The 229,580-nt window shown below is 41.8% G+C and overlaps 3 protein-coding genes and 1 long non-coding RNA gene across 4 annotated transcripts in view; 1 reads left to right on the top strand and 3 right to left on the bottom strand.

The window, feature by feature from the left end:
* Positions 1–16,974, top strand: part of LOC121357919 (guanylate cyclase soluble subunit beta-2-like) — a 17,340-nt gene extending 366 nt beyond the window's left edge. The window contains exons 2-16 of the mRNA XM_041475637.1: positions 944–1,017; positions 1,984–2,078; positions 2,272–2,432; positions 2,847–2,946; positions 4,066–4,286; positions 4,374–4,479; positions 6,127–6,230; positions 7,677–7,893; positions 9,456–9,776; positions 10,535–10,683; positions 12,900–13,046; positions 13,326–13,480; positions 14,924–15,138; positions 15,227–15,349; positions 16,060–16,974. Of these exons, the coding sequence (XP_041331571.1) occupies positions 944–1,017; positions 1,984–2,078; positions 2,272–2,432; positions 2,847–2,946; positions 4,066–4,286; positions 4,374–4,479; positions 6,127–6,230; positions 7,677–7,893; positions 9,456–9,776; positions 10,535–10,683; positions 12,900–13,046; positions 13,326–13,480; positions 14,924–15,138; positions 15,227–15,349; positions 16,060–16,211 (2,340 nt within the window). The 3' untranslated portion in view covers positions 16,212–16,974. The remainder of the gene's footprint in view (positions 1–943; positions 1,018–1,983; positions 2,079–2,271; positions 2,433–2,846; positions 2,947–4,065; positions 4,287–4,373; positions 4,480–6,126; positions 6,231–7,676; positions 7,894–9,455; positions 9,777–10,534; positions 10,684–12,899; positions 13,047–13,325; positions 13,481–14,923; positions 15,139–15,226; positions 15,350–16,059) is intronic.
* A 2,970-nt stretch (positions 16,975–19,944) lies between these two features.
* On the bottom strand, positions 19,945–24,371 carry LOC121357906 (putative coiled-coil domain-containing protein 195). Its single transcript, XM_041475610.1, has 4 exons — positions 24,207–24,371; positions 24,014–24,053; positions 22,404–22,659; positions 19,945–20,077 (listed from the first exon to the last, which is right to left on the bottom strand). Exons 1-4 carry the CDS (start codon positions 24,369–24,371, stop codon positions 19,945–19,947), a joined length of 594 nt encoding a protein of 197 aa, XP_041331544.1.
* Positions 24,372–36,759: 12,388 nt separating this feature from the next.
* On the bottom strand, positions 36,760–156,210 carry DOCK10 (dedicator of cytokinesis 10). The gene is made up of 56 exons (XM_041475701.1): positions 156,046–156,210; positions 124,758–124,877; positions 117,312–117,401; positions 109,291–109,373; positions 106,404–106,476; positions 105,955–106,089; positions 105,539–105,673; positions 101,034–101,217; positions 99,323–99,408; positions 96,959–97,042; positions 95,922–96,077; positions 94,176–94,397; positions 93,334–93,456; positions 92,654–92,736; positions 87,244–87,366; positions 85,909–85,988; positions 84,616–84,803; positions 83,936–84,001; positions 82,959–83,051; positions 80,982–81,105; positions 80,717–80,838; positions 79,966–80,052; positions 79,319–79,411; positions 77,216–77,334; positions 74,447–74,516; positions 72,582–72,695; positions 71,423–71,494; positions 70,871–71,017; positions 69,738–69,821; positions 66,971–67,067; positions 66,325–66,369; positions 65,303–65,478; positions 65,060–65,176; positions 63,991–64,102; positions 63,152–63,273; positions 62,952–63,066; positions 62,719–62,785; positions 61,924–61,971; positions 61,162–61,263; positions 60,193–60,317; positions 59,700–59,812; positions 58,842–58,979; positions 57,130–57,312; positions 56,466–56,576; positions 54,870–55,085; positions 54,129–54,186; positions 53,703–53,801; positions 51,967–52,073; positions 51,384–51,506; positions 50,343–50,456; positions 45,285–45,431; positions 44,763–44,973; positions 41,863–42,053; positions 41,112–41,212; positions 40,637–40,775; positions 36,760–37,471 (listed from the first exon to the last, which is right to left on the bottom strand). Exons 1-56 carry the CDS (start codon positions 156,208–156,210, stop codon positions 37,352–37,354), a joined length of 6,618 nt encoding a protein of 2,205 aa, XP_041331635.1. The 3' UTR covers positions 36,760–37,351.
* Positions 156,211–182,673: 26,463 nt separating this feature from the next.
* Positions 182,674–225,482, bottom strand: LOC121357991. Its single transcript, XR_005955815.1, has 3 exons — positions 225,434–225,482; positions 184,026–184,146; positions 182,674–182,918 (listed from the first exon to the last, which is right to left on the bottom strand). It is a non-coding gene; the product is annotated as an uncharacterized LOC121357991 (long non-coding RNA).
* Positions 225,483–229,580: the final 4,098 nt, after the last annotated feature.

Below are 229,580 nucleotides of genomic sequence, written 5' to 3'. Positions count from 1 at the left end.
CGGCGGCAGCGGCAGGATGGTGAGCGGGGCGGCGGGGCGGGCCGGGACAGACAGACAGACACACGGGCAGACAGACAGCTCCTGGCAGGGGCCGACAGATAGACAGGTAGCTCCTGCTGGGGACAGATATGCAGACAGGTAGCTCCTGTCCTGCACCAACAGCTGCGGCCGGGGACAGACAAGCAGCCCCTGCTGGGGACGGACGGACAGACAGACGGGCAGCCCCTGCTGGGGAGGGACAGACAGACAGACGGGCAGCCCCTGCTGGGGACGGACAGACAGACGGGCAGACCCTTCTGGGGACGGATAGACACATGGGCAGCCCCTGCTGGGGACGGACAGACAGACAGACGGACAGCCCCTGCCGGGGACGGACAGACAGACGGGCAGCCCCGAGAGCAGGGGCTGAGCGCCGTGCCGTGCAGGGTGCTGACCCGCAGGCTGCGGGGCGCTCGCACCGCACCGCACCACGCGGGGCTGCTGCGCTCTGCCGGCGCTGCCCGGCCGCTCTCCCTCTCTCTCGGTACTGCCCCGCCGGTCTCTCTCTCTCTCTCTCCCGGCGCTGCCCGGTCCCGGGGGCTGGCGGGGCGAGCGCGGCACGGCCGGGCCCGCGGTGCCGCAGCCGGGCGCGGGTGCTGTGCCCGCGCCGCAGCGCCCGGCTCCGGCCGCGCACAGGGCACCCACGGCCGCCCCGCCTCGCTCCTTCTCTGCAAAACACCTCCGGCTGCGTGCTCTCCCGTGCTGAATGCTGGGGAAACGCTGAGGAAAACGCTGCGCTGTTTACTGAGAGATGTAATGGCTGTCCAACATTGCTTTCTCTTTAGGCCGTCAAGCATTATTCTTCTCTTGCAATATAGTAATTAGCAGAGCAATCTGAAATACAAAAAGGTGGCGTTTGAAAAACCAGTACATCCTCTCCATGTTCATATATTTGCTTTTGCAGTATGGATTTATAAACACGTGCCTGAAGTCTTTGGTGGTTGAAAAGTATGGTGAAGAAACGTGGGAAAAATTAAGGTAATGTGTTCCCAATAAATGTAGTGCATTGAAAGTGCTCAGGAATTCAGCAGCAGGAGACAGAATTTCTTATTGGTAAATGGTAGCTGATGTGTATCTCAAGTAATTATTAGGAGTAACTAAAAGGGCAAAAGCAAGAGTTTCTTGCCTTGTAACACTTCATCCTCTGATACTAATTTGTCCCAATTAATTTGTCATATCAGATAATTAAAGATGACATTTAGTCTTATAGACAATTTTGCAATAGACTTGCTGGCTCACAGTGACAATATTGAGAAGTAATTACACTGAAAAGATGTCATCCTTAATATAAAGTCAGTTTAATTGCAGTACTCAGAAAAGCATCTAAATCAGAATCATAGATCATCTGGTTCCAATCCCCTTGCCATGAGCAGGGAACCTTCCACAAGACCAGACTGATCGAAGTCCCATTCAATCTGGCCTTGTTATGGTTTGTCTAGTTTTTATGAGCTATAGGGTATTTCCAAGATACATAAATGGTACTTAGATGCCATATAATCCATCCACCATATATTATCATCCATTGAAGCAAATATTAAAAAAAAAAAATCAGCAGGTTTGGGAAGCCCCAAGAACTTGATATTGTGGCCACATTAAACAGAAAAACAGTAGACCAAAAGACAAACTAAGACTCCACTTGTTCTAGCACCCCACAGTATGATGTCCTAATCCTTGAAAGAGTTTACTGTAATACCATAATGTGAAATAGCAGAAATAGCGAGGTGGACACCACCATTCAGCCATGTAAAAGTAATTTAATTAATTTAAAGCACTTTAATATTAAACTTACATCATTAGGTGGAGTAGTGTGTTCCAATATAACGCTCGAGGGAGGTTGAGGAGTGCATTCACAGCAAACAGTATTTAGGAAATGCCACTTGGGTCACCCAGGCATGTTGTATTTACAGCACTGCTGAGACAAGAATATTGTCTTCTCTGTTGTAGGCTGCAGGCTGGAGTCCAGGATTCTTTCTTGACTTTTGAGGTGTACAAAGATGAGATCACAATGCAGCTTGTCGACAAAGCCTGCAAAGTATTAGGTATGTGTTAGCATGCCTCAAAAATGGATCATCCTGGGTCAAGCCTGAGACTGCAGCCCAGGTTTTGTCTCCTGTGCCCTTGGGAATGCCTTCTCTATATTGCAAATTTTCTGCCTTCAGTCTTAATCCACCTGACAGCATTGCAAGAACTTCCAACCCTTTCTTATTCCTTAAGGTATCTTTATTTTGCCAGGTGTTCCTGCTGACATTGTTCTGAGGGAGTTTGGAAAGTATTTCTTTGAATTCTGTAAGCGCTCAGGCTACGACCACATGCTGAGGACACTGGGTGGAAATCTCTATGAGTTCATAGAGAACCTGGATGCACTGCACAGCTACCTGTCCCTTTCTTACCAGGCAAGTCTGGGTAGTAACTGCTGAGCAGGTCTGCATGGACTGTGCCAGAGTTCACAGCACAAGGAACAGCACCTCATAGGTGTGAATAAACAATTAAAACAATCACCAAAGCATGTTCTCTTCTATGTTCTGAAACAGATTACTCTAAGTGTTAGGATAATTTCTAAAAATGATTGGTTTTGACTAGTCCTCAACATTAGATATTATTTTCTACATTGGCTGTAATGCCTAGCAGATTTTCTTCACAGGTGAGAATATTTAATTTTCTGTTTTTCAGCTTATTTATATTACAGTTTATATTAAGGCAGACATGCTTTTGTACAAGTGGAATTCATCAGTCTGCTTTCTGAAAAAGTAGACTTTTCCAAAAAAAAGATATTGAAGTTTTGTTTTTGGTTTTGTTTTTTTCCTCAGGAGATGAATGCACCATCTTTTAGAGTAGAAAAAAATGAAGATGGGTCAATGCATTTACATTACTATTCAGACAGAAGAGGTCTGTGCCATATTGTGCCAGGTAATGAGACTTAATGCAGAGTACAGATCAATGCAGTATGTGTGCAGAGTAATCATATATTTGCAGGTGCACTCAGAGTTCAGTATCTTTTTTCAGATGAGGTCTGGCCATGGAATTGAAGCCTGGTAAAGTGTCCAGCCTCTGAACTCATTATTTCCCTGCTGCCTGATCACTCCTAGCTCCCAGTAAATTTCATCAAAATTTGATTAAATTTTGGGTATGACAACCCAGTCCATAAATGTGCATTCGTGCTATAGAATTCCCTCCCTGGAAGAAGAATGCAAGTTCATGGTGTGTTAATGTGAGAATTAACTGTTTATTAATTCTCAGTGACTAGTGCTTTTTAAATGCCTGTGAGGTAGAAATTCTAGTTGAGTTGAAGACATTCATCTGCCTTGTAGTACATCCAGTCTGTGAAACTCCTACTGAACCCTGCTCCATACTGAATCTTTTACCAGCATTTACCAGCATCTCCAGAGCTGTGCTTATGCAAGAATTAGAGAGCTATAGTTCTGTAAGAGATGATCATATTCCTTTCTTTCATAAATGATGCTGAATTTAGAAGTTCATCAAAACTTCTCCCTTTGTCAAAACTTATTTGATATTGAAAGCACAGAATTATTTGGAATTTTAGACAGAGCTTTTGATGTCATTTTGATGTCCAGTATTTTGCCTAATACCTGACCAGAAATGAGAGAACTGATTGTGCATCTGCATGAAAGATATTTCCTTCCTTTCAAAATACAGTATTCTTCAATGACTGAAATAGATTGTATAGCAGAATCTCTTTAGACTCCCTGCACACTTTGGGTTGATGGGAATTCATGTCATTGCTCTATGGCTACTTGAGCACATTCTTCAGCTATCCTGCTGAGCTGCTCCTGGTGAAAATCAGCATTTGTCCTCAGCCAAGGCAAAAGCAGCATAACTTTGAAGCTGACCTCCTGTGAGCATATTCTCATCATGGCAGCTGTAGCAAGGACGACGTGTTGCTTTCTTCTTCCAGAGTTTTTTGGGAAAGTGATTTCTGAAACAGTGAAATTCCACTGGGGGCCCTCTAAAAGGGGAATTGAAAAGGTTTTGTTCTTGGCAATACCTTGTCTTTTGTTTCCCCTTCAGGAATCATCGGTGCAGCAGCCCTGGATTTTTTTAACATTGAGATTTCAATGAAAATAGTCAATCAAACAGAGGAAGAAGAAAGAACTGGGAAAAAAGAACATATTGTTTTTCTTGTCACTCAAAACCCTCTATTTCCGTGCAAGGAAAGAAATGAATTTTCTTCCTCATCTCGGTGTCTTGTTGACTCTGAAAAACAAATTGAGAACCAACTGAATAAAGAGGTATTTTAATATTCATTATCATCATATTACTAAAATGTATTTAAAATAAAAACACCCTTGAATTTCCCTTTGGATTTATTTCAACAGGACCTTGAAAAAGCCAAGAATGCAAATGGAGACAGAGGAAACTCTGTTTGTCCTGTTAAGAAAAGTCACTGGAAAACATTGAGAGGAATAATCACGTTAGGAAAAGGTGAGAGATCATTCAGAGGGAGCTCGTCGTCATTTCTGAGTCTCTTCAGCTAGAAAGTCAGTAAGCCTCCCTATCCCCACCCACCCATCCATTTTGAAGTTACCATTTATATTTCCTCTGCAACTTTTCAAAATGTTTCTGGTTAAGTTTCTTTCAGTTTGACATTGATGAGCAAAGAAAAATTGCAGATAATAAGCATGCTTAGTAATGACAGATACTTAAGTGGAATATGACCTGTCACTTTTGTCTCTTAAACAGGGCTTTCATCTGAAAAGCGTTCTTCTATAAAATGCCATTGTGTGGTGAATTTGATTCTTCATTCTCATGTCAGTTGGTTTAAGATGCTGAATTTAAAAGTGTGTTTTTTAACTTGGTTACTACTCCTTTCCAAAATTATCAACTGTAGTAAATTTTGAAAACAAAATTACATCCTCCACTACCAAAAGTCTCCTGCTAATCTTGTAATCTCTGTTCTTGCCTTTATATATTAGATGTTTATATATGTTTATAAAATGGAAGGAATTTTTCAGTTAGGATCTTTTGATTCCCCAAAAGGAATAAGAATCTAGCTCAGTATTGCCAAGATGTCTGCATTCTGGGATGAGTGAAAAATAGAACCTGGTAGCACCTGGTGCAGTGTCACATGCGTTACAAGGGCAGATATACTAAGTAAGAAATTAATATATATTTAAAATAAAATTTTAGACTAGCACTATTACTAAAAACAAAAAAAAATTCTTTAGCTAAAGGTGTGAGTTACCAAGAGCCAGATTTTGATAAGTTAAAAACCCACACTGGCTTCCCCTGAAGCAGTAAGAGGTTCTAAGTTTGCAATATTTTGCACCAGTCTCCTGAGTGACTTGAACATTTGTTCTCAGCAGAACGTACTGGAGTAACTATCATAGCTACCTTCAGGGGGAAAGAGATCACTGGAAGGAATCATCTTTTTGATTCTGGTGGGTTACTGGGAATCCAACTTTATGCCATGAAGATCAAAGGTTTTGGGATCTTCACTCAAAAAATGAGCTGTTTTGATATTTTACCCATTGTATTCCTTTAACAAAAATATCTGCTAGTAAGCATACACTACTCTGTAGATTTGTGACCCTTTTGTAAAAAACCTCAGGGTAAGTAAAATAGAAACCAAACAATAATTCTGTCTCTGTTCTATGGACATTGTACGTATGGTTTATTGTACAGGAGACTAAAACCCAGATCACACTGATTTTTTTCTCTTAGTGTTCCTTAGTAGCTGGCAAAGTGTATTAAACCCACTTCTGTGCACGTTTTTGTGGGATGTGCCCGTGTTATATTGCTATGGCGTCTGCAGATTCATGGAGAAGTAACATCTACAGTTGTTCATCTATTCTTATTTTTTCTACATAATTTCATGCATCTAGTGCTTTGTGTTTTTTGTGTGCTTAAGTTTTAAACACTCAGTCAACTCAGATTAGTTGGTAATCAGCTGTGGATTACACTGCAGAGCATTTAGCACAGATGGGGGCACATTTCTGGGCCCATGCACTGTTTGATTTGTCTTCACTGACTGTGATATAGGGTCCTGTCTCACTGAGTGGTAAAAAGTCATGCTGATTGGTTTTATGAAGTGCAGCCTGATTTTAAATCTACACATTTGTCTCGCCACAGGTAAGCTCCTGAGAGGATTTGATCCTGTTTATCCCAAGAGCCTCTGGATTGACACAAAAACATTTTGCAATGGACTTCCTTTTCATATGGTTTTTGACAAAGAGGTAGGACAGGCATGTGGTCAGGGCCCTTAGTTTGCATAAACCTCAGAGTAATTTCCCTTTGTTTTGACTGTCCTACAGTTCCCTGCTGCGTGCTCTGTGTGCGGTGCACACTCACAGGATTTGCAGAAATACTCTGTTCAGAGACATGCTCTGTGTCACTGCACATAGGGATCTCCTTTGAATTCATTGAGTTTGCATGTCTGAAACATCTGCAGATATGCCAGCAAGGTTTATTGCAGCAGTCTATCTGTCAGCAAATAGCAAGCAGAATTTTTTGAGGTTTCTGATCACCTTCCTGTCCCTGGATATACCAGAGCCATGTTCCATCCTTTAAACTGGCTTTGCATTTGCAGTTTCCTGCTCTCCCAGTTACTAATTTGTCCCCAGGCTTGTCCCAAGCTCCTTGTGTTTCCTGAGTCTACTCCTACATGCTTCTGCTGGGAAAGCCCAGCCACCTACTGCATCAGGCAGCATGCAGCCCCTCTGGGACCCCCAAATCTCTTTACCTTCTGGGGCAGGACTGTCTCCTCTCCTGGTCACACATCCTCTGCAGCCCTTGGCAGGGCTGCCCTCTGGCTGCTTCCCAGCTCGCCTGGCTTCCCACCAAGCTACAGGTCCTCCTGCTCTGAACCCTGTGCAGAGAATATTGGCTTGAGACAGGAGCAAAGAAGGGAGAAGCTGAGGATGGGACAGCAGAAGAACACTGAATCCATTCCCCTCAAGGAACACGTTTTGGCATTGTGCAGGTTGAGATACCAGAACATATAATCTGCTTCATGGCATTGCCCACATCAGCCAAAATAAAGAGTCTTAAACCTTTCAAGAAGGCCAGTATGCATAATTTAATAAAATTACTAGTGTGCAATGAAGAGAAGTCCTACACCCATTACTGGTAGCCAGGTCAGAGCTTCAATAACCAATGACAAGCAGAGAAGAATGTTTCTGCAGAATTTAAGAGCTCATGTATGGTCAGCAGAGGAAAGGAAAATGACTAAACCTTTACACTTCGTTAAGAGAAAGTAACCCGTGGCATCTATTAGAAAATTAATATTTGCCAAGCCATTTTATGCCACAGTTATTTTCATTTTGGAATACAGGACGCTCCAGTATCTCAAATTTTCTCCTGCAAAATTCTCAAATTTTCTCCTGTAAGGCTGTTTGTGAGGCCCACACAAATGCAAACAGTGATAATAGCAGGTAGTTTTGGGGGTTTTTCACAATTGACAGGAAGGAACATTTTAATAGCAACATTCCTTTCTTGGGCTTTGTCTTGCTGTGAAGGGCAGGCTTTCAGGGCTGTGTAGCACTACAGTGACAAGATAGAAACTGCTCAGAAATAAGCCATGTGCTCTAGAAAAGCTGAGTGTGTGGAAATGTGTGAACAGTTGCTTGGTCTGAATCCAAAGGGACATGAGGTGTAACATTGGTCCATGTTTTCTTTTTAAGCTCAAAGTGAAGCAAGCTGGGGTGAGCATTCAGAAGATTGTACCTGGCCTTCAGACCATGGGCATCTGCTTGGATCAGTACTTCAGGATCGTCCACCCAGAAGTACCCTTCACCATCTCCAGCATTCAGAAATTCATCAACAGCCAATTTGTTTTCCAGACTAGAAGAGAGATGATGCCTGAGTCATGGAAAGAACGGCCAATGCTGGAGCTGAGAGGTACTTCAGTGTTTGCAATAGAATAAGTGCTCGTATTAGATCAGGAATTAGGCTGAGGTGCACTCCTGACCTCCCTCCAGTCCTATAGATAGCCTTTGGGCAGTGAGGAGATTAGATGGGTCTGCTTAGAGAAGCAGTAGATGCTTGTACACAAATTCTGCTATCACCTCACCAGATTTGGAAGGCTTTCAGTCAGAAGCAGCAACTCTGCTCCTATTTGAAAGGCTTAGAAATATGGTGATTTTCTGATGCTGCAAAACCCACATATGAATACATGGTTTGTTCTTAATTTATGCCTTTGAGGGGAGTTATTTGCTGCTGGCTGGGTTTCCAGTGTGATTAAAAATAGATTAGTTCTCTGTGCTTTTATTTTTTGTAGCACATTTTCAGGTTCTGTCTTCACACACCCCCCCAAAGCCACGTAAGAGAGTTTACCAGTTAAAATTATCTCAGCAAAAGAGATATTGTATTTGCTTTATTTTTACTGAGAGGACTGATTATGGGATGATCCTCTGCTTGGTGTAATTAACTATAATGGCATTTGGTTTAATTGTTCTGTGACTTCAGTTTTTCTTTTCTGAACTATGTAATGGGAGCTAATTTTCTCTTGTCTCCTTTCACCTTTATGTAATGAGTGTCAAAATCTTGTTTTCCTGAGATTCAGAAAAAAATTAAGCATTTAGGGACAACCTTGAAAAAAGTAATGCCACCAAAACAAGGAACTTTGACCAGCCATGGGTACAATTGTACTTTCCCTTATCCTCTAGGGGTTAGTTCACATGTATTTCTGATGTTTCAATCCTCTTAGTTTTAAAGCTGTTCATCCAGTAGCCATGGGGATGAGGTGAGGGAGAAAGAAAGAAATAGGAATTCCTATGTTGCTGTTTAGAAAACAATGATACTTATGAAGTAAGATAATAATAACAACAACAACAACAATAACAATAACAATCAGAGTCAAAATCAAACCTCAAGCAAAACCCAAAAAACTAGATTCCCCACCAAAAATCCCTTTTACCTTTCAGGCATTTTTGTAACTGCTTATTTAGATTATGATAGTAACTGAAAGCTTCAATTTCCAGGGAGAAAAGTGCCATTGACTTTACTGGGACACAAACTATGCACTGTAAAATTAAACTTCAAATGCTTTGCTTAATCACTGTGAGTCTCAGTTCCCCAGTGCACAATTCTGACTGACTGGCTTCGGAAACAGTCCAAGAATAGGAGGAGAGGAGGGAAGGATGTGGAGAGGAGCAGAAAGGAGAGGAGAGATGTTGTGAGCACTGAATTTCCTCATTAGGAGGAGGGACTTGAATCCTAGCTGGGCTCTGCCCAGCACCTGCAATGAGGGAATGACTTCTTCCTGGGTTCCAAAATTTTGTTATTGCCTCCTCTGAACAAGTTCACCTCGAATTCCTAGGAAATAGATTCCTGTGACCATCCAGACCCTACAGAAACCCACCGACCTTAGAACTCATCCCCTAGGATTAACTCCAGTAATGCAGAGCACCCTGTGAAAGGCCAGAGTGCTGAAAAGCCTTGCCAACGGCGGTTCCCCACAGGGCAGATGATGTGGATGGAGCCCCTGCAGTGCATGCTGTACCTCTGCTCGCCGTTGCTGCGCACGCTGCACGAGCTGGAGGAGCGGCAGATGCACATCGCCGACATCGCGCCCCACGACGTCACCAGGGACTTGATTCTCCTCAACCAGCAGCGCCTGGCAGAGATGGAGCTCTCCAGCCAGCTGGAGAGGAAGAAGGAAGAGCTGCGCATCCTGTCCAAGCACCTGGAGGAGGAGAAGAAGAAGACTGAGGCTCTGCTCTATGCCATGCTTCCCCAGCACGTGGCCAACCAGCTGAAAGAGGGCAAGCGAGTTGAGGCAGGTGAATGAGCAGGGTGCATTTGGGATGTGTGATCTGTGCAGCAGGGGGTGGGGATGGAGACTGGGGTGCTGGCACAGCCCCTTTGCCACTGCCCTGGAGTCCATTCTCCACTTGGTGACATCCATGCGTAGGAGGAGGATCACAGACCCTAATTTCTCTGATAATAAAAATTAGGCTATTCTTTCAAAGAAAGCTTTGGTAACTCTTTGCTAAAATTTTTCCTTAGGTGGTGAAAGGTGGTAGTGTTGCCCATTCAGTGAACAAAATTCAGTTTTTCAGCAGTAATCTGAGATTTTGGTTTTAACATGGGTATATAGGAGGACGAGGGCTCAGAAATGAAGGGAGTAAAGAAAGTGGTCTTTGCCAGAAAATTCTCCTAGTACCTTTATGCTATTTATAAATGTAGGATTGTGATGATTCCCATTGTTACTAAGGGTAGCAATAATATGCTTAAATTCCCTTTAGTGAGCACATATATGAAATTAGGGATAACGAGTTCAGTATTTCCTGTATATGGTGTATTCACATGTTTGGGTTGTTTCAGATGTGCAATTATTCCTATATTGATACACTCTGACACCTCTCCTTCCTCTCAGCACCCATGTATGATTATTACATATCAGAGGCCACAGAATGGCCTCTGATATGTAATAATCATACATGGGTGTATGATTATTACATATAATAATCAAGCAAGTCTCAAACAGATACTGTGATTGTGCAGCCATTACAAATACCACTGCTCTTTCTGCCCACAGGAGAGTTCAAGGAGTGCACTATATTGTTCAGTGATGTGGTGACCTTTACCAACATCTGTGCCCAGTGTGAGCCTATTCAGATAGTTCTCATGTTAAATTCAATGTACCTGAGGTTTGACAGACTGACCACAGTGCATGATGTGTACAAGGTAGGTACTGATCAAAAAAGGCTGCAGAAATTTTTGCTGGGCTTTTTTTTGTTGTTGTTGTTGTTTGTTTGGGGTTTTGTTTGTTTTGGTTTAAAATCTACTTAAGTCCTTGTCACCACAGCATGATTGTTGATTAAACCATAAAATATGACCTTTTTGTAGTGGCCACACAAACTGAAAAACAGGGAGAAGTGGACATTATTGGATAGGAGCTCAACTTCTATCATAGGCTAAAGCCTCTTTCCACAGTGCTAATGCCAGAATGGCTCTTCTTTCTTATCTCTCTCTCTCCCTCCTTTCTCAAGTGCCTATCCAACATGAATAATTTGCCTAGTTCTTTTATTTGAACCTCTTCTAAATAGTTCACTTTGTCATTGTCTCTTTTGGTGAGAAGTAGCATTATAGACAATAGCCAGACAACAGCTAGACTTCTGTTTCATGGAGATCTTCAGCAATGGTATCCTCTGCTGCCAACCCCACAGAGCATCAATTAGACCTAGACTGTGCATGTGGTCTCCAAACTGTGCTGGAAAGATCAGAGCCCTGGCTGGTCTGTAATAATAGTGTTGCTAACACTTCCAGAGGTACCAGATTTGATGTGCTGAAGAACAGTTCCTAAGTTTCTGTCTGTCCTCAGCTCATGAAATATTTAGGAAGGCAGAAATAGTAAAGAGTGAAATCCAAATCTCATTTATTCTTTGCTCAGGCAAGGCTTGCAGTTCATCCCACAGCAAATTGTACTGGGAAATCAGAAGCATTTCTTCCTTGGCAAGGAATCTGTATTCAATAATTGAAGAATTCAGGATATGGCCCACAGATTTCAGGATGAATTAGCATCAAATTCTATCTAAATCATCCATCATAAGTAAATGATATGTCACTATAATAATCTCCTTTTGAAGCCTGTATATAACTCCTATTAATATTGGAGGAAGTTACGGGGTACAGAGAGCAAGGATGAGATTACTATTGCAGGGAACTGGGAAAGCAATGAAATAGTGACATTGATCAAAGAAACTTGGCCCAAGCTTATAAACATCTGAAGTTATGAATAAATCTTTTTAAATTAAATCTTCTACTATGGCTGAAAAATAATTAGGGTATCTATTTGCATTAGCAGCTTTTTACAGTTGTTTTTAATTTGTTACAGAAAACTACTGGCATCACTGTGGGTTTGGCTGTCTGATAGAAGGCATGGACAGGAACACATTCTTTGAGATTGAAGTGCTGAACTGTTTTAAGTCATCGTGTTAATGAACAAACCCAAATATTATGTTTCCACCCTCCTATTGGTGTTAATATTTAAGAAAGTCTAATTTAGTCTAATCTAAAAGATCTCTTTTTTACTGATGATAAATGGGCCAGTGGAACCTCATAAGAGCATTTTAGAAAATTTCATTACCGTGTAACAGGCTTTTACAGTGGATTTTGAACATTTAAGAATTTTCTTTTTCAAACAGGTCTGTTCTATTCCCAGCAAAATTTCTGTTACAGGATCAAAATACAAAGCATTTCTCAGGTACTTTAGCATGTATTTCAAAGAGACTGGGTGCCTGAAGGAGGACAAACCCTTCAGCATTTGTCTCACAGGCTGCAGCTGTTGTGGGAAAACAGCTGGTTGTAAGGAAGGATGTTCCCAAATTGTTTAGCTCACATTGTGTTCTGTGAGATTCTGGAGACTGGAGGTTCCTTAATTTTGTGTGAACCCCTTAATCATAATCAACAGTGAATGGGCACCCTTGCTTTCTTGTGACTATTAAAAAATAAATCTCTCTCAAACAAGAAATACGCTTTTAGCACCAATTGTGAATGACACTAATTAACAGCACTCATCTGCCAGGTGACCTCCTGGCTCAGGAGGCTGTGCCTCGGGCTGGCTCTTTGCATAGACCCAGCTCTGCCCTGGGTACGGGGAAGGCAAACAGTCTGCACTGTTGCAGCCTTTCTTGCAGCCCTTCCTCCTTAGGGTCTCTCACACTGATATCTAAAGTGGGTCAAGTGAGCAGGGACAGAATGCGATGGAATTTTTAGCGTGAAGTGAAGCAAAGGACCTCCATCTCAAGGAAACTCATGTGTGCTAAAGCTTTTCAGTGACTGGAAGCATCTTTTAAGAGAAAGGGGCAGTTGGTGCAGATGAGAAGAGCCCTGAAGAGCAAACCACTAACCTGAGTGAGGTGCAGCTGGCATGCTCATGTGCTTGTCCCTCTCAATTAAAGGTGGAGACGATTGGAGATGCCTACATGGTGGTGGGGGGGGTCCCTGTGCCTGTACCCACTCACGCAGAGCGAGTTGCTAATTTTGCCTTGGGCATGATAATGGCAGCCAAAGGAGTACAGAACCCAGTTTCTGGAAATCCTATCCAAGTAAGTTAACACAAAGGTGCATGTGTGTCTGTCTGCTTCTTGTGCTGAGCTTCTGCTTAATGTATTGCAGCAGCACCTCAAAGAGCTGCTTCTGACTCCTCTTTGGCTCTGGGCAAGGCCCATGTGGGCACATTTCCATGAGGAGCCTCTCCCTGTGGATATTTGATATATTCTGGCGTCCAGTGTTTTGTTGAGATGAACTTTTCGGTGGCTGGATAGCATTAAGAAAGATGTTAAATAACAAGTGACATTTCTGGGGGGTGTTTTATCTTTGTAAAGATTCGAGTTGGGATCCATACAGGTCCTGTCCTGGCGGGGGTTGTTGGAGAAAAGATGCCTCGTTACTGCTTGTTTGGGGACACGGTGAACATCGCCTCCCGGATGGAGAGCCACGGCGTCCCCAGCAAAATCCACCTCAGCTCCAGTGCCTACCAGTGAGTAACTGAGGGAAGCCTCACCTGCTCAAATCCACTGCCTTGGCAGCTGCACCTTTCGGTGTGGATGGGGCTTAGTCACTCATTTAAGCAGCTTGTAAAGGGAAGTCACTGCTTGTAAAGAGTCTTATTTTTTTCCTAGTTATTCCAAATGTACTTAATATATAGGAGCAGAGGTTTGAGAGGGCAAAATATTAAAAAAAAAACAACTGTCATGACTTACTTGGAAATACTGATAAATTGATGTAGGTGCTAGAAAGACAGTCAGAACATCTAGAACATAACAAAAGGCTTAAAATCTCTCTGAGCACCATAATTTGTAGTGAAACATTCATTTACACTTACTAAAGATTAATTGCATAAACAGCTATCCTCTTCATGCTGTAATTTACTTTACTTTTTGTAATTTACTTTTTTTACAAACACATGTTTGTAAAAAATTAATTCTACGTTTCCAAGAACTTTATGTATGCATAAAATCTGAATGCAACAGTGGAAGCAAAGACAAACTGCAAAAGAAGGAGTACAACAACATTGTCTGGGCACATAGGAATGATGTTGGGAAAATGAGAACTCAGCTGGCACTGAAATGGGAAACAAAGTTCAAAGGCAGTCAGAGGAGCTGTGCAATGTTAGAACATAAATAGAAACATGGACCTGCTGTGGCAGGTGATTTAGTGACAGTGCCCTGAAGAAAGGCTGAGTTACTCAAGGCCTCTCTTGCTTTGGTCTTCACTGATGAGTTCTTCAAGGTCCCTGCACCAAGGTCAGGGTTCAAGGAGCAGGTGAACTATGAGTACTGGAAGAGGATCAGAGCAGGGATCTTTTGAGACATCTCAATCTACAGAAATGCATGGGAGCAGCAGGGATCTGAGGTGATGAGAGCTGGGTGGTGGCACTGCAGAGCTGCTGGCTGTCAGCACCGTAGCAGCTGAAGAAAGCTACAGCTGTATGGAAAAATGGCAAGGGGACGTGGGGAAACTGCAGGCTGATCAGCCTCGTGTCAGTCCCAGAGCAAATCAAATGGTCATTTTTGGACACATGAAAAAGGCAGTTGGGAATAGCAAATCTGGATGTAAAATAAATTAGTTAATCATGCTTGACAGACCTGATTGCCTTCTCTGATGAAATGACTGGGGATAATTCTGTCTAGCTGATATTGGCTACCTCAGTTCTTAATTTCTATTTACTGGTAAGTAAGAGCCCTCCACCCTACCAAAGTATTTGACTATGTGATCCATTAATTTTTGATCAGGCTGTATGTGTAATGCTATGAAAGCACAGCAGGCTTGAATAAACAGTTGAAACAAATCCTCAGTTGTTCACAAATTGAGACTCTTTTCCCCAGACTGTTATGATTTGATCACTCAGCTCTTTGAAAACATCAGTGTCATTTTTGCTTGTCTTGAATTTTCATGTGTCATTTTGCTTCTGATACTTTAGGTGCCTAAAATACAAGAATTTTGAGATTACTGAAAGAGGAGAAATAGAAGTAAAAGGCAAAGGGAAAATGCACACCTACTTCCTCATTAGAAATAAATCTGCAACTGAGAATGAGATTATGGGAAGGCCAATGAAAGACTTAGATTCTGGCCATGAATCCGTTCAGTCCTTTCCAGAAGGCAAGATTGAAACTGTACCAAGTTCTCATCAGCCAGGTAGAGTCAACTCAACACATATTTTCCTCCTTGAACAAATGAACATTAATACAATCCAATTAAATGTCCTTTTGTGTTCTTCTTTCAGCTACTCAGACCCAGCAAAAGAAGGACCAGACCCCAGCTATTGCAATGAAGTATGTTGATGGCCCCACGGATGCACAAAACAGCCTCAAAAGGAGAAACCAGATGAAAGCTGGAGATTTAACAGGTAGTTATTTAGTTACCATGTCACAAAGATGACAGAACTAGAAAGTAACTGAGGCTTAATCTTGCAAGTTCTTTACATTAATCTTCTAAATAACCATAGTTTGTCAAGCCAGACATTCATGCCAACATGTACACATTATCCTTCCGCACAATCCTTAGGGCCAGACAACTTTCACCTTTGGAGCAATCCCAGGTGTTGGTTGGCACTAGTGAGAAAGAAGCTGACAGAGCTGTCAAACCCCAGAGCCCTTCTGGGAGCGCAGATAGAATGGATAAATGTTAGACATCTCTTCACAGGGACAGACCCATGGAGTGTTCATGTACACATCTTTTCCTAGGAAAGATGTAGTTATGGGGAAGCCTTACCAACTCAAGAGAGACCCCAGTCCTGCCTGCTGCAGGAGTCAGAAGGATTTATTGCCATGCTTATGTTCTGTGACCAAAGTTCATTGTCCTTTGAAGTAGCTGATACTGAGATAACAGATTTGATGCCATAACAACCTAATCTAATGCAGCAAGTCTTGTAGTTCTATTTGTGTGTTTTGTGGATTTTAAACAGACTAAATATGTTGTCACTAATTACTGGAAAATATTTTACTGCCTTCCCTCCCACCTGCTTAGATGTGGTGGTTAATCTAGTATGTGGTGTGCTGACAAACAGAAACCTCTCTGGTCCTTAAAAACTCACCGTGCAGGAGTATTTCCTTTCAGGCAAAACTTGTGATTCCAAAAGCGATGGGAGTCTCCATGGCAACCAGCATGCAGATGATGGTCCTCGTCCTCCAAACCAGGGAAGAGTCAAACCTGCTGCTGAAGAGCCACAGAATAGAAATGTTCGCTCTAATTTTTGCACTTTACTCTAAGTTTCTTACTTTTACATTAAACAGAGAAATTTTATTATGATTTTGTGCATTTTGCTGTTATGGGACTGATTTTGTATATGAGTACCACATGATTTTGTAAAAAACAAAAGAAGAAAAAAGACATTTCATCACAGTTTTCAGTAAAAATAAAGCAGTGGAGGAAATTTTTGTAATCCATCTACATGGGCCGTACAATACTTCCAGTCGAGAAAGAAACCCTTGCAGGATGCTTTGAAGATGCATTTTCAGCCTGTGCCACATCTTTGAATATCCTTGTGTAAAAATCATGTGTTGGTATCTGGTGCAGCAATTGAGAAAGAGGTGACTCATCCAGCTAGAAATATTCCTACTCAAATGAGCACTTGCCATAAAAGAAACATTCCCTGAAGTGACCATCTGTCTTGACTCCAGCACAGCCAACAACTTCCCCATGTATGGTTAGCAGCATTCCACCTGTGTTTTAACTGCAAACAGCTTAATTTCTCGACTAATCTTTGGTTGTGTAAAGGCATTAGGAAGTAGAAGTGCAGAATGATCTAAAACAACGTGTATTTTTGCATCCTGAAGAGAGAATAATGTGTACTTGATAGCAGCCAACAGAAGAAAAGAGCACCTGTGCTCTCTGAACCAGCCATACATACTGTGCACAGAAGGACATGGAAATGGTGGAGCGACAGAGCATCAGATTTGTCACAGTGCTGAAGGACTGTTCAAGGCCTGCAACCTATTTGAGACCTTCAAATGAGTTTCAAGTTTATTTTTCATTTTTGTCACCCCAGCTGGACAGAAAAAAAAAAACAAAACAAAAAAACCAAAAAAAAAACAAACAAAAAAAAAAAACAACAAAAAACAAAAAAAATAAAGGACTGCAGAAGGAGACTGTCCGTGCTGGAATTAATGTTGCTAGCATCATTGAAAACAACAGCTTGAGAGATCAGCATTACCTGAGCATTATCAGAGGGTGCCCAACTGGAATACTTCTGTGCTAATATATTCTTAGACTGGGCTTGATCAGAAATGGGAGAGAAAAATTGAAGCTCATTTGTCAGGTATCTCAGAGAGAGGAGCAAAAATACAGTGGATATAAAGGTTATAGACAATTTGGTGCATCATAAATTGTGCTCTCACTCCTATAAATGGAGCTTGGAATAGGTGGGTGACTTTGACAGAAGATGTGCCCTGCACACTGATTTATTACCTTTGGCTGTGGATTCATTGACTAAGGATGCAGGCATGAGACCAATGTGAACTCTGGGCAAGAACTCACTGGAGGAGGTGATAAAGTTACTCCTCTCTGACAGTCTGGAGCATCACATTTCCACCTCTGTGTCTGCAGCAAGAGCAAGGCTCTTTAAGCACCAGACAGAGAGCCAAGACTGATGAAAGGCATCTCCTCCTCTTTATAGTATAGCCAGATGAAATTTCACCTGGTTGGATTTTTTTTTCCAAATCTCTGAGCTGGGCAGCTCAGTCTAGAGGAACAATTAGTGCAATTAGAGCAGCAGAGGAGGATGCACAGAGTGAAGCCATCGGTGCTGTTCTCCACTGAAGAGGTGTTCCAGGGGTTTGCCAGGTGTGGTCCTGTGCAATGAATGCCTGTTAGCTTTTGGAGCACCTCATAAGCACATGCTCTGGCTCAGCTTCCTCCAGAAGAGATCCATTGAACACTTGCTTTGCTTAAATTTGCCCTTCTTGCTCTGAGCAATCTCTGGGTGATTAATATTGGGATGTTTTAATTGCCAGTAAGTGCTCCATGGTAAGTTCCTTCATGCTGTCCTGTGGTACAAATGGTGTGCTCAGTGGTTTCTCTGTGGCAGCTGCTGCAATCTGGTCCTCCTGGAGGTGCAGAGCTGGGTCAAATCTGCACAACTGCTTCTAAAAATTAATGTGCCTGTGCATCATCCTGTGTTCTTAAATCTGTAGGCACTTCTAAAGAATGCAAAAATATAATTCAAAAATAAATCTTTTCATTAATATACCGGCTGCCATTTGTCAGTGATTCCTTTGGTTCCTGTCCCTCTTTTCCTTTCCACCTTTTCTCTTCTCCTTTTCCTCTAGGCCTACAAAAGTGCTCAGTCTTTGTGTCAGTCACATACCTACAGTGAATTGACACAAAAAGGGTGGGAGAAGGAAATTCCCACTGCTGCTTCATGGAAGCTGAGGCTTAGAAAAATTAAGAAGTTGAGACTTTTGAAAGCTTTCTAAAGCATATGGATTCCCAAATCCCATTAAATCTGGTGTTACAACCTTAACTGTAAAAGTTTGGGTACCTTAAAGGTCCAGGGGCCAGATTTTTCAAAGACTTTTGTTACTTTCCTGAGGGAAACAACTGAATTTAGGTGCTTAATTGAACACATATGCAGTGTTTAATTCCCACAAACGATGCTTTCCTTAAAACATTTCTAAAACCTTCCCTGTAAAGCCTTCTGACATGGGCTGTTTCCAAACTGGAACCTCGTTTGCATTAATTCATTACTTCTGACATTACAATGCAACACTGTATGGATCCAAGCTGAACATAAATATACACAAATAAAATAGCAGTGAAATTGAAATTATTACTGCAATGGTGAAAATACATTAAAACGACACTTGAATATAAAAACTGTGGTGAAATTCAAAATGAAAAAAAGAAACACAGTATTTCATAGTAGTATACATCATGGAAAATCCAGAGGGTTTTTTTTTTTTTTTCTAGTAAGTCTCTGCTTCCACCTTAGAAAACTCAAGACTTTAAGAGCAGACAATGAGATGAAAATCTTCCTTAAGGTTATCTGTACAAACATCTACTATTCATGTATTCTTTATACAATATTCAATCATCAGTGCTTCCTGTACAGAAAGAAATAGCAGTGTGCAGTATTTTGTTTCCATAAATAGTTGTAATCAAAATAAACACAGGGAATGTTATCTTCACTTGTATGATTAAACTAACAAGCACTGCTCATTTTTTGCAAGCTGTCTGTAGTTCTATCTCGCAGTTATGTTGTACTTGCTTGCTGAATTTCTGCTAATGATTTTTAGTCTGAGCTGTGCTGAGAAGCCAGTCCTAAAAAATTCTGATATTCACAGTTCTTCCTGTTTTGACTTGGTGTCCAGCCTTTAGTCTCCAGCTGGATGAGCACACCATGTGAGAAGCAGATCTCTAGTCTCACTTTCATAGCGATAAGTACTTCCTCTGTGCTCTGTTAGAAGTGAACCCCAAAAGGACATGCCAAGCTTTGCAGAAATTCAGGGCAACATTAACTGACTCTGTAATACCTCCTTAACTTTGCTGTGTTAGTGAAGCTTGAAAGTTTTACCTACAGAGAAAACCTCACAGGCTCTTTGATAGTTCTTATTTTGTCATTTGCATCAGACACCTTTCTGTCAAGGGAATCGGCAAACACAAGTGGTGACACGGTTTCTGCTTTTTGCGACAAACACAGCAAACCCAGCTTCAGCACCCTGTTCTCATCAGTCCTGAGGTAAGGGCTCCTTGAACACATTGCACAGGAGCACTTTGTGCAGGCACCTTTGCTTTGTGTGGTTTCATCACAGTGTCTGGGCTTCCAGCTGGCTTTGTTTGGCTCCCATTTCCGTGCTGAACATCAGGCCAGTGACCCAAAACGCGGCTGGGTGATGCTCTGTGGGCATCCTGCCACAACGTTTTGCAGGAGGGGAACCTGACACACAGCTATCATTTAAGGCCAATTGATCTCAGGAATCAGTGGGCCTTTAAAAATTCACCAGCTCACATATTCTTTTCAGTGATGGTCATCAGATGTTTCGTGCTCTGATTTTGTGGGCTTTTGAGAGAACCTTGCTTTTCAGCAAATGATGACATATCTGTTGGTAAGAGGAAACTCACAGCCTTCACTTTACCCCTGGAGAAAAAATGAGAAATCATTATGAGGATAACAAATGTATAAAACATGCAGAGAAAGTAAAAAAAAAAACCCAAAACACCAACCCAGCAAGGAAAAAGTAAATGCTTTCAAGTCTTGCATGCTGCTGGAGGCAGGATGTCATGCCATTCACATGGCCATCCCAAAGGACCAAGCACAGTGCTCTCTGCTGGAAGCATCTGCCTTTTCCCATCGAGTCTCACATCTCCCTGTCAGAGCCTGGCCTGTCTGTCCAAAGCTGTGTGTGCACAGAACCCTGGGGGTGCATGTGCACCCACAGAGACCCTTCAGTAATTTTAGTATAATAGCCCTGGAAAGAGTTCTCAGCCTCTCTTATCCTGTATTTAAATATTGAATCATTTTTTTCATTTACCAAACACAGTGGGAATCCCTTGGTAGAAATAATACTTTAGCATATATGAATTAAAAGATTTTAGACATGCAAATTAGAGATGATTTGTTAGCAGTGCTGGTTTTTTATTACTTGGGTGCAATGGCACTCTAAAAATTCAAGGTGATACTTCTAGAGAGTTAATTTTAAAGCAAAAATATTCATATCACATACAGGATTATAGCTTTGGAGCAAAATGTGAGGAAGCCACAATAAACTAAGAATAGGAAAACCTGACATGAAGCAGCATGCTGGAAAGCAAAAATGTCATCCTTGTAAAAAATTAAGCTTAATAAGCCTGCTGAACTAATTGCTAGAAATTACCTTACTGGTGAAAAGCTAAGATGAGTGTCTGTGTCAGATACGTGAGTATATTATGGAGCAGCCACTATTAAGACCATAAAAGATACTGAATTTTTTTGGGTGTAAGAAGCACAAAGCTTCAGGATGTCACCCAGCCTGCCGAGGGGGTGAGGTGAAGAGCTCTTCCCACAGCCACTTCTCCTCGCGAAGCAGCCAGCAGTGAGTGCCCGTGAGTCAGTGCTCAGCTCCACAGGCAGCTCAGATAAAACATCATTGCTGTCTTTGGCCACGGGCGCCGGCAGCTCCCCAGGCACTCCGTGTAACAGATCTGTGCTGCTGCTTTCATTGCTCTGGAAGCTCTTTCTCCTCGTGAGCAAGCAGCAGTGTTTGCCACTGCCATCCCACGCACACCTCCCAGGTGAGCTGGCTCCAGGGCAAGCCCCCAAAGGGTCCATGTGCACCCGGAGTGTCCCTGGGGCCAGCGGGGGTGCACAGAAACCCAGAGTTACAGGGTCAGGGTGCTTTGCAAAATGATACCAGCGACTACATTTAGGTGTCCAGCTGCTGTAAAATGCCTGACCCTGAAATGTCCTTTCAAGAAAACCCAGGTGCCTCTGAAGGCTTGACTTTGTCCCCTGCAGCCTCTCAGAGAGGAGCTGGGCCCCAAATTGGCTTTGCACAGGGCGTGCAAGGCGCTGGGCACGGAGGATTTAAGGGGACAGAATAAAAGCTGTTGTGCTGTGCCATGCACAGGTACCTCCACACAGGTGACACAAGCCACAGCAGCTGCCAGCCCCCGGGGTGGCCGCTGGAGTCCTGTCCCAGCACATGCATGGGCAGGCATAGCCTCGGACTTGTCCCTGCTCAAACTCCTGCTTTGAGGGCATGCGGGTGATTGTCCTTTTGAGCGCAGCATGATTGGGCTGAAGCCAGGATCAACATGAATTCCCAAGGTGGGTATGTCAGCAACAGGATGTGGCTGGGCCATCATATGTCACATTCTCACTACTGCTGGTTCCACCTGTGGTGGTTGTCCTGTGCTGGAAAGCTTCTCATCAATGAGCAGAGACACTCAGGGCTGGTCCAGCAGCCATTTCACTTAATTTAGAAGCTGCCCTCAGATTACTTTTTTCAAGGCTGAAAGCATTAGCTTGTAATGCTTCAGTTACAGGGGAAATATGATACAATACATCTAAATTCATGAACCACAGTAATCACACTTCTAAAGGCACAGTGCAGAGTTCCTTGGTATTTCTGTGCCTTTTGTTCAAAGTTTAAAAATCCCTTTCAAGCTTAGCTTGTCAGAACATCAGTTCAATCTGCAAAACTCTGCCTGGCTTTAACAGAGCAAAGATTTCTACCCCCTTCTCTCTCCCTCAGCCTCTCCTTTCTGTAATAAATTTAACCAGCTACCCCTGCCAAAACTCATGCAGTGCAGGGAGGAGCACAGTTTCCTCCAGAGGGGTCTCCAGTCTGCTCAGGGCCCGTACACATTCAAACAACTGTTTTGCTGATAACATACTAAAACCCAGAGCAAAGTCCATGTATCTAGTTAGGTGAAACCTGTGAGCAGCCCAGGCAGGTGGTGCTGAGAAGGCAAACCAAACCTACTGGCACTTATAGACGTGCTCCTGAAACAGCTTCATGTTGCTGGAGTGGCTGGAGGAGGGACAACGGGCTGGTGATTTTCCAAGCCCTTCCTCCTCTTCCCTGCTGAGCTGTGCTGCTGCAGGAGGGGCTGGTGGCTGGGCACTGCCTGGCACCTCCGGGAGCCCAGTGCTTTTCGTGCCAGCCCAGTGGGCCCTTGTGCTGGAAGGAGCGGGAGCTGGGGAGGCGGTGGGGTAGCGTCTCACAGTCATGGCAGTATCTGAGGAGCAGAGAAAAAAACAGGGATAAAAACAATATTAATACTATTAATAATAATGACAATTCAGATTTCCTCAGTGTATTTTTGGACATTTTACACGGGCAGATAGTGCTAGAACAAGGGGTAGCAGTTTTAAGCTAAAAGAGTCGACATGAGATTTTAGGAGGTGAGGCACTGGCACAGGTTGCCCAGAGAAGTTGTGGATGCTCCAACCCTGGAAGTATTCCAGACCAGGATGGATGAGCCTTTGAGCAACCTGGTGTGGTGGAAGGTGTCCCTGCCAATAGCAGGGGAGTTAGAACTAGATGATATTTAAGGTCCCTTCCAACCCCAAATGATCTACCATTCTATTTTAAATCACTTTTTTTGAGGCTCAAAACCATTTTGTATGTGGTGAAGCTGAGAGGCAGAGGAGGCCAGACAGTCCCTTTAGATCCCACTCTTTGCCCTGGAATGCAGCTGGAGAGGAAGAGCCACGGGGTTAGAAAGCACTTTCCACAGCTTTCCCCTTGCTGGAGCTGTTCCCAAACTGATGACATCCCTAGCACCAGCAGCTCCTGCCTGGGGCCTTCAGGCTGGTAACCTGGCCACTGGGTCAGTGGGATTGGTAACAACCACTATTCATCACCTGGCTGCATGAAAATCCACCCGTGCTGCTCAGCCCTTCATCTTATTCCATCACACAGATTTGTCTTCATGAAAACTTGTGGGGCCATTTCTCTAATACTTCTCACCAAGCCACATTTTGCTCTGATTCCTGCTTCATTCCTGCATCTTCATCCCGCTTTAATTCCTCTAGAAGTCCCAACCAGACTTCTATAACTGAGGAATATTTCCATTTTTCTCCTCTGATAAAATTTTGAGGAGAATGTATTCCTTTATATTGACCCCTCTCAGCCTCAACAAGGACAAAACGCGTTGTCTGCAAAAATAAACTGCACATCTGGCGTGATGTATGCAGCCAACCCGTTATTTTTTGTAGCATTTTTCTCATCTTTGACTAAGGCAGGATGGGTAATGGCATGGGTAAGAGTGTTGGCCCTTTTCTGCCTAGAACAGAGAGGGGAGAGGCATGTGGAGGAGAGTCCATGCCTGCAAAAACCCAAAGCAGAAAGTCAAATTCTGCTTAAGCAAACTGAACACTTTGCTTTGAATCCTTTGTTTGAGCAGCAGCAAAATACTCCACCGAGCTCAGCTAGGGGGGGACGCACCCTGAAAAGCCCCAGAGCAAGGCATGCAGCGCTGTGGGTTTGGTGTGAGCAGAGAATGGGGCCAGGGCACGTCCATGGAGTCCAGCAGAAGGCAGCTGGCAGCTCATTCCCTTCCCTGCGGGCCGGCACACGCTGCCCGGTACCTGTCTGCTCCCTCGGCGCTGCAGCGGCCGCGGCGCCTCCCTGCAGGGATGCCGGGGATGCTGGAGATGCCGGGGATGTCGGGGATGCCGGAGATGCCGGGGATGCTGGAGATGCCGGGGGTGCTGGAGATGCCGGGGATGCTGGAGACGCCGGGGATGCCGGGGATGGCCCCGGTCCCTCCGCACCAGGAGCGGGCTCCCATCTCCCCGCACCGCCGCTCGCGTCTCCCCGCGCCGGCAGCGCCGTGCGCCCGCAGCCCCGCAGCTCTCCCTTCAGGGCCCTGTTCTCCCTCTCCAGCTTGTTGATTTGGGAACGCATCTTGCGGATGAGCTGCAGGAGGTGCGCGTTGCCCTCCATCTCCCCTGCCTGCGGAGCCGCTCCTGCCCTGCCCTTTAAAGCCCGGGACAGCGGGAGCCCGGCCCCGCGCGGGTCGGGGGCCGGCCCTGGAGGGCTGGCCCGAGCTGTGCAGGTGCCGAGACAGGACCATCATTTATTTATTCATGCGGGGGCTCGCCTTCCAGAGCAGAGCTGGCCTCCCCGCCGCACGAACCGCTGCCCAGGAGAAACCCGCCCGCCCCTCGCCTGCCTCTTGGTTTTCTCCTCACTGCTGAGGAGGACAGAGCCCATTTCCTTTGGTTTGCCCCAAAAGCCCAATGATCATCTCCATGGCACAGAGAGAGAGAGTCACCCTTTGCTGGGCAGCAATTCATCTCTTCCTTAACATGGGGCGAGTTACACTCTTTTGTTCTGTGTATCTGGAATTTCAATTCCAGAATTGGTAATTTCTCTCAGGAAAGTTAAATTTCTAAATGAAAGCTGATACAGCGCAAGAACCCTGCTATTAACAGCACACACCAGCAGCTGTGATGGACAAGCAGGTACACCAAAGCTCTTCTGGAAGGCTGCAGCAGAGCCTGGGCCCTCTCTGGGCACCCAGGGGTGTAATGAGAGACAGACCAGGCATGATTCTTGCATTAGCAAGAGAAACACAATCCCCAGCATTTCTGTCATCACCTAGTCCCTAAAGCCACCTTTCTTCTGGCAGTAAGATGCAAAAACCTGTGGAGCAGTCTTCCCACTCCCCAAATTTTGCTTCAAAATACAGAGCTGAGAATGTCAGAAAGTCAACAGGGAAATAACTTAGCACACCTTTTGCTTTGAGGTCCTTCACTTCCCTATAGCTCAACAGTGTCTCAGAAATAACTGAGAGAGAGAAAAAAAAAAAAAAAACATTTAATCTGTGTGCATTTCCCCACTCTGCTGCTGGAGGCTGCGGGAAGAAAGGAAAACTGTTGTGAGATGCTTCAAACATGAGATGACTCAGTCTGTTTTTCCAGAGGTGTCAGAAGGGCTGTGTGTCTATGGGGAGTGCTGCTGGCCAGCATCAGCCCTGCTGTCACCTCCTGGGAATCTCTCCAGAGGTTCCTGCCTGGTTCAGGCTGCAGGCAGAGAGGTGAAACAAATGTGAGTTCTCAGATGAAGCCCACAGCACCCATTAATTTTTCTCCGGCTTGGAGCCAGCCTGAAATAACAGTGTAGGTGCCCCTGTGCTGGGGATAACATGTGGGGAACATTATGGGTCTATTTCTCCAGCAAGCAGATCAGGCGCTGGAGCAGTGACAGCACCCACAGTGTGTAATTATAATATTGCTGCTGACCCTGCAGCTGGCAGGTTTGGCTGGGCAGGGGACACTTACCAGCTCAGCAATTAGCTTATCCCAGCTGTAGCTGCAGACATCTGCTCCTCTCATCCCATGCCTGCTGCTCCTCTGGAAGCAGACTGGAGCAGGCACAGACCTTTTGATGCATCAGAAAGCTCTGAGGAAATAACTTTTGTCTTGTAACCCTGTGCAGCTGGCCTTGCTGAAAGGGCCAGATGACTCGGGAGTTTTGGACAGTGAAAACCTGGCAAAGCTGCCTTTGGCACTGGGCTGACCAGTGTGTTCCCTGAATGGAGAAAGAGCTCCATGCACCCAACCTTGATTTTTGTAGATTCTGTGGGGTCCAAGACGTGTGCTTACCATGCCAGCTCCTGGGTGCTGCAGGGAAACATGCTTGGTGCCTCTTAGCTGTGGTGCACTTGCAGGCTGCAGATTTTGGTGAGAGTATCTTCAGTGAGCCTTCCTGAGCCTACTGCAGACACCTAGAACTGTGTGGGTTTTGCTATGAAACACCTCAGCTTTAACAGAAGGGGAAATTTCTCACACCTGAGATGCTATGGCAAGTTGTCCCTGGTAGGATACGGACCCAGATAAAGTAGTTTTCACCCCCAGTCATATCCAAAGCTCTCGGCTAGGAGCCCCCTAGCAATATGTCTGTGTGGCTGCTGGTGCATGTGCTCCATCTCAGTGGATTGCACAAACTGCATACCAAATCATACTGCAGCAGAAAACCTGCAAACAGAACACAGAAACCTTGTGGAGCATCTTCATCCAAAGCAAGGGGAGCTCAGCTCTTTGTTCTGCCCCTGCACAGCAGGGTGACATGCAGCAGCTGTGTGTGCATGGGAACATGCAGCAGCTGTGTGTGCATGGGGACATGCAGCAGCTGTGTGCGCATGGCTGCTCAGGGGCTCCCTGGGGAAGGGCTGCACTGAGAGCTGGAAAGGGACAGTGTGACAACTGCCACCAGCAGGAAACAGCACCTGCACAGCCAGCACCACTGCTGAACAGTTTTTGTAGCTGTCTTACTTGCCAAATCCCTCTTGCTCCCCTGAGGTTAGTGAGACAAAAAACCAAAAAGGACTCATTGCTACTCTAGTATGATGATTTTGTTTTTTAGCATACCACAACATTTTGTCCTGGAAAATCCATCAGCAGCAGGCGTGTGGATGTTTTCTGCGACGTGCTGCAGCTGGAAGTGTGTCCTGCCTCCCAGTGGCACAGGAGTCCCGGTGCAAAAAGAGACAGCCTCCCTTTTCTGGGGCTAAACCCGACCAACAGAGCACAAGTGCTGGCATTGCACCTCCAGCCCCGCTGGAGAGGATGGGGGAGAAGCACAGCAGCCCACCTGCCCCAACAGGACATCTTGGGGAATAGAACAGCTCACAGCTCCATCATCCCAGCAGCAAACCTGAAGCCCACATTTCTGTCAGGGCTGGAGTCTCTGGGAAGGTTTGCTGCTAATGAGCCTTGAATGTCAGCAGCACTGGATAAAAAATTATCACAGTGTCCTATAAAACATTACCAGGCAAAAGTGTAACAGCTCTGCTCGGGGTCAGTGCCAACCCTTCAAATTCTCAATGTGCAAGAACATTGCTGTGCCCTGAGTCCTTGCTTGTTTCTGACTTTGACATAATTTATGCTTCATTGTGGTGCAAAAGAGACTGATTCTCTTCTGAATCTGGCTGTACCACTTAAGAAGGTAAAAAATATGTCAATAGATTAAAAAATTAACAAGAAGATTTTTTTTGTGTGTGTGCTGATTCTGTTTTGCTGATACACTTCTGATAATTTTCCTTCTGTACATCCAAAAGGACTTAGTGGGTTTAATGTCCAAATTTGATCCCATATTGGCCCTCTCTCAGTGGCTTCTCCATTTAAATGGTAAAGTAAGAGGTAAACAGTAAATTTAAGAAGAAAACATATTTTTTCCCAATTTTCATTCCTCCTCTTTTATTCTTCTCAAAGTTGAGACATTTAGACCTTTATGCCTTTAAATTATTCCTATGCTTTACTTGGCCTAACCCATTGCCTGAGGCTCAGCAGTAGATTTAAGATTGATGCTCAACTTGAATGTATTTTCTTCTGAAAAAGAAGAAAATAGCTCAAATAGCAGCTTGAATGCAGTGGGACATGCAAGCCTGCAAGGCCCTTCCTCACCTGAGCCCAGCATGCTGGCAGCCACATCAGTGTCCCCACAGGTGCTGCTCTGCCGGGCCAGGTCACATTTTGCTTTGGATGTATTTCACCTCCAAACGCACATCCATGTAAAGAAATGCATCCTTGTGAGAGAAGGATTTGATGAAGTAGATTTTACAGCAGAAATTGGAAGTGTTCTGATAATTGGACAAATGCCCAGTCTCTCAGGTTTGCTGGTCATCTCTGTGTTCAATGCAGTTTCCTGGCCGTGCACTCCCTGGGGAGGGTGCTGCTCCCAGCCCAGCCTCCAGCCTGTGTTCATCCCCAAAAATCCATCCCTGCAGGGCCACTGCTCCTGCCTCGGGCCAGCCTGGGCTCCCTGCCAGAGCTGAGCTGCCACAGTGAAGGCAGGTACAGGAGCTTGTGCCAATGTCTGCAGCAGTGCCTCAGGCAATCAGCTAATTATTCACTGACTAGATTAATTACAGGGCTCTTTGGAGCACCCCCAGTTTTACCTATGGGGGCACCTCCCCCTCCTCTGAGCTGGCACCACTCTGTAGCCAAACAGAGGAACCTGGATGCCCATTTTGGTACATTCCCACAGACACAAATGCCAAAAAAAGTACCCATTCTTATTCCAAAAAGTGTGGCTTTTGGGTCTTACCTGTTGCACGGCTGAAACCTGCTATTCCTAAGTCCCTTCTGAAGGACACGGGGGAGAGCAAAAAAAATGCATTTACTTACTTTTAACAAAAATTACAATATTTATATAATCTCTACCTTTTCAAGAGGCCCATAGAAAGTGGCATGGAGATCTGCAGAACCTGTGTGACGCTGGAGTATCAGCTGTCTCCCTCTGTGTTTGGCTAAATAAAACCTGTACTAGAATTGAAATGAAAACAATATACAGCTCACATTTTGTGTGCAGGTGTTGGGACAGCCGTGTGGAAGGATGCCAGTGCTACCGTGCCAGCAGGCAGGTGTCCCCCAGAAGCACAGCCCGGCTAGGCTGCTTTTCAGGTGCAGAAGGTGCCTGTGCTCAGAGCAGCACTGGCAGAGCTGCCCGAGGCGGGCACGGCGCTCCTGCCCCACAGCTCATCCCTGCCCATAGCACATCCCTGCCCCACAGCACATCCCTGCCCCATAGCACATCCCTGTCCTAGCAGCCCATCCCTGCCCCACAGCCCATCCCTGCCCCGTAGCACATCCCCTGTGCTAGCAGCACATCCCAGCCCCACAGCCCATCCCTGAAATAAAGGGGCACGAGGTCTTTCTCCTTTTTAATGCCTCTATTAAAAAATAATCAGCTCAGGTGGGGAGAAATCGACGGGTCGCGCCCACGCCGCCGCTGCTCCCAGGAGTGGCACGAAGGAGGAGGGTGATGATGCAGCTTTGTCCGCTGGGGATTCCGTCCTCACGAGAGATTAGCAGATTCCATCTTTTCGGTCCAACACCTTGGGTCGCCTCTCTAGTCAACATCTTTTTAGGTTAGGGTGAGAAGCAAACAGGATCCAAGCAGGCACTGCACTACGCTCCCCATCCTTAGACATGACCTAGGTTCCCTAATTCTATCTTGGCTCGTTTTTTTTAGGGTTGTTTTTTTTTTTTTCCTGGAAAGTTACAAAATTCAGTGAAATGCATTCTGATCTGCATACTAGCTCTGATGTCACACCCTTCTCCTGCTACCTGCAGGGTGTCGCTCCCTGGCAAGCACCAGGGGGACAATGGCTAATCACCAACCATTAACGGGTAATTGAAGAAGAACTCTCAACAATGAAGCTAACTTGACAGCAACTGATTCAGCTTGTTTTAACTCTGCAACCTTAAAAAAAGATAACTTTTTATTCATAACAATCCCTGCCCCACAGCACATCCCTGCCAGCAGCACATCCCTGCCCCACAGCACATCTCTGCACCCCCAGCAGCCCATCCTTGCCCCACAACACATCTCTGCACCCCCAGCAGAACATCCCTGCCCCACAGCAGTCCATCCCTGCCCCACAGCAGCCCATCCCTGCCCGGGCCGAGCCAGCCCCGCACGGAGCCGCCGCCCGAGCGCCACCCGCGTGTCGCACACACCGTGAGCAGGTCCTGTGGATGCCGTGGGACACAGAGACAGAAATGGCAAGCGTTTCTCACAGGGGCTTGTGAGAACTTTTAGGGAGTTGTAAGGATGTGATAACTTAGTATAAACAATCTGCAGGTGGTGTTTTTCTACTTCGTCCTTCTGTTCTTCTCAAGGACGGTGTGTGAGAAAGGTGTTTTTGTTAACTAGCCAATCGAGTAGAAGGGATCGTATCACTCTACGTAAACCGCGCGGTTCGTTTGAATAAAGCCTTTGCTCTTGAATAAAGCCTTTGCTCTTTCTCCAGTACTGCCTCCCGCCCGTCCCGTGTCATTCTCGGTCACAGCGATGCGGTCCGGCGCAGGTCACTGCGCTCCGGGCGCTCCGGCAGTGACAGCGACCCAGCGGCTCGGCAGGGCCAGCCCCGGAGCCGGCTGCGAGACTGCAGGGATGCTCTGACCTTGGCATGGAGCTGGGGAGAGGAAGCGCTCCAGCTGAGTGGGATGGGGACACGGCACGTGGGGACACGGCACAGGGGACAGGGGCTGCCCTCGGGCACGGACACGAGCAGCAGCACTGGCAGGGGAAGGAGCAGAGCCCGTGGAATCGCCCCCAGCCTCGCGTGTAGCCGGGCCAGGCAAACCTGGCCGCTCGCTCGGCTTGAACGAGACCTTGCCTTCCTCTCATGACTAATTAAACTAATTAAACGCTCCCTCTCAGCCACGGCTGAGCGGGGACTCGCTCGCAGCGGGGGCAGCGAGGCAGCTGCGGGGAGTGAGCTCCACAACCTCCTGGAAACAAGATGGCAAAAATCAATTATATGTGTAAAGCATTCTCAGGTTTCAACATCTCATTAGGTAATGATGGCACAAAGTTATCTGATTAGTCTGTTAAAAGGTAATTGTTTAACTTATTCATGTCTGTTAAGCATCCTTTTCCTTCCACAAGGACCATTTGCCCGACTGTGCCTTAACTCCCACGTGTACGCAGAAAATCCCACATGACCCATATTAAAAGAAGCTTTGATTCTGAGCATTCAAGGTTTCTGAAGGGGGTCTGAATTCCAGCAGGGGATGCTCAACACTTTTGAAAAACCAGGCTTAATCTGAAAATGCGAAACAGAAACACCAAGCTACAGGCACACCTGAAAACCTTGGCTCGTGGTTTTGGATTGGACTGGCACGAAGTCTGGCTACAGAAACATTTCAAACTTTTAAGAAGGCACTTCAGGTGCTGTGTTGAATTTCCAAGGCTCTGTCCCTTTAAATGGATCCTCAAGTTAATGTGGAATAATCAGAATTAGTCTCTTTTATGCCAGCACCCTGCAAGGACAACATATGCTACAGAGTACAAACCTATGCATCATGCAAGAGAATCTTTATGCTCAGCTGGAGATTTTCATAATGAGGAACTCGCAACTGGGCCCAAAGTTACATGCACAGAGCTTGCAATAGCTTTCAAATTGAAACAACTCCTCAATAATGGCAGAGAGCATCACAATTACAGAGCACAAAACACGCCCTAAAATTATTTTGATTAATAATAATAATTTCTTACTCTGCTTTCTTTTCTCAAGCAAAACACCCCATATAAAATGCGAGCATATTTGAAACCCTGCAGCTATAAGGTATCTCACCACAGGCAATCTGTGCAATGACATCTAAATCAGAACTACAAGGAACACCACATGGCATTTGCAGGTCACAAAAACGTGTCACAGCGTAAGTAACACTCTCACAGCTGTCCCTAACAAAAAGTGAGTGATTACAGCTAACTGAAGCAGCACGTGGGGAGCACAGCTTAAAAAGCACACCAAAAATGCAGTTTCTCTAAGATGAGGTGTAGCTCATAGGAAAAAAGGAAGCTGCTGCTATTCAGATATATCAAGATGCTCCAGTGAGTTATGAAAAACCTCAACCTGGACAGAGATGTCAGCAATTACGACTGCACTTTTGCGTTACTGAGAATTTTCTAAAAATACCTGTACATTGTCAACTCAATGAAGCATTACAAACCATGCACATACCTCGTGCAGGCTGTGACTCCCAGCTCAAAGGGCACTCGTTGCTCTGACCCCACCTGACTGTGCCTCAGAGATGCTCTTGAAGGCACGGGACATGCCCAGGGCTGATCCCAAACCCCTGTTGGGTACAGCTTCCCTGAGGGGCAGCAGCACCTCCTCCCACAGTGCCATCAGCCAGAACTGTTTGGGTGCCAGTGTTTTTGCATCTTGAGGCTATGGTGTGAAATACACACACCACTTACTGACGAGGAGGCTCTCCCAGATGAGCTCATTACCATCCTGCCCTAAAACCACTCAATGTTCTGTGGCAGCTTTCCCCTAACACTGCTGGTTTCACTGTACTTTTACTTTTTCCCATCTCCAAGTGCTCCAAAACATGCCTGGAAGGTAGGAAAGTTACTTGATATTTTCCATAGCTAATATTTCACCAAGGAACTGTGCTGGATTTTTCTTGAAAATAATAATAATGTTCTCATTTCCTTCCCCAGGTGCCCAGCGAGCTGATGGCTGCCCAGAGCTGCTCTCTGTGGACTGCAAACAAAAACAGGCTGGAAGGGCCCGTGCAGGGGGAGCTGTGGGCACCCAGGCTGGGTCTGCATGCTCTGCCACTGGCCATGAGCCCACCCTGGGCTCTCAGGGCTGGCTCAGCCCCGGCACAGCCAGAGGGACCAGCCTCGTTTGGAACAGACTCTGCACGTCCCTGATTTAAGAAATTTTGAAACAAAAGCATCAATTTGGCATTTCCCAAAATTTCCCCTGCTTTTCCCAACTAAAATTGGTTAATCTCTTCAGTTTTAATAAGCAAATAATTTCAGTTGTGTTTCCCAGCAGGAAGGATTCAGTGTGTGAAGTACAGGAGAGGTCAGCCCAGAAGGAGGCAGTGGAGCAGAGCTGTGGGAATGGCCCCTGCACAGGACTTGTAACAAGGCAGGGGATTACAGCCCTGAGTCCCTGTGATCCAGTGTCCCAGCCTTGGCAGCTTGGACTCTGCACTGCTCCATCACCTCTGATCCTGGAGAAGTCCCGACCCACTGTCCCCAGCTCTGTGCTCACACTTTGATCTTCCATGAGCCCTGTTCTGCTGTGGGGCAGAGGGGCTGTTCCCATCCCGGGCTCCCCTGAGCAGGCAGTGCCTGTTCCCATCACAGGGATGGCTCCCCTGAGCAGGCAGTGCCTGTTCCCATCACAGGCTCACCTGGGAGCTGAAGCCAAGCAGGGGTTCTCCTCTGGGCAGCTGGCCCATGGCACCTTGGCAGCCCAAAAGACCCCCAGGAGGTTTTCTCTCCACTGTTCCAGCGTGTGCTCACCAGAATGGGACCCTGCCCTTCCTTGTTAGGATATGTGCACTTGGGACCACTGCAAAAGCAAAAGAACTTCAAACAAAATAACAAAAAACCCTTCCCACTCCATGCTGTGGCTTGCAGACAGCAAAGTGAGGGCAGAAGGAGCAGGGACCCAGTGTGGGGCTGGGTGCCTTGTGCCAAGTGGTTCCTGTCCAAGCAGCTGGTGTGAAAGCAGAGGGGATGCAGTGATGGTGAAGCTGAAGGTCCTTCCTGGTCATGGTCATAGCTCTACATGGGCTTGGCTGTTCTTTGCCTTTCAGATTAGTTTTTATTTATCTCACAGCAATTCTCTTGTATGAGAATTGCATTTTACTTTGGTTGGTTTTTAAAACTTTCTTTCTTTTTCTACAGGTTTGAATGTTTTCCTCTAAATCAAACTTCTTTGTTCTCATTTGATATTTGATTTAAACATCCTTTGATTTTAACTGCCTAGGTTCAGAGCTCACTTCATGGTTTTAATATGTAGTGACTGTGAACACTGATTATTTTTGTGATAATCTAAATATTAAGAGAAAAATATTTTGCGTGCATACCAAACTTGTTAAAAATTGGTAAACACATTCAGGTCCATAGCAGATATCCTTGATAAACCATCTGTCTCAAAGGTTCATTGTCCCATGTTACTTACAGCTGAAATATTGAGTTGTCAGTTTAAAAAATGTTCAAACTGATGTAAAATGTACCTGCAGCCTGGAGCTCCTCAGCACATGTGGGACAGTAGTTTTCATGCTGAGATAAAAAAAAGCCAATTCTAAATCTATGTATGGATGCAATTTCACTTCCCAGATCCAGGTCCATGGATGGCCAGCACAGGGGCGGTGTGTCTGGAGTATGAATGGTATAGATCACCCCCTTCCACTTCTCAGTTGGATATTATCCAAAAATAAAATAAAAAAAAAAATTCCTCCTCAGATCAATATTAGGTTGCCAAGATAACATTCCTCCAGTGAATGTTAAGATATAATTACCCTGTAAGGAATGATTCCTATTAAACATTTAATACACCTCCCTCTAATTGAAATTTAAGCCTTTGGTTGTGGTTGGGTGTCACTAAAGATGTGATTAAACATAAAATATGTATAACACTTAACTCCTTTTGGGATGTTGAGATAGCTTCCACTAAGTAACAAACATGAATAATTTCTTTTGCACTCTGTAAAGTTTTTAAAGAAGCTCAGTTTGAGTCTGGCTTGCACAGATCTCCTCCCTTGGATGAAAGGCAATCTGTCACCAGCTTCGCCTACAGCACCAGGGGATGAGCCTCCTCCAGCTGGAGGAAAAGGTGTCAGAATAGATTGTGAAATAATTTACTGGAGGAACCCTCAGCTCCAAGAACAGCCAGTCATGATCTTATAGCTGCCCTAGACAAAAGGAGTCTCAAAGGGGAGCTTTTGGTGGGAAAAAAGAAATGGTGCAGACCTCATGTAATGCTGAGTTTAAAAAGCAGCAATTGTGTGAAGAGCCTTTTCCTACAGCATCAGGGACAGGCTGGGTGTGGGATTCAGTGCTACACATCTCACTTCTGCAGTTTGGGATGCTGAATTTTATCATGGGAAAGGGCCAAACCCCATCCTTGTAATCATCCTACAGCCTCAAACGCCTCCTGCCCTCCTGCGTTTCTTTCATTCTCTCCCCTCAAACAGTGGGACCATCCACGGTTTAATGCTTTGTTTTCTCCCCCTGCTGCGGCCTTGGTTCAAAGCTAATATTTGTGCTAATTGCTTTCACCCAACAACGTTTAAAGTGTGTGAACACAGCAGGAGGGGAAGAGCCATCTGGAGCAAGGACCCAGCTACACTCAAGCCTGAGCATCTCCAACACCAGCAACAAGGCAAGCCCAGAATATGGGCTGCTTCTCAAGTCCCAGAGGGGGCTGCAGAGCTGGCTGCTTGAAATAAACCAAATCCCACAGCCCTTGGACTTACTCATGAAACTCATTTTGTGTTCAAGCTATTGGGAAAACAATCCAGGGATTTCCTTACCTCTGCTTTACAGACCTCAGCTTGGCTTCAGCCCAGCCTGCAATGCTCCCTCAGTGCAAACCATGCTTCTGCCATCCAGTTATTCCCAGAGATGGCCACCAACAGATGTAGTTGCTCATTTCTTGTGAACATTAACTAGAAACAGTCTGTCTCCAGATCACCTTGATGGCTTCTGGTGTACCCATCCACAAATCATCATAAACACAAAATGAGTCCAGCAAACCAAGGGACGAGAGGACTCGGTGCTCACTCACCCCTCTGTACAGCACAGTCCTGCTGCCACCACTGATGGCACATATATACATTATGTATGGGCTCCTCCCATAGATATATATATATAAACAGCAGGTTTATATATACATGCACAGCATAAAGCAAGTTAAAATTTGAGCCAGACATCATTCCTTTCAGCAGACCACTGTTTTTGCAGAGCGCAGTGTCCGAAGAGCAGAGCCAGGCCTGTCGGGGTGAGGATGAGGAGGGCTCAGCTCCTGCCCAGCTGTGTGCTTGATGCTGCTGTGCAGTGCCCTTTCCCTTTCCTTGGGCTCTTCCCAAGTCCCAGGTGAGGGTCACACTGTTGCTGCACTGATGCTGGAGGAGGGCCATCCCAAACCATGGTGTGCCCATCCCAACCACTGCCCTCCTTCCCCCACCAGCCAAGGACGCTGGGGGGGTTTCCAAACCTCAGCCAAGAATTCTGGAAAACTCCTGATCTGCTGAGTGAGACAGCAGGTGGAGGCTGGCTCATGGCAGCTCTGCCTTGCACACAGAGATGGGGTGAATTCCGAGCCCACCCCTGACTCTGGCCTGCAGGGTCAGGCACAGCTCCAGCTGAGATGCACCAGTTGTGGACTTGGGGTGTTATCAGATGAGACAGGAGGGCAGAATGAGGCAAAATACTGGAAAATTCCTCTTGGTACCCCCAGGCAGAAACAGATATCACTGGCCTCTGCCCTGAACAAACCTGTGGAGGCCTCAGGGCAATCATCAGAGCTTCTCCAGGGAAAATCAACTAAACGGAAAAAAACCAGTTTAGCAGAATTGTGGGCACCTGTGTGCACAGGAAAGAAAAACTCTAACACACAGGTACTATGAACAGGGACTGCTGCAAGCAGGGATCTTCTGTGAAAGAACATGAACGAGTGTGGGAACTCCTAAGAACTGGCACAATCACTCCACCTTATCCCCACATGATGCAGAAACTGAAACAAACATCTCACTGAAGGCACGTCGCTTCCCAGTGTGCCCCGGGCAAATTTTGGGACTATGAACTTCAGAGGAAAAGCTGAGTTTTCTTGGCCTCAAGCAGGAGAACTACATCAAGCCTGCTTGTCAGGGTGACTTCAGTCTGGGGCCACGGAGAGAACCCAAAGCCACGTTCTGTAGATGTCCTAAGGGTCTATCAGCATCCACAACAGGACAGACAGCTGGGATAGTTGGGATGATCCTGATCTCCACCACTCCAGAGGGTGCTGTCATAGGAATGAACCAATGCACAGAGCTTCAAAGAGAAAACTTTATGGACGCTTTTATACACATACACAAATATTTTAATATAATGGTAACTGAAATGTTATCCATATTCTTAGTACTGTCATAATTAACTAAAAAGATATTTTTTAAAATTTTGTAAAAATGACATATTTTACACATCTTCTATTTACAATTGCAATATGCTTAAATGTTATAAAACATCCACTCTGACCTTTAAAATATATGTATACTAGGACTTAGTATTAGATATATTATAATTTATAGCAAACTTAGGGTTTGCCATGTACCTATCTATTCAATGGGAATTTTGTAATCAGCCTGGCTTAATAAAGGCTGCTCAAAACCAAAAATTGACAACAAAAAAGAAAAAGAAAAAAGAGAGGGAATGTGCAAATATTGGGGCAGGCAAAAAAATAAAAAAAATTCTCAAGCTTGCATTTTTTAAAAAATAACACCGTGAAGACTTCCAATAAATTAAAATCTTAACCCTCAAATCCTCTCCCTGGTATTGTCCATCAACTTACTTTTCAGTACTATTAATCTAAAAGGAAAAAACACCCTCAACAACAAAGGACAAACCCCACCCCAGACAGCAGATCTTCCTGAGGCCATGTGGTGCCCACGCTGCAGTCAGGCATCAGGATTTGCTGGAGTGGCTGCTGCTGGCACAGAGGAGCTGGCTCTATGGATGACTCGGGAATACGTGCGCTCCATCCCGGGATGTTTTGCTGAGTCCTCCTTGTAGGCAATCTTTCCAGAAAAAAAAAAAAAAAGGCAACAGTGAGAGAGATCTGAATAATTTGGTGTCTGAAGTGTCTCTTGTCTAACCAAGGGTTTCCCATTTTTTTAATTGTTACACAATGATGCTAAGGATCTGACAGAGGAAAAGGACCTTTCCCTGGTAAACAGAGGCTGCAGGGGCAGGGATGACATCCTGAGTCAGGGCAAAATGGGGCTGGAGCTTCTGCCAAGCTCCATGGGGTTCCCTGAACTGCACCACTCTCACACAAGTCCCCTACACTTTGCAAACTCCTGGACACCACACCAGCACCTGCTGACGGTGGCACAGACAGGCCCAGCTGTGCCCACGCTGTCCTTTGGGGATGCAGCAGCCCCACGAGCTGCCCTGGCCGGGCAGCAGGGCTGGGACCAAGCGCCAGGCTGAGCCTGTGGGCAGAGCTGCAGTCCAGCAGCAGTGGCAAAAGCTCTCCCCTGTCCTTTGGGTAGGCTTTAGCCAGAAGGAAGATTTTTTTCCTGAAGAAAGTCCTCTAGCCTTGGTGATAGCTCTTCTTTCCTACTTCTGTAAAAGCAGACTGAAAACCTGTCTTTCTCCATGGGCTTTGCTGGAGCATCCAGAGCAGAGACAGGGCGATCCCCACTGAGCACACAGCACCAGCACTGGAGAGAAACCTCTCCCCTTGACAAAGCTCCAGGTGGAGCCCTACACCATCACCCCACTGTCCTTGGCCAGGGCTGCAGGTCAGCCACACCTCAGGTGTCACCCATGAGCAGGGACAGCTCCAGCAGCTGGGGCAGCTCTGGGCAGGAGCTGCTCTCACATCCTGGGCTGCAGGAAGGGCACTGGGACTTGGGCACACCCTGGCAGCCACTTTTACTGCTATTGGCACTTGCTTTTGCATCAGGGAGCCCTTGCTGAGCTGTCTCACTGGCCCCCCCAAGGTTCACAACTAGGATCCTAAAGAACAGGCCCCTCAAGACTGCTCATGGACAACACATCACACACACAGCTTAGATCTTTTTTTAAACTCCCTGAGAAGGGAGTCATTAGAGATGAAATGAAACAAACACACCCAGCAGAAAAACCAGCAAGTGAGGGAAGTATATGACATTAAAAGAAAAAAAATAGATGTAAGAAAAATGAACATACCACTTTTGGCTATAGTATTGAGGGAAATGTTAGACAGGGAAGAAGAGAAGCTGTATAAGCAAGGACCATGACAGAGCTGTCAGAAAAGAAAAACAAAAAAGAGAAAAACAAAAAAGAGAAAAACATATGGTGATGAAGAAGTCACTGTCAGTAGGTGAGAAACAAAGCCCTCTTGAATACAACAATGGGAAAGATGGCAAATCGTACTGGTGTAAAGCACACAGCACAGATGCAAGAGAGCCTCAAGCTTTCCAACTGTGAGATAAATATTTCAGCCACAGTTTATGGCATGTGATTTCTCTGAGGAAATACTCTGCTCAGAAGCAGGGAGTTCATGAGTTCACTGCAAGAGGAGTAGAGTTTTCTCAAAACCCCCCACTGCCCAGAAAATGGGGCTGTCACTTTTTAGGCTTCCCCAAAGGATTGCAAGTGGGATACTGTTTTCAGGGTGGACTTTAAAATTCAGATGATTTTGGTAAAAGAGATGACAATTTTGACTTTTGTTGGATGAACTCTTTACACATTAGCACTGGTTTGTACAAGTAATTTTGTATTATTTAGTATGAAGAAAACTCAGAGCTCATGGATAAAAATACAGGTATGAGCATTTAACAGAACTCTCCAAATGTTTTCTGAATGCTGAAGCTCATGAGCTGCTCATGCCTCTTTTGAGCTGACCATCCATTTTCCATTCTTGTGGGAAGCAGTGGTTCACACAAGACATGGTGCTGCCTGTGCACACTGACTGATGGCCACAATAACTTCCATGTGAGATGCATGAATATTGATTAACAAATTAACACTTACATACTTAACAAAACAGTGATAAATACTAATTAGGATAAAATCGCTGGAAGGCTTGAGGTTCACAAATCTTTATACACCTGAAGAGGAGAGGACCACAGCTCCCAGACCTGCAGCCACCCCTGAGCTCGACCCCATCCAGCAGGCACCAGGCCTCCAAGCAATTAGGAGCTTTACACCCAAGGAAAAACTCACTCAATTCCACAGTAAGTACAACAATGGGCAAAAAATTCAGGTCAATCCTTATTCTCCTCATATGTGAAGATGAATAATACAGCATGGAGTAATGGAGAGCCATGTAGGCACTGCTGTGAGATGCCACCACTGATACCAGTAGTTAAACCAAGTTACTCTACACCAACAGTGCTTTTGGATGCTACAGGCACCTGGAAATGCAGCACAGCTGCTAGAGAGGAACTATTTATCAGATGCAATCTAAGGTAGCCTGTCCATAAACATGCAGAGATATAATTAAACATGGTTTAATTAGCACTTCAGTATGCAAATCGCTCAATATTTAATTGAAACTGAAAATATTAAAAAAAAAATCTGCCTGGACACAGCAGTAGAATAGCTGCAAGTGTGCACTGAAGGCCAATTCAGAATTTTGGGATGCAGTTCATATTATATGTTCATATTATATATACATATACACATATATACATACATATATATATATATATATATATGTGCATGGATCATCCTTCTGAAGCTTCTAAAATACATGGCATCTATCCTGATAGTGTACTCAAGTAGAAAAAAATTTTTGAAAAAGAACTTTCTCTGAAAGCTGAATATAAATAGATACAATAAAGATACCTCTTGTGGTTATAAGCTACATCTTAATAGCAATTTACTGTTTTAATTGAGTACAACACAGCTATAGGACAAAGCAAGCAAAGCATAAGGCACTAGTTTAGACTATTTTTCTATGCCTCTAAACCCCAGTCAGCATTTAGCCTCACAAACATTCAGCTTTTCAATACGTAGCAAGGCAGGCAGAAAACAGACCTTTGTTGATCAGATATTGAATATACTTCTATTAAAAAAAAATAAAAGAGGGAAGAAACAAAAGCCAAAACCACAAAAAACCCCTGTTTTCTGTCACTACTGCACTGCAAGGTTTTACTTGTAGTATTTTGCTCTACAGCTTCATTTGTCGCTAGAAGACACAATTAGCCACCCTCATGGAGCCCAAGCAGCACCCAAATAGATGTTCTGACCTGTTCATTCATAACTACAGAGAGCTCGCTGAGCATGTCCTTGTAATGAGACTTCATCTCTCCCTGATACTCAAACTGGTCCTCCTTAATGAGGCGCTCGTTGACATCGAGGGCATGGCCACAGGCTTCAGCAAATTGCCTGCAAGCACCAAAACACAAAAACAATGACACAGCTTTTGTAGTAATGAAAAAACCTATCTATACACACACAATGCTGCATCTCTTCTCCCCCTTGCAAACTGCACCTTGTTGGAAGTGAATTTCAGACCTCACTCTCAGATCAAAAGGAATGTATTCTACTAGGATAGCCCAGAACTCCAGTAAATGTTTCTCAGGAATGACTTGTCAGATAGGGTAAATGCAGATGGAAACTAGGCTGGTTCAAATCAGCCTGATTTTGTGTCTTGCCTGCCTGTGCCATGCAGAGTGTCCTATGTGCTATGTAGGGGGTGAAAAGCCTAAAATTAATGTTTACCTGAAGATTTCCTTCAGAAGCTTAACTTGATTATCAGGATATCTCTTAGCATTTGTCTCTTCAAGAAAAGCTCGAGCATAGGCCATTGGTCCAGCATTTACCTGGGTGAGAAATACACAGCTTAGGAACAGAGAACAAGCCATTCATCGTTGTTTCTCTTGGGCTTGGAGACTGGCCTCAGGCAAGCTAGGCTGTGAGAAGAGCATCCCCTCACTCCTTCTGTCACCAGGATGGAAGCTGAGGAGTTTTATTGAGGAAACAGGAGCTGCTCAACCTGATGGATGCTGCAGATCTGTGCTGGCCTTCCCAAGTCCCCAGCCAGCCGAGCTGGCTGTCCCCAGACAGTTACATGTTTGTTTGTAGGTATTTCAATGAGAGCACCGGGAATACACATGCCTGTCACAATCCCAACTTTCCTAAACAGGGAATGGCAAAGCCAATCCTAGCAAATTTCCCTTTAAAGAATCCACCTGCTTGTGGTGGGCCATATTCTCAAGTGATACTTGACAGTCTTGTTGGAAAGGCCTTATTTGTTATTTAGAGTAGACCTGAATTAAATAATTAGCATATAAAACCAGCTGTCATCAATGTCAGTGGAAAACTTTCCTTTCCTTAGTGTGTTTAGAGTGGGATCTAACAGCTCTATAATACAGGATATGCCAAAGACAAAAAGTGTCTGGAATGATGAAAATCAGAATAAAAATTTAGGTAGCACTGAAAAAAGAGAAAAAAGGCAGCAAAGTGACATTACCTTGACACTGACACTTCCTTGGAGCTTGAGCTGCAGTCGGATCATGTCCACTTCTTCCATTGTGCAAAGCTGATTGAGCTCTGAGACCTTTTTGGACATCTCATCAATGGCCACTTCGATGGGGTTCAGCTCTGTGCTGGTTTGGCTTATGACCTGGATCCTCTTCTTCACGTAGGGAAACAAGTGACTGGCTACTCAAGAGAGAGAAATGGGTCAGAGAACTCACCCAACAAGAGAGTTTTTAGGAAAGTAAAACAATTAAGCCAAAGTATTAACTTTTGACTTTGTCAATCTCTTTATTAATCCACAAAAATTAAGTTTTAATCACGGAATGAGTAATAGTGACACAGCAGGTCCAAACTGAATTCTGATGTACCCGGCACTAGAAGAGCATTTCCTTTTGAACTCATCACTGTTTGGTACCAAGCTCTGCCCCATGCAGGTGGTAACAAGCTCTCAATGCTCAGATTTTAGAATTAACAAATTTCTTCTGTTGAGTTAAGGCACCAAACTGTAAGTCCACACTGAACTTCAGACAGCTCAAACCCTCACACCAAACATATTTCACATATTTTAGAGCGAGGAGTCCCTAGCTTAGCTGAATTGGGAATTATTCACTGTGCTGGTGTTGGCTGGGATAGAGTTAATTTTCCTCACAGTAGCTGGCACAGGGCTGTGCTCTGGATTTGTGCTGGAAACAGCACTGGTAGCACAGGGATGTTCTGGTTATTGCTGGGCAGCATCATTTTCTGCTCCTCATGCCACGCAGCAGAGAGGAGGCTGGGGGTGCACAACCAGAGCTGGGGGAAGGAGGAGGAAAGGGAAGGGACATTGAGAGTGTGGTGTGTGTCTTCCCAAGACACTGATACATGTCCTGGAGCCCTGCTTTCTTGGAGTTACCTTTACCTGCCTTCCCAGGGAAGCAGTGACTCAACCCCTGCAATGAATCATTGCTTTGCTTGTTTGTGCTGCTTTTGCTTTACCTATTAAACTGTCTTTATCTCAGCCTGTAAGTTTTTTCACATTTACACTTCTGATTTTCCCCGTCCCACCAGAGGACACTCAGTGAGTGAGCTGCTGCACGGGGCTTAGCTGCCAGCTGAGGCTAAACCAGGACACTCACCTGCAGATGAACCTACTATTAAAGCATCATCCTTAAAGCAGTGAAGAGGTACTTTTAACATTCAGCCTAAATACTGCCATGGGAGCTGACAGAGAAATTATTCACCTTTAAAACTCTGTTTCCACTCAAGGTCTTTCATGGATCTCGGGGAGTTTGGCAAAGGTACTGTTAATGTGCTTTAAGTCTGATCTGACCTAACACTTTTCTGATTGCCCTACATGCTTTGGAAGGTTTCCCAAACTCCATGCATGTCCTTCGCCACTAAGCATCTGCTATCAGTCAGCTCAGACCTAAATAAACTCCAGTTTACAGCATGTCTGTCTCATAGGAGAGCAGGAAACCCAGGACTTGCAGAGCTGGAAGCAGGAGCCAGGCATGGCAGAGAGCCAGTGAGCCAAGGGCTGCAGCCACACTGCATGGCCCTTGGCCCAGCAGGCTCTGGAGCAGAGATGCAGTGCAGGTGCCACTCCAGCCACCCAGGCACAATTGGCTTCAGCACTCTTCCAGCCACAACAGAAGTTTTGCTTTCTTCTCAAATTGAAAGTGCTTAAGTTGACCCAGGAAACAAATGAAAACACACGACTTTATCAAACAGGAGTGGGGGAAAAAAAGAAAAACAAAGAGAAGAAAAGAATGTTTCCTTTAGTGAAAAGCACTGGGGTGAGGTAGGTGTCAAAGGGAAAAGTAGGGGAGAAGAGGAGGGCATCAAATTCCCACCCAATGCCAAAGATGGAGCAGGGCTGAGAGCGGTGGGAGCTGATGACAGCATGTAATAACCCAGGGGAAATATTCTGCTAGAAGAACAGCCCTCTCTGTTTTTGCCAGACAGACCATAACAGACTTGCACTTTCAAGTCAGTGAAACCATCGGCTTCAGTACAGATCTCACAACACCTACTGCTTCCCAAGCACTTAAAAACACCACACACAAGCTATTCCTCCTTTCTTCGTCTTACAAGCAAAGCTGTGTCATGTAACAAGACACCCTCAGACAACAGTGCTTCTTTCCTGGCTTGCCAGAACAAAACTTTTAGGTGACTATGCTTGCACTGTGAGAAGTTTTTTTTTCACTTCGTCCTTTGGGGGAAGCAGATGCACTGAAGTTGGTAAGGAACTGGATTTTCTGTCACTTGGGAGTCTTTGCTGTGAACATCAGCCTCGCTGCCCATGGCTGCCCATGAGAACAACGCTTCCATCCCAGACAGTTCCTCATACATCAAAGCTCAGACATGTCAAGTTTCAGCAGTAGTCTCACAAAGGAGGCTTTTTAAAAGAGAGATTTCAATCATGATAAGGAGCGAAAAATTTCAGTTTAATATGACTCATTAAGAGAAGATGTATCTAGTGCTCCTGACATTCCTGCCTTAAAACACTGATTGAAATCTTATATCTAGCTTAAAAAAAACCCTCTAAAATGTATCTTATTCCCATTTTGAACAAAAATTTCTATCTGAAAGTTTTACTCTTAGCAGAATAGACATCCTACTTGGCTTTTTATTTGAATTGTTTATTATTAAAAGAAAATAGTTCTGAGTGCTAAGCTGCCTCCAGCAGAACCACTCCCAAGTTACATCACTGCAAGAACAGTTAAGATGTCAATTATACGGAAAAACAAAGCAGCTGAATGAAAATAACTATCCCTAAGGTGGTCAGCAGGTCTGTAAGGAAGACATGGTGAAAAGATGAGTTATCATCCTGCACAACTGACTGCTGGACAGCTGGCACTTGAGCTGCCCTTCTGGGCTGGGAGGTGGGCTGGAGCAGCCGGGCAGACGTACTGGTGAGGATGGTGCGCCTCTTGCACTGCTCCTCCACCCCGCCGTGCTTCTTCCCCGAGAGCGTGAAGGGCGTCTCGAAGACGAAGCGGTTGATGTTGTGGTGCATCTCAAAGTCCGTCTTCCGCTCCTCGGCCTCCTTCTCCTCAAAGAAAGGGGTCACGTAGGTCACCTGGATGTAGGCGTACTTGGGATCCAGGTCTTTGGGGTTCACCTGCGGGACAGTGGCAATCAATAAAATTATGGTGTGATGAGCTCCCAAGGCATCCCTAACATTTTTGATGTGTTTATTTATTTATAGCCATACCGATGAAACCTGAGACTTCCCAAAGTAATACTCAGATCATGGATGGATACAAGGGTATTTTACCAAGAGTGGGATCTTTCACTATAGCCATTGGCAAAAATGGATGAAAGCTAAATGAGACGGCAAACAACCTGCTTCTGCACTGCAGCAAACATCTGCCTGCTCATCTTGCACATGCACCCAGTTCTCTCCCTCGTGCAAAACCATGTTTTTCATACCTTGTTGGAATCCTGGATGATCTTCACATTATCTATTCCAAACTTGTCTGCATAAAGTTTCATCAGCCTTTGAGAGATCTCAGACAAGCCAGTTAATTTGGGCTCTTTATAGATATACTCTTTACCTTCCTCTTCTTCAAAAAAGCCCTGTTTGGAAAGAAACAAAAGGATACAGTGAACATAACAGCCATGGCAAAACCTAAACAAGGTGCTTACATCAGGAATCAAAGTTGCCTGTATACCTACCAGAGCATCCAGTAGGCCACTTCCAGCATCTAAGTGAAAAGCTTACCTCTGTCCACTCCTAGCAGACATGTGCCTAGAGGTCAGCGTTTATACTGGTCTGCAATCTCCAAAGTTACCCAGGAAAAGATCCCTACACATTTATTCACTCAAGAGACCAAGCAGCTTAAAGAGTTAAAAGGGCTTTCTTGAAAATGATGATATCTGTATGATGAAAAAACCCTCATGGATTAAAAACTCTTTAAATCTTAATAATTTGGTTCAATTGACAGCTGGGTAGTGTGCAGCATGTCACCTCCAGTGAATCCTCTGGGAGCCACGTGTGCAGGCACAGGCTGGGCACTGCTGCCCATGGCCATGGCGTGGGAGCACCTGGCAACCAGTCTGCATCTCCTCAGGCCAGCTGAAGAGAAACTCTGGTGGGCACCTTGAAAGGCCATATAGAACTGCAGCACTTCCAGAGATAATTAGCAAATTATTCACAATTGAAAAGAAAAAGGAAAACAAAAGAAGATAGACTGAGTTCCTTTGAATCAAAGGTACAGTCTTGTTAAGGTCATGATTTAATGCACTGGATGGACTTGGCAGAGCTTTAATAAAAGGGCCCACTGAAGAGCTGAACATGAATCTGTCAGGCTTCAGAAGAAATGCCAGCCTCTGAAAATTAACAGAGCATTGCATCACCTGCAGGTGAGACACTCAACTGCCCCAAGATGAACATGTACTTCAATGCTCCAGGAGAAGCTCTCCCAGCTGGGCAGAGAGCAGTAGCTGCCCCATTAACAAGGACTGGATTTGTCCCAATGCCATGAGCCCAGTGTCCCAATCCAGCCTCCTCCTAGGGTTTCATATGCAGCTTGGTGAGGGGCACCGCTGCAGCTACACTCACAGCCTCTTCCTTTCACCTTAATGCAAAGTGAGCCAGAGAGAAACACCTGAAGCTGCAGGGACGGGGGAAAGGCAGACAGCATTAATGATGTCAGACCCAGGGCCCTTTGAACTTTGAACAGGGTGTGGCTTGGATGGCTAATTCTACAATATGCCTAAGCAAACTGCCAGCTGTAGAAAAACAGAGAAGCAGAAATTAATGAAGGCAAGAGATATCTCCAAAATCTATTCAGAAGGTACTCATGCAAAATCCAGCTTTTTTATCTGGAAGTGTGTTTCAACTTTGCCCTCTAAAATTATTGATTAGGCAAATCTTCACAAAAAAACCCCAAACAGAATTAAAATAAAATCAGCTATGAATTTCATTCCTTCTTTAGGAACCCTCTCCCAAACTTTATTTCAATGGGGATTAACAAATATGTGCATCTCTGGCTTCTCCTTCAGTGAGGACAAGGGGCAATAAAATTGTCTTTTAATTTGGCAAGTGTCAGGAGTGCTGTGGGCATTACTGGAAACCAGTAACTAACAGCTGCAGGAGCAGCTCATCTGACAGCATCTTCTTCAGTCTCACAGGGACCTTCAAACATTGCATGATTTTAAACAACATTATCAATTACATTCCATAGGCATATGAAGACCTTCACAGGTGATTAGAGAAAAAATCTAGAGCTCCAAAGCTGACATCCTACAAACATCTGTTGAGCTGGGCAGGCAATTGACTTCCTATTGATTACACTGAGAAAATATCTACAGGATCATAATCTGGTTTTGATCTTGTTTCCACTGAAGCAAAACTCCTTTATGTGGGAAAACCTCATTAGTTTGATGCAATCATACTTAAACATATTACTCTGGACTGTTTCTGTCAAAAGACATCTGCTTTCTGTTACTATTCAGTGTTTTCGACAAAACCCCTCATGTTTTCCAAAATGATCACATAGCAAGCTAGAATATAGTTTATGCTCTTAAACCCTGATTCTGTGTATGTTTGCATGCTGGAACACAGTGTTTATCTGTAAGTGCCAAATCTCTGCTGATGCTGCATGGTACACTGAGATGGTATCTCTGTTAATCGTTTTACTTTAAAAAAATACCTGAAAACAAAAAACTAACAGATTTAGTCTTATCTCTAATACAAGAGACATCATTCAAGTACATATTCCCTACAGTATTTCAGCTGACAAGTAACAAGCAGAAGTTAACTGTGAGCTATAAATAATCATGTCTGCCATATGCTATATGTCTGGCAAAGACTATTAAAAGTAAGATTAAATACTTTTCAGAAGCCAAATATCCTCCAATTTCAGGATTTTAAAATATTAAGCAGCCAAGGTTACATTATCAATGCATATCCCTGGATTATTTTCGTCCTGGCTGGTTTGGTCCTGCACAGACAATGCAGCCTCACAGACAAAAATGATGACAGGGAGCAGCTGATGGTGATGGAAGGCAGATGACCTCCTGAGCAGCAGGTTACTGGTTCCCACTGAACTCTGATGCTCTGAGAGACAAGTGTTGACCCAGGCCTATCACTGGGAGTTCTGATAAGGCTCTTCCTCATCCCAACATCTCCAGACACAGCCTTGGAGCTCACAGTACATCAGACCCTTCTCTGCCCTTTGTGAAAGGTGCTGAGGTAAAGCCTTCTGCTTGACCTGCCAGGAACTGGCATCTAATGGTTCTTTCCCTGTCTCATCCCACAGTAAGTGATTGTGATCACTGTGAAACTCCAGCATCTCCAGCTTCTTGTACACACAGGAGAACAAACCCTCAGCTCTACCTTTGCCTGACACTGCTCTGAAAAACAGGTCTTGAATGTCTTTGCTTATCAGCACAATATGAGTTCTCAGCTATTCAGTATATTTAACAGGATGTTTTTTGGCTCTTAATTCAAGAAAGATACTGACTTCTCAAACACTCATCTGTGAGTAAACTCATATGCACTGGCTAGTGTGGTCACTTGGGGGTGCAATGAGATATTGTCACCAAAGGCCTTTAGCAGAATGTGCAGTCTAAACCAGCAGCTGCCATGAGATCCAGCTCCCTGAGCTGGCAAATAAATCTTGCTGGTGAAAACAAATGACTGTGTCCTCCCTGAGGACCACATTAATTCAAACCATCCTTGCACAGGGTCCCTGCAGCAATGAAGTAACCAAATTCTGCCTCTGCCTTTGCATGAAGAACAGTTTTCAGGTGCAGCAGCAGATCATCTTTCTCCACTAAGAACCCCCAAAATTCTCCCTCCCAGTATTAGCATTATTCTTTTGTTCTTTAATCTGCTTTCCCTGGAGCTTTTGTTTCCGCTAAGGAGCAGCAGCCACACCACATCTCTCCTGCAAAGGCAAGGAGAAAGCAGTGCCTGTTGCCTTTAGAGCCCAGGGACTGGGGGAACAGAGGAAGACACAGCTGTGACAAAGTCATACCCTTTAGAGCACTAAAGCTGTTTAAATGAAGTTGCCCTTGTGGCACTGGCACCTGGAAAGTCATTGCACTGTTCCAGAGATGCTAACCCAGTTCAGCAGAAGTGCTGCAGCTAAATTACCCCGTGGGAGAGCCACTGGCTCCGGGAGAGTGCTGGCCAGAGGCTGCAAGCAGGAGAGCCCTGTTTCGTCCTGTGCTGCTCCCATTTTGAGGAAGGCCAGGCATAAGGAAAACTCTGCCCTTCCTCAGGTGCAGCTCACTTCCTCCTTGCATTTGGCAAGTTCAGCTTTGCTAATCTGTCCAGAGAGCCAGGACCTGCAATCCTGCTCTCAATTCCCATTTCCTTGCTCTTACAAGGCACTACCAGGACCTTGGCCATGGCCATGACCTGCCCAGAGTGCTCCAGTGGCCACTGCCATGGACCTCAGACTGACACAGCAGCCCTCCCCCGGGGAGCTGCTGTGCAGGCCAGGAAAGCAGGCTTGCATTCAAACAGCATTAATGCTACCCCAAGACTTGCAACAGAGGAAGAGGGGCTCCAATCCCACTCCCAGTGAAGCTGGGAGGAACTTCCACTGAGATGAGATGAAGCAGCATTGGGCCCCACAGTGCACACACAACATGGTGACAGGTACAGCTTGGTATTTCAGGAATTGAACAAACAAAAGTTAGTTTGCAGGATGCAACAATGAATGCAGCAATGTTATTTTATCTGCCATGAACCAAAGAATTGAGAGCACAGGAAAATTAATGTTAAGTAACAGTAGAGGGAAGGGTGAAGGATGTGTGAGGAGAGTTAAACAAAACATGCAACAGAACTAGACTTACCACAGCCTTGAATAAGATCAAAAGGAGAAAAGAGCAAATTTCTGCATTAAAATCTAATTAGCAAACAGAATGATTCACATCAATCTGTTGTTTACACACTTTATATTTTAGAGCACAGGAAATTTTATGCTTGCCAAAACCAGGACTAAAAGGAACATGCTGGATTGCTACACTGGTTTGTGGTGGAAGAAAGCACAAAATAATGCTTCAAGGGTGCTGAAGCACAGCAGAGGGAATAATGCTATTCTACAGTACATTGCACAGAACCAGAGGTAGCCTGGAAGCAGAAGGCAGAGTCAGTGAAAAACACAACAAAGCATCTACTTCATACTGCTCTGCTTTAAGATCTGTTGGAGGAGAGTGCCATATATCAAAGATGCCTTATCTAGTTCTATTTATGTTGTACCTTGAAAAAACCTGCCCTGCCTCAGTCTCAGCTTTGCTTTATGAAGTCAAGAACTGAAGCTGACACAGAAGTCTGGTCTCTAATACACCACAAATCCACAGCAGGGGTTTACACAGAGGCAACTGAGTGCTCCCTGCTGACTAAAACCCTGTGGGAGTCTGACCCACGAGGCAGCTTTTACCCTGTGATTCACTACCAAGTGCTTCCCTGAACTCTGTCAGGAACAGGTCTGAAATCTGACTGGGCAGACAAAAGGGCCCAAGCTCACTTACCTGCCCATAAAATGCCACCCTGTAATATCTCCCAAAGAGACGTTTCTCAGAGTTCACCACCTCTGCAACCTTCAGGTAGGAGCGGTGGATGTCGTAGTACAGGTCAGACAGTTTCTGCATGGACAGACAGACAGAAGAGGGCAGGTGAGGACATGCCAACGCCTTGGAAATGCCACCACAGCTCTGCACAGCCATGACTTGCCTTAACTGGCTTCCCAAACCTTTGCCAAGATGGCTGGATGTGCTGAGGGAACAGTTCAACCTTGTTAGCGCTCACTAAAGATTCACTGCCAGGTTTCTGTCATCTTCTGAGGGTTTTGTGGCAGTGGAGCTTTGTGTACAGGCTCACAGAGACTCATCCCACCACCAGACAGTGCTGCTGGCCTACTGAGGGGTCAGAGAACCCAAGTGCTGTTTGTGCAGGTAGAACAAGGCGCCAACACCCCCAAGCAGCTCCCAACCCCACACAAAAATGTGCTTTCCACAGTCACCACTAAACAGCACTTTTTCAGGATGGTGAACCAAAATTTCAGCTAAGTTAAAATCTGAGGACCTGCTTCCTTAGCATACAGCTTATTGCTACCTACCACTTTGTGCCTCTTTCAATTTAAACCCAGAAAAATGAGTAAATGCAATCATCATCTGGCTATCCATTATGTACTGAAATTGCCAAGTAAATAAGAAACTAAGAAACCCTGAAATTGTGAAGGAATCACACAATTTATCAGCATTTTCTGAACTTAAATACAATGCAAACATGCTCTTGGTTTAAAACCCATGTAAAAAAATCATATCCACTGGCTGAGACAAGAGGTTTATTAGAAATATTTTTACAGTTACTGTTGCACTGATGCTAAAAAGAGTCAGGAAAGACACCAATGTTTTTTGTTTTCTCACAGCACAAAACATTAAAAGGAGAAATTACAGACAAGAAGAAAGAAAACATTCATTTTAAAGAAATGACATTTTTTTCCCTAAAAATTTTGATCTTTACTGTTGCCTTAGCATAATTTAAAAGACCCAAACCAAACACCCACTTACTTTAAAGTCCCTCTGCTTTTCAAAAACAGCAATGATAGGCTTGTTGACCTCAGCAATAAGCTCATATCTCTCAGACTTCCAGAGGTACTCAACACACAACTCGAGCTGTTCCACGAGAATATTCTGCAATTTCACAAATGCAAATAGTTCAGTGACTTGACAGCTGGTGGCATTTAATTAATAGCAATGCAGCAAAAGCACATACCCACTACTTCATTTTTATTCTGTAACTTCTATATTAGGGTTTATTGCAATTGCACAGTGTTTAATCAGGTATTGGTGAAATAGCTCTTGTTTAGATAAAAAACTTGAAATAATAGTAAAATGAAAATACTTGAATAGTTGACATCTGATGCAGAAGAATGGGTTTGCTTCATGGGCTTCTCCCTGGCCTGACTTTCAGCTCTGGTACTTTATGTTCTCCTTAGCTAAACACCACTGCAACAGCTGTGACATTTCACTCAAAAGCCGTGTGCCTTTTAACATTGCCTGAGTACACTCACTCTAATTTGCTGCAACATGCACAGGAGTCCCCTAGAAATAACATTCTGTTAATCCAGAACAGGTATAGGACATTGCTGACCTCATTATAGGGAGTATCTTGCATCCCAGAGTCTTCCTTCATAGCACCTTCTTCTTTAATGTTGGGGGTAATGCTCAGAAAAGCAGGCCATCCCATGGAAAACAAGCCTTGAAGTGCAAGTCACAAGAAAGGCTGTTAATGACTGAGTGAACAGATACTTCAAGAAGTTACTAGATGCCATTAAAACAGAGCTGATGAGTTCATTTTTTTTGCAGCCCAAGTAATGAGAAGCACAAATGGAGCTGATGGAATTTATAAGACTATTCCCCATTTTCCTCAATGATATAAATTCACTTCTCCAGGCAAAGGGGAATGCTAGCATTCTCCTGATGCACTGTTATTCTCTCTTTGGCACTTTGGTTCCTGAGCTGTACGTGCTGGCAGCCCGTGCAAAGCTTCATGTGCAGCACTCCTTAGTGCACAGGAATGACCCTGGCAGGCTGAGGTGACACAATCCACACTTGGGGGGGACACAGGTGTCCCCCCTGTCAGGTGTCCTGGGGGCACAGTCCCCAGGACTGCACAGCCCAGGGGAGGTGGCCCCAGGACACGCTGGGCTCGTGGCCATGGTGGCAGTGGCTTTCCTGTCCTGCCCTGGGACAGCAGTACTGCCAGGGCTCCAGCCAAGGGACTCCCCTGCAGAAACCTCTGGCTGGTGGCAGCAGCTGTGGATGGAAAGGCTCATAAGGAATAAACCTGATCTTAAATCAAGTATTTGCTAAGCTGAGGCCTTTAGTACTGTGGCTGCAGCAGAAACAACTTGCACAGGCATCACTCTTTACGGATCAGGAAGGGTCTGCCCTACAAGGATTTTACTGCTGCTCTGGAGTGGAGAAGGTAGAGCTGCAAGGGGAGGTGACAAACTCCTGGCAAGGCCCATGTTTAATTTAACCGTAGGAAAATGCTACTATGGTTCAATTAAAAAACCTAAGCCATAGACATGGAGATGGGAGCCTCCATTCTTTCTCTCAAGTTTTGAAAACTGTTTAGGTACAGGTTTAAAATCACCCAAGTTCTTCACTCCAGCTACTATAATCTTTATTGAGGCAAAGTCTTTTACCACTACTGAACTGTCTCACAACTATTGCTCTTCACAGAAAGCTTCCTTCTAAAAGAATGCATTTTTTCATCTTGTCCACAGACACTTACAAATGTATTGAAGGACTATAGTCTTCCCAAAACCATTTTCTCTTTCCCAGATATTTGCCCTTGACCCTGGAAATTGCTCTTTGTGGAAACTGCTAACATATCTCATGCTGAGAATTACTGTGAAATACAGATTTCATAAACTAAATAACCATTGGCATAGAAGCATTAAAAAAATATAAGCCTGCACTTTATTTTTAAATAAGTATCATAGATTAAAAAAAAACCCCTTTATCTATACTAAGTTACATATGGATAACCAGATATTAATTTCATCCCCTGCCCTCCCAGCTTTGGACAGCCAAGGAATTGGACATGGATTTGCATGCTAAACACCAATTGACCCAAGAAGGATTTTCCTGCTGCAAAAGCCCATAACCAGAGACATTCTGAGCAATCCATCAAACCAGCCAAAGAGCATCAGGAAAGGAACTCATGATGTTTCCAACATTGCTTTCTATAACAGGCTTCAACATGCACTAGAAACAGTTTTAATTTGGTTGATATTTTTCCAGATCAGTTGGAAAACAGCAGTTTGATCTCCTAATCATGTTATTTGACCCACAAACAGGCACGGTTAGAGCACTCACTTCCTCCATTGTGAGTTGTTAGTAACACATTACTATCAGAGACTTGAGCATCTTCCAGGAGCATACGTGAGGTACAAATCTTTTCCATTTTCCAGTAACCTATGATATTGTAAGATGGTATTAGTATACTGCTACTGGTATGTGTTAATACATGCATATTTAATAACAACAGACTGACAAGTGGAGCATTCTCTATTAGCACTAGCTTGCTAAACATTTAATTAAACCTCTTTACACAAAACATACTTTCACTGTTCCAGTCTAAGACTAGCATTTATGATACAGTTTAAAAATAAAACATTTGGGAAGAATTCAAGCTGCTTTAAAAATACTTTACATATAAGGAAGGAAAGCGGGATAGCCAAAAATAATTGTGAATACTAACATTTCTAGATATACAGTTGGTTTTGGATACGTTGATCTTACCTTTTCTCTTCAGGTACTCTGCAATGAGAGCTGCAATATGAATATAGCACATAGCAGCCTGAAACAAGAGACCAACATACATGGATACGTTAAAGTACCCTGAATTACAGCATACATGTGATAAAGAGCATGTACTTTCAGCACTGCTAAATCATGAGGCAGAAAAGGGAAGACAAAAGTAATCTAAGAAAATGAAGGATTAAATGATGAAATCCTCCTCAAGTATAAATTTCACAAGGTGTCTTATGTAAATGCATAGATTTTCTCAAGAAAACCATTAAGATGACTTAGTAAATAAGGTATTCCTGGGTTATGCAGTGGAATTTCACATCACCCATTTAGTCTTTGATAAACATGACAACACACTATAAGCAAAGCTCCTCTCCTAGGCTGTAGTGGGGGAGAAGAAAATCCTTTTTGTGAGTTACTCACTGCTCATAACCTCCTCTACACCACAGCTGCTGTGCCTGTTAGGGGTAGGCAGCAGAGGTGCCAAAGTGACACTGCCCTCAGCTTCCCTGTCAGACAACTTCAAGTCTTGCTCCAGCATGTATCAGGCACTCAAGGTCAATATATCACATCTCCAGGGGTTTGCAAACTTCTAGTCCTCTGATTTCCAATATATGAGAGAGTCTGTATGATTCTCTTAACTCACTACTGTTGTCAGTGTTCCAAAGCCCTTTTCATCAGAACAGCTCAGCCTGAAGACAGATGGATTTTGGGTTCATTTATTCACATTACCTCTGATAAATCTCCATTTCTTGCGTGAATCTTGGCCATGCTTTCGAGCCACGTCCTGCGTAGCTCAGGTGTGCTGGCATAGGAATTTGCCAGGCTGTACTGCAGGTCCACCAGCATCTCAGGGTCCTTCTCATGCTCCTTCATCTGAGCTGTGGCCATCAAAACTGTCCTGATACGCTTGGTCAGATCCTTCACCTCTGCTGGGAAATTAACGTTCTTTGGGAAAGATAAGCAATGCATCACTGAAACCATCCAAAGAGCCCCATGCTGCATCCCCAAACAAGATAAAGTTCTGCTTACAGAGGGCCTCCATTCCCTTCCCTAGCTGGGTAGGCTTCGGAGCAGTCACTCCAGAGCATGCACACATTGCACACAAACCCTGGGTGTTTTTTCCTGATCTGTCACAGCACTACAAGATGGCCCAAGTCAGTCACCTGCTCCACTGCCATGTGCAACAGCTCTGCTGAAGTCCAGGAACTGGAACAGGTGTTCCACAATTGCTTACTGGGTCCAGAACTGGACCCTTGCACACTTTCCTCTGAGCAACAGCACCGTGTACTATAGATAGTCCTGCTTAACTACACTCCCAGCATGTTTCACCATGGGAATACAGCACAAGTCTGGCTCCTGACCTTCTCACACTGCGCTAGATTAAAACAGAGTCCTTATATTACTCACACCAGCTGTTCTCAACATATTTAGCTCAGCTCTTCAGTTTTTCTTTTTCATATAAGCAGTGAAATGCGATTGTTTTCAGACTTATTTCTATCCTTTGTTTGGTTTAAAAGCAAAATATTCAGAAAAAGCAAATGAAATTAAATACTCCCTCCTCTATGTCACACAGAGATAAGCAAGTCACAGAAGCAGTGTGACTGACTGCAGTGATGTGAAATCAAAGCTGGACTTCAAAATCAAGCAGAATTGTATTAACATCTTAATAGATAACACATCAAATTACTTCTGCTAAATATCTACCAATTTGCTTATGCTAACTTTATTATTAATCTCAGTGGAGATAACCTAAAATCACCTTCAGAGAAGAACAACACCTCCAAAGTATAAAAGTGATAATGCACATTGACATGTGTTTGGACAAGAATTGTAAAAATTAAAAACCAGAATACTTTTTCAACAATTTTTGTATAGATAGTAACTATAATAGAAGGGTAGCTTGTCTAAGAGCCAAGTATACCTTCAGTGAGCTAGGAAGGTCTTACAAAACCCAACTGTTGTGCCTGTTTTTGCTACACATTTATCAAACAGAAGAAAGGGAGCAATTGTAGACTAAAAACTGTTTGCTAACTGCAATTGTGTTCCATTTGTCCCAATGCATGACCTCTGGCATGAGACAAATGAACAAAATAAGCAAATAATAAAATTTTCAAATAAAAATATTTTTGTTTAAATATTATTTTCACTTATTAAGCTTCTGAGTCACAAACACCTTCATGAACTTCAGATTGCCTGAGAAAGGCACACTATGAATGCATAAATCCCTGGCTAATAGAGCCAACAGTTTTATTTAGTGAAACACTTGCTTCTATGGAATTGTTGACCTTTTGCAAGAGGTAGTGATTGACAAAAAATGTTTCTTACTTTCATCTGCTTGTCTCCATTAGCAAAATTATTTATAATTGCGAGTGAATGTTGAAATCGAGATCCGCCAATCCCCGCATCCGCTATCAGCTGGCTCACTGCCTTGATGAGCTACACAGGGAGCAAAGACAGGATGCAATTAGCAAAGAAATCACAGTTTCCGAAGAGTTTTTAACCCCTCTTTTAGTATGACTTGATGTACTTGTAATTTCATACAGTGTAATTTCAAACCTGTCCTATAAAGGTAACATGTACAAAGACAAGGACTGTGAGTAATCTTTCAGAAGTTTGTAGCTGCTCACATTTTGCAGTGTAAATATGTTATTACTGGACTTTACATGTCTGTTGCTGTACTGTCAGATTCTGTTTAGTTCCTTCATCAGCTGTGCTCCAACTGCTGTAAGCAACACATGAGTCAAGAATAGCCATGAATCTGGCAGTGCAGATTACATTCACAGCTGTTGTCTCTCCCTGGAACAGAGCTGAGCTGCCCAAGAACAGCAGAGAATCCAGTCCAACTTCAAGACTTGGCAGGAAAATCAAGCTGCCATAGAGTACTGCCTGTCTGAGGACTGCAAAAGGATTGCCTTGTTTCAATGCATAAAAAAAATAATGATAATAACTAACACACATCAGTTAAATACTGATCTCACACATCACTTACCTGTAGATGGGATCTGACTATTGATTTCTGCTTGTTAAATTCAAAGTTCTTCCTCATGAAAAAATAAAGAAGAGCAGATGCTTCTGTCTGAGTTGAACGTGACCTATGGTTACAGCACTTGAGGATTTCATAGCAGAGGGAACCACAGAGATCTGCTTGTCCTTGGAAGAATGCTGATGGGAACTGTTGAAAAAAATGTGTGAACATGCTCAGGACAGCTCTCAGAACTTGGTGCAGTTATTCTGAGTTAACTATCTTTTTTAACCTTTCAGTAACTCTTCAGTAGTTATTCATACCAGGGTTTAAACTAAAGATAATCCCACACTCAAATTAAGATTAATTAAGAACTATACTCAGATTTTCCTACAAACACGGTATGCCATCAAACTGGCCTCTAGGAAGCCCAGACAGCAGCTGGCACACAGCAAGCCCAGCAAGCAGCAAGGAATCTGCCAGGAATGCACAACAGCTAACCAGGAAAAGCAGGGGGAGTTCTGCATGGGTATAAAAGCTGTTCAGCAGAAGGAAAATACTTTGAGTAGGAAGGTCAGTGAACTTCCAGAGGTCAAGGGTTTGAAGAGCAGGAGACAACACAAGAAGGCTCTCCAAACCATACCCACTGTTACCAGCAGGGTGAATGTAACACAAGACTGAGGGAGGAGAGGTGGAAATGCACATATGGACTATGGATCTTAATTACTGCCTGAGGGGTTCTGCTGCAGGAACCATAACAGATCCCTGCTTCCACAGAACCATGAAGGGAGAATTCAATCCCAAAAGCTACAGGATAAATGAGAAGGCAATTCTGGATACTTATTAATTTTCCCCATTGCCTAGAGTTCTTCCATTCCCAGCTGTCTGGGATGTCATTTAAAGCTGTGTGTGGATGGTTTACTTCATATTTCCCTCATGTCCTCCAGCTGCACTACTGGGAGAAGCATGATTTCCTCCTCCTTTTCCCTGAGACAACAACCAGAGGGAGGCCACATGTTGTAAACTCAGCTACACTCTGTGTTTCATAGAAACACTTAGGAACCAAGGCCAGCCTCGCTTATTGTCACTTCCCCAGAGCAATTGTTATGTGAGTGCTACATTCTGGTTGTTTTTTAGAGGATCTCATCTAGCTCAGGGACTTGAAAATTGTGCAGCCTTTGCAGCTGGCATCAAGTGCCTAATTGACCATGACAATTTACACAAGTGCAATGCCAGCAAAGAAACGGTTTGACACATAACCACACTGTTTCCTGTGTTTAAAACCAGGTATTTGTAAAACTCTATTAGTGCATAAACTTTTGGTGAAGTTTCTGGAATACTCTCCTGCTGCTTCCTCTGGGGACAGCAGTAACCATTCACTGGTGGATTCTGCAAACCAGGTATCTGCCACAAAGACCATGGACCTCCAGGGTTTCAAGCTTTCTTCCATAGGTGGTAAAAGCAGGCAAGTCAATGGATACACCACAGAGCTGGACATCACTCATCTACTTACATTGAATCTTTCCCCTTCTTAGCAAATTTCTCAATTTCAGAACAGAACTGTTTTTTCAGACACTGTGAACTTCTTTCTTTTAATCAGCAATAAATAAGACTGTCTGTGTCAGGAATAAGTATTAATAGAGTAAGTTCAGAACTCTTGCCAAGTGTCCAATTGCCTCCAAGCTGTACCTGCTGTAACATATTGCTAGGCATGACTAGCAGAGTAAACCCACAGTTACCTTGCCCACAAACAGCCGAAGAGCAGCAAAGACATGTTTGAGAGCTGCTGCTGACTGGTTGATTTGCAAAAAGAGCATGTGCGTGTCAAAGACCTTCTTCATCAACACATTCTGGCAATCAGATTGTTGGAGCTGCCTCTGAAAAGTTCACAGACAAGACAGGACATTGTGGTTACTGAAGTGAATAAACAGGAGAAGGATCTGCTGGACATTACCTCGGAGTGCTGCTAGAGAGATACTTCTTTCAGTGTAAAATTTCTGCAGATGATGCACTCCCAGCCTGCTGCAGACTCTTGCAGTTTTTCAAGAAAAGCACTTTGCTATGCCTGTACTACTCATGGGTTGTATACACTGTATTTAAGGGTTAGGCTGACAGAGAGGGAGCACTAAAATGTGAAAGGAGCTGTTTGCTGTATTGTGGCTGTGAGACCTTCAGCAGGTCATCTGGGCTTGCTGAAGCAATCTGAGCAATTTTTAAGGAGGCAGAGGATTCACCTGCTGACTTGCAGAGATAGAGATAATAAGGAGGTTGGAAATCTGTTGTTTAAAATCACTGAAATCTAGTGGGATAAGCATGGTTGAGAAAAGGAGATGTAATACTAGATGCAAGACACTTCCAAGCAGAGCAGGCTTGTACATAGCCCTGGATATGCAGGATGTTCTTCTTCCCCCTCTTTCTATTCAGTTTGGGTACTATGAACCAATGCCCTTCTAAAAGACCTGAACTGAGGACTGGCATATCTTATTTCCCTATTCTGCTGTTGGACATTTCAGGTTTTTTGTGTGCCTGCTCCCCAGGCCTTCCTTTCACCCCACATCCCACCAGCTCAAGCAGAAAAGAAAACCAGCAAAACATACCTGGTGATTCAGAGTGTAAAGACACAACAGGTCAAGGATTGTGAGGGAAACTTCTGTAGCAATGTTTGCCTCTGTGTCTACATACTGTACAATGTCTGTTTCATTGGAGGTGCCTGCAGCATAAAAAAAGAAAGATTAAAAACAATCTTCTGAGTGTCGTTAAAGATGATTTAATTCTGAAATCTGGTCCTTAAGTCTTCTCACAGCAGAGATGGGGTCCTAACTGCACTTTTAACCAAAGTGGTATTTTGAAGAAAACTGCTCATAGGAGACAAAAGGGGAGGAAATTTGAGTCAGTTCTCACCAACTGCACCAGTGATGTGAGTACATCCTCTCACTGTTTCTGCTCATCCTCAAAGGAGGGAAGAAACCTAATTGGGAATAGGTGACTCCAATCTCATCATTTTAAGTCTCTGGTCAAGAAAAGGTCTGTATAGAGCCTGATCTAAGTCTGACAGAATTCCAGAGGGAAGTAAATAATTTCTGTACTTACTTGCAGTGCTACTGTCTATCATCTGCAAGAGTTTGGGGTTAGAAAGTGCATTTTTGCCCCGGATTATTGGTAACGTTTGAGATCTGTGGTGCTTGTGGCCATCGTGACTTGAAGCAGAATGCATCCTGCAAATGAAAGGTACCATTAAGAACAGAAAAACAGAATAAACTACTGTGCCTGTTCAGAATTTTCCATGTCAGTTCTTCTCAATGGCTGAATCAAACAAAATGAAGCAAAATTCTTCAGAGAAACAAAAATGAAGGAAGTCAGTGAGGTGGACAAAACAAACACATGCTGTGATTTCTTGAAATCACAGGGGACAAAACTTCCATTAAGCACTGAAAAAAAGCATCAGCTTAAGTAACTCACTGATGTTTAAAAAACTGTCTCTGAGTGAAGAAAAAATGAGGTAAGTTCTGTTAGCTCAGAATATAAGAAAAATATGTCCTGTTAAGAAAGAAATAATACAGTTTCTATGAGGTGAAAGAAATTATGATAAACTGACAATGACAGTAAAAATACATGCATGCATATTCATGTGTTCTTTTAGTCCTCTTTGATGCTGACAAACACATCATTAATTTATAATGAGAAGCTTAGAACTAAAGTACCAATGATTATTATAAGTTTTGAAAGGATTTTATATTTGTAACTAGTGTAGAATTCAGGAAGCTGTAACATCTCAAAATTCAGGTAACTTCTAAAAATACGCTTCCTGTTTACTTCTTTTAAAAATATAATTTCATAAATTTACATGATTAAAATTATTCTAGGACAGAATTACTCCCTGAACATAACACTCTAACCAACAGCTTGTGACTCAATCCAGAGAGACTCAACTTTTTTACAGTCTAAAGCTCTGGGGCCTCTGAAATTTGTTACATATTTTGTCAACCTGTTTTCAGTCAGTGCTGTGACAGAGTACAAGGGCTGGGGGTTTGTTGAGTTAGAAATTCAATGCACCATTACCATTGTGAGAGCAGCCCCGATGTCTGGCCAGAGGAGTTTGAACCTTTCAGAGTTCCATTATTCTGGGTTGCCTGGACAAACTTAAAAGCAGCTGCAATTTTCCTGTTAAGAGAAAGAGAAAATAAGTGTTGATCTGTTATGAAACGTGACATTGATTTTGTCGTATCTCTGAAGAGCAAATGCAGGCCTGACTAAACCTGGTGTGGAGCAAGAACTGGTTCATCTGGTGACCTTTAATTTTGACACTGCATGACAATACAGACAAGTTTACAGCAGTAATATAAAATTAAAAATGAAATATCAGCTGAGACAAAGAGTGCATTCCACATTTCACTGCTGAACATGATGTCACATTTTTTCAGGGAGGCAGGAGATTTTTTTTTTAATTGCGTGAAACAATTACCTATGCCCATTAAAACTAACTTTTCCATGACATGGAAGGAAATACAGTGTTCAAAGTTCCCTTGTTTGGCATATGCACAGAAATGTGGTCAAGAATGGCCCCAGTATCTTGGGTTATAAATGCAATAATCGTTATCACATCATGTAATTCATTCTTTATAGCAGATATTTACTCAGATATGCAGAACATCACAATAAATAATTTCCATAAAAGAAAAAAATGAAGCATACATTGGTTTCAGGTCCACAAAGTGAATCATTCAAGAGAAAATTGATGGATACACTGTTAATCTCATTTACGTCTAATAAATGCTGCAATATTTAAATACTGCAACACAGAGTCTGTAACTACAGAATTACCTGACAATATTGCGTTTTCCCAGGTATCTGAAGTTTTGCAGACAAACCCTGAAAGACAAAACAACACATTTTATGCCTATTAATGGTTTGGTACTTATGAAAAAAATGCTGAATCTTAGTGCCTCAGTGAGACCTATGGCATATGCACCTGCTAGTAAGCAAAAAGAACAGAATGCAGCAGCTCCCAGCCTAGGCACACACAAGGTGTGGCAGCACTTTGCACATCCACATTCCCTTTCTCTGCCGTTGAAGATTTCTGCCTGCTGAGAGGGCAAAGGCAAAAACCTGGCTGCAAAAGCATTGCTGCATCACCAGCTGAAGGCAAATAACTCACTTTTCAACCACAAGATGGTGAGGAAATTCCAAAACCAGCTACCTGCTGCATTCTGCAGTCATGCATAGATTGGATTGAGTAAACCACCCTGGGATGTGAAAAGCAGGCTATCCTACATTACATGTGACTTTTCTTGTGGCTGGGAAGTTTTGAGGAGCTAAATACTTTTCTCAAGGGAAGAACAGAATCCCAACACCAAATGGGAAACTAATATGAAAATCTCTTTTAGGACAAAGACCCAAAGTATTGACTCTTGTTCATGCTAATTACAACATATTGGAGGATATGTATCTTATTAATAATGCCTCATTATGACTTTGGAAGATTATAGCAAAATAATTTAAGATACAAGAGCTATCTCAGACTATTCCAATAGGTGGACAAACCCAAAGAGGAATTGTTTGCAGCCAGCACTTTAGAATATTCAACACAAAAATCAAACAACCACAAAGTAAACTTACTCTAAAATGCTGAAAAAGTCTGTTATTTCTGAGAAGGGTGCTCGCAGCCAGTAGGAAATCAGTGCATCTAAGGGGAGATATTAAAATATATGACATATCCATTACAGGGAACTAAACTTAGCCCAAAGCCTGTAAAATACACTGATAATTATTCTAATTTAATGTTCACTTGGATTCAGTATTCACAGCATTTTACAGCAACATAAATTAAGTAGTGAGTGCACAGTTTTTACCTTCTGAAATGGTTTTCATAATGTGGAGGAAGCACATAAGAAGGCTTCTAGTTTCAGCTTGATCCAGCTTGTCAAAACGAAGAGTTGACCCAATCAAAGACAAAGGTCTCATGATCTGTTGAGGTGACAGCAAAGGGCCTCATTAAGCACAGTGATGGACTCCCAGCTCTAGCAAGCGTTTGCAACATTTGCACATGTACCTTTTCACACGTGTCAGTTCTCTCACTGTTTTTTTCATTGGTACTTGGGTTAGATTCAAGACTTGCTAAGGAAGCTCTGGAGTCAGCATGGTTTGCTGCAGAGATAGCTATTGATGAAAAGGCTGTAAATGAAAGTCACAGCAAACATGCTAAACCAAAACATTTATGGATACAAAAACCAACCAAAAAAAATGGAGAACTTAAAATGTGTCACATGCTAGACTGAGACAAGTGCTTTGAACTTCCAATAGCAAAGCTATTGATGGGTATGTTTAGTACTGAAAACATGCAACAAGTTGAAGTACAATGATTCAGTTTGCCATTTTTCATGGCATTAAAATGGCCTGTTGCATTCTGTAAGAACTGACCTAAGGATACAAAAATCAGTGGAAAGATGCCTGAATTCATTTCCCTGAATTTTGAAATAGGGCTGGAAGTAGTGAATAAAATAAGTTGTATTTCTACTCTTCTGTTAAGCCTGGAAAAACTAGGAATATTTGCCTCCATGAAACATCAGGGATTTTTAGGAGAAACCCCGGAACTATTTTTAAGTCAGGCAGAGTCTACAAGAATTAACTCAGGCAAAAGGATTTCTTAGAGCCTGAATACTGGCATCATTCCAAAGCAGGAGAGTAAGTGAAGCAGTGGAAGTCGAACAGCTTCACAAGAGAAAGTCAATCCAAAGAAACCCAAAGGGAAGAGAAACATTGCACACCATGTTTCCCTGGATATGGTATAACAGAAGTTAATGATATCCTCCATGAATTCTAAGCAGAAAGCACAATGGACTGAGATACACACAAATCTGCCTATGTGTCTGCTCAATCTGCCATTTATACCTGCAATAGAGTTCAGAACATCTTTGGAAAAGGAGGTGTCCACAGAGTTTGCATGTTTCATTGCTGTCTGGCTCTGAAACCCGCCAGCCGTGCTCAGGTCATCCCTGGATCCCTGTATGTGAAAGAAACAGAACCAGCTCCAGTAGATGATATCACTCATGGCTTGGATAATGACAGCACAGCCAGAAGGCTTTTTTAAGATTCCAAGTCTGAGAACCTACTTCCAGTTGTTTTGACATGACAGCCTTAAAGGATCAAGGCTTGCCATAATGTGCTGAGAAGTTACCTGCAAGATGAGACTCTCTCACAGCGGAAGCTGTAAAGGACTGGTCAAGTCTAACTAGTGTTTGTTTCTGAAACATTAACATAGCACTGGGAAAGGAACATTAATTGTCACTAGCAATGATCAAATGAAGTGGAATTTCATTTGCTGGAAGGATTGAAACACACAACACCCCTGCAAAAATCTGCTTCTAGTTTTTGAAGCAGTATGGTTATAACATATCTTCTATGAAACAAACATGTACCTCCAGATGTGCAGTTTAAAGCTGTTTTATGATGTTTCTGTACCCCTTTGCTCCCTCAGTTACTTGTATGCATTCCCTCTGCCTCCTGATATAGCTTATGGTCTCTCAGTTGTACCATCTTTGCGTACACAAAGCAATCCTGCAAAGACTCTGTGGGCAATGGGAGGTTTTCTTCACACCAGTGTGTCCCAGCCTCCTGCCTGAGGACACGTCCTCAGAGCCCAGCCTGTGGCAGAGGTACTGGGCACATTGTCTGGGGTTCCAAATCTCTAACCCTGAATTTTCAGCCCTGGGACTGCAGTGTCCTGGGTCTGTTCCAGACCCCCATTCTGTTCCTTGGCAGTACAGACTCCCAAGGCTCTGCAAGTGCTCTGCAAATTGAGACCTTCCAAATTTAACTCTGCATATGCAAATACATCAGCAATTTCAGAACTGTATTCTGCTACCTAACTGGTGACCAGCATAAACTTGGATCTCTTCCCACTGGGTCAAACTGGCTCACTTTGATAATTTCAGTGCTCCAAAAAAACCACATGAATTACCTGATTGGAAGTATTGATATTGAAGAGGAACATATCTTTCATGTAAATCCTTGGCATATTGTCCAAAAGCATTCCATAGAGTGGCATATACAGGTTTGCTATTTGTGCTTGTTTTGCCTGAAAATAAAAGACTCAACATAATCCTCAAGAAACTAATAAATACATACCAGTGGCTAAGGAAGTTTCATGTATGTTTGGGTGCTGCATGAGCAAGCAATGACAGAGGACAGGGAGTTTCTTTACCGGCTCAGCGTATCGATCATCAAACGAGTGCTTGGCCATCAGGTTTTTAAGCACAGCCAGGGCCAAGTGCCTGATGTCCTGGTCCTCTTGCAAGGCAAAGCCAACCTCCCGCAGCAGGACTCCAATCAGGAAATGCTTACGGCAAAATTCATTGGTCAGTGTGTACTCTGGAATGTCTGGGGGTAGAATGGACAAGAAGGTTTAAATTAATATATAGGTTACATACATCCTCCCTGCCCCCTTCATTTTCTAAATGTTCAATCCAGTGTTAAACCTTGATTTTCTGGTCTGACTGCCTCATTTTCCTCCTTCAATTCTCAGAATGGCTGAATCCAATATTATTATCTCTTGAAATCATGGAGTTTTTTACTATTTAATAATAAAAGATTGCGGCATTCACATTCTGTAAAAAAAAATCCCTTTGCCCAGGATTTTGCTCCTGAGAAGCTGAGAAGCCTTAGAGAAAAAGAAAACAATTCTTATCTCATTTGCTTCTCCTGTGTTTTGCTCATGTGGAATGTGTTTGGAGATTGTTTCATTGGATTCTGGTGTGAGTTATTTTGACTCATTGGCCAATCAGAGCCAAGCTGTGTCGAGATGATGGAAAGAGTCACAAGTTTTCATAATTATTATCTTTTTAGCTTTCTGTATTCTTTAGTACAGTTTAGTAAAGTATTCTTTAATATAACATAGCATCATAATAAATTAGCCTTCTGAGAACATGGAGTCAGATTCGTTATTCCTCCCTGCCAAGAGCCTCAGCAAATACAATACAAGATGATTCATATACATGTTCCCACATGAGAATCTCAACTGTTTGCTCATTAGACTATTGACTTCTTGGGGGTACAAAGTCCAAACTGTTGTTCCCATATCCTAAGCTAGAAGAGCTCTAGAACACAGAGGTTGAGAGCAATTCCACTTCTGAAAATGATAAATAACTTTTGCCTAAGATTTGCCACAATGCAGTGGCAGTGGTCAAACTAAAATTCTGCTCAATTATGCAGTCACATTGCTCATACCTGATGTTCGATATTCCTGTGCTGATTCTGAAGGCGTCACAGTGTCTTCATTTTTCATAAACATAAGAAAATGGGCAAAAAAAATGCATTTTTTAATTATTTGTAAAAAAAGATTTGCTTGGTTTTCAAAAAATTTGACTACAATTTGAACTAAACAGCTTCTACTTAAAAAAAGCCCTGAGCATCAAAATTGAACTAATTTTTTGATGCTGGAAACTGAGGTAAAAAGGAGACAAGAGCCCATTTTTTGAGCTCTCCCCCTTCCTGCTGTACCTCTTGAAATCCTTTCCTAGTTCACCACCTCCCAAGGCTATGGCAGTAGCCTTACTGATTTAGTAACTCAGTCATCACAAAAATTCCAGTTAAAACTTCCAGTGAGAAGCTTCCACCTCCCACCCCCTAAGTGAGCTGCCAGAGGTTTATTTACAGGCATACTGAAATTTCATTTTTAACTGAAAATTTATTATTTTTATTTTTAACTGAAATGTTATTTTCATCACACTGCTTAAGTACCACACCTGAAAAGCTGTTGGGGGCTTCTGAGCCTGATGTAGAGACATGGCTCTGGAGAGAGTTATTTACTACCTGCTCTTTGAACCTCCCAATAATTCACTGTTCACAGAAATCCTCCTGAGGGGGGTCTTACCAGGAATGTTTGAAGACCTTATGGGCAGGCACAGAGGGATGAAGTGCTCATGGTGACAGACTTCTTGGAGAAAGTCAAATTTGAACTGGTGTAAAGTCTGAAAATCACAACAGGAAATGGTTCAGTTCACATTAAAACAGGGAAAATGGTGAGCCAGAGCTCTAGTACTTATCTCTACCTCAAACTTCACACTCACACCCAACAACGAAACCTTAGAGCTTGTTATGCCAAGCTGCACCAACAATAAACATGTGGTTTTCATCTCTGTTATCAAAAGAATTTGTCTCAGACAAAGAAGCTTTCTGGATTTTTAAACTATGACTTTTCATTGAAGAGGTAGTGATAAACACAAGCTTGATCCAAACAAATATTTAAGGTATCCTTAAAGTTACACTGGGTCTTTTGATTACATGTACCCTAGCATTGAATCATAGTGAAGTATCTTCTCCAGTCCACAGACATTTTGAACCATCATAGTCAGTATGACTTTTTTTCTTTTTAAATAAAGTTTCAGCCAGAAACTGGTCACACCCAGAGCTTACTGACAGTAGCAAAAACTTCCTCTGTTGATGCCAGTGAGTTCCACCTCCAAGGGATTTGGGTAATACATAGTTTTGGTATTATTTCTTTAATATCTCTCTTCAAAGAAGCCATCCAGATAATTTTTGGAGCCTTGCACCTACCTCAAGAAGTTATCATTCCTTCTGCAATGATGTGACATGGAGCTATAACGACAGTGCACCAGTTCCAGCAACACATTTTTATTTCCATTGTCTCATCTCACTGTTCTCAGTGGCCAAGCAGTCATTCAGCAGCAGGGTTACTCTGAATGCCCTAACACTAGAAAGGACTGGTAAAAGTCTTTTAATTTGCACTGAATTGAATTGAAATAAAATTGAATTGTAGCATTTCTGCTGCCACCAACAGGCTGGGATGCCTAGGAAATGCACTCTTCTGAGTCTATCAAGTAGGGGATGGTAGGGAATTTTCCCCTAAAATATTTTATTGCACTGTAGCACTTCTTCAGGAAAACAAATTGTTAGCTGAACATGCTAATGGCAAATAAAGAAGTGAAGCATCTGAAATGTGTTCCCCAAGAGGAACTGTGACATTTTGAGGGAGCAGAGCAATGAGCTGATTTCTAATGAGGTATTTCAACTTTTGAATACATGTTTCTCAAAACAATATTTAAATGTCAAAATATGGAATACCATAGGGGATATTTCTGTGAAACAGAAATTATGTTGCCTCATCCAGAATTACAATATATTGAAACTGCACTGCTACAGACTGATATACACACAAAATATTCAGGCAACAATATACACCGTTAAATTTCCTGAAAAGACAGGTCAGACTGCAGTACCTTTTTTTTTTTTTTCATACATAAATAATCAAGTTAAAGAGGCAAAAAACACACAGAAAGAAATCTTTCAGCTCATTTAGAAGGCTGACTCTGGCTTAGGCATTGGACTGAAAAGAAAATGATGCAAAGCCTCTCTCTCCTTGAGGGCAGAAATCTCTGATTTTATTTTGTGACTATTGTTTCCAAGTGCCACAAAGCCTGCTCCAGCTGCACATCTGTCACAGCTCCACAGTGACCCCACTCCCACAGGCTGGCAGATGGGTCTGGAGGGATGCTGGCAATGTTCACACACTTGCTGCCAAGCAGGTGCTAAGTACTGCTCTGCACACTGATTAATCTTAGGCTTTTCCACTGACCATTAATGGGCTTTTAAAATTTAACATCCGTTTCTGTGGTTGAAGGTATTTAGGGAAGTTTGAAATGTGGAAACAGTTTTCAGATTGCATAATATTATTTACAGAATTACAGACTTCAGGCTATGACATTAATAACGGAGAGACTCCATTCTACAGCTGTGACAGAGATTAAGGGCAAGACCCGAGTTCAGAATGAAGCTGGTTTTGGTAAAAAGCAAAGCAGACATGGAATAATCTCATTCTTTAGCTACAAATGCACATATTACCAGTAAAGAATTACAAAAAGTTAATGGACAAAAGCTTTGTGAGTTTTCTGGGGAAAGATGAATCATTCAAGTGTATATCTTGACTACACTGTGTAACTAAATATATGCTCATAAACTCTGGCATGGAAGAGAAAAAGCCTGTGACTCATCCTGATGGATGAAGAGCAAAGGAGTCATGCTGAATAATTCGGGGAACTCTTGCTGTTTGAAATTTATTGTTCAAACTAGATCAGTGACTAGTGCAGGTATTATAGAAGAAATTCAGGCTGCAGGGAATTTTCCTCATAGCCAGCACAAACTAATTTGGAGCAGTTTTACCTTCTTGCATCATCAATGAGGTAAGAGCATGCCAGTCACACAAAGTAAAGATGCTACAGTCTCACTTGAGTTTACACAACGATAACTTTTTAATATGCTCTTACTTTATTCTCCCCAAAGAAAATTACTGCCAATTGCTGATGATATTAATAGACGAGTGTACTTTCAAAAAATTAAAGCTTAAATTCAGTCTTTTAGATTCTTTGGTCTGAGCAGTCTGTGCAGAGTCTGCTCTTGCAGACTGAGCAGTTGTTTGAACATGGCTATTTACTCCCAGAGAAGGGGGCACCTGGATTATTAAACCCAGGAAGTTTTAATCCACATTTACTCTAAATGCTTTCACTGACTTGAGTTCTGAGCATGGGGAAGTCAAGGAATCATAAATAGTTTCAATATAAAAAATATTCTGCTAGTCAGTCACTTTAGAAAAACAAACATAAACAAATAAAGCAGAGCCATACCTTGCCATCTCCAGCTCCAAACATACTTATATAGTTGTTGACCATCCTGAACACAAATCCACGATCCATAAATGTAAAACAGCGCTAAGAAATGGGAAAAAAAGAATTACTATTGTATAGAAAAAGCCCCAGTACATGGCCTCAGTTACCTGGCTGATCACTGTGTCACCTGTACACTGGAATCCTGTGCACAGGTGAGCTAAGTATTAAGCAGGTCAAGATATATCAGGGACCTGGTGAATCTCCCTTGATTTTATATTTATTTTCAGTAACAATGAATTAATCAAACTTTTCATTTTCACTGTGTCTGCAGCCTAAAGCAACCAGCACAGTGTACAGTGCACCCAAGAAGGCTTCTCTCATGGCAGCCACTCCTGTACGGCAGCGCTGCACCCACCTCTGCAGGAGGCAGCTGATGGGAGCTGAGCTGAGCTGAGCATCCCTCAGTGACAGGGCAGGGACTGCTGAGCACCCAGTCCAGCCCCAGTGCTCATTGTCTGAGCTGTGCTCTCTCTCTGGGACAGAGTGTGACACTACATTGCTTTATGGTGAGAACACAGCTGACTGATGGGGCTAAATATTGACAGAAGGTGTAAAGGTTTTGAGGGCCCTGGTTCTGTAGTTACTGACATGTTTTCCTTGCAGAGTCTGCCTACAGGTAGGGAATGCAATCTTGAATTCCCTCCTACTCTGCAAAACTAGCAAAGCCTCCTGCTACACACATTCAAACATGGTTCCTTGATTAGGAACAGTTAATCCACCCACAGTCATTCAGAATTTTAGCATTTTAAAAAAGAGTATCAGCTCAAGTCTAACTAAAGTCACATTCCTTACCAAATGTTTGACCCATTTGAATATAAGGTAAGAATCTGCAAGACTTGAAAATTTTGTCTCTTCAAGAGCAGAGAGAGAAATGAATTACAATTGCTTTAGAGCAGATTTTACATGAAACTTTTGCATCCTCAAAGACTAAAGGTCATACAAAACTGAACAATCAGCCACACTGGACTTGGAAATTGAGCCATCATCCACTCAGAATTGGTCTTACTCTCTTTGACTAGACTGGTCTGGTCTGGAGTTTGTATTAAATATGGGGAAATGAGTGTATGTGCTGCAATGACAGAACACCTCACCTTGAGAAATTTGGCAGTGCTGTAGTTTGCATTCCTGGTTTCCTCAAGAGCATCTTTGTACTTCCAAACAACATGGTCTGCTAAAACCATCACAAGTGTGTCCAGCTCAGTTTGAAATGACTCTGGAAACCTCCGAGTCCGAGAAACCTAAGCAGGGAATAGATCATCAGCTTAAGAGTGCGTGATGGTCCACATCAAACATTCAGGCCAAGAAGAAAGACAGTAAACCACAGGCCATTCAACATAGAAGAAAAATATTCCTAGAGTTCCATGGATCTATTCTGAGCACAAACCCCAAACAGAAGAATCTGGTCCATAGGAAAGTGGGAAATATGTCCTCAACCTATCCTCAATCTATCTTTGTACAATCAATAACAGATTTGAGCCTAACAGGTAAGATAATGTTTTTGCAGGTCAACCAAATATTTTTTCCAGGTATCACAGGATTTATTTTATTGGCCAGTCAAGCAGTAAAATTCAAGTACATTCAAGTGTATTTGCCAGGATTCTGCATTTTATATTTTTCCTAAGGGATTTTGTATATAAACTTACCTTTATTTTGTTTGTATCAACCAAGTGCTGTGCCATTGATTTTAAGATGACTGCAAAGAAGAACCAGGAATGCTGTTCAAAAGAAGGAAAAGAGAGAATGAATAATGATTACCTGATAAACACCTTATGATAAACACATTCCGTACAGATGGATTGCATGTCTTGGTAATGCACAGTGGTAAACACTATATGACAAATAAATTTAAAAATCTAAGTGCCATGTATTTGAGTAACACTGGATCATGTCCTTAAGAGAGGTGAAGCCATCTGAGGCATTTTGTCACTGTGGCTTTTTGCAACAAGGAGCCTCCAAACACCACTCCTACAAACTTCCCACTCCTACTGAGCACTGTCTTCATGGTTTGATTGCAGGGAGCTGGCAGAAAGGTGTGATGCAGAGAACCTCAGAGAATAACCTGCCTTGTGAGTTCCACCAGATGGGTAATTTGGCACAGAATAAGATGGTACTTGAACAGAGTGGTTCTTCAAATACCATTTGAAATGGTGAATAAGTATGACACAGATTAATATCTCAGGATCTATGTGAAACAAATACACTCCAAAAGTTTATACATTGAAAAAAACCCCAAACCTCCCCACAATAAACACAACCACAGGCACTTTTTTGTGGCCCAGCATTTCTGCAGGTTTTCTGCCTTTTTCAGACTATTTTTTGCTAATGGCTCAATAAAGAAAATCAGTACTGGTTCATTTTAAACAGGTGAACACATTTTTGCCTCTGGGGAGTCCTGGGCTGGACTGGGTAGCTCTTGTACCATAACCAGAGGCTCAGGGACAGACCTTACACATGTATGAATTTCATACAGATCAGTGTTTTCCTTGCATTTTCCAAGTTAAAAATTACAACAGAGTATCCTAAAAGCAATTGCCCACATCATACTGTGTAAGAATTAGGTCTCAGGTTCTGACTGAGCTGTAATAGACAGGAAGATTTTTATTATGCAAACCACAGCATCTTGAGATACGTGTTATGCTGAGAACCTGCAGCAGCTCTGCTAAGTCTGACTGTTGAATCACTGCAGGACATGATTTGCACAAACATCATACAGGGAAAAGGAAGAGAAGAAAGAGATAAGTGAGTTTCAGGCAGAAAACAAGTAGTAGAACTACAAATGTGCTAATTCAAGCTATCATTCACCTTTAAAACCTGTTTCACAGTTACTTGTTCATTTGACTTCAGCAGACCAGTCACATTCTTGGATAGCTCCTCATGGACAGTTCTTTCATCAAATGATTTGGTCCTGAACACGTACTGAAGAAGAAAGAAAAAACAAAAATTGTCAAATGTGCATTAAAACAAATACAAAAAAGCCTCAGTAGGAGATGATAAATCTTTTGTGTACCACTAACAGCTGACAATCTTTGCTGCCAAAAGATCTTGACTGAACAATCCATTCACATAAAGTTTAATTTCCCTGGCAGTAGTGGCACAATGCTACTCCCCTACAAAAAACCCTCAGTTTTAAACACAGCTTCCTGTTGATTTCAGCTCAAAGTGAATCAAGAGGAAATTCTGCTTAAAATCAGTGCTATGATTTACTATTCAATAGATTATAGGATCCTGACACCTCCAAACTGCCTTTCAAGCCATTCCACCTGGGAAGAAAAGAAAAAGCAAGCAGAGGAAGCATGGAGGGTTTTCCACCCACCCAGTCCAGGTCACCTTCCACCTGCTCCTTCCTTCCAACAGCTACTCACAGCTGCTAACAACTCCTCATCCTGAAGGGTGTAGAGCACCCACTGCAGCTGACTGATGGGCAAAACTATACCCCTTGTAGAAATAGAGCCCCCAAGGGAGGAATTTACCTACCAAGCTCCTATGAACTCGTAAACCTACCATGACTACTCAACAATTTAAGCTAATAGCTTGGTACCACTGCACCTTCCCTAAAGCAGGAGCTCTGACAGGGAATCAGTTGGGATAAAAAAATCTTTTCACTACAACCAGGTTGGCAAAAGAAACAAATATTTTTTGAAAACACGTTATTAATATTCAGCTTTGTTTCCACAGCAGATGCCGTAAGCTTCTCCCTGTGCAGTTTGGCACTTCTGGGTCCAGTTATTTAAGTCAGTGTAATTTCACATTATTGCTGCATTGTGAGTCACAATTCTCGACTCACTTATTCCCACAACAGCATTTGTAAAGTAGGTATTTGTTTCCTTCCAGATGGAAAACAAAGAGATTAACAGTTATTGGGCTTTGACTGCTGCTGGAAATGAGCAAACAGACCAAGTGGACTTATGGTGTAACTTAATGATCACCTGTAATTTCAAAGATTATTAGCTGGTCATGTAGTAGGTATCTACTGCAATTTTGAAAAGGTATTGAGTAGAAGAGGTTTTAATACCCATTTAATTAACTACATTCATGTATTATTTATTTATTTTGGAGCCTGAAGAGCTCTGTTGGACCTCAGCAGAATTCTTCTGTGCTTAAACTGGGGTACTTGAGACTAAAATTGAACTACTCAGAGGCTGAGGTTCATGACCTGTGAACACATACATTCATGCAGACTGCAAGCAGCATCAAATGCCTCTCACTGGTACCTGTATAGTTGAAGTTTCATGACCTTTCATCTTATCTCCCCCTTCCCTTCTCTCAGTGCTTCTGCACCGTGCTTTAACATCATTTCAAAGACTGACACCCTATACTACTAAAAGCTCAGTGCTAATACATTTGCACCAGGTTTCAGTTCTAAAATATAAGTTCTGGTTATCAGCTGAATGCACTGCAGCTTCTCCCTCCTGTGCTTGCTCAGCCTGGTGTTCTATGGGACAAAAAAGCTGCAGCAGCAGCAGCAGAGACCTGAGCAGCTGCTTGTCCTCAACAGAAGAGTTTTAAAGTTTCTTAACCAGAGTCTCTCAGTGGCAGAAAGTTATGATGCAAATGCAAAAAAAGCTACAAACAAGTAGAAGTAAGAGTAAACAGGAAAAAAAACCACAAAACCACCAAACTCAACCCATCTCTCCACAAAAATATGAACATTTCAACACCAGCCATACCGTCACGTAAGAATTGATGCAGTTGTCCAGTTGTTCTTCATGGCACTTGGCAACAATGTTGGTAAGAACTCTGCAAGATAAAAGAAGAACAAAAATGGAACTGTTTTTTGTCATAAGGCAGAGAAAGTCTTCTTGATATTCACATTGTACTGTTCTTGTAAGCTCATCTAAAACAGTGCATGAGGGATCTGATCCAAAGGATGAATAACGTGCAAAATCTGTCCACTGGGAAAAGCCAGTCATTTCTTGGGATTTCCAATGCTTGGATTGTGCTGTTATATATGTATTTGCTTAACATTGCACCCAGTGTTAAGGATAATAACTGTACTGTCACCACAACAAGAGAAAACATTAACTGAACTTTACGCAGGCCTTGGATACATAGGGATAACAAAAATTAGAATAGTTTAATGAAACAGAGAGGCAAGAGCACCTTTCTCCAGGAATGCTACTTGCTAAGTTCTCTGAGGTCTTTGTAATTGTGCAGATCTCCTGATACTCAGCTTATGCTGGCACAGCTCCTCAAAGACAAGCCCAAGGCTGGGCTGCAGCTGCAGCAGGGCTCTCTGCAGCCCTGTCTGCTCCTGCCCTTGCACTGCACAGCAGGGAGAGGCTGGGCACTTGGAGACACCACACACACACAGCCCTGGGGATCAGCCATAGGGAAGAAAATTGCCTGGATCACATCATCACTCACTCTCAGAACCTGAGCTCCTACAAACAGCAGGAAACTGAGAATTTAACTGTGTGAAAGTGAGAATGGCAGCAAAGTTTTCTCTACAATTTGTACATTAACCATCTTTGTTTGAGATCATCCTGTTCCAGAAAACATAGAGCTAGGCAAGAAGTCTTCAACTTGACCACATCCTTTCCTTTTGATTATTGGGAGCTCATTTTTTAAGGATGCTTAATATAGAAAAGACTCTGTAATTTTATAATCTTTTTTTATGTTAAAGAATTCAGGGATAGGCACAGTAACAGTATGACTAAAATGGATTAATAATATGCCTGACTGTGGCCCACATACAAGTACTCCTTTTGACTAGCTTGGTGATTTGAGTGACTTCTGGCAATTCTTATTATTGGATCCAAAAGCTTTCTAAGTCCCTTGGGTATTTTGAATTCATCTCATTTCTTGCTTTTAGTAGGAGAAGCAAAATTTTTAGCAAAACACAAAAGCTATGACAATTAGTTGTGGGCATTTGATCTTTTGAACTTCATTCTGATTTGGAACTGAAATGAGTTCTGGCAAAATGTGACAGAGAAATGATGACATGACTGGGCCCCCAGACAAGTAAATAACCACGAGTATAAAATGAATAATGTTTTCTCCACAACACATAAGCCAATCCATGCTCTCATTCTGTTGTTGTTTCTTTCAGTAAGTTCAACACAAGCTGCTTCAAGCTATTCAGAGCAAAACACAGTGTGTATATATAGGACATGTCAATGAATGACACACAGCAGACATGCACATTCCCACTGGCATCAGCTCTGCCAGCACAAAAGACAAGACACCACACATGCGAAAAAAACACTGAGAATCCTTCTTATTTTCTTTTCTTTTTGGCCCAGGTGTGTGTATAGTCAAAATCTGAAGCATGGAAAAAAAAAATAGCATCCTTCTATTTTTCCATCTAATCATTAAAACTGCATTTTAAACAGCTGCTTCTTCTGCAGCATTTTCCCAGCCAGTTAACTGATGCTGAAATTCTACTCTGGGACACAATTCATAATTTTCTCTAGACTTAACATCAGTCGATTTGCTGACACAAAGGTGTCCCCAACAAAGGTCTGCTGGCTCTCCCCCTTGAAAAACAGTGTGCAGTGATGAAATCCCACACATTTATGAGGAAAGGATCTTTTAATCCCAGTACCTAGCTGTAGTAAGACTGACTTTGCCCTGAAAAATGATCCTTTGATAAAGCTTATTGAAACTCTAGCTTTCCAAGGCTAAGATGGGGAACTCTACCTCCTTGTTCCTTTACGTTTCCCTAAATAATCATTCTTCAGGAAGGAATTCTGAAGCACCATCTCTGGAAGGAAAGAAAGAATACTGACAGCAGATCAGTCTAACAGGACTGCAGAGGACTGTGGTAATTTTTTCCTACTAGGAGTATTGTAGTCCCCTGTTTAGCTGCTGGAGGAAGGACAACAAAAACATCACTATGGACACAAGTAAATGCAGCACAACTTTCTGCCCTCCTGCAGAGACCAATAATTATAATCTTGCCAGTATTTTTTCCCTGCTGCCCTGATTAACAGCATCAATAAAGACAATTTCATTATGTGAGGGGTGAGAGACTCAGCAAATCATTGCAGTTTTTCTGCTCTCTGGAAAAAGCTTCTATTGCTTTTCAGTTATTGCTGATATATTCTAATTAAAAAAATGCCCCTGAACAGTGTGACCTGGTTGTTTGACTCTGCACTGGATGCAGCAAGGTGCTGAGCCCTCCCTGTGCTGAACTCCACATCCTCAGAGCCAAACAGACACCAAAGGTGAGACCCAGCTTTGCCAGGAAGCTCCAAGCTGCTCAGGAATGAGACCTTTCCCTAGGACTGCCTCAGGGCAATCAGACATGTCCACCGTGGTCAATAATTTCCAGCCACATGGCACCAACACTGCCATGTGTGATTTGCAGAGCCCAGTGCCAGGGGGAAGCAGCATTCTCACCTGCTGAAGTCTAAATGAGCAGCTATAACTGCACTAACATCTGCATTTGTGCTCCTGAGGGACCTCTGTACATCCCACAGGAGTTACCCAGATACCTGGTCACAGCTGTTGCAACTTCATCGTCACTGTTTTGCACCAAAACCCAGAAGAGTTGGTTCAGGACTACAGGAAGAAAATTCATAATCACATGGATCTTCTCAATCCTCAACAAATTCTGTAAGGGAGGTAAGAAGGAAAGTGAGAGATGCTCAGTGTGAGCAGTGAGAGCTGGCAGGGGCCATGCAGCTCTGCTCCTTCAGCAGGTAAAAAGCAGAGCAGCACCGGTGTACCAGCAGCAGGAAAACAGGTCAACCAAGGAGAGAACTGGCTCCCCATGAAGCTTGTTTTAAATATGACCAGCAACACAACTGTAGGTGTTGTCCAGAATTCCAGTATTTTGTGCTATACTGACTTAAGGGAAAAAAAAGAAAAAAAAAAAAGGAGAGAAAACTAAACCAATTTTTATATTTCACTAAAGATACTATCTGAGGGCAATAAAAGAAGTAAACTATTTTCAATATATGCATTTTCTAATATTTTTAGGAAAATTCTTTTGTTTTTAATGTAGACATCTGATAAATTCAATGTGTTGTGGCTAAAAGACTTTTGTTAAAGGCATAATAATAACAATGAATATTAACACACTAACCTGGCATTTTATTATCTTCTCTAATCAAGGAAGGTATTGAGCTTTTAATAAAAAAAAAAAACAAACTACTTTGAATTTCTCCTAGGTTTTTATTTCAGGTATTTCCAAATAATTCCAGAACTTCTAAGAAAGGTACTAGCAATTTATAAATAAAAGCAAAATACCCTAGGGAAGATTATTTACTATGGTTATATTGCATAGTTAATTTTTTGCTGCATACAACATTGTCTCTGTTTTCTAATAAATTCACTGGAATATTTTTAGAAGGTAAACTACAAACAGCAGATAAAGAATGGTGCAATTCTGGTGGTTTAGACAACCAGCTTACTGACTAACAAGTTGTAAAGCTTTTCTGGATTCCTAAACTTTGCCCATTATGCTCAATGGCTTTCCAAAACATTAATTAAGGACTTCATTCTGTAGAGGTATAACCTCTAAATAACACTGATGCTTTGATTTGTGAACACACAACTTAATAATTTCTTTCAATCAAGACAGTATTTGAAAACACAGCCACTCTTTTCAGGTCTGCAGGTAGAGCTGCATTACAAACAAAAGTAGTGGCCATCCTTATGGATTTGTCCAGGGAACTACCATGATTTATTGGAACTATGCTTTGCTTATTAAAGAAAAAATCTTTTCCCAAGCAGCTTGTATCTGATGAAGGTACCCTCCTACAGGAAGGAAGGAGGAAAGCACCTACATGGTGCAAACATCTAAACCCCAAACACCTGCTGGATTTTACAGAGTGCCAAAAGGAAATACAATAAATGTCATACGTATGATGTTCCACTCAGTTCAGAGATGGAACAGTCACACCTGCCTTCACTTTTCTTGCTTATCTGTCTTTAATGCTCCACAAGCACAGTGCACAGCAAGAACTCTGGATTTCAGCACTCATGAACAGATAAAGAATTAGCACCTTACATTTATCTGCTGCTCTTCTAATTTGCTTGTCACACTCCTCTCTTTTCACAGTTTTTGACCTCTTTTGAATACAGGCACATTTAATGCAGCTCTTGCTTCATCTCTGCAGATATTCTTTCTGGTTCCAGAACTTGAGAGGAAACAAGCACCCTTGATTTGTACACAGCAAATACCCTGAGCAGCCCTTGGAGCAGCATCCAGGTTTTCAGGGGAGGTAAGGATAGAAGTTATTTAAGGCAAGAGAAGATTATCAGCAATACTGCAGCTCTACAGCTCCCTTCCCCAGACATTGCTGGAGCAACATTCCCTTATCCCCTGATGGGATCAGAGCTTGGCACAGGCTGGATTAGCTGCTGCTGGGGCAGAGGGAGCCCTGCTCTGGATGAGAAGGGATGGGCGGCAGCTGGTGACCAGCAGAGCATCTGTCACATCACATCCATCTGACTGGAGCTGTCACAGACCCTCTGCCCCCTGGTAAACCTGTGCCATGGCTGCAACTCTGCAGTGGGGGATGAGTTCAGAGAGAGCCCTAAATACAGTTGTACAGTACAATTTGTAGGCTGTACTATACAGGTTACTTTACCTTACAAGAATTGATAAAGTTTGAGGTAGGAGGCTGAGACAGATCCTTTTCCCTTTCCTGGCATTGATGGAAAAAGTTATTCAGGTATGGATCCTAAAATAGGAAACATTCACATTAATGTATACTATAGATGATTAGAATTTAGTGCCAGAAATTGGTTGCAGCAATCACCTGTGACACCCATGAACACTCTTGGTCCCCACCATCTTATACAGGAGTCACAGAAAGAAAATCAGTTTATTGAGTCCAACTGGCAAGCTGAGTCAGGACAGCTTGCTAAATTCCAGGTGCTTTGACAAATCCTTTTTCACTGTTGTGAGTGATTAATTTTTTCCTCACAACCTATGGGATTTCAAAGGCCGGGTTTTTTTTTTTCTTCCTGGTGCTTATAATTTATTTCATTGCTGTTTAAGCTGATATCCCACAATTTTTCTATTGGTATAATGTTAAAAAATTTTTATTTTTTCCTTGATCTGTGTAACCTTAAAGTACGTATTCCACCATATGGCATCTTTCCTTTCTGTATTGAAATAGTCTTTAAACATTATAGAAACAAATTCATGCATGATTTAAAAACCCCTTTCAGACATCCCCTGACACTTTTTGTGCGTAACCAGGTCACAGAGCTAAGAGGAATGTTGGCTTACCTGAGTATTTACTGTTGATACAACAAAAGTAGAGACTTTGAAAAGTGGTTTTCCACTGTCTACCCATTTTATATCACTGCCAATCTGCTGTTAAAGCAAAAACAACACAAAACATTTTTTTTTCCACCTGTTTCTACTTTTTCAAGTTTGCATCAAATTTTCAGTGCACAGCTTTGCACATGAGAGTGCATGAACTGCTGCTGTGCTTTCACAAACACCATCACTGCAATACAAACCCACTTTGCAGCACAAGACCAGTGCTGCCATTCAAGGGACCAGATCCTGCTCCACCCTGTCCTCATGACAATGGCAAAACAAACACAAGGAGGCAGAAATAATCCAAGCTGGACTGGATCAGCAGGAAAATATGATATCACACCACAAAACTGGAGAATGAATCATGACTGTGGATCACATCAGCTGGAGAATGAATGTCATATGGCCTGAGTTTGTGAAAGAAGCTCTTTTTGACCACTCTGATTCACATTTTGAGGAGTTATAACACTGTAGAATACATAAAACACACTTTTTCCATATACACCTGTGAATCAGCAACACAGGACACTCAGCTCAGTGCTGCATATATTGGTTCCTACAGTCAGTGATATGCAAATGAATATCCTCAACCATAAACCCTATTTACCATTTACACCCCCCAGCAAATGCAAACGGCAATCTGATCTCATGAAAAACACCTGGAAATGACAGCTCTGTGCCATGTGAGCAACAAGGAGGGGTGAGTGAATAATACCTTTGTGCTTGCAGGCTCCTGAAGGCTCAGGTAGTTGGGGGGCAGGCTGCTGGCCACTGGCACCTGGTGCTCCTTGGAAGCCAGCTGGGCATCTTTCAACAGAGGGAGCCAGGCAAACCCCACTGTGCACAAGAACAAATAAATGGGACTCTTGGGAAAAACAAAGTTTAAAGGAAGAAAATAACATCCAGCCAAAAACTTTGAAATCCTTATTTGAATGTACATAATGTATATTTAGAATTGAAAATAATTCTACTACAGGTACCTGGTGTTTCCAGAGCCTCTTTCTTTTTGGCATTAGCTTTTGCATTTATGTCACAGGTGACATGATAAAATGAAAACAGAATGTGGTGTTTCTTATGGAGTTGAGTGGGAAGTTCAATTTTCACCTGAAATGTAAAATGTTACACCTCACTTTAGTTTAAAAATCAATTAAATCAGGCATCAGAGATGGGCTAAACAAGTGACATCTCTCTACACAGAGGTCTAAGTACAGCCTGCCTTTACTGGGTAATGTTTGCCCCATGGTAAGGAAATTGTTTATGATGATATCTATCAATTTTACTTAAAACAGCTTTTTTTCAACTTTGTCTTGTGAAGGAATATTTTCATTGTGATGAAAGCACATAAGATGAAAGAGGACAGAACTAAAGAGTGGTGGACTCAGCTTAGAAGTGATCACCTGCACTTTAACAGCCAGCCCCATGCTCATATTTTCAGGACAACTAAACTACAACTAAAATGACATCTCTGCTACTGCTTCAGCATCACTTCATGGCAAAGACCAAGAAACAAAGGCTGACATGAAAATAAACTTTTATGGATAATTTCTGCTCAGTCTTAAATCCCATATCATGCTGTCCATGAAATCCTATGTACTGTTTTTCAGGTATTATTAACCAATTGGAATAAAAGAGAAACTAACCAGAACATGTTACCATAAGAACTAATAAAAATGACCCTTTGCTCTTGTGAGCTGTGATGGAATTTATCCAAGCTAATCCTGTGCTAAAGTAAGGGTAAGAAATCGTTGATAAATGCTTCCAGTGTTAAACCAGCTTATGGGTAAGAACCTAATACCATAAACACAAACATAAAATGGGCACCCAGAGATGGAGATGAAGACAACTTTCTTCTTAACATCCTACATTCTTTTAAATTCTGCACCTGCTTTACTAGGGACATTAGGACCGGTGCACAGCTCTTCCAGCTAATTTGGCTACTCACATCTGAATTCAGCTCCTCATTCAGGTTGGAAGTAATCTCCCCAAACCAAGTGGCTCACTATCATCACATGAAGGACATTTTCAGATGTGTTAAACCCCAAAACACATCTTGTAAAGGATTAGCAAGGAGTTCAAAATCTCTGAAAATCTAATGCTTTAAGTTCCACCCCAGCTCCTAAACAGAAATCTTAAAATTGATACTTCACATATAGTTGTACATTATCTGCTGATCTTGCCTCAGCAATTTTATCAAAGTAAATTTTTACTGAAAAAGGAAATTTTACTGACTATGAGAACACTTTGGAAAATGCTGGCTATAAACCCTATGCTGTTTGCCAGTCTCATCACTACACATAAAGCAGCAGTGGAAAATCCAGAACAGACAGCTGACACTCACAATCCACCAAACACACCAGTCCCTGACAGGGTGAAATTAATTTCACCTGCAGGAAGCCTGGGGAATCAACACTTGGTGTTGGTGAAACAGAAAGATGCATGTGTGAGTAACATCTGGCACAGGGCACCACAAGAACTACTCTGTAGCTGCACCCTCAGCAGCAGCAGCTGAAGGACTTGCTGCAGCCACCACACGTCCCTGTACATTCTGTTCAGACCACTGCATCAACAAAATGCCCCCATGCAGATCTTGTATGTCAGAGAGGGATTTGTTCTGACATTTGGCTCCACACTTCATCTGAATGTTTACTGTTTCCATTAAATTCAGAGATGCAGCTGGATCCTTAATGTAATCCAGACATGCATTTTACAAAGCTGGACTGTTCCTAATTAATTCTACAGCATCTTAACTGTACTCAGAACATCCTACAAAAGGAACAATCCACTGAGTTGATTTAGGAAGAGAAAACAAAATGTGAGACTGCGTGTCAATCTACACAGCACAGCCCTTCCAGACACACAAGCAATGGCAACAGAAGTATTCTGTACAGATATTTTTCTGTCTCATTGGCAAACACGTGGGATTGGCAGACATTTAATGAAAGAAAAAGCAGACTGACCTCATCATAGAAATCAGGATTCTGGGAATGATGTAGCACAGCAGTGTAGGCTGAGGTTGTAAATAAGGGTCCACCTGGCTTCCCATAAATGCACTGATAAAAGTAACAAGTTTTCATTACATTGGGAAATTTTGCTGAAGATACTAGTATTGGTATATCTAATATGTATGTACATTTAAAACAATAATCATGAAAGATTGATCATTACTTTATCAAATATTAAAAGAAATGTTTTAAGTGCTCAAACCTGGATTTTTAATACACACTTCCAGTAAAAGTCCATTGATTCTGTGAAAATTACCCTGTGCTTAATTAAGCAATGTAGACTCCTTAGACTTCTTCCTTGCTGTTAACAATTTCAGAGTTTTCTACAAAAAGCTTTACAAAATCTATTTCACTTTCATGCAGTTCAATACACAACACAGAGCTTTTACTGACTTTCAAAAGTTACAAAAGCTATCCCTGTTAAAAAAATCTCTTTTCTGGGAGGGTCCTGTCTGGGAGCTCTTGATTACTGAGTAAAGGCAGTTTTATTTATTGCTGGGAAAACAAGACCACAACTGCACTGTGCAACAGCCCTTGGGCAATACCAAAGTTCAGATTAATTCTTAACAAAGTTAAGGATAAAATCTCAGGTCCTTCTAATTTTGTACCTCACTCTTTTCAATCAGGTCTCCAGAGCCCAATGAGAAATGCAGGATAAGTGATAAATTCTAGAATAAGCAAGCTGCACTGTAAAAAATTGTTCCATTTTCTAATAATACCTCCTTTCCCCTCCAGCAGTCAGAACGCTGGCACTGCAAAATGGAATCACTGTGACCAGCTGGGATCTAAGAGAAGCACAGTGCAAAATTAGAGGGATGTATGACAACATCCACCCCTGAATTGTTCTGGTTCAGTATCACCCTTATTCCTGGATTTTATAAGTAATGTTCTCAGAAGCAGCACCCTCTGAACATAGTGCTCTCGCAGCTCACCTTGAGTGGCTTTGCTCCTTCTGCATCAGAGCTTTTGAACTCAATGCACACTGTTATATTCCGTGCCTGGAGAGACAGGAGCATATCAAAGCTGAGATCAGAAACCGGGTAGCCAGAAAAACTCAGGTAAACTACAGAGCTGGAATAAGGCCTTTTCAGAATCCAAGAGAAACATGCAGATGGTGTAGAAATATTTATAAATGCCTGTAAGTCTCAGTGATATCACTAGAAATAAGATTTCCAAGAAAAATGCAAAATGCAAGTCAGGCCTCAAAATGACTGTGTAGAAGCAGACTATTAAGTGACCAGGACTTGTATCTTAATTAGGTTTCAACCACCATGGAAACACAAGTGATACCAGGTTTCATTTAAGAACTACAAACATTATCAAGATTAATTTTATCTGCACACATTTTGTCATTAATGTAAAGCCCTTCTGAAAACTGTGAAGAAGGTATTATCACATTATCTCTCTTTGAATCATTGTTACAACATAAAATTAATCCACAGATTCATTAAAATGGTACCAGTGTTTTATGATTGCAAAAGCTGAAAAAGATGAAGAGCCAACTCAGTGACATCACCATTTTCCTCTCTTTTATAAGTTCTCCTGGATTCCTAAAAGAGCTCATGCAGGCCACTGCTACCCCATGTTGGCCTGAATCAGTCACATTCTGTACCTTGTTGAAGTGTTTTTGGCTGTCATACTTGAGGTGTTTTGGATAGATGTATATTTGGTTCTTGTACACCCTGTAAGGTCGAGAATATTTTGTTGATTCCTGCACAAACTCCTCAACTTCCACTGTAGGTTGATGCTCCTTTACATTATGGAATGGCTTGAGTGGAATAAAGGATGAAGTTACACAGTCTTCAAAAGAAAAGAAAAGAGACCCATCACATATTTTGTTTGTTTGCACTGTCTTACTACTGAGAATAACTAATATTGAGATGGAACATACAAAATCCAACCTTAACTTATGAAAAATTACTAATGCTGAGATGCCTTAAATTTACACATTACCTCAGAACAGTGGCAATATATAATCCTTAAATGATTTCTCTCACTTGAATTAAACAGGACAGCACTGGTAACCTCTTCTGACACCCACAGTTATTTGGTGACATTTGATGGTGTAACAGCCCCATTGGTATATAGACAACTTCTACAGAATGTAATGAGTGCTGCTGCTTCTCATAAATTTTACAGCTCAACAGCTCATTTAAGTTTTTCTATTATCTAATAACATACTAAATAAAATGAAGAAATGAGCAGTGCAGCACTAGATCAAATATATGATGCAATTGGGATAACTGAAATCAGATCAGGAAACAGAAGGCAAAAATAAGCCCTCTGTCACTGAGACTGAGAGAGATTAAAACTGGACAGAGAATACTTTCTCTTCCTATACCATTAAAGCAGTGAGGCATTTAACTTCATGGAGAATTCAAGCTGAGAGGGGCCACCTACTTAGAGATGTCCAGAGCAACCAGAACTATTTCTAGGAAAAACCACTGGACAGACCCTGCCTAAAAATTCCTTCCTCAATTCATAGGATAATCCCCAGGAAAAGTCTACCAATATATTGTGAGGAAGCTGAAGGAAGCTTGTGACTCCTCACATTATACCATGCCAAATTTTACTTCCTTCTAAGCTGGTACAAGAGGAAATTGCCCGTTTCAGAGTAATGCAGGTGCTCTGCAGCCCAGGGAGAAGTGGCCCTGGGCCAGCTGCAGCAGTGGGGTTTCTTTCTTCTCTTTCACAGACACTGAAAACCGGGCTGGATCTGGCCAGGTACAGGATGGAACAAAGAGTGGTGTAATCAAATGACAGCAAATCAAAACCCCTCCCCTGCATACATTTTCCTACACAATGGACACTTCTGTCAGAACTGTATCAAGGTACAATTAGGGATGGAAAGCCTACAACAATGTCCTATTTAATTGGAATAATTAATTTTAAAGTGGAGTCATACTTGGATGTTCCAAAGGAACACAATCAACTGCGATGTCCAAACAGCCAGGTATAGTCTGTATTTTACTAATCTTCTCTGCTCTGCAATGAGATAAATGAAAACATTTTAGAAAATTAGAACAACAGAGATCATAACATGACAGGAATTAACTGAAAATGAAAAACAGACCCTTATTTAAGATACTTAAGTTAGACTAAACATATTTAACATATACCTATTGGCTGTTAAACTCTAATCAAATGTAACAGCACAAATTAAATATGATTTGGTTTGTGGTTTCTTTTTTTTCTTAGTCTCAGTCCTGCCATCTCTTTGAAAGCAGCATTATTTTGTAGAAAAGGAAGGAAGAGATGAAGCAAAAGTTATGAGAATTAACTTATCTACTTTTACTTTCTAAAATCTGAATGAAATATTCCCTAAAAGGAATTCAGCACTGGGATGAGAGGAGTTCACAGCATTGTGGCTTCTGCAAGTGCCATGCCAAAAAGGGACCAAGGCACATTCCTTGTGCCTGAGCAGTTTGAGCACAGTGCTAAATCTCTTTTGTCCAGGAGATGCTTTAGGGACACAAACACAGCAGTGGTGACACTAATGAATAGCCAGTAGTGTCCTGACCAGTAACAGCAAGGTGGCACAAGAAGTTAAGGGCTTAATTCAAGCCCTGTAGCTGACATTCAATCTTTTTATGATCTCTTTTTATATAAATGGAACAGAAGTTATTTAGATTAATTCATTTTTAGGGCCATTTAGAGTAGAAGAGACAAGGAGAAATACATGGTTCAATTCTCATGTCACTTATCCAGTATAAACAGAGACCCTGCTCTAGGATTAACCTGATTTATACCTGTATGGAAACTACCCAGCCAAACCTTCTCAGAAATTTACAGGCTGTAAAACACTTGGAGAAGGTTTTTGTTTTCAATGTCCATTCTTGAGTTTGCCACGGAGAATCAAACAAACAAAAGCAAGGAGTTGGGAATCCCACAAAAGAATGATTTTGTATCTCTGTCACCTTTTTTCTTTTTTGCTTTTATTTCCCATGAGATAATGTTGGGTACTTCACCTGCTAAAAGCTGATAAAAGCTGATTTGAGCAATCACTATTTTTAGGTTATAATAACATTTATTTTAACGTGCCAAATGCCGTCTCAATTTTCCTGGAAAGTCCAACCTCAAGCACTCTTTGGCAGGTAATAACCTAATGTGAAAAACACTAATGTAATATAATTTAACATGGCCACTTTGGCACACTGTGTTGAATGAAGAAAAAAACCCAGCTACCATTATTCTGCACAGCTTTATAAAGCTTCAAAGCAAACTAGAAACTTTTCCTTACCTTCTGTATTCTGCTATTAGTTTAATCAAATCTTCCATGGAAATCTTATTACTTTCTTGCCTGAATAAGGGTGAGAATCGGGAGTCTCTGTCAACATTTCCCTGATTATCTTTAAACACTGGCCTGCAAAGAAAGAAAAATGACATATTTATAAACACTCATCCATATGCATGTATGTAGTATATATATTTGAGCATTTGAAATTGTCATGTAATCTTTTAACAAGGTTGTGATATGAATTCTTACACAAATCCATGGCCTCTCTGCAGATTTTCACCCAACAGAGCCCTGCCAAGCTTTATGCTTGCAGGACAAAGGCAATTTCAGTTTATTCCATGTGCATCCCAGACCTTCAGAAACCTCAGACATGGTTTGAGCAACAGCCTCTCGCCCATCATGGACATGACTCCTCCCTTCAACAAAGAGACTGATTCCTTATTTCAAGGAATCAGTTTGAAGAATTCAGTGCATCAGTAGCTAGTTTCATCCATAGGTAATTTCATCCAAGAAGTTATTATCCAAAGAAAATCATCATAGTTTTAAAGAATGGAAATCATAGCTAGCTGTCAAATCTCAACCACCACCTCTTACCACAATGAAACACAAGCTTTTACAGAACCAGGTTAGAGACCTCAATTAAATCTGCATTAAATCTGCCCTGTGCCCTCCAGGAGCACAACACCAACTCACTGTGGCTCAGCATTCCTTCACAAAACAAGTTTGTGGAACGCCAACTAAAATTTTGATGAACCAGCTACGAAGTGCCCAATGAACTGGAACACAAGGATATCCATCTATAACTGAGAACAATAAATATCAGTTGTTGTGTTCACAGGAAAACATTTCCAGACATTTCCCTTCCTGCTCATTGACACTTGCAGGATTTAATTAAGACATTGCAGTGCCCTTTGTATATCCTCAAGGGTCACAGACGCTGGCTGGACCGGATAATGTAACAGCTATCCAAATTAATGAACCTTGGATTCAACTGCAGCATGAAAGAACATTGCTTAACAAAAGTAAAATGTTCTTGACACTAAGTGCCGTTCTGTGAATCATTTGGCCAATCTTGCTTCCTTCATCTACTTCTCTGTTCCACTGCCAGTGAGAAGAAGAATTGATGCCAGGGCAAATTGTTGCCAGATGCAAAATAACGGAGCAAACCTTTGGAAGAGGAGCCCAAGAATAAGTATAAATGCACCATATCTTCACTTAATTGACTGAGAGAAGCATCCCTATCTCATATCTTTGCAACTGTCAAGAATGATCAACTCTCTTCTCTCAGATTTTTGCCTCCAGCTGTTGGGGGGAATAAGGTCCACACCAACACACCATGTCAGAAAGCTTACTAGGGAGAAACCAGACCTCATTTCTGGCAGCCACCGCTTACTCTACAGATCCTATTAAACTGCTCTCAGAAAAAAAAAAAGAAAAAGGAAAGAAAAAAGATTTAATAATTATTACAGTATAGGTGACATTATGATATTTATTGGACTCAGCACTCCTTCCTCCTCTAGACTAACAGAGAGGACCAAAACACTGGGTGAGTGATTTCCACTGTGCCACTGGGCTCTGCAGTGTGGTGCTGGGCAAACCCAGCCCTGCTGGAAACTATTAACTGCTTCCAGAGCAGGCTCTAACACTGAGCAAACCCCTGCTCAGTGCAGCAGGGTGCAGGGGCACTCACCAAGGAGGCCTGTGGGTGCAAGTGGGAAAGGAAATGAAGCTGGAAGTAGCTCACTCTGGGTCAGTGGTATTGAGCACTGCCTTCCAGGAGGCTCAGGGACACAGAATCATGATCCTCAAGGTATCTTCAAACCCAAAAGATTCCACCATTGCCCACTCCTCCCCTCTGGTTTGGAGTCAGAAGGGCTTTACAAAGTCATCCTGCCTACAACCACTGCTCCAGAGCATCAGCGCTCCCTGGCTATCACATGCTCTGCCTCTAGGACTGGTTCAGCAGCATACCCCTGCCTAAATAATGCACCCAGGACAAAATTAAAGGCATGAAACCACTACAAAACGGGAAGTATTTTTATTTCTCCAGTTTACACACAGTACTCCATTTATATGAACTCCTTACAACCACATAAGTAGCTTAGATGTCCACTGAAAACAAGATAACCCTTCTTAAAAAGGTGTATTTTATGCACAGGTCAAATTGTACCGGTGTCTCCATTCCCCAGGTTCATTAAAGCTGAAGAATTGCCGGAGCAGCAAGTATTGGGTGTGTTACAGCTGCAGTTAAGTAACTGCAATCCCATGTTTTGGCATATCTTTGCAGGTGGAACAAGAGTGCTCCTTGTGACAGGGATCATACTGAAAGCACTTTAGAATGACAACTGTCACACCAAAACAAGGAAATGCTTTAAAAACTTCCACTAAAAAAAGTGAAACATCATCTCAGTACTTAATTGTTTATATGATTCTGCTCTTCTGACATTGTTAGCTGTCCACAATTCTGAAAACTTGTGAAGCACAGAAAACCTGCACGTTGTTCATAATTTAATTTTGTAAAAGGTTACTTTTGAAGTAGTGGTTTATGATTTGAGGGAAAATTGCTCACCTCCAGGGTTAGGCATTCAGTGGAAGATCTGCAGCTACTGTAAATCAGGGCAGTCTCACTGCCTTCAGCTACCTCAGCCTGTGGCAGCTGACCCGAATCAGCAGCAGCACAAGCTGCTGAAGGACTCCAATATTAGACTCTAAAACATGAAGTTTACGAGGGTGGAGAAGGTTTGAAGGAGTAAGAGTGTAAAAACTAATCTCTGTGAATGAAGTTTCCCCCTACATCTACAATATGTAGCTGAGGCAGATATTTGCAAACTTTGGCAGTTCTGGCAGGAAAATGAGACTCTGACACACTGTAATTCTAACACGTACTGTAATTATACCTGCAAGAGCATACAGACACCAGATTTCCCAGCAGGAACTCAGGGAAGAACCCTGAGTCATGCTTTTGAGCAATGCTAACAAACTGGTGCCACAGGAGCTAATTAAGAGTTTCAGTCACATGTGCAATACTCAGCTGTCAAGACTTTGGCTTGCTGAATGCATACGTAAAAATCGCACTGTGGCCATCTGTAACTGCTTTAAGGAGGGAAATTTCCACACAAAAACAGGAGTGTGGTTAATGCCAGAATGAACTAACTGGAAAACATCATTTCCAAACCCAGGGTTTTGCCATTTATCATAGCCAAACCATTTCTTTCCCCCTGTAGTGCGATAGCCTCATGTGGAAACTTCTATTTTCAAGCTGTGAAAACAGAAATAGATTTTATACTTTGCTTTTACCAAAGTTGGACCTGAGCAATGTTAACACACAAGCAGATGTAAATGAGTGTGGAATTTGAATTTTCCCAGCACACCCTAGCTTGGCAGGTATTTAGGGGGCTCTCTGCCCCACAGGGACAGCAGCAAAACTTCATTCGTGTCTAATGATACTTCCCTTGGGCAGAGCCAGCACAGAGCTGCAGCCACAGTTCTGGGCTGGGGCACACTGTGGGATGCACTTGGGCAGCACAGCTGTGGCACACACAGCCCAGCACAGCTGTGGCACACACAGCCCAGCAGCTGAGAGCCAGAGGACAGGGGCACAGCCCAAACCCTGCTCCTGCCCACTCCTCATCATGAGGCAACAAGGGATTGACACTTGGAGAATCCTATGAACAGACAATTGAAATTCTTTCAAAATGAGAAGAAAACCTTTCTGTATTTTATTTCTGGCAGGATTTGCTGGAGCTGTGGAAGAATGTTCTAAGCCTTCTTTATACCCATGAGTGCCTGGCCAGACCCTGAACTAGTTAAAATCATCATGCCACCTAGAGACAGCTACTACAGCAAGGGCTGAGCTGCAGAACAGATCCCTGATGGCATTGCCACAGAGCACAGGCAGGCAGAGTTAATAGAGAGCTTCAGGTCAGTGTGGTGCCAAGCCTGCACCTCCTGCCACTGCACAGTCTGTCACAAGTGTCTCTATCAACTCTTCAATATGATTTTGATGAATGGTCCTCTGGCTACGCAGAAGTAGCAAATATTTATGAGCATCCTTGAACTTGCAATGACAGATCAAACCACATTATCTGTCCTCTTGAGCACTCACCTCTCCTGTTCTTACTGGCTATTGACAAAAAAGCATGTAAACAAAATATAAATGAACCCTTCAAATAGCCATATCTCACTGCATGTTTTCTTCTTTGCCATCTAAGTGCCATATTCTAAAATCAAAGATTTTCCCCTGCACGTGTCATGGGAACTGTGCCCTCCTGGTGCTCCATGCTCCACCCCAGAAGCACATGGAGCTCGCTCTCATAACCACAGGCAGTGCCACAACACAACTTTTCCACCCAGCACTTGCTCTTCCTTTCTCCCTGCTGAGAGCTTCAGGCAGCTCTCCACCTGGCCTGCTACTGTGAGAACAGAAGCCACAGGGGAGGGGGAATGTTTTCACTTGGCAATTGACAGCTTTCCTTTTTACAGGGAATATGGAAATTTATATTCCCTGCTCTATGCATGGCAGAAAGAAGGGAGACCTGTCACAGGAGGGTCTCTGTCAGAGAGCTCTCTAATCCCAGGGCAGCAGTAAGTTGGGGAAATCACACAAGACTGAGAAAGAAAAAAGGGAGAGGGCAGAAAAAGCAATTACATCAAAACTTGAAGGGAGAACAAATGGAGAAAAAAGCCAAATTTGGTAAAAGGGGATCAAAAGGCACAGGAGTGCCCCAGTCTTGAGGTGAGACCAGAAATTATACAGGGGAAGAGAGAGAAAGACTAAAAATCCATTACTACCACTCCACTGCACTGACTTGCAATAAAACCCAGCTGACCAAATGAGAAAACAGAAGTTCTCCATCACCTACTAACCATGAAAAATGCAGGAGTACCTGAACTGTAATCCCTCAATATAACCCCCAAAGCATTTCAAGTCCTTAGCCAGATTTTTCTTAAAGCTTGACAGGCATCAAAACAAGAACAGAGCCTCAAGAACCCATGCACCTACTTTCTAGGTGGCCAAAGCAACTTTATTTCAGACCACAATTATCTTTGCAGGAAATTCTTATGAGAGCTGTGACTTTGAAATCTCTTCGGTCATTTTTAGCACCCAATGAATGCTGGAGCTCATGATAAATTGATATTCTGTCAGCTACCTTTGCTGCTCCCTAGCAACTTGACTACATACCTGAAGAAAAGATTCCACCACAGAAACATTTAATGAGCAAGTAACTGACGTTTAGCTGTGAGAAAAATAGGGCAATGAAACAAAAAGCCTGCAGGATATTCTGGGGTCCTGGACCAGAGAGAAAGCTTTGCTTAGCTTGAGGCAGAAAAAGTGGAAAAGAATAAAAAGATAGAAGTCCAAGGGAATCAGCTATAAGATGCTTATAAAATCATGAAAAGAATGAATACATACCTCACTGACCAAGCAAATGGCATACGGTATTTCCCCAGCTTGCTGCAGAACTGTTTATTGGATTTTAACACTTTCTGTGCACACTGCAAAAAAGCAAATGTGAATTATTTCATCAGTATCATTCTAACATCTTAAAATGCTGCATAAAGTACATCCAAGCTGAAGAGGCTACAGTGTCCTACAATAATTTGGCGCGATACTGTTCATAACAAAAGGTTCTGGGGTGGACAGCAGAGGTATCACAAGATGAGTATGATGCTGCTGACAAATTAAACCCTGTCACCACTCCTTTATTCAGAACTGCATTAAAGTTGTTATTCCAGTTTTCTGTAACTACCCAATGCAGGTGCAGGGCCTGCTCTCAGAGACAGAGAGGTGCCTACCCCACCTTTGCTCCTGTACACAGTTCCATAGCTCGTAATTTCTAAAACATTGCTGAAAGAGAACATCCCTGTACTAAGGCAGAACCAGCACAGCAATGCACCACGGATGGATTTGTAAACTGCAGTCAAAATGGAGCTTCATTCATCCAGCCAGTGGAACTTGGACATTTGCTTTCTGAAGCATGGGGCTCTCAGGAGCCTGTTCTGTTCAGCAACCTGAGATTTGTCAGCATGATTTGCCATGCCTTCAGCAGGCTGAAGCTCACAGAGCAGGAAATGATGTTCCTGTTACATTACCTTAAAAGAATCAGGATTCTTAATGTAAGGTTCGGCACTGCTGGCAATGTTTCCTGTAAGCACCTTTTCTATTTTTGCCACCAGCACAATCTCAGAGTGAGGATTACTTATGGAGAAAAGAGCCTGTGGATAAAAGGGAGAACAGTTCAAAAGTATACAGCGATACTGGAGAAAGGAAATACTGCCAGTGCTCTCTGCTGATGGAAAGAGTAACAAACCAAATCCAGAAAAGATTATTAAGGATTATTATATCTACTTATTCAAAACAGCCAGATGGAAAAGAAAATCTTTGTGCTAGTGCTGAAGTCAGCTTGTGCACATGCAGCACCTTGCAAACAGACTGACCCAAGTCAAAAAGCAGTGTGACCATGTTAGTATGGCCTAAGCTAACTGTTCCTCTTGGGCAGCACCTAAGAGCTGGCCTGAGTCAGTCATTCCCCAGGGCAATGGAAGGAGGAGAAAAGGTAACACATGCTGTTTCAGCCCACAGCTTATGGCAATAGCAAGAAGTGGAGGCACTTTGGGATTATTGTAGCATCTAGGTGTTGCTTTGAGGTGTGGTTTTGTTTGGCTGGTTGGGAGAGGTCAGCAAATGGACCCAAACAGCACAGGAAATATGGGTGATTTCTCTAAATAAGAGACACTAACTTTTATCAGTTCTGGTTGTAAATGGTCTGTACAGGAAGCTCAGAATGCAAGTGGCTCCATACATCTGACATACAGAAGAGAATTTTGTTGAAAACAAGAACATAGCATGCAGAAGTTCTCCAGTGAAAAAGAATACTACCAAACTAAAATAAGCCACACGAGTCACTAAGCCATGCAAGTCACATGTGGAATACCTGTTTGGGGTATTTCAGCCACTCCTCTGGGAACCCTTTGACCTGTGGTTCTTCCATTTCATTTGAGTCAATATTTTCAACTGCACCATTTTCCAGTGGACTTGAGGAACGTGAAATCATCTGTCTAACCAGAGTGTGGTTCAAATCCACATGAAAATCAGCAGAGATCTTCCTGCCATCCCTGACATCATACAGTGCCACGCTCACAAAGAAAGGCTCTACCTGCAGAAAATACCAGAAACACAATAAGTGATAACTGAGAGGATGGGGGTAAAGGCTATCTTTTAATGGGTTTCTGCAACCAGAAAAAAAGAAAGTAAACAAATATTATTTACAAATTATGAGATACATTAAAAACACATGTTCACACACACCCCAGATTAGTTTCCAACCATGCAATTTCAGGGGCATTTAAAGAAAGCTTGTTAACAGGGTGCCAGAAGAGGAACTGACAGCTTAGAAACTCAAACAATCAAAACCAAATAGATAACTAATTATTAGAGTAAATGAATAGAGCCCCAGAAAACACACTGCAGGATTTTTAAAATCTAGATTGAGAGTCATTATAAAAGAGGGAAGAGTGAGTGTAGGCTTTCCAGGGACTGTCAGAAATGCAACACAAAGATGACAAATGTAAGGGGATGGAAAATGTTTACTGGTACAAACACAAAAGCGTGGGTGCATTATTCTGTGGGAAACACATGTTCCATTTTGCTGGGAAACCAAGAGCATTCAAACCACTCTGACAGTGCCCACTTATCCTATGGCAGAGTACCAGGGAATTCAGTCCTGTGACTGAAAATAACTTCCTGAGAGCATCCATAGTTCTGACAGAATAAAACAGCCTCAGGATAACACCACCTGAGCTGTCCAGAAACCAGAAGCTTAAAACTGTGGAGACAAAGAGCAGTGCATGGCAGGTACAATGTCCTTGGCTTTTCCAGCCTCTGCAGTGAATATTGCATGCCCTTGGTGCAGTTATCATGGCTTTATTTAAACAGTTATTCCAGTCTGCCAAAAAAAGATATTGATTACATCATGCTGAATTTGCACTCACTGTAGAGGTCATCTTCAAATGAAAAACAAACAAATCAACAAACAAAATCAATGCCTCATATGTAATATATGAGAGTGGAGCTGCTGGGACTCTGATGTCTCATAACTTTATTGCTTCAGAGGAGAACTAACTAAAAGCTACAGACTGACATCTACATCTCAATTTTCCCAGTTTGTTTTTTTTTTTTTACAGTAAGAATAAGCAAAATTTTCTGTTTTGTTTTGGTTTTAGCTGGATTTTTCCACTAGATGAAACATCTTGTCCTTTCTGTTTTGCCTTCTCTCCTGTAACTTTATCTGCTTGGTTCCTTGTCTCTTCCTGAAAAACAACCAAAAATTCCCAGTTCACCAGCGACTGATATTCCATTGCCTCCCTACATAGGTCTTGGCAGTTTAAACTTGCTCTTATATCAATTGTTAAGAATCCTCAAGAATCCTTGAAACATTTTTAATCTTTCTCTGAACTGTAGCTAAAAGTCTGTGATATAAATCAACTTCAAAATATCTAGAGAAAAGTAAATCAGTTTTGTTATTCAGTCCAAAGGGAGCACTATGCATGTGTGATACAGCTTCCCTTTCACTTCTCTCTTCAAATTAACACATGTATGAAAAGAAGAAAAACCCCAACCAACAAAAACCAACCAAAAAAAGAAAGAAAAAAAAAATCACAGAGAAATAAGAAAAGCTTACATTTGTTGAGGGATCATTTTCATTTTCAGTAACACAGGCCTGGAGATTCAAACTGAGGGATTTGCAGGTAACCAGGATCCTCTTTGCAGGCTTTTCTTCAAATGGCTTTATCACTGAGTTTATCCCTGGAAACTCCTTTTTCTGAGGATTCTGTGCCTGAAATAAGTAGGGAAATTTGTTATACACAGGAAAAAGCATCATATTCCAAATGGAAGTAAGCTTTTTAAAGGTCTTTGCAACCACTGAAACACCTGAAAACCTCAGAAGTCACTGTTGGTCTCGTCAAATGAGTATTATTCTCATAAATGAGTATTATTCCTAATTTATAGATTAGGAAGGAAACCAAAAAGATTGCCTGAGGACATACATAATGTCAGAGGCAAAATTAGGGATTCAAATTAGTTTCCTATAATTTTAGAACACACTTTTTTCTTGTTTACTTACTGTTTCTAAAACTTTAACTTTTAATTTCCTCATATACATAAAACCCCTCACATTTTCAGATTATTAACAGATAATAATATCTGTTATTATCCTCCTTTCTCATTACTTATATACCACATCACAATTTCAATTTGCTCAATACTTTGAATAATGGTCTCATAGTTGATTGACATCAGGCTCAAGTTTAAATATACACTGATCCCAATGTTACTTAAGCCTTCTTTTTAACTAAAATAAAATTTCCATTTAAATCACATTCAGTGCAAGAAATAACTTTCTTTGAATCCTGACATTAAATGTTAAACTTTGCTTTAATGCTTGTTTTAAACTAATTCAGAGCTTAGCTCAGCTGGACTGGATGACCTCCAGAGGTCACTGCCATCCTCAGCCGTCCTGCAGTCCAAGTGCAGAGTCTGTACAGAAATCTCTGTGGACTGCAGACAATCCCTCCCTCCTCACTGCTGAAGCCTTGGGTATACCCAGCTGCTTGCTGAAATGCAGCCCACTCTGCTGGCTGAGCTAACCCAGTTAGCTCATGTCACCTGGATTTGAAAACTTCTAAGAATTTAAAAAAAAAAAATAATATCACTTACTGCTATATCAGGATCCAAAGAGAACAGGTTTAGTCGCTCTGTATTTCGAGAGGCTTTCACTGTTTCTTCTGTTTCTGTGATGTACTGTGGTGACAGATAATAAATTAGTTTTCTGCACAAGAACAGAAATCCATAGATCTGTTAGATTTCTAAATGAGTGGTCAATGTTTCACTTGTAACATTTCCCACTTCTGCAGCAGTTATCCCCAAGCACCTCCAAGCACTCTTTGCTTGTGAAGCAGGGCTTTTCAGGCCATGACACACTTCGAAGGAATCCCAAAATAGATCAATTAAGTAATTCAAGTTTTTGTGTGTTCACATATGTTATCCATTATTGTTGCTGGGGCAACAATATCTCCATAACACATTCCACATGTGCAAAACAACAAGAGCAGTGAATAGAGATAAGAATTGTTTTCTCTTCTTCTCTCTGTGCTTCTCACTGTCTCCCAGGAAAAATCCTGGGACAGAGTTGTGTCTGCTGCTCTCTGTGAAGAGAGCTGCAGCCACAATCCATTGAGGAAGATATCAGATCTCTGCACCAAAATCGGTTTAGAGATTCCCAAGCTGAGGGAAATAAACCCCCAACAAAGCAGCCCCACAGAAAAACACCTGTGGCAGGGGAGGGCAGAAAGGGGAGAAGCAAATGCCACCCAGCCTCACAGGCTGAGCAGGCACACAGAGTGCAGTGCCACCCAAAGAGAAGGCTGGCAGACACACCAATTTCCTTTCTGACACATGCTTACGTTAATAGCAAGCTCTCTGACAAAACCAACTTCACCTTCTGAAGCCACCTGGTGCTTTCCTACCCTACCTTCTAAAAGTTTATCCTCATGTCTAACTGCAAAAACCTTTTTCCTCACTAGCTAAGCTCATTTATCCAATATGTAAAGTAAACCCTATACATTTCTTTCCCCTTAAAGATCCCTTGGGATATTTCAATTGCTCAGTTCCTTCAGTCTTTGCACTTCAATTTTCTCTGCTTTTAAAAAAAATTTAATCTCTGAAATATTAAAGGAGTGTCCATCTTTTCTGGTTGCCTCTGGTTGAGGGCTGAGTACAGCCCTCAGCCGACATGGCACAGGATATTTTCTTGTTCAGGTCCCATTCAGTGTTTCATGTCTCCCACAACATCATGGTATTGCCAGTACACATGAAGTAACAAGCAGCAGCAGCCCAGCAGGACCAAGAGCTCTGTGTTGCCTTCCTAACACGCACTGCCCATGGCCTGACCTGCAGAAGCAGCTCCAGATGCGGCCCTGGCAGCCTGGTTTAGATAGAGATGGGACCAGGATGATTATCTGCACAGACTGGGAAAGGCCACAGAACAGTGCTGCAGCCAGGCCCCTAGAGCCAGGGTGGGGGAACAGGAATTACCCATATAAAGGGCAAAAAGAGAATCAGAAAACAAGCTGACCATCGCCTACAGCCTTGCAGGCACCAGTGGTCTTTGAGATATCTGCAAGATACCCCTGAGATAGCTGCATCAACAAAACAATTAGAAAGAATCTACCCACAGACAAGATGATCAGACACTTCTGCTGCCCTTAATACACAAATATTTCATCAGATACATTTAATTTGGTTAGTTGTTTTGTTTTTATTTTGTTTGGTGATTTGATTTTTTTTTCTTTTTTGCATTCTAGGTGACCACTTCACATATATGAATATGACCCACAGTAAAATTCTGTCCTCAATTGCATAGACAGCTTTCAGTTCCAATCTGTGTAACATCCTCAAACAGCATTTGGCTCTGTAGGCAGACAGCATCTACAGCAGCTCACTGGCAGAAGGCTACAAACAGATTGTACATTCCTTTAAGAGAAAGCAGTGAAGCATTTCCAATCTAGCTTTTCATTAAAAAGCTTCTTAGCACCACACACAATTATCTCATCCACATGAAGCAGTTTATGAGCTCCAGAGGACAAAATGCCTCCCCTGGTAGCACATGCATCTTTCAATGAAGTTACAAAAGGCAATGAACAGTTCAGAGCTTGCTTCCCTTCCAGTCACTCAGGAAATCTTGGCTCTCCAAGGGCCAGATTCTACTGAAATGCAGCTCAGATGAGCAAATATTTCACACATAACTGAGAGGACCAGACCCTTACTGACTTCACAGGTCTAAATCAAAACATACTGTGGAACACCTACTCTTTGTATCTAGTGGATATTTTCTCACTTAAACAAAAGGATGAGGTGCTTAGAAAGGACTATTCCTGTCACTTGTTGTGTCTCTAACAATTGTAATAGACTGTGCTATATTTTTCCACCTTTCAGAATATTAATGATCAGATATTGGCAGGGATTTTTCATCTAGGAAGTTCTTTCCACTAGAGTTGTAAAGAAAAGTGTAACATCCATTACTTTTGCGAAGTCTGGGTGCAAGGTGTTCTCTGAAGAATCTGCCTCGTCTTGAGAGCAATCAAAATTCACTGGAACTTCTGCAGGGTCTTGAAGAGAAGCAAAAAATAATCACAAAATTGTTTTATTATGTATGCTATTACCATAGGGTTTACAAGATAAAAACACATATTTCCATGTAATTTCTTTTTACTCCCTTCAGACTCATCATCTCTCCAAATGGAAGTGATGCTCTGTAAACCTCTGTCCTCCTCAACCTCATCGCTCACTGCTACTCACTGTATCTTAGTCTAAGCTTCCAAACAACAGCCCTGACTACTCAGTGAAACATCCCACACATTCACCCATGACAAATATTCACACCCATGACAAAGACACCTTTTCCTCTCAGTCCCTTCCAATGCAACATCAAGGGTTTATGTCAACCAAAAGATTTGGGATTCCCAGTAAAGGGAGCACTCAGCAAGGACCTCACCCTCTCTCTAGGAAAGGGAGGGATGTAGTCTGGACTTCACGAGCTGCAAACCCATGGATCCAGAGAATAGCACTGAACACAAGCCCTGGGCTTTACCCAGCTCACCAGGGAGTGCTCTGTTCTCACGTGGTAATTCAGCCCCACGTGAAAGAAGTCACTACAGTCACTTAGGGCTCTTCTTGCCAAGAAAGCTTCATGTCTTTTGACAAGTTAACTCTATAGCACGTTCCTGTTGCTTGTTACCAGCTTTTTTATCAGTAGAGACTTCTGTTTTGGGTTAGTCTGTGGTTTTGACCTCTTATGCACATATTTCTTCCTGCTTTATTAATATTCCTTATGGGTCACATTTTCAAAAGTATCCCTCTGATTTTGAAGTACAAAATCTCTTGTGCCTCCAAGTTTTAAAAACATCTTTGTCTATATGAGTATCCCGTCCTTCCAAAATTAGAACTTACTATAAACATCAGGCTAAAGAGTTCAATTAGCTCTGAACATCCCTAAGATTCAGATGCATATGGATGCAAAGCTTTGAGTCAGCTCAGAGCACACACATTTTACATCTGTATTAATGTTTCAAGTGTTTTCAGCCTTAGAATTTCAGCTGGAGTGCATCCAAACTGTATGTGGATTTATTATGTGGAGGAATGAGTTACTGCCACATGAAGACTGCAGTGTAACAGAGCATCCAATTCTTTCTTCCACAGTGAGAGCATAATATGCAAGCTCAAAAAAGCAAGAAGCAAAAGTCAATAAGCTTTCAGAGAAAGAGCCATATACCACAGCTGCTTTTTTTTAATTTTAAATTATTAACTCCAGATTTTTAAAGAAAGCATAATGTTGGAAAAAGAACTGATCAAGCCACTCTCCAGCACAAAACTTTTTTAAACCTTCAGAGTTCCAGGACAGTAAAACACAAAGTACCAGCAAGATCACTGACAGAGAGGACTAAATTTAAAAAAGAGCTGCATATGCAAAGTGGAGCCACGTTGCTCCTGCTGACTTTTTGGGAACAGCTTTATCTCCCCTCCAGCCGTTTGAAAATGATCTGAGGGGAGTTAGATGAAATTGTTCAGGGCTTGCCAAGACTGGTGCTGCTTCATCAGGAATCGTCAGGAATCAATAGGTACAGAATCCATTACAGACTCAGGCAGTTAAAATGATTAAATACTCATAGGAAGGTTCCACTTTTTTAATTTGTTTAAAAAAACCCTGGCAATACAAGAGATTTTTCACTCTTACCAAGTCTCAGATCAGTGAGATCTGCACTCTTCCTCTCCTGAATGGTTCCCTCTGGATTTATTTGCAGGATTTTGTTGAGAGTAAAAATCCAGTCATCCATATCCTGCTCATTTTCAGCTGCCAGCACAAAGTATGTGAGGTCATTCATTTTCAGCTCAAAGGCATGTTTCCTAAGCCTGTTATTCTGTTGGAACAAAAGGAAAATAAAAATAAACACTAGAACTTATAAAAAAAAGGTACTGAAAAAGCCATCTATCTGATGGACTTGTATACGGCCACTCTTAAAAATTACATTTAAGCAAACTTCAGTGGCATTAAAGAAAACTCAAACAGTGCAATATGAACATAAATTTCTGTCAATTTGTGCATTTAAGAGCTTCTGTGGCCAGACATATGTGCTATATTTAGCCACAGAAATCTAAGATGGACAATAGTTCAGAAGGGAATACCTCCCATATGGAACAATAAAAAACCTCTGGTCAAAAACGCAGCACTGCTACACGAGTTGGAGTGGCTCTTACACTTGACCAGCACACCAGACACACAAAAAGATAAATCAAAGTATTGCTAAGTCATAGAAATATTTGGAGGAGAGTGGGGACAGGACTTTCCAGAAGATTGCAACAGGACAAATTACTGCACAGTAACTATTACAGTAGGTACTTCCCACATCTACTTTTGTCTTAGACTGATTTTAAAAACAACTTAGGGGATTTCAACATTTTTTCACAAGAGGCAAAGGTGAGGTATAGTGCTGGTCAGTCATTCCAATGCTATCCTTTTCAAGCACAAAGTAAGAAAAAATGCCCAGTATACTGGGAATAGATTGAGTCCTGAGAGCTGTTCTCTGTCACCAGATTTTACCAGCAGGAGATGGTAAGTCTATCAATTTCTGTCATAAGAATTAACAGGTACTTAGCTACTGAAACAGCTCAATAAAATTAAATAAAGTGATGGGATCTAACATAATGTGCTTCATTTCTCAAATTCACCCAATTAGTGAGGCACATATCTCTTAGTCTTAAGGAAGCAGTTGCATCAATTTTGTCTCTTCCTTGCTTATATCTGAGAGAACAGTAGTGCATTCCATCCCCTATTGTTTCATTGAACTTTTAAGGCTGACTGATGATGGACACCAGTGCCACCATTTTGATTTCAATATTCCAGAAGATTGCCATCACTTTGTGGACAGATTTAACCTTGGAGTGATGCGGATAAATAAAAAAAACCAAAATCATCCACCCCATAACTGGTCATTTCACTCCATTTTTTCTTCCTTAACAGTCTTAAATAACATCACAGGGGTCTCCTGTGATGTCTGCATACTGGAAGTATTTTTCTGCACAGTTCTATATGAACAAGCTATTAAGAGGTTTCTAAGCCAGATGGTGAGATGGCAGTGATACTTTGATTTGAGAGGAACAGAGGTAAAATCTGATACTGATTAGCAGAGGAGGATGAGAACCCAGGACACTGAGAAACAAGTTCCATGAACATTTTTTTCCAGCAGCAGAGATGATTTAGAAGATTCCTACCCAATCTGTTGCTAATCACTTGCTTCCATTCTTATATTACATGTCATGACCCAGATCAGGAATCACTTAAGCCTGAACTACTTCTTCTGGAGCTGCTTGGGTCAATGGGGTCAGACAAATCTTGGCTTTTCAAACTGACTTGGGATTGTCTGTGTGTATATGTGTGCACGTGTGCTATTTTTCAGTTCTGCTACTGGAAATCCTCTTGATAGGAAATAATTTTCCTCTCAAGTACTTTATAGAGATTTATTCTTTCAGGGTTATAAATTTTAGTTCATCAAACGCAGAGTGAGAACAGGCTTGGGTTTTGTAGCAATTGGTTTTTGGGTGTTCAGTATTTATCCTGATCCTGAAATTACTCCTCTCCTCCAATCATACATTCAAGATAATGTAAAACAAGGACTAAAACTTCAATAAATCCTGTTACATATATATAAAATTACATAAGGGCTTGACCAAGAGCTAGAAGTTAAACAAAACTATGCCAAGGATCTTAGCTAATGGCCACTTAAAACTTTTAAAGCCAGATTACTTGTGAAGTAAATTATGTACACCAGTTTATGCACAATCTGTAAAGAAAAATACTCTGTTTCAATTTTACTTCAGATAAAACAAAGGCATTTAAAATTAATGGGTTTATTTTCTATTTTATATATTTCCCTTTATGACATGGCCAAGATCTTTAAATCAGGTACTTAAAGACTATCAGACATTATCTAATACAGCAAGACGTTTTGCATGCTGAACCTTAAAAACATCAGGCAGAGCAGGAAAACTTCAATATCCACTTTTCCATCTGCAGTTAAGACTTCTGGCAAGCAGATGAGATCTACAGCAAAGTCTTTGTTTTAAATCTAAGGTCAACTATTTTACCTTCCTGATCAGTTAAAAAAAAAAAAAACACAAAAAAACAACCAACAAAAAACAACAATGTACCATTTCTCAGTTTGCTCTTCTATAAAACTTCTTCCATATAGACCTTGACTTCTAATCTTCAACAATTAATTTCAAGTTCAAAAAATTTCTTCCAGAAAGAAGTAATACAAGATTCAAAAATGAGACTATGAATGAGCTATAAATGAAACATCAGGCTAAGTCTAATGCCTGCAGGGTCATTCTTCCAAACTAACGGATTGTTTTGGAAGCATTTTGTATTTTATCTGGAGATGATTTCTCTGGGATATTTACTACAATTCTGATACTCTATCTCAATCAAACAGGAGTTGTAAGTCATAGAGACTTTAATAATTTATAGTGGTATTAAAACTCATGAAATCACAATGTACATATCACACTTTTTCACTAAAAATTCAGTTTTACCCAACTCTTTCTCCACATTCTCTGGTCTCCCTGTTTATGGCAACTCTAAGCTAGGTTTTGTTTTTCAGCCCTATGATTCCAAGTCCATCACAGACTTGGACAGCTGATGGTATTCACCCTATCACACCCTTGGCTAAGACTCTTAACTTCTTGCTAGTGAAGCTAGCTCAAATTGTGAGTCCCATACTAAATGTCAATCAAAACCTATCACAGAAACTTGTATCTGGGGGCAGGCAAGAGAAGAACCCACATTCAACCAGAGTGGGACAATCTGGAGGAACACTATAGATTTAGAAAGCAGCTGTCAAAGGTTCAGGGGAAGGAAGATTTCAAAGGTTTCTTGAGGCTTTTTTTTGTCAGAAGTTAAACAGGCCAGAAGTCATGCAGTCAATCCATTTCTGCTATCCTGGAGTGTCATGAGAAACAGCACAGCAGAAAAGGCACCCTGTGGAGTAGCATTAAATGTGTGCATAACAAGACCCTACAGGGCTGGACTGGAGCTCTGGCTGAGACCCAGCTTACAAGAAAGCCCCTGCTGCAGGCAGGAGCAAGCAGCAGTTTCTAATCAGGATTTCCCTGTAAGAATCTCCTCCATGGCTTCTGCTACATTTCCAAGCTACCTGCGAGGGTCTCTCAAGCCAATGGACTGACACTGGCAAACATCACTGTCCTACATGCTTATCTCCAGCTTCTCCCACCCCTGTTTGGAGAAACAAACACCCTTCTGAACAGCACTGGGACAATGGCCATTGCCCACAGAGCTGGGGACTGTCAGCAAACACTTGTTCCCAGGTGAATCACTGGGAACTGATCACTTTTCTTGCTCCAAGGGGTTTAGAGGTGGGACATCACAACCAAGGAAACTTCTTGTTTATCAGGGCTCTTCCCCGGCGTCACCTGAAAGGTTTCTTTCAAAGCAATGCTTAAATCAGCCAGCCTAGCACTGTTACCAATCTGTACTGGTTAAGTTGTAAAGCATGGATTAAATGAAAGGTATTTCCTTATTCACTGACATATTGGGCTAGATCACTCAACAGTCACATACCATTCAAGGTAACACCTTGCTTAGTATGAAACAAAAGAAAAAGAGAAATATATTATTAGAATTAGAGAAAAGGAAGAACAAGATGGGAGAAAAAAGAACACAGTTTAAGGGTAACAACAGGGAAAAAAAGATTGATTTAGACATTACTGGGTAACAAACAATAAGGTTCTCTCCTACCTGATGCCATTAAGATGCTCTATCATCTCCAAAAGTGATGACCTTCAAGAAGGCTCAGGAGACAAGATTAATTTCACACTTGCCCAACAGGCAGTGCTTTGCAACCTGAGTCTTTAACCCACAACAAGCAAGCATGCTCTTAGTAAGCATGAGGTAAAATCTGACAACTCAGAAATAATTTCAGTGAAACCCCTCCCAAACATTTCACAATATTTTTTTCTCATGTTCACCATAGACAAAGAGTGTGTGCATGGTCTGCTACCATAATTCAACTGTGCTTTTTTGTAACTTGTCAATCTGAGTCATCTGCACCAAATTAATGAAACTGCCAATGAGACCATTATTCTGCTAATGAACGTGCTCTTCCACTTGCCTTTTTAAACACATTTTACACCCAAAACACTACAATGAAATAAACTGGAACTTACCTGTACAACTCCTGTACAAGAATCCAAAAAAATACATCCCTTTGGCTCCTTTGATATTTTTTCATCTTTATAAAAATTCATAATATACGAGTTATCCGACAGCTGCGTCAGCTGGAAGTAGCGCTTTTTGAATGACTGCAGTGGTGGGAAAGAAGCAGCATGAAAATTGTTGTACTGCAAATTATTTTCACTGATACTTTATTCACAGAGTTTAAATAACAGGTAACTCCTGACTGTACTTCAATCTCTATTTTGCAGACAAATGAGATATTACTTTATTATCATTTAAAGCAATGTAATCAACCCTGAGATATAAACCCGAAATATAAACAGCTAAGAAATAATGGCAAAAAGTGTGCCTCTATGGGGACAAGAAATCCAAAGGGAGTAAAGAAAGAATAATGTTGTTTTCTTACCCGAACAGTAATGCTATTGTTGACAGTGCTGTTGAAATTCCCTTTATAAAGCCATCCAGACTTGTAAACTCCTGCTGCTAATCCTCCTCCTCCTCCACCACCACCACCTTTAGAAGATGAGTGGGATGTTGTGTCCTATACGAAAGGCAAGGGTAAAATTGCACAGACTTGTTTTCTGAATTCCAAGATAAAAACTGCAATGTGTGAATATCTGCTTGATAACAAATAATCACCCTTTCGTTCCTTTTGAAATAAGACGTTATTAATAGCCCTCCCATACATAGGATGACATGAGACAAAGTTGTTCCACTAATTTCAGAGCTATTTAAAGTATGAAATATTTTATAGGAAATAATGACAGTACATTATCATTCTTTATTTGATATTAAAGCAATAAATAACTTCCCCAGTAGAAAAAAACCAAACCATGCCAAAACCAGAATACCTACTTCATCCTTATCCACATCTTCATGATCAATTTCAAAGGAATGTGATGGCAGTTTCTCTGGTCTACATTCATTTCTGGGAGGGGGGAAAAATGTATTTATTTATTAAAAACAAATAATGTACCTGATATTTTCAGGGAGGTAACCATACTGAGCCCAATGTCAATTTTGCTGTGATTCTATTGTCTCCTTTAAAACCACAACACTTTTAAAATACATTTTTCCTAACCCACATGTATATTTTTTCCCCAAGACTCTGAAGCTGTAACAGTTCTATACAAATGATAAAATACCAATTCTTGGTCTCTTTGCTGCACTTGCACCACAACAGGCAACAAACCCAAAACAATTTCCAAAGAGGGATACCATTCAAGGATGGCAAAAAAAGGAGACTTAGCTCTTCAATAGATTTCTTAACCAAGACCATTAGAACTTTCATCTTAAAGCTTCTACACCACTTTATGATTTAAAGACTTTTTTTTTCTGTTTGATATGATGAGCACAGCCTTCAAGCACAGCCTTTAAAATACAGAGATGTCTTTTTGATGTGATGCCATTTAAGTTCTTTATACTGTATACTCAAACCCACTGAATATGAAAAGGCAAAGCACTTAAATATTTACTTAATTTTAAGCACATAAAGAACTGTACTTAGGCCCAGAGAACTTCTCATGCTGCACAATGAAACAGTAAGTAACAACCAAACACACACAATAAAAATTCAAGGGCATTTTTAAATGGAAAAAAAATAGACTTTTCAGTGTCCTGAAAAATTCCAGTACTGTCTTCAAATTCCTGAAGATTAGAAATCTCATCTTGAAAACCTTCAGTTATGATAGGAAAACCAAAAAAAGTTTCATGCTGAAATCTATTAAAAAAAAAAAAAAAAGTAACTATGACCCTTTTCATTTTTATTCAGTCATACATAAATTACAGATAAGGAAGATCAGAGTAATGAGCAATACCTATCTCTTCATTTTCCCCATTTCAAAACCAGTGTTCCCATGAAGTGCCCATACCACCACAAGTGCACAGAGAACAAGACTGTTCATTCCCTCTTGCATTTGTTCCAGTTTTGCAGTTAATTTACTGCAAAAAATTGATCAATGTTTTGAATAAAACAACATTTACAATCTACTGATATTTTTGACACCTGTAAAGCTTTAAAAGTCAGAATATTTGTGAAGGAAAACCATTGCAGATTTTCCAATGCAACCAAGGGCAGCTGTTAAAATTCTTAAAAAAAAAAAAAAGTGGTAAGAAGATCCAGAACTATTAATAGTGAAATAGTGAGATACAGTATAATGACCAGGACATATAATGTCACTATTTTTCTTGAAAAGGTTTAGTCTAAAACACCAAAGTTTGTTACATGCACATGAAAATCAAGGTAGAAGAGGCTGGAAACAATATGAAATGAGGTGGATCTCAAACCAGATCTGTTAAAGATATCTTAAGCTCAAAAGTCATGGCAGTTTCCAGCAAATGACACGCAGACAACCCCTGCTATAACTTTGCATCTGAAATATCAAGTGTGGCACCGAACCTTCCCTAAGAGATACAAGGCACAAGATCTCATGTCAGTATAATCCTCAGTACAATGTATGTGCTAGCAGGGGGGAAAAAGCAAGATGTAAGACACCCTGGTACCCCTGGAGTGTGAACCCATGAAAGCAAATCCCATTAAGCACCACACTAAAATATCCTTTGCAGAAGGGGATGTATGTAATCAGCTAAAACGTACTTTTGTGCATAGTAATTCACCCACATCTGCCCCATGCATATTTCATAAGAGTGAAGACATTTAAGGTTAAATGGAAAACTGCTGTGCTACAACCATTTTTCTTGAGCACTAAATGCATTAATTTTCTAAACCAATCAGCAGGCAGGGTACTTAAGAAAGGGTGTTTTTATAATCTCTGATTAGCAAAACTGCTTTTAATGGCTTTTTGTACTACCGTGTACGCTGTTCATAAAAATACCAACCTACAGGAGCAAATGCAGGAAGGTTTGCAGTGCAAAACCCTCTGAACACAGCATCTAATTGGACCTAATTTTATGAGTTTTTTCAGTTCTTGCAGCAATGAATTTAGTACTAGTTTCCATCCAACCGAAGCTTGGAGCACTCATGTGTTCCTGTTTTATGAGCAGGTAAAAACCCTTTTCATCCAGTCAATTTTAATGACATAAACTCCAGGAAAGGAGGCAGTAAAACAGCTCATTCTGGCACTTGGTGATTTTGGTAACTATTCTCTAAAACCTTCCTCAGGGGCAGGACACAAACCTTCCAGAAACAAGAGCATGGGTAGAAACTTATGCATGTAGGAATGAGCACCAGATTCTTCATTTCTTTCCACTCAAGTCAAGGAACTTGTTCCTGCTCCTCCCAGCACTTTTCCAGTGATTTTCATGTTCGTGTGCCTCCAAGCACAGGAGAAATGCCCCTTGCCCTGGCACACCTCCACTGCCTTGTACCATCAGTGCACCCAGCTCTCCTGTAAATGTAGCCATAAAGCACTGAAATCCTACTCTCTGTTCCACAGGGTAACTAAAAGGAGAATGAATGCCAGTGAAAGGTGAGTGACATTTATGCATTATTAAGGAAAACGAAAAGCCACCTCTCCTGTATCAACTGTACTCTGAAAACACAAATACACTTCTAAGGATTTGAATCAGCACTAATGGAGTTTGTTGATACCAGCGAATTCTGCAGAGTCTTGAACTTTTCTGAAGGACCTTTGCTTCCCCTTTTTAAAAATGCAAGGCACTAAAAATACGGTAAAACAAGCTTAGAAGACAAAGGAAAGTGCAAATATGGACAAAGCTTAGCAAATAACACAAGCTTAATGGGGAAAAATAATAAGAAAAGGGAAGTTATATGAGCTCTTACTGTGGTAAGTGTCGAAAATCTTCTGAATAGGATTCATATTTGTAGTTCACAACATGCCAGTGAGAACTGTAGTATTTACAAGCCTAAACAGAAGAAACACAAATAACAATAGAATTACTACAAGGGTTTTGACTCAAGAAAGCTAGACAACCAATAAAGTTCTGGGCAGCCCGCACGGTAGAGAACATATTCTTCTCTTTTAGAACTGGGTGCTCAGTTCTTAAAGGAAAGCCAGAGTCATATGTTTCCATATTTTGAAGCACAATTTCCCTTTAAAATCAAATGCACTGAATCATACAAGATGGAGGAGGGAGCTGATGGCAATTTAACATGCTTTACTGATTCTCATCTGCTTTCTAGGAAGCATCATTAAATTATATAGTTACTGCCTCAAAAGACATGATCTAGTTTAGGCCTGACTTCCTCCATGGACATTGATTACACATTTTTTGTTTGCATCCTGTTTCATTACCTAAACCTTCCACTGTAAATACATTTGTCTTACTCTTTTTATTCTCCCTTGTTGCAGCACAAGTGCTCTACTTCTTATTCTGCCCTTCAGGATTGATCTTTAACCTCTTAATAACATTCAGGAATATATTAATAGGACTATAATTTTTCACCAGTCTCATTTTCCCTTCCACACTGAATTTGCTCAGTCATGTCATCATGTAGTTTTTGCTGTCTAAAAATTTTCTTGCTGGTTTTCATTCACCTTTGAAAATTTTTCTTAGTACATCAATCTCCCTTAAATAAGGAAGCCAAACCTGAACTATACAGAAGGGCTTGGCTGTGCTGTCAAATAGACCAGAATATCTGTGCAATTTATTTGATGCAGAACTTTTATCAATGCAGTTAAACATAACATGACATTTTGAAAGGCAACAAGATGCATGAAATACATACAGTTATTGCTAAGGTGCACATCTACATGAAAAATGACTCTATGTCAGAATTTCCAGCTATTCTTCATACAGAGTGTAAATTGCAAACTAATATTTGTACAGTATGCTGAAGATTTCACCACAGTATTGTATTATTTTCTCCCCACACTCTACCTGAAAATTTGCACCAGCCCACCTGAGATGGAGAGGAAGAAAGAGAGGGAACAAGCCTGGAATCCAGCAGCAGAAGTTGCTGCCCAAAACCATAGGGAAAAGGAGGCACATCAGGAAGGAAAAGGGTGGGAATCTACAGTTGAGAAAGAAGCAGCAGGACTGAAAGGAATCTGAGGTGGGAAAAGTAAAGACAGTCTCACAGAAAGGCATGAGACTCCAGAGTCAAACAGAATGGAATAACAGATGGATCAAAGGTTTCTAAATACCAGGAGCTGTGCAAGGAAAGTAGAAGGAAAGAGAATAAAAGGACAACTATAAATTAGTATAAAAAGGTTGACTGCTTCAACTGGGAGTATTCCCTCTCTTCATTCCCAGCTTCTTCTGAAGTGCCCATGGGAGTCATTGCTTGCACAGGGCTCTCTGCCTCAGAGGGAAAGAGAGGGGATTATCAGGCTGCTGGAGCAAGCCTGAGATGGGCAGTCTAAATTACTCAGCACTGGCTTAACAGATCTCTTTTTCTAAATCTTGTGAAAAACAGGCAGAGTGTGTAGCCATAAATTATTTTAGGAATAATCTTCTTTGTATTCAGAGTCTTCTGTGACAGCTTTACTTGGTTTAGAGTGTGGAAAAGGTGGCAAGGAAGTGGGTGCACACTTAGAGGCACTTTCCTCCTTGGCAGTTCAGCACAACCAAAGGCAGTAAACACATTCCATGTGGATCCAGTATCTACCTTCTCATCTGACATAAGACCTCATCATTTCCCAGGATGCAGAATAAAGAGTGACCATTAGACAATATAATCCCATATTCTCCAAGAATGAAGATAATATTACAGCATTACAACTGACTCTCTCTGTGCTTGCCAGGGTCAGGTTCAAAGCTACCCCTGAAAACCACTCCAGCATTGATTGCACTTGGCCTCAGAATGTAGAGATAATAAAAAAACCCACTTCACACCCAACTTTCCACCTTATGATTCTTCATAAAACAACTTGTCACTCTTGTATTTGTGTTGAATGTGTGTGACAGTCACCTAGGCTATAAAAATACTCTTACAAGAGAAACATATACTCTATTCTACATAAGCCAAGGAGAAGCTCACAGAGCTTTGTGAGGGTGAGCCCAGAACCTCCAATTCACACATCACTCCCCTTCTCCTTGGCAAATGTAAACCAAGTGAGCCTTCTACAGAAAGGACTACTTTTCCCCTGAGGTACTTTCATGACTAAGTATTTTATTTAACAGATGCAATTAATGCCCACAGAGAACTCTCAACGTCGGCTTTTATTGCAAACATTATAGGCTGATGTGTTCAAAAAAGCAGTTGTGAATAACATATAAATCAGGCCACAGTATTTTAGCTTGTAACTATAAAGGTTTATTGTGCTCCTCCAAGAAAAAGCTAATCAAAATAAAAATCAAAGGGGACAAAGCAACACATTCAAGTATCACTCAATAAATTCACAAAAGACAAGCCAACCCAGTGCAACAGCTACCACTGTTCTTGAACTAGCTTCTGTGGGGAAACTAGAGCTAACTTAAATAGCAACACCAAAAAAAGATTTTCCCTTCAGAATATCCCAACTGAAAATTAAATACTTCTGCTAGCCATACTGACTTAGAATGATTTTTTTAAATTGGAAATTATTACCGGAAATTAAGTTTTAGCAAAGAGGAACAATACCTGCAAACCTGATTTGAGGAGCAAGTAAAACCTTTCTAGAGGCAGAGATTTCATAACAAGGCTAGAGCTGGATACTTCCTGGCAAAGAACAGAGGCACCAATGCAGGGGCTGTTGAGCTCAAGTGAACTGTGGGGGAGGAAAAATATAGACGGAGAAATGGAAGTTTTGGGATGTGGGAGGCTTGGCACATGTTTGCATGAACTTTCTACTGCTCTGTTAACCAGGCAGGCAGCACGGCCCATTCCCAGGGGCCCTATCAAACTAAGGTCTTTCCTTTTTTTTTTAGCTTGTTTTGATTTTTTTTTTTCTTTTGTCCAGATGTCCTAATTTTTCCTTGCAGGGACAGACAATCCTGCAGACTTTTTCCATGTGTAACTTCTTATCTCTGGTTCTGGTGATGACAGCATGATGGCTACCATTGTGAAAAAGACATTTAAGAAAGATTTACCCAGCAATGGATAGGAATCTTTTTGAGGGGAAAAAAAAACCAAAACAACCAATCAACCCACAAAAAACCCCCAAACAAACAAAAAGGGAAAAAAAAAAAAAAAAAGGGGGAAAGGAAGGAAAAAAAAAGGAAAAAAATTCCCTGCTTTATTTCCTCTTAAAAAGATTTACCCAGCAATGGATAGGAATCTTTTTGGAGGGGAAAAAACCCCAAAACAACCAATCAACCCACAAAAAACCCCCAAACAAACAAAAAGGGAAAAAAAAAAAAAAGGGGGAAGTGAAGGAAACAAAAAGGAAAAAACTTCCCTGCTTATATCCTCTCTAAGACAGCACTAGTATGTGGTCTTCAGAAATAGAGATGCACGTACAATAAAAGTCATTGGTGGAACAAGTAACAAGCTAAAACATTGAAACACACTATTGTTTTAAAGTATCAAACATTTTAACAAGTATTTATCTATTGCGCTATAGAAAGACTCACTATCCTTTAATAATCTATGTCTAGCCCTGACACTACAGCTCTCTCATGCTCTGAAAAAACTTAAATTTTGAAGATGGGGAAAATTACACTGTAATGAATGACAACAAAACTTTCTGGGTGTCATTGTCAACAGTAGTTCCCATTTTAGTCTGATTTAGAAGGAGGTAAGAAAAATGCAGATTGGCCTGCAAATCAAAAAGCCTCCGAAATCAGCACTATGGGCATACCACCATTTTCAGAAGTTATACAGGAGGCTGTGGCTTTTTACATTGTGATTCATAAAACCCATGTTTCGTAATTACTTACAGATCCTGTAAACCCAACCTGCAGTACCTCAAATAAAAACTCCCTCAGATGAGTAGCAAGGGTTTTGTAAGCTTACTACAAGTGATAACTCCCTCTTGTGTATCTAGAAAACCTCAACAGGAAAGTTCAGAGACACCCACATGAACACTGTGTATCACAGACTACAATTAATTACATCATTCACTGAATGAAATTGCAACATTCCTACACTGATATTTCATTTTGATTTCTTTTTCACCCAGGAAGATCACTCCTTCTGCCCCTGCATGGCTCCTACACCTCCTCATTCATTGGGACAGCCCCTCTGCAAACATGTTTCCCAAAAACTTACCCACATAGCACCTTTTTTTTTGGAAGGATCACCGGGCTTAAACTAATTTCTTAAAGAAGAGTTGACAATTAATATTTATTTACCTTCTGCATTTTTTTTACGTATACCTAGAATTTTATTCCTATAGATACACACACACAAACAGCACGTATTTGCATGCCCATGCTTGCATTCTTCCTGAAAATACTGACTTGATGCAAACCAATATGGGATGAAATACCTTACAATTAGGTAGTTTAAGTTCCTCAAACTAAATGTGACTTTGAATAGCTAAGTGCAGTATCCCCTTATATTTCCAAATGAAATGTGGGGAAAATCCCAAGAATTCCCATTGGTCTGCATATTCAGGATACAGACTTAGGAAAGGTGATATTAGGAATGTTTTTATTGCCCGTAAGGAAGAATTTTATTTTGTTTCTAGTAAAGTGAATGTTTATTTTTGCCAAAATTATGGACCATAAGGACAATGCTGACTGGCATTAATGCAGCAGACATGCAGCAGACTCTGTGAGGAATGAGAAAATTCAGAATTTGGAAGGAAGCAGCATGATAAAGGAAGTCAGGAATACTTAAAACAACAAACCACTAAAGACAATTTTATTCTGGCTTTAAAAGTTTCTGGAAACTTCTCCTTTCTTGGAACCTGATTTAGTTCCTCAGGCTGGTCCTGCCTAAGAAAAGCTAAAATGGAAAAAATCCACAGGGAAGAGATCTTTATACAACTACAGGTATAGGAATAATCAATTCACAAGGTAAAATCTTTAAAATAAAGCTAATACTTAGGAGGTATAAATTAATAAAGGGACTCAGATATTAATCATAAAGTGCAAAATATTTATGCTCTTTGCAGGCATAAAATATTTATTAAGGGAATATTTATTTGTCACCTTGGCTTTATTTGTTTTATATTTTCATTTTGCAGTTTCAGTAAAACACAGGTGGTCAGACATCTTATTTAAAGTCAATTCTTCTGCCTCACCCATTGCAATAACATTGAGTTCCTGAGGAATGCAAAAGCAGTATTACGAGAACACAACAGACAACCAGAGACAGAAACCCTCTACTATAGGTGGACAGCATCGAATGCCATTGATACTGAAAGCTCTCCTCAGCAACATCAGCCTGATCTGTCTCCACCTGTCTTGTCAGCTCTTTTGGATCCATACACTGATACTGCCCAGGCAATTGAGACCTCCTGGTGTGCCTCTGAGTACTGTTTATAGTTGCTTGAGGAAGGGAAATCTGATCAAATCCCCAAGCTGTCTTCGTATGGATTTTGGTAAGGGTTGGGGGAAAAAACCCCTCATCCTTGAAGGGCTATAGCAATGAAAGGGCTAGAGGTGGAGGAAAAGCTTTCCTACTGTCCCCAGTGGGAAACACACAGCCAGGAAGAGACAGACAGGATGTTCAGGCATTATCACAGACTTCTGACAACCCTGTACAAATGACCTCGTCTTGTAGACAAGACCATCTGACCACCACCAAGAGCCCAGAAGAATGAGACAAGAGATTATGGATCTGAAGTCTTCAACAGTTTCAGTGCCATGTCCTCACACTGCACCGTACGGAGGAAATTGGTTTCCCCTCCAAGAGCAGACCCTTCTTTTAGAGCTCACCAACTCGCTCCATGTCTTTCTCTCAACTTGCTGAAGTACTGAGACAGTGAGCAGGCAGAAACAGCTGATACCAAAATGGCTTCAGCATGTGGAGCTGGACATTCCCCAGAGTCTCATCAGGAATTAGATGCTTGATCCAGGGTTGCCACAAGTCCTGGTGACCAACAGTCAGTCAAGTGTGTACAAGGTGGGCACCTTCACTGCTCATATTGTGCTATATTTGAAGAAAGACTCCTTCAGTGAGTGAAGAGTTGGCTTTTTCGCAGTTCCAAGACAGAAGCGAAGGCCACCAACTGCACTCCTGTGCAACTATCCCGAAGTGCTGAACACCTGTCATGAACACAACGGGCTGCAGCTAGGGCAGTAACACCTCTGCAATTGCTGCAGAGGACAACCATCACAAATCCTCACAGAACCCTGTGCTCTGCTTTGCCTAATTTTGGGCTGGAAACCATCCTCTTCATAGAGTTCAATTTGTTGTGTATATGTGTACATTTTTTGGCTTTGTTGCAAATTGGAACATATGCATTACTATTTTAAACAGGGTCTTTACCCTACTACTCTCCCATGCACAGCCTTAGTCCTGTAGTACTGTTTTTTTCCACTACTTTGCTCCCTTCTCCCCCTCCCCTTGGCTCCCTGATACTGCAGAGAAAGCTAATAGATGCACTCAATATGTGTTTTACCAGGTTGCCATTAGCATCCCCTTGGCGTACTCCACTGTAACGATTCCCAGGCACTGTGCACTGTGTTCCATTTTTAGACCCATCACTTTCTCTGTAAAGCCATGAGCACAGTGCTGGCCATGCAACTTGTGGAACCTTAAAATAAAAAGCAGACCCCAAAGTGCTGAAAGGGCAGTGAGGCTTCTGGGAAGGCAGATAACTCCACAAGCTATGTTATCTTTTAACACTGCTGCCAGATTAACAAAGATGGCAAGGTTCAGGCAATCTGAGCCAGCAGTAAATTACTACTGCTCTTTTTAGACCCGCTGAAAAGAAATAGAACCAGCCTGTAAAATGTCACATTGCATACAATTCAACAGCTACATTTCTGCCTAATTTTGGACTTAAGGATTTCTAATCCCTGTTCTTGTCTGCAACTGACTTTTCCTCCACAGTTTCCTCTTGCAATTATAGCACATATGAAATACTTTTTCAGACCAGAAGCAAGGTGTGAAAAATCCCAATCTGTGAAAAAAAGGCTGAGAACCATCATATTATGGGCTAATTATAAGTGCTTTGAATTTAACTGCTCAAAGCTGGTTGAAAATTTGGTTTCATAAATCTGTTTTGTTAATGCAAACAGTGAGCTACATTGCACACCTGTAATGAAAGATGGGAATGTTTAGTGGTTCATCTAAAGTAAATTCCTTTGAACAGTGCAACCAGCTTCTCTAAAGTCTTTCAAAATGATAAAACCAGTGACAACACGAAATATTCCTGAGGCAGCAGGATGAGACATCTTCTACAATCTGAGATCAAGTATGGAAACAATACAACCATAGGTGTTTTTTAAACATAGAGCAATTTTTCACTCCTGGTGGACCTCTAACTGTCAAGGAAGAACTTGTTGAACTTTCTGTAATGGTAAGGTGAAACGGACTCTAAATACTGACAATAAATATACACCCCCAAACAACATTTACAGTGCACCTACTCCTCATATGTACACCTCCAAATGAGATACATGCCTTGTAATAACACCTAGGAGTCTAAACCAGTCCCAACTGGTTATCTATTTTTGGAAAGGTGTCAATATTTTCAAAGCGCAAAGCACATGCAGATCACCGATCATTAGCAGTGATGTAAAAATACCAACATCAATATCAGTGGACTAGTGGTGACAGGGAGTACAGCTGGAAAACAGTACAATGGCAGGCTAATTCAGTGCATTTACATTTTTTTCTAGATACAAACATCTCACAATAGGCAACTGCAGACATGCTGTTAACCCTCCCTCCCCTCCTACTGGTCTTCAAAATTCAAACCTGATTCAAATCACCTAAAGCATATTAAAAGAAAAAAAGATGTTAATTATAAACATAGCAAACCTCCCCCAAACTCTTGGTTGCATTTAAAATTAGATACTCACCTCTCTAACAAATAAATTTTCTGCTTTTTGTTCTGCATCTTCAGGTACAGAAGGATAGAGTGTCCTGATTTCCAGTGAAATTGTGTCTATCTGACAATAAACAAAAAAATATGCAATTTAGTCAAAGCCAAACAGAAGAGCAGTTGTGTTTCAGGAAGAGGTTAAGAACCTTGTTATCATGGCTTGCATTTTTCAGTTTGTCGTACAGCCAACACACATGCATACCAACAACTGCAACCCAGCTCCTGCCCACACACACTATTCAATACTATCAGCTAAGGCATTAATTATGAGCAAGAACAGTGTTCAAGTAGATTTCTGGGAATAGAACTGTTCCAAGCAAAGTTCCTTCAGTCTGAGGTTTCTGATAAAAAAAGTCAAGTTTTCCCTACATCCTCTCCCAGACATACATGCCAAATCCAACAGTATACTTGTTTCCTCCACTCATGCCTTTTTGGCGAGGAGTGCGGAGACAGAACTACAAGCTTTGACTCAAGAAGAGCAGAGTCACCCCAGGAAGCTGCAAAAGAAGTGCCACAGGACAGCTCAATGGCTGGAAAGCAAGGAAAACCAGGCAGCAGCTTCTTGGAGGGACATTCCCACCTGTGGGCACAGGCGGCAGGACACTGGCACTGCCTGCAGCCTCTTCCAGCCTCAAAATCAAGCCCTATTTCTGAAAGCAGCTGCTGGCTGAGCTGTCTTGTCAGGCTCCAGAGCAGGAAACCACAGAGAGAAGTGGGTCTCCTGAAGTTCTCCACAAGAGCCAAGCCTCTCTTGGCTCCAGCAGGCCAGCAAGAGCCCGGGCCTCCAGCAGCGCCTGTGTGACCCCGGGCCGGGGCTGGCCAAGGCAGCCGCCGCGCACAAGGCTCACAAGAGGAAGCCTTGGCGTATTTTCAATTAACCTACAGAACTGCCCCTCTCATTTTCCTTGCCAAAAGAGGAGAAAACATCCAAAATCAATGCCCAGCAGCCTAGATTATGCTCTCAGTTACAATGGAGTAACTCTGTCATTCAAGATAGCGAAGGACTGAAACTCAGACAAATCTGGCCACCCAAACACATTTTCTCTTCCATTACAGAAAGACCAAGATTTCCAAAGGAAGGCCTGTGGCATGCAACCGATCTAGTATGAAGAATTACCACATACTAATTCCATGAAGCAGCTTGAAGTACCTACTGCATCCCTGGAGGCTCACCTCCATATCCTCACCCTCAGATTAAAAGGTGGTGTTTTCTTTCCATAATCTGAAGCAGCCAAACTCTACACAACAAATGCCTGGATATTATTGACTGCATTTTTCCTTAATGTGAACTGCTCTGATTTCCTCCCGTCACTTTCCACATGAGTAGTTACGAAATAAAAAGGCACTCAGGCAGAAACAGCATGGGATTCCCCAAACTTCTGCTTCATCTGGAGAGCTCAGGATACAATATGATTAAACCATGGCTCCCACAAAAAATCATGGGGGCCTCATAGACACCAGAAAGAGAAAAAAAATCCCACTGTTCCGACAAACTGAGCAGAGTTTTCTAAAATGTGGGTTCCTGGGCTCTCCCCATCTGTGTTACCAATGCCTGCATGAAGTGATTTACACAATCATTGAGTCTATGAGTAAAAGAGACAGAGAAGTATGAATTTTCTGGGCATGCTTATTAATAGATGTCTGAATTCTTGGTTGCTTAGGGACTTCCCAGCAGTACCCACAGTCTCTGAAATGCACCTTATTCCTTTTACTTCATACATATGTCACATTTTAAGCAGTCACAAGACACAATCCCTGAGCACAGCTGGAAAGCCTGGGGTGCCCCTGTGGCCCATGATATGGAGCTTGTAATGCAGATGTAATGCACCCTGTAGTGCACACTGACCCTGCCATGATGGTGAATAAGCTTCAGAGAGAGCTGCTCTGCTTGCCCACAGCGAAACTTGCCTGCTCCACATATTGCACAGAAAGTAGTTTCAAGTTTCTTTTTTTACAGGTAAGACACAGAACAAGTAATTTTTTTTACCTAATACAACGCTTCTTGTCAACTGATATGAACACACTGACTGAGAGAGCTAATATTTGCCTCAGTGGGGCCATTCACCTCCCTGTCCTTACACAGCCTGTTAAAAACACTAGCTGAGCAAGACAGGTAATCCAAGCCCACTGTTCTGCCTGTGGTACGTTCCCCCACTGTCCTTCCCAACAAGACTGCACTTGAAAGAAAGAACCACAGCCCTACAAACCTAAGAAATCAGGTAACACTGGGCTTGTTGCCTTTGTAGACTTTGACAAAGAATATCACAGGTTTTTTTACAAAGAATTGGGACATGGAAAATGTTGCTTATTGTTATATTTAAACTTGTGTTAAAAACTACAAAGCACTTCCCTTCTGAGAACTGGTTATGTTTAACCACTTAGCTGCAAAAGCTTGGCCACAAAGGCTCTTCCTGTTCATAGTCGATTACTTTCAAAGTTAAATGCCCTTAAAGGCTGATCAGGAATTACATTATTCACCAAAACTGCTTTATTCAGAAAAGAACTAAATTTCAACAACAGAATATATGCCTCTGAAACAGTCATCCAAAAAATCAGAGATTTTATTTAGAGAATTCAATATTCATAAATATGCTGTGAATTCAGCCTAATTTTCTAATGTTTAGGCAATCATGGCAATTGTTTGTTCAACCCAGAGACCAATTACCCTCTCATTTGTGCATGCAAATTGTGGTAATCAAATAATGCAGGTATCAGCCTAAAGCATTCAAGTCAATAATTCTTCTGAATTATTTTTAATTTATTTTATATAAATATCCTATATCTAACCATGATTTCTGGCACTGCCAGGCTGTCTCATTTGCATAAGCTGTTGGCCTCAGGTGTTGGATGAGCTATAAGGTGCAATTTCACTAAGCACCTTCTCTTACCACATTCACCTTCTACAGTGAAGAACAGAACTTAATACTGCTCCTTCTCAAGCACTGATTAGGAATAATGTTTTCAGGCAGTGACTGCTTCCCAGTGAAATGGTGAATTTAGCATTTGAAAATGGAGTTCAAACTCCATTAGCCATTTCAAACACTTTCAGTCTCAATCTATTCCGAACAGCTTTTAGTCTGAAAGCACGTTAGCAGTGGTTAAACCTTCAGAGGGACGCAGCAACAACAATGATATTTACTTCCTGCAAAGGCTGCCCTTCAGAGAGACCTAACCACACACAGGGTGACATGCTCCTCCCTGGTAATGCTGAAGTTCAGGCTCTCTAAAGAAAAGCTGCTCAGCCCCACTTTCATCCAAGATTTACTAAATATTACTAAACTTGCAATGACATAGTCCATCAAAATAAAAAAGAAGGCTGAGATGCAGCCATGCTGTACAAATACCACAGTGCTGAGGCTGCTGTGGCACAGGGCTCCCTGACAGGCTGCAGCCCCTGCACAGACCCCACCACCTGCATGGAGAAAGGAAAGCAGGAACAGAGCACATTTAAAGGACAGATTTTGCCCCATCACTCCCTAAATCACATTCAGGGTGAGCAGCTATGCTTTGCTGACTTTATTAGCCCTCTCTGTTTACAGCTGGAGTCCTCCCTAGGAGTCCAGACACCTCTCACTGTCCTGCTCTGCCGGCCCATGCAAACTTGCACGTCAAGGGTACCCACAACCCCATTAATCATGACAGCAATGGACTCCATTTCTGCTCCTCTAAGAATGAGCAGATACTCACATGGAAAGTGGGAGCTGAATCATGTGCTATTTGAAATAACTCATGATTTCACCACTGTAACTCTTCTGATCTTAGAAATAAGAGTCAGGTTTCCAGGGGATTTTCCAAGGAGTCTCCAAGGCCTGCATTCCAGCTGCCCCTATGGCCCACACGTTTCATGTTAAGAGGCAGTGTCCTTGTCTTGCTCCCTCCCTTACAGATGCATCTGGTTCTGCTCTGAACTTCTGTATCCAAATGAACAACTTTTGTCCCTGCACAGCATCTCAAAAGCAGAGGTTTCACAACCTGAATACCAGGGAGATTTTGGCTTTTGTTCAGAGCTAAAAAAAAAGAAGCCTGGAAAAAATCATGCCTGCAGTGATGGAAAGTACAGCAATTTCACAACTCAGCCCCTCTTCTTCTAAGGCCTCCGTGATGCTTGGAGGGAACAGGGCTCCCAGGTGGGCTTTCAGAAGCCCAAAGAGTCAGGAGCACATCAGACTGAACTTCCATAGGTTTTGCATTATGCAGGCAAGGTTTGCCATCTTATACCTGTCCTAAATTTAGGCAATGAATTATTGTTTCTATTGCAGGGTGAAAACCAGGCATTCAGCCATATTTATGCAAACAGTTTAAAAAAAGTCTGAGTTCTGCTTTTCAAACAGATTTAGGAAAGTCATCCGTAAGAAAGAAGAACAAATTTTCATGACCCAAAGAGTTTAACATGCTTTTATACCATACAAATTTAAGTGACTATTAAATACTTTAATATACCTTTTTAATACAATTAAATTATATTTACCAACATAGTATTAACATATTTAGTTACTAAACCTCCACATAAGAAAAGCTATTAGCAAAGGAATGCTGATCCTTCCAGCACTCCTTGTCACTAAGGAAGGGCAGCAGTGATTTTAAGCAAGACTTCAGATCCTGGAGATTTGAAAAGAGACTGCTGGGTGTCTGGTAGATTTCCAAAGGATGGAAGAAAAGATTAAAAAATACCTATGAAAGGATACAACAAGTATTTTGTTTATATATATGACAGTGCTTATGAGCAGAAGTACAGATGTATGACAAGTCCAGGTAACACTAAGATGTCAAAAGTTAAAAGTGAGAGTGAGACCAACATGAAGGAAGGCGTAACACTGCCTTCATGGTTTCCTTTCTGGCAAACACACTGCAGAGAAGTGAGAAATAGGAATCCCAGACAGCAGCAGCTCCAGTTGTCAAGGGGAGTGTGGCCAGGTTTGGGGAACAGAAGGTGAAGGAAGCACAGCAACCCAATGGTGAGGATGCAAAACTACCAGGATCATCACCAAGCTTTTTATAGGTACAACAGGAAGCACATCAACTCCCTCCCACTGTCACCAAGAAGTACAGTGTAAGCTCTCTACTGATGTACTGCTGCAGTAATTTCCACTGGCCATTATGTCACAGCACAGCAACAGAAGGGAAATTTGTTCATGGGATCCAGGACAGGTGAAAAATGAAGCTCAGCTGACGTGCTTTTTCTGAATTGGAAAATGGACTTTGGGCAGGCAAACAAGTTATAAGGAAGGAATTGCTAGGAAAACAAGAAGTAGAATTGGTGTCAATCAATTTTTTTTACGGAATTATTAAGCATGGTTACAAAATAAGTGAAATATCTTTTCCCCAAGTGGAATAAAACCAGAGAAGGCATCTGTAATGCACACTTCTGTGGAGATGCTGGGATTGAGGAATACAGTCTATCAGGCTCAGACTGATATAAAGAATTCTCTGCTGTTCTACAGACTTCACATAAGATGCTGGAAATGACCAACAAAAGTCTTGTGAGAATAACAGAATTCTCTTTGAATGCAAGTCAAAAAAGAGAAACAAATCTGAGATGAAACAACAGCTACAATAATTCACCCATAAGTGACACATGTGGTGAACATGATGGATCCAAAAATAGGAAATCATTATTAAAAGCAGAATTTTCTCCTATGTTCACTACTTGAACCAACTCTCTTGGTTGGGGTTTTACTGTGGAGAGACTTTTGCCCAAGAGACTTTTGCCCACAGGCCCAAATTGGGGCTGTATCGACACTGAGACACGAAGTCTGCAGCCAGTGTAATCATTAGGAGTTAAAGAGAGCTGGCCACCATTTCCTCGGGCATTATCACATTAAATCCCACTCAGAGCCAGCCTGGGCACCTCCTAATTCAGTCAGACGTGGATCTCTTTCTACCCAAATGGCTGACCCAGACTTTTGTGCTCAGGTAGTATTTCAGCAGGAGGGATCAGGACTGTAAATAGATACTTTGCAACTGGAAAACCTGCCTGGGACAAAAGCCGTGCAGTCCTGTCTGGTGACATAGGCTCTTGCCACTGACACCAACTTCAACAGAAGATAACAAACATGAGAGAGGTTCATGACAAGGATATGGACCCCACCTACCACAGCCTTTGCTCTTCTGTGAGTACAGACCACCTCTACCATGCAACTACCTCTGTCATCTGTCAATCTACTTTTTATTATTATTTTTTGAATTCAAATAGATTATGCCAAAAAGTTGTAAAAGTATAATACAGAGGAAACAAAATAGAACTAGCTTCTAAAAATCCAGACTGCTGAAAATAAAAAGAAAATGATATGAAAATATGCTTGACAGACAGAGGTCTTCAGCAGTAGGACAAGATTCTTCTCTCACTGAGAAGATTTGCTCCATGGGCTGGAGCTCAGTTACTCTAAATCAAAGGGCTCAAGGTCCTTGTGACAGCACACAGTATGTCTAAGTCAGCTTTGTAAGGCTAAGTTTCAATTTCATAAATTGACAAATGTGCAAAATGGATAAAGGAATTAACAATAATGAGGAAATCTATTCTGTTTAGATTCTCTCAATCCCATGAGCACATTAACTCAGCTAATGCCACCAAGGAAATAGAGCCATTTAGTAAAACAAAGCAGTAGATTAGATTAAGCTGCCCTCCTAGGACAGTAGCAGTGCCATGAGCTGATGGGAAGGGCCCTCACAGAGCAGTTACAATTGGTCATAAATTGAAATGTCTTTCCATTAGAGAATGCCTATTCATCAAAACCTAAATGTTGTACAAAGAGCGGGTGATTTTGCAGAAGTTGCTGCTCAATGCAGGCAATGTGCCCATGCGCTTGCCTGGTAACACAGCTCCCCAGGCACCCTTCTGAGCACCCAGCACTGCCTCTGGAGAGCTGCCCTGGCCCTCCAGGCTCTCAGTGTCTGCAGTTTGCCAGGACAAGCAATAGGGAACCCAGGATGAGGTCAGGCAGCTCCATGGCTGCAGGGTCAGGGATCCTCAGTGTTCCACCATGAGAGCTTTCCTCAGCACCAGAGACTATCTAGTGGCCAAATACATCAAACAATACAGGATCAGGAGATTAAATTAGACTAAATTGAATCATAATAGTATGGAGAGATTCTAGGACTGGCCAAACTAATATTGTGCTGAGCAAACAGACCAGTACACATGATAGAACATGTTTAGTGGGTTCCTGAACATCTGTATCTGGGAACAACCAGGGCTTCCAACGTTATCTAATCCTGAGCAGTAAAGTCATGCATATATAAATGTCAGAGAAAGAAACCCCAAAAGCCAAGTGAATTTGGTGGGAGGGAAGTATGGCATTATGCATGAGTTAAAATCTTAGAGAGCCCTTGGACAATTTCTGGCTCTCCCTCTAGCAGTGAAGATTAAATCAATGAACAGAACAAAACTAAGCAAAGGAACAACACATATTTGCCTTGTACTTACTGAAAAGTCATCATCAGGGAATAATATCAGATCCTTAAACTGGCTGTCCCCAATATTTTTTTCGATCTCTGTGATAACAGCTTCATAATCCAAAGGCTCCAAGAGTTTGGGTTTTTCCTGCTGTGGAAAAAAGAACAGATCAGGTGATCTCTCTACACACAATTTTGCTTTCATCCCCCTTAATAAACTGAGATCTGCAGCATTTTTGCTTTTGTACACCAAAGCATGAATAACTCCTCCTTTCAGTTCATTCTGCTCAGCTTGTTGCATCTGAGCTCATGCATGAGAGTGAAGTGAGAAAGTTGGGCCACTTCTAAGAGCCACCCTCCATCTCAAAACTCCAGAGCAATCTGTCAGCTCATTACAGAGACTGAAACCACCACATCAATTTACCTGGAAGTCTCAGGAATTCTCTCTCTCTCTCTCCACAAATACATCAAGAAAAATGATAGACACAGTTTGAACTGAACATAGATAGGACGTCGAACTAATGTGTTTCTCAATAAGAAACCTACTTATTTCTTCACTGTCTTACACAATTCACCTTTTGAACTTCTGGCAGCTTGTGGAAGCCACCATATTGTTTTATTTGGTAATAATCCAAGGTTATTCTCCTGGGATAAACTATCTGGCATCCACCCCCACAGCTTCTCTTGTCAGAAAGCAGGACTAATATCATCATAGCAGAACTACCATTGCCTGAAACAGCAGTAAAGTAAGAAATCAACACAAGAAAAAGTAAATTCACAGTGTCTTGAAACACAGCCCAAAAATAGAAAAAGAGAAGCCTGCCTGACATGCTAGAATACATTAAACAAATGAAGAGTCATGTACTAGAGTGAGAACATTTGCTCAATTCAAAGATGTAAGCATCAGGAAGAATGAATGAGAAAGGGCAAGAGAACTGCCAGAAGGGATGGAAATGAAAGTGATGAGAGAGAAGAAAGACACTAGTGGAAAGCAAATGCAGAAACATTTACTCTCTTAGTCTGATTCAAAAGAGCATATTGGATAAGTAGTATTGTATCAACTGTTCTTTCATTGGGCTATTCAAAATTATATAAAATTTTCCTCTGTCTTCCCTACATCAAAACCAAGGTGTATTGAAAAAGAAAGCTTTGACATCTCCATAAAACAAATTTCTCCAATGAGATTTTCCATCTTATATGATTTTTCCTATCTCATTCATGTATGGTCCATTATGAATATAATGATTCAAATGTAATAGCCCCTCTCTTTTGACTTTGTCCTAGAAAGTTCTTGTTTATTCTGTAACCACAGTAATCTCAAGATCTTTTATGAACATTATTTCCCTTCTATACCGAGTCCAAGACTCCTCTTGGCATCAAATGCATCTATGAATAGATTAAGTATCAGCAACACAGCCACACAAATTAGACTGAAACACAGGAATACACAAGTTCTAGGAAAGTTATTCAATTGCTGAACAGCTGCTGCAAGAATCACAAAACAACTCAGGACCTCTGCAGGTCATCTACTCCAACTCCTTGCTTGAAGCATCAAAGCTCCATCAAAGTCTGGCAAGGCAATAAAAAAAAAGAACTGCTCCTTCAGCAGTTCAACCTATTACCTCTCTTCTTGATCTACTAACTCTCACACTTCCATTTGCACACTTAAGAGCAATAAACTTCTAAAAATCATTACTATTTAGCATTCACAGGCCAAAAGCACTATCTACTGATGCTGAGACATTAAACAATTATAAAAGACAGGCAAGATAAAAATGTAACAGTAACCAATTGAAGAAAACCACTTTAATGTTTGATTTAGATTCTGTGACAGGGCTGGATTCTGGTTTTGTAATGTCCAGTTAAGACAAGGAGCCCTACCAGGACATAAGACTTCATAATAACCCAGCCGCATCACCTTAAGCCGTCCCAAGCAGTACTTAGCCCTGGCCTGCCCCAGCTGACACACAAATATCCAGTCCTGCTCAAGGAGCTCTTGGGCTCAGTATCAGCCATTTCCCTAAGGGAGGTCTCTCTGTCTTCTGCTGACAGTGGCTCCCCACAGGAACTTAATGGGGTCACTTGGCCACGTCACCACACTCAGCTTGCTCTCATTCCCTTCCAAACTCTGGTAAGTCACTGCAGTATCTTTTTCTGTCATTAAATCTGTCATTACATCTATTTATTAAATATCACTTTATAAACATAGATTTCAAGGAGTTGGAACCATGAAGAGAAGACACCAGTGCACAGTGAGTGTACCATCTATGCTGTACCACTGATTTTGGTAATGATTAGGCCTGAACAAAGTTCACTCAGTTCAAGTTCAGCAGAAAGCAAACTGTTACCTTCAGCAGGAAACCTTATAGCAACCATTTACCAGAAAACTCAAAGAAATATCTGCACTGACATTTATGGGGCACCAGTGCTTCACACAGGCATTTTTCCTATGTAGTGGTTTCACTAAAACATGAGCATTTTCTATAGAAAATTTGTGACATTGACTATACTGATAGCCCTCCCTTCCCAGAGCTGACACTGTCAGGCTAATGCTTCTGCAACAATCTCAACTCTTAGTAAGACAGATATGCCACTGAAATCATAAAATGTCTGCTCTCCAAAACAAGATGTGTCAACACAATCTTAATCTTGGTCAGATGCTCCTTGGAAACATCATGAATGTCAGTTTTCAGAATCTCCTAAAAAAACTTTAAGCAAACAAATGACGTAAGTAGTCACCTTCCTATTGAAGTTGTACACTAGGGAAGAGCCGGGAAACCCCACAAATCTTGGGACTTCTCCTCAAATATGGGGAAATCCCATAAAAATGTGTCGCATTTGCAGGTTTTCTACGCCTCTGGAAACCACCCTTTTTTGCTGGGGCTGGCAGAAGGAAGAGGTATTCCTTCTTCCCCCTGGAAATCCCGGTAAGGTTGGGGTGAACACAGCTACATCCCCTTCAAAGTTAATATTCTGCAGATGCTGGGGTGCAAGTGGAGGCAGGGTAAGCTGTGACACACTGCCCTCTCTTTGCTCTTCAGAAACCAGCAATGCTCACAAAGCCATTGCTGAAAGCTGCTCTAACACTCCAGGGGAAAAGGGAAAACTTCTCCTTGGCAGCTGCAAGGTCATTTACATGAGACAAAAATACAGCTCAAGAAAACCCCGGAGCAGAGGAACACAGCAAGCACATGAACATCACTGTTCCCACAGCACTAATTCTCCTGCTCTCAGTGCTGCAAAGGGCATGATCTGATGGAAGCATTTTAACAGATGTTAACAGAGAAGTCTTTGGAGAAACATTACACAGAAGTAGATATGACATTATCAAACCTACAGCAAAACTTTTCACTGAAGCACTTCAATATTTATGCTGATGTTTTCCTACTGATGCAATAAAATTACATTCTTCCTTCCATGTCAGTACAGCAAAATCCTGTGTAAAATCCAATACTGTATTATGCCAGCTCCCATAAATCATAGATGCAAGTAATAGCCCATGCTTGTCAATACACTGGCTGCAGAGATAATTTAGTCCATTCCCTGCCAGCATCAAGCATGATAGTATAATAAACGTGATGCCTCTCCTCATCAATTCTGCATGTTCTTACAGACCATAAGACTCTGCTCTGTGGACACTGACTCCATCCTTTGCAGAGCCAATATTTTAGACTTGGCAAGGCTCAGCAGTGCAATGCTCGTGTTGCAGCTGTGATGGGAAGTGGCAGCTGGTTAGTTAGCAGCTTATCTCTGCGGGTGTGTGGGGTGGCTGCTCGGCTTTTTTCTCCCAAGCAGACAGAAGCAGTGATGTTGGGATTAGCAAATTCCTCCCTGCAAGCACTAGCAGAGATCTGTAAATGAGTGGGGCTGATTTAAAGCTAATTTAATAACCACAGTACTGCCTCTTCTCAATTTAACTTGTCTGTTCTTTTTGGAAACCAGCCAACCTGGCAATCCGTGCCAAAATCGAATTATGCTGGCTTGGATTTCTGTAATGCTTTTTATATTCTCCATCTCAAGTGAGTAATGAATTTAGTTGTGCTGAAATGGTTGTGAATACATCTAGTAAAAAGGCACTCTCTGACTCCTCACCTGCTACAACATCTCAGCAGTACCATTTACTTCACACCCTGACAGTGTAGTGCAGCTTTGTATGCTGTTGAGCCAGCTCTTCCACACTCTTTTGGAACACTGGAGAGATGTTAAATCTGAGCCAACACCATAAGAGGACAATACAGTTTGATGGAGTGAAACCAGCCAGATTCCACCAGTGATATATGGCTTCATTGCCATCATCTTCTGGTCTAGGTAAGAAAGGATTATATTTCCCAGTAGTAATTACCCAAAATATCCACATAAATGATATTACAGAATCAAATATGGTACTTGACTTGCATCCAGATGCACAGACATTGTGCACTGGTGTGCACCCGTCTTTTCTTCATAATTATATCTCATCCTCCTAAAGCTGCGTTTCTGTGAACACTCTCTGAAGGAGGAAACGATGTAACAGAGACCAATAGTCTCTGAACAGTCATCCCAAGAACTTCCCCATTCTAAAAATAAGCTAGACTAACTGCTATGATTTCTATGCTTTAATGTCCTATTATTCTGACACCAAATCATGAATATTTATTGAATTTAATAGAGATGTTGAAATTAATTCCTTCTCTTCCATGCACCAGGAAGAAAAAAAAAACCAAACAAAACAACAACAAGGAAACAGATAAACAGAAAGAAGTTGATGAAATTCAGTTTACCTGGACTTCAGTTACCCTAACCCTATCTCTGTGACAGGAGGATCCATGCTCATAAAGAGAATCAAAACTATTGTGATGGCCAGATTGGTAAAGATCAAGCATGACTCAGATTTTATATTTGATCTAAGCCATGGCTTGTCAAAAATGACAATTCATTCTAATATACATTTGAAATACTGAAACAGGCACTTAAAAGAGAAAAGGCCACTTACTAAAACAACAGCATCACCCTCCTTCATTTTTTTAGACTTCTTAATGATATTATGAACCAAACCCAATCCCACCAAAACCCACAAGAGCAAATTAAACTGCTTTCTAGGATGACACCAACATGAAATGCTTCTCACACTCCTTCGCTCTTCTTTTCCTTTCCCCAGTTAAACACTGTGTCTCTGATATAACACATCTTTCTATGTTTTCATATGGTCAATATATGTAGCTAATTATATTCCACCAGGGCAGGCCAACTTCAATTGAATATTCCTCTGCCAAGTCTGTCCAAACAGAAGCTAAAGAACAGCCAAAACTGCATGACTTTTGGAGAAAATGTGGAATACAGGCTGAATTTAACCCTGTCTCACATATGTCAGAGATCCAGCATGCCCAGCAGTTCTGAGATGTGCTATCTGAACACTCAAAGAGCTGAGGCTATGAAACAATTTGGGTTTCACGGCGTCGCCAAAACTTTTGCATTTCTGTAGGACCAATGTATGTCCCTATTCACAGGGCAGCAGAGCAGTTGGTGCCTGGGGTGAATTCCATGGGAAGGATATCTCTACTGGGTGCACCTTTTCTCCCACCAGATCACAGGTGAGCGGCCAAGAGCCCATGCACTCCTGGCAGGGAGTCCTGGCAGCACTTGTATCCAGGGGCACAGACAGCACAGCCACTCTGGGATTAAGGGGTCCCCAACAGCCTCCAGCAGCTGAGCTGGGAGCGACAGGAATCACCCACTCAAAATGCTTCACCCCCCAGGCCTGCCCTCCCTCTGCTCACAACACACTCTGCATCAGGTAGGAGATTTCCTTTAAGGAAAATAAGTTTTGCATTTCAAGCACAGGACAGGTCTCAAAAGGTATCTGGGGTATGGATGGGGAGGCACAGCCAGAACCAGCAGGCAGACGGTCTCTCCTTTTGGTTCAGATCTCCTCTTCTTTATGACTGCTTGGCCTGTTCTGCATCTATTTACAGTCAACAAACTCTCTGGCCACGTTACAAAGGCTTCCTTTGGCTCAGTATGTGATCCACAGTCAACAAATTTATTAAAATTAGTGGTACAAAGAAAATTTTCTTTGACACATCCCCTCCCACCTTAAAATACATTCACTTGTCAGGTCCAAAATGTGTAATTTGTCATGACTTTCAGTAAACCTTGGAGAATTGCGCTTGGAAAGAATCCAGTCAGGACTGCACAGCACAACTAATATACTCTTCAGTGTCAGCACTGAAGCCAACGTGCCAATAAATTTCATTAAGGGGATTTCCAGTTCCCACACAATTCTGCTACAGAGAAAATCACAAAGAATTATGAAGAATCCAACCCCCAGTTCGTAGAGCTTCAGAAAGTACTTGCCAAAATGCAATAGTACTCATCAGCTCAAGCAGAGCAAAAGAAAGGAAACCTGTTGCAGACCCTTCTGGGAATAACAAAAGTGAAAAGTAATTTTCAATCTTTAAAGCCTCTTTATTCAAAGAAAATTTTGATTGATACCAGTAAGTGACCTGCTTCACTAAATGAGACTTACTTTGTACAAATACAGCTGGGATAGGATGAATCCTAATTGCTTATACTGCCATTGTTTTATGGATCACAATCTCTGTAAGTCTACTTTGTATTATGTTCCAGCTTTGAAAATTACTGTAAGAGAATTCAGCATGTCTTGAAAAATAGAAACACCTCTCATGTGGATGAGCTAACTCAAAACTTTCATGTCAACTGATGGTCCAGCTGGAGCCCTGGAGCCTTCAGTGGCACACGGAGCTCCAGCACGGTGAGCGACGAGCGCCCAGGGCTCAGGCTGCTCAACCCACAGAGAGCTGTTCTCAGGCGACTGGGCGTGACCCACTCCTCCTAGCACCTCTTGTTTCTCAAGACAGAACTTATCCTCCTTTCATTACGAATTTTGAAAGCTCCCTCATGGTTAAACTGTGGAAGCCACACAGGACTGTTGGTTCAGCAAAGCATCCAGATGTGGGGTGAGAGGAGATGCTTTGTGCTATGTTTGACTTAGTCATATGCATTTCCTGAATTCTGCTTCCCAACCATGACTGTGCACCTGGCATTGCAGCCTTGTCACTCTGGAATGCCATCTTCATGGACTAGCACTTGTCCTTTTAGAGAGTTGATAAAATTATCAGTACAATCTGTGAAAAATCATTCAGGATAACATGGCAACAACTTAATCATTTTTTCTGCTTATGCAGCATCTTGAAACTCTCCTTAGGAAGGAGATTAAAAATTTTCATTTAATCATAAAACTACTAAAATCAGCCACTGACTAGAAGGTACTAAGTTTTAAATTTGGGTTTAACTGGTTGGCTTCTCAAAATGTCAAGAATAACAGCTTCTAAATAGTGAAGACTTCTAAAGCCTAGACTAAATATTTGCCCATAGGTCACCTCAGGGGAAAAACAAGAAAGTTTTGTAAAGCATCGTAAGGTTTTTTTAAAAATAATTTACATAGACCTCTAACCTAGCAACACTCAGCCACTTTGTCTCCCCTTACCTGACCTAAACCTGGGGAAAAAAAGTGCCATTTTAGCAACAAAAGGCTTTCTTTGAATCTACCACACAGAATCTATTCATGAAGAAAGCAAGCAAAAGCCAAAGACGTAATTCACTGCTCTTCATGCAGGCATCTGAAGAGACAGGTAGGATGTGGTGGATTCTTCCCCTGGGCAGAAGGGATGGGAACTGTGGGGAGCAGAGTGGAGCTGCCAACAGAGCTGGAGTGTTCTGCTCAGGCACTTCCTCGTTAGTGATTACTTCAGCTCTGGGAAGGAAAAGGGCATTGTCCTGCCCTGTGCACCACAAAGGGGATGCTGAAGTGAGTCTAGTTCAGCTCTGCTGGGGATATGCTCTGCTTCATGTCTGCTTCCTCCAGCAGAGTCTCAGGCAGGCAGACCATAGCCTCAAGAAGAAACATTAACAAAACCAGCCTACAAGCTGCACACAGTGGATTTGACCAAAACTTGTCAGCTTCCAGAATAAAGTTTATGTAAACAGCACTTCTGAGTCTGTTGGAGCATGTGCACACACACATATGTGTATAACTTCACACAGACAGTCTTTGTAGGCTCAGGAAAATTTACTTTTAAAGAAAAGCTACTCCCAATTTTTGCCCTTAAGCAGCACTCCTAGCAGAGGCAGAAGCCCAGCTCTGACACCTATAGCATCTACACATCAGTCATAGAAGTGGACAGAGCAACAGGCAAACTGGTCCCCTCTGTTTGTGGAAACTGGATGAATTAGTGAGACAGAGAGATCTATCCATGGTTACCTGTGTACAGGTTCAGGGGAAGTACAAAAAGAAGCATGTGCCAGGCATTCATACCCCACCCACCCCTCCACCAGCTTCATCCAGCACAAACCTGCTGCTAAAATGGAGTAGATTTTACATAACACCGTGCACAGCACGGGATTGTCTTCAAAACAGTTTTATTTACTTTGAAACTTAAGATTTCTTTTTAGCAGACTTTGGTTTTAGAATACATAGAAGAGTTTGTTTTTCAAGGACTGAAGGGAAAGCTCTAATGTCTGTTCATTAAATCACACTCTGATGCTAAAGACTTTGATCACTGTTGCATGCCTGATGAAGTTGCAACGCAGTGCAAAGGCAAACATCCATTGTTCATTTTCCATTAAAACCAAAATTTAGATGTATGAAAACCTAGACATGTCAACTAAGCAAACAACTCTTCTGAAAACAGCTCAAGCACTTCAGAAGCTCCTAAAGCAAAAACAGCTAACAAAAATGTTTGCACTGGCTCTAAATAAACTTTTCAAAGATATCATTTAACTTCAAGAGTACTTAGTAATAAGTCACTGTCCCATAGGGCAAATCTCATGCATGGTGTTCTGCTTCATTTTACTCAATGAATATACCTCTTTCTCTGCTTGCACTATGGTTACTCATTTCTTCACAAGCGATCGGTATTTCTCATGCTACATATCTGAGTAAATGATTTTAAGTATTTCCACAGAGGCTTTTTCTGTAAAATTAACATCATGTGTACATGACCACTACAAACAGCTCTCACAATGACGTTAGACTTGTAACTATTTCCTTGACATCAACTCCCCTCCCAGTCAATTATCTGGCTATCAATGCATTTACACACACAGGATGTAAACGAGAGGAAATCTGGTCAACCACACTGAACTCAATCATCAACCTATTAACAATTAAAGCTAATCAGGTAATAATTAGTCTTACAAAAAAAGGAGCTTCCAGCAAATAATGCGAGTCCATCTACAGAAAACACCGGTCTAAGAATAGTATCTGAAGAAATGCACTCTTTGAGTAAGATCCCCATATACAAAATCCTTTAAAGCTGCAGTGGGAGCTGGCATCACTTTGAAATCTGTGTGGAGGTGCAGAGGACTGATGCATGAAGGAGAGATTGGCTGCTGGTTGATACCAAAAAGTGCCTGTAGGCCAAAGATTTAACATGCTCCAATTATGAAATATTGGGCAGATTGCAAGGCACAAACGTAAAGCCAAGAATGCCCACATTTCCTAAGGGCTAAACAAACTACTGAGAAATACATCTACAGAATAATATGACACAGTGACCCATCTTAGTCTATCTTATGTTTTAAAGAACAGAAATCAGCACAGATTCCCCTGCAAAGCTGAGCTGTGTAGGTGACATAAAGGAGCCACCCACGTCAGGGGAAGTGCAGCGTGACACACAAGCCTCTGATGAAACAGGTTTGTTTCCTATTTTCAATTACAGGCAACAGGCCCAGGGTTACAAGTGCTCTATGTTTTAGGTCAAACTATAATTCATTGTTGATATCTCTATTTAGCACCACTAAATTGAACGCTCAGTTTCTGTTATCTGAGGATACACGCAAAAGGGAACAAATATATTCCTCTTTACCTGCAGGCAGGCTGCTGGCTTATTGTTACCATTTGGACTTTATTTCCAGCCATCCTTTCCTGTAGGGCTGTACCCACTTCTGGTGAGCCTTAGTAAAGTACAGTCAGGATTTGCACAATAATGACAAAAATGCCTCCTCACCAGGATTTAAGAGGGTAAGTCAAGTAAGCAGTGCCTACCTCCTACCAAAGCCCTGTGAACTACCAGGGTTAGATGCTTTCAGCAGCACCAGCAGCTGATTCCTGGGACCCCTGACCATGAAGCTCAAACATGTCATCTTTGACTGCATGCCAATAGCTCAGAGCAGCAGAAACTATATCATAAAGTAGCCTTGTCAAAAAGAGCCACTTCCATGTAAAGTACCTATCCAAAAAGGCAGCTAGTCACAAGCAAAACCCAAACACTACTAGATGAACCACAAACTATTTTAACTGGTGACCAAGTGTTACAACTGAAAAGTTGTTTTCCTTCCTATTTAAAAAAGAAAATGAGAATACTCTTCTTGGTTGTATTATCACTGCTTCTGTTACATTGAACATGCTGAAAAACCTCAAAAGAGCCCTCTGCACACACATGCAAACAGAGTAACTGGATGAACAAAACTATGGAAGAAAACCAAACACCTCTTGCCTTGAGGAAAAGGATTCATTGTCTCTTCTTGGGGAAGCCATTAAATGTTTTATGAGCCAAACCAGACTTTAAAGTGAAGAGAATACACTGAAAACCAGTACTTGCCTAACACTCTTCAACAGCAGCCTCTAAGCATTCTACCTCTTGCTGTTTGCAGTTTCAATTAGGCACAGTGCAGTTAATCTGAGCCTCCCAGAGCCCCACCGTGCAGTTTCAGGAGGCTCAGTCCTGTCCCAAAGCCATCAGTGGCAAAGGTGCTGTGCAGCCCATGGGGAAGAACTTAACCCCACCTTTCCACCAAAGGTTCTGGAGCAGTCTCCAGTGGCTCCCTGCACTGTCTTCCTCCTCTTCCTGGCCTTCAGAGGTGCCCATCACAGATCACGAACTCTGAAATGGCACAGAGGAACTTTCCACTCCAGAGGTAGCACTATGAATTTTCACGGAACTTCCAGGCACTTGCTATAGGTGCCAGAGAGACTGTCAAACACTGCTGCTCTCAGAATGTTTCTGATCAGCAATGTGAGGCTATAAAAGTCTCCCTAATGCGCCTGAGTTCTCTAAACTCCTGAACTCCCTGTGCTTCAGTCTCATTCTCCAGTGCTCAGTCCGTAATTGCAGACTGAATAAGGCTTGGTGACTCCTACATAAACAAGCAATAAATCCTACTCTTTCCAAAGTGTAGTCCTAAGAGTGACCTGCAATTTCTTAGCCATTTCACAGAAGAGGTGGAAGAAGGGTGCATACTCACACAGCTTAATCTTTGAATTTCTCCTTGATTCACTCTCCTAGTGGTCCTTCTCTTCCTCCGCAGTTCACTGGCCTCCCTTCTGAATCTCCCACGGAAGCTCATTGTGTCCAGAGGAATTAAGCAGCCAACAAATATCTGTTTAAAAATTGTACTCCTATAACCTCCTTCCTCCAGCAGCTTCAGCACAACAACTGGAAGCTGCATATGTTGTTCAAGGGAGAAGTAAGTCTAAAAGTTACATGCTGTATCCACAGTAACTGAACAGAAAGAAGAAGAAAACCAGCAATAACTCATTTCTTCCTGTGAACAACATTCTGCTATTAAGGCAAGAGCGTCTCATTAAACCATAAATACACCCAGTCCCCACCTCTAATGCAAATCGAAATAGGAAGTTGTAGAAAAAAACCTGCAAGTGAACATCTATGTTTGTCTCAAACACCATTACATCCTTTCTCCTCCCCATCCTCCCCGATTCGAAAGCCAAAACAGCTGCACTTTTACTTCATGTGTGTGTGTCTGCAAGATAAAATAGTCATTCACAGCACAGCCATCTCCTACAGAGCCCCTCGGCAGCCGACCTGGACCACAGAGCAGGCAGTGACAGATTTGTGCTGCCAGGGCCATTGCTGCTTTTGGACCAAGGTAGCAGTTCCCCTTTCAAAGGGGCATGAAACACCAATAAGAGGAAGAGCCCTGCAAATTCCTAAATTTGCAGACAGTTAAAAAAAGGGGAAAACAGAGAAATTAATATGCTGATGTTCAAAATACATTTTTGGCTTGTAAAAAGCAGGTTTTAGAAGTGCTTGTAACCTGCCAGCTAAGAACTTTCTCGCTTCACGCCCTGCTCCCACCCCAGGACAAGTAAAGCTGCCAGACTGAGCCTGCTCCCCAAATGCCCCACACATGGGAAATGCCAGCAGCTCCCCTTGCCCACTACCCCACACAGGGGCACTCCTAGCAGCACCTTGGCAATGTAGAAGCCCTCACTCAGTGCCTCAGAACTGCAGTGGCAACAGGAGCAGCGACACAGCCAGTGAAATTATTCTTAATTAAGGTAGGAGACTCACCCAGTGCTCAGCTGTCTGAAGGCTGGCAGGGCACAAAGGTCTTTTAAAACTGAACAAACTCCCTCAGTGCCCACACATGTGCAGGCACACACACAGACCCTTTTCTTCTTTGTTCCAGCTGAGGATTCATCCTGCTGCAGCAGCAATGCTGCACTCCCCTGTGCACACAGCCCTCATGAGGCATGCATTAGGTTTTTATTTTTATTATCTGTGTGCACAGCTAGGACAAAGGGATAGTTTTTCTGCTTTCTCATTGTGTATTTTTTGCCAACTGGACAACAAGCATCATTCTCACAACTTGTTCAAATTAATTAGTTACTCTGTTTGAGATCTGCAACTTTATACTGAGCACCATTTTTTTTTCCTTTCCAACAAATAATTCTGAGTTCGCCAAAATCTAGGAACTCTTCCACACATTTCTCAAGACTAGTAACATTTGATTCAAAGTAACAAACCTCTGCAGGAGTTCCAAGGACTGTTCCATTTGCTAGGTTTCCGTTCTGGGAGAGCAGAGACACTGAGCCCAGCACGTCTGACCTGAACACTACAAAACCACATCCGTCTGATCAGTTGCTTTCCTCTTCCAAACTTAAAACAGGGTGCTACTCTTGAATTAACCCCCCACCTCAGCATTACCTTTGTCATTCAGCTTTGCCTTTGAGAAGATCACCTCCTTTAAACTCAGTGCTACCAGCCTGCTATGTGACGCCCTAAAACAGATTTCACTGCACTCCTACTTAGTGCTGAAAGGCATCTGTCTGGCCCTAGGAAATAAAAAAGACAACAGAAACCCTTTGCCAAGGTATGCAGACATTTCAAGTAGCTACCAATATAGAAGCACAGCATTAACCAAGCTGGAATCACCCTTGTTTTCTCTCAAACCACCACGCTATCTCTGCTGGAGTCCCTGGTGCCTCTCGTGTAACACAGGGAATGCGGCTGCCAAGACAGAGCTCCTTGCCAGAAGTTAAATTTAATGCTGGAATCATCAGCTCTGCTGGCTTAACTTTGGGCAGGTATCAGTTCCTCTGAGGCTCCTTTGCTTATCCACTCCTTAGCTCAGCTGTCACACAGAACAAGCAGAGTTCATCCTTCCTTCCCTGGCAAGGCTCCCTCAGCTTCCTGCCTCCCACAGCACAGAGGAGCCTGTCCAGGGTGCCTTTTCCACTGAGATAAGGGTCACTAGCACTTCCTGAAACTTTAATGAACTTGAATTACTCCAAAATAATACAAAAGATGAACTTAGGTTCAAGCTTCCAGCTGGTCCTCATCCAGTTTACTCCACTGAGTGTCTTCTGTCCAAAAGATTTTCATTCCTAATATTATTATTAATCCTCATTTATTGCCATATCTCTGGCAGATAGGTTTTCAGGAACAACTCTAAAATCACTGTATTTTCTCAACGCCAGGGCATTAAAAAGTTGAAGCATTAAAATAACAAATAAGCCACAGCATTCACACAGAGATATGAACCAAAATAATAGGAAACAACTGCAAATAAAGACTCCAGTTTCTTAGATCTGTTTTGGATGCAAATCCCTCTTGTAATGGGGAATAACAAAACCATTCAAATGTCTAATAATGCTTTGCCCTGTAGCAAAGTACAAAACAAACTTCATTAGCATCAGTGCGACTGTAAAAGATTTCCTAACTTTTCCTCAAGACTTCTCTATCTCTTCAGTTAAAGATGCCAGATAATTTGATTACAAAATTGGTTATGTTAATATGAATAAAGCTCCTGTGCTGCTTTTAAATTCAGAACTATAATGTATAAGGTGAGAAGTATTATCCGTAGCTCAAAGGTATTCCAAGATGAGAGGTATTTGGCCTCAGGAAAACCACAAGCCTTGGTTTACATTCGTGAACTGCTGTTCCCAAGTCATGGAGTCAAAATAAGGATGCTGAAGCCCTTCAAAAAACAATTCATTACGTAGTCTATTAAGTGTTTAATTGCCTTCTGCTCTGCTTTGTGGGACATGTTCATCTGCTCCCAGCAGTTTTCAGAAATGTATAAATATCCAGATGGGAAGAATAATGATATTTGATATCTCTGCTCTAGTTAAGGAAAAAAACTATGCATTCCTTTTTTTGCAAAACCAGTAGCATTTGATTTTCCAATGGGGGTCACAAGTTCTTTAGTAACTTTAATTCCCTTTTCCTCCATTTCTTCTAGAGTTTCTGATTTCCCTTTTAGATCTGTTAACTGTCATGCTTCATTTACTTCAGTTTGAGTTGTGATATACAGCAATATGTAAAAAATACCATTGAACAAAACAAATTCACTGCTACAGTACATCATGCGATCATTGGAAAATACATTTCAATGGTGCTTTGCTAGGAGCCATAGAAAGACAAAAAAATTCAGTTCCTAAAGTGCGTACCTTCAACCAACATAAAAGACACCCCAAAACAGGCTGAATACTTGCTGTGTAGCAAATAATTCATCATATTGTCTTTCTAAAATAATACAATCTACCAGCTCCAACCAAGAAGGATCAAGGACTGCTATTTTTCTTTGTCACACTGGCATTTTTTCCACTCAGATTTAGAGAAGAAATAAAAAACCTCATGCAAACATCAAATTCATAGCAAATTTCAGGGAATGAATGCTTCCCTTCAGCTCAGGACTTCTGTCTGGGAGCAATGCTGACCTGAACAGAGTGCAAGTCAAAAACACAATCTTGACTTATGCCAGTGTATAGATGAATAATTGTATAATCCTGACTCAGGCCTTTTGTTTCACAGATTTGAGGAAAAGTTTAATTAACAAGTAAGAAAGCTCCTTTTTGCTAGAACAAGCTGCATCAACTGCATATTATGCCTAAGCTAAGGTTAAATTCTGAAATGAAACACAAGCTTTTCATAAAAAAACTTGTTTCATTTATAAACTAAGGCCCCTGCGATGACAGTGATGCTGCCATTCAGAACTGTGCAGCCCAGACCAGGACTGAGAGATCTTCTGACACACCTAACGTTTCACAGCTTGGCAGAGTGCAGGTAAGAACCTCCCTACCTCCCTTGAATGGCTAGCACTTCAGAGTTCCTGGAAGAACCACTACAACAAAGTCACAGAAGAAAAAACAGAGGATGCCAGCCCTGCCCAACACCCAGCCCCTGGGGTAGAAGCAGACACAATCCTGCACTCTATGACCACGGTTACAGGTTGGCACCTGGGGAACAGGCAGCTAATTAGCTCAGGTACTGGGGAGAAGAAGAAAAACAATGGTTCCTGGAGAGGGTCACAAAGAGCGCTTTATATTTTTCTTTTTACATTTTGGTATTTTCACATAATTTTCTCCAAAACTTGGAGGTCTAGCTGGTGTACTCATCTTCTGAGGCCAATAATGAGGAGATTTACACAGTTAATATCCAACAGCACCCAGGCAGTGCAGGTATACAGGCTGATGCTGCTTTTCATGTCTTCAGTGTTAATTCCCAGCAAGTGCCCCACCATGCTCTGTGACACCCTGAACAGGGCAATGCTGCCAGAAGCCAGTTTTGTGTTTGGTCAAAGCCAGCAGGATCAGATATTACACACTGTCCTTTCTGTGGTCACAATGCTCTCTAGGACATTGATTGCACTGAGTGGCCACACACTGGATGTGTTTTTTTCAGATATGACTCTCAAAAACCTCCTAAAGGGACAGTGAGACTAAAGCTGAGGCGATGGGGACTGCACACCATGCTCACCTTACCTGCATCACCTGGGCTTCGGGCAGAGCGCACGCTCTGGGGTGGTGTGAGACTGCCCCCAAAAACTGCACTGCAAAAAGCTTCATGCTGGACAGGTAAAGCAGATCACTATACAGATTGCTGCCTTTTACTAGCACCTAACAAAGACCACAGAAAGCACTAGTGACCTCCATCCCAATCCCTTTGTCAAAAACTGAACATTCTCTCCTCTCCTCCTCCCCCCATCAAAAATCTCTCAAATCAACCAAGAGGTTGTATTTTGGAATTAAATGCTCACTATTGATCCATACACATATAAACATGACCCTTTAAAAAAAAAAAGGAAAAATATGAAACCAAAACAATGTAAACAGAAAGGTAAAACAACTTAGTTAGAAAAACTACACCTACAGCAACCTTTTGCAAAGCCATTCTGGTATTGAATCAACTGAAATTGAATGGCTTCTTTTAAAAAGAAATATGACTCCACCTATGGTTTAACAGCTTAATCTGATACATCAAGCCTTGCATACAAACACTCCACAAAGCCTGTAGAGTAGCTGGTGCTTGCATTTTGGCCATACATCCATACAGCTCACTCTGACCAGGCAAAGGGCTGGGAATCCATCACAGTTAAAACGACATCAGCACACAAGGTGAGCTCTCCAAGGCAGGGGAACGGTGCCCCTGCATAAATATCCATGAAAAGCAGCCCTTCTGTCTGTCAGAGCTCTGCTAACAGATCTTTCCAGAGAGCACCCCCTGATGCCAGAGACTCTGCCGGTGTCAATCCATCTCTGTTCTTCCCAGGCAGATCAGCGTGCTGATCTCAGCAATTCCTCCCTCTGTGCCTTCACCTTCTCTTTGTGCCCCAGCTATCTGCACTCACACAGAACACATTCGGGAGAGGCTGCTGTGTCTCTGTGCCCTGAGTGCAAGGCTGAAACAGCCCCTCCAGCTCAACTGGTGGTGACAGGAGCCATGCACAGGTTCTCCCTGCCAGTCTGTGCCTTGCCAGAGAATTCACCCCAGGGCCAAAGGGGTCCCTGATGGGGTGAGGAAAAGGCCTTGGGAGAGCAATTTGGCAGCTCCCAGCCTGATCACCCACACATCACCAGACAGCCATTTCACCACCTCAACGTGCCCATGTAAACACAAGGGCTGGCTGCTAACATCCACGCCCCAAAAGCCACTTCCTAGCCCTCTCTGCTGAATTTACAGCTCCTAAAGAACATCCTGATGCCCTCTGTTAGGGAAGCAGGCTTGGCTGAGTCAGAGGCAGTCCCTCCCTGTTCCACAGCCTGAGAATGCTGCTCCCCCTGCACACACCACCCTGCTCCCAACCTGACACCACAACGTTTCTGTCAGCTCACCCTACAAGAACACTGGTGGAACAGCAGCATCATTTCAGCAGCTTCCCAAGCTGGAAACCCACCTGTGCCTGGCACCAATATAATACATTCCTCTGCCACAAGGCTGAATGAAAACAAAAAGGGCCTTGGAGACCCTAATGATGGTTTCATTTACAGACACCATCACCTCAGCCCTCGTGTTTGCTGCTGTTTCTCTCCCACCCCATCACCCCTCTGGGCACAGGGCCCCGGGGCAGCACAGGGAGCAGGGCACTGGGTCAGTGCCATGGGGCTGCCAGCTGGTGCCCTGTGCCAGTGCCAGGCTCCCCAGGGCACTGCAGCCCCACAGGGCACAGCTGAGCACAGCCACCACAGGCTGGGCACAAACTGGGCTGCACCTACTCTCTTTAGGCAAATAAAACCCTGCTTCTTACCCCAGCAATCAGGCTGGAAGAATAAACTTCCCATTAGAAATGCTGTCCTGCTGAGGAATATAAAAGCAAAATATGCAATTACTTTAATTTCTGCTTTAGCTTTATCCATTGGGAAATTTCAAAGAAGCATTACCCCTTTTGTTTTCATCTACTTGGACTGGAATCAGCCCTTGATAGCAACACACATAGTGATGAAGGGACATGAAAGGTGATTAAATAACTTAATAATCTGACTCTACACTATCTCCAGACATGAAAATGCAGCTGTGACTTTGGCCCCTGTTGCTTGTTTTTCTGAATGTAATTTTAATCCTTTTTATTCAGGTCTATGCTATGCTGCAAAAATGTTTTTTTCTTTTTCCTTACCAAGAGAAACCTCAGATCAGACATCTGGTTTATAAAGAGAATCCACATTTTCACCCAATTTTCCAGCTGGAATAACTGAAGCAAAAGGAGGCTGGGCAACTCATTTACTCAAGGTCACAATCAACATCTACAATGCTATAATATTGACATAAAAGATGCTAGAATCCTTTCCTTTTCTTTTTTTAAACACTAAAACACTCCTCCATACATGTGGAAACTGACTCTACAATCAATATTGTGTTTAATATCATATATTTGTAACTTACATTCAATGTCACAAATGCCTGTATACCCTCTTCTAGTGTCTGTGGGTATCTTAAGCAATTGAGAAAACAGCTGCATGTAATAATTCATCATCTGGATCCTATAATTGAAAGTTAATAATGGCATTTTGGATGAGACAAAAAGCACACAAATTTCCAAAGCAATTAAGCAAGATTATTTTCTCATCTTAGGAAAAAAAAAAAGGTGTGAAGTATAGAACTCCACAAGTCAGATTTACATTAATTAAATTTGGTGTGTGGAAAAGAGAGAAAGACAATTTGTGTCCTTTTGACATTGCCCTTCTCTTTTTGTTCTCCTGGGACACAGAAACTCAAACATCATCAAATTGTGCCAACATCTGATATGGTACTTCTCACTCTGACACAACTTTCTGTAAACCCAGAGAATTGTTTCACCTTTCCAGGCCATTGTGATTAATTTCTTAATTAAAAACTGCTTATCCAAATTGAGACATAAAACAATATTCAATCTTCAGTATTACCAACACAAGAAGGCCAAAACCCTTTCCGTAAGGAAAATACCCAAGTGGCAGTGCTTAGGGTCCCTGAGTGAACCCATGTGAAGTTATTAAAACTACATGTAACCCAGCCTTGACCAAAAAGAGATATAATGTCATGCATCAAATTCTGCTCCTTCAGTTATTCCACTCCAAATGTCAGTTTTTGTAAGCATGGTCATAACAAGTAGGATTTAAACCACATTTCTGCACCTGTGCCTGCAGGGGCTTAGGTAGAAATACAGAACATGGTCACTGGAACACAATTGCTCCTGAATACTCTCTCCATCTGCACTCATGCAGGCTCCCAGCCTGAGACAGCACCAGCATATTTACTAGCTCTCAAAGACTTTGCTCTCACAAATTTTTGCAGTCGTTCTTCAAACCTACACGTTTTGTGGCAAGGACATTCAGTTTTAATTCTGTACTTTTTTTCCCCCAAAACACATTCCTGACGAGTTTAGTTTGATGATTCTCAGTCCATCTTCTCTCACTTTTCTGAGAAAAAACTCCAAGCAAAGTCTACATGCATCTGACCGTTCTTGATTTGCATGACTTTTATCATATCCCCTGACAGTTATTTCTCAGGCCAGTCCAAGTCTGCTCTTTATGTACAAATGTAGTCATGGACTAATTTTGCTGATTCTCCTCGCCCTTCCCTGTAATTTTCCAATTCCAGTAAGTCTGTCTGAATTCTGTGAGGTATTAAAGGCCTCCCAAGAAGCTGCTATAGAACTCTTCTGTCCAAGGATAGACAAAAAAGAAAAATGTATTTACGATTTCTCAGTGAACTGGAAAACAGTTCCAAAATGATGTCGTTTTTAACACAGTAAAGCTGCTCTAAGCTTCCAGGTCCCAGCCCCTGCAAGGCAGAGAGCTGAATGATAGTGATTCCTCTTCCTTCACCCTTTCTGGATGATTGTCTCCAATGGGATATGCTAGTATTCCTCCCCTTGTGTTTCTCCCCCCTCCCATACCCTGCTCTTTGTATCCAACACACAAACCCAGTTGTCTGCACCTTCACTCTAGCCTGATATCAACCCTGAACTGGTCACTGACAACTGACTCTGTACCAAGAAGTCTTTTTTAATTTGGAAATTCTGGGGGGGTTTTAATATGGAAATTCTGGAAAGTCCAAAAAATTCCCTTTCATTGGGAAATTGCTTGAACATCATGATTCTTGTTTCTATTAAGCGCCACTTGAGCTGGAAACAAAAGAAGTGGTGAGAAAATCAGAAACTAAAAGGTTAACTTCTGATTTCCTACAAGTACACACTACAGCCAGGCATAAACAAGTGCCAGAAAAGGATGTGGATGGGAAATAAAGCAGAGTTTGCTGCAGTTCCTCCTCACTCAGCTCCTTGTTCTGCCTGAAACACTGCAGACACGTCCTGACTGCAGGAACAAAACCTTTTTTGAAAATATTTCCAAGAAATACAGTTGTCTTTTGAATGCATTTTACAAAATACAATGTTTAGCCACCAATTCAGATTTTTTTCTGCAGGCTCATGTAACTTAAAATTGCTTTTGAGTTCTTTTAAAAAAGAAAAATTGGCAAGCACTTAGCACGTACAAAAGCTTTTGGCAGCTTAAAAATACTGTGTAAAGAAACTTCTCAGTGGGAGCTGGTACAAACTTTTGTGTCAGCTCATCTCAAACATTTCATCTGGGCAGGTCTACTTTGGTGCATTCTTCAAGAATTGGCCTTTTTAATACAGTAAAATGTTTCAGAATTACATTTTATTAACTGATACTTACAATTTCATTTAGATTCAGAGATGACAGGCTAAAACATATTTGTATAATTCCAGGCTTGGATTCACTTTAATATTTTATATAAAAAGCAGAATTAAGCACATGTTAGTAACAATTCTATTATTTCCAAATAGTTCTTCAGTTCAAACTGTGCTCATGAGTATTTTGCATATTTCCATACATTCTGCTAAAATATTTTGCATTTGCAGAGGAGTTTGAGGAATGAGCATGCTGTCTGTCAGAGCTGCTTGGTCAGATGGTTTCTGAACAAAAGCAGGTGACAGATGCACAAACACTCCAGTCACGAGTCCCTCCCCAAGTGATGCCTTTGCTGCACTGTCACCACAAATAAAATCAGCTGCTACAAGGGGCAAATGGTCATCATGAAGAATCAGACGCATCATGAACAACAAAATATATTGTGTATCTGAAATACTGGAAAGTGCAAAGCAACAGTGGGTGTTTCCTGCTGGATGCACCAGATTCAAGGTTAGGATCGCTCTCCCTTTGCCTTTGACACATGTGATGCTCACATTCATCTGGAGGATGGCCTAGGGAGCACATGTCCAACACCTGGGAGCAGACAGCAAACAAGGGAGTGGTTTCTTTCCTAACACACCAGTTGAAAGATAAAAGGAGAGCCAACTGCAAGGTTGAAAGGCCAAAGGAACTGGACATTCTTGGCAACAAACAAAATATTAGGTAACTGCTTAGATCACTGCACCTCCTTAGGGGCTATGCCCTTGCTTAAAACCAAAGAGCTGACAGTGGACAATAGCTGGAGGAACTCGAGCACTGCAAAAGCCAACCAGAGTCACAGCTGGAATGAACAAATCAGGCTCAAGCACCACCTGGCAGCTGGAGAGACCAAACAGGCAGCTGGATGCATTTTCTGGGGATCTCTAGGGAGGTGAGAAAAGTCTCCTCAAGCTCATGGGAGAATAAAGACAGGGAAAGGGCTAAGGCACTGAAAAGAAAGATCAGCTGTGTGAGCACTTTTTATTCTTTAACTTCAAGCCATAAAAGAGAAGGATCCAAAAATGAGAAAGAATAGGCCCAATTCCAAGAGCAGTTTCTCTCAAGAACTTCCCTGTAATCTCATTAAGATCAGATCTCCTATAGTGATGGCTGCAATGAATGTTTGCACATAATTTACTAATGGCAGAAACATCTCAGACAATGGGGGAGCATCTGGTTCCAGGAATCTACATTTCAGTAATTAATCTCTTTACTGCTAAGGCTCATACTCTGCACAAGCTAATTTTAGCACATAAGTCACAACCTGTGGAAAGCATCAAGGTAATAACACCAAACCCTTACTTGAAATGCCAAAGAAAGTCATGAGTGATTGGTGGCATGATGTTCAACTCCCAGCATCCCCATTTCAGAGCCAACCACTGACTGATCCAGCCAGGCCACACACATTTTCCACTCTAACTTCACGATTTCTTTTTTTGGAGAGAGAAACATGCAAGCAGCACAGAATTAAACTTCTGATCTGGTTTACTGCTTTAAGTCAAAACCTTATTCTGCTGGATTTGCACACATTTAGCTGAGAACCGAATCTGGCTGACTCATCTTCATGCAAGTATCAATACTAATGAAAAGAAAATGAGCACAGCAGTTGACAGATGAGAAGCAAGGAAAAACAAACACCAAAGACACGAAGAATTCAATTCAACTGGCTCCATACACTGTACTCAGAGTGATCCCTGAGGCAGAAAGTCCAACAAACATCACAATGGCTATTTTTCATCGAAAACCACACACAAAGAATCTATTATTTTTTAAGCTAACCACAAATTGGCAATAATTATTAACAGACAGCAATTGTAAAGTAAGATATTGCACATAGTTTCTTTCTGTTTGGACAGAAAATAACATTTTGTTCTGAAGAGGCATAACATTAACAGGATAATGAAAGTACATTTTTATAGAATGTATTTACTTACAGAGCTTAAAATAAGAGAAATCATTCAGCCCCAGAACAATGAAGTAATTTGTTTCTGTCTGACTGTAAATGTGTGCAGACATGTACAGCTACCACACCTTGGAACAGGAGATCGTGGCCCATGGTCTGGGCCAGCTTCAGCTGGACTGGACTGGGAAGAGTGCCTTGAGATGATGTCAAACCCTTGCTACCCAAAACATCCTGAAGTATTCATGTGACTTGGTTTTTAGATGCTGAATCCTAATCCTTTCACTATTGTGGTATTCCTCACTCCAATCATTAATTCAAACTGGAAGCCTTGATTATTCAAGGAAGTGATTTAAAGCTGAAAAACCAGGAATGGTTCCCATATTTCCTCGACAGTCCATTTTCCTTCAACTTAGCTCCAAACTGTGAAGATAACAAACCTGCTCCTATATTCCTGAACAACATTACTGCAGGGAACAAGAGTTCAGTTGAGTACTTCAGAATATAACTTAATTTTTGTTTTACTCATAAAAGTAGAGTTGCCAGTACTAGCTGCCATCCTCAAATAGGCTGAAATGCTGTGCAGACCTAGAAATTAAATCCTGAGTTTTGCCTTTATAAACCTCTCTTTGGTCAAGGGAACATCAAAGCCATTGCCTGTGTTTGTCCAGTTCCCCTTCCACTACAGGAGATGTTGCAGGCTGGAGCTGGTCTGTATTTACCCCCACAATGACAGCAGGGAGCTGATGGCCACGAAGCCCTGCTGCCTTTCACCAAAACCCTGTATGGCTCAGGAAATGTAATCTAGAAGTCAGAATCTCTTGAGAGGTTTTTTGAAATCAGGTGGAAATCCCCCTGAGATGCACAGAAAAAACCAAGAACAAAGCTACCCACACCAGGTTTTGCAGTACACAGTTGACCACACTTAATTTTACGCTGCAGGTGCATTCACAGTATCTACTCGTCCATTCAGCTTTCTGCACAGCTGATGATGGAATGGTTGAGCAGCTGCCATGAAGAGAAGTGACTCCTGTGACCACATAACCTTGCTTTGCTGCCCAGAGGTTACAGAGCAACAGAGACCCTCCACATCCACCAAAACCAAATAGTTCTGATGGATGAAAGAGTACGAAGCATGGAGATAAAGGTTCAGAGATATATCTCTGTCTCCCAAGAGCGGTGAAACTTTGCGTAATGCTTTTGTCTGAAATTTGCTAAGGTGGCATTCTGGTTCATTCAAACTAGGTTAAGAACAAGTGTATTAAGACTGGTGCTGTAAAGAAGAAATTTCATGGAAGTGAGAAACATCAGGAACAGTTCTGTTGCACTCCATTCAGATTTCCAGTCCAGGCAGGGGAGGGGAATGGTGCATATTTATGGTGAAGTCAAAGCATAAGATGATTTTACATTTTGGGAAGAGGGAGAAGTAAGAAAGGCAAGGGAAGAAAATTTAATATCAGCGAGGAAGAGGCATACTCACTCCGAAGTAAAACCAAGGCTTTTGAAAAAATACAAGGTGGGAGGCAAAAAGCAGCATAAGATATATCAACAGAGCAATGGTGGGTAGCCCTCTAAAATCAAGTATCTGACCAAAGTTTAACAGCAGTGTGCCTATTTAAATTTCAGATGAGAAGAAACTTCCCTCTTGGCTTCTCTCTCATCACTTAACTCTTCCTCTCTTACACACTGTCTTTGCCTCGACAGCCCTCCCTCTCAGCAGCTTTTACTTTGGCAGTCCTTTTGGCTGGCCAGAGCTCTCTGAGGGCCCTGCTGTCTTTATGGCTCCCTTCTGCACTCAGCACACCTCTTACAGGGCAGAACTGTTTCCAAGCTAAATCAATACCCCATATTTGTGGCCAAAGGCCTGAAAGGGACTCTGGACTCAGCCATATGCATTTAAATCCAGTTCAGTGCTACTCTGAGGATTCTGTATTGACAACAGCAGGAAAAAGAAAGCCCAGCCCTGCTCTCAGGGCTGCAGCCAGCAGTGAGTTAAGGCCAGTGAGAGGCAAGGGCTGAAGGCTGGCACTAATATTGCTTTCTGAAAGCATGAGCTTAATATACTGTTCCTTTGTGCTCCTCTGGAACCAGCTGCAGCTCCCCCTAATCCAGCCAGAGAGACCCAGTCTGCCAGAGCCTGGGCCAGGGACAGCGAGCGCACGTTCAGATGCGAGTGCTGCTGCCACTGTCCCTGCTGCCACCACGCTGCCACCGTCCCTGCTGCCACTGTCCCTGCCAGCCAGAGGCTGTCCAGCTGCCCTGCCCACAGCAGGTAGGTGCTCCAGCAGCGGATCCCTGCAGGAATGTTCTCACTGGTAATGCAGTGCAAACGCCTGTGTTATGCTGGGAGTGGGAATGGAGCATCACAGTGGGATTCTGCACTCCTCTGGCACGACAGACTGCCTGTGCTGCCCCAGCCTGCCTCCTGTGAGCCATGGGCAGTGACAGTGCTGCTAAACTCAGAGTGTGCTGTGATTCTGTGAATCCTGCCTAATGGAGACGGGCTCCTTGTAAGGGAGCAGGGAACTACCTGCTTCTCAGCCAAGACACTGCGGCAGGTTATTGCTGTTACCACTTAATTTCTGTAGATATGAACTATCAACCTAAGCCACTCCACAGCCTGGTCAGTACAGTGCCAGCAGCAGCCACACATCCCAGTACCAAAACCTCACTGAGGGAAGCAAAAGACCAAATTATTTGAACAAAATCATGAGTCTGGAACTCCTTGTGCAGCTCAAGACATGCATAAAAAAACGCAGAGATACTCTGAAGTTATACCTAAAGGCTGCTGGTTCCAAGTACACACATACATGTTTTATATTTCTATCCAACACTACACTGTCTACCGTAAAAAATGAAAGAAAATACCTCTACTAAATTCTGTGTGAAATGCATTTCAAATCAAGTCTCCAGAATTTCAAAGATGTTACTGTGATTACTTTAGGTGGTTCATCCTGTGTCTAGCACTTGCCATTTAAATCTATGTTAGTATCTTAATTATTATTCCGTTTATATTTTTGTTAATTAATTAAGTATTTTATATTGTGATAAACACAGGAGAGACACAAACAAATGCAAAATCTGTGCTCATGGCTGACTTGGTGTATGACTGCACCACACCACTTTCAGAGCTTCAGGTTACTGGAACCACTGCTCACACTGTTCCAAAATCCCAGACTACACAGATCACTGGGATCTTCTTCTTAACTCTCCTACCTTGCTCTATGTGACGATCCAAAGAGCAAAATGATGAAGGGAAATATGGAAATATTGCATTTGCTAAAGCCCAGGAGAGCTGGAGCCAAACCGAACTGCAGAGCATCATTGACAAACCTGTGACAAACCAAGCATGTGTGTGCACAGCCCTGTCTGTACATGTGCCTGTGCCACAACACTGTGCCTGCAGATGGCCAAAGCCTGAAAAACCTGACTTGTCTTTTTCCTGCTTTTCTTGTGCAGGTTTGTTTCTCTCTTTGTATTCTTGGCTTTAATCAAGTTCCGCTGCCTTTCTATAGGTCAATTTTCTTCTCTCTCAAGTAGTATTTTGAACACACATCCTAAATTGAGATTTTTGTGAAATGCATAAATCACCTTCCCAAAGCACTCCCAAGGACTGAGACTTACAGACTTTCTGTGCCTCTTTAATTTATATCCTCTTCTTTCAGGTAGGCATTGCTTAAAAATAAATAGCTTACTTCTCTCTTTTTTCCCTAGAAAAAGGAGAATAAATTCCCCATATATAGGAGAAAGTTTTCATCACTTTATTGCTTTGAGCCCACACTCTTCATAAGCTGTCATAAAAAATTTGGTTAACACATTCATAATAATTACATTTCACAAACTGTCATACTATACACATTGCTGCAACACTAATAAGAAGTGAAAGCAATATAAAACATTGCTCAGAGTACCAAAGTCAGATGGAGAAGATTTGCTCAGTGGTAAAAGGCCACTTTTAACACCAGCTTTTCTTGAACCATATGCATACACTACACGGTACTGCATATCTTCATACTGAAGAATGAAAACTGACCCACATTTCCTCCTCTCTGTATATAAGAAACTCTGCCCAGAGCCACAGCTGCTGTCTGAACAGGTAAACACCAAAACAAACCCAACATCCTGCTGAGGAGCAGCAGCCCTGGTGCCCAGGGGAAGGGCTGGCACTCACTGCAGTCACTCACAGGTCTGAGGGGCACTGGCACAACACACAGAGAAGCTGCAATTGTAACAAGAACAGTGGCCAAAATGACTCTGAAGCAGAAATGCATTTTGTGCATCACTTACTACTTCTCCTCTTTACACTGCAATGTTATTCATTTATTCAAACATGGGCCTGTTTCTGTTCCTGCTGAGGTCAAGTGCTGAAGTGGAAGTTAAGGTCAAATAAAGCTCCATATGCTTATTGTTGCTTCAAAATGTATTACACATTGAAGCTTCTGACTTGAGCTAAGAAGTCATGAAAATTTTGAGGTTTTCTTTTTTTTTTTTTTTTTTTTCATTTTGCAGCTCTGGGTAATCTTGCTTTGCAAAGCCAATCCCTCCTCCAAGACACTGCAAGAAGGGAACACCATTCTGTTCCCAGGGTTGAGCCTCCAAAAGGCTCTGCAATTCCCCACCATTTGAGTATACTCAGACACATTCCCACATTCAAAACCAGTAAGTTACAAGTCAGAGATCCTGCAATTCCTAGAGTTGCCACCCATTGATAGCACTTCTACTGTACAGGCCTTCAGGAGACAAATGCATACAAATGAGATGAGTGCACAAAATTATTTCAACTAAAAATAGAAAATTAACACAGACCGTACAACAAAATTTAAGGAACGCTGTTCTGGAGGTAAACTTCAACACTAGATGATGGAAAATTCTCAAAGCCGTGCTTCTGTTCTCTCTACTGCTTTTAGAAGAGTAAAAATTGATTTACAAACTAAGTGACCTGAGAAGCAGCTTGAGCAGCATTAATGAAGTGAATATTATTGTGTTCAAGCTAATAAGTCAGCTCAAGTTACACTATTTTATTCAAAATGCAAAGTAAGTTTTACATTTTTATGTAGTTTATTACCAAGGGCAGGAGAGCTGGGAGTGAGGGAAAGTAGGATCATATCCTCAAATACACTTTGCTCTTATCACACAAACCTCAGCTGGCACAGTCTGTAATAAATTGCATGAATAAACCGAAAGAATGACCTACTAGATAAAGCTCAACTCTAAGTCACAAGTTCCAAATGCAAACCATCATCTTGAATGTTAGTGCCCCCCTTAAAACACCACACAGCTCTACATAACCCATGTACTTAATTTTCTTCCCTCAGGCATCTTCCTCTTCTCCTTTTTGTTGTGGAAACAGCATGTACAGCCATTTGCATTCACTCTAGAAAGGTTTTCAGTACCTCAAAGCTCACCATCTCAGTCTTCTTTTGAAAGCCAGTTCTTGCAGACATGCTCTTAAAGGTACAGAAAACAAGGGTCACTTAAATCACTGTCACTGAACAAATTGATTGAACTTGTACATCATATTAGAGGTTGTTTGGACACTTACTTTCCATGTCTCTGGTAAACTCCAGGATTTCATCCAAGAGAAGATGACACACCATAGTAACTGACAGAGAATTTACAGTTTTCTCTTTCCAACATCTCTCTCAGCTCTGAAGATCCAGTCATGATGTAAAACTAATGATTTATCTGTCTTGCCTAAGGGTAAAACCAGATTTCTAAACTAACAAACAGAAGAAAAAAATATTCTCTAAATAAAGACATCAATCCTTGCATTCTGCAAGGACCAGAATGTTAGAAACACCTTCTGTGGTACCTGAAGGCTTCATACAGTGATTAGGAGGTAGCCATTAAGTAACAGCTGGAGGCTCTGCTTGGGACTTCTTCCTTTCTTTTCTCATAGCATGCACCCACAGAATCTCCTGTTTGGAGATGCCACTTGCAAAAACAATTCCTAGAAGAATATCCTACCAGGATGTTCCTCTTCAGTGACTAACAAAGGAAAGTGGGGCACATCCCTAGAGCTGTTTATTTACTTGAAGTATTTTAGGGTAGAGTGCTGCTCTCTCTGATTCAGGGTTGCCTTCTGTATCATGGCAACACCAAGGTGTTACTTTTGCTACACACAGGACAGCAGAGCTGGTGACTTCAAAAAGCTGTTCAACCAGAAGGCACAGCTTGTCTCCTGAAATCAATACCAAAGGCTCACACTTCCAGCAGGGCACATACAGACAGTGGCACACAAGCCACAGAGGAAGACCATTTCGTCTGAAGGCAGGAAGAGACAAAATGCCAGATCTTCAGCTGGCAGGAGCCAAATGATCACACCCAGGCCCATCAGTGTACTTCTGGTATTCTGCATTTGAGATTTCCTCACCTCTCTTCTTGGGCACTCCAGTTACTCACTGCCCTCAGACAGAGCACTTGGGAATCTCATTTGGACCGGTTTAGCTCCTGGCATCTGCACAGTGTGCATGATGGCACTGCGAACCAAACACTTGCTTGTCTATGCTGTTGCCTCCACTCTATTATCCAGACATAATCCTCAATGATCTACAACACACCCAGGGGAAAAACTAATTTGTTAGGACCATAACATGTTGTATTAAGACCCAGTAGCCTCCAGCTCTCTTTATCATGCTGCTCTTTCAAGTAACATGAATTCAGATGGAAACAGGAACATCCATTCTGCCACAAAGTGCTCTAAAGCAGCACTTTTTTCTCAGCTTGCCAGGTCTCCACATGATTCTTGAGACTAACTGCAAAGTTTAATGGCAAATTCATTTAGATATTTACACAATTGACAGCTTCAAAACAAAAGCATGGTAATAATACACATCCTGAAGAGAAAGATGTGTCTAAAGTCAACCTTTGCCCAGCAGCTTTCTTCCAAAGTGCCTGCCTGCACCTACCCCAGCCTCAGGACAGGGCTGGACCACACCTCCTGTTCTCAAAGGGAATGAGGGACAAAATGATCTCACAAAGCTCCTGGGGAAGGGCAGCCTTTCGGCAGGACAAGCACCAGTGCATTAACCACTGACAGAGAAAAGCTAAGCCCCTGTTAGCACAGCTGGGGCATGTGTTTGAGGGGATCTCAGAGCCCACATCCAGCATCAGGTAACACATCATCTTGAGCAGAGTGTCCCTCCTCCCACAGCTCCCTCCACTCTGCAGGGTAAGGCCCCACCTCCCTGAGAGCCCAGGGACCTTTGCTCTTGGAGCCCTGATCTCACAGGACTTACCACACAAAAACACAACTCAAGCTGCTGATGAGTATTTCTGGGTTTGGCAAGGCTGGCACAGTGTTTGCTGCCACAACACCCAAGACTACCCTTTTCTTCCAAGGACTGAAGCAAGTTACACAGATGATCCATACTCGGATGTGCTTCCAGACATTTCTCACTTCATCACGCTTGAAATCACTACCAGGAAGGATCCATTTATTCATTTAAATGCTGTTGAGGTCATTTATTTAACCATTAAGTGGAAAAAAAAAAGTTTGTTGCATAGATATAGATACTTTTAGAGCAAAAGAAGCTTTAACATCAGATTAGCAATGATGAAATCAATTTCCTTCCTCTTTATGACCATGCAACTCCCCCCTGCACTGGAGAATACCCTCAGCTGATACATAAAGCACTGATGAGGTTGGGTCCTTGCTACTATGGCTGTCATGACTGCACCACACACCTCTCCATGGGCAGCAACGCTCTGTTCAAAACAGCTGCTCAGGACAGCTATTAAATTCTCTAATGTTACCCTTTACCACTAAGTTACAGCCCTGTGTGGGATCAGAGTACCATGGGAGTGCACTTTGAACTTCATCAAATCTCCACCACTTAAATGATATAAATGAGTGTCCTGACAAACTGACAAAAATATCTTTTTCAGTGTCTTTGTAGTATTTTTATCAAGTGATAGCCACAGAGTAACAAATCATTACCACCTCAGATGCAAACCACTCCAGGGTTCTGGAAATGCTCACCATATGTGTATTTGGAAAGGAAGAGCAGTAACTAGGCAGTAAGTGTATTCCTCATTCTGAAACAGTGATTTATAATCAGGAACAACCCTGTCACTTATTTCTAATAAACCTATAGTGCTTATTATATTCCCATGACAAAATAGAAATTTAATTCAGGAAGAAAATGACGCTCAGAGACAGACATCCTTTCAAGCCCTCCTTCATTAAAGAACAGAGGCAACTCAGTAACCCGGAAAGCAGTGATCCAGCAAACATTGTGCTGCTGCAAACTGTTTGAAGCAAAGATATATGGGAGTTTATTTGCATATAACTTCATATGAATTCCAACTGCATCCTGGGTGCAAGTAAAGATTGGTTTTTTGTTTTGTTTGACTTGGCTTTTGGGTTTGTTTTTGTTTTTATGATGAACAGACTTAGCAAACATTTCCTAAGCTGTCTGCTGTTTGGAATTATAAGTCTGAAATAAAACATAACCACGCTACCGGCTCCAGTGCTGCCTATCTCACAAACAAAATCCACCAACAATTAAATAAAAGAACATTTCCTTTACACAGAGCTTATGTGCAGCTTACAGTTTCACCTATAAAGTAACATTATAGATACAGCAAATCTAGCAGCAAACTAACCGAACTGACAAAGTGCCTGTTAATGCTCTCTCTCTATGAATATATACTCAAAGGAAAAAAATAATCACAGAACATCTGTAATAATAATTCTGTCACCTCTTTCTTGGTTAAAGTGTACCATACCATTATGATGAGAGTCCTGGGTCTGCTCATTTCATCATCACTATCCAGCGGCAGAATTTCATGTGACAACTCCTCTCGTCGCCGGCGCCTGCAGATATGTGGACAGTTCCTCTGTACCACAGAACGAAAGGCTTGGAGCAGAACAATGCTGGCAGCACAACCCATATCTGCATCCTGAAGCCTACAAAATAACTTCTATGTTTATGCTGTGTTTGAAAAACAGTGGCTCCTTGTCCCTGAAAACAGCCTACAGTGCAGCTGCAGCCAGCTCGCTCTCCAATCGCTTCCTTGAGCTCTGATCATCTGATCACAACCAAATAGCTTGGATGCAGACAGAGGAAAGATTTGATCCACTGAAACAGAAACACACGCAATATTACGATGCTCTCCTCTCCCTCCCTCCCTCTCTGCTCCTGAATTCGCATGAGAAAATGCATTCCCTCTCTTGTACAACCATCCGCCTCCTCCAATTCCAGTTTCATGGAACTGAAAGTATTAAAATCCCCAGTTCAAAAGAGCCAGCTGTTCATTAAACACACACAGAGGCATCCACAGCAACTGGCTAGATCAGTTTAAATACCTTTTTAAAAAAGTCGTACGTAGCAAAAAAGCCAATATCTGCAAAGTTATTAACTCTCATTATCAGCACTGCTGGGTTTAAAACACTTTGCCAAAGGGTTTTTTTACCACACACATAGACGCAAAAAAAAGCTCACAGAGGGATTTGCCTACAATGTTTTCACCACTTCTTGAAATTTTCTGAAGCACAGCAAGTTCATTTGAGTTGTAAATGTAACAAGTGTCAAAAAGGCAGAAATCTGTGTGCTTCATCCGGCTCAGGCTGAAACAACTGTGGCTCAAGGCGAAGCAGTAGCTCTGAAATGCCTCTCAGCAGTGGGGCTGCTCTGTGCTCCTACACACAACCTTCTGCCTTCACAGAGAAACATCCTGACACCTACACAGGGGCAGGGTGGCACTCTGAACCACGCAGGGATGACCTTCTCAGAGGGTGAGAGAAGAGGGTTTCTGTGTGTTATCAGTGGGTCCAGGCTGGGGGAAGCTGCTGCTGGCAGCCAGCACTAACAACTTGTCCCTCTGGCTCCTGCCTGGCAAGTCATTCAAAAAGCAGCAGGCAGGGATGCTCGGCAATCACATGGCTGACCTGGAAACACAGCAAGCACTAATGGGAGAGCGTGTAAGATAATAGCACAGGAGAGGAAGTTAGCACTAAAAATACCTACAGAAAATGGATTTCTCCTACACATTAGGAAAACTAAAAATTTCCAATAGGGTTTCCAGAGCAGCTGCTTTTAAGCTAATATGTATAACTTTATTATATGTGCACCCAAAACCATATTTACCTTGCATCAAAAGGTTTTCATTTCTAATGAAGGCCATGAAAAGTTTTGTCATCAATTCCCACAGGGGCATAATCAACTTTATAATGTCTGTTAATGAGGTATTTGTAAATAATACTCTCTTCACCATCTGAGCCAGGAACTAGACTGAAAACTTTTTATGGAAGTACTTTTTCTGGGCTTAAGTAGAGTTTAATTGCTCAGCAATCTGGCAAAAGACATCATAATTCTAATTAAAGCATTTCCCAGAAAAGGTAAATCCTTTAGATCTGTCTTTTAATAACAACAAACTCATCACCATTATTTCTTGCCTTTATTTCTTTAGAGCAAACAGCTTTAAGTGCATGTGGAAAACAGCCAGCAGCACTGGCAGGCACTGCAGAACCTGACCCCCAGCCCTGCCAATTCACCCACCTGGCTCTTCCCCCTCACATCCTCCCGGGTACACCCTTCACAGGCTGGTGAGATGTCCCTGTCCCCCAGCAGCAAATCCTGCAGAGGGGGCCTCCTACCATGCTTGTTAGTCTGACTTTCCTAATGGGATTACAAGGGCACAGTGGCACAGCTGAGTAATTCCTGCACCAAACCAGCAATCCTGCTGCTGCTGCTATTGTTTGTGTTTTCATCAGCCCCCTGCCTGCTCCAGAGCTGCAGCTGACACCTTGGCCACACCACCGATGCGCTTGGCAGCCGGGACACCTCCAACTCCAGCAGCAGCAGTACAATCCTGGGTAACATCTGCTGCTGGCTGTTATGGCAACTGCTCTGCTGCCTTAGGGGCTGCTAACACATCTCCTGTCTGTCTGTACAGCATCCTCCTTCACTCACCAGTGCTCAGCTGGGAGAGTTGGCAGCATTTCTTTGAAATTTGGTTTCCATAGCGCAGCCCAACACAGTCGCACATGTGCACGCACGTGTGTCTGGAACAGCACCCTAGGGCTCCCTAGGCTTCCCTTTGTTCTCAGAGAGGAATCCCATTCATTCCAGGGGTCTTGGGATCACACTATTCTCTGCCAGTGGCTTTAGTAACTTCATTACAATTATTTGTGGATTAAGCTATTATTAGAAGCAGAAATGACACCATCTTGGCATTTTGGCGAGAAAATGACACTTAGTCTGAAAGCAAGTAAACTAACAAGCCAAAGCCAGCTAAAAGTAGCCTTCAGCTCTCGATCAAAATTCAAGAACTGAAAAACAGCTAATGCACAGGGGAAAAGAAACCACTGAGGAGCTAAAAAAGTCCCTTCTGTTTTAAGAAAATCTCACAGAGGCATGAGCTATCATTGGAAAGGAAACCTCCCAGCCCACTAAAAATGCCTGGACACATACAGAGTATCAACAGCTTTGTTTTACAAAGGTAGGGATCTCATTAGCATACATTATGTTTATTCACCAGTTATCAACAGTGTTAGTTACTCTTACAGTGAAGCATTCAGCACTGTTTTGTGTTAATTAGCACTTTAATCCAGAAACAAAATTCAGTGAAACCCCCTGGGAAGCAAAATACTACTTTGCCCAAACAACTCTTTAATTCCCCATTAGGAAGGCTCTGGCAGCAATGCCGGGCTAAGGAATATGCACACTGGAAACCTTCCACTGCCCACTCTCAGAGCTCCACTCTTATCCGCTGCTCATTTTAGCTATGCTATGTGGACATGTAACACCAGAATCATGGTTTGTGGGGACAGGCTGGGAAGGAGACCACTAAAAGCAACTCAGTGAAGAAAAGGAAAAGAAAAATTAGATAGGCAAGACAATTGTTTTAACCCAGAGGATTTCAGTGACCCAGTCCTCAGACACTCCCGGGGCTGGGTCTGTGTAGCAGCAGAGCTGTGCAGGAACAGAAGTGGGTCACACTTGCCATGTCTTATAAAGTCCATGATAAAAAAGCAGAGTTCAAAGGCATCTGTATCCTCGAGCTTACAGCTATTCCAGCCTCAGCTTCCACATGAAAGAGATGCCAGCCCTACAAAAGGGCAGCCAGGGTGTGAAGAGAGAAACTCTCTCTCATACTAAGTCTGTAGCAGACAGTAAACTACTTCACCTTCAAGCACTGAGTTATTTCTCTTCCACAGTATTCCTGTGTTTCTGTTTCTGCAGCCTGCAAGATTTTCTAAAGATGCTACCAAACATTTTCTTACACACCTATTTCATACCTCATTAGCACACCACATTAAAAGCTGCTTTCCTTCCCACAGCTCACTTTATTCCATTAATTTTCCTTGCTCTGTGGCATTTGAATTCCTGTGATCATAATAAACAGGATACAATCTATTGGTATTTTGGTCTTCAGCTGAGGGCTTTAAAGAGGTAGGCAGAAAGGCAAGTATTGGAGAAGATCCTTTAGTGAGAGGATGACTTGTCAAATTCAACCCTAATCCTTCTTCCATCCCCAAAGGAGGCTGTGTTCTTCTCAACAAGGAGGATGGCTGCAGGTTAGAGCACCCCTTTGCCATGAGACCTCTCAGCTGCCAGCATGACAGGCACCATTTTGTTTGGTCGGGCTTTTTTAATCTGGAAGAAAAGCTTGCCTCTCCATGGTATCTTTGCATGACATACTGAGAAGCTCCACAGAAGTTCTTGTAGTGTGACAATCCTAAAGCAGCAGTGCTGGTGAGCCCAGGAGCTCATCAAAATGAACAGGAACACCCCTGGAACTGCTTACAGCAGTGTGTTTAGTCAGGCCCACAGAAGCCTCAAGCCAGCAGCAGGAACTAAAGGCAGTATAGCAGTACAAGCAGTAAGAACACACTGTTACAAATTATAATGCTCATGCCACCATTGAAATTACAAATCCACATACATCATATCCTGCTACAGACGATGAGCAGCTCCCCAGCAGCACACAAACAACACAAGTGGCCAGTGGCTGTCACCCACAGCTCCACACACAGACCCACAGTTTATAGTAAAACTTCTCTTAAGTTAGTTCATACAAGTAGCAGATAAACATTTGAAGCAAGACATGACAACAAAATTACAGTCTCTGCCTTGATGCAAACAAGGATCACTCACATTTTGGTAAGATCATGTCTCATTTCTCAACACTTAAATATTTATCACCCACCCTTTCAAAACAAAAAGAGCTGATACACATTTTCTTAGCAAAGATCTTTGTCTCCAGTATTTATTTTCATAAAGGCTTGAAGGCACGTGCAAAGAAAGCAGAGGGGAAAAACCACACTCAAGTCTGAAAGACTCTTATGCTCTCTTACTCCAAATCAAACAGGGGAACCCTAACTGGCCCCCAAGGAATCAGCATGGAGACCCAGCTCACACACGTGCAGTGCTCCAAGAGAGGGTCTTCATGGCAGGCATTAGCGAGACAATCCCTCATTAATGGGCCTCTTTTCCTTGCTCATTTTGTACATGAGGAAAAGCTGTAAGTACATCTACCCGAGTATAAGCTCAGGTCTTCCCATGCACTTTTTTCTTATGACTACAGCCTTAGAGCAAAGTGGAGGATACCACGTTAGAGCAGCATCTCTCACTGCTACAGAGGCAGCGTTTCCAACACACCTCAAGGAGCTGCCCTGCCTTCTCTTTCCAAAAGTTACGTCCCAAACCTTTCACACCCAGCCAGAGGCCAACAGAAGACTGTGCAGGGCTAGGCTGAATGACTGCTGCCATATGTTTTGAGGGAGGAGAACAACAAAGTCCTTTAAAGGACAGACAGGGATCCCACATTTACTTCAAAGAAAGCTTATACAGTCACAGGTGCTGCAAGCCATAAATAGCATCTGTGCCTTCCACTCATGACATTGCACTCATTTCAAAATGTTCATGCACTGTATCTTGAAATATTGCTGAAAAAATGGTTAAATATAGAAACAATGAGGTCTCAAACAGCAGAGGGGGTGACTAAGAGTCAGAAAACACAGGCTTTGTAATACTTCAGTTTCCACTAGCTGCTCCCTAGTGACCCAGGAAAGCAGGTATTTACTGCAGCAAGCGGTCAGCACAACTCCTGAACCATTCGCAGCTTTTTCACCTTGCAACTCTTTCCTTCTCGCAAACTTATCCCTGAGCACCGATTCACAACACAGCAGTTACAGCGCGGGGAAAGCCAGGAAGGAGAGCACGCGGCAGTGCCGGTGTGGGAGCAGCCGGAGCCGGCCATCGTGTCACGGCCCTGGCAGAGCGGGCCGCGGGGCTGCCGCCGCCGGGCGCAGCGCGGCCTGCACAGCGCGGGCGGCTGGCACCCTCTAGGGACAGCACCAAAGAGCAGCTCACAGCTGCTGCTCCACCTGCCCACAGCGCCGACTACGGCTACAGACACGGCAGGAAAGGAAAAAAAAACAAACTCAAGCAAGCATAGAAACAGGCTTCCCATGACAGGCAGCACTGGCACAGGCATTCCCTTCTCAGTATTCCTTTGCTCTTTCACGTTGGTGTCCGGTGCAAAGGGCTACACCGACGTTGTGTGGAAGGCTCTCAATTACTACCACACTGTACAGGGCCCAAATACAGGTTTCTCCCATTAGATCTTCCAGCTGATTGCATCAACAAATTGCAACTACTTGACAAATAAAGTGATAAAAGAGTGGTGTAAGGACTTCCAGCAGGCTGATGACAGAAGCTGGTCTGCAGTCCTGTATCTCTGGAGCTTCAACCTCTCTAAAGAGGTTTCTCAGAATATTCCCTTTACACAAAAGGGAAATAAATCTGTAATCCGCATACAAGTAGTTTCCACATTCTTATTTGCAACTCAGGTGAAGCACCCTACTGATTTTCAAGAAATTCCCCACTTTGATAGGTGGTTTTCCACAATTACAGCCTCTGTGAGATCAATGGGATTATTCTTAGGTCAAGTAAAATGGAGAACTGCAACCCATAGGCAGTGATGAAAACCTCCTTATTTCAAGGCACTTCAGTGGCTTCTGGATCTAGCAGGGAACATTCTAAAATGCAGCTAAGAGCATTGTTGTGGTTTCCTTAAGCATGTAACAGGAAAAGAAATCTTTGACTTCAAACCAGGAAAAATAACTACTTAACCTACAAAGCAAATGTTTGTTTGTTTTTAAAAATAGCTTTTATTATCCCATAAAACTGGTGGGGAATTAGTTGGAGCTACCAAAACTCATCTTTTCTTTGGCACAGAGTTAAATAAAAACATAAGATAAACTCTGTGAAGAGTTTTCACCAGAAGTTATAACCCTGCCTGAGCTCAGACTTCCAAAGCAAAGATTTTACAGATAAGTCACAACAGGAAAAAAAAGCAGCCACCACCCCAGTGGTTCCCAAAAAGAACTGGTAGCAAATGATTATCCTCTTTCAGAAAGATACACATTTAACTTCCACACAGCCCCTCAAATTGCATTATCAACAGCTGATCCTGTGTTCAGGTGACCTCCATTTCACTAGCCCAGTGGGAAAGCATCTAAAAACCAAAACTGGCATGGAGGAAAAAATCCTAAAAAGATCATAGTTCCTGTTTTCCCTCTAGCACGTTGATTTCGTGGCATTCCTTACAGCTAAACAGAGTGCTACTTGTCTGTTACCTGTCACAGTCCAAGATCTCCATGACACGCATAAATTCCAAAGCCTTCTGTCTAGATGTTTCACAAATCAATTCTAAATAACAAAACTCACCCAGCTATATGGGAAGATGCTTTTCCCACAGAAGAGCAAATGCATTCTCCATTTGCTGCCCTGGTACCAGCCCTGCCACTTATAGAAACACTGGAAAGAGAACCAAGCAACAGGGGAGACCAGGCAGGAACATCCCCCAGGGCACACAGAGACAGAGATGTCAGCAGCCACTAACAGGTTTTAGGAACAAGATGTGGGTTTGGATCAGGTGTCCTTTGTACAGCAATGTTCTTTATGCTGAATGGCCTTAACAGCACCATGGTTTAATAAACCAACACTTCTTCTCTAAAATATGATCAAAGGCCTAAGAAAACCACTGCAAAACCTCTCACCCACATCCACAAACTTTGGACAAGAGCCACAGAAACCTTTATTGCTGACATCTCATTTTCAGGATGTGCAACCTATTCTCTATTTCTGTAACAGCCACAGCTTGCCATAATCCAAAACTAGTATTTCTGTTCAAATACAACCTAGAAATACAGAGCAAACACAAACAGAGACAGAGAGAAACTGGAGTTACTTTCAAAAAGACCACTCAAATCTGGACTAGAGCAGAATTTTAGACAGTAATCTTGGTAGAAAACACATTGCTTATTCTAATTTGCCTCCAATCCAAGCCAATGACATATTTGTATTCACAACCCAGCTAACAACAATAACAAAACCCAGAACTGCTCCATAACCAGAGCACTTTCAGCCTCTAACTCTTTGAACAGATAACTCTTTTTCAGGTCACAAGAGAGCTTGCAAAGGAAGGTATTTGTTGGCACACTCCAATCTACCTGTACACTCCTTTTGTTTTCAAACAACTCACTTGAGTAGGGAAAAAAAGCACATGCCTCAGCATTTGAGGTAGGAATTTAAATAACATTATTTATTTTATTTAATGTTTTTCATATTGTTTAACAAAGAAAAACTAATGGTTTACAACCTAGAAAGAGTGGAATCAGGTATTAAATGAACAGGTCAGGCTCCATACACAAATGCCACAGATTACACAGGACAGGTCTAAATTCAGGCCATACCAGAAAAGCTTGAGAAGCAGGATCATATTGATTGCAAATGCACACATGGTAAAAAAAACTTTGAGAAATACAGTGTGGAACTCAGTGGCAGGCAGGATGTCACCTTCACCTCAGTCACAGCCTTCCAGCAGAGGTTCCCATTCTTCACTATATCAGCACTTAGAGGAACTACCTGGGAGCTAAGCATGTTTCCTTATTTGTCTGCATGAAAAATTAAAAAGAACCCAAACCCCACCATTTTTCCCCTGCAGATGAAGTCAGGCCAGAGACACACAGTCACTCACCTCTTGGCTCCCACTTTTGATACCCTTCCTCTCCCTCAGATGCCAGACTGACATTACCAAAGTAGTATCCAGCACCTTCTGCCTCTGAGCCAAGACTCTGCCTGTGATGGAGGTCAGCACCAATTCCCACCTGGCTCTGCACATGCTCTTCACAGAAGGCTGTTGGATTTTCAAGCCAAGAAATCCCTTTCCAAAGTCCTTCACCAAGATAATGGGCTGTCCCAGGGAGCCAGGAGTTGAGCTGCCTAAAGCATTCCAAACTAATTTAATAATTTTTAATGCAAAACATCAAATGCCTTGAAGCTAAGAATTTCTACTGAAAGCTGGGCAATCAACAGCTGAAAACAAAGGAGGAAGAGCTGGAAGCAGAGGCCAATACCAAAATGATCATCAGCTACCAATATGACACCAGCACAAGTAGAGTTCAGTATAGTTCTGGATATCATGCCAGGTAACTCTAGCAAAGGGAGTATTTACACTACTGTGTTTAAAGTAACGACATGAACACCCTGCTGAGACATCACTGAAAGTACATGAACGGGCCTGGCCACCTTCAAGAATGAACCAGCTGCAGAACAGACCTGCCAACGTGCCCAGGAAATGAATGTGGTTTCTGTGTCCTGCTCCCAGATGCCCAGCACAAGTCCACTGACACAGAGGAGTGACTTCTTTGCAAGATCACCAGGACAGACTGAGGCTGGAGGAAATGATGAGGAAAATAACTTTGCCTGCCTTTAAGAAATGAAGGGTGATGGAAAACCTTGCCAGTCTATACTCCCATAGGGTGTAGAGAAGAGAGAGACATAGCAGCAGGGGATGAGACAAAGAACAGAACACATGTGATAGTGGACATTTCAATTAAACACAGGAAAATAAACTTTTAACCATGAAGGGTGGTCATACACAGGGACAAGGCATCCTTGGAGAATGGAGAAGGTCCTGAGCAACCTTATCTCTGTAGAACTGCTGGAGCTGGACTTGACAACCTCCAGAAGTTCTCTCCAAACTCTTAGTTCATGAATGTCTAAGAACTTATTCAGCCCAACAAACCAGAGCCTGAATTTGTGCCCGCTTTGGGACAGCCCCAAACACAACCAAAGCAGAAGAGCCACCTAAGCCAAATGCTTAAACCAAAGGCTAGCAGTGATGAACTGGCCATTCAGGCCACACAATTGCTCTTCACACAAGGCTCTGTTTCTAACCTAACCCAGAAATGAACAAAAGAGGCTCCCAATCAGGCTTCTTTCAACTCTAAGTCAGCTGTACAATCCCTGCTTATTATTTCAAGGCAATTTCACTTTGAGGCATATACAAAGAGTTCAGCCAGAAGAAAGGAACCAAAAGGAACAATCTCATTCAATTTCCGAGGATAAGCTTCTACAGCTGCAAAAGGGAAAATTAGGCACAAAATGTGGACATAGTAAAAAAAAGAAATGCAAAGTAAAATCTCTACATATGGGGCCAGCAAAAACTGTGTTGTCTCAGGTGCTGCTCTCCCATCACCCCACTCCCCCAAACACAGCAGCTGCAGATGTATCCTTGTATCTGTCAGAAAAGATCCCACAAGAAGAATATGGATTGTTTCCACTAGCAGTATAATAATGTGGCTTCAGATTCCTTTTTTATTATCAGTGCCAAGAATCCAAAATAAAGAAGCTAAGAGTTAGGACTCTCTGAAAGTTTTTAAGGCTATAAATATTACAGAGCTGTCTTGATTTTTTTTGTTTGTTTACATATCACTCAGAAAACCCTACCCAAATCTGACAGGTCCAGGGGCAGCCAGCCAAGCACCTTTTCCCTGTTTGACCATGTCAAGTATCACCTAACCATGACACCTCTTGGGCTAAAGCACACAGGGCAAATTATTAATTTCCACAGAGAAATCCACCTACAGAGAATCCTACTGGCATAAACATCAGCCCTCACAAGACAAGAAAAGGGATCTGTGTGTATACAGTGCCAATACTGTCAGAGAAGTTATCCTCTCGATTGCAATGCGGGGGCTGATTAGCCCCAAAACCTTTCCCTTCTTAGCACATCTACAAGCCCAGGGAGGCTCACATTCCTCCTGCTTTACACCAGCCAGGAAGCCCAAGCTGCACAATGGAATAGTGAGACCACCCAGACAAGAGCATGGAAAAGAGACAGGGTCCCTCAGAGCCACGCTGCTCACTGGGACATTGTCACCCTTTCAGAAAGGAGCAGCTCAAACACAGCTCCTCACACCACACCCAAGGAAGTGCCTGAAACCCACAGCTTTGCCCTTATCACCATGCAAAAGAAAAAGCACCCCAAAAGGCAAAACAAAACACACCAAACCCAATCAAAAAGCATCCTGCCCCTTTTAGAAATAATATTGCTGGGTTTTTGTCACAACACAACAATGTGCTCACTATATCAAACCAAGGAACAGCTATTGTAGCAGCTAATGAGTGACACTGTCCCCTGGACAGCTTTTCTGTACAACATGTGGTTTTCATTTTATGTCTCTTGTCAAGATTTCACTCCCTTTCTTTTATTTGACCTCCAGAAGATAATAAAATCATACAAAATCTAAAACTAAAGTACCTTAGGTTTCTGGCATCCATTAACATTCACATCCACAAGGCTGTTGATTCAACAAAATACAAAATAAGCAAAACTAGGCCAATTATAAGTTGTTTGGCCTGTATTTGTTAAGTTCTAACACAGTCTCTATAAACATATGTCTTCTGGTTGGTATTTCAGGAAGAAATCCTTAGAAGAATAATATTTTGATTAGTAACATGTGTGTTTTGAAAGACTAATACTGAACTCCAAGGGAGATTAAAATACGAGTAGAAACTATGAGCTAAATACACATATGTGCAAAGAGCTTTCATTCTCACTGACTGAAATGTCTGGTTACAAGTAATTTGTTTTTATTATTAAAGTCCTAATAGCCTGTGCTATTGACTTTTTGTAAAATTAACTGATATTTATGAAAATATCCTGTTCTTACAGAACCACTTTAGAACATTACTTTAAAAAATTACCTAGTATAAAACAGAAGCAATGTCATTCTCTATATTATTATGACACATCTCAAATGAACTTCCAAAGGACCCTAGTAATTTTAGGTAATGCCCAAATGTTGACCTCTTCTCTTTTTAGTCTTTCAAGACTTCTCAATCAAGCAGGAAACACAGATCAGCCAGATAGTGTTTTTCAAGAAATCACAACTATTTACACTCACAAAGCTATTGATTTACTTCAGGGCATCAAGCAGTTCCCTGTGTGCAACATACAATTAGATTTTTAAACAGATGACCAACTTCCTAGGCCACCCCCTCATTCTTCTGCTGACAGCTGGGCATTCAACAGGGTTATGTTCTTAAGTAGTTCCAGTAGAAAAAGTGAAAATGCATAAGTAAATTATTTAAATGTTACAGAGTACACATTGGAAACTTTAACCCGAAAGATTGTTTATAGTTGTTTTTGAAGGAAGTCTGGTCGTCTATGTTGCCAAAGCTTTCATCAGAACATGGGATATCCAAGTGAAAATATGAAGGTATATGCATATTCCCTTTAAACACATCCCTTTCTCACACCAAGGGAAAATATTCTCAACTTTCTCTGACATTTCAGATGGAAATTTAAATGCAGAGAAAGGAATTTTTCATTACTGCTGAAATTCACTCCAATATATAATTAGTGCTCTAATTAAAGTTAACAATCATGTATCACTGTCTATGTAATGTTACAATTATTTTATGGTAACACAGAGTTGCAGCCAACAGAATAACTCTCACCTCGATGTCATTTATGCTTTTGTCAAGCAGCTTGAGCAAATTAGGAACAGTTACAGCTAAATACCAAACACACACTGTCAGGCATAAGGGCAGACTTGGTTACAATTACTCACTCTCAGCATCAGTGCTTCACTCTTGATGAAGTAATGCTAAATTCAACACGACTGCTCTTCACAAAAGATCAGGCTGGCAATTTACTGAGGAGGCTGCTGGGGCACCGTGTCACTGGCATGCACAGACACAGGGAATGGAAGCTGCTGCATTTCCAGGGAGACACCTAGAGATGGCCTCCACCCAGCACAAACTGTCTGCAGAGCTCAGCTCCCTGGGAAGCAGCACCCTCTGCCTTTCAAATCTCATCTATCAGCACATGATTTGAAAAAACCACAAGTTTCAAAGCCAGCCCCAAAGGACTGGTTGGTGCACCCTGATAGGAGGTACTGCCCTAACCAAGACATCCTGCTGAACCAGTGCCCACATGACTGCCAGCCACGAGGAGCAGGCAGGGTGAAAGGTTAAGAGAGGTTCACCTCTATCACACAGGAGCTTGGGTTGGAAGGGACCTTGACACCCCTGTGGACAGCACTTGCTTGGGGTTTCAGGAGACAAGGACATAACTCCTCTCAAGAAAGTAATGGGGAAGATGGATCTATCATCCTATTCCAAATATAAATTTATCTGGTGATCTGCAAAGCACATCAAATGGCACTACAATAATTACCTGGAGTGCTGAAGAACCTTGTCACAGCACATGTCACAGTTGAGATGGCCACAATACACAGAGTATCACCACACTATTTCAGAAAGCTTAAATCTATGCAGAGTTACACCTTACCTCATCAAAAGGCTTCAGGTGTCTGCCCATACAGAGTAACATCAGATCTCCTCAGAAGGCTGCAAGCAGCTGCCCTTCTTGTTCTTTGTCCCAGCCTTTTATCCCCTCATGCTGATGCCCTGCCCCTGTGTGCCCTCTGCTCCCTTTGGTGTTGGTCAGTGCCCCTGGGCACTCCATGGCTCATTGCTGTCAGTGCTGCTCACCTGCTGCTCACAGCTGTGCCCACTGGGGATGAGGCTGGGCCAGCCCCATCCCAATCACCACAGACTGTGTGCCTACAGAACCTGGCATCTGCCTGTGACACAGGACTTCTGGAAGTTCTAATCTGATCCAGAAGAGCAAGCTACACCAGTATGAGCCTATACTTTCAAGGCAAATCTAATCCCACTTTCCAACTTGACTACGCAGACAGAAATCTGAAGATGTTACACTGCAGTCAAAAGAACTACAGCATAATTCTGTATTTTTTATCCAGAACCTGTTCAATCTACTTAAAGGAATAACTACATTTAAATTTGGCTGTCACTGACATTGTCTATCCCACCGTAACAACAAATGTTGAAGCCCCAGATAGGTTAATATTTATGAGAAAGTCAACAGAACATCAAAAGAACAGGAAACAGCATTTCCTGCCAAACTGTCTAAAAGCAGTCATACCGTTAGCACTGCACTTTGCTGGCTTTTATTCCTGTAATCTCACAGATAGACATGAAAAAGCTAAAAAATCTGCTAAGCCGAGCCCAGGATAATAGCAACTAGAATGTATTACTCTTTAGTCATGGCTCAATTTTCATTTCTTTTTGCACTTTTATGACAGAAAAAAAGTGTTTGTTAAATTGTCCTTGTTAGCTAATGTTAGCAGGATGTGTTTGGCATACTGGCTCTGGGGCATGTCTGGAGCTCTGACACTGGCAAAAAAAGTCAGACAAATCTCTTGCATTATCTTTTTTACCTCATAGATGTTAACAACAACCAGCTGCACTGTAAACTACACCAGGTGGGTTCAGGACATGCTGCTGGGATGATGACAGCCCCAGTTACACACTGAGCAGCAACCCTTCATTTGCATCATAGAGCTTTCACACCCCAGTTTTCAAGCTCTAATTACAAGTCACTTGCTGACTCCCATTCTTGATCACTCAAAATCTTCCCCCAAAATAAAGAAACTCAAATTTCTCATCTGAATCCCTGACAGATCCTTCAGGATTAGGAATGAGGATCTTGTGAAACACACACTGGGAAACAGTGGTAGAAAACAGAAACCCAGAAGCCTTGGGGACAAAGACAAAGGTATAAGGACGGAGCAGCCCTTATACCTTAATTCCAGCACAGCTCAGTAGCCATCATCATGGAATTCAAATGCAAAGTTCTGGTCTTAAAACCCCCCAAACCAGGCATGCCACATTATTCCAAGGAAACCGATTTTAGCCCTATTATCTGAGTTGAGTTCAAAATATATATATAAATCCATTGATATATTCACACATCAAAACATGGAGTTGTCTTCCACACTACACTGAACAGGGAACCACTGCTTCCTTTAAGGAAACAGACACAGGAAAAGTTCTTCTCTCAAGAAGAGTCACTCAGTACTATTTTAACTGTATTTTATCTGGTGAACAGTCATTCAAATATCACCTATCAATACAAACCCATGTGCTCAATGCAAAGCCTCACACTAAAGGCAGAGGAGAGGCCTAAGACCAAAGCCAAAGGCTTTCCACTGCCAGTTTGGGAGAGAGAGGCACGGCTGGGCAGGGCAGCACGGGGCAGCTGCTCAGGAGGGCAGGAGCACACAGATTATCCACTGGCAGAACTGGAAAGGAGCATTCCTGGAAGAAGTGGGTTTTAATGTGGCACGGATGGCAGGCCGAGATAGGGTGCCTGACACAACTGACACACTGTTCCCTGCACAGAGAGGCATTAACAGAGGCGCTGAGACAAGTGGGAGAGGGACACAAAGCACAACGAGGATCCAGGATTGCAAGGGGTGAGGGCAGCAAAGCAGGGAGTGGGCAGATGTGGGAATGAAGAAATGGGAGAAAGATAATATTTAACTGCAACATACAGGCCATGGCTAGTGGTTTTGAAGTGTTCTCATTGTAAGAAAAACTCTAGGAAAAAAAAAAAAAAGGAGATAAACTTCACATTAAGGCATGTAAGACATTGTGTCCCACTGTACTACTGTCCATCCTTATTGCAACACAAGTAACTGTAACATTCACCTGAAACCCTTCTGCAAGCAGTTTTCTCCTTACCCTTTCTGAGGAAAGAATACATAGAAGGCAAAAAACATTTCATTGCCAACACCTCCAGCCAGCTGGAACTATCATGGCTACATAACTCCAAAACTACCATTCCATCTTCTTCCATTTCCAAGCCAATTGGAGTTAAACCACTTGGAGTTGGTGTGTTACGTGAGCTCCATTTCTTTTAGAAAGTACACAGAAACATGGAAACAACTGGGTATGCATTTGAAATATAAAAAGGAGCAGGTGTCTTCTGAAAGACACCTGAAGAAAAGTAATCATCTACCATGACTACAGGTTTTTTTTTTTTTTTGGTTGTTTTTTTTTGTTTTTTTTTGTTTTGTTTTTTGTTTATATTAGGGATTTCCTAACAGGTTATTATTTGACCAGAAAAGCCAAATTTCTGTTCATGGATCTCCTGGATTTCTTCTTTTGTAGGTTCGCTTACAAAACCTCCAAAAGAGTTTTCATTGATTCAGGGGAAGCAATGAGGATAAATTCATGCAGCACTAAAGAGACCAATATAATTCAGCCCTACTTAATGTTGTACAACTTCGTTTCCATCAGTGCTTGAGATTTTTGCTGTTTAATGAAAGGGTGTCAGCAGAACAGAGGCACTGTGCAATCACACAGCTCAAAGCAAAAGACAACTGTTACTCATGTAAAAGGCAACTGTTGCCTGAAGTGAGATGCAGCTTTGGAACAGGCAGATGCTTTTCAGTAACTTGCTTTCAGAGGAGAGCCCTGCACGATATTTAACATCTGCACTGCTTCTGTAATTGCTGTCTATCCACTGCTGTAGGTCCACCTGCTACCCATGAATTGGAGGGGAAAACTCTGTGCCTATATACTGACAGCAGAATCGTGATGGCTCAGCACATATTTTACTATGCATTGCAAATATGTGATGAGGTATTCACGCACCACATGATATTCTAGAATATCAAAGTCTGCTCATTACTGGTTTTAATACTTACTTATCACTCCCTTTCTCTCTGCATACAGAACCAGAGGTATGACCCAGGACTTGTTTGCCCAAGGTCTCTCCCTGTCACTGTTGTTCAGCAGAACAAACTTTTGTGTATTTTGTTCCATACAGCTTAAAGTTCAAAGCCACGAAACAGTTCTATCCCAAGGATGGCCAAATTTAGGCCCCTGAACCACTTTTCAGACTTGAGACCACTTGAGGCTAAGTAACAAAAAAAAGAAGAAAAAAAGAGAAGCCAGGAAAAAGGCTGTGCACTTGTATCTTCAAAGAGAGACTGAGATTGGTACAAATACCACAAGTTATTTATGGCCTGCGAAATGCAACAGAGGCATTCCTAACAAAAGACATCAAGCCTGGCCTGTGCCATGGTACTTGCACAGCAATGGAGAAAGCTCTTCCAAGGGACAGGCTCCAAAGATGAATTCTTGTCTAAACAAGCACAGTCCAGTCAACAGCCCCCAGGCTGACTTCAGCCCACCACTTTCACCCAAAGACTCAACAAGCTCTGAATCCTTTCTCCTGCACCTACTCACGGCACGGAAAGGAGTGCTGTGTTTGCTTCCAAAGGGAAAAGAAGGGGGATGTGGAGGACTGGCACCCTTCCCTCCCTCAAACTGAACATACATTTTGCACAGTGTCTGGGTAAAGGCAGCCTTTCCTTCCTCTATTCTGTTGACTTTTTGGCTCAGACTCCCCCCAGGGCTGCCAGAGCTTGCAAAGGACTAAGAGGGAAAGCAGGCAGGGAGTAGAGAGTGGGCAAGGAGGAAGCTGCGACAAGCACCTCACAGCAGAAGAAAGAGACAGAAAAAGTAGTTTAAGGCTTTGTTACACACCACTGCGGCCAGAGGACACCACAGCAGTCTTCCCCCTCCCTCTCCTCGTGTCCCTCTGCAATGCACTTTTTCTGTCCCAGGGCCTGGCAAACACCCAGATCACAGGAGAATATTCTCACACTTTAAAAATACATTTTCTTCAAACCATGTCAACCTCTGCCCCTAAACCATGATAAAAACCCAATCCAGAACAAAGATCACTGAGGAATTTGCATCAAAAGATAGACACGCTAACCCTTAGTTGAAATGTTCCAGGCAGCTTTTGGATAAAAGATGCTTCTAGGCCTTGTTTGCAGAGCTATTGTGCTCCCCATGTGGGGAGCTTTTTATTTAGCCCTGGAAAAGCAGAGCCAAAAGACACTTAAGAGTCCAGAATTTCATTCTTGCCTATAAATTAGAAGTACACTCCTCAAAATCATCAACCAAATCATGGTTACCAAAGCAGGTACATCTAGCATGGGCAAGCAATACATTTAGATGATAACGATTTAAAAACTAAAATACAAAGATAATAGATTTCCTTTTTGCTATTCTAAACATTCCTAGTCACTCTACTTTCAGAGAGAATATCTCTGTATTACTCTTGTAATAAATGGCAACACATAAAAAAAATGAAACCTTTTCCCCCCCTCTATCATATCCAATTCAATTGCATTCATTAAATTGAATTATATCTACATCATTTAATTTAGGTCAACATGTCAAAGTAACCTAGGATCATGTTTGCTTTAAGTCAGCCAGCATTATTCTCCCACCTGAACAGCTCCTTTCAGACTCAGTGACAGAATTGCCCTCCACTTCCTCCACACTCTATGAAGGAAAAACTACACTGCAATTAAAAAAGTCGCTGCAATGCTGACAGCTTACTAAGCTTCAGTGTAATTAATATTATACAACTGCACAACAGCAGTAAGGGGAAGGAAGTCTAGCAGCAAGTTGTTATTTATTAATGACTGCATTAGGAATTTAAAATGCAATACAGTGTATCTTTCAACTTTTGAGGTTTCCTTTCTTTTTCTTTGGGTCTGCAGATAAAACCTCATTTCACAGAGGGAGCAGAAGACTCTCCTTGCGATAACATCTCCCTTTCCCCATATTTTCCTGGGATCCCAATGACAGTAGCTGCAGTTCACACTGCTGTCTGCACAGTCTGAGCCCACACATGTCACAAACATACCCAGATTTCCCCATCTGATGTACTTTTATACAAGCTTAAAGAACATCTATATTATGTCATCTCAAAACATTACACTGTGTTCCTAAACATGCAGTATTTGGGTTCCAGCTGAAAAGTAACTTCACAGTACCCAAGTAAAGAGGCTGGATGTTGGTTCCCAGTGTAATGCTGGGAGGGAGAGGCTGGGCAGCACCACCTACCCCCAGTGCTCCAAGGGAACTCTCTTCCTGTGTAAAATTTAAGAACAAAAATGCAACATTGAGCTCTTCCTGTCTGTATCATGAAGAAAAAAAACTAGTACCAGAAATGACAAGTAATCTACAAAAAATGTATTTAAGCAATGTGTTTATGTTGTGATTATGCATCACTGACATGAAGGAGAAAAAATAATAAACTACTGCCTTGAGCACCCAAACTAAAAAATGGAGGAGGGGTAAGGAGACCTGGGAAATTAAAAAAAGGAAAAGGATAAAAGAGAAGTAGAAAAAGCCCTCCCAGCTCTGGAAGGCTTCACTGACACACATCACCACCTAACACTAATGCAGCTCAGTGTCCTCCTATTACACTGCTACTTGTCTGTTTGTGCTCTGCCCAGAGAGGGACAACGTGAGCTGAAATCATTTACACTAAGCAGGCATGCAAAGGACAGGCAGCCTTCAGTTTTCTTACATTTTACAAGAGAGAGAAAAATTTTTCCATGTCAGAAATGAGAGGAAAGGGGGAATTATGAAGTCAGGCAAATTATTCATCCATGTGGGGTAGGGCAGCCCGCGAGGGGGATAAACTTGGAGACAATCATTCTGCAGCTTTTACTTAGATTTAGTGCATGAACTTGGGCAGTTAGCTCCTGGTGTTTTGTTTTTCTTATCAACGAAAACAGGGATAAAGTTGGCTTTGGCTAAATTAAGAATACACAGTTGTTATAAAACAGACAGTGAGTATAATTTAGATTCAGAAAATTATTATTGAGTTCTGTGAAATGCATTTCCAGTTCTGTGAAACTGGAAATATTATACACATGACAAGCAAGTCTTTGTGTAATAATCACATCTGTGTCACTACTTTATAGGCCTTTGACCTTATGCTAGAAAAGTTACAAACATGTTTTGACTTCTGGAAGTGACATATGCACTGCAGAACTGCCTGTTAGAAACCACAACAATATTCAACTATCTCTCTGTGTATCCATCCTCCTCCAAAGCCAACACAAGGCTTAATTTTCTAGCTTCTCTTTGCTATTGATGCTCATTCTCTCCCTCTCAAGACTCCTTATTTCATCTTGCAGGCAAAAGGAAAAAAGTTAATGCAACTTCTATAAACTGAGAGCATTTTGAGTTACTCAAGCTGACTCACTTTCCATAAATTTAAAAGAAAGTGCTAGTCAAGTGACAGACACAAGACAAGAGTAAAAACCCTGCTTTTAAATCCAAGTGCCTGGGTCTCCCCACCTCCTAAATGACAGCCCAGGGGTGCACATTAATGGCTTATCTGCACAAGTTATTCACCAACCTGACGAAACTTTCTCGCAGCTCTCTTCGTTTCTTTCCTTCGTTTTATCGTCTTCTTCAGCCTCTCCTTCCCCACAAAGTCTTTTCTTTTTTCCCCCATTTTGTCCAATGCTTTTCTTCTTTCTAAACCATTTTCTTCCCTTCTCTGTCTCCACCCTCTCTGAGGCTCTGTTCCCTTATCTCCTTTTCCTCATTTCTGCATCAATTTCATCCCCAGTGCCAGATGAAGTTCCTAGAATTGCTCAGAAGCAGACTTTGCCCCTTTTGTCTGCCTGCAGAGGAGGGAGCCTTGCAGCTGGAGAATGTGCAAGTAGTGCATTCTTGCCTGTACCCTTTGCTTGATTTGCCCTTACATCTGAGCTCCAGCAGCCAGCTGAAAGCAATCAGATCCTTTCCTGGGCCAGACCAAGTGTTCTTGAGATACCCCAGCTGAAAAACATCTACAGAATTACTAGTCAGATGCTTCAAAACAGCAAAATATGGCTAATAAAGGAGACTACTTGCAAATAATGTGGGTATTGTGCTTGAGCAAGTAAGGGATGTCACACAGGCTATAAATGAAAGGTAAGTTTTTCAGTGTAGATTCATGAACACGGCTCACAAGTAAATTACAAATATAAACAAAATATTTTAACATTGCACAAGGTTGTTAACATTCTAAATATGCCTGTCAACTTGTCTGCCCTGAGCAAACCCTAACTCGTCTCAAATGCAAGGCCTGCCATAACAGAACTCCAGCTCCAGCAGGTGACACTCCCTTACACTGGTGTCATGAACAAACTCTCACAACCACTAGACCAGGATGAGGCTTTCTCTGTATGCACATGCCCTTAAGATTACTGCACCAGTTTGGGGTTTTTCTCAGGGAAATAGACAAAAGATCTAGTGGCTGGTGTGTGAAAACAGTGGCTGTACACCTATGTACAAGCACAAAGTCTGTTTTGGGTCAACACCACGACAGACTCACTGCCTTTATAAATGCATTACTTGGGTTCACCCTGCACTAACAGAAGACACCAGAACACCCTCAGGAGAAAGGAGTCTTTCACGGAGCAGTTTCTGTCTTTGAAGTAGCTCAGGCAGCACTGTACCCTCTCAACAGATGGGGTTTTCAGTGATATTTCATTCCCAACATGCAAGCCCAATCACATAATGAGAAGAGGCCACACAGAGTAGGCACAGTCCAAGCTCTGGTATCATTATCCAGGTACCAGTGGGTGCTCCCTGTGAGGCTGGAAACCACACACATCACTCTTCTTGAGAGACTGAAACACACCACTGAAGTTACAAACCAGTTCAATATCCACACAAAACTAGAAATATACAACCACAATATAAACAGAGATGTTATTTATTATTTGTAAAGTTCATACCACATGAAATACACATGGGAAACTAAGGGGATCTGTTCTTTCAGGGAGGAATTATGGTGGTTCCAAGGAAGGTAAAAAGGAGAGGAACCCATACTGTGCAGAAGAGAGTGCCATATAATCCAGCCTTCCACGTGAGAGAGAGCCAGTGCTGAGGGATTGGACACCACGACTGTGCTTGGCTGCAGTGGGATGGAAAGAAACCTGTGCCAAAAAAAAGACACGTGGAGCAACAGCCCAATTCCAGACTGCTATTAACTTGTTTAACGACGGAAGAGAGATGAGGAGCAAGACCTGCCACAGCTCTTTTATAAAAGCAATGTCACAACACTATGTAAAGGATGAGGACTGCAGCCAGCAGTACTTAGCCAAATTAATTGAGATCTGAAAATAATAGTATAACATGAAGTTCAGTACTAGCTGAGCAGTTAGCAAGCTGATTTCTAGGAGAACTGACTGGCCCATCCTAATTTAAAAAAATTTCCAGTAGAATACTGCTGCAGTGAGAGACACAAAGGAAGCAACAGGCATATTAATTTCCCTTTCTTGTGCACAGCTATTCAGCTCTCCTGGACAGTGGCAGCAAGTGTTCATAAAGCAACTTTCAAACAAGTGTTCTCTATTAGAAGAGACAAAGAATTTCACATCAAAGTTTCAAAATACAATAAATTATTTACCTTCTAGATGATGCTGATCTATTTCACCAGCTAGTTTGGTGAATTGCCATTATTACGTGAAAGCTTAAGGAGGCAATGGAAACAAGCTGAAGTGCAGCCATACACCATTAACACCTGATAGCACCACTCCTGCCACCTGCTGAAGAGCTGGGTAATTAATGTAGAATGTGTTACTTCTGCCAAAACTCTGCAGTTACTACCCCCTACCAGTGAGATACACATATATATTCCACCTTCCATCTCTATTTCCACTTCTATCTTTCAGGGCACTGCAGAAGTTCCTCTCTTATACAACACCAAATGACAAACATCCTTACTTCTGCCAACTCATTCTTCCTGATTATAATGGCACCTTCTTTTTTTTCAAACAGATTTGTGTGCTGAACACTAGTAACTATTACATAAATAAATGAGCAAAAGTAAAGGTGAAGGACACAAAAGTAGCAGCAATCTATATGAAAACAGTAAAGAGCTGTAAGACACAACACTTTTTTCTGAGATAGTTTAGACATTTGAGCCCTATGCTCCTGCAGAACTGAAGGGTTGCACCTAGAGCAGGTGCTGTCCAAAAGTCACCAGCAGAAGTCCAGCTGCAACTCAGTACAGGACATACACAAAAGCAGTACCAGAAGGCTTAGTTCTTTGCTCTTTACACATTACACATTTATGCTTTCCCTCCTTTGTAGCTGCCAGTTATTTGCAGAGTTTTGACAGCAGCTGAGCCAACTTTCAGGACACTCCAACAGAAATGAGATTTAGTATAACTGGAATATAAGGTGCTGATGCATCAAGAGCAAGATGTGCTGAGAACCAACAGACCTCACTGAATACACCCAATTTTTCTTTCTTGTGGGAATATTCACTTCTGGTACAAAATGTCAGTTGAAATTCAGCCAGAAATTTCAGGTTCTGTGGAACTTGTTTACAAAAGAAACACAGCCTTACTGCAATGGCTGTGCCATCCCAGCATCCCTGAGTGCAAGGCACACAGGCTAGAGGGAACTAGCACACCTCAGCAGAGCTGCCACCCTGGCATCCTGTGTTACAGATCCAGAGGCAGCAATCACTGCCCAGGACAGACCACCACAGCTCCACCTGGCAGCCCCAAAACTGCAACCTGGCACATCTGCCAAGAGATCTGCCTGTCAGCCAAGATACAATGGTTAATTCTGCTCAGTCTAGCTGATGTAGGTAGAGAAGATTTAACCCTGAAGGGAGCAGCTCTGTACTCTGTCATGAGACGCCCAGCATAAGTCATTTTATAAAACTTTGCCTTTCAGAGGCAACATTACTGGCAACCCAAAAAAATATGGTAAAAAGAGGGTAACTTCACCAAGCTCCCCAGAGCCCTACATATTCAACACAGCAAGCAACTCAGACTTCAGAACCATTGTGCCTGCTGGTGAATCAAACACATCTGGAAGTCCCTAAGTGATCCCACTGAGTGGTATAACTGAAACCAGAATTCGGTCTGGCATCTTCACATTTTAACTTCAGTATCTTTCAAAGACCATCTTTTCAGATCTGACTGTATTTGCCTCAGATATTGCATCAAAAGCCCTGATGAAATCCAGCATCAGTGTGTTTCATCAGTCAACAGGAAGTCTCACAGAAGACTCACAGAAGTGGCAGATGATTTTCGTCACCCTAGAACTGAAGTCGCGATGTTTTAAACACAGATTGAATAAAATACAATTTGAATACAAGAGGAGTAATTAAATGCTATATTAAGATAGTCTAAGATTTGTTAGCAACACATGAAAAACACCACTGTCCTCTAAGGAAACAGATGATCAATTTCAGATTTGCTTCATCAGTTTCATTCTGTTTTGTTTCTGCATTCTTGCTGCAAAGGCACAGCAGAGTAAAATACATTGCTAACAAAACTTCATTTATAATATTCCAAGATGCAATGAGACAATACAATAGTTTAGCTGGTACCTGAACTGAAATATAGACTCTTAGGGGACAGCTACTCAGCACAGTGTCTGGTCAGAGCCCAAACCAATCATGATGGTTCCTTGAGTGTTTCCACCAAAACTCCATCAGTGTAGTGCATCCTGTTTGATAATGAGCCAAATTCTGATCTCTGTGCCCAGCAGGTGGGACCATGTAAATCTGTTGGTGGTGCAGCTGTAGGGATGCTTTGGGATTTGACAAAGGCTGACAGCATGCACAACATTTGTGGAAAGTCAGGAGAGACATGTAACTTCTTCTAAGTTTTCAAAAATCAGGAGTTTTGGAATACTTTATGAAGACCTTCAAAGCTGAATGTAAAAGCACTTCAAATCTAGTCATGTAAAGAAAACAACTCAGATTTGATGTAGAGGTAACTAGGAACTGTGAAGTGGCTGCTGTGTCTAAGCCCAGCAGTCGCTTTAGCACAGCTGAACATTTGTACTGGGCAAGACCCTCAGATGATGGAAAATGCCCACGAACTTTATGGGAACACTCTTGCAGAATTGCTTTCTGTTTTATGCAGAGAGAATGTATTACAACTAGGCACTGCTGTGGGGTAAACTGATGACTGATGACCTTTCACTTAAAACTTTCCCTCTACTTCATGAGCTGTCTTGCCTGAAAAACTAGAAAAGCAAAATATTTATCTGAATTAAATGATTCACAGAAATGATATGTTTAATCATCTAAAGACTCATGTAAGTCTCATAACACATAGCTTTAAGTCCAAAGCAATCTTAATATCAAAATGGCTAATAAATGACTCATAAATACCTAAAGATTTGAAAAGGCTCGTGAACCCTAGCAATTTGCCATCTGTGCCTACCAGCTAAGGATTTAGGTACACCTATGTAACGGAGGAGAACACTCCACTGATGGCGAGACACGGGGCCTGAAGCCTCATGCCGTGCATTTTAAAAGCGAACTCAAATAGGAAGAACAGGGTCTGCGTTTCCATTCGAGGCTTCTTGCGCGGGGTTTCCAGTGGAAATCACCGGGAGCGCACGCAGCGCTCCTCGGCAGCGCTGGTGACAGCGGGCTGTGCGGACCGACCCTCACGTGACTGTCACACACCGGCACCGCGCCTGTCCCGCTCCGGCTGTCACCTCACCCGCGTGCGCCGAGCTCAGCCGGAGGGACAGAAAACCGGCCAAGGGAGGATGCCGGGCCGCCGGGGGGGCTGTCGGCCGCCGGCCGTAGCGCGGGCAGGCGCGGAGCGGAGCGGAGCGGCTCGCCGCTCGCCGGCCATGGGCGCCGGCAGCCCCGCGCTCCGGCCGCCGCTCCCCGCCCGGGCCGCGGCGCCGTCAGGAAGCGGAACTGGGGGTTTCCCTCCCGCTCCCCCCGCGCGGGGGAGGTGTGCGGGGCGGGGGCCGCCCGCCGACCCTCCCCGGGGCAGCGTCGCGCCCCCGCCGCCCGCGCTGGCCATGTGCGCGCCGGGACAGCGCCGGCCGAGAGGCGCCGCGGGCACGGCCCGCGCTCGGCCCCGCTGCTCGGGACGGCTGCGCACCGAGGGGGACGGGGGGCTCCGGGGGGAGCCCGGGCCGGGCCAGCGCGGCCACGCCGCTTTCCGTGCGTGCGGGCACCAAAGGATGCTCTCCCGGCAAGGCTGCGGGTGGGCTCGGCACGGCAAGAGCTGCTCTTGGTGTTAACCGCTTGCTAAGGTGGGAACCGTGGTTCAGGGGATGAAACCGAAGTGGTGTCCAGGTTTCATGAGAAATCTGCTCTCTGGGCATCACCACAGTCCATGAGCTCTTAGAGAGCATCCTCCAGGCAGCACGGAGACCCTGCACAGATAAAGGCTGCATGTCTCCCAGTCCTGCCAGCTGCAATGGCATCCCTCTCTCTTCACCATGGAAAACTCAGCCGATCCACAATTAAGTTTAGCCATTAAGCCCACAGAAATGACACAATAGTCACAGCTCTCCCAGCCCCCAGCACAGCGATCATACCTTCTGCTAGGAACACAGCTCTTTATACCTTAGCACTAAAGCTGCAATGTGGAGAATAAAGGATTGCTGTGAGAGCTGTATCTTAATTTCTTTGCACAATAATACTTACATTCTCCTCTGTAATGCAGCATTTTCTTTCTCCAGTTCAACTGGTAGGGATGGGAAAGGAGGTAACCATGAGAGATAACAACCCTGAGTGCATGGCAATCCCTGTAAGAACAGATTGAAATAAAACCCGAGGAGCTTCAGGTGTAATCCCTGAGGGGCAACACCCCTGTACAGTGTGAGTGCGACAGCTGAAGCTGCAAAGGTACCAAAACACAAAACCCAACAGAGTCAGTTAACATTTAGTTAGACTTTGTGTTAGGGAATTAAGTGTTGCAAGATCTCCTGGATTATGTCCTTGCCCAGAAGCAGTGTGTGTGTTTTGAGGTAGTTGGCTGTAAGGCACGGCAGGTTACAGTGTGGTACAAATTCACCACAGCCTCCTCGTGCCTCCCGGTTCTCTCCTCCAAGCTTACTGAAGATACCAAAGGCAGCAATGGAAGTGTTTCCCCATAAAGTGAATTATCTGAAGTGTGCTCCAGAATTGGCTTAAAAAAATTAAGTTCTCTAGGCTAGGCATTTCTACTGGGCAACAGGTGCTACATTGTAATATCTTGGAGATGACATTTGTTTGAAGATAAAACTCAGTAAGAAAATACTACTGGATTGGAAAAGATTTCTTGAGAAACTTGACACAAAAAGCTACTGTGAGATGAAAAACAAGACTCCATTCAATTTGCAAACAATCCATATAAGGCTCATTTTAGGAATGCAGCCTGATGTTGCAAAGAAACAAAGCAGAAGAGTAAGTAGCCTCAGAGACTAGGGAAGCATTGTGCCTCAACACAAGGATGTAATTTAGGATAAATTCGACTGCAATTTATTGCAGACAGCAAAGAAAACACACATTACATATGTGAGAAAGGACAAAGAAAATTAATGGTTTATTCCATTCAGTATGTGCATGTACATTCTGAATAATGGTTTTAAGAAAATCATCACCATAAAGCAGACCAGAAATGTCCAGCCATCTCTGTCTTTGGGCACAGTGCTGTTGCTCCTGCTCAGATGTGGTCAGCTCTGTGGTCAGGCCTGTGCTCCACATTACTTCTTCCTTCACAACTGCACATGGGCAAGCTGGGGTTGAGTGAATATGCAGATACTCGTCAGTGAGCATTTGGCTGCTGAAATCTATTAGTAGACATCAAGAAGTAAAAGAGCCAGCTGTTTCCACCACAAACATTTTCAAGCCTGAAGGGAAGCAAGAAATATCCACAAATACTCAAATAATGAGCAAAAAAAGCAGTAGGATTAAATAGAGCACATTTTTTATTATCGTCCTTTTAAGTAAGCATTCAGGGATAGTCTAGGAAAGGACCTCTGTCAAAGACAAGCTGAGCCTCTCAAATTGTCACACACAGTGCAAAGCACAATTGGCCAGGATTTTACATGCATGTGGTTGTTAACCAAAATCTCTTTTGGTTGCAAGGGTAACTCTTTAGGTGTGTTTCACAGTTCTTCTGTATTTCAGAAGTTCTTTGGTTTTCAGATTTCAGTCAATTGTTATACAAGGCCACTGCACTCCCTGAGAGGCTTTCCATTTGATTTTGGGTACCCCATAGTGTGGTTCTGCTAAGAAGGTGTATATGCTGTAAGCTGTTAATTCTCCACCTTTAAAAAGCGTTACCTTGATAAACACACATTTAGCATTAGTAAAATAGCAGCAACAGCAGAGTTGTAACTTTGGATATTCAACTGATCTAGAACTAGAGATTTAGTTTTACAGAAACAAGTAATTCTTAAAACATGAGTTTGAGCCCTTTTCCTACAACTGCTTAGGGCTGTCCCTGAGAAATGGATGGTATAGCATCACTGATGAAGAGCAATTTCAGCACAGCATAAAATGGCTGGCAGTAACTGTTTGGACTGGGTTTCACACTCAAAGTTGGCTTTAGATCTGGAACACTTTTTTTTTTTCAAATTTCAAGAATGTTTGGAAAAATTTTGTTTCAATACCACTGCTAATCAGAAGCAAAATCCTTCCATTTGCAGTTGCATTAAACAGCAAGGCCGTGTGAGTCTTGTCTCTGTTTAGCAAGACCATGAAAACTATTTTCTTTCAAGGCTCTGTGTGAATTTGAATAGACAAAAGTTCCACTTTCTCACAAATGCATCAAAGAATTGACTCCCTTTCCCCCACTGGCCATTTCCCCCAGGCTGACACCAAAACAAAAGATAGTGACACTCTCTTTAGGTTTGCTTCTTTAGCATGTTTGGTAATCTAACATTTCTAGAGCGGCCTTTTGAAGAAAATCACAGAAATCTGTCATTTTATATACCTGTACTGGCACAACTTACCCAATATGCATTAGTTTTCTAACACAGACATCCAGCTTTGTTATCTGGGGATTCTAGTTCATGCCAACAGGTCACTCAGGAGTGTGTGCATTTAAACATGTCACCTAAGTTTTCTTTGTCCCTGAAATGGTCATTAAGTTGATTAGTGAAAAAGGCATTTCTTATGTATTTCTCATACCATTAAGCTGGTGCACGCAAACATTCAAGACAAGCATTTTTTTTCATTGAGATAACAAGATAACACCTTCCCCCACCCCTGCCTCTTCTGCCCCTGACCACAAATGCATTTCTGTCATATCAGCATGCACTAACTGTGAAGTGAAACTAACTGCTGCGGGTTTTTTATCATCTGAGCTGCAAAACCCCCAAAACACACTGTAAAGTGTAGCTTCATTTTCTCTTGGGCTTTGAACTTTTTCCCATGTGCAAGGTAGAGAATCTTCCTGTCCATGAGACCTTCCTTAGCTTCTAGTACAGTTTTAAGTTGTCACTAAAGGCTGATGCAGATATTTGCTGCATGGAATTTAGGAATCTCCATCACTACTAATAGCACAAGAAGGTTGACTCCTTTAACATAATTCTAAATGCAAGTGCCTTTTACAAAGGTCCAGTAACTCAGAAACTTGTTAGTCTTCATTCTTCCCTTCCCATGTAATTGCAACTCCATCTGATTTGATACAAATAACAGCATTGCACAATCTTTAATTATTCTGCCACCTGCAGAACATGACATCCAACCTGCTCACAGGCACTGCCTTCGCAGGATGAGCATGGTTGCTCTGGAACACAGCTCAGCCTGCCCAGGCACAGCACTGAGGGGAGTTTTCTCCCTCCACAGCTGATACCTGCACTGCATCTGCATTGCTTCATCTCACAGTGGAAGAACTCAACAAATTCGAGGTGATAGATCTGTTTGAAGTTTAAGGTGTCATAACACGAGATAGCAACAGAAGGAAATGAAAATCTGCAAACACAAAATACCTCCTTCAGTGCTCAAATTAAAAACTGCAAAAGTAATACTCTTGTACATGCCTTTAATATCTACACATAGAGGCCCACTCTGCTGCAAAGGTTACACTCTGTAAAAGCAGGCTTAGAGCATAAAGGATATTAAGAGAAATGAGTTTCCAGCCCTTCATTTACCCTTTCTCTAAGGCACCAGGTTGGGTGTAGCTGCCTGAGTAGAAGCATCACTGGCATCAGTAGGGCTATTTTAGCGAGGCAAGTAAGAGGGTCACAGGGTGGCTCTAAATATTTCAAGCTTCATGCTATGACCTGCTCTGTGAATACATATAAATTTAACTATTTCTGCTAGATTTGTGAGATGTAGGCTCATCACTGAGGAGCTACAATGGATGGATCACAGTGGAACTGGTTTATTAATCAATTAACACATGTATGTCTTTAATGAATCAGGATCAAGTTGGCAGTTAAGTTAAACCTCCAACACTGGGCAAACAGTGTTCTTATCCTTTTTATAAATTCTTCTTACTGGAAAATGCACTTGTAGAAGACAGGCCACGTTGTCATTTCATGTGTTCAGCAAGGTCAGAATGTCTTTCCTTAATTACAGAATATCAAATCTGACCTCGTTTCTTAATTACAGAATGTCAAATCTGACCTCATATTTCGTTACAATACCAGGGCGGAATTCTAGTCCTTCTAGAGAGTTAAATGCAAGAAGTTAAGAAATATAGAACACTGCAGGGTTAAAAAAAAACCCCTTCCATATTGAAAGGCCTCCAAAGTACTCAAGTACACAATTTGAATGAAAACAAAGATGTATACATATTTAATGTTATCTCTGACCAGGGCATGCAATCCCATAAGCAGACAGAAAATCCAGTATGTCTTGTGGTTCTGAATTCATTCATGCTTTGAACTCTAGAGATAAGCTCTTCTCCCATCCCAGCACCCTTAAATTTAATACTACAAGAAGCATTCATTCATCCAAACCAGTTTCTTCAGGGTAATGTGTCTTTGCATCATGAAGAGGCATAAAATTTACTGCCAGTTTTTATGTGGCATGGTTTTAAACCTGAGAGGGCACTACCTAATGCTTAAGGCAATAATCTGGACACTTGTGTTGTTTCCTGTTCTGCAGGATTTATCTTGTCTATCTGACTTTTCTCCAGAGGATGGAAAAACTATATCCTCACCATGGGTGTAGTATAAAGGGGTTCAAATGTTTAGCTCACAAGGTCCAAATGAGTAACAAGGCTATTTATGGCTATACGTAAATATTTGTAAGAATAGTCTCATTCAGAGGTGGAGTTTCACAAAAAAAATTCCATCTAAATATTGTGTTCCATTTTCTGGTCAGCTGTATAATTAACTTTAATCATTCTCCCAATAAACAGTTTCAATACTTTCCCCTTTACTATGGTAAGAATGCAAGAGCAATGCTGTTTATAAAGCATTCAAACACTGCATTCAGACCAGCATTATAAATACCTAGCTGGAACATACAAAAAAAAAAGTTCTTTTCACTTCAGCTGTGCCAACGCAAACCCTTGAATTTGTGGCAGCTGTATTAGCCTCTCAGGAGAAGATTCGCACATGGATTGAAGCACCTTTATGGAGCAGAAGCATTACTCAGTGATTCATGAGACACTCATCCTGTAAGTGCTCAGGCACTCACAGGACTACAGACATCGTTAAATACAGAGTGCTTTTCTTAAGTGTGCAGAAAATAACAAGTTTGGTGTTTAAACCTTTCTCTCTGCAAAGCTGTTATGAATTCTCAAGCATGGCAGCACTGAGCACTGCAGCCCTTCTAAGACTCATCCTTCACAACCCCTCTCTGTCGAGTCATCAGACTCATTTTGGAAATTCTCGTAAAATTCTAACGTGGAAGCTGCAAGGAAAATCACGTCAAATCAATTTCAAGTTAATCTTAATCACTGGATGATTGATATGTTCTCAATTTCAAAATATGACTCAATTATCAATTACATTAAACATACATTGCTGAGAGGCTCCATTTGGTATGATGGATGCAGCGTCATGCATGATTTAATTGTGACACCCACCCTCTTGTAAACAGACTGAGGTCCATTGTCACAACTAACAGATCTCTGTCATGTTTTGCATTGGTGAAAGTGCACATAATCACACAAATTAAACTACAGCTCAAGCAGCCTTTTCCCTTTTAAAGTAGAAATTCTCTGTTCTATGTAGCAGTTGACAAGTGTGCATCATTAGAGCCACCTCTTTAGTTTAAAAAATTGGCAGAAAATTTGAATATAAAATAGCAGAAGCTTAAGGTAATTCTCTGTGATCACAGTCTTAATTTAGGAATATTCAGAGCAGCTTGAAACTTCTAGTAAGTGCTCCACCTGCACATTTTTCACCTTACTTATAGATGATACTAAAGGCAAGATTAATTGTCTTCATGCTTTTAATTCTCACTTTCATGTCCCATACCTCCATAGCACATACTCTTCTTTCACAGTAAGCATATTTTACCATTTGTGGAAGTCAACCAGGTCAAGATCCTGACCTTTCCGTTTTTAAATGCTGTTTTTCCATTATACTCCATACAAAGTGTACTTGGCATTGAGGTTTGCATTCCAGGATCCTCTTTTTTCTTTTCTAATACATAGTGTTCTTGATTTTTCTACTGCTTGAAATAATAGGATTGGTCTTGTGACCTCTAAATTGAAATTTTAAAATGCATTTGGCCTGCTACCTCACAGGTAAAAATTCCCAATGGAAAAGAACTGGCATGAGAATTGAGTGCAACCATAATTCAATATGTAATCCTCTTGTGTGAAATCTGGATGCTTTGTCATATTTTACTTTTTTAAAAGCAGATGTTGCACAAATGTTTTTTTTTCCTTCATGAAAATGCAGAGCACATAGACAATAAGGTCTATGGTATAAAACAATAAACAGCAAAACCAGCCAACCTGACTTTACTTCTGCCAGAACTCTTGGGCACTGCATATTCACCGTCAACTCTTTTGAAAAGGATGACATAACCATAACCAAGAAGGAAGCAGGCAACAGAAATAAGGCAGAAAGACATTATATATTTCAGTCATCTTTATGAAGTTAGACACAGGTTTCAACAGAGTACAGGTCCAGTTTAAAGCAGGAGGAAGTAAAGGCTGAACCTACTATTGCCCCTTTCTTTTGGTGGTTTGTTGGGTTGCAGCTACATGCCTATAGCAGTGTATGGCTGCCACGGTGGGAAGCAGCTGCTGGAGACTGGAAATTCTGCATGACCAGATGGGAGTGAACAGGATAAATGTACTGGACATGATTCAGTACTTTCCTTTGGGAGGAAAGAACTTTCTTTCTTTCTTTCTTGCTCCACTTGAGAAAAAAAAAAAAAAAAAAAAGAAAAAAAGAAAAAAAAAAGACTAGATGCTGGAGTTCATAATCAGAGCACTCAAATTTTGGAAGGGGTTGTTCAGGAAATGCATCCACCAGCTTGCACATCCCTAAATACAGCCAGGAACATCAGTGAGTGGCCTCTGCCCTTTTCCTGGACTTCCTTCCACCCCCCTGATTGCACAGGGGGAGGAATTGTCCTCAAATGTCACAGGAAAAGCAGAGGCCTTTCCTCTGCTCCCTCTCAGACTCTTGTTCTACTGCTGTGCTGGAAAAGTGAGTAGGAGCCACAGCAGCAGCCCTGTGCAATCCTGTCCCTGCCACAAACACTCACACGCTGGCTACTGAAGCTGCTCCTTGACGTGGAAATGTGGTCACATCGTGTGGCTTTAGGGGAAGTTTTGTTCTCTGCTTCCTCTTGCCTCTCACACAAAGTGATTGAAATCCCTTTTGGTGTCACTGCATGAACAAACGCTCGCAGTGAGACTAATCTTCTCACTCTCTTTGCCACCAGAACGCAGAAAGATTTAAGATGTCTCCCACAGCCCCTCTGAAATCTTGTCTGGACACTGCAAGAACACTATTGCCAAAGCTGATTTCGTTGTGGAAACACTCAGATTGATGTAATCTGGCTCTTTATAAAATGTCCAGAGACTTGAATTTTCCAAGTTAGAAGACTTTTGGGCCCACTCCCACTTCTGAGTCAGAAGGGTTGAAAAAAGTGCTACACCATAAACATGTGTCAGAAAAAAAATGTAAACAGGCATTCTGAAATTTACTCTCTAGAGGTTTAGTTTTGCTAAAATTTGCTGCTTTCTTCTTCAAGGGAACTTGTGGAATAAGAGAAAGGAGATAGTCAAGTTATCTTTCCTATGTCCTATTCAGTGACAAACAGGCAAAATACTAAAATCCTCAAAAACTCACACAGATGCATTGGCAGGAGAAAGAGGGGAAAATGTCATCCCCGAAGTATAAGCTCTTTGCTTAGCAGCTGATTGTAACAAATTTATGTAAGTGAAAATCCAGAGTTTAATCTAGTTTCTTTGACTATAAGAGCTGCTGCTGGGTCCAATTTGCTTGCCCCACATAAAGTTTGTATGCCCTCAGGCAATCACCTGATATTTACAAACAGCAGTACTAGAATGGCAATAGGTTTACTTTTAACTTAAATTTAGACACTTCATAAATTAAAAATGATTGTATTTTCCACAAAAATCCTTTTCACCTATCCAGCAACAAGGCCAATTTGAGGTCAAGCTCAGACTGTAACTCATATGATGTAAATGAAAGCAGCAGTTTGTATGAGCATACTCCACACTGAAGAATCAAATTCTTCTTTCTGATGGATTTCTTGAATCTTTGGAGTATATCACAAAATCTATAAATAGAAGTTCTAATACAGAACAGAGTACAAAAATATAATAAATTATTAGAAAGTGATTTGTTCTTAAATGAGAGCACAGCAGGGCACCATAGCTATATAACATCCAGTGGAGAGAGCTAGCCATGGAGACCAACCAAAAATCTGAACAGGAACTTCTGCCAGCATCAGTCTATGTAAAATAATTCTGCCCCTCTGTTTGTAACAATGACAGGTGCCAAGACATCTCTCTTTCCGTACTCATAAATAAACACATTCAACAGGATGGAATAATAAGTTACTCTGCTTAGGGTAACTCTATATACCTAATGTAACTAGAGAGGAGTGTTAAAAACTGGCCTGCAACTGTACTCTGAACCTGTTATCAGATTCTGGCTTTTACTTGATAGTAACAAGACATCATGTTATTGAGACTGACAAAATCTCATTAAAGTTCATGGGACTAAATCCACTAATTTTACTGGACTCTGACATTCTCCCCTGCATAAGCAAGAGGGACCCACAACTAACTACTGAAGTACATCTTTAACATGAGGGAAAAACTCTCTCCTGAAGTGTACACATGTATTCTCATTTAACTTCCATAGATTAATTAAAGATTAATTAATGTGGCAGAGGGGAAAGATGCATCCATTGCAGGTAAAGGAAGATTTTTACAGTAATTACCACCTTCTTTTTTCCATATGATACCTTTTACTTTACCATCTGTGCAGTGGAACACAGAGCCACTCATTTCCCCAGGTGCAGAAACTTAAGTTTAAAAGAAAGCCTTCCCTCCCTGTTACCTCCTACAGTGGAAACAGTCATGTAGAATATTCTTGGCCCACCTTTGCCTTCAACATGCCATGATAGTAAACCACCTGGTTTTTCCAAATGAGGTTCCACTACAGACCACTGTCTCTCATTAGTTTATAAGGCAATAAACTACTGGGAATGACTCATGGGTCAGAGACAAGCAAACAGAAATTCTTCTACCCACATTTGGAGAGGTGGTGGGACAGGAAAACTGGAAATGCTTTGGCACTACAAGCAGCAGGTAGAGCTCAGAGCAGGTGCCATTTTCATAAGGAATAGTTCTTAAAAGAAAACTACATTCAGAAAGCTGAAAAAAGATGCAACTTGAAATGTGTCACACGTAAAAGATAAGTGAAAACGCCAGAAAATGCAGGCCTGCATTAGCACACTGCCTGGGACTTGATACTGCAGATTCACAGAGGTATTTACTGTGCATGTATCTCTCCTAGAGCAGTGGGCTCAGTAGGCAGACATCAAGAGCTAAAAATCAGTCTCTAGCCTCAGCATCTGCCTACATGATAAACTGTCCAGGTCACTTTGGCTGCAGCTCTGGGCCCATCACCATTAAACTACTGCTCTGTTTTCTGAGCTGCTTCATCTTCCTTAAAGCCTCTTCAACTTTGCAATAAGACATTTCTTCCCTGCTCAGCCAGAAGATCTGCAATACTTAATAGCTCCTTTGAGGGATAATAACAAAAACATCAGGGGCTAACATTAGGATTGCTTTTATGACTATTTAATATTTATTTATGACTAGTGGCACGTTAATAATTATAGTTCCCTGAATTCCCAGTTTAACATGCAGGGAGTCCCTGACTGTGTCTTTAAATGTTGTTTTATGTGGACCCCAACAATTTAAAATTTCTGGGTCCACCTTTTCATCACCTTACATTTACACAGAAGTGGAATGATGCCTGCAAATTATCCATAACACATGCCATAAACAAAAATGGGGATATTAAAGTAATTTCCTCCCCATAGATGCACAGTGTAAAGTCCCTCTTTAAAGCTCTACCCCTACCCAGATTTCACTTGGGGGGGGTGACACTTGAGTTTTTGCCAGTTGATTAGTCACAGGTGGGAGATAAGCTCTGTCCCTGTAAATGGTTTCCCACCTATAGTGAAAGTTACAATTAGATGATTAAACAAGAATATTATTAATCCATTAATCCTAAAAGCCAAATTCATTTGTCATTATTTATTCTATTTTACATTCTCTCATTTTACCTCAATTTACCTCAGGTTAGGTAAGGAAGCCTTTATGTAGAAAAGACATGTAAAGGCATAGGGGTCATAAGAGTTTACATCTTTTTTTGGAGGCAGGGTGAAGGATATCCTCACGGCTTGGTGTTAGGTCTCTTTCCTCCACATACCCTTTGCCTTTCCTTCCTGGACTAAACTCTCTCATTTTTCTCATCACTGAGAGATCTGCCCTCACAGTAACATCACCATCTTGGTACTCCCATTGAGGTGTCAGACACTCCTGCATCTTTCTGTTGCTTGGCTGGTTACTCTCCTGTTTCATATTTGACCAGCCAATTCCTCTGAAATGCAATGTTTTGGACCTGGACTGAATGTCAAATGGTGAATTTCAGACCATTTACTAAATGCCTGAATATTCTGGTTATCTACATCAAAGTACTGCAGCCCTTCCCTGCGCAGCTTCATCTACAAATGTTAATAGACCATCTTTGTTCTACTCTTATATCAATAGCCAAGAGATATATTACAGTTAAGCTGAGGACAGCTTTCTCTTGAAATTTCCTTCTGTTTTAGCAAACCAATTGACACCTGACCTTTGGACAGTTTTCAGCTGGTGGTGTACTCAGCTAATGATGATTTCATCTAGATTCTGCTGCCTTAGTCTGTTTATGAGAATGTCATGTGAGAATGTGTTCTCAGTGTGCCACGTGTCTGATATAGCACAATCCTGCTCTGGAAGGTCAGCTGGTCTGTCAAAGAAGAAAATTTTACTGTCTGAATGCAAATGCTTTGACATATCTATTGCTAAGGCAAATTGGGTTACAGAGTGCACAGAGGATAAGCAAGATGCAAATCCCCCCACAGATATATATGCCTCTCCTCTTCTGGGTAATTGTCAGTACCTCTAGTTTTTCATGCCCTTTCTGTCTCAATACTTATTTGATTGCTGTGTGCACCTAAAAGGCAACAGTATTCCAGCTTTTTATTGCAGCAGGGAAATGGAGATGTGAGGCCATTCACTTCCAGCTTTCCCATGTGCTCTGACCAGCCTGCAGCCATGTCCAAGTGTAACTCCAGCACCCTGCTGCTTTTGAGAGACAGACACGTGGTCAGACAGTGATAAGGGACTGAAAAATCATCAGGAAAACTGGAAAGGTGCTGTAAGAGTGTCTGTGCTGTCTTTCTGCACTGCAGACATTCTGGTCTGAAGGCTGAATACCTCAACCCTATAGATGTTTACTAGGGCTTTATCCTGGGAGAGAGGGATTCAGATTAACTCACCTAAATAGAAAGCTGATCTGGGATTTCCAGCATTTCAGATGCGTGCCCTAGCCATGGAGCTGCTGGATAAGGCGTGCATGCTATTTCTTTTCAATGCTGTGGGATGTTCTCCACAAGATCCCTGCCCCAATCTGTCAGGCAGACCTGGAATGTATCAGCCTGTGCCCTGCAGATGAGTAAGTCAGAGAGATGCAGACCGTGAATCCTAAAAGGGGCTAAGCATTACTTTTGTGCACTGGTACTTAATACTTACTAAAGTGAGACACTGTGGGGATTTCAAGAAGCCAAAATGTGATGACTTGGGACGCTGGTACAAGTTTAGACAGAAGCAGGAGACTAGCAGAGTCATAGTCCTCTGAATTTTGAATTTTTAATGAAGTAGCAGTCAACTTGGAATGGTGTTAATTTCCATAGTCAGTGACATTATTAGTGCTGTGCTGCATTTTGTTGTTTGCTGAGTGAAAATGCAGGGGAAAGATCCAGAGTGGGAGCAGAGGCCTGGTGGGGAGAAGAGAGTTAGGCACAGGTTCAAAGCAGTAAATCAGTCAGAAACAACCAATTGGTGATGTTCCTATCCTAACTAGTTAAATAAGGAGATACAGCAATATACAAAACAACTTCTGTAAAACTCTTTTGAGGAATAGAATCAAGGAACAAGCAACAAAAGTTTGTTATTGTTAGGGTCAAAGTCTTTCTATTTTACAAGGAATATTAAGCATGTCACATACTGAGAGCACTGCATGCACTTTTCTCCAGTTTGAAGCTAGCAAGATGTTTGTCCATGAGTGGAAATAACACAGCCCAGTCACTCAAGAGGTAAAGCATTGATCACAACAATGCTTTAAGTCCACAGTTATTCAGATTGCTAGTGATTTTATATTTCTCTGCCTGGAAAACAGTGGGACTTGATATGCTTGTTGAATATTTCCAAGATGTATAAGACAAAAAAGATTCTGTTGGGAGATTTGTGCAATAGGACACCAAAAGGCCTGGAGTAAGAGAACTTCTATTAACAGAACTTTCAGAATTACAATGGAATGATATCAAATACAAAATTTAAATGCAGGTATGAGATCCTGCACTGCACCACCAAGAGAATGGGGTCTGTTTCCCAAATATTTTCTACCATATAATTATATTTACCTGCACTATTACTGTGTCAGAATGCTGCACCCAGTGTGCAGAGGTAGAGATCAGTGCCTACACGTGTTATGCCACTAAAACAATTATCTAGAATGTTCCAGTGATGCAGCATTTAGCTATTCCTGTATATGACTCCTGGAGATCAGGGATTTTAAGTCAGTGTAAAAATATAACCCCCTCCCACACACATTGTCTTTGTGTGTATATAGGACAGCAACACTCAAGAGCTGTCCTGCAGGCAACAAGAACATTGGAGATTAAAGTCGTGTGCAAGTAAAATACATTCAGTACAGAAATAAATAAAAGTTTAAGAGCTTTTCCCAGTGAAAGCTTTTCAAATAGAAGTATCATACATTTAAAATTTTACAACTCTTCTGTTTAAAATCAGAAAGAAAAAATCAGACTGGTAAGAATTTGGAATGTTCTGCAATTCTTTCTCATTCAACTCAGCATATTGTTGGGTAAGTTAGTCCTGTTAATATCATCTTCCTGGTAAGAGTGTGACATGTCCAGTTTTATATGAAAATATTAGTACAGTAGCCAACTTCCTCCCAGTTTTTGCCTGCTTACAATTTCAACTGACTTACATTTAGTCTATATTTAACACTCTTATTTTTTATTATCATATTTAAACTTGTTGCCCAGCTTATGAATGTAACAAATTACTTTCTCAGCTTTTCATCTGAAGTTTTCAAACTTTCTCTGAAGTTATGTAGCTACAGAGACGTAAACACAAATGTTACGTGCACACTCATGCAACAGAAACACCAGTATTTAAATGAGAAAATAACATTAACAAGGTAAGAAACAAATGCATCTCCTCTTAACATAGATTTCCATGAAAAGAGAAGCAGGAAATTGCTTTCCAAAATGGTCAATATCAGAATACAGTACTTTCAGGTACTAAGGGAAGACTTGAAAGTAGGAAACTTTGTTTGGGTTTCAGCCCTGGCAAGGATCTTTATTACAAAAACAATAGTGAATTACTTTGAACTAGATCAGAAATCCAGTCTAAGAAGTAGCTGTACTATTTGATATACAATACTTCAGGATTCTTGCATAATGCCAAAATGCAAGAGCACGTTCATTCTTTTTGGTGTCTGCTGTCTTTGTGTATTTCCAGAGGGCTGAATTGGTTTTGTACAAAGGTATTGCTTCAGCCAGACACAGAGCAGTTTCTGCAGCTGACACTGTGGCCAAAGGAATGGGAAACATGGGTTTGAAATCTCTCAAAAAAGGGAAAAACTTTCCCAATCCACTATTTTCTACACAACCAATCCAAATTCAAAATACCAAAAGGGTTTAAAGAGGACAGTTTAAAGCAAGGAATTCCTGAACACCTTCTGCTTAAGAAATGTGTATTGAAACAAACAGCCACAAGCCTATGTGGCTTAGAGCCTCCTCCTATGCACTCCATGCGCTCTGAGCAACTTATTACCAGACCCATTACCAAATGTGCTGCTCAGGTGCTGTGGCAGCAGTTTGGTGGGGTTTGGAGGAGCAGAACTTTGCACCTAAATCACCTGAATTCCACCTGGCTTCATGCTGGCTGGCAAATCCAGTTTTAAATTGCTGCAGATGGTTAGGAGACTCTCCAGGAAAGCCACCCAGCTCAGAGCACCTTCCAAACACACAGATTTTAAACTACTTGACATGCTGTTTTCAAGAGATAAAATGGGAAAGAAATGATGGTCTGCAGTATCACAACTGCTTTTTCAGAAAGGCAAACAGAACACTCATCTAGAGTCATGGCCTAGAAAAATGCCTACATGATCTTCTGTGCCAGATTTTCTGCATGTTCTTCATGGAGGTGTGAGCCATTACCAACAGTCTACCCACAAGGTCTGCATTTCAAGGACATTTTGCCTCACATGAACCATTTGTAGGCACTCTTTTCTATCACAGACCTAAAGTTCTACTTACTTCCAAAGTTAAATTCTATCCCTCTCTCAGCTCTTCAGCAGAAGTCAAAGTACTGTATAATTGTGCTACCAAAGCATGCAAATCACACTGACTGGGAAAGTGGAGCTGGGGGCAGGGTGGCACAGGGAGGGAAAGAGAAGTCCTGGTGCTTCAGAAATGGGAAGGGAGAGACACTGCAACTGTGTCTGGCACTGCTCTGTGCCTGCAGGTTCCCATAAGAGTGGGCATTTTATAAGGAAGTGAAGAAAGGAAGAACAAAAGCATAAACCACAATCTTCAAGGTTTTTCTTTAGCTTCAAAACCCCTGTGTCTCACAGAGCACATTTCTTACTTCAGATTTGATCCAGCTATTTTCCCCCTTCAGAGTCTTAAATGCTTTCCATATGTTTAACATTCTTCTAATGTATTTTCCATCTATATAATGCATTGTCTATTCTATTTCTATTCAGCCACTTTGTCTAATAGCAGGACACTGTCTCTGATCCAATAACTAATTTGTCAGCATAAGGCTGGAACTCTGTTATCTAGGAGTACTCCTATTACTAAGAGTAATTTGCTAATATACTATAGGTAGCACTTCAGATGCTGGTGTCTTTGCTTTTGCAATATTAATTACTAAGAATCATATTCCACAATGCTCTAGGTTACAGCTGCCCCAAAACATATGCTTATAATTTCCTCCTGGGTTGAAACTTCCCCAGCATAAATTATTTTCTTGTGATCCCAATCTGTGTAAGTGTTCTGGTGCCCAGGACAGTCTGAAGTATATTGGATTGCATTTGTTTCAATTTAGCAATCCTTGTTGATTAATAGCTCTTAACTCATCTCCTCACACAATTTCCTCCAAGTATTCAGATAATCCATCTTCTTCTGCCAGTGTTAAATTAAAGCATCATCTTTCCTTTAGAGAATATTGTGGAGAGGTCCCCACTCCCCAGAACTAATACAGTATTTTATAACTCTCTCCTAGGTGTCCTTACCCAAGCCATTCACAGCCTAATGAACTTCTGCTCCCAGATTATTTTCCTTCAGGAGCTTTTCATACCCCAGACCATTCTGTGCAGAACACACACCTGGAGGTCCAAATAGAGAAATAACTTGTTTGCTCTGGTTTGGTTATTGGGACAAAAACCAGCAGAGAACAGCTCAGGCTCAGACAGCAGCAGGTGGCAGGGCATGGAAGTAATGTGGGAAGAACAGGACAATTCAAGCATGTCCTGCCACCCCTTGGCTGCCTTCCAGACCCACAGCAATTCTGCAGCTCTTGTTACATGGGCTCTCCCCTTGGAGCACATGGTCCTTGAACCACTTCCTCCATGTTTCTGTACAATTTACCTGCTTTCTACACTTCACACAATGCCAGACAAGCTTCTTAATACAACCCCTCAGACAGCTACAGGCTGCTGGCTTCGGCTCCTTGAAGGCAGTCTTCAGAAATGGAACAAGGTTGTGTGATGTGTCTTGAGAGGGGTCAGTGTGTGGGCTGAGCCAAACACCCATTATAGCAAATCTGTCACATCAGGCTCTCCCTGGGAAGTCCCTGCTGGGCTTGCAGCAAGGACTGAGCCATGCCAGGTGACTGGGAAGTCACAGGGTGCCAGCAGTAGCTCTTGAGCTGGTGAGGTGGGACAACTAAAGGCTGGCACCCTCATCTCTGACACACCTGAGTCAGGAGAAGCAGTGCAGGTAAGGATCACTGGATGGAAGTGCCCATGTCCTGTCTGCTGAACTGTCCTTTCAGACTAAACTGCAAAATGCTTTTCCTTGTTTCTTTTCTTATGTCTAAGAACTACAAAAGTATGTTCTCTGACTTATTCTGTGTAGGAACATAAATCAGCTCCAGATTGCGCTCTGCTATTCCAAAGCTCTTCACACAATGGCAGGCATTACTCAATAGCACTGTGGTGGATTTAACATGTGAAAATTAGACATGGGGAAAAGAACTGCAATTAAGATCAGTGATGCATGGCCCTAAAGTGACAAATATTTTTAGTTCAAATGTGAAGGACAAAGTAAGCCAATAGAGTACTTATGAGCTCCCTCTTGAGGTCTGGGCTTGAACCTGAAGCTGGCTCAGTAAGCTGGTGAAATCAGAACATGAGAGCAACACTTTTCTTTCCAGGTTTTTTTATGCAAGTTTTTTTCCCCCCCTCAGCTCGTCTTCAAGTACACTGGAATAGAAAGCATGACATGCTCTGAAATAATTTTGATAATGTGTAATTTGGGAACTGTTTTAAATACTAAAAATCTTAAAGTACACTAGGACAGCTTCTAGGAGACTGTGAGCCTCCCCTGATTCTTTGACTGGTACTTATTTGATTTTGAGTAAGTGGTGTTCTAGGCTGCTCCTCAGAAATGTGATCACCCTCCACCAGCAAGGAGGTGACCAGCTTGGTGATGCAGACTGGCATTCCATGAGATTTGCAGAAACACCATCCGTGAGTCACTGCTTCCTGCCAGACCCTGCCTCTCCCCCTGAGCCAGCTATGGTCCCAAGATCTTTCTGAGCGTGGCCATAATCCACATGCCACAACCTGTTAACAGCCACTGCTCCACACCTGGCCCCATCAACTGCTTCTCTCTCTGCTTGGGAGAGCCTTGGTTCAGGAGGGACTCCAGTCAAGGTGCCACGTGCAGGCAGTTGGCAAAGAAAGACACAGGGCACTGCTGCTCTGGTCATTCCAAAGCACACCACAAAGTACACCTACCGTGCTGTCCATAGTTACCTTTTCCACTCATTTAGTCATCCTTCTTTCTACTCATTTTTCTTAGAATCATAAGCTCTATCTCCCATCACCAGCTGTCAGACAGTATAATTTGAAAGTTGAGTTTGGATATTTCCTCACCCACGTATATCATCTTTGTAGAGGTATCTGTGGTAGATGTTGGCCAGACATCTGGCTTGTTAGTCTTATCCTAACACTAGTGTATTCTTCTGCAATCAACATTTCAGCTGTACAACCAGAGGAATTATCTTCTTGTCTCTCATGCCAGCGCAGTGCTGGGCTCCCCATTTCTGCTAAAATTAACTATGTGCCTTTGAGAATTCCACATTATCTCTGCACGGCTTATGAAGACAAAACACTAATAGGGCACATACTAATTGTCGTGATACAACAAGGAAAAATCCCAGCACCTTGATTTGAGGCACTTTAGAGGAAAACTCTGCTACCTTCTATACACATTATCATTCTCAGTAGCTTATCAGAGCAAGTTGCTCCTGCAAAGCGAGTGCTTACTAACTGTTATCAAAGCTGATTTCATTAATCGTTCTGCATAAAGTCAGAAAAATTACTGAAGTTCTAGAAACAATGTAGCAGTGAGAAGGAAACAGTTCCTCATGTTAGTGACTCTACAATCTGTTCATCCTGCTGTGCTCATCAAACTTGACAGCCATTTTCAGAACCAGCAACTCACTTTAAGTTTGCATTTCAGGAAACTTTCCAATATAGAAACGCCAAAATAGAAGAGCATTCCCCTCCAAACAATGATGCTAAGAGTGCTGAAAATGGACTGTTTAAATTATTTAAAACCTTCTGCTTGGGTGGGGCTGAGGAGGGATTGCCCAATCTGTAGTTCCTCGGAGCATCAGTAGGTTGCAGCAGAGTGTTAAGTACAGCATGGGACGAGGGTGTTCAAAGGGCAGGAGCATCACAGGACACTGCTGTCACAATATGTGACTGAAGCCAACACAGCGATGTCTTGGGAGATATGTGGGAGAATTTTGTTGAACAGACTTGAACCTTAAGGAGGTGGGCTTTAAATTACCATACAGCCAGAACTTGTGTTTTCTTAGGATGCCAATGTTAGTCTTGGAGCCTGATCATCTGCCAGTGACATGATTGACATCACTGATTTAGGAAAGGGAAGTTTCATTTCTGTAGTACCATCTCTGCAGTTTGGTTTGGATTCAGGAAGGGAAATGCTGCCTTTAGATGTCCATAGAACACTGCAGTGAAACCCAGCAATTTATGGGACACAGAAAATAGGAAAAATCAAAGCAGCAGATTAATATAATACAGTAGTTGTACAAAAAGTAAATTGTCAGAGAAAAAGCAACACAATCTAGTACTGCAATAATAAAACCACCATAGAGGATTTTTTGTCTCTCGATGATATATTTGGATATAAGAAAAAAAGAGTACTTCAATCAAGGCTCCCAGCAGTTATTAGTGGGGTCTCTGTTCCCTTCAATTGTTCTTTTTCTCTAATTTGATTGTAAATAATAACTCCACAGCTGTGTCTTCTGTAACCAATTCCATCTCTCTAGGTTCCTATATTTAGCCTACATACAAGCCATGCGCAAAAAGTAACAAAGACACGAAGAATGCTGCTTAGCCTTTAGCAAAATCATACAAAAGAGCTAATGAAGCTCACTCTAATAAGCTTTACTGAATGACCAGCTGTAAACCTTCATTTGTATTCCACAACAGGAATACTCAGAGAATGTTACCCTTCCTCTAAAGATATCGAGTTACTCCCTTTCCAAAGTATCACACTTGAATGAGTAACAGATTTCTTGCAAACTGAAAGCAATGCCATTGCCAGAAATGGCCCTGTGCAACTGGCCAAAGGATGCTTCTCTATACAAAGAAGTTTCAGATAATAAAACTTCCACTTCTCTTTCTATTTTTAGCTAATCAGCAGGCTACCTGAAAAAATAAACATCACATTACAATGCTGGTACTGATAACAACATCTTCCTTTTCACAATTTCTTCTTTGTCTACATCATATCCTACACTAAACCCACCATTTCTCTGCTGTTGTGCTACCAATGAAGCCAGCAGCCAGTTATTCCTCTTGCAGGGGAAGATGACTTAGTGACTCATGCTTCTGTACTGTCAAACTATGGACACTCTGGCTAACACCATTTATAGCAACCTTGGTGCATCCCCTGTCCTGATGAACAAATGGTGTCCAGAGAAGTCAAGTATTGTGTTGCCACAGCACATGTTGCAGTTGAGATGGCCATGATACACAGAGTATTACCATAGAATTTCAGAAAGCTATAAGCATTTGCCCATTCACTTACCACACCAGAAGGCCTCAGGCATCTGCCCATACAGAGGAACAGCAGATCACTTCAGAAGGCTGTAAGCATCTGCCCTTCTTGTTCTTTGTCCCAGCCTTTTATCCTCTCATGCTGATGCCCTGCCCCTGTGTGCCCTCTGCTCCCTTTGGTGTTGGTCAGTGCCCCTGGGCACTCCATGGCTCATTGCTGTCAGTGCTGCTCACCTGCTGCTCACAGCTGTGCCCACTGGGGATGAGGCTGGGCCAGCCCCATCCCAATCACCACAAACTGTGTGCCTACACTGTGTTATTCATGAGTTTACACAGCAGTGTTACAGCACTGACACTTGCCTGAAAGCAGGGCAAGATTCAGAAAGATTCAAGTTCCTCTAAGGAGCAGATGAATTGTGGCTGTCTACTATCAGTATTGTCTTCTCCTGACAGAGCCCGGGACCAGAGCACACCAAAGGAGTGCAGGCAGAGCTGGTGGCTGCTCTTCTTCCAACCACCCCAGGGAGAAGCTGCCAGATCCAGGCCCCAGCTCCCAGTGCCCAAATGAAAATATTAATGCACATTTGTGCTGTGGTGTGGAGGGCACACACACCACAGTGCGCTACACTTGGTACCTGCAGCTGGCTGCTTGTTTGGGGTGCAGCACAGCAAACTGAAGACACTGATGAGATAAAATGAACTCTGTGGAGGGCCACCAAAATGGTCTGCGCTGGTGCATTCCCCTCCTGCGTGGTCTGGGACTGAATGGGGGTGGTTCTGTGGAGCAACAGGAGGCCCATAACTGCAGCGTATTTGCACAGACCAACCTCAGTTGCTCAACTGGATCCTTGTGTAAGGAAGTTGAGACTCTGTTTTGGATTTGGCAGAGGACAACACTGGCCAGGAGACCCTCTGTGCTTATTAAATACTGAGGCAACATGGGGAACATGAGGAACAAACCCTTTAAATAGGGCAGCTACATTTAGACAGTAGGAGATGTATTCCTGTCCTCTACTTGGAGTTATTTCAATTGTGCATAACAAGAGTTGGAAAATAGCCTGGAGAGTCAGAGTAGAGAATATAAAATCCCTCCAAAATAACAGACTTCTGGAAGCTTCACTAGCTTCTATAGCAAAAGGTATATGCTCTTGTCCAAAGACGTTTAGAATAGTGGTTGTCTGGAAAGCACCAGGAAAGAAAAGTTTCCACCCACAAAGTAGCCTAGTAAGTAAATATATCTTGAGGGAAATATCTAACCACACTCTTTTAAACCCAGAAAACACTTTCATTAGGCCTTCTATGCCAACTGCTATGAGAACTAAAGTGTAATTTCTGTTTCTGATTGAACGTTTTTCCTCTAGAAAATACAAGCTCTCCAAAACTAGAATTTTCACCTTGAAATAATGTCCTAGTGGGGAAGAACACAGGAAAGAAAGAGTCATATCCCTTTCTATTTGTGTCAGTGCCCTGACCGTGAATTCCCACAGTTTCCCTTACCATATAGAGGCTCTTGTGTCCATGGTGCAGTACTTGGCAGCAGAACACAATTAAGTTCAAGGTCAGATTAAATGGTTCATTTCCATACAGGAACAGGGCAAAAACTACTCTCCTCTCTGGAAGGTTTTTAGTGGTGAAAGCTTGCAGGGACAGAAAATGCATTTGAGAGGGAAATACCAGACCTTTGTGAGTCATGGTAAAGCACATCTGGTTACCAGAATTTTAAGTTCATTGTATTTTTTGTAAAAGGAAGCTATAATATTAACAGTAGACTTTATAGAGTCTGCCTCTTTCCTGCTGGAACTGTTTCATTTTGGGTAGATAATTAAATATTCACTGAGCCAAAGAGGACTACAAAGAAAGACAGAGTTGTGAGCAGGAAAACCGAGGCAGAAAACTTCATTTCAAAAGAACATGTTAAAGGAGTCAGTTTCACTTCCATGAAAAATTTTTACAGTATTTAATTTTTTTTTTTAAACCAAAGAGTTAGCTTGGCTCTGAGGTCCTCTTCTGAAAGATTTACATTCTTGAAACTCAATAGCCACAAACAAGGTAAAGAAACTAGAGAAGCAGTATAAATTTAGTTTTGGTACAATACTCAGTTCTGGTTACCATAGCAGGATCTGCATTATTTTTCTGGACTTAAGGTAGAGAGAGAAGGATCAGCTAGCTTCTCCTTTATTTTATATAAGTCTTTAACAAAGCTATACTTATGAACATGATTTCATTGTGAATGCTCCATACACAACATTTCAAACTAAGAATAAAATTGTCCCAAATCCACAGGGTAATTTGAATACAATGTAAAGCTAAAAACAACCCACTCCCTTTAATTATGAAGGGCAAAAAATAAAAATATTAAAAAATTACAATAAGAGATGAAAAAACATTATTCTATCTCTTTCAAAAATAAATGCTTTGTTCAAGATTTTGCATATTTTCAAATTACATTGTTTCTCTTCATGAATATTTCAGTATGGGTCTCAAAGTCCTGGTATAATGAGTATGACAAGATGTTCACACACTTTTTATGGTAAGGAAGAATGCCAAGAATACAGCTGAAGAGGCCAGATTTGTAATATGGCAGAAACAGTCTGGGAATTCCGGATTTCTGTCTTATTTATTGGCAGCCAACACCAGATTTCCAGCAGAAAAGACCTTTCATGCAGAATTAAACCAGCCCTCCCATAGCATCATGCTGAGAACAATTTTGTGGCCAGTAGAGGCAATGGCAATTCCTCAAAGGCTCCTCAGTACCTACATAGATCCTTGGGAGACTTGCATTCATTGGTGTTTATAAATGCATGAAATTAATGTTAGAAGGATGACAGCTTTGTCTGGGGGCCCGTGCTGGCCACAGGCCTCTCAGAGAGACACTGGGCAGTAACTCCAGAGGAAATCCTGCATGTTGGCAGGCAGAGAAGGGAAGAAGAGAGTCAGATTCACAACAGTGTAGGTCAGAAGGGAGGTTTCAGAAAAATAAGCCAGATATTTGGCATTAAAATACCCAGTAGGCAGAAGGGAGTGAAAAGCAGTGAACCACATTTCACACTCTTAGCTCCTGGAATCATTTGGAGTTCCAGCAGTTCGCTCCATTTGCTCTGGAAGTTTGCTCCCAGTAATAGCCGTACCTGCCACAGGATGCCCACTGCTGGAATGTGCCAAGTGCTCTGCAGTGCACAGTAATATCTCTCTAGCTGCTTTCAGAGCTGGTAAAGTACAGCCTGAGACACAGAAGAGCTTTGCCTTAGACACGGGACAAGTTTCTGCAGCTGGAGCTCAAGTTTGCTGAGCCAAACCAAGGGCTCTCTTCCCTTTGCCTGCATTCCTGTGAATTGCTTTGTGTGTAGAGAAAAAAAGAAAAACATTGGCAGTGAGTTAAGATACACTCCACATGTATGCAGCTTTGTGTGCATTTACAGGATGCTGAACTAGAACTTATTGCAGCAAGCTCTCTCCAGGTTCAAAAAGATCAACAGATGCTCCTTTGTCTGGCACCAAATCCCTTCTCTGTCCCAGGCAGGATCAGTGTAATCCAAATCACTGCACTGAGCTCCTCTGGAGTGAGGTGCTCTCCCTCAAGAACCAGGCAGTTCAGAGATCCAAGGACCCAGTCCTGGATGGCCAAGGGATACCTTGGATTCCCTGCTGGTGTTTTCCTCTTGCAAGCCCAAGGCCTCCATACAAATACATATTTCAAATCAAGCTTGAAGAGAACAGGGATTTAAATATTACATTACCCTGTTTGGACTCTGTAACACTGAAAAAAATCAGAAATGCCTTTAAGCAAAACAAAGCGAAAGAAGATGCTGAAGCCTTTCAACCACAGGTATCTTCTTACCCAGGTACTGGCACATTTTTTATTTCTCATCCTGCCTTGCCAACAGCAGGAAGTCTATGGTTATTACATCTCCCTTCTCTCTGTGAGAAAATTATCTTTTGCCTTGACAGCTGAAAGAAAAAAACCTCTGAAAGAAAATTTCAATGTTAAATGTTTTAGATGTCAATATTATTTTGGATTCCAATAAAAGGAATTAAATAAGGGTAATAAAGGAAATTAAAATAATTAATTTGACTCAAAATGAGGTGTTTTACTTATAAATACAGAACATCATTTACCTACTGATATTACTTAAATCACACATTTAAATGATGTCTCAAATATTCAAATCAAATCTTTTGTCAGCTCCAGAATGAAACATTAAGGCTAATATCTTGGCATTCCTATTTCCTTTTCTTAAGGAAAATATTTACCAAAATGCAGGTTTGATTTCCCAGAAATTTTCAGATCTGTAACTATTTATTTAAAAGTTAGACCTGGTATGACAAAATAAACAAATTTTCATCATGTCACGTAAATGTGAATAGCTACAATCAGACCAAACAAAAGAAAACAGGATGGAAAATTACTGCTGGTTTATCTCAATCCTTGAGTTTTCTTCCTTCTTACAAATCAATCAAGCAGCAAAATAGAAAAAGCAGCAGTAATGCACCTGAAGACAGTAAAGATGGTGTTCCATGTCTGTAAATCTCAGCAACCACCTTGAAAACATGACCTGGATTTTAGAGTGATAAAGAAATAGGGGTGATGATCTCAAAACAGCTGTGGTCTGTAAACCACAGTGAAGATTTTTCCGGAGTTGTCCTTGGTTTCAGAAACAACATAAATTTCACGTGATTTTTGAGCTGACAGGAAGAAGATGTTTTCCCCCCAGATCTAAGCCTTTTGGTCATGACAATTCAGATACTGTCTCTTATAAATTTAAGGTTATTAATTAACTCAAATAACATAATATTGCTCAGAACAGAACAAAACATAAGAATATCTAGTGAGGGCCCATCTGTTCAAGAAAAGAATGCTAATGAAGACTGAAAAAGGCAATTGCACTTTTATTTTGTTTTTAGTTGCTCTTTTCATCTATTCATAAATTGCAAATGAGAGAACTGAAACTGTCAGTATATTACACTGATGTCCAAGACCTCCACAGTGAAGCATCCCACTTCTCCCTATGGGTCTTTACAGCTTTTAGGAAAACCCTCTTAGTATAATTCCCACACTAGCCCACTAATACTTTGCAATTTGGCTGCTGGCTCCCATCCCTGTCTCTCAGATGTCTTTGTCTGCTTGCCTACCTCAAAGACAGCACATTTTGTAAAACTAATTAGGACTGGACTGTGGAAATACAAAAATTGCATCTCCTCTAGGAGCTCTTTTATACACTAATAACCATTTGTTTAGTAGATTTTGACTGCCCAGCAGGAACACGTGGCCTTGCTTGTGGCTGGGGCTCTGAACTGAGACACTGTGAGGCAACAGTCTCTGTACAGTAGCCCTGAAAAGCCCTACTGGAGACAATTTTGTCCCTCTAGACTGTCTTTCACTAAAAGATCTTCTTCTTTTCTCTTATGCTCATTTAATGGAAATAAGGTTTCTACTCCTCATTAGAAGTAACATTTGCATCTAATTCACCCCCAGGTTTTTTTTATGTGTCGTTGTACCAAAACCAAGGGACATACCAGAAGAATCCAGTGAGTATTTCAGTGGCATAAGGACACAGAATAAAGGGAAGATGACAAAGCAACAATTTTATACTAACAGGTCCTCACTCTCAAGTTTTTCACCTTAGTAATAACGCTAAATCTTCAAGTTTAACAAAATACAGGCAGAGGAACAATGAATGGCTGTAAAACTGTTGATTTGCAATTAAGAGGGAGGAATTGGTGGGGGGCACATCAGCTCCTGCATAATACCTGATGATCTGAAGCTATGCTGTGGCCAGGTTTGGGAGCTGCAGCTGCCTGGTCTCCTTTATATACTTTATTTCTGTTGTCCACTTAAGCTACAAGCTGTGCTTGCCAGGAGCTCTCTTTCAGGAATCTCTAAGGCCCAGTACATTGGATTCCAGGCATGGTGAAATTTGATAGAGCTTGCTCTAACTCAGACTACAATAATAATACACTACATTCACAAGGTTTTATGTTAATGAAATGGAAAAAAAAATACTTGCCTGTCTTGATTTCAGCCCATGGCTTTGCCTCAAGCTAAAAAACACGCTAAGTGAGCTTGAACTAATAATGTCATCTCTGTGATTGCTAATGATTTAATTAAATGACTATAGTTACATTCAAATAAATATCTGAATCTCATTTTCTGAAGTGCAAAAAACTATTTTAATTAAACCTGATTACAGAAGTCATCGAAGGAAGTATTCTCTTAGTACTTCTACAGTGAAATGGAATCCATTAATCACTTTGATCTTCACATTTGAAATACTACAAAAATAAGTGCCTGTAAAAGGAACTGTTGTCATGTTCTATAGAAATACATTGGTACAAAATCCTATCTTAATGGGAAATTACAGATGGGAAATGAAAGACTACTGAAGCTCAAAATTCAATAGTGCTGTTTCTTCGAAAAAATATCTTTCACTATGCAAGTGAAATTACTCAGATTTTTTTTTCAGACAATGGTAGATTTTCAGTTTTAGAAGAAAATTAAGACTATTGTTGTGTTCTATGGTGGGACTACAGTTGCTGTGGGAACCATCACACTAAACTTCCATACAGCTGTGTTTGTCCTCAGCCAAAAAGTGGAATTAAAATTGTTTTCAGCATTCATATTTTTGTTTTTTTAATAAGTAAAAAAATTCCATTCCAATAGAACCTCAGATTCAAATAAACACACACCTCAATTTCAACAATTCAAATTTTTTTTTCATATATACCAGGTCCCCAACATAAATAAATGCAACTGAAAATAAATTAATTTCTTTGACACACTGACCTAAATAGGCTTATTTCAGAAAGAGTTTTCTACCTGGACTGACATGCCTCAGTGTATTAATGTTACTAGAAAAACATAAGGCATATGTTCTGGAACAGTCCAATTTTGCTGCAGCTGCTGGATTCCTTTTACTGCCATTAGGAGGGTCTGTGGAAAATAAGGCTTCTAAGAATTTAATACTAAACCCTTCCAGTATAAATCTTCAGCTTCTGTATAGTCTCCTTCCTCCAGGATAACTCCTGAAGAGGAAGGCCTAGAGAGCTGTCTAGAATTGCTATTAGTTAGGAAAAAAAAGTTTTATTCAATTGAATATAATGGGTAATTTCTGAACATCTTGCCCAAAGATATTTAAGTTTGGACTGCTGCAACCATGACGTGGCTGTGTCCTGAGCTTTGTGATCACATCACCCTGTGGTTTCTATTCCCCTGTCATAACCTGCTTGCCTGAATTTTGAGTGCTCTTGCTGAGCTGTACACATTATTTTTTCCTGGAAGATTCACATTTCCCCCATGTAACTAAAGCAAAGATGCTTCTGTTTCTTGGATTTTGCTAAAATGTTCTACAAAAAGATATTTCCACAGCTACATACCATGGCTAGGTGCTAGATAGTCACACTGCATCTTAAATGTGTACCTCTAAATGTACAGTCATTGTAAGCTCTTCACATTTTTATCAAGCTGTTGACAACCTTGGACAAGCTTAATTTTCTGCAGATCCAGACAGTAGAATATTCTTTGAGGGAAAAAAAAAGACTTTCTGGCATGTTATAAAATTGAATCTGTGTTTTCAAACTTGCGGGGCAAGATCTCAGTTGATATAAAGCCCTTCTGTTCACCCCAGTCTAGACAATTCAATTTAGGCTGCCCAAGAATCCAGAGCAGGGTTTCCTTCTCTGATTAATAGCTATCAGATGATGTCCTGCAGGAGGACTGATATGTTCCTACTATCATTCCCTTCCTTTTTGTATCTGCCATTTACAATCTACATTGCCATATTCCTTCCAACAATAAGATTCTACTTTAATTTCCTGTACATTGCCTGCTACACCTGGATTATACATTGCAGCTATGAAAGCCAGAAAATATCTAATTAAAGAGATTAGTAAAGGAGACTTGTGATTACATCTTGAATACTGGTTTTGTGCCCTTTCTAGTTGAATTGGGTGTGGTGGTGAATTCCCCCCATCCTCCTCCCTCAGGCTGCTCTATGATCTCAGGAATCCTCCTTAGGCCTTGGCTAATGGCCCCATGGCAGTTAAACTCCCCTGGAGCTTATCAGGAACAGCAGGAACTTCTGTTGCCTAACCAAGAAAGGGGACAAGAGATAAGCAATCATCCCTAGGCAGCCTTGGAACATTACTTGCCTGAATCATAGCCCAGGGAAAACAATACTGTTGTTACTGGACTTTTGAAAAATTCCAATAATTACTGCATTGGGTTGTGGCCAGGCTGGACACTGACGGGTGACGAATGCTGGTCATCCTGCACCCTCATAAGCAGTGGTGCTAAGTGAGGCCCTTGGGGCTTCCTGGGGTCACAGGGGGCTGTGGCAGCATGTCCCCAAGTGGGACAGCTCAGCTCACCAGCTGTCACCTTTGCAATACTCGAGGGCCACCCTAAAATCTGCCAAAGGGCCTGAGCTGTGACCCCCATGATCAAGGCTCACCCCTTGTCTGCTGAGAAATGCAAAGGCACCCCAAGTGTTGCACTGAATGTGAGGAGAATTTCAGCAGGTACCTCGGTACATCTGCACATACACACCCTGTGCTGGTGTGTGTGCAGGTGTGAATTCACTGAAATACTCCATAGCAAACATGGTAGGGATGTTGCCATCTCAGATTAAGAGTTACTGCTGTGCTTATAGCAAATCCTATTGGATCAGGCATCAATTAAGGGCTGTTAAATACTTTTAATGTAAACTGTTGACCAAGTTGGAGGCTAAGTTTGGGCTCAGCCTTGCTTAGACTCCATCAGGAGCTATCTTCCATAGAAAGCAAGGGGGACTATTCTGAACCTCATGACCCAATATGAGGGTCTCCCTCACCTGACTGCATCCTCAGCCTTTGTATCCCTACCCCTCTGCATCCTTACCCTGTTGTGTTCCCTGTCTCTGTAAATCATTCTAAACACATTCTAATCTGAATTTCCTTTGCATGCTTCATCCATGCAGTAATAGAGTGAACTGTGCTGTCAAACTTCATTATGTTATATTTCCACAAATTTCTATTAAACCCGCTTTCACTAATAGCTTTGATGATGATGCTTTAAGCAACCTAAACCACTCATTTGTGACTCTAGACCCCATTGATAACACTCCTGGCAAATATTTAAATCTTTCCAAGTACCTAGTTAATATTTATACTAGACAACACATTGTAATCAGACAATTAAAATCCAAAAAGGGAAGAGACTCTCTGACAAACACAATCAAACCTCTCTAGACACAGATCACCTTCTATGTCTCCTCTACTGAAATCACCGATTGAAGCTGACAGATATAATAGCTCACTAAAATCACATAATTTTTAATCTTATTTTAGGAATTTTATGTAATCTGCTGGCTGCTGTGCATTGAAATGAGAAATGATAAGAAACAGCACAAACCAAGACACCTTCATACACACAGCATCTTACTGACAAGCTATTTTAACCTTTTCCTGCATTTCACTACTACTCTGTTGCCAGCTGTCAGAAGACATGGCAGAAGATGCATCTAAACATTCCAGGGCCCTCTGCTGACATTTCCATTATCCTGAATCTCCTCTTGACAAAAGTTGATGATCCACTTCACCTCCATCCAACCCAAACTTGAACTTCTGACACTGCTGGGGTTCTGAAATTTTTTCTTTTGTCTATGCTGTGCCTTTACACAGAATCTTCTTAATTAAATCATCTCAATACAAAAATAAATACCTTTAAAAATTGCAAGTTTGGCCTTTCCCACCACAGACTGAAAAGCCATATGATGTTTATTAGCATGCAGCATATGTTGCTTTGAGTTGGCTGTGAGGTTGATGGAGTTGACTTGAATGCCATACTGGTACTCACACTGGCAGATCTCCAGTTCCTCTTTGCCACCTGCAAACCACATCCTCCCTCAAACAGGATGCTCATTTCACCATTGCCTGCGGCAACACCAGCTTCTGAACAAACTCCTGTTTTCCCTATTTTTCAGGTATGGGAGGTGCTCATACACAAAAGTAAAGCCTTCATAGAGCTTTCCAGATAAATGACTTTGAGCTGTTCATTTGACTCAGTGCAGCCTCTTTGTCTTTTTTGAACAAGTCAGTTTTGAACTCACTTTTAACTGTATTTCAGTACAAGTATGGCTATAAGTCTTCAGTCAGCCTACACAGGAGAGTCAGTGCTTCATCTTGAATTGTGGGTTGAAGAAGTTCTTTAAGAAAATGATGAATTTACTGAATGATACAGATTCAGGTCAGCCAAAGTGATTGGAAAATTGAATTTGTTGAACTGTTTTGAAATTAATGGGGAGAAAAACGAAAAACATTTAGGAAATAAAATGAATAACTATATGGCAGCGTAGTCAGAAAAGCTTTCACAGAGATAATAGAGAATATTCCAAACCAGTTCTAAGACTCATATTTTAAGAGTTTTCTGTTGTTTATCACATGATTTAAGTCCTTAAAGACATTTGTTACAAATTACTAAAATGGCAGTTCAGCTAGAGATGTTGCTGCATTACTGTTTTGCAAGATTTTGTGTGACTGATAAATTCTTCCTCTTAGAGGACAGTGGAATAACCTCTACAATCAATTAGCTTTAACAAAATAGGTGCCTGGAATTAGAAAGAGCTACCTGAATCTTAAGTTTAAACAACTCTTTATAGGCTAGCACTGCACTACCAGGTTAGTTTAATAAGCAATTATAATTATTGGGAGACCAGTGTCTCTATTAAAAGATCAGGGAAGAACCACTACAGCTCCAGCTATGACTATAATTGGACATTTAATGAAAAGTGTCTACCCAGTGTTCTTTTCCCTTTTTAACAAATTCGTTTTAGAATTAGAATGCAGGACAGCAGTGCACTCAGAGATATTTCAGGGAGAAAGATGACTATTTTATGCTAAGCTGATTTATTTCTTCTTGAAAACTGGCAGTACAATTAACAACCTCCAGCAGTAAAAGTACAAAAAAATTAAAAATTATTACAACTACTTATGTACAGCACAACTTAAATTTTCAAAAATTGTGACTAAGTTGATTGTTCATTCAGTATTTGAACACTCAGGTAATCTGAAAAGGTGGAAAGCTCCCAGGAGCAGTAATTTACATATCTCCCTGAAATCTACTGTTTCTAATTTTAGACTCACAAATGCAGAAGTGCTGTACCCTTTCAGAAATTAGGTGTTCTGGAGAAGTCTCAACCATTTTCAAATCTTTAGAGGAAGAATTCCACACTAAGATTCCTGTCTGCAGCAAACCAGAGCTCTGGGAAGACCCTGTAGCTGAATAACCAGGATTCTTAATTAGTATTTACACAAAGGTTCTTAGAATTTCTTCTCAGATCTGAGTCTTTAATCAAATATGAAGGAAACAAGCATAAATTCTCTGAGGAAAATGAATGATTTACTGTACCTTAAATTATGTGAGAGGAAAGTTAATTCATCCCTGGAATACAATGATATATCTTTGGTGGAACTCGCCACTTCCAAATGAGCAGGCAGAAACAGAAAGGATTGAAGAATATGAGACACAGAGTGCTGGAACCATTTGTTACCCTAAGTCAATAAAAATAAAATTTATCTGTGGTCTATATCTAAGGCTAGGCTTAACTCCTTCAAAATGGAGAGGAAGGGATTATATATTTGGGTGAGATTGCTGTATCCCACAAAAAAGGCAAGTTACTTTTCAATAATGCATATTCTGTAGTAAGGGCCAGTTTCCCATTTTCACTGTGATCCCATTGCTAATATGCATGTTAGTAAGGATGAAGAATTGTACTGGTTTCTCATGTGGTGGAAAGAATTATTTTCTTATTTGAAATAAGTAAAATATTTATGGCTTATTTGATTGTAGTTTTCATGGTGAAGTAGCTATAGCAGATTGTCTGCTGCTATCATCTTTGCACACAGATATTTTTGAAATCAGCTCTGGCTTCAGCAGGAGCTGCAGGACATGACATCTTAATGCTCATGGTGACAGCCACCAGGGGAGAGGACCCCCAGGCTCCATCAGCAGACAGAGAAGGCAGCAGGGATCAGGCAGAACAACCACAGCCACGGCTCTGGGCTGGGAAACTGAGCTCTCTGGGGCACCAGCAGACACCCCCAGGCTGCTGCCCTGAGCCCAGCACCCCTCAGCAGGCTGCTGACCTGGGGTGAGGGGTCAGCTCTGACTCCAGCCCAACTGGGAAATCACAGTCCTGCTGCAGTTTTCCATGGACGTGCAAATATACAGACAAGAGAAGGAAAGTTCCAGCTACAGAAATGGTAAAAAAAGAAATGGTTTTTATGTACAAGCTTTAAATGGCATCTGCAAATGTTTTTAATCAGGCTAACTGAATGAACTTGCTATATATTCTCTTGGAAGGATGCTTTTAAAGTAATCTAATAGTGTAAAATAATGTTCAGCTTTCCTGAACAAAACTAATCTAAAACCTGCCAAATATGTCACTCAATAAGCACTTTGTGGAGCCTATAAATGGGCCTATTAAAAATAAAAAAATCTCTTATTTTGAGCCAATAGTATAAACTCCAGGCTGAATTCAAGAACAAATATAAGAAATAAATAAAATTTTTCTTTTAGCTATCTTCATATACTTAGTGATGACAGAATAAATTGCCATTCAATCTAAATTCAACAATTATGTAATGTGAGACAAAAAAAGCCCTCAGCAAAAACAAAAACCTGCAGTAGATCTGTGCAGACCTTGAAATAAGCCTCTGCACTTCATGCTGGAACAGATTAATAAATGCTCCCATATTTGGATCTGCTGGAAGAAGTATGGACTAAATGTTGAACATTAGACAAAAAGAAATGTTGAAATGCTCTAATTGTTTACCAAGTTAATGGATATTTTTAACTTCATGCTGCCCCTAATTAATTTAAGCCCAACCAAACTGAAATACAAGTTTTACTGAAGTGCATACTGCCTTGAAGCACAAACTTATGACAAATGCCACCTGATACTTAAAACAACACGAGACAGAAAAGTTTCAGTGTAGCCTTTCCAAAGTTACGCTGCTGTTAATAACTGACAACTGATCCTAACATAAGCTTTCTACACCTGTGGGTAGAGTTTTCCCACCATCAAGTCAATTTCCTAAAGAAACATTACTTTGGGGTAGACAAGCATTAAAGACTGAATCAGGCTGTGAACAGTCATACTAATCTGGACATGTGGGAATGAAACACCTGGCCAGCCCAGACAGGAATTACTGTGGCAGAATGGAAAAGGTGGTGGCAGAAGCAGAGGGCTCCAAAGGGGTATGGCATAAAGCAGATGAAAATAGAACACCCTGGTGTGTCCTCAAGGATCTGGGGAGAAAGGTGGAGGGCAATTCAGTCAAGCAATGGTTTTCTCTTTTGATCAAAATATGAAAAAGAATGAACCACAAAGTTTGACAGATCCCTTTTTTCCATGACTGAGTTACAACATGCTCCTTTCTGCTGCTTTGTCTTTCACTTCTCCCCAGTGCTTTAAATGACCTACTAACTCAGGTTTAGATCTACTGGGAAGGCTGGATAAAATAATATCTGTGCACAACAATTTTTTTCTTCTTCTCTTGCTACAAAGGAGAAATTATAAAACCTATCTTCATATTTGAAACCATATTATAACAAAAATGCTACAAAAATTTACAAGGGGGTCCTTTAATTTGTAAATAAAATCAATTAAAAATTACTGAACAACACAGAATACAACTGCAAGATGCTTTTCTTGCTTGAAGTGATTGACTTGTTTGATGGGTTTTTTTCTGCCTTAACTAAGGCAAAATTATGTCTGTGATGCATTGCAATATTTTGCATATTGCTTTGAAAAAAAAGAAAGCCTTAAGGAATTGCATGACATGGTGTTATCTGAGGATTTTGTTTTTGTTTCTTGTATAGGAAAAATTAGGATGCTATCCAGTTATCTATCAACAGGATTCCTTTCAGATTTAACATCTGGTGTATAGAAGAATCACAATTTTGTGCATATTATGTTAAGAGCTTTTGTTTAGGATCATCTTATATTTGCAGACATAGAACTGTTCCACATGTACACCAAGAAACACACCTTACCTAACCCTTGTTTTGCAATTACTATTATTAAATTCTATGAAAAAACATTGTCCTTTACCACCCAAAGGAATACGATCACAGTGAACAAATTTGCATCTGCTGTTGCTCTATGTTAGCAGAACCAAACAAAAGAAGAAAGCATTAATATTCATTTGTTTTTATTTAGCTCAGAAAAGAGTCTGACATTGTTAAAGAAAGAGACGCTGGGCTAATGAAATCCATAAATAGATTTGATGACATGTGGGAGGAAATCAGCTGGAGCAGTAAGTGAGGAAAAAAGAATTTAGTTCTTGAATTTTTCACAGATGAGAAAATCCCATTTGGTTAGGAAACAAGTCTGTGTTCTTGCTTTTTTCATTCCTTTTTTTTTTTTTTTTTTTTTTTGGTAAAAAAAATCTAGCATATGTTTATAATGACAAGAGATAAACTTTATTTGCTTCTGTAAAAATGGCAGCAGTATCCTGTATTTCTGTGCATTAAATCTTGCAGTACCAGTATAATTAATGTTTTTACCTGATAGCTACTGCCATAGTATAAAAGTCACTCTGGAAACTCACAGTAGGTTCTCATTGTTTTTTGTTTGTCCAAGCATGGTTCTTTGTGACATTTGGGGATTTAAGTTTTTTGGTTCCACTTTTCTACTTACTCCAGAGCCATTCATATCCAAGACCGCAGGCAGAAAATGTTACAACATCCAGATTTTCTTCTTGGTCTAGACCCCATACAAATTTTCTCAATGCTTTATGATTATATGCATGACATCTGGCCTTTAATACCTTTATATTTCTAGGATTTAGTTGTCAGGTAGTTTAATGATTATTTCCTGGTCTCTTGCAGCACTCAATTAAATTTCATCCTTCACAACCTTTGAAAAGTTGTTCTGCTCTGCCTGAACAGAAACCTCCCAATCTCAGACTCCATTAGAATTCTCTTGCTGAGAGACTCAGTGGTGTCCTACACAGTCTTCACTTCAGCTTAATACAGCTGGAAAGCAGCCAGTTAACTTGAAAACCACATTTCACTATTTCTGTTTCTTTATAGACCCTGGCTGCAGGATTAGCCTCCAGCACCAAAGCAAAAGACTGCAGTGCTTTGTTTCTAGGAAGACAGTAATGGTGATACTGAATTGTTTAACTCAATAATGAAAAATAACTTTATGGTTAGAAAAATACCATGTAAATTTTGAAATTTATGATTGGTTTAATCTGGTTAGACACCAATTCAGTCATACCTTAGTTTTACTTTTCTCACATTTCCCCTTCCCTTCAGGTACCAGTGTATATCACCAATCCTTTTAAGGTTAGCAAAAAATAGGTAAAATTAAGAAAAACAATGTTAAAATTGAAAGATTCACTGTCATTTTTTTCAGTCATTTAGAAGCATTCAGTCAGATTCCACTCAGAATAGCTTTGGTACCAAAACCTTTCCCAAATAATACAGTGAACTTCCTCCGCTTATGCCAACCTTGCTGGATGAGAGGCATATATGAAGTGTTAGGATTTCTGTAGCAAAATTCATGTCTCTACCACTTCAGTGAACAAATCCCTTAAGTCTGACACTGGAATCTTTTCCAGAAGGGTCTGAGGCTTCAACCTGTGCAGTCTGGGAGTTCTGTGACCTTTGACAGATGGACAACACATAGTTTATGCTAATGAGAGCAGTTTCAGATAAAACACCAACATTTCTAGAAGTCATTTAAAGGACAATTAGTTTGGGAGAAATTATTTTATAAAGTTTACCTTCACTGATTAAATTATTAAAGACTGTTTTAAAAATTGATTCAATAAAGTTTGACAAAGTTACACCAAAGCTGCTATTTCTGCCAGTTCTGACTCAATCAGTCACTGCCCAAGCAGGGACTGCCAGTGGATGCAGGTTCTGACTGCAGGGGAACAGAGCCTGCATGAGACCAGTCAGGATTGACATCAACATATCCCACACAAATGGATCAGGAACCTGAGGGGAGGAAACATTAGGAGTGACTTGGACCTACAAACACATCAGTGAATATCATTCAGCCTTTATTGAAGACACAGACTACAAGATCCTGTTGCCATCAAAGCTGCAGGTAACAAGTATCTTCTATTGATGATTCAGATATTTTGACTATCACTGATATAATTTTCATTTGCCTTTGCACACATACAAAAACCTCCTACTTGCTAGAGCAAATGCTCTAAGATTTCAACAGAGATCTACAGGGGTGCAATAATGGAGAAAAAAATTAAGACTTTGGAAAATTATTTTCCACAAAGGTACCTTAAAGTCCTTGGCTGAGCTAGCATACATTTGTTTTTCTGGAAAGAGCACATACACTATTGTAGCTGATTACTTTTCCAGATTTATTGACTTTGCTCTACTAATTATCATCGGCTCTCTAATGCCAATAACTGGAAGAGAGTTTCTAGATTTTTCATGTCAGGGATAAGGCTTTGACTTTCCTCTAAAGCATTCCGAGTGTTTTTCCAGTATTTAGGCTTTCATCACTGGTTCTATTAGCCTCAGAGCAGAGGGACTAGTAGTGGAGTAGTGACAGTATTAAAGAGACTTCTGAAAAAAAACCAATAACCAGCCCTATCACTGTATTCCTTGCATAGTGGTCATCAATCCTCCCAGGGCAGAAAAGAAAGCTGTATCTCCCTGTGAAACCAGGGAGCCCAAACATAAATGATCTGAATGGAAGGAATGTAAGAAACAGGCAAGACTTGCTCAGAAGAGCACTGAGTCACTGGGCTGGCACCAGAGAACAGAGGCAGGAGTACCCAAGCATTCAGAAACATTCAGAATCTGGCTCAAAGTTGCATTTCCTGCAGAATTGGATCTTTTAAAGCATTGCTCTGAAGGAATGAGTTTTACTGTCACTACCTACTAGCAAGAAAAAAGAGGTCAATACATTTGGAATATCTCTTAGGAAATCTCCTTATTTATAACAGCTCCAAATGAAAGTTTACCAGAGAGAGAAGCTTCTCATGTCTGTTCTCATCCCAGATTGTGCCCACAACTGGAGAACAAATGCTTGCAAGCCCACCTATCCCTTTAACAGTATTACTGAACTATCAACATACTGAGCAGGACATCACTCAGTAAGAGAACAAACCAGCTGAAGTTACAGGAACACAGACTTGTAACCCTGCACTAAGGAGAAACTACTGGGTCAAAATGCTGGACCCCAATTAAATACAAAACCTGTATTTAGCACAAGGTAGTCTGATACTTGTTAGTAGCACAAAGTATCTTCTCTACCATCATAAATTCTAATTAGCTGAATTTTGTCAGTTGTCCCTAATTTATGACATCATTTGTTTTTACACAGACATTTGTAATATACCAATTTAGAGTCTCCTAGGTCTAACCCTACACTTAATGTGCAGTAACCACAATTCACATCTCACCCTTGAAATATGAACATGGTAAGAAATTTCTTTTTCCTTGGATTTTAAAGCAAAATAACTTACTTTGTCTTCTCTTGCTGTAACCTTCACCCTCCAAAACTTCTGTGTTTTATATAATACCACAGTAATCACTACCTGCTCCATGTGATATAGCAGTACTAAACCTCCTTTCCCCAACCTCTTGCTGCTCACAACTAATGGAAGACCCAGCCAAGAAATAATTTTAAGGCATATCTACACTACAGAAATGAGATGTACTTTAGGAAACCCAGAGCCAAGTCCTGACACCAGAGTCGGTATGTCTATGCAGTTTAATGCTAAATGGATTTATTTACTTGTGTCCAGAATGTCTTGGAATGCCTCACTAGGTCTATGCAAACATGATAAATGGCATGCAAACCCCACCTGACTTGTATCTGGTCCCTTCACAGATCTTTGCCTTATGTTTCCTTTCATTTCTGTTTTTGAGGTCAATATGAGCACGTGGTCTTTTCCCAACATAACCATACAAATCAGCTGTGACTCTGGAAAATATAATGTATTCTGCAGCTCCATTTACTTGTTCTGTTGTTGAATGTGTGCCTTATACCTTTTTCCTTGTCTCTTTATCCTGACATGCCCTTTATTTTGATTTAAGCATGTGTTTATACTTGGAAGCTATTAAAATACTAATGATAGAGTTAATCATTATTATAACAAATACAGTCTATCTCCTGTTTTGCAGTATATGAATCAGTCCGAGAAGACACTTTGGATAGCTCTGAAATTGAAGAAATTTGTCAAAAACATACAATAATTATGACACTTCAAACAGACGCCCTATTACTATACTTAATAAAATTGTTTCAAAAGCTCAGGGTGTGCAAAATGTTCTATACTCACTCTAAATATTTTTTAATATTTTGTATTTTTGAATTGCAGTCCACATGGCTTCCCCCTCATTTTTTATTTTGTATTTTAAAGTTGCAGTCCATGTGACTTCCTCATTTTTTTCCTCAATATGTCAAAATTTTTAATCGCTTTCATCCTGAAAGAGTACTCAGAGTGCATGAAAATGCATAATGCCTACAGCCATACTGTCTCCAGCTGTGATCTTGTCAGAACTTATAAGATAAGTGGGTCTGTACTGGAGTGGCAGGGCTCTAAGAGCAGTACAAGTAAAAGTTACACTGCTAAAGCAAGGGGTGGCTCTTCCCAGGGTGCTGCACTGGGCCCTGCTGCCTTGTGCAGGTTGGGTTTGGTCATGCAGGTCAGCGCTCAGAGCTTGTCCTCAAAAGACCACCGGTCCCACAAAGCTGAGCAAAGGCTGCCTGAGGGGCAGGCCAATTCCCGTCTGAGTACTGTGAGTTACTGCAAAGAGGTAGTTGGGCTTCCAAGGGATTGGAAACCAGCATTGCTGGACAGCCTGTAGCCACTAAGACCTCAGAATGTGCCTATCATTGTTAACTTGCTGCAAAAAGTTTGTAGTCCAGAGATGCTGAATTCTAACCTGGGCAGCTCTTCTTGCTAAAGCCTATTACTTTCAGATGACCTTGTTATTGTGCTTGAATACATTAATTGCTAAACTTAATTTACTTCTTTGTTTTGCCTGTGATTTGTTACAGAGTGACTTCTGCATATTGCAGAGTTTGTATAAATCAAGGTTAAAACTCCAATGAATTTTGGAATACCTGTTGACAAACAATACTGAAGAACACAAGATATTCATCATTGTTAGTATTCACTGGCTGGGCTAATCCATATTCATAAATAATTCCTTGAATATGTGAAGCACTAACATTTATAGTTTAGATTTGTAATTATCTCTAGGATTACAGACAAAAACAACATCTCCTTTGCTCTAATACTGCTCTAACCCAAGGACAAAAGAGAGAAGGAGACAGGCAGCTGTCCCTGTGCTGGGCTTGGTTTGTAAACAGCTCAAGTGCTGCTCATCACAGATGCCACAGGAGCTGTGCACACACTGCTGAACAGACCCCGTCAGCCCCTGAGCTGAGGGTCCTGGCTGGGGCTTTCCATGACAACCATATTTTTTTCATACCATGCCTAGAATAAAGTATGGGCTAAGAAAGGAAAATTTCATGAGGAATAAGGTTTTGGTGGTTTGTTTTTCTTTTTAAGCTTAAACATGTATGATCCAGTGTTTTGTATTTGCAAAAAACATTCCATACGCGAGATATTATTTCCAATCTTATTCTGTTACAAAACATGATGTGAAATATGGACAAGAAAGAAAAAAAGGTACATTATTAACAATTTTAATTGTTTTCTGCACACTGACAGATTATAAATTACTTATCAGCAGTGGTGCAACTGGATGGAGAGGCTGACACCAGCTCATGGCTGCAAATTTTTACAGAAATGTAATTCTAGCAATACAAGTCCTGATCCCAGCTACAGTGTTAAAGCTAAGGAGTTGGTGTGCAAGCATCCTGCTGTCCCTGCCAGCTGAAGGTTCTTGAGCAGTTAGAATCAGCTTCCTGTGACTATCAACTTCACAACAGCTTTTAGTCACAAAAATCATGCAAAGTTAGCTTAATAGCATACAGAAGCAGGTCCAGAATATTTTAATCCCATATTTTTATGACACTAATGCATGTAATATGTCTTGAAAATGTAATAACACTTCAGGCAGCAAACCTGCTGGCTGTGGAAATGCCTTTGACACTTTAAATACTCAGTATCATTAATTCATATGAGGGAAAAAACCCTCAAACCCCTTCTTTAAATTATACAGCAATTCTGAAATTAAAAAACCCAACAAAACAAAAAATAAACCACCAACCCTCTACCCAGACCCCAGATTAATTGAATAAATGCAATCTGTAGCTACATTCTTATGCCAAGCTTCAGTCTGGAACATTTTAGAGCCAAATGACAAGCTCATGAAAACAGGAATTTTAAACAAGAACTGCCATGACTGTCAAGGTAAGAATATGAATGGTAACACGTATTGAACCCTTTTCTGAGCCAATAGTAATGTATCAAAACCAGTCTATAATAAACATTTTAGATAAGGTCTAATAGATAGACATTTGGATTTAATATTTTAGAGATTCAAAGTCATTGAATCAAATTCATTCCTGGTGAAACAAATCTCCCAAATCACTCATGATAAAGCTCTTCCATACAAAGTTCTGTTTGTGAGGGTCTCATTAAGATATTTCCTTACTTTAGCTATGCTGTAAAACTTGCTGTAGCCAAAGATTGATATGGAGAACATCACAGCCTTTCTTTAAATTAGACTTTTACACTGCTGAGTGTCTTCTCTCCTTCTTTCTAAAAAGTTAATGGAAAAATAGGTCCAAAAAAGCTGTTGCAGGTCCTAGAACAGTTCTGAAAGTCATAGCAAACAACTGAAACGTGCAGGCACTTCATTTGCCATGAGAAGAGTTTGGTATGTAACTAATAAAAATACCCCAGATATCACTCACTATAGACAGAAAAGAAAATAAAGCCTGGCCTAAATGGAAAAGAATATGGGAATCAAAACAGATTGGCTAAAGTGAAGAGCACAGAAACGATCAGGAGTTGTATGGAAATAAACCTCAAATGAACATATAGCATTGAGAAAATGAAACATGTAGGACTGAGTTCTTTCCATCCCCAAATTCTGAGTGGATTGGACAAGAAATAACAGACTATATCAGATTAGCTTGGATTCATCTAGGTTTCTTTGATAACTGGTTTTCTAACCCAAAAGGATCTAGACTAGCTGGAGTCCAGGAGAGCAGCACATAGGAGTCCATTAGCTGAGATGAAGAAGGTGAGGACTGAAAAACTAATTGTAAGAGAGCAAGGGAAATGGATTAGTAGAAGATAATGTATCAGCACCAGAAGATTGGAAGGCTAGACAGAAATAGAGACAGAGTAATAGAAACAGAATGAACTTAGTATCATAAAACATCCGGTCTTAATGGCCTAATTAAGAAATCCAACAAACCCACAACTCCTGACATAAAATAGGAGTTCTTCAGTGTAAAAGTGACTGAGAAATATATGGATCTGCAATCTGAATGTAAGATAACAAGCTGCCACAGTGACACCTGTGAAAATAGCAGACATCACCCACTTTATTAAAAGCAGGTAATGCCTGAGGGAAGAATACACAACTTTAAACAGCTTTTACTACAGTATTGGCTATAATTTTGCTCAAATGAAGGGGACTGGTGAAGCCTGACTTCTACTAACAAATGAAAGCAGAGAATGGATAGAAGTCCATTAGTGTCTATAAATACATCACAGGGATAAATGCCAGGAAGGGGAAAGATCTCTTTGTGTGAAAACAGAAGATGCTGGCACAAGAATAAAGCAGCATGAGCTTTCCCTGAATAAACTGAAAATTGGATGTCAACAGAAGGTTTTTAACCAAAGGAATGATTTTTGTGAGTAACAACCTCCCTAAAGGCACAGCAGACCCAGTCCCTTGCTGAGCTCCTTGGGAGCAGTGACAGGAGCCTGCACTGACTGGGAGTATAACTTCCTCACCTCCGGGATCCTCTCCAGTTTTCTTATTACTTCAGTGCAGGTCTGGTGAAAGCCTTGGAGTTGACATAATAAGGCAAGATGTAATAAGGATCTGCAGACAGAAGCTGAATGTGCAGTCTCAGAGATTTACTCGTGTCACTGCAAAAGTATTAGCATTAATCTGCCTGGCACACGAGAACAGTTTTGTAAGACTAATAGGAGATGTATTTGCAAGATCTCTGACTCCCTCAGACTTCTGAAATACAGTATCACAGACACAGCACTGCTACCCAAATTCCTTCTAATACTTCTATCCCAAGTCTAATAACAGGAACTAAAGCTGGGGCACATCAGGGAAGCTCGTTGACATTGACACAAGGCAGAAAGTTGAGAAATACTTTACAGATCTAAAAATAAAACCAAGAAGACATAAGCCAGTGGATTTTTTCCACAGACCTCTTTGTTTTGCTTTCACTGCTTTTTCTTTTTTTTGGGGGGGGGCCAGGGGAGGGGGGGGCAGATGAAGCATGTGTAAGGGAATGGGAATTTGATAAATGGGAGGAGGAATAGTCTAAGTGCCACTAAAGGACACACAGCAGTCAGACGCTCCCACACACCTTGCATTTCTGCTTTTGGCTAAGTTGCCATCCAGACACTCAGTTTCATGTTTTTATTAGAAAATAAGGTAAGTGGATCTTGATTTTTCTGACATAGATGAATGCTACAGTGCAGCTGGTTCAGTCTAGGAGCAGCTCCTTCCAGTCTGCCTTCCCAGCCACAGGAGAGACTTGTTTAACCTTCCCATACCCTGCAAGGGGCTTCCATCCTCATGGCAACTGCCCTGCTGCCCACCCACCTACCTCTGTCCTCTCCCACCTGACTCAACACCCCCTTGACCAGATGGTTTGACCCAGATCCCAAAAAATACCATCAGCACTGGAAATCACACCCTCATCTTCATGAAACAAAGGGGACCCTAGGGCTGCCATTTGAAGTTTAAGGAACTGTGATTTAAAAACAAAGCACAAAGCCCAGCAGTTAGCAATTTGCATAATAATTAAAATTATATGATGTTCTTTACAGAAAAAGCTTCAATATAAACAATATTTAGAGGAATAAAGTATTAATTTGATATGTGATGAGGAATTAGGTGTATCACATGTTTTCAGTTGAAATATGAAAATGATTGGTTTTTGTTATGCAAATATGCAGAATCTCACTTCGGCTAGACAACCGTTTTTGCAACAAATAATCTTAAAAAATAAACTATAAAGAGAATATTCAAATATATTATATTTTTATTATAAAAAAATCCTGTATCTGTGTTACAAAGACAAGATGCTACAAAACTCACTTGATTTTTTCCCCACATCAGGTGCCGTTGCCTTTGGGAGAGGCACATGCTTGCCTGGCACCTCCCACCTCTGCCAGGTGAGCCCTGTCCCTCTTGGAGCCATCCCCCCCAGCACCACTGAATTCACAAGTCCCTCCAATCAGCCACCTCACTGCCCCAAAGTCACTGCACAGCACCCTCTGTGGCTCTCCCTGCCTGCTAATCCGTTCTCAGGGCTGTCCTGTAAGAATTCCCTCAAGGCAAACAGACTGCAGGCAGCCTATCCTGGGCTTAATCCTCTGAACTAGTGGGAAAAACAACCACCATGCTCACCCACTCTGCCTTTTGCCTGTTGTTCTTCAGGGTACAATGACAGGCAGAAACACAGGGAGAAAAATCATTTTCTTGTGCACTTCTTCCTTCCCTTTCTAGATGACCTTTATTTGTGGAGGGGAGCAAACTGCAGTGCAGACTGTCAGAAGAAAACCCCAACAGGGCATTCTTGCAAGGGGACTTTTTTGTTTGGTTTGTTTTTCTCTTAATCAAAGAAAGCTAATTCGCATAGAAAGTGTCTGTTTGCTCTTTGTGTCTGGAAAAACATAAGAATTACAATGTTAACATTTCCAAATGGCAAAAAATGAATTTCAAATAGCTGGCAATGACAATGCTTGATAAACACATGCTGGCTGAAATTCATTTCTCTTTCACACCCACTATGCCTGAACCCCATATTAACCATATGCTTTTGCAGATTAAGTTTAGTTCTGTGCCTAGTTTATAAGCTCCTTTGTTACAATGCAGCTATAATAACCTAAAGTTCCTGAAAATTTAAGCTGAAGGGAAAAATAAAGCTGAGATTTGCAAAATCATACAAGAGACAGAGCATTTGTCCTGTATAATAAAAGCCTGCCAAAACTTCAAGTAAGCATTTAGTAGTGACAGTATTTTGCTATGAATCATACTGTCTGTTGCTGGCTTCAAATCCGTTGATAATTTTGTACTTATTGTACAAATTCTGTGGTTAATATTACAGAAAGTTTAATCACACAGAAATGAAAGCATGATAACATTTCACATTCAATTTCAGCTTCAGCACATGTCAAGAATTCTGAATATGTACCTTGTTTAGAGAATCAGCTTGTGAAGCTGCTGGTTCTTTTTGACTCAGGTGACACTGGCTGCTCTCACCAAGCAGCTGGATCAGATGATGGCCATATGACTTTCCTATTTGTATCAGCTTGTTTAGAGCCCTTTGCATTACATTGCATGGGTTATAATTGTAACTCGCAAACAACTAGGTCCCTAAATCACTCAATTAATTAAAGAAAAAAACTTCCATGCAGTTTAAAAAGATCCTTATATCCAAATGTATTGCACAAATTTGCATGCAGTAAATAAATCTACTACCACATCCAGGATTGTAACTGGGAGTTTTCATCTGAAGCCCACTTCCACTAGGATTCCTCCAGGCTCTTGGAGGGGTTCAGCTGGGTGCTGGCAGAGCCTTCCCTGAGACCTTTCCATCTCAAACCAGAAACAGGCAGCAACACAGAAGAGAAATCACATTTGTAGATTTTGCCCCACTGAAAACTTCTACCACTCCCTTTTAAACTAATTTTCTTGATCCAATTCCCCATGACTCAGGCCTTGCTTATATAATGAGAACATCTTTCTGGCCTGTTGCTTTGGAAGGCAGAAGGAAAAGTGTAAACCTCTTTTCCCTCCTCCCCTTCCCCAAAGCATAACTGTGAGTTTTCTAAGGGAACATTCTTCTTTTGAAAAAATGGATTTTTTTCAAAACTGAAAATTTTTGAAGAGCAGTGTAATTTTGTTGACTCTTCAGACCTCAATTTCTTGCTACTTCAGCTTCCCACAGGCTGAGAAGTGCCAGGGCCTTGGAAGCTGTGGCTGAAGCAGTCTCACCAAAATCCATTGAACTCTGAGCTGATGGTGGGCTCACCAGTCAAACAGCCAAAGTTCTGCGCTACACAGTGAAGCTGCACAATTGGTTTCAGACACTTCTGTTCTACTCCCCCTAGATAACAATGTCTGTTTCTAGGAAATTAAGTTTCACTTTGATGCAGAAGTATTTTTGTTTTTCTCTCTCTACATGGAAATCCCAACACTACAAGATCTTTCATCATCTAAGCAAGCACATAAAGTCATGAAAAGTGATCTGGCTATCTACTCTACAAGGACAAGGCAATAGGGGACCATTTGCTGGAGAAGTCTCTAAATAGAGTCTGAGGTCTTCAAACACCCTTCCCTTCTGCCAGGACAGAAAATCTCAAAGCATCTATAAGGGCTGGGGTGTCTATTTGCTCTGCCTTTCAACAGAAACTGCTGCTGGCATATTAGTCTTCCTATGGAATATATTTCCATGTAAGCTTTTTTTCTCAAAAGTGCAGCATTCCCTGCTCTATATACAACTCACCTAGGATGGCATTGTCAATACCCCAGCATTCCTGACATCATCAGGAAAGAGTTGTAAAGCCACTACTGTCACAGCATATGTTGCAGTTGAGACAGCCATGATACAGAGTACCATAACACAATTCCAGAAAGCTTCAGCCCATACAGAGTAAGAGCCCTCACCACTTCAGAAGGCTGCAAGCATCTGCCCTTCTTGTTCTTTGTCCCAGCCTTTTATCCTCTCATGTTGATGCCCTGCCCCTGTGTGCCCTCTGCTCCCTTTGGTGTTGGTCAGTGCCCCTGGGCACTCCATGGCTCATTGCTGTCAGTGCTGCTCACCTGCTGCTCACAGCTGTGCCCACTGGGCCAGCTCCATCCCAATCACCACAAACTGTGCCTACAATTACAGCTCAACTTTGTTCTGAATACACTTTCAAATGTGACTGTACCACAAACATAGCAGCCTTAGTCAGTGTTCATGAAGGCCACAGGAAACACCCCATCACACCATAACATTCATAGGCAAAACCTGGCTAAATCAGTTTTGTTCCCTGTGTACCAGAAGCTGGACAAGCTAATTTGCACAGCTAGCTTACCTGCACATTCAAAAAGGGACCTGGGCTGAGGGAAGATTCCCTGCCAAGCTCTGATTTGCCTCCCTGCCAGCACAGCCATTATTTCTCTCATTATTTCTGTTACAATAACATCTAAGAGCTCCAGACCTCAATGGAAACCCCACTGTTACCCCATACACAAACACACAGCAAAGACCAGTGCCCTTGTTGCAATGGAGCCTGGCTACTGGGCTTGAAGCAAACAGATAAACACAGCTTTTCCCTCATATATTGATGGTAGCTCCCTGCTGACAAACACAGAATCCTGGGAAATTGAGGTCAGGTCCTCTAGCTGTTTTTACTAAGAAAAGGAGCATATCATGCTGTAGTAAGGTTGAAGACAGAATGCAAGCAAGGAAAAAGAAGTAATCTGGCTTTCCTGCTTATGAACTTGAAGGGATTTCTGAGCACTTCCTCAGGTGTCAGGCTAGTGCTGAGTACTTGTAGGAAGCAGATAATGTGACCTGGCTTTGCTCACGAATCACTGTGCACTGCAGTCAGCCAGCTCTGCCAGAAATGCCATGCACATCCTAGTGGGAGCTTCATGTCCACTTCTGGAGTCCCAAGCTTACTACTGACAATATTACAAAGCAAGACACCTAGGCAACCTTTTGATGTGATTAGAAGGGAGGTGCAGATAGAGCTAAGCGTGAAAGAATGATGAATGTCCACGCTATTTATTTAGTATTGTTACTTCAAAAAATTCTTTGGACATGTTGTCAAAGTTGATCCAGGGAAATACTGTCTTGAGCAGTCCTGAAATTGGCTAAGTGACAAGATCAACTGACAGCAAGGAAAAAGCTTTGAAATGACTGGCAGTATTTAGATAAATAAATAAATATTTAGATAAATAAATAAATATTCTATTTAGAAATAGACTAAATGAACTGTTTTCAGGACAGTTTTAAAGAGCAACACTTGTATATAGACTGGTACAAGTACCTCATCAATACAGAGTCCTTCACCAAGAGCTTTTTTTGCTTAAATAGGATTGCTAAGTTTATTTCACATTCCATGGCTGCTTGTTACCCAAGGCCTTTGCTACAACCACAGAGACAGTCAATATTTCTGCCTGATTACAGCATGTAAGACTTGCCTAAAAGAAACTCTTCTGTGGCAACAAGCTCTGTGAAAATGAAGTGTTGAATCTGCATCAAACATCTGAGTTTAGTAAGAAAACCTGAACCACAGGGCCACATAAAATTTGGGGAAATATTGACCACACTGTGTCTACAACAGTACAGAACCTGTTTAAACCCTTAAGGGAAATCAGCATCTTCCTAAATTAGAGGAACAAGTGTCATCAGGATGGAGCAGAACACTGAAACAGGAATGACTAGGAATTGGAAGGAAAATTGGTGCTCTGCTGCCCAGCTTGCAATTCAGTGGACAATACCACACAATGCCACAGCCCATAGCATTTTGGCTTTATTTTGTCAGTTTGGATCTATCTCAGATCAGAAATTGCCAGGAACAGTTACTTCTTTAACATGAGTCTGGACTTGCCTCTCTACTCAGCACCAGAACACTGATCCTGTGAACACCCCTAACTGCTGAAGATTTTCTAAGTAAATAGTCTTAGCAAAAATAGCCCACAAACCAAAAGTGCTTCTATTTTCCTCGGAAAATACAGTTTTGTTGGAAATTCCATAGCTTTATATTCTGACGTTATTAATTTGAAGCATACAACCTTACAGAGATGCATTTCAAGCTATTAAAAACTATCATATAGCTCAAAAATAATGCTTTTTATGAAATAAATATTATTTTTTCCATAGGGAAAAAAAAGCCCATGATCAAATAAAAAACAAGTGCAAATTTTAAACTTTCAGGATATCCCAGAGATATTCTGTCAGTGGCAAAAACACACACAGAAACTTCAGTCTGCCTCAGGAAGGGCAGGTTGTCTGTAATGTGACATCGTTGCCAGATGCACTTAATGTCTTGGATGCCAGTCAGGTCTGAATAAGTATGAGCAGAAAATTGTACAGTCTTTCATATTCTTTCATCTCCTTACAGGTCAGAGCTGAGACCTGCACTGTCACTTCACAGGCAGTTATCTGCTTTGTGACTGAATAGGGGATTTTATTCTCTAAGATTATCTGTTGGGCACCCTTACAGGCAACAAAGTAAAAACAAAACCCAATCATACAGCCTAACCGTCTTATCAAGGGCATTCATAAAGTGGAACAAAAGCCTGACAGCTCTGCAATGGTTAGTTTTGAAGCAGGCTAGGGTAAC

Source organism: Pyrgilauda ruficollis, unplaced genomic scaffold (genome assembly GCF_017590135.1).
Source record: "Pyrgilauda ruficollis isolate IOZ18807 unplaced genomic scaffold, ASM1759013v1 scaffold36, whole genome shotgun sequence".
Taxonomy (NCBI): domain Eukaryota; kingdom Metazoa; phylum Chordata; class Aves; order Passeriformes; family Passeridae; genus Pyrgilauda; species Pyrgilauda ruficollis.
Note: the sequence above shows the minus strand (reverse complement) of the source record. Positions and strands in the feature narration are given on the sequence as shown.

Bases quoted from the DNA above. Each gene is read 5' to 3' on its own strand.
- LOC121357906 (XM_041475610.1), bottom strand. From the start codon at position 24,371: ATGGAGGGCAACGCGCACCTCCTGCAGCTCATCCGCAAGATGCGTTCC. The intron at 22,660-24,013 runs GTACCGGGCAGC...TCTGCTCCTCAG, and splicing joins AGCGCCGAGGGAGCAGACAG to ATACTGCCATGACTGTGAGA. The intron at 20,078-22,403 runs GTAGGTTTGGTT...TTTTTTCTCCAG, and splicing joins GAGCACGTCTATAAGTGCCA to GGGTAAAGTGAAGGCTGTGA.
- DOCK10 (XM_041475701.1), bottom strand. From the start codon at position 156,210: ATGGGTTGTGCTGCCAGCATTGTTCTGCTCCAAGCCTTTCGTTCTGTG. The intron at 66,370-66,970 runs GTAAGACCCCCC...TGAAAAATGAAG, and splicing joins AAGGTCTTCAAACATTCCTG to ACACTGTGACGCCTTCAGAA. The intron at 44,974-45,284 runs GTATGAAAAACA...ACTGTCCCGCAG, and splicing joins TCATCCAGGATTCCAACAAG to GTGAACCCCAAAGACCTGGA.